Here is a 288358-nt window from a genome sequence, read left to right as displayed (position 1 = left end):
TTTATGCATGCTGTTTCAAAGAATTTTAATTCATATTTTTAAAACAAGTACTGGTATCCTAACTATCGATTCCAGTTGTTTGATTTCCAAAAGATTTATTCTTAATGGATATATAATTTTTCATATAATCGAAAGTCGGTTTTCTGTTTTGGGGTAACTTTGATAATGGAGCATCACTCGAACAAAATTGAATAAATTACAGAACATTTGTAGGGCGTTGCATATCTTTAGGCGTTTAACGCTGTATGGAAATTTCTGACTTAGATTCCAAAAATGGTCCCAGTTTATAAAAATAGTTTTCGCTAAGAGTTTTGTGACCGAATTCGAGTTCTACTATAACTAGGCTATCAAGTATAAGTGACGAATTCATTATGACTTCATCAAATAGTGATCGTAGAACAGATTGTTTGAGAGCATTTCAAAATTGCTAAAATCTTATAAATTTTCCATATATGCATATAAATCCTCAAATGTACTTGATTCCAACGAAAATAGCTTTAACATGAAGTTTCATACATATACTCTTTACTTTTGCATTCGTTTTGCTTAACAGATTAACAGGGACTTTGTTATTTCGTTTAGTATGTTGAGAGTCTCGCATTATCAAAGTTACCCGCATTATCAAAGTTACCCCGTTTTACGGTACCCCAAAACAGAAAACCAACTTTCGATTATATGAAAAATTATATATCCATTCAAAATAAATTCAATGACTACGAAAAAGCTTTCGACCGACTCAATCACTAAAATATGTGTGGTGCCCTGAGACGCAAGGGTGTTCCTGAGAAAATCGTCGACCTCATCGATGCGCGGAACGAGTCCTTTACGTGCAGAGTATTGCACAACGGGGTCTTGTCTGAACCCATACGGGTTGTAGCTGGAGTGAGGTAAGGATGTATACTATCACCGCTACTATGGGGCACTTAAGTGACCTCGATTTGGCTGATGATATTGTTATCCTTGGCGCTCTGATATGCACAGAAAGCTCGAAATCTTGCCGAACGCTTCTCAGCGGCAGATCTCAACATCAACGTCAACAAGACCAAATCGTTGGATACGAACACGCCAGCCCTTCCAGATTTACAGTAACCGAGCAAACAGTGGAGAACGTCGAAAACTTCTAATATCTTGCTAGCCAAATGGCGTCTGACGGCGGTACCAAGATCGCCATAGGTGCACGGATCAAAAGGCGAGGGATGCTTTAGCGAGTTTATGAAATATCTGGAAGCACAGTCAGATTAGTCAACGCACCAAAATTCGAATATTCAGCTCAAATGTGAAATCTGTGCTGCTATACGCCAGTGAAACATGGTGTGTAAAAGCGGAGAACACTCAACGGCTGCAGGTGTTCATCAACAGATGCCTACGGCCTACGGTACATAATTTAGGCATGGTGGCCACACAACAGGATCTCTAATGCTGAGCTCCATCGTCTGTGCCACTAGCAACCGATACAAACCGAAATTCAACAACAAAATCTGCAAACAATCGCTGGATTGGAATCCAGCAGAGGCATTCCCAGAGGCTCATGACGGCGTTGTCTCAACAAAGAAATAAAAGAAGTGGAGCCTTTTTTAGTCGAGTGGTTAGAGTCTGCGGCTACGAAGCAAAGTCATGCTGAGGGTCATGGGTTTGATTCCCGGTCGGCCCAGGATATTCCCGTAATGGAAATTTCCTTGACTTCCCTGGGCATAGAGTATCATTGTACCTGCCACACGATATACGAATGCGAAAAAAGGCCACTTTGGCAAAGAAAGCTCTCAGTTAATAACTGTGGAAGTGCTCATAAGAACACTAAGCTGAGAAGCAAGCTATGTCCCAGTGAGGACATAATGCCAAGAAAAAGAAGAAGTAAGATAAGTCGACGACAATTAGACCTGGTCGCAGTTCAAGGCCATAGCTGGCAATCGCCCAGGATGGAAATCTTTCACGTCGGCCTTATGTACCAGAATGGGTGCCCAAGACCCATAATTAAGTAAGTAAATATCTCCTTTGGGCGGACATATCTTGTTTTTTTTCCTATTTATCATGTTCTATTTCTTATTTCCTATATCGTATTTCCAATATCATATTTTCTTTGTCGCTTAATTCCTATATGTGTCTTATTTCCTTTTTTCTATTTTTCTAGATTCCTATGTATTATTTTTTTTATTTCGTGTGTTTTATTTCCTATGTCGCATTTTCTATCTCGTATTTCCCATTTTGTATATCCTATTTCTTATTCCTCATTTTCCATTTTTTCTGTTTTTTTTTTCATTTCCTATTTTCTATTTTATATTTCGTATTGCTTTTTTTCTAAATTCCTATTGCTATTCCCTGTTTCCTATTTTCTTTTGCCTATTTCCTACTCCCTATTTCTATTTCCTAGTCCTTATTTCCTATTTGCTATTTCCTGTTTCTTATTTCCTATTTCCTATTCCTATTTCCTATATGTTCCATATTTCCTATTCCCTATTCCTTGTTCCCTTATCTTTATTCCCTGTTCCCTATTCTCTATGTCCTATTTCCTATTCGTATTGTCTACATTTTTTTTAATTTTCAATTCGATGGATTTGTCAGTTCATACATCGTGCTCTCCATGAGCCGATGACTCCATAACTTGATGTCCCCTTAGACAATGTCGCTTGTAGTGCAAATTTCCTTCAATAGGTCTATATCTACATAAAAATTTTTCTTGTTTAGTAAAAGTTGAATTACAGTCACCCCACAGTTATGGATCAAGTAAGGGTCATTTTTCAGAATAAAATATGATCAAAAGTCATGGTGACGCTGTACGTATTGTACATAATATCTATAGAGATTTCAATCGTTTTGCATCCCATATATGTGGGATCAGTGGGAGAGGAGGATCCTTATTACTGTCGCCCCACAGTTATGGATAGCACACAGATATGGATTAAACAGAGAATATCTTATTACGTAGAATCGCGATTGCGCAGAATACGTTTTACCTACTATATACAGCACCGCAATCGATTAAAAAATGCTTATCATAGTTGTGCCGTTCGTAGGAAATAACTTGTTAACCATATTCTTAGAAGCGTTGATTCATAACTGTTGGGCATTGAAACCCATACCACAGTTGTAAATCAATGCTAAGTAGATTTTGGAAGTAACGCCAAAACGTATGCTTCCACTAACACACCATTTGTTTACCTCTTAGATGAATTGCTGTTATGGCGTTTTCAGCCATAGTATGAGTCGTTTTGATCCATAGGGGAACTGGGGGTAATTTGCCCATAGGGGGCAAAACGCGCCACCCTCGATTTGGACGAACAATGTGTTTTAGAATGCTTATTTTCACCCTAGATTGTAGTAAATGGATAGCAAAACTTCTTTTAATATATGTTTATGTGTTTTTCTCAAGAAAATCGTAAAAAATGTATAAAAACGGTTTTGTTGCAATATTTTGCGATTTTCAAGACATTTTTTAGGTTGAAAAATAACCAAATATCTGAAACTATCGATGAGAGCCAACTTGTGCACTGTAATAGTTTGTATTACATGCCAAAAGTATGTTGAATTTGTCCTTAAAAAGCTTATTAAGGACCTAAATTTTAATCAACTCGTGGGGCAAAACGTCAATCCCTATTTCATAACACGCACACAATCACTTGCTTATATGTTGCATACATCCGGACGTTTGTTCAGATGTTACTGTTCAATAATAGTATACATGCGAAAATGTACATTTGTAATGCTCCAATTTGCACGAAACGAATTTGAATTCAAAGGGCTGTTTTGGTTTTATGAAATAGGGCCACCCCGTTTTGACCCCCCCCCCCCTTCCACCCGAGATGATTAAAGTTTAGATCCTTCAATAAGCTTTTTAAGGACAAATTTAACATATGTTTTGCATGTAATACAAACCATGATAGTGCACAAGTTGGCTCTCAGTGATAGTTTCAGAAATTTGGGTTTTTATCGACCTCAAAAACGACCTTGAAAATCTCACAAAATTGTAACAAAAACAGCGAAAAACGTCAACGTTTATACGGTTATTACGATTTTCTTGAGAAAAACACATAAAAATATATTGAGAGAAACATTTTTATCCATTTTCTATAAGCTAGGGTGAAAACAACCATTCTAAAGCACATCGTTTGTCCAAATCGAGGGTGGCGCGTTTTGTCCCCTATGGGCAAATTACCCCCAGTTCCCTACAGTGCATGGGCTGGTTTTACTGTTTTTTTTTTTTTAATTTTATTTTTCTACGTTAAAAGCTGAGCCAGAATCCAAAGTTTCATCATTTTCCGTGCCCTGAAACTATTTTTAAAACCCGTTTGAATTTATATGGAAACCGCGTTTGAATCACCCCTCGGCAAATTTTACTTCGGGACAAGTTGTCATTATATAAATTTAAATTTCATTGAGTCGACGGAATGAAATATTTTTCAATCAGTTACTTTATCAAAATTAAGATATTAAAGCGCAATAAAATCATGTTACACTAAGAAAAATGTGCTCTTTCGATAAAGCTACAAAAAATTGTGAATTGTTCTCTTCTCATTCTCTAAAAACCCATTTGAGGGGGCTAGAAGCAAAGCGGAGTAAGTGACGAAAACCTAGTTTTGAGAAAATCGACTATGAAGATTATTTAGCATTTTTTCATTCCTTACAAATTGTATGGACAAAAAAATGAAGCCAATCTTCTATGAAATATTTTATTTTTAGAGGCGCGTCCATGTTCGAAATGCGCGGAAAAATCGCATTAAAAACTGAAATGTTGGTATACCAATGTCAAAACCGACCAAAATGTCACTTACACCCCGTTTGGGCGTTTGGGCTCTTCAATCTGCCCTATTTTCAAAACTAGAAAGACAACAGATGACACTTTTTCAGTTGTAGCAAACAAATCACCACGGAAGATGATCTAAATACAAAATGTTATCTTTTTACTTTACGCTTCATTTCTAATAATTACTTTTTCGATACAGTTTCTTAATTTCAAGTAATTTACTTTTCTAAATTTCCATACGATTTGACATTTCCATGAGATTACGTTGAAAGTTTGATAAACCTGAGAATCGGGTATTGCGCGATTAGTTAGTGAAATATGAACAGCAGTGTCGCCGCTCGGCGGTCAGTGAGAGAAACTGCATGTTCTAAAGGTTGTTATCTGCACATTTTGCTGCTGGCGTCAACTGTTAGCATTCCAGAATGATGTAAACAGTCGTTACCCTATCGATTGCGATGCTGTATATATTGATGGTTCACGTATGTTAAATGTGTTCGTATGTAAAATGTGTAATAGTTGCAATATTTTATGAGATATTCTCAGTTTAATACAACTTCGGTCCATATCTGTGTGCTATCCATAACCGTGGGGAGACTGTACTTCTTAGTTATTAGTTATTAGTTATTAGTTATTAGTTATCAGTTATTAGTTATTAGTTATTAGTTATTAGTTATTAGTTATTAGTTATTAGTTATTAGTTATTAGTTATTAGTTATTAGTTATTAGTTATTAGTTATTAGTTATTAGTTATTAGTTATTAGTTATTAGTTATTAGTTATTAGTTATTAGTTATTAGTTATTAGTTATTAGTTATTAGTTATTAGTTATTAGTTATTAGTTATTAGTTATTAGTTATTAGTTATTAGTTATTAGTTATTAGTTATTAGTTATTAGTTATTAGTTATTAGTTATTAGTTATTAGTTATTAGTTATTAGTTATTAGTTATTAGTTATTAGTTATTAGTTATTAGTTATTAGTTATTAGTTATTAGTTATTAGTTATTAGTTATTAGTTATAAATTATTAGTTATTAGTTATTAGTTATTAGTTATTAGTTATTAGTTATTAGTTATTAGTTATTAGTTATTAGTTATTAGTTATTAGTTATTAGTTATAAGTTATTAGTTATTAGTTATAAGTTATTAGTTATTAATTGTTACTTATTAGTTACAACAACAATTTTATAACGTTCTATGAGCGATGATTGTGTGGAACGTAATTTGATACATTATTTCTCATACAAGTCCCGTTCAGACATAATGTGCGATATACATTACCCTAAAACCCATTTACCTTGATCTTTACTGGATACCGATTTTAAACTACTAGATGCATCCTGTGACCTGCGTGTGCGTGCATGTTTGAGCCCATCTGTGTGCAAACACAAAAAGTAAAAATAAAATTCTTAGTGCAACGTATTGTGTGCCATCTGGATTAAATACGAAACATTGATTAAAAATTGACCTCCTCCCCTCGATTCCATCCACTTCTATGGATCAATTAGACAACACAGCATGATTCTTGCCTTTTCCTTCATCGGCTCCATATGCGACACCACGAAGAGAAAAAACCATGGAAAACTGTAACTAACCTCTGGCACACTTCTGGAACGCCTTGTCGTAGTACATCACAGCAATGTACACGATGTACAGCAGCACCAGTATCAGCGCCTCATACCACTCGACCCGTTCGTCGTGGATAATGCAGATCAGTATGGCCACCGTGATGCCATAGGCAAGGCAGTCTCTCGTCAGCGGCCACCAATCGAGTGGAACTACCTGGAACAAAAATGCAAGCGCAAACGGACACAAGTTAAGCCTCTGGACTAGGGTGGCCCAGAAATAACAGTTGACTTGCTTGACTGTTGACCTTAATTGATAAATATGACACTATGGAGCAAAAACTTCATAAATGAAAACTCAATAAAAAAATGTATAAAGGTTACATGTTTCTAAATATAATTTAAAAAAAGACAATTTCGGCGTAATATAGCAAATTACAATTCTAGAATCTAGAAACAAAGTTTGGTGCGAGTTTTCATAAATGAAATTATTTTCATATGCTCAACATCATTTTTAAAACGCGTTCTGGCTAAATTTTTTCCACCATTTTGGATTCAACGAAGTTTGCTTCTTTCATTTTAGTAATTTTTATACTCAAACACACAAAAAATAGCCCATTTTTTATATAACCTGTACGTTCAACCTTCAAATATTTTTCGATTGAGTTTTCATGTAAAGATTGGACTCGGAAAAAAATATGACACTTTGTTTTGGGTGTAACTTTTTATCGCGTGGGTAAAAATCAATGAAAATTTGGGTAATACAAGTTTAGCATGTCTTGTTTATGTGTGCAATTTTATAGCGATCTGTCAAGTAGTTTTCAAGATGCATTCGAAACAAGAAGAGCTACGCCAGCAAATCTTGGGGGCAGTGATCGATAATCCTGGTCAGTCGCACAATCCTCTTTCCTCCACGTCCCGTGTTGTAAAGATGTTCCAGGAGATGAATATCATCGAGCAGCGCGCTGGAAGCGGCCGAAAACCGAAAACGGATTACCCAGAGAAGGCGCGAATAATAAGGCAGTACTTTAAGTATAACCCGAACCTTCCCACTCGAGACGTGGCCAAAAAGGTCAATTCGTCGAAGTGGTTCGTCCAGCAGACCATGAAGCGACCATGCGTGCGCGGAAGCTGCACCATGAGTGGCTGGTCAAGGCAGGATGTCTCGTCATGGACGACAATACATACATCAAGGTGGACACCAAATAAATCCCAGACCTCAAAGTTGACAGGTACTGGCACTATTGTTTTCAAGTTTTTTTTTGAAGAGCGAAGGAGAGAGAATTTCGCCGTGAAATGCCTAATTGCCTGAATAAATTATGAAGAAAAGGTTGAAGAAAAGCGGAAAAACATTCAAAACCGATGAAGCTTTGAAGAAAAATTGTTAAAGAAAGATGGACAAAGCCTCGCCCAAGATCTCATGACCAGTGTAAAGAGAAATGTACGAATATTCAGCTTGGGGGAGGAAAGTCAATAAATAAATTATGCCAAGTCATAGCTAATGTACAGTTATTTAATCCCTGAAGATTTGAGAAGTGTCCGATTTAAAATTAATTTTTGGTGATCATTTTTGTGTGTCTCTTTTTTTCCGAGTTCAGCCCTTATTAAACTTTTTCTTGTGACACTATTATCCATCATATAAGGAGTAAGCAAGTCAACTTTTTGAGACACTCTAGTCCGGTCCTAAGACAGAAGGTGTGATGAAATCAATTCCTTCGTTTCAAATAATGCCTACCATTCCAGCACCGATCCCACAGCAGGCAGCCACTGCCAGGATATTGAATACCGCTGACCCCACTATGGTGCCAACGCCGATGTCGCCCTCGGTGATGAACGTCCCAATGACGTTGACGAACAGTTCGGGCGCTGAAGTCGCCGCAGCCATGAACGTCGCTCCTGCCACGTCGTTTGACATATTTAACGCTTGGGAATATAACGACATCAACTCAGATTAGCACTGCAAATTTTGTCACAATAATTTTTGTTACACTGTGCGACAGAGTAAAAGTTTTGGATGGATCAGAGTTTTGTCTATCTATGTTGGTTTTGAAGTGCAAAAAAAACTGTGTAAAGAGGGGCGGATGTTGCCAATTGCCTAAAAAATGTATTACTCTTATTATTATTGCTTGAGCCACTATAGAAACATGTGTGCCTATAGTAACACTACTTCTGATTTCTGTTCCTATAGTTGCACTATATTTTCACAGCTTTTTTCCCAAAGATAGGCAAAAAGCTTTCGATTTTTTTAATGCAAAATTTTCTAACTTTGTCTGAAAATAATCCAAATTTTCCACATTTTTCTTGCACCCATTTGGGTGGCGCGACTTCGATTCATCCAAAAATAAATAATTTGTCTAACAGTGTTCTTTCGTCGACCGGTCAAGCAATTGGAACGTCCAACACTTGCATGACTCAACTCGGATTCAGCTGGCTACTTATCAGCGTAACGGTAGCCTCATGAAAACAGCAGCTTCGAACATGACTCACCGTGGCATATTTTTTCGACGGCAGGTACAAAATACTTATCACATACTACAGCCAAAGCTACAAATAAATATAAACTAGCAAGTGCGTGTAACACTATGGCCCCGTTCTGTCTCTGTTGCACTGTGAACAAATCAGGCGGGAAGTCCTCTATCGCAGGTGGAGTACAATTCAGCCCTGTTGAGAAAAGAAAAAGACGTTTAAGAAAATAATCAACGAACGCATCCTATTCAAATGTGCAAATGAATTTCATTACAGCCGTGCGCGACGATTCTATCATTTACCGGTCTGTCCTACCGTGGTAGGACTACACTGCGCGATAAGGTCATGTGGGAGTTGATAATCCAATTCGAAGAATCTACAACTGTGTTTGCAGGAGCATCTCTGTCACCAATGTTCTGAAACAAAGTTGCCATCATAGTGCACCAATTAATGTATGCGGCTGAGATCATACCAATTTACTTGATAATGTGGCGCCTAGGTACAATTGAGTCGAATTAACAACAATTAGTGAAGACTAACACAGTCGATTCGCACTTTGCACTGTGCTGTGCGCACACAAATTCATTCTACTGACGAATGTCTTGATATTACCTAAACTGTCGTTCAACGCATATTAGTCCACGGTTCATAAGGTTTACATAGAACATGAGATGAGTAGGCGTAGAAGGGTGGTAAGGCAATGATTGTTTCTTGTGATTGAAAATTTGGGTCGGAACTACTGGTCTCTAAACTTCATTGGAAGCACGTGTATTCTTTCCGATCAGTACATCGACCTCGTAGCGCTGCAAGAGTTTTAATGGACAGGATCAATAGTGCGAAGGTTTAGAGGCAATCATACATCTACCAGAGCTACACGCACTCGTAACGCGCAATATGTAGTTTCGAATGATCAACTTTAGTACCGTAATCCGGGGTATCATTGATCAGCGGGGTAACATTGATCGGAATGACTAATCTCGTAAAAAGTTGGTATCATCATTTATTGATGAAACATTTCCAAAGCATGAATGTTGCTTCTCTTTCTTATATTAATAAGCTATTAAAAATTGAGATTTTTGCAAAAATTGCGTTAACTTTATGCGTAAATTTGTCAAGTTTGCGAAACAATGATTTCAATGGTTAAGGATGACACTACCGAAGATTCATGTCTCACATAGGGTCTGGAAGCGATATGAGCAAGGAAAATGCGGTTCTCACTAAAAATGGCATCGCCCAAAACGATTCCGCTGTCAAAACTTTTATAAGTATGTTCAATTAGGCAACATTAACGAATTACTGTTAAGAATGTAAAATTCTCTTAGGAAATTGCCTATCTTTAGGCGTATTTCGCAGTTTGAGGTGTTTTTAATTTTAAATTAACTCAAAAAGTAAATGAGATGTAAGCGTTTGGACATCATATTCGGCTTCAGGGGCCATGATTTAAATAAGTAACGACATTTTCAATATTACCGAACGTTGTTTACATGGATGATCAATGTTACCCCATATCAGATAAATGAAAAAATCACATAAAACATTTTTGTAAACCTGCTTAAATCTTTCAAAAAAACAAAATACAGTATGTAGTCACGAGCTATGGGTGGCAGTACTTGTTTTAAAAATATAAAACACAGAACATTTGCATTTTGGAATTAAATATTTAAGAAATATCCTAAAAACTGATCATGTTTTGATCGACGGACGGCACTCTTCCGATATTACCGACGTCAGATCATATCGCGGCGCTAACATTTGGTTTGCCACTATCTAGTTGTTATACCTTTACCTTAAATGCCACACACTGAATTACTGGCAACCCTATATAATCCTACCATGTTGATGTTATGATAACCTTGATTTTCTTTGTCTATTCTCCCCGCCAATAAATCAGTTATTCTATTGTATCGTCACAAGTAACCACGCGAATAAAAATGGCTATCGAGTTTGTTCTTTAGTTCTGTGTGTTTTACGACTATAATCCGGAAAACTACTCTCGGCTACAATAGTTTTGGCGACGAGGATGCAAGGTAACGAAATTCCGGTCGATTCCGCTGGAAATGCGCGAAATTCCGTTCCTCCTGGCGCAGGTGGAAGGAATCCAGCAGAAGAAGTTCCCGTCGGAGCGCCAGGTGCTGCGCCCTATGCTGCTGCTGTGGCTCCAGTCGCGATGCAGTCTACTTTTACCGTCGAGCCGTTTGATCGCCATAAGATTAAATGGTCTCGCTGGGTGGAGCGGCTGGAAGGTGCCTTTTTGCTTTTCGGAGTACGAGTTGAGGCAAAGCTGCCGATGCTCTTGCACTACATGGGAGCCGAAACATATGACGTAGTTTCGGACAAAATGGCACCCGAAAAACCACAGACAAAAACCTACGATGAGGTGGTGCAGATCCTGGAGAACCACTTCAATCCGGAACCGCTCGAGATCTTGGAAAACTTCCGGTTCAAATGTCGCAAGCAAGGCGACGAACGTGCTGAGGAATCAATCGACGATTATCTCATTGCCTTGAGGAAGTTGGCCATAACCTGCAATTTTGGCAACTACTTAAGCACTGCGCTGCGGAACCAGTTTGTTTTTGGGATCAAGGACCGAGGAATACAGGCGCGCCTGCAGGAGGTGCGCGGACTCACACTGGATCGTGCCCGGGATATTACAGTTGAAGTTGTTGATCGTAGCTTTCAGTATTAACGTCTTGTTTATTACGTGTCTCGATGGATAATGTACAATCAGTGACAATCTAAGCCTGTGCTAACCTGATCAACCTTTGCCTACGCCTGCTTACCCTAACAAACTGCTACAGCTCGGCCATCCTACTATTCGACTCGCGTAAGGAGAATTGCTTTCCTTAATTACACCATCTTTAAGTAATTTTTCAATCTGTGACTCGACTTCAATCTTTTGACTATGTGATAAGCGACGCGGAGAAAAATTAAACGGTCGCTTATCTGATAAATCTATTTTCATTGTATATTTAAAATCAGGCCTAACTGGTTTTGTTTGAATGTTACCATAGTTTTCAACGAAAAGAGATTTGATTTTGTTTGTGTCGCGCAATAAAGTTCCACTATCACCTATATCCAATAAATCTACATCAGTTTTCAAAAATGTGTCAGTGCTTACCTCAATATTATTTATTTCAAACAGTGGACCATCCGCGCAGGTTACCATCTTGAAAGAATCTTCTGTAGTTGATTGATTGTTAATAGCAAACTGTAACGATCGACCGTCATACTCAACTAACAAGTTGTTGCTCTTTACGAAGTCTGATCCAAGAATACACGTCGGGCGCATTGTGGAATCTGGCACGATCTTGAACTGCAAGTTATAAATATAATTATCAATTACAATCTCTGAATTAAAAACTCCTAAAATATTTAGCTTAGAATTATTTAAACCTGCATATGAATTTTGAAAAGGAACTTGAAAATTAATTTTATCTGAAACTAGACTTCTTTTGATTAAACATATTGGACTCCCTGTGTCGAATAAAGCTTCTGATTTAACTAAACGATTGTTGAGCCTTACCAAAATATCAAAATAAACCTGTTCTATGCTAACCCTACCATGATTTTCCGTAGTTTCTCGAGACGTGTAGCAACAATTTTCTCCACTTTGCGTTTCTCCGTCCATAGCCAGAATATCGTTGCCTATTGGTCCCATCAAGCATTCGTTTTCCTGATTCTCGGATACAGTTGTTTGTACATAATTTGGGCTTGGTTGTCGACCACAGGTTTGCGCAAAATGACCTCGTTGACCACAGTTGAAACAGCATTGGATACTTGCATTTTTCACTGGTTTTTCATTATAGCTTGACATCTCTTGTGCTTTTGAATGTAATTTGGTTTGATTTTCATATCGGTAAATAGTATCCAACAAGGTCTCCACAGTATCGTAGTTTGCAGTACACAAAGCCAATCTTAAATTTGAATCTGGAATACCGTTGATGACATATTTGATTATTGCAGCTTCACTTATATTCACCATTCTTGCTTGACAAACAATATCGTAAACGAAATTTTCATATGTTTCATGCGATCTCTTCACCCGCTTCAACAGCACATTATGAATATCTACTTCATCAATTCTTGTTGGAAACGCTCGAGCCAGTCTAAGTTTGAAATCATTCCATCCAGTAATATGCTCTTCGACACCTTCATACCAAATTCGTGATACTGCTCCCAAACACAACGTCGCATAATGTAAAACTGCTCGCTCTTCCCAGCCGTAAATGTTTTTCAAACCATCAATCTTCGTCAACCATTTCAATACGGTTATCTTCTCCGGAATGAATTCAGGAATTAAGGATCGTACATCTTCAGGTCGCAGAATCATCTTTTCGTCACAAGCTCCGGGATCGTTTTCGACTCAATATCTTCCAAAATTAATTTCTCTCAAAATCTTCTGTGATATTAGCGTTCTCAAAGATCTTCTCCAAAATTCAAACTATTTCAGGTCCAATCTTTCTTTTAGGAAAATTTCATTCGCATCCCACTTCTGAATTGAAGTTGTTGATCGTAGCTTTCAGTATTAACGTCTTGTTTATTACGTGTCTCGATGGATAATGTACAATCAGTGACAATCTAAGCCTGTGCTAACCTGATCAACCTTTGCCTACGCCTGCTTACCCTAACAAACTGCTACACAGTATCGATGGAAGCATCGGCCAAAGGCGGACAGGAGATCCATTCGCGCCAAGGGAAACCGGAGTTGAACCTCGTTGAGCGTCTGCCGAACAAGTATTCGAAGGGGAAGAAAAATAAGAAGAGCGTTGTTCCTGCGAAGAAAGTGAGTGCACAAGCGCACAGTGATGCGAAGAAGGGGGAGTGTTTTCGTTGTGGCAGCCCTACACACTTCGCAAACAAATGCCCGCATGCGAAAACAACCTGCAACTACTGCAAAGTGGCAGGTCATCTGCAGAAAGTTTGCCTGAAGCGGATTGCGGCAGAAGGTGCCCGAAGAAAAAGTGATGCTCATCAGGTGGAGCAAAGTGTCGCAAATAGAAACTGCAAAGAAAGTGTGCATACCGATGAGATTTGCGGTGTATACGATGCAGCCGATTTCAATAACAGTGTGGATAAATTCTGGCTGCAGCTCTCGGTGAATAGTGCGACGGTGAAATTCGAGGTTGAAAGTGGATCCCCGGTTTCGATCATGAGTGTGTCGGACCAGCAAAAGTACTTTCCCACAGTAAAATTGCATCACCCTGACACTGCTTTGGTGAGCTACAGTGGAAACATGATTGAGCTGTGTGGAATGTGTGCTGTTCGTGTGAAATACGGTGGACAAAATTACGAAATGTTGCTGTACGTTGCGAAGAATAAGAAACACCCACTACTTGGACGTAGCTGGATGAAAGTGCTGAAAATCGATGTAAACAAGTTTTACGAAAACGTTCACGCGATCGCGATTGATAATAGTGCCGAATCAGTGAAGAAGCTAATTGAGCGTTATGCCAATGTGTGTGAGAAATTCATGGGTAAAATTGAAAGACTCACAGCGAATCTGCGACTGAAGCCAGATGTGCGACCGGTGTATTTGCGTGCGCGGCCGGTTCCGTTCTCTATCCAAGATGCGGTCGAAGAAGAAATTAAGAATTTGGAGAAGAACGGTGTGTTAGTGAAGGTTAACCACAGTGCTTGGGCGACACCGGTAGTCCCAGTAATGAAAACGAATAATCGAGTGCGACTTTGCGGTGATTATAAGATCACGGTGAATCCAAATCTCGTGGTCGATGAACACCCTCTGCCCACCGTCGAGGAGCTTTTCGCTAATGTGGCAGGCGGTGAAAAGTTTACGAAGATTGATCTCTCGCAAGCATATATGCAGCTGGAGGTTATTCCAGAGGATCAGGAGATTCTCACACTGAGCACTCATCTGGGACTGTACAGGCCGACGAGGCTGATGTACGTAGTCAGTTCAGCCCCAGCAATCTGGCAACGTTTAATGGAGGAGGTACTGAATGGCATTCCAGGTGTGACGGTTTTTCTGGACGACATTCGCATAACAGGACCTAACGACCAGGTCCATCTGCAGCGTCTGGAAGAAGTACTGAAGCGGCTAAGCCAATACAACATGCGGATCAACCTGGACAAGTGTCAGTTCTTTGCTGACCAAATCGAATACTGTGGCTACATGATTGATCGAAACGGAATCCATAAGGTGAAGAAGAAGGTTGATGCCATTCAGAACATGCCCGCGCCGAGGAACAAGGAGCAAGTCCGTTCATTTGTTGGATTGGTCAATTATTACGGTCGTTTCTTCCCGCATTTGAGTACGACCATCTACCCGTTGAACCGTTTACTACGAAACGATGTTTTTTTTTTTTTATTAAAGACACTTTACACCTTTTGGTGCATTCGTGTCTGTAAAAGTACAACATTAACATGTACAATTCAATTTACTTTGCTTCACTCTCATTTTTCCTTCTCAATCGCGTCTGGTAAACCTTCCATTCTGCATTTGTTCTTTGTTCGTCTATTTGTCTATTCCGGCTACAAGATCGCTTTGGCTCATTCTCGACTGCCGCTATGAGATGTTTCTGTTGACAACCGTCTCTTCCCGCTAGACTCCACTGTTGTTTCTTCTCGGTTATCGTGTTCGTTGCTGCTTCCATCGTCATCGTTGTCGCCGCCGTCGTCGTCGTTGTCGTCAGTAGCATCGTCACTTGAGTCGGAATGAACCGACTGTGGTGCGCGTTGGTTTTCGTTTCTCTTCTGCTCACTGCTAGGGCCGGGAAGTGCTTGCTTTTCGGTTACATTCGACGAAGTTCGTAGTGGTTCCTTCGGGTAGCTGACGTAGCTACGATGGCTGTCAACGGTAATGTATACTGGCAGCGGTTTCTCCATCCTCATACGAACCACGCGAACGCCATTCGGAACCCCCGAGAAATAGTTTTTCCAAACATCGTTTTGGATGGAAAGTACCTTACCGTACTGTTGCAGATTCTTAGTGATGAGCGAATTAGGCATCTGCGGCGGCAGATCGTGGATTTTGACAGTAGTGGTGGGTCCGTCCACATACACCGGGACGAAATAATCCACTCCTTCGTAGATAAACGAATGCCGTAGATGGTGCTGCTTATGTAGCCGTGGTGCTACGCTCGCATTGTTCATTTCAATGAACACACAATTGTCGAGGTGATGTAATTGGATGCTCTTGACATCGGCCATGTCAAGCTTGAGTTTTTTCTTGAGGAATTCCTCCACCTGGTCCAAAACTGGCCGCTTTGGCAGGGTGCTGAAATCCACAACTAGGGTATTCTTCCTATGCGCAGGCATTTTGCGTTAGATGCAAAATTCTGTCGCACAAGAAACCGTAAAAAATCGAATAACTGGAGCTTAGGATAAACACGTATATCACTCACGAAGAGCGGTTGCCAACTGACGAAACGATGTGACGTTCCTGTGGACGAAGGAATGCGAGGATGCCTTTTCGAAGGTGAAGAACGAGATGCAATCCGACCGCTTCTTGGTACTTTGCCGGTCCATTTATGGGTACGTATTTCATTATGTTTGTTGATGCCTACACAAAATGGCCTGAAGTAAAGATTTTGCGAGATATCACTACAAGCACTACCATTCATGCGTGCCGTGAATTCTTTGCTTCCTACGGGATTCCTGCTGTGCTCGTGAGTGATCACGGCGTACAATTCACGTCGACTGAGTTCCAAAGGTGTTTGAAACTCAATGGAATCTTTCACAAAATGGGTGCGCCATACCATCCGGCGACCAACGGACAGGCTGAGCGTTTCATCCAAACGTTCAAAAATAAAATGAAAGCTCTCAATTGCGACAAGTCAAGAATGCATTCGGAGCTCTGTAACATTCTACTCAGCTACCGAAAAACCATACACCCAGCTACCGGAAAATCGCCTTCGATGATGCTGTTCAACAGGCAAATCCGGTCTCGACTTGACCTGATGGTTCCGAACGCTGCTGCTACTACGGAGAAACCAGATGTTTGCACCAAATCGCTCGCGGAGGGGACGAGAGTCGCTGCCCGTGATTATTTGGACAAGGAAAAGTGGAAGTACGGTCACGTTGATGAGAAGCTGGGTAAGCTTCATTACAACATCAAGCTGGATGACGGTCGAATCTGGAAGCGCCATATCGACCAGGTACGGGAAGTGGGTGCAAACCTACCTGCACGTCCTGAGCTGCCCACACCCCGTGTTGAAATCAATACAGTTCCAGCTACTCTGCGAAGTGATGGCCCAGCACAGACACCACACACTACTATGTCGTCGTCGGTACCTGCAGCAAACCCGATTGCTGAATCGCAAACAAGGCCGCAACCATCGACGAGCACTTCGGCGGTGCCTAGGCTGAACGTACCACCTGCAGTATCCGAGCCAAGGCCGCAGATCCCTGCTGTGAGTGTTGAGCCCAACTATCAGCAGTCACCACGGCGGTCTTCAAGGATCATCAAACCACCTCGGAGACTCAATCTGTAAAGCTAAGTATACATTCCCAAGGGGAGAAGAGTTATTATACCTTTACCTTAAATGCCACATACTGAATTACTGGCAACCCTATATAATCCTACCATGTTGATGTTATGATAACCTTGATTTTCTTTGTCTATTCTCCCCGCCAATAAATCAGTTATTCTATTGTATCGTCACAAGTAACCACGCGAATAAAAATGGCTATCGAGTTTGTTCTTTAGTTCCGTGTGTTTTACGACTATAATCCGGAAAACTACTCTCGGCTACAATACTAGTGATGATGAAACTATGCCCATAACTCTCCGTCATCACTCATCAACAATGTTCGGTACCGACGCCCGCATCGGTATAGTCCTAAGACAAGACGTGTCAGGTCAAAGTACAAAAATGAAACCAATTACCTGTCAAAAAAGACCACTTTTCATTGGTCGTTTTGGCAAAGGCCTACTTTCACATCGTTGAGTTGGATTGCAACAGGGCACTTTGTTGCTAGCCTGATCGTGTTGCTAGTAGACCTGTGCGCCGTAATAATTTTGGTCGGCGGCGGCGTCAGAGCACTTTTGTGCCGGCGGCGGCGGCGTCACGCTGTTCTCCATTTTCGGCGACGGCGTACATCGGTGTGGACAAATTTCAACATTAAAAAATTGAAAATATAAATTATGAAACCGTACGCGTACCGTATGTGTAGTTTGAAATTCCATTACCCATCCCTTACAAATTTATGATCAAAATAGAGATCACGAATATTTTCAGCCATTTTGGTAAAAATTCAAAGGTTGGAAGTTTATATGAAAAAAGTCTAAGTATACTAGTAAAATTATCATATCATAGATCATTTCCATACGTTGATGCTAGTAAGATACATTACTCAGCCTGATTATACAAACTTTTTTAACAAGGTTGCAGAAAAATAATTTAATTTTGTGCAAAAATTTTGTTTTTCGACTGTGCTACTAGGCGTTGCATGTTGGTCCGTTGTCTAATCTTGTGCTTCCTTCAAAGGGCAAATTGTCCACTGGAAGCATTAACGTGTCGATATATTCTAAATAAAAAATTGATTGTGATTTTGTAGAAGTTTTATAGACTTCTTGCGTTTCATTTTGAATCAGCTTATCTGAAATCCATATCTATAGAATCGTTCATAGTACCCTACAGCTAATAATCACAGCTCTGGAATATTGTCGGCATTTTATTTTATCGGAACAGAAAAAAATGTATATATTTTCATAATTGCTTGTAAATCTGTATAGAATACTCGAGCAGAAAAATTCTTTAAAAGTCATGGAAGAACCTGGAGAAATCATTCATGGCTTATATGGAAAATATTCTCAGGCATTCTTTAATAATGCTGGAATAAATTTTGGAAAAAAAAATGCATGAAGCTCTGTAGGAATTCTTGTACAAATATCAAAAAAAATCCTGATTGAATCACTCAAGGTGAAGGTAAATCGAAGCCAAACCTCAAATTTACAAGAATACAAATCTAGAGAACCAGATAGTGGTTTAAGCTGAAAACTAAATCGTTTGGTCATCACCAGCGAGTGACCAATCGATCAAGTTTTCAGTTTGATCCGTTGTCTGGTTCTCTAGATTTGTGCTTTTGAAAATTTGATTTTTGGTTTCGATGCAATCTTGAAAAATTAAAGACGGAAATTTATGAAGAAAATATTCAAAGATATCCATCCAAAACATTATTGGAGAAATTCCTGAAGAAACTCCAAGAACAATAAACAAAAATAATAAACAATCTCTGAGAAAATGTAAAGGGAAATCACTGAAAGAATTCTTGGAGATTGAACAATTTTGTTTTTAAACCCCAGAAATAATCTATGCCAGGATTCCTTAATAAATAGTTTGGAAGAATACTTGGAGAACTTTTATAGAAATATCTAAAAGAAATATCACAGGACAGGGGGAGATATTAATCCTCCTAGATCATTGCGGTCATTTTAGGCGTTATTTTTTGTCATGCATTAGGAAAATGAATGGAATCTTTGAAGAAACTTATGCCGCATCATAAGAGCAGTTTTGAAGAACCACCAAAAAGAATTCCTACAAGAATTCATTAAGCAATCATTAGTAAAACTCCTCAAGGAAATTCTCGAAAGAATTCCAAAAGAAATTATCATAAAAATATCCCTGAACAAATAGTTGTTAGGATCCACGAAAAAACTCATGGAAGAATCTGAAGATAGGAGCACAGACGTAACACTATTGCTTAATTTAGTATCACATTAATAAGACATATTCCAGCGAATCCCCAGAAAAAATTGCAGTTATAATGGTTCTATCCACCATATTTTCATTTAGTGAGCAAGGTTAAGGGTTAAGCCTGATTTGCTACTAAAAAGGAATCGCTAAAGAAATTTCTCGCCAATTCCTTGCAGAAATTTTCTACAGCGGCTCCCATTTGAATTGACATTTCTTTGCAACTGCGTACAGCGATCAGAAAAAAGCGCATTCTTGATCGATTCCTTGCAGAAATTTTCCTTGCATCAAGATAGGCCGAGAAATTACTTGTCAGCAGCGAATCAGGCTTTAGGCGAGATTTTTTATCAGATCGAGAATTCGAGAAACGGGAAGGATTTTTTTCAAACAATCCCATTGCAAGTTTACTTTAGTATATTCATATATCATGTAGACAAATTAAAATGCCTAAAATCTATGTGCAGTACGTGAGGAACTTTTCTGCCGATCCATTTTCGTGTTGTTCTGGTAGGGGAATCGGTGGTAAAATGAACACCTTAAGGATATTATCTTGTTTCTGGTAGAAAAACGAGGAATTTATATGGTTCTAACGCACAACATAAAAAATAAGGATGTTATCTATACCATTGACACGAATTCACACTAAAATAGCTCAATTTTCACATATTTTATTGCTAGCAAAAGGCGATGCAAATGTTCATTTTACCTGTACTATGTGGGTAAAATGAACATCATGCAAAAAACGTGAGCAAAACTAATATTTCTGAAAATTGTCATTGCATTTCCGAAAATATCTATTAATTATTGTAACCCATTCAAAAATAAATCTAAAGTCATCAAATTTCATAACGATATCACTGAAAAACCTCAAGACCTCCGAGCTAAAAGTTACGTCAGTTCTAACTTTTAAACGTGGTTTTATAAAATCTTAGTTTTAGTTGATATTTTCACTTCAATTGACCTCCGTATAAACCCGAACACTCGATTTATGCTCTAATTCGTCCGTGCACGATAAAAAATCATCGAAATTTGTTTTTTCTCGGTAAAAGGCACGGTGTTCATTTTACCGCCACTGTTCATTTTACCACCTCTTCCCCTAGATTTATTATTCACGGCGTGTCTGGTAGAACAATATTATCACAAAAAAATAGGCATCGCTAAATCTTTAAGCATTCAAAAATATAGGTTTTTAGCTTTCATTTGACGGGTTCCCCAAAAAAATCCACCGAGGGATCCCGAACATTTTTTTTTTTTTATTTTAAATTTTTGTTCCTTGAAGTACAATATTTTCAAATATAATCATGGTAAAAGACAGTTTTTTTTTCTCTCAAGCTTGATGGTAGCCAAAATTTCAAATGAAAGTTGATATTACATAGATATATAAGATTACATATTTTAATAGACATAACTGTCCTATGTGATCTTGGGGATACGACACTTACTCGTACAGTGGAGGACACACTCAGTTGAGTTCAACTAATTTTCATTCTTTTACCAAGATCCGCACAGCTGAGCGGTAAGCAAATTAATTTTAACTGATATGTCAGCCTAACATCAAGTTTACTTAAAACAGCACCTTTGGGTGCCGTTACCAAACGTCACTTTTACTAAGATGTCAACAAACGACCTTTTACCAAGATTTGCACAGCTGAAATCGGCATTCGGATTTAAGTGTGTATTTGATTCTAGTGTATAACTGTTTCTGTTCATATTTAGAAAAGATTAATTTTCTTTTCCTTTTTTATGAAATTACACCCCTATTGCGACAAAGCCAGGTTCTCAAATGAGAGTTCTTCGGTTACTCATTAACTGAGAATTTGATTCGCCTATCATGATTGTTTTTTTTATATTGTGTGTAAGAAAAATATACTCGACCGATGAGATCTAATCAGCCATCCTGAAAATTTCACAAACTATGTAACGCTCTAGGGGGATGGGGGAATAGCGTTTAATTTTTCCATACAAAAAACGTTACGGAGGGGGATGGGGTGAGGTGGTCAAAAATTTCCGATTTTAGCGTTACGTAATAAATGGACGCTGCCAAACGATTGATACGAAATAGAGCTCTTTTGAACCATTTTTACAAATCAATATCACTTGCCGCTGGATTAATATTGTCATATTTTCCACAATTAATATGATATAAAAAAACAACATGTCAAAATTGTGACTCTTTGAATTGAAAATAGTCTTGCAGTTGTGTTAACTCAACTGTTATATCCTTGGAAATATCGTGGTCAACAGGCACAATCTGGCTTCATAAATAAGTAAAAATGCCACATTTGAGGAACAGAAAATCTATTCAAGATTCAAGAAACGCCATTCCATTACCAAGTAAGTACTAACAGTTTGGACCAGACCAAAAGAATCATTGAGTCATTTTTTTTTTCAAACAGTACGAAACAGTCGATAAATTCGATATCTTTGGAAGTTTGTTCATATGTCTCTGCAACGGAAATTCCATGGACATCTGACATAAAAAAAAGGACACATGATTTGAATTTGGAGATCCTAATTTGACTCCTCCTGACTTAAGTTTATGGAGCTACTGTAAAAACAGAGGCAGAGCTCAAGGCAGACTCTTGAGTCGCTATCATCGCAAAACCCCCCAAAAAGCTCCAAAAGGTAATAAATGCAGCGACTTGATTGATATTGCTTTCATGAAATAGCTCAAAAAATTGCAAAAGTTGCACCCTGTATTCGCTGATGTCCACACGAATGGGAAGGTATGTTTTCGAGATATTGAAACCCTTAGAATAAAGTCATAAAAATCTATTGTAAATTGCAGTTACTCAACTCTATGGGGCAAGTGGGCACATGAAATTTAACTTTTTATTCTTCCTCATAATACTTACCGTTGCCAATAATCACATAATTAACCATATTTCATGTTGAAAATATATATTATATGAATACGATATCAATCTAAAAGGAATATAAAATGGTAAAACTTTCTTGTTTGTAAGCTACTTACGTGTTTTAATTACTGCAGTAATTGTGAAAATTGTATCATTGTTGTTCTGCTTGTCAGAAAACCACTTTCACGGTGGAATTATTTTTATGATTTGATTTAACAGGAAATATCTTCCACTATATTCTTATTAAATTTTGAAATTCCAAGCTAAAAACATCATAGTAACTTCAATACTATTACAAAAGTCTGTGTAGTGTCACTTACTCAGGGTGAATGGATAATATTCTTAATGAGGATTTTTTAAGCTTTTTGCTAAGGCTTGGATAACAGGGCGTTTAAGTATATTCCATTTACTTCCGTAGGCCGTTGTAATGTTGATCCATTCTACTCTTAATCTTTAACGGTTGATTGGCCACAGATAACAGATGTTTATGCTAGAACAAAAATCTTCTGGACACATGTGTAAAGATTCAAACTAAAACACGTTGAAAACACTAGCGCCGCCACACAACGTATTGCTGCAATCAGTGGTGAATATCAGTATCTTGAAATGTTTCATATTCACCACAGACATCACCAAGGGAACTTAACGATAGCAGCGCCACCACGATGTTGCTACTTGTATTGCCACTTAATATCACCATTAATTGTCTTACACAGTTTTATAATCGGACATAAACATCTGTTATCTGTGGATTGGCAAAGAAAATTCTCAATCAATAACTACTCAATCAATAGAATAGTACTCAACGAACTCTAAGCTGGGAAGCAGGCTATGTCCCAGCAGAGGTGTAATGCCAGGCAGATGAAGAATAAATGTAATGTATTCTAACCATGAAAAGAAACAGTGCTCGGTTAGGTGTACTTCCACAGTATGAATAAGTGAACAGTCGAACCTACAACATATCTAATCGAATAAGTGTCCTATAACTCAATAATCACATGGGACAGTTTTGTTTTTTACAAAATGAAACTCAATAGATATGTATATATATTTATTTTATGAACTTTTATATGGAAATAAAACTTTTATCCAACGAAGCTGTCTTTTGCAATGATTACATTTAAAAATGATGTACTCTAAAGAACAAACATTTTAAATAAAAAAAAAAATGTTCGGGATCCCTCGGTGGATTTTTTTCGGGAACACGTCAAATGAAAGCTAAAAACCTATACTTTCGAATGGTGAAAGATTTAGCGATGCCTATTTTTTTGTGATAAACCTTTTCCATATACACGCCGTGTTATTGTTTACATACTGTATATATTTTCATTGGATAATTTCCCTTCATTCATACAAAGACTGTTCTCTCAAGCTATGCCAGTGGAGCAAATAATAAGGTTTAAACTGATAAAACAAAATCTTCAACATGAATTTCAATTAGAGCTACTGCCGTTTTCATAGAGAGTAACCCTTTAAACATAAGAAATTGTCTCTTCTTATAAACTTAGGTTATTCTGTTGAGACATTGGATTATGCACAAATTATTTTACGTATTTTTTACATATTCAATCAACTCTCCCCTTGCCAGTTTCGCTCAACTTCATCTCCACCTTTGTAATGAGTCATTAACATGAACTATAAGCTAAGTAGTATCATCTTATTATTTTTCTTTCTGGCGTGACGATCCAACTGGGACAGAGTTTGCTTCTCGGTTTAATGTATCAATGTGACGAAGAAACTCTTTGCCATCGAAAGTATAATAATTATGCAACCCGAAAAAATCCTCGACCGGTGGGATTGGAACCCGCGACACTAAGCTGTGGTCTTGCTGAATAGTTGCGCGTTAATCGCTACGAATATTACCTTTATGACACACTTTAATTCTTCATGAGGGCGCTGGGTTGATTGAACACTAAGCTCTGAGTTGGAGAGTACAACCAAAAATGATATTCAATACCATTGGCTACAATTGATAGTATAATCACCTCGGCGTAGCCACCTATGACGCAGGCCGCACATATGAGGCTGTGTTGGTTCCAGAACTTCCTTATGGACGAGTTTAAAATATGCCTCCGTGTCGAAACAGGATGAAAGAGTCTGGAAAGGCACGTTAATATATTACCGACCTGACCTACGAACATTAGGGGTTTTGTAAGCCGTTCAGTTCTGACATTCACACCGCAAAAAAAAAACGCGATAGTTAATTGTTGGTGCATTCCGAGAAATGGGTCATTCCGGGAAAGGATTTCCGGGAAACGGCATTCCGGGAAATGGGTATCCGAGAAATGTCATAGAATCATCTGAGCTATCCTAACCGTAGCCACTATACAAACTAGCAGTACAAACCGCTCGTGCTCAAATGCTCTTTTATGGTTAAAGAATCAATCATTATCATCTTGCCTTTGCTCTATGAAAACCAAAGACTACTCATTATGATCAAAATAGTATCTGCAACCCTTAAACGTGTTCCACAACACTTATCATAATCAAAACTTGTAGAATACTAAGAAGGTGTTTGGTCGGCGTTAAGTCAGAGGGGACCAAGTACAAAACTAGGAAAAATTGGATTATTCTCTCATTAGATGCGAAATTACCTTACCTCCGTTTCACTTTGACCAGATTTGATGAATGCTGTAAACTGCGAGAGAAATGTAACAAATTTACTTTGGACGATCAATAAAAATCGATAAAAGTGTGCAGCGAAAATGATCAGCGCGTAGAGGAAATGAAAAACATTTCAAGAGATTTGTCAGATTTTCCGAATGATTCTTCTACTTATCCATCAATGGAAATTTATAAATATTACTTAATTCGATGCATTTGATTTTGACTTTTGACCATTTCCGATATTTGGATGGGTGGTCAGAAATTTCAACAATATCAGTGCAGACAGAGCGGACCTAGTGTTGAAAAGCACTGAAATGATTGATTATTGCATTATTTGAGTCAATTTCAGAGTCCGATAGAAGTTTATGATAGTTCTATGGTGTATGTATGGAATGTGCTAGAACCCGCTTATTGGACCAGTATATTTTGGTCGGTATTCAAGATTTTCACTTGGTCCACTCTGACTGAATACATATTTGAATATTTCTGGTCTTTAATGCAACGACCCTGTAATTCCTTAGTTTTGAAGCTATCGTAATGCCACTGATTTTGGTATTTGGACGATATGGATTTTTGTAGAATTCACGATACTGATGTCAAAGGGTCTTGATAATCTACTTATCTTAGACATACCATGCCCACACAGTTACGGATCACCCACAGTTACGGATCACTTTGGCGTTCAACATCGGATAACTCGCTCAAAACATAAACGTTGACGTAAAACATAATTTTCCCATGTCATACTATTTGTCTTCTACCATTTGTAATATTAAGCACAACATTCAACCGCTAAATAACGGTGTTTTCGACAAATGTTTAGTTAATACCACACATATATCATCATATGGTCGTTTCCTATAAGAAGTGCAGTCAGCATTCATAAGCTCCCACAGGTGGTAAAACTAAAATGTTATAGCATAAAACATACTCGTTCGCTTCGATTTAGTATGAATTCATCTTTGGAAAACATTTTTCTTGATTGTTCATTATAAATACCGAATTTTAGGACTTCTAACTAGTGATCCATAATATGAACCAGGAAATGATTGTTTACTACGGTTATGGATCACTTCAAAGAATGTAGATTTCTGCCATTTGAAGCATCAGATTCGATATTTTCAGACAACAATAAGGATAAAACTCATAGAACATCAAGGTTTGTAAATTTCATTTTTTAGCAGACAAAAATGGGTGGAAAACTTAGTGTGGAGCGAAAACAGTTCATGTCTCAGTTACTACAATGCAGTATCACAAAAAAGGGATTTTACCCTTGTTTCCAGCTCTATCACTGCTATTTTTTGCAGTAATATGTTACGCATTGTTAACTTTCGCCTATTCATGCAATACATATGCATTGAGTTGAAAATCTCTTGATTTTGCGTACTGATCCGTAATATGTCATAATTTGATCCATAATATGGTTTTCAGAAACCGATACAATTTTTAATTTTTGTGCAACCCTATGTAAATATTACACTCAAAATAATTTACTAATCGAAGTTCCAATTTGAAACGATTCAAATCGTGTTTTGAATTACAATTTTACGTTTTCCATGTTGTTTTATTGAGTTTTATAGGTCTCACTCCACACTATTTGATCCATAACTGTGGGGTCATGATATGCACCCAGTTTGACCATTAAAGCATTTAATGCTTATTATTTTTCTAGAAATTGTTCAGTCAGAGTGAACCAACTCACTGAACGGTGATGTTTAGTTCAGTCAGAGCGGACCAAGTACACATAGTCCATTAAAAAATCATTCTATCAGAAGCTTGAATTATGATTTTTCATGATTATCACTTCACATTATATTATTTGCAAGTAACACAAAGATATGTCGAAATATTGAACCAAAATTAAAACGAGTTTAAAAATTACAGAGCTTTAGACTTTAAATCCATTTTTCTCAAAATATGAAAAATGTCACTTGGCCCACTCTGACCTAACGCCTTTGAATCTGGATCACTATGTGACGAGGCTCGAAGCCAAGACACACAGTAGCTCTCTTTGCTTTGTATGTTTGATATTTCAGAACCAATCAAGCGTATGCTAGAATAAGAGCGTAAGTCACATGATTGATTTCTCTTCATCGATCCCCTCTTCTATGAATAAACGTGACAATTGCAGTTTATCAGCATTTTTCCACCTCAGGACGCAAGATTGCATTACTTCTTAGCGGTATTAAATGAAAACATGATGAAAAATTTGCAGCTTGTCACTTTAATCACAGAAGAAAGGATCGATGAAGAGAAATCGATCATGCGATATACGCCCTTATTCTAACATACGCTTGAAATATTGAATTTGTATTCCAAAATGTTTCTTCTTCGCTAACATCGGTTGCATTGCAATGTGTCCACGATGAAATTGCCACACACAAAACTGATTCGCAAAATTCGAGTTTTCATCCGATTGCCATCAAATTTTCAACTATTAAACTTCATTTTACCATTTTACTCATATTTTATTTACAGTCCATACGTCAAATCCATACAAATGGTCGCACCTTGCCCTTCAGGAGAGGAAGCAGCCGCTTCTGGAGGCACTCTTTCATGTATACCTGTCCGTTCATCGTGTCCTGGGTCACGAAAGGTGCTCCGGAACGCTGAACTTATCCTTGGCCGTGAAAAACAGGTTGCTGGGGATCTGTTTGAAGTCGGCCTTCACATATGTTTCGTCGTCCATGATGCAGCATTCAACTTTCGTCAGCATGTTGAGGTACAACTTCCTGGCACGGGTTTTGGCGGGCATGTTCTGCTTCTCGTCGCGATTAGGGGCCTTTTGTACCTTGAACGTTCGAAGCCCAGCCTTAGTTTTGGCCTTCTGGACAAAACTTCGGCTTAGGTGCAGGTTCTTAGTCACATCCCGAACGGAGGCGTTCGGGTTTCGGTTGAAGGTCCCAACTACGCGGTTGTGATTTTTGGTGTTGTACGGAATACTTTTTCCTTCACTTCTGGGCTTCCGATCGGTGGTCAATCGTTCCTCGAACCGCTTAATCACTCGCGACACCGTAGAATTCGCGATTACCAACATTTTAACGATGGAACGATGCGAGATATCCTTGTTCTTGAGATGAAAGCGCAAGATTTTATCACGCACGAGCTGTTTTTTCGACTCCATTTCCGCGAGTTTTGATCACAGGACTTTAAAACTGAAACTAAATCCACCCAAAATTTCATTAAATTCTACCCAACGGTTAAAAAGTTAGAGCAATTTCATAGTGTGGCAATTTCATCGTGAACACCCTTTAGTGTTCAAGGAACACTGTAATAAGGACAAGGTCTACCGTTAGCATCACCTCGCTCGTACTGAGTAATCTAGCATGGTTTTCCTGTGTAACGTGTACTGAGTAAACGATGCGATAGCGACGTTCAACTTCAAGTTTTGAAAATATAAAATCTCAATTTCATCATTTTCTTAACAAAAGCTTTTAAACGCTACATTGTAATGTATAATCGCATATAATTTATTATCGTTTTCAATATACTGCGTGTACAATTGTAAATACGAAGATCCATTGCGAAGAGAAATGATAACAAACATCCGACACTTCTTTCCTTGTCCAATAAATTTCAGTTACTTCTCATTTCCATATACACCCTTCTGCCACATCCATCTCATCAAGACGCAACACTTTAAGATGACTAACATATCAATATAACTTCCATACACTATGAACTGATTGCTGTCGGGTAACTGGCCCACGGGAAAACCTATAAAGGCCGTGTGTAAAAGATTTCGTTAGATAAAATCAAATTGTGTCGCACGACGTTTGTGGCGACGTCTGTTTGTTTTATAAACAGTGTTTAATAGTAATTAGCATCGCTGACAACAGGAAGAAGTGTACATTTCAAACGAGGCACATGGAGGGGGGATTGCTTTTTTTCTCTCACATCTAACTCGTGGCCACGCTTATCTTTGGGTATGCATCCGATTTATGATCTTCGTCCCGGAATGAATGGCTCCGTTGACAACATGCTAATTTATTTCGTGAGGCCCGGCCGACTCGAACTACAATGTAATGGTGACAGATAAGTAAGGTCACCAAATGTGGGGTTGTCAGACATTCCGGACGTTGCCAATCGTACAGTCATTGAGACGAATCACGACGAAACGGAAAATAGAAATCATTCTCAAACCATACCTGGAATTGTTCCGGAAAGGGTTCATTCCGATAGGTGCTCAAGGAGCCTTCCTTTGCCTAGTGATAACGTCCGCTGCTACAAAGCAAAGCCATGCTGAAGGTGTCTGGATTCGATTCCCGGCCGGTGCAAGATATTTTCGTAATGTAAGTTTTCTTTACTTTTCGGGGCATAGGGCATCATCGTGAATGTAAAAATGGCAACTTATGCAAATAAATCTCTTAGGTAATAACTGTGGAAGCGCTAATAAATTAAGGAGCAGGTCAGTCCCAATGGGGACGTAATGCCAGGTAGAAAAAGAAAGTACTAAAATGAATACAAATTGAAAATGGAACCGAGGAACACTTTCTCAAACTTGAACAGTTTTCTTTTCATAGATACATTTGATAAATAGCTGGAAGTGTAAACCATCCGTGCCGAATATTGGTATTGTCACTGTCCATATTCAAACACTTGTAGGCTTGTAGGCTTGGCAGTTCGGCCCAAATATAAATCACTGGATGTCATTTGATATTTGCACAAGATCCACGTATACTTCAGGTTACAAAGATTTCGCATGTTTGCCACAAAAGGGATGAAAGTGGTTCGAAATGCTACCTTGAAGATTTGTTCTATTTTTTCCATAACAGAATTCATATTTTCAAAGCAATGTACAATGTTTGCCAGTTACACCACTAAAACATTCTTTTGATTTAAAATGTCGTGGGATTCCAAGAGCGATATCCTCATATATTTTTTCTAAATTTTGTTCTTCGTTTACTTTGAACTTGTCAAGCAGTTCCTCCAGAAGCTCCTCGAGGTATTCTAATGTACAAGGCATGAGTTCATGAGTGCATAGATTCTTTCGTAAACTACCTCTAAGATATCTTGAATATTTTTCCTGGATTCTACTCAGCAAAATGATCCACTGGTGATAAGGGAAGACGGGGTAATACTCGCCTCTAAGAAAATACTAAATTTTAACTAAAAATTTCACCGAACACATTGTTCTAATTGAGTTTAGGCTGAAGATGCATGGAGGCAAACCTCGAATTTTTCAAGTGCACAAATTTAGAAAACCTGACTACCGTTCGTGCTGAAAATTTGATCCAGCGAGTGGCCAGAGTGTTAAATTTTCATCGTAAACGGTTGTATGGATAGCATATAAAGTAGAGTGATGCAAATTTTTAAATTTAGGCTGTCTATTCTTAAACGATTTTTATTATAGCAAATAGAATCCCACCAAAGTTTGAAGTGCTTCGGAATAAATTTGACTGTACACACGCCATTTTAAGTTTATGTGGAGATTACTATGGAAAACTCCAACCTTTTGTGTTCAGCCATCTATCTCTTCATCATAATATTTTATGGAAAAGTAAACAAAATCTTCTCATGTGAAATCTTTTCAGCTACAACTTTGCCGAAGACCACATTTCGATTGGACGTCAGGATATATTTTTATTCATCATCATCAAGTGGGTTTGCATGCGCATGCTTCACCAACTGTTCGGCAGGCAACAGTGGTGCTCCTGGCGGCATAAATGAATGTGATATAGCACATTGGGCATAAATAGATCAAAGTAGGTAATCAATCCAGTGATGCTCTGAAAGTAGTTGAACGATCATCTCCGCATGACTTAGGCTTTGTTAGCAATTATAACCAAGGATGGAAGTTGTTCTTTATCGTGGACGGTTGTTCTTTATCGTGCGATCATAGCAACAACGATTAACCTTTTGTCGTTAAGTAATCACAACAAACTGCGCTTGCCAAATAATGCATCGTTTTGAATGTGCAGTGCACTAGCGATTAATCGTTCGCGGGTCAAAGTTTTATTATTTTGAGGATTTTTTCGTTTTTCCTTTGTGATTTGCCTTTGTATATGCTATTTATGGTTCTGAAATCATTTGCACATGGTCTGCACGAAAAATAATAGCGCGAATGCGGCATGATTCGAGTTGATCGCAACTTGTAACATTATCCGACAAACTCTTTGTCCCACGACAAACGATGCATCGGATGCTTCATATATCGGTAAAACGCACGTGTAGTGAAGTGCTCAAATCATGCTGCTGTTAGAGCGACGGCCCTCTTAGACCGTTCAAATACCGTGTTGTTTGTCGCTAGAGACGATTATTTTTTTAACAAATTATCCTTACGTCCCATCAAAATTTGGTCTTCGGAAAAGTTGTAGCTAGGAATATTTCACATGAGAAGAGTTTATTCACTTTTCCATAGATTATTATTACGAGTAGTTAGATGACTGAACACAAAAGGTTCGCCTTTTCCATAGTAATTTCCATATAAACTTCAAATGGCGTCTGTGCAACCAAATTTCTTCCAAATCATTTCAAATTTAAGGAGAATGATTTTCATCATAATTGACACCGTTTAACGTTCAACGCTCCGTCATCGTAACCATCGTCATCATCGAAACTTAAAAAGCAGTTTTTCTGTTCAAAACTGAATATTATTCGATGAAAATGCGTTCACGGTGTTTCGGTTGGAGAACAGAATAGAGTGAACACATTTTCCTGTAAATTTTCTTGATTTTGAACGAAAAAAACTGCTTTTGAACATTCCGAAATCAATGACGGATTCTGCCCCCTTAACCATAGGGGAGCTTCAAAATTTGCATCAGTCTAATATACATCAATGTTCAATGTCACGCTTCACTGAAATGAATTTTATTGTAGAAACTACAGAATCCATGGAAAAATTAAGAACTGCACCAACGATTTTCAACCGACTACATTAATCTGTTAACTCTACCAAAACATAGTCAACATCACTACACAAGAAAATTTCTTCTGTTGATTTAACCTGAATTGTAGTATTTTTGACTAGAAACATTCTAGATTTGAGAAGTTTAGCATCATACTTTTGACCACACTGTGTTGTACGGTGGGTGTCACGGATTGAAATACAATGCTTTGTAGTGGATGCTACTATGGACATAGTCAAATTTACAGCACTGCTCAGTGATTTTCACCAAATTGTAGTAAACTTAACAGATTTTTGTAGTCGGTTGAAAATCGTTGGTGCAGTTCTTAATTCTACCATGGATTCGGTAGATTATTCAACAAAATTTGTTTGCGTGTTGGATTTGGGTTTTAGCGGCATAATTTGAATATCACCGATGGGTTTTTAGCAACCGCTAAGTATGACACATTTTGCCCCACTACATTTATTCCCAAAGTTGCCAAAATCGTTTTTTGAATTTTTGAATGTTTTTAAATTTTTAAATTGATAGAGGTATCGTATGGAATGATCGAATTTAACTCAAATAATTTTTAATTAGGAGATATCGCAATAGCGCGTTTTATCCTAAAGGCACATTTTACATCAGTTTCCGTACATCATTTTTTCAACAGTTTCCTTCAAATATTTCCTCTTTCTTTTTCTTCAGTAATGTATCAACCTAATATAATTTATATTATATAAATTTAAGTGTTTCTTCCAAATGTCATACAACTTTTTCTTGTCATTTCTACAGGAATTAATCATAGTAACTCTTCTGGCACTCTTCCATATACAGTGGGATTCCGTTTTTGGTATGCTCCGTTTTTGGCAAACCCCGATTTTGGCAAAAAATGGATCCGGTTTTGGCAACAATTTTAAATATCAATAAAATTTGTATTTTTTTGTTAAGTATCATTTGCTTCAGACATTGTTGGTTTTACACCGACCACATTCCATAGCACCATCTTTTTCGATGTTCCACGTAATCTCAGCAACTGTGAGGGCTCCCGTACGAGCTTATTTATATGACCAGTATTCACTAGAGATGGTCGGGTCTCGGGTTTTCAAACCCGAAACTCGACCCGAACCCGAAACCGACGGGTTTTGTGAGAATTTGGAACAGAGTAACAACCTGGAAGCTTCCCTAAGCATTAAAAACGATGAATTTACCATCTTTTCGAACTCGGTTTTTTTTTCGGGTTTCTCTTGCAAACATTTTTTGGGTTTCGCGTCGGGTTCGGGTTTGAACAGCGTGAAACCCGACCATCTCTAGTATTCACAACGTTTCATGGCGTCATTAATGTGTATTAGTATTTCAAATAGAGTTCTAACATCTTTTCTCAGGCATCCATACGGTGTGACCAGCCTACTTGAGTCTGTCAGTACATTTATCAAACAACACACTTTTCTTCAGATTTGAAACAACACATTCAAACAAAGCACAAGTATTGTCTCACCACAAAGCACAAATTTTTGATCCGACTTTTCAGGCCCACTTCTTATAATTATAGAATTACATGCATTACGTATGTAAAAGTAACAAAAAAAGCAAAAACGTGCAAAAAAGTGCATGCAATTTTGTGGAATAAATTGCGTTAAAGTAAAGATAAATCGAAGCCAAACCTCAAATTTTCAGGAGCACAAATCTGGAGAACCAAACATCTATTGAGGCTGAAAACCTAATCGATTTATCGCCACCAGCGGGTGACCGATCGATTAAGTTTTCAGCTCAAACGGATGTTTGGTTCTCCAGATTCTTGCTGTTGAAAATTTGAGGCTTGGCTTCGATTCATCTCCACCTTAATCAAGTAAATTCCAAAAGTGTCAACATATAATCTATAATTTCGATAAAAGTAAGATAAATTGAGAACCTACCGGTTTCTTTTTGGGGCCTACATGTTATACGACACATATTTTTCGCTTAAAATTCTTCAAAAACATGAGCAAAATCAATCAATATTGTGAAATTAGGGAATTGATACGGTGGGCCAAAACAAAAGCCAGTCAAATGTTTCCGTTACCTTACTGAATTTTACTGTATGTTTGTATTATGAGTTTATTTATCTGTGTTGATTATTTAGAGCAACGTTTCATGATTTCGATGATTTTTCAATATTCTATACTAGTGGTGTTTTGGCTGGACTATACTACGTAGCAATGGTATACATACGTATATGCAGAGTTGCACAATATCAGTCATATCAACTGATGGCTGATGGTCTAAAACTATCAATATCCCTATCGAGCTATCAATATCATTTGATTTGACAACCAACAGCAGTGAAGCGACACCGCCCTCTAGAAAATAATCACTGCAGAAAAAGTGATCACGTGGTAATTAACCAAGATATTAATTCTTTAATGAATGTTCGAATCCTCTGAGCAGAATCTCAAATAGAGAAACTTTAAAGTAGATGGAGTACCGTGTACCTTTTAATTCCGCTCCTAAATGCTTATCTTTGACAGATACGCGTATTTCGACTACCACTTGCAGTCTTCTTCAGTGTCAGTTACTCGTATCCACTCTGAGTGGATACGAGTAACTGACACTGAAGAAGACTGCAAGTGGTAGTCGAAATACGCGTATCTGTCAAAGATAAGCATTTAGGAGCGGAATTAAAAGGTACACGGTACTCCATCTACTTTAAAGTTTCTTTAAGATATTAATGTTTTTCGGTGACCAATAAATAGTTGCCATCCATCCGCAGCACTGTCAAAAATATCGTACAGATAAGTTGCCGTTTTATAAGCTTAATTTAAGACTCAACTTAACCTTTCAGTGATATCCATATTCTATCACCATCAGTGCACTGGTGATGGAAAAACCAGCATGATGTTGATGGTATACAGAATGATCTGAGTTGTATCGTAGTCGGCCAATCGAAATCAGCAAATTTAAGCCTTGATAGTGACAGCAAGCAAATCTGCGTCTATGTCATAAATCTACCATATAAAACAAATGGAAATTTATAGAATTTCTTTTTGAAACCCGAAGAGCTCGATTTGATTCTTCAGATGCTCGTAAAAAATCCACAGGAACACGCTAGGACTCTGAAGCATCTCGCTAGGAATCCACAGGATCCTGCCTACAATTATCAGAAACTCGCTTAGCATTCCGATACGAATTGACCTATGCCCAAGAGCTCACTAGGAATTCTGAGACTATCGCTACCCGCTGCGATGTTGTTGAAAATTATCAAGCCTTCGATGGAAATGTTCAAAAGTCTATTATTTCCAGGCTTGCAATTCCCGAATTCTCCTGAAAACTTATTCAGAATCCTCAGTATTTTGCCAGAAATGCTCCAGATATAACCTGGGATCCACAGTATCTTATAATGACGTATATAACCTGCTAGGAATTCACAGAACGTCCTATAAATCTAAGGAGTTTACTCAGAATCGCGGCATCCCCAGTAACCAATTATACATTCTAAGAATCCCACAATAAATATATAAAGTCCGCAGAGAATCTCCAGATTCCACCCAGTTTCTTTAAGAATTCACTGAAAGTCCTAGAAGCCCACTAGTAAAACTTTTAATCCCAAAAGGATTCTCCAGGATGTAGTTACTCATAAACCTGCTAGGGATCCCCGGGATCTCGTAAGAAACATTTTAATTGTATTGTGAGGCTCGTATCCTTGATTAAAACTCATGATATGGTACGTTAGAGTAGTTCAAAAAATCGTTTTTGCTCCACACCGCTCATTCGATTCAAGATCAAATTCTGAGTTTTCAAATCGGACTCCTAGGTAATTAGTAATTGGTTTTTATATGAGTTATAAAACTTTGCCTATAATCATTGGGCTGTTCTGCAGGCATCACTGGATATATGCAGTAAAACATAGTATAGCCATGATTTGTGCGTGCTATCTTTCGCACCAGATGCAGCAGTGTTGCCTGTTCAGACGATAAAAGAGCACAGTAGAAGAATATGCGTTTGGATATGAATCAATAACTAATTAATGAGGCGTCTGATTTGAAAACGGTCTTCGGCAAAGTTGTAGCTGATAAACGTATCTCACAGTATCAATGTAGCTCTAATCTTGAAGAGCACATGGGCAAACACTATGACCGATTGAATGATTTGTTTGCTTTTCCCATAGTAATTCCCATATAAACCTTGAAGAGCTTGTGCAGTCTTTTCATCCGAATGACCTCACATTTTAGGAGATCACTCAGATTTTGATCTTAAATCGAATGAGTGATGTGGAGCAAAAACGATTTTTTGAACCACTCTAATACGTATGCAGCTCATCTTTTAAAACACATTTAAAACTTATTTGAAATTGAAATGATCAAAATCTAATTTGTGTATTACAGGTCGCCATTATGGATCATGAGAACTTCGCAAACAGTGCTCAAACCACTGTTCTATATTATTTTGAAAGCATTTCTCTATGAATTTTACATCCATATTACTATGAAATACTCTGTTTGTAAAAATATCATAATTTTTGTGTGCAGCAAATACAACACATAATTCGAATGAGCCATTCTCAACTTAATTTGGCCTTACAAGATAAACTGATTTTTAGTGTTCAATACCCAGATCCAGACCATTTTCTTTAGGAAATATTTCTTCGTAAGAATACAGAAATATTTTTCATTGTTTTCTTTGAGTCCAGTTCTTGAATAAAGGTCATTTATGCGATTATTGTTCCTAAATAGCCCATACATACAAATTGTATACACAAATCTTATAAAAAATCAATTTCGGCGCTAAAAGTATGCAAAGCGTCTGTCACAGTTAATATTATGGGTGTAAAGATTCATAGCATAGTTCTACTCCAAGGAAATACGTGGACCGTTTCGGATTATGTTTGTCATACTCTTCCAAATGGATGATGTAAAAACATTTTAATGATATTCTGAAAACTAATTATTGAAAAATAAAATAGAAAAAAAATTGGATCCGTGTTCGGCACGGTTCCGTTTTTGGCAACTTAAAATATTGGCTACGTTGCCAATAACGGAATCTCACTGTATTCCATCAAGGTACAAAAGTTCTTTTTTAGGAGATTTTCTTTAAAATAAATTTCTAGCGTACTTTTAAGGATTCTTGTAGAATTACCACCAACAACTGACCTAAGAATCCAATAATTGCTCTTAAGTTACCAAAATTGCCACAGAGATTCATAGGCAGGTTGCTTCAAGGATTTTTTTAGAAACCCCTCCAATTGAAATTTATATATTTCTCAAGAGGTCTTACTAGAATTTTTAGACCATAATTTAGAGGATTCCTCCAGAGTTTCATTCAAAGATATTTACTTAAATTTTCCGAATAATTTGTAAAAAATTCCATTTATTTCAATCCAAAAAACAGCTGAAATAAGCAGACTTGTTTGGTCATCATGAATTTTTGACGTTTCGTAGTAGGAGTGACTGCTCAAACACAAAGGTTAATGCTAAGCTCTGAGAACACTCGCATGTGTTGTTCACACCTTCGTTCACACTTTTAGTTGTCACTCCAATTGCGAAAAGTTCTCATAGCTATAGGCTTATTTCTTATGAAAAATACTCCAGACATTTTTCCTGGAACTCCTTCTAGGATTTGATCCGAGTATACGTATATAATTTAAAAAAGTGTTTTTGGATTCGGCAGATGATTTTTTGCCCTTGACGAATCGTGGAGATTGGATTCTGATGAAATCTCAGAGAAATGTTCAAAATAATTCTTGCAGGAATCATTATAGGATCTTTTTTATATAATTCTTGCAGGAATCATTATAGGAACTTTTTTATATAATACCTGATGACTCTCCCCGGTATTAACTCGAAATTGTCAAAAATGTCGAATGTGACTGTTATGCAGTTATGGGCAGTGCAGCCTGCCCATAACTGCATAACAGTCACATTCGACATTTTTGACAAATTGGAGTTAATACCATGGACAGTCATCAAATGATAAATACTTTCGATCAATTTACTGAAATCTGTGAGATTGTTCTAGAAAATTCGAGAAAAATACTTAGTTGTTTTGTCACATTGGTAATTATAACCGCATAACAGTCACATTTAGATTATAAATGAGTCTCGTAATGTAATAGCAATGAAATTTGTATCAAAATTATTTTCTGACTATTCACCTAGTATGCGATATGAGTTTTACAAAATATCAGCCTCAAATAAGCACTTTTGAGTTCCTGGTAATTTTTTGAAATTTAAGTTTCCTCCCATACTGCCATGAAATGCACACTTGGTATGCAAAATCTTAAATTAATGTAGAAGAATTTGCGAATTCCCTCGTTGGTGAAACTTGATGTACTTCCAGGAACGATTGTTTAATAAACCCTGGAACTATTTTAGGAGAAATTCTTTGAAGAATCTAGAGGAAAACATAGGCATCCAAGAAGATAATCTTGGCAATATATGAAGCTATTCGTTGACGAACTCTTCGAAGAATAGGGTGCAGAACCACTTGGGCACTTCCATGATTCATTTTGGCATGGGGGGTTTTTCTCGGCCGAATCGTCTGAAACTTTGCGGTAAGAAGCGCTTTGGTACGACGCATATTGTAGCCAAATATGAGCACTGTAGTTTTCAAAAAACCCTACTGCCAAAGTGAATCAAAAGTGCCAAGAATAGGATCCGTCTCCCTACCTGGATGAATCAATTTCAAGATAATACAACGAACGCGTTGCAAAAACGTTTTGAATTCCGAAGGGTAGAAGCACTGGTTTCGGGCAGCCCAAGAGAAAATATTTATAAACAAATATGGGAAGCCTTGCATGTACTGCAAATAATTATGCCAAATGAATGCTTTCAATCCATATTATGTATCAAACATATCGGAACTGAGAAAAATTATTTGTTTTTTTTTTTGTTTTTGCATCAATTCAGACGAATCAACGAATGTGGGGCTCTATCATGTGAATGTGTTCTACTTAACACGAATTGTTTCATGCTGATTTGCTGTGCTAAACGGTGTATAATCCACTATGGCTACACCTGGCGCTATGGCCAAAATCGGTGCTTCTACTCTATTTGATTTCCGACAAATTCATCGCAGGATCTATAGATGAAACCAATTTCCTACACGGAGAAAATGAAGTACTCAAAAGTGAGTTCATTCCACTCAATTCGGGGGTTCGTGCGTCAACCTAATTTTGAGTTGATGGGGTACAAGTTGTTTTCATTTGCAGCCCTGCGAAAACAATACCTACGACTAAGTTCTATTCACTCAACCGGCAGATTAAATAATTAATTTTTCAGTGCTATGCCACTTACTCAAATTTGAGGCAACACACAAAGGTTCGGTTTTTGGGTAGTTTTGATCGCTCTCTGACAACAATAGAAGGAGCAAATGAAACAGGGAGAGAAAAATAACTCAAAAATAAGTGAAAAATAATGTGATTGAAAAATACCGAATTGAAACTATGCATGGATGTATGCCCATGTGGGTTCTCTTGAAATGTTTGTTTGTGCTTTTAAAGTTCATCCAGTTAAAACGGCATTTTTCGAAATAGCAAAAAATGTTGTATGCAACTCGTTGCAAAACTCGATTTTTTCAGCACTCGTTGTACTTATCCAACTCGGCGAGCCGATAAATGTACAACTCGTGCTGAAAAAAATCATCATTTTGCAACTTGTTTCAAGAATTGTTACTAACCAATTTTATTTTCAATTAAAAATCAAACTACCGCTAAAGATATTGTCAGCAATCATTCAAGGAATTAAAAATATAATTACCAATGTGACAAAACAACTGAGTATTTTTTCGAATTTTCTAGAACGATCCCACAGATTTCAGTAAGTTGGTCGAAAATATTTATCATTTGATGACTCTCCATGGTATTAAGTTCAATTCATCAAAAATGTCGAATGTGACTGTTATGCAGTTATGGGCAGTTCAGTGGTCCGCTGAAAAATGCTCGATTAGCCCAATATGATTGCTGCGTGGGCGTAGCCGTATAGTAAGATATAGAATTCCAATCTGTTCGATGAGTCGAGTTCGGAGTGACATTATGTCACCTATATGATGATTGATTGACAGTGTGCCCTCAGTTCGTGGGAACTATGTATCTATGTATATAAATAGCCAACAATACATTTTGAGTTAATCGAATCGAAATAAACGCACTCATCCGAATGTTGAATATAATAAACTGCTATGATTTTTTTTCATGCGCATATGTGTGATGTAAGAAGCACTTGATTGAATACACGTGAAATTTTACTACCCATTGTTGTCAAACAGATAATCAATCTATTCGTCAAGTATACTGCACACTAGACTATTCAACAGTAATATTGTGACTCTTTGGCTATTAGGAAATTACATACACACTTTCTTTTGATTATGATAAAAATGGTGAGTGTTTGTGTTTTTGTTCAAAACGTTGAAATTAATAAGAGGCCAAATAGTCGTTGCAGCAGGAATAAAAATAGCTGAGAAGCATGATCTATTCCAACTGCTACTAGTACGTACATTCACATTATTTGAACAGGCACCCTATTAGATTTCGAGAGAAATTGAATGGAGAACATTTCCTATCGGTGTCATTGTAAGAGTCGGCTTTCCTACATTTTACTTTTACAAAGCTACATATTACAATAAATAATTCGAATCAGCAGTAGCAAAAACTTCCTCGGTACAGCTTTGGCGCAAAGCTTGGCGAAACGATCCGTCCATTAGTACATATATGCCAACAGCAGTGCAAACACCACGTATGAGAATGCCACTTTAATTCAATTAAACCCATATTCCAACCAATAAAAATATGACTTGAGCCGAAGAAACGAAGCGTTGCGGCAGTGTATGCGCGTCTTCTCCCCTGCTCGCGAAATATTTGACCCGGCCGAGTCAGCTGGAAATGTCTCAATATTCGTGAGGAAATTATTGCTTTCTATCATGCCTATGTCTTTAGTTGTATATTTTTTACATAGGATTTATATAATTTGAATGTTTGAGACATCGTCGCAGAGCACACGAAACAGATAAAATTTAAGAATATTTTCAAAAGTATTGCTTTGAACATTGCGTGTTCCATACTATTATAAATTTGAATAAATATTAATGGAAAATGCTCATTAAATTGAGCCTTCAAATTGAGAACTTCTTAACGGCAAAAATTGAAACATTTCGTGTGAAGTGTTTCCCATGCAAAGAAGATTGTCCGGGATTTGAAGCTGTCCGTAATATGAATCAAAACGGTTAATATGTTGAGACATACAAATAAATATCAATAACCAAACAATTATGTGTGTCAACGTCTCGATTACGATAGAAATAAAATCTAATCAAATTGCGTAATTGACTCTGATAATCACCATTCTTCATACGGTCGCAGAGCAATATTGGGTGACATGCTTTTGGAAGTACACACACACACACACTCGACAAATTTTTTCCGGGCATGTGACTTTCTTCCACAATCTAATTCTCTGATGTTCCGCTGCATCATATGCGGAGATGCGCTATGCATTGCGGCTATTAGTTGATCTCTCACATGCGAACAAAACAATGACCGACAAGATCGTATCAATGCATTCGACTCGTGCCACCCCGTGTATACCTGGTGTAGCTGCTATCCAGCCGTAATGTAACGTTTAATACCTGCCGATGTAAGACAAAACGGGCACTTCAAAATATCGATGATATACGGGGTCATATGAGATAGTCTGTGTAGGTGACAATATCATGACTTGATACCAGGTATTACTACTGGCTGGAGAATTTCCACGAAAATCAACATTCTTACGTCGGATACTACGTCCTTATCAGTTCACAGAATGTTTGAGCTAACGTTTGTACAATTATACGCCTAAAGATTTATGTCAGAACATTTGATCTGGTCAATTTCTTGAGTAGCGAGATTTCTATTAGCAGTGCAATGCCGTCGTTTACCGCTCGTCTAATCACATATGTGTATTAGGTACGCCGGAAAAGTGTTGATCATCGCTCCCGTATGCGGTGATAGTGCGCTAATGATGATATTATTAACGATGGTGATTAACTGGCAGTGTTATTTCTGTTTACGTTCCAACCGGAAGATACATTTCATTTTTATTATGAGGAACACGCAACATTTTTAGCAAGGTGATATCAGATTTCGCCTCAAAATATGGTGCATTTATGACAAGAAGAGAATCGCTAAGGTATGATGTAGATCTCGGTTAGATGTACCGTTTTGATTCATATTACGGTAACTTATTTAAGGCCTCAACGAAGTATAAATCGTCAAAAAGCATATAAAATAAATTATTCTGTATGATTCCAATGCGTTGTTGAACCTTTAAAACACTTAGCTTTCGAATGGTGGGTGAAGATTTTGATTCCGCAACGTGAATTATTTTAAATAAATAGAAATTTGTGGACTTTCCTTGATTCTTACTCCGGAAATTTCCTTACTTTTGCCTTGAATTTCGGACACTTTGATTCAAATTCCGGACAGCTCATGAAAACCATAAATCGAGAAGTCAAATCATCAAGTGAAATCGCTAAACCACTAAACAGACGTCTAAGGCAGTTGGGCATTAAAAATTTTCATATATATCGATGAAAAATGCTTATTAAAACAAGCCACGAAAGTACGAACTTTTGAACGGCAAAAATTGAAACATTTCGTGTGAAATGTTTCCCTTACAAAGAAGAGTGTCCGGAATTAAAAGCTGTCCGTAATATGAATCAAAAAGGTATAATTAGGGCGATTCAAATTTTAAAAATGTTTGAATATCCCATCTTCCGTATGCTCCTTATCATCCTTACCATAAAAATAGTATTTTGTGAAATGTTCAGCTTTCGAGATGGTGATTTAAAGGTGGCCCAAATACGATGTAGGTTCAGATGGAAATTACCATGGAGAAATTTTGAGAAATGTTCCAAACACGGTAGTGATGTAAATAGAAACTTATCATCCCATATTGAAAACTCATTCTTCAAACCTTGATGAAGGATGTTGCTGAAAAAACGAATCTCTTTTGAGCTAATTTTGTTTGGGATTTTTGTTCATTTTTGCAGAGCTATAATCTCATATTAAGCCAAATAATAGCGAACCAACTCATGAATATCTCTTCTGCTATCCGTCGGATTGGATTTCTCTCTTCAGCAAATTTCTTTATTATGGTTTGAAGTGAAGTTTTTACTATGGGATAATAAGTTTCTACTTACATTACAGTACTAGCGTGTTTAGAACATATCTCAAAATGCTCCATAGTAATTTCCATGTAAATCTACATTGTCACCACCTAGAAAGCTGAAAATTTCACAGAAACCATTTTTATGGTAAGGATGGTAAGAAACATATGGGAGATTTAATTCTCAAACATTTTTAAATTTTAAACCGCCCTAATGTATAATGGCTAATAGCCGTAGCAAGCGCCATTGTTGGCGAAAAATGGTAGACTTCCAGCACTTATACTCTGAGACTGCGACTGTTAGTCTCAAGCAGTCATCTGGTTGATTTTCCTGTGAACAGCTGATCTAGCATTAGTGGAATAACAACCACGGCACGGGCATCAAACAAGCTTAGTTTTATGAGGACACCCCTAGCACATAACGGTTTACTCAAATGGAATATCCGAAAGAACTAGAAACTATTGAGAGTCAGAACTACAGGTCCAAAGTCCTGATAAAGTTATATGGTAGCACCAAATGCACAACAATTGGAAAGTCTAATCTTGGAACGTGAGAACTTTGAATGAACCAGCGCGTATTGGGCTCCTGACCCGTGAACTGCCAAATGATGTCGGCGTGAACACGGCGCAGAGTGATATAGGGCAGCCTGCTGAAGAAAAGCAAATCTATTGCAAAAAAACAGCACTAAGATAAAAAAAAACTACAAATGAACTTTAACACTTCACTTTTTGCAAAAAAAAATAAAATACTAAAATCATTGACGGGGTTGGTGGTCTGATGGCTACCGCTTCTGCTTCATATGCAGAAGGTCATGGGTTCAATCCCAGGCCCGTCCCTTTCCTCGTACTTTGTAGTTGTATATCTCTCACTTGCTTCTATCTTCCATTCTAAATATATCACACTCAAACTATTCGTTCATAGCAAACGCTAGAACCAGAGACGGACAAGCAACCGTTTCCCTAACGCTTCCTACTTCCACGCGCACGCCTTTCTTACGCCTGATACATAGGCAGTCTGCTAACCACAAAAGCAAACCTCTCTGCCATGCCTTTCCCCCAATCCATACACTCCCGCATGAACTGACGTGGATGCAGTGGCATATACGGTCTACGTGGGAGTCAGTTCAATGCATCATCAATTCCTCCCCCTTCCCCTCATTGGTCTGCATTCTGACGTGGCAGGTGCCATTGTTGCCTCAAAATAGAAGATCACCAGCACTTATACACTGAGGATGCCTGTTAGTCCCAAGCAGTCATTCGGTTGGTTCCTTGTGTAAGTGCAGCTGATCTGGCGATACTGGAGTGCATCCACGGGCGGCCAATCAAGCTCAAGCTCAAGCTCAAAAAATAAAATACTAAAATCACTAAGGTGATTTTAGTATTTTTTTTTTTTGCAAAAAGTGAAGTGTTAAAGTTCATTTGTAGTTTTAAACATACTCTAATAATCCCTCCCAAAGTTTAATATAAAAAAGCACTAAGATAGCTGTGTGTGATAGCTAAAGCACAAGATAGCGTAAACCGGAGTGAATGGAATGGTCAATTTATGCAACCATGAAAGTCAATAATTTCATTAAGTTGGCACTTCTGGATGGATTTTTCTAGGGGCGCATAAAGTAAGTAGGACAGGACATTCACATAAAAATACCTAGTCGAAGGATTGTCCTACTTATGATTTAACCAGAATAGAAACTAGCAGAGCTATAATTGAGGATATCTGAAGGTTAAATCTTGAAGAAACTAACACAGACATGACAAACGTAATACTTGGAACAAATTTCTTTAACCTTTACAGTAGGTACGCTAAAAAGTGTCCCGCGAAATGTCCCGCATTTCACTCAAATCATTGAAATGTCCCTCATTTCAAAATCAGTTTTTAAATATGAAGATTATGTATCCATTGTCTTTAAAATTATCGTTTGAAACAACAGATTTTTTTTAAATATTCCTCAAACATTTAAGCTTTGAAATGAATAAAAAGTCGATTTTTGGACAGCTAAGGCATAGGAAGAGAAAATAAATGGAACTGTTCTAGACGTATTAAAGTTACTCTAGTTTTGTTTAGAATGTGCTTTATTTTGAGTACCATTTATTGTACAAACCCGGGTTACAGTTCAATGCCAAAAAAGATTATTTTTTATGAACTATACAGTACTGGACAGAATAAAGTACACATTGGTCGTTTTTTTTCAATAGAACATGATTAAGTTTGGAGGCTTGGATCTTGACTTCTAGTGCTAATATTGGTCGGATATTTTCTATAAAGCTTGAAAGTAACTTCAAATTGGCTTAACTAGAAATTCCGAGGTTTTTATTAACAAACTTAAATTTTAAGTTATTGTAAAGCTGAAATTTTGACGAAAATGACAAAAATTCGAATTAGAACTAATTTTTAATGGGAAAACATAGAGCCATACGTCCTTTGTGAAATTGTTTAATTTTATAAGACAGTATGCACAGTATGGGAAATATGCACTTCAACAGAAACGTAAAAGCCTATCTCGATGCGTGAGAAATTTCTTGCAAGAAATGCTCAAAACAAGCATTTTTATTTGATCGCATTACGTAGTTGAAAAGAAATGTCAATTAAAATGAAGTTCACCGTAGAAAATTTCTTGATTATTTCTTTCGCAGAAATTTTAAGTTTTCTTGAGCGGAATAGCATATTTAGCTCATGGGAGCAATTGACAGAAAAGTTAAAATGTCGGAATTCTCATTGTTTCTTCAAAAACACAAATAGTATTACTTGCAAACACACCGATAGCATTACTTGCGTTTCAGATTTCATAGAAAATATTTGTACATTAAACAATTCGTCATATTTTGTTGTGCTTTTTTAAAACTTGGTCTTTAACGACATATTTTTACTGTCTATTTTTGCTGTTTTTTTTTTTTCATAATTTGAAATTTTGTCCCGCTTTGGAGCAAAATACATCTGGTCACTTTATGTTAAGGCCTCCTCGTACCGTTCTATGCCACCATTTACCGTGCACCCTAGTGTACTATTTTACGTGCGTATAGTTTTCGTCATGATTCAATTTCGTATCTTGAAGAAACGTTGTTGGTGGGGCAACCATGTTGCTAGTAGTGTGCGCACTCATTTTAAGGGTATTCAAATCTTAATTTACAATAAACACCCATGAAAGATGAAAAATTGCTAAAACATTTTTTTTTTGTTATAATATGACTGTATTGTCCAAACCATTTCATATTTGCTCAAAAACTAAATATGAAGTAGTTAAATCAAAGCATAACAATAAATCCAATATAACCCAATAATTTCATGCCTTTCACATTGATAGGAATAATAAATATTGAAGAGGGTCCATTCACCGTGCATTTGTGTTTCGACTGAAATACTTACAATAAAAATTCTCATTTACATAAAATCTCATAGTTCATACGATAAAATAAATCTTACTGGAAGTTTCTACAACGAAAACTTGTTAAAGTTTTGAAGAATTTGATGCTCTAACGTTAAAATAAAAACATTGAATTTTTGGCGTTTCTACTAAGAGATTTAAAAAATCTCATTATTCAACAGAATTCCCATGATTTTGGTTACATAAACTTAGTTTTTCTAAATGAATTGTGACAAGAACTATTTTATTTAATCAGTTTTATCTTATTTTGCTGACAAAACAAAAATTTGTTAAAATTGTATGAATATTCTGTAAGAATCTGTATGAGTGCACGGTGAATGGAGGCCGCACGGTTACTGGTGACTTAACGGTACGATGCAAATGAAATACGTCTGAATTTTCAGAAGTTCATATAATTTTGTTTTTCAAATCTGATTATTCTCTAGATCTGAATTGAATGACATATATCTCATTTTCAATCGCATACTGATATAACTTTGATCCCAAAATTATTCTAGCACTCGGCCCCCTTTTTTTCTTCACGACAATGATACTTATGTTCTCGACTAGCCGTGGGCAAAAAATTAGCTGCCGTCATTTGCCGGTTCATAAGTTATCCAAGATTTTGTAAAACACTTTTTTGGGCTGTTTTAACTAAAAGTATCATTAAATCTGAAAATTTTGCTTTGCTTGTTAATGTTGTAAACACAGTCAACTCTCCCTTACTTGATATTCTGTATCTCGATATCGAGTTAGAGAACCATATGGTAAAAATATAGTAAAAATTGGTTTTCATGGCTAACTCAATGGTCCCTTGTATCGCAGTTGCACTGGTTTTGTGTTCTGTAACTCGATACCTCCCTAACTCGATGGTCCCTTCAATATTGTTAAGCTTTGAAAACTCGATGACAAAAATTTTATATCAATTTTTTATATGGAAAAATTGTCAAAATCGATTTTTTACTTTTCAAAACGTGTTTTTACTAAAGTATCATACATCGCCACCCACGTCAGTGATAGAGTGTAAGTGTCTTCGGAAGAAATGTAAAAAATGCCTCAATGAACAACTTTGCCGAAGAATGTTTTTTGCTAGGACGTTCCTGTCAAAAGATAAAACTGATCTAGTTTTCACTTATCTAGATAAAATCTGAATGAGTCAAAATCTAGTACAAATTCTTCCAAAATACTTTGTCGAAGACACCAAACCTCTAGGATGCATATCCAGAGTACTAAAGGTTTTGGCAATCGAAAACAGCGATCTGTCCAACCCAAGTCTCGAAAACTTATTCATACAGACTCAAGTCAAAAAAGTATACAAAATTACTTTATCAATCCTACGTGTTTCGCAGACGAAATTCTACAAGTTTCGCTCTGAACCAACTCGATTTTTACTTTTAAAACGTTTAATTTCCGGATTTACAAAACGACGAAAGTAAGATTTTCAACTTTCGCAACCTAGTCACTAGGGTAAAGGTCGTATTTTGGACCCACTAAGGAAGTGATTTTAGTTTTTTGTTCCAATTAATTAATTGCACAGTGTAACAAAGTCAGAGAACATACCAAAATGTAGAGAAAAACTTCCTCTACGAGATAAAAATCCCCATACGGTCATGTAGGATCTAAAAAACGTCGAAATTAATTGAATTGTGAAGCACTGTTATTCATTATTTTGGACACACCAATATATTTTGGACCCTTAAAGTATATATTTTGAACCCCCGGCGTTTTTTTATCGTTTGGTGACAAATTCCACAACACTGGTTGTATGATATGCTTGCCCATAGTCTAATCAATCGATTGACAATGGAAAACCGAAGAAATTCTACGCTTTTTGTTCAGAAATTTGAAAAAAGTTTTTGTTTACATTCGAAAATTTTCTGACGGCTTCAATTTATGTTTGTAACGTGTTGTAACGGTTGCATTGATGAACCGATTAAATTTAATTAATTTCAGATAAAATAAACACATTTCCTATGTACGAACGGTTGATGCTAGTGCGGAATAGTCCTATCTTTCCAAAAGGCATGTGAATTGAGTTGGTCTTTCGATTTAAACTGGGAAATTTTCAGGAAAAGGTCCCAGGATGTCCAAAATATATAGGGGTCCAAAATATATTGGTTACCCTACTTTCGCCGCCTCGCTGTATGGAGAAACAAAGTGACTTGACCACGAATCAAAACAAAACACTACTTGAGTCGATTTTACACTGGTAGAAAAACGTCGCAAGTAACTGAATAAAACGGCTTATAATATTGTCATAAAATTCTTGTGTGAAATAATACGAACTCCATAGTTTTTTAACGCGAGCTCATTGTATGCAAAATTGAAGCAATGTACACGTCGAAAAAATGTTAAAAAGGTGATTCATTTTAAAACAGTTTTAGGAGACAGGTTGTGATTCTTCTGAATTAATTTTCTCAAAACCGTATGGATGTTACTTACGTCGATTGGAAAAAGTAATCGAGAAGTAACGATTCCACAGCAACTTGGCTGTCGTGTGGATTAATTAATGTTTTATGACAGTTACGTGATTGCTATGATTCTTAGAGGCGACATTTAACGTTGCCAAAAGATGATATTTTGTATTTAGTTACGCTCTCTTGATTGTATAAGTCCACAAATTCGAAGGAAATCTGAGCTATTCAAACGGATTTTTATTGGCCGTGATCATCAGAAGAAATAAACCATCAAAATTTGGTTACAAGTATAGTTGTTTTTAGTTATTTGGAAGATCGCAACAGGCTGTGCGCGCGGGCGGCTGTTTTTTTTTATTCGCTGTTACGTTTTATTTCACTTCCGTGTTTTTTCTCATTCGGCTGAAGAATTGTGGAAATGGCTGGGGGTGCTATGCCACCTATTATGAACAGAATAATTACTTTGTGAAGTGATAATAGTGAATGTGGTTAAGAGATATATTCCTTAAATGTTTGAAAATTGTCAGCGTGTCACGATCGGTTGTGTAATATGTTGGGCATGAGGCCATTGAAGCCCCCATTTTTTTTTTTTTTTTTTTTTTTTTGCAGTAAATTTGTTGGTTTTATGCTACCAGAAGGAGAGCTTAAACTCGCCATCCGGATTCAGTGGCATGCTAATAAGACTTTCCCATGGTTTTCATAGCAAAGGCATTCGAAAAAATCAAATTAGTGTTTGATTCTTTAAGTGCGTTGCTTGCTCTTGCGGGGCGAGCGTGAGGTGCACATAATACGGCGATGGAATCAACTAGAATCCAACTGGTGAGATCGTTCTAAACTATACAATTTTGGAACCACTAAATACGTGCCAGAAGGGGCCCAGATAGCCGTAGCGGTAAACGCGCAGCTATTCAGCATGACCATGCTGAGGGTCGTGGGTTCGAATCCCGCTGGTGGAGGATCTTTTCGTAAAGGAAATTTTCTCTATTCCCAGGGCATAGAGTATCTTCGTACCTGCCACACGATATACGCATGCAAAAATGGTCATCGGCACAGTAAGCTCTTAGTTAATAACATACAAAGGTATCGACCGTGATGATTTTATTTTGAAATTGTTTATCGGCATATCGGTCTATATTGCTCGAAGTAAGAGGGAGCATGGAGAAGAAAGCAATGAATACTAGATGGATAGGTACCGTAAGGGAACGGCGAGAGAAATTGGATTAGATGTTGAAGAGGGCATACCATATGAAACAGTATTACTTGAAACGTCACTTCCTTGTGGCTAACGTCCCCTATGGGAACGGCTTGGGTGTGTTTTGAGAATGACACTACCAAGACAGCTGTAATACTGTTTCATATGGTATGCCCTCTTCAACATCTAATCCAATTTCTCTCGCCGTTCCCTTACGGTACCTATCCATCTAGTATTCATTGCTTTCTTCTCCATGCTCCCTCTTACTTCGAGCAATATAGACCGATATGCCGATAAACAATTAGTTAATAACTGTGGAAGTGCTCATAAGAACACTAAGCTGAGAAGCAGGCTCTGTCCCAGTTGGGACGTAACGCCAGAAAGAATAAGAAGAAGAAATACGTGCTAGAGTCGAAAATTTAATTTTCGATTCGGGAAGTGTGAACTCATTTCAGATATCCATCTGATATCTGGGTGTTTTCATGCGGGGCTTGCTGTGATGAAAATGACCTCAGAATGTGTGTGTATGAACAGCCATTCTTGAAATAGGTCGTTGGAATTGCAGTAGAGCTATCACCTTTCATCTCCAGGGCTAAAACTATCTCAATGTGTCAATAAATAGCTGCAAACAAATTTCTTCCATAAAAGCACTGCCGGTCAGTGGGAGGTGGATTGTATACACATACACATACATACAAGTACCGTAATCCGGGGGCAAATTGATCACTGGGGCGAATTTGATCAGGTCGGTAACAAGAAACATTTCCTCCCAAGGATGCCAAAGGTTTCGTTGGCACCACAGACATTCTATGTTTTCATGTTTATAGATGCCTAATGATGATTTTGAACTATTTCATATTTATTAGGGTCAGTTTTGCATACAAATATTCACACTTTTTGAAGGTGTACACAATATGGTTAGTAATGTCGGTGCTAAACAATCCACTGGTGTAATGCCTAGATGTCAACTTTGAGTGTTTAAAATGTTGTGTAAGCTTATCTATGAACCACTGAACTCATTTTTGATATCATACTGCATAACAACAACAACAGGTATAGTGTTATGCTCATAAAACAATTTATTCTCAAATAATGTGCTTATTTCCAGGGAAATTGCCTACATTTAGGCGTATTAGGCAGATTATCAAAGTTTAGTTTTGTAACAAATTGATCGAATACTCGAGTTGTAAGAATTTTGATATCATATTCAGATTTAGGAGACCCAAATTTAGTAGATAGGGATTTTTTATTCTTAAACATGCTTTGTTATATGGTGATCAATTTCGCCCCAATGTGTCATTCTTAGTTTTTGATATTAAAACTATTTTTAAGATATGTTAAATATTATTTCATGAAAAGTCAATTACATAAACTGATAAAGATCAATGGAGTACTGGTTTTGTCGAAATTTATTTGACAATATTTGAATTAAGAAGGATAACACAGCAAAAAGTTGTAAAAAAGTGATCAATTTGCCTCCGGTTTACGGTAGTTGTTTTTAGTTGTTTGTAACCTCTGGGCGAAGTTTTGAATGAGAAAATCGTCGAGATTTTGAGTAAGTCCCTTTTTGAAGTGTAACTATTAAAATCACTAATTTCAAATAGATTAAATCGGCATTCTAATACCGGTAAGCATGTTCAATTGTGTTCTATAACACATTGTCAAAGTTTTTCATAATTGACTAATTTTTCATAGGCTCAAGCGATATAAGGCATTGCGGAGCCATTAAGACACGCAGCTTAGCTATAGAAAACGACTGGTGAGCACAGATTTGATGGAGATTCTTTCTGATAATAACGGTCAGGGGTGCACCGTAAAGGAACTTCTCTGGAAAAATCAATCAAATCGTTTGAGTTGTCTCCAAGAAATCCAAATATTACAACATGACGTTTTCTTGAAGTTTTTAAGATCTTGTCACGGCCGGAGTGGTACCAAAAATATAAAAACTTATTACTCAAAAACAGTTGCACCGATTTGTTTCATTTTTTCACAACAGACTCTCGTCAAAGTATAGTTTTGAAAAGCCAATAAGCGAACATGACAAAAAAAAATCTGTAACTTAAGATATTCACGTGGGTCATGACTACGCGTAGGTCCCCCAAGGAATTTTGGAATATCTCCGGAACCAGATGACCAATGATCACAACCAAAACAGATTATTAAAATAGAAGAGTTTTTTGAGAACTTGTAAAAAAATGGTGCAAATATATTGAGAAACAGAAAAAGTTATAATGATTTGAATAATTCTTTATGGCAAAATATTGAAGCTGCTGGTACAGGAGTTAAGGAAACTGAAATTCAGGCTTCACCCGGGTTGGTGAGCAGCTCTGTGTAGTAGAGTTATATTATAATTAGTACTAAGCTGTTCACAAGTAGGCCATGACATATGATGACAGTGACTGACTGTACAATGTAAGACATTCTGAAATAAACGTTAAAACGATCAAGACGTCTTTTACTAAACTCTGTAAAAAAATGTTAGTTTTCTAACATGCTGCAATATCGTTGAAATTTTGAAAGTCGAATAATTTAAAAACATTATTAGACCCGTATTATGGCACAAAAGTGTCCTTTTTTCAGTTGGGGTGGTCCAAAAAAATTGGTTTCTTTCCTTTCCACTCGGAGTCTAATCTCTAAGTTTTAACAGAATATCTCAAAATCAGGAAACATTTTCAAAATCGTTTGATCTTTGATGTATTTTGTTTGAAATATTACAAAAAAAAACTGCTTCTGATATATTATTCGTTGTACCATTAGAGCACCAGTTTAGCTGTTAAGCTAAATCTTTTTATTTTAGCTAAATGTTTTTATTTGATCAAAATGCAATCAAAGCCAATATCAAGAACGAAACGTCATTATAAGTATGAATATCTCAAAATACATTGTTTTGGTATTTCACCGTAGTTTTCAGAACAGAGTTGACAGAACAATATGTGTGTGCAATGCTTTTGTACAAAAAAAAAACATGGAGAATGTGATTATGGATGACGAAACAAACGTAAGAGCAATCTTTAAGCAACTTCCAGGTATAGCATTTTGTACTGCACTTCAACAAGGCAAAGTTTCAAAAAAGTGCGAAAACGGTTCCAAAACTGTAATTAAGGGCATTGTGCTTAATTTTATGTATGAAATCAAACGAACAGATCGAGCATGTATGTAAACAAGGCAGAACGATGATTTTTTAACATGAATGTTTCGTCAATCCACTTTTTTTGTCTAATTTGATTTCAAAATAAATTGAAACAAGTTTTTACTAAGAGTTTTTGCTTGGCTAGATTTTGCTGTGCACATTAGCGATGGGCGACTTTGAATCGATGTTCTGAACATAGATTTTTTTCCATACCGATAAATCAATTTTTTGAATTGATGTTAGGATCATTCAAAATCGAGTGAATTGGTTTTCTTCATTCGATTTTTTGTTTCGATTCGAAAAGTTTAAATTGATCAGAACTTTCTAATAAATTGATGAACCATATACCTTTTTTTAATTAGTTTCGAAGTCCTAAATGTATAATTTTCAATATCAAACGTCATTCGACATAGGTATGACATTGATGTTTTGGTCAAATTAGACCAACGCTAGTGCGCATACATTAGTTTTAAAATTGACTATTCGTGTGAAAACGCAATCTTTTTCGCACGAATTTATTCTTGCAACACCAACAGCTCTCAAAGGAAGCCGTCTGGTTTTTTTTAAAGACCTTATCAGCGGCTATTCGATTGAAAAGTATATTTTTTATGACCGCAAATACAAAAAATTCTAAATTTAAAAAGTAAAGTATCGTCGTACGTGCCATACGACATACGAATGCAAAAAAAGCAACATAGGGCAAAAAAGGTCTCAGTTAATAACTGTGGAAGTTTTCATAAGAACGCTAAACTAAGAAATAAGCTCTGTCCCAGCCAAAAATAAGAATAAGAAGAAGGAGAAGAAGCAGATGGTACTATTTGATTAATTTCCAACTCTGACTCTGATTATCTTTCGTATTGACAATGCATTGCACACCATTATTTACAAAAAAAAACTGTTAGAGATTCCGAGAAAATAGGGTTGAACGAAGTCTCCACGGCTGATCCCCGTTTTATCATACGGTTTCCTTAGTTCGAAGGTGTAAATAATCATTTAATCACAAACGCGGTATAAGTACGGAGTTGCGAACATGAGTTTTGGATCGTCGGATCGAGCTGATGTCTACACCACACTTATTTAGCTTAGTATGAAGAAAAAGTGCGTTGAAGGCGTCATATCAGTCCATCGTAATAACTCACTTTAATGTGCGATTCTGTACTTATAAATTTATTTTTTGTATTATTTTGTTCAATTTATCCGCAGACCAAGTCAGGTCAAGGTAATATCAGGTTAGTATGAATGCTTTACTCGCTGAAATGGGTCACCCGATCCCAAAAACCTTACGAAATGATTTACTACCAGCAAAAGTTCGAGACCCTCCGCTCCAGAGATGATTGCCCCGTTCAAGAATGCCGCTGAATTGTTAAACATTTAACGAAATTAATTGAGTCTTATTGTTGGTGAATTCAGCGCTTATTTATCGAATAAATAACTTATTATGGTCCGGCTGGCCTCCAACTGTACTCCAGAGCACTTTGCGCAAAACTCGCGCCCAGTTATATTGTATTGTGCACGGTTTTGGTTTGGAGGCGGTAGAAGGTGTATTGTACATGTTCGACACGGAAAGTGGGGACCTGTAGTTCGATGCGAGAGGTTTATGTGTAAAGTAAGTACACAAAAGACCGCGCGATCATTGCGACTTCCCGCAAGCCCCAAATATGACACGTTGTCTCCTCAGCACCTCCCATTCGAGCACGTTATCATCGGCCACGATAATACAGATTCTAATACACCGGCTCAGAGATCGCTGATGTTGTGCTGCCGTATGCGCGATATTTGTTGTATTCTTCTCGGTCTTTTCAATGATGAAGCTTCACAGTGATACAGTTTTCGTTTGATGAAGGCACTTTGCATATTGGACAGCACTGGTCACTCCTTGGTCAATTTGAAAGCACATCCTATTTGAAGACATGAATATAAACCACACAAGGGCCCTATACAACTACAGCCACGACGCGGTAACAAGTTGAGCCACTTTATTCTTTAATCTTCTCATCTTCCAGATTAAGTGAAACGTTCTCGTCTATGATAATCAATTAGTGTTACTCCCAACTGTAGATCTTGAACCTTCAAACTCAAACGCATTTTGGCTACATGATTTGCAATTGTTCAACTCAACTCCACATGACACTTAGCGCAATTTGAAATTCTTCTCCAGAACCTTTGTTCAAAAACTAATCTACAAACAAAAAACTATTTAAAAAAACTAATACCATTAGTTAGTCGTTCTAGGCCCCAGTCCGAGTCGCCCATGTTGATCAAATCACTGTTCAAAACCAACTGAGGCGCGTCGATCCCAATTGGCTCCTATGTATAGACTTTTACGCTCCTCAAACACCAACGGAACGTAACGCTGACCACGACGAAAGGCGGCGGTGGCGAAGGGAAACACTCTGGGAGCACACGGGTCACTACTCAAAAAAGCCAACACCGGACCACCATTCGAAGGAACTGAACCGGAGAGATGCTGAACGCACGAAGGACCAGATCTATCTGGAGAAGGTCCCGCCGAGCGCCTGTCTAAGGTATACCACGCCGCACCACTAGCCAGTCAGTCAGTCGGTGGCTAGTTAGTATTTGAAATTGCCATTCAATGTCTCTCATCTGCTCAATCGCTCTCCGTTCTCGATTGGAGGCATAACTAACTATGTGTATAAAAGTTGCACATCAGAACGGAAGGTGCTGCCCGAGGGGGATGCGAATTAGGCCGGTCCGAGCAACATAAATCGAAAAATGGAAACCGAAGGGGAAGATATACTTTGGGTAGTTGTAATTTGTGGAACATTATATTTTTCATATATACATGAAAGAACCATAAGTATTAATTGAGCCAACATTTTAACAAAATGGTGTAAAATTTCCACAAACATTATCGATCAATCCAGAACTTTTCCGAAAAAGGTTTTCGCTTGAGGAGTAAGAGGAGGTTCGCTTGAGAGTAATCTCAACATTAAGTATAATTATCGTAACAAGATCCAATTTTTTTCAAATCTCATATATATTCTTAGTCTTCAGGGTGATTACTATTTACTCCCTGTGAAAGTATATTTTCAAAAGTTTCTTCCAGGGATTGCATTCCTGAGGGAATTTCTGAAGGAAAAAAATATCTTGTACATTGCTTGGAGGATTTACTGGTGAAATCCCTGGAAGAATTCCTGATAGAATCTTTGAAGCAATATGTGGAGCAATTCCTGAAAAAATCTTCGGAATAATGCCTGGAAAAATCTCGTAAAAACAACCTGGGAAAATCTCTTCAAGTATTCTTGGAGAAATTCATGACTCATGAGGAAACTTCTGGAAAAATATGTGGAGCAATCTTTGGAGAGATCGTCCTGGAGAACATTTTTTACGATAAAAAAAAATTAATCCAAACCGGCCGTTTCAAAAAAAAAATGGAACTGTTCAAGTAGTTCTGCACTTTACAAATTTAGAAAACAAAACAATCAACCACGTCGAAAATTTGATTGATTAGTAACTTGTTGGTTAAAACCTGGGAGGGAGGCATAGATACTACACACGAAATTGGATACAATTTTTTTCCAAATTGCAAGACAACTCCAGCTTGCCAACGACAATCAAGGCAGGCTTAGTGAAAATCGCTAGTTTTCATTTGTTGTGTATCTTCGATCTTTCTGAACAAACATTGAAGAAGGGCCACAGTTTTCTATGCATTTAATTTTCTCAGTTTGGATGAAAACAGTAAAAAGAGCCTCATTCCAATACGTTATATTCAATTAGAATAAACGGTGCTCTCGTGACGTTACTTTTGAATGTGCATAAATTGATTCTAAACCGATTTTTGCTACTTTTGATGAAATGCAAAATATGCTTTGGCTAATTACGCGCTTTTTAAATGTTTGTCCATTGTTTAAGACCCGGGCTCACAGTGACAGTTCGTGACAGCAAAATCTCGGCTCACTGTGACGTAGAGAAATTTTGTATTGGTTTCTCCCTCTCAGGTTAAAACCAATCCGTCGAATTTTCATTTAAGACCACTGTTTGGTTCTCTAGAGATGTGTTCTTGATAATTTAGAGGTAGTTTCAATTCATCTTCACCTTATGATGTATTCGACGTTATGGTGGATGATGATACGCAGTTTTTACGATTACGCAGTATTTTGTATGGGACAGTTTTATTGGGTTTTTAACCCGTATAGGCCTGAGTGAAAGAAAAATTACTAAAACTCTCGTCGCTCAGTGAATACTTAACGGATTTCAATTATTTTTTGTCAGTATACTCGTACACATATCTTGTTTCTAAAAGTGGTCAAAGAATCTCGGAAATGTTCCTGTGGCCGGAGTTATTGCGGTGGGTCATAAGGGGGGGGGGTCAAGCCAAGCGTGACAAGCCTTACAAAATTTTCGGAGGACTCATACAAAAAACGTGACAAAGGGGGGGGGAGGTGGTCAAAAAAGTTGGAATTTACCGTGACATAATTTGTGTACCATCCCTAAGGCCGGTAGTCCTCTACGGGCATGAAACGTGGACGATGCTCGAGGAGGACCTGCAAGCACTTGGAGTCTTCGAACGTCGGGTGCTTAGGACGATCTTCGGCAGTGTGCAGGATAACGGTGTGTGGCGGCGAAGGATGAACCACGAGCTCGCCCAACTCTACGGCGAACCCAGTATCCAGAAGGTGGCCAAAGCTGGAAGGATACGATGGGCAGTGCATGTTGCAAGAATGCCGGACAGCAACCCTTCAAAGATGGTATTCGCTTCGGATCCGGTTGGTACAAGAAGGCGTGGAGCGCAGCGAGCTAGGTGGGCGGATCAAGTGCGTATCGATTTGACGAGCGTGGGGCAGAACCGAGGATGGAGAGATGCGGCCACGAACCGAGTATTGTGGCGTGAAATTGTTGATTCAGTGTTATCTGTGTAGATGTTAACTAAATAAATGAATGAATGGGTATGAAGTTTGTGAAGTATGAACTAATTACCTAACTAATATCATTCAAATCAATTGAATGACAGTTGATAAATTGCGGTGGGCATAAAGTGGGTGGCAGCAAGACTAGACTGAATGTACAGAAGCTTTTGAATTAATCCGTCATTATCGTGATATTTGCTTGAGCTTGAGCTTGATTGGTCACCCATGGTTGCTACTCCAGTATCGCCAATGAGTGGAATTGATGATGCATTTAAAACTTACCCACAGTAGACCGGATATACCCCTGCATTTACGCCAGTTCACGCGGGAAGGTGTAGGGGTGGTAGTTTTATGACAGAGAGGATTGCTTGTTGGTTAGCAGACTGCCTGTATGTCAGGCGTAAGGAAAAGAAGAATGGAAGCGTAGGGAAACGATTTTTTTGTTTTTGTACATCTCTGGTTTTAGTAAATGTTTTGGACGACTACATCAACTGTGATATATTAAGCAGTGGATGGTAGAAGTGAAGATACAACTACAAAGTACGAGGAAATGGACGGGCCCGCGATTATAAAGCAAAATCGGTAGCCATTAGACCACCAACCAAGTCTTCATTGGTTTTAATCGTGATAGTAATGCACAAGATCTATTTTAAATTACAGAGTTTGCAAAGTTATTTAAAACCGTCAATTTCACTCATTTTTACTTAAAAATACCATCCTTATCATATTATCGAGCAAGCGATTTTTTTTCCAAGCAAACCGTTGGAGAGGTTTTACACCTTTTTCGGCCAACCCGTTCGATTGCGGGTTATAGGGTGGAGTTTTGGACATCTTGACCCCATTCACAGTAAGAAAAGTGTCGAACAATTCTAAATCGAATGGAGGACCATTGTCACTTACAGTGTAAGTTACAACTTCTTCTGCAATCCCGAAGTAGGCAAAAAAAAGAGTAGTGTTCGGCCCGTTTGATCTGTTGCTTGCTCCTTTGTGGGCGAGCGACGAAATCCGGATCAATTGTATCCGGATCGCGTTGCGCTGGTGAAAAAAACGAAGTGTGCGAGTAAAAACCAAAACGCGTCAGTAGTGTTTGGTCCGTTGAATCTGTTGCATGCTCCTTTGTGGGCGACGGAATCCGGATCAATTGTGGTTGGTTTGCGTAGTAACCGTACTATCGGTATCGATCATCCGTGTAAATGCTTTCGTATCTATTTCAAACTATATCTTTATCGTTTACCAAAACGAATCCTTTCCCATATCCAAAATCCAAGTGTTTTCTTGTGGAAGTGCAGAGGACCCCTCGGCTTCTATAAAGCAAGTTACACGTCAACATATCCCTCCCATCCTCAAATTGACCTGCATTCGGACGCAGCCGGCGCCGGTATTGCTTGTTATAATAATGAGAGCACCAGTACTTACACAATGAAGATGCTACTGATCCCGAGTAATGTCTGTTGGTTCCCTGTGTAAGTACAGCTGTTCTTGCAATAACGGAGTAGCAACTGCGGGCGGTCAATCATGCTCATGCTCATGCTCAATCCCGAAGTAGGCAAAAAAAGCATACACAGAACAGGTCTAAGTTAATCTTTTTAAAAGGCCGTTCACACCTTGACCGCGATGATTATACTTGTTCACGTGGAACCTGTATCAGTGAATCAAATTGCCATCAAAACAGATGCAAAACAAACAAGAAAGCAATCGATCTCACAAACGTTCGACCCAACTTTTACGTATTGGGATACAATTTTAAGAAACATTGTCATGGCAAACACAGGAGGCATTATTGTTGCAACTTGAAAACGTCATTAATCAGTTATTTTGAACACAAAATATAATTTGTTCTATGGTTGTTATTCGATAATGTGGCGATGATTACTAATTCGTTGAAAGTTCTCGAAAATCGCAATGCAAAGCCTAGAAAATCGTTACGCATGCGGTGAGTCATATTGTCATTGTCATATTCTGTTCAAGTTATAATAGACTATTGTGGGTGCAGGTCGTTATGCCGAAGGTCATTAGGCCGAATGCCGTTAGGCCGAAATAACATTTGATCATTTACTACTTTTTGAAATGGCTAACACATTCATCCGTGTTTTTTCCTTCTTTTAATCAAAGGCTATTCTCACAGCGGTTATTGTGGGCTTCTAGGTTCATTAGAACTATCGGCTATTTTCGGCCTAATGAACCTTTCGGCCTAATGGAATAGAACCCGTTCCTGCTGTCAACCTCTAAGCGTTGTCTCTTATGGTGCCTCTTTGGTTGAAGCATTGGAAATCATCTTCAATGATGAACCCGATGGGCATCATCTCGGCTATGATGCACATAAACTCTTTAAAACCCGTTTGGTATACACTTGCTACTCCTAAGCACATGATCGTACGTGCTTTCCAATCGCTTTAGATTAGTCCTTCCATACCTTAGTATGGATAGCGCCACGCCTGTCAGGAGCTTACGTTTGCTTACAATTACCTACAGCAGAGCCGTAAAACATCATCCTTAAAAGCGCCGTAGATGCCCGTTTAAGGCATGATCCATGTATCTGAATAAGGTTAACATGACCAAACTGTCCCACTAACTGTTGTATGGGATATTCTATAAACATGCGGCGATTATGCCAAGCAGGGTACAACAAAAAAATGGTTCACTACATGTTGATGACATCACCAAGCTGCAGGGATGTTTTCATTACACCACACTGGTAGATGATCATGCCTCATGCTGAGGCCCCTAACACTCTACTTCTTATTAACTTATGTAATATATTTCACTTACCTGCAACTGATTGTCCATATCAAGACTACTGGTAGGTAGAAGATAAGAAACATTATTAGTTGAAACTACTTACCTAGTTGATCATCATATTAGTCAATTGTACATTTTTTACATTAATTGGCTAGCACAAACAAAACTCTATGTCCTGGGACTGTAATATCGGAAATAAAGTAAGATATGTAATTGAAAGCTTGTTATAGATCAACTTTTATTCTCTGTCTCCATCGGAAACTCAGAAAGGTCCGCCAGAATTGTTTGCACCATTTCGACCTCGCTTCCTTCATCCGGGGCTTGGTTCACGGGATGACCATCCAGATTTTTCTCCTGCTCAGCACGCCTGTTCAGTGTACTCACAACAGTGAACCTGAACGCTTTCGACTGGTCCAACTTGTCTTTTTCGCCCGCTTGGAAGTGCTCCTTATAATGGTTCCGGAGATCAGTCATCAAACGGAACGCCGCATCGCATTGTTCGCATTTGTACGGATTGTCACCGAAGTGGGTTTTGCTGTGCTTGATCAGATCTCCAGTTTGGGCAAATGCGCGATCACAATGCGTGCACTTGAACGGCTTTTCTCCTGTGTGCGTTCGCACGTGTCGACTCAAATGGTAACTAGTTCGGAATCTGAAAGTTTGATACACAGAAGTGAATTTTCTAACTATGAAGTAAAGAAACTATAATCATATGTCGCAGTTGTAGGGCAAACGCTCCCTTAGTGGAGGTAGCTCCAATAGTGGAGGTAGTGTGTTTTGGCATGTTTCGCGCTAATAAATGATTATGTGATATTTTTGTATTATGTACGATGCGAAAATGATACAAGTAATCGAATAATATTCATGAAATTTAACCGTAAAACTATTTAAAACAATTATTTTGCTTAATTTTTTTGCTCCTTTGCACCTATAGTGGTGCATCAGTACCCATAGTGGAGGGTCCCATAAGAAATCAATGGTTTGCGCCACTAAAGGAACCATCCTTAAAATATACCTCCACTAAAGGAACAGTGTTCCTATTATTGGTGCAAGGCTTTTTGCAGGGAAATTTCAAATGAATCGTGATTTTTATACATTTGAATGATAGAAGGATTTGAGATCTATCGAATGATACGTTAAAATCATATATTTCATGATCTTAACACCGTGTTTTAGCAGTTTTCCCTTAGGTGCACCACTAATGGTACACTTGCCCTATTTGAAGAAATCTGTTTGTAAACATCTTCAGTTACACCTCAGACGCTAACTTGTGAGTTAGGGCGAAATCTCTCAACTTTAATGGGAGGCTACACGAGCTTGAAGTTTGTATGGAGAAAATCGACCAAATACCTGTTACAGATAAAACAATAAGACCACATCAGTTTAATTCACTGATGTTTTAGTTTTCTTCATAATATTTTTTATATTATGACCCTTCTTATCAATCTACAAAACTAACTGTTTATTTTGTTTGTGGCTTGACGATTTTCGAATCAATAGAAGAAAAGACTAAGTGCGCATCGTACATTCGTGCTGTGCGTAAACAAATTCTTTCTGCTCTCGGAAGTATTTAAATCTACCTGAAGCAATAAACCAACACTTCTCAGTGGAATACCTATAGGTAAACGAAAAGAATAGTACAAGTACTACCCGAATAAAAAATACAATACAGAAACAATATAACGTATTGTAACAGCACCATTCAATATATTGGAAATACAATACAGTATATTGTAAAATGACAATACAATTACAGTACAATATATTGTTTTGAACAATTCACTTTATGGTATATGAGATTTTTGCAATTTAATGTATGGGTGGTTAAGTATCGTAACAATACAAATATAGATATTTTCTCATGCAAACATTTTGAAAATATAATACGATGTATTGTTCATGTATTGTCTTGATTAGCAATTCGTGTATTGTTGTACAATACAAAAACAATTCAACGAACTGTATCATGGTTGCATTCGTCGTTACAGCTAATGTCAAGTGACTTCTAAAAACCTACTTATTTTTATTTTTTGAATATTTTTACCCAACATTTCTTGCTTTCTGAACTTGTTTTGTTTATTTCTTTCAGCAAAGCTACATAGAAAAAAGCAACAGTTGTTTTACGCGAAAATAGGAATTTGACCAAAATTGTAAGGTATAAAACCAATTGAAAACAATACAATGCTCTGTTACAATATATTATATTGTTTTTCAATTGTATATCCAAACAAGAATAATATTGCTTCGACATTCAATTACAATACGCTGTATTGTATCCAATACGTTATATTGTACATTAATGGTTTATTCCATTCACTGAATGATACGTTTTTATCCGGGTATACCATTGAATTTAGTACTATACCATTTAATTCCACAAGAGTTTGTATCCTTCGAGAGATACGCGTATTGCCGTCTTCAGTGTAGTGTATTAGACTCGACTTGTACACGACACTAAAGACGGCCTTACAGTTGAGGTCGAATTACGCGGGTCTACCCCATTTGGCATAAAGCCGTATGGCATAATGCCGTTAGGCCTTCAGTCGTTTGGCATAATAGCTGTTTGGCATAATGCCATTTGGCATAACGGTCGTTTGGCATAATCGCCATTTGGCATAACGGTCGTTTGGCATAATTGTGAAAACATTCAATTTGTTCAAATTCCTTCCATTAAGCAAAGTGGTGTGTATAAACTGCTCACGATCGTACATTCCGTTGTCAGTTAGTAATAGGACATACTTCTTATCATCATTTTTTCAAGGAAACCAATATCCAATAAAGCTCTTTTGGAATTGCACCATACATGACTTCCGGGGTCATTATTTCATTTATTTAGTTAACATCTACACAGATAACACTGAATCAACAATTTCACGCCACAATACTCGGTTCGTGGCCGCATCTATCCATCCTCGGTTCTGCCCCACGCTCGCCAAATCGATACGCACTTGATCCGCCCACCTAGCTCGCTGCGCTTCACGCCTTCTTGTACCAACCGGATCCGAAGCGAATACCATCTTTGCAGGGTTGCGGTCCGGCATTCTTGCAACATGCCCTGCCCATCGTATCCTTCCAGCTTTGGCCACCTTCTGGATACTGGGTTCGCCGTAGAGTTGGGCGAGCTCGTGGTTCATCCTTCGCCGCCACACACCGTTCTCCTGCACACCGCCGAAGATCGTCCTAAGCACCCGACGTTCGAAGACTCCAAGTGCTTGCAGGTCCTCCTCGAGCATCGTCCACGTTTCATGCCCGTAGAGGACTACCGGCCTTATGAGCGTTTTGTACATGGTACATTTGGTGCGGGGGTGAATCTTTCTTGACCGCAGCTTCTTGTGGAGGCCATAGTAGGCCCGACTTCCACTGATGATGCGCCTCCGTATTTCACGGCTAACGTTATTGTCAGCCGTCAGCAAGGATCCCAGGTAGACGAACTCGTCGACCACCTCGAACGTATCCCCGTCTATCGTAACACTGCTACCTAGGCGAGCCCTGTCGCATGTACTTTGTCTTGGCCGCATTCACCACCAGTCCAACTTTTGCTGCCTCGCGTTTCAGGCGGGTGTTCGGCCGACGATGTCCATATCATCCGTGAAGCAAACAAATTGACTGGATCTCGTAAAAATCGTACCCCGGCTGTTAAGCCCGGCTCTCCGCATTCTAGCGCAATATTGAACAACAGGCACGAAAGTCCATCACCTTGTCGTAGTCCCCGGTGGGATCCAAACGAACTGGAATATTCGCCTGAAACCTTCACACAATTTTGCACACCTTCCATTGTCGCTCTTATCAGTCTCGTGAGCTTCCCGGGAAAGCTGTTCTCGTCCATGATTTTCCATAGCTCTACGCGGTCGATACTGTCGTATGCCGCCTTGAAATCGATGAAAAGGTGATGCGTTGGGACCTGGTATTCACGACATTTTTGGAGGATTTGCCGTACAGTAAAGATCTGGTCCGTTGTCGATCGGCCGTCAACGAAGCCGGCTTGATAACTTCCCACGAACTCGTTTACTACGGGTGACAGACGACGGAAGATGATCTGGGATAATACTTTGTAGGCCGCATTTAGAATGGTGATCGCTCGAAAGTTCTCACAATCTAACTTGTCGCCTTTCTTGTAGATGGGGCAGATTACCCCTTCCTTCCACTCCTCCGGTAGCTGCTCTGTTTCCCAGATTGTGCCTATCAGCCGGTGCAGACAAATGGCCAGCCTTTCCGGACCCATCTTTATGAGTTCAGCTCCGATACCATCCTTACCAGTAGCTTTATTGTTCTTGAGCTAGTGAATGGCATCCTTAACCTCCCTCAAAGTGGGGGCTGGTTGGTTTCCATCTTCCGCAGTACTGACGAAGGCATTTCCTCCGTTGTCCCGTCCTTCATTGCCTGTGCTCTCAGCACCATTTAGGTGCTCGTCGAAGTGCTGCTTCCACCTTTCGATCACTTCACGCTCGTCCGTCAGAATGCTCCCATCCTTATCCCTGCACATCTCGGCCCGCTGCACGAAGCCGTTGCGGGATGCGTTGAGCTTCTGATAGAACCTACGCGTTTCCTGAGACCGGTACAGCTGTTCCATCTCGTCGCACTCCGTCTCCTCCAGGCGGCGTTTTTTCTCCCGAAAAAGCGGGTCTGCTGTTGCCGTTTCCGTTTATAGCGTTCCACGTTCTGCCGGGTCCCTTGCTGCAGCATGGCCGCCCGCGCTGCATTCTTCTCCTTCAAAACCTCCTGGCACTCATCATCGAACCAATCGTTCCGTCGACTCCGTCCCACGTACCCGACGTTGCTCTCAGCTGCATCGTTGATGGCTGAGGGATTCCACGGAGGCATGCAAGTCGATTCTGATCGACCATTTCAAAAATATCTGAAACTTTGCACAGTTTTTCAGTTCCATCTAAATCGTCATTTTCCGATATCAAATCTTCAAGTTGAGTCACGACTAACTTTTCAAAAGGGTGTATGTGAAAATGGTTAAAAAATATTCAAAAAGCTGCACAGCAAAAACGGTTCGTTCGATTGTTAGACAACTAAAGAAACGAAGTTAGACAACTAAATAAAGATTCCAAAAAAAATACACACAGTAAAAAAAAATTTTTTTTTGCATTAAAAAACATCATTTTTGTCACAAAAACTCAAATATCTCAAAACCCTATCGGAATACCAACGTAATTTTTTGAGGGAAAACGGTCCATTATATTAGCTATCTACCATAAAAATTTGGTGATGGTAAGCCAATAAACACAGATACATTATTGATCGTCAATCAGTTCGGACGCGTTTTTAATCGCTCCCGGTCGCGCACTTTTCATTTAAATTGTTATTGCTAACGTTTAGTTTTTTTTTTGTACGTGCTAGATACCGGTGTAAAGTGTTTTGTGAAAATGAATTGTGAAATTTGCTTGTTGGACTCCGTTACCGAGTCAATTATGTGGTCGTGCATTGGGTGCTCCCGTAAATTTCACCCTGCTTGCGTGGGAGTCAATATTCAAAGAGGATCGCTCCGGAAGAAGGAAAGAAGAATGGACACTTCATCCTTTGTGTTACCATGCTGCAGTTCATGTCAAACCATGGTTACTGCAAGCTTTGAGTTTAAGTCGCTTGCTGATCAACAGGCGCAACTAGCAGAACAAATTAACAAGAACAAGGAGGTGATCCATCGTTCGATTCAACCGAACAGTTTGGGCGTGATCGATGAAGCCATTGACCGGTTGGAAGCTCTAGTGACCGATGTCAAAAATCAGCTCGCGACGGCAAAAAGCAGTTGTTTTGCTGGCAATGTAAATTCTGTTAAAAACCACATCACTGCGATGTTTGATGCTGCGCTTGAGACTTCCAAATCAAGCATATCAACGGCAGTGCAGTCAATAGCAAACAATATCACTGACGAGGTGAAAGGTCTTAGCAAAGATGTAAGAGAATTAGCATCTTTGACCTTAGACATAACTTCGTTGGAGCCTATGAGAAACAACCCATTACTGGAAATAGATATTTTGAATGAGCTGAAAGCCATATCAGCAAATATTATGACGAACTCCAGCACCGAAGTTGAATCACTAGACCCCACATTGGATTCACCTCCCAGTTTAAATGCTGAATTGAATGCAATAAAAGAGGACAACTCTGGCTGGCGACTTTTAGGTACGAGGAAAGTATGGAAAGCGAATTGGGAGGAATACGACAAACGCCAACTCCGCCGCTTGGATCAGCAAAAGCAGGCCGAGAAGGCTCGAAGGCGACGTAAGCGGAACGCAACTCGGAATTCTACAACCAGCAGAAACAGCCGTTTGGAAAATAATGTAAACAACGATTGCAACAACAATTACACCAATGCCCCGCGCCGCACAGTTTTCGGCAGTCGTAGATACGATAACGACAACAGCAATAAATCTAATATGAACGCAAATTATCTTCCACCCGATCGTGAACTCCTTGCGGCGGCAAAAAATCAATTTTCTCGACCACCATCTAATTATCGTCCAACTATTCGATTTGAAAAACGGGAAACACTCAACCCTTATCAACCGGACGGCCCCACGAATCCACAACACATCATGACACAGAGAAGTCCACCTTCACCACCTTGCGAAGCATGCGCATGCAAACATTCGTGTTTTCGTCGGACTTGACGCTCTCTTCAGAGGAAGTAGATTACAACTTGACGCGTTCTTCAGAGGTAGAGTATAAGCAAACGACCCAGATAGCATTAGATAGTTTTAATGAAATTAACTCATCGAGTTCTTCAGTTAACTCATCAGGTACTTCAAATGAAATTATAATTTATTGTCAAAATTTTAACAGGATGAGAAGCGCAGCCAAATTGACTGAAATTCATCGTAAAGTATCAGGTTGCGCATACTCTGTTATTCTGGGAACTGAAACGAGTTGGGATGAGAGTATACGGAGTGAAGAAATTTTTGGAAATAATTACAATGTTTATAGAGCTGATCGTGATTATCAATGGTCTGAAAAAAGTCGGGTGGCGGAGTTTTAATCGCAGTTTCAGCAAAATTGAACTCTGAAATTATCGTTACCACTAAATTTAAAGAATTTGAGCACGTGTGGGCGAAAGTGCAATTGTCTGGCGAGACACATATTTTTGTCTCCGTATACTTTCCTCCTAACAATGCGTGCAAAGAAACATACGATAAATTTTTTAGTGTAGCGGAAAATGTTATGTCTAGTTTACCCCCTGAAGTTAAGATTCATATTTACGGTGATTTTAATCAACGCAACATTGATTTTATACCAGATATGGACAATGATTATATATTACTCCCAGTCATTGGAGAAAGTGAATTGCTACAGTTTATATTTGACAAAATTGCAAACTTAGGTCTTAATCAAATCAATCATGTAAAAAATCAACAAAACTGTTATCTTGATCTCTTGCTGACAAACGTCTCTGATGACTTTTGTGTTAATGAGGCATTGACTCCACTTTGGAAAAATGAAGTGTTTCATACGGCAATAGAATTTTCTCAGTTTATTTCTAATACAGATTTCTATATTGACAATGAATTCGAGGAAGTATTCGACTTTAATTCAGCTAACTATGACAACATTAGAAATAAATTAAATAACATTAACTGGCAATCGATTTTGAGAAGCAAAGATGATGTAAATAATTCAACAGAAGTTTTCTACAACTGTTTGTTCAAAATAATATTAGAAGAAGTACCAATCATTAAAAGAAGGTGTAATGGTTTTTCAAAACATCCTGTTTGGTTCAATAAAGAAATAATAAATTTGAAGAATCGTAAACAGAAACTACATAAAATTTACAAAAAGCATAAAAGTCAAGAGAATTTACAAGTATATTTGAATATGAGCGTACAGCTCAACTCAGCAATGCGATTGGCATATGAAAGCTACAACTCCAAAACTGAGCAAGAAATCAAAAACTGTCCAAAGAATTTCTTCAACTATGTTAAATCTAAACTAAAATCCAATAACTTTCCTTCTACAATGTATTTTAATGAAAAGGTTGGCCATACCTCACAAGATATATGCAACTTATTTTCAATTTTTTTTCAAGAAGTATACACAACATACTCTGAAGCTGATCGTGATTATGAATATTTCGATTTCCATCCTGAATTTCCTAACGATGTTGGTATCAGTCATATAAATGTGCATGAAATATTGAATGGTTTGAAAAACTTGGATGCAACCAAAGGAAATGGACCGGATGGAGTTCCACCAATCTTCATGAAGACTTTAGCAATTGAATTAACTACTCCCTTATTTTGGCTCTTTAATATGTCACTGGAGTCTGGAGTCTTTCCAAAGATGTGGAAAAGCTCATACCTTGTTCCCATTTTCAAATCTGGCAAAAAATCTGATATTATTAACTATCGTGGCATTGCCCTTATTTCGTGCATCCCGAAGCTCTTTGAGGCCATCATAAATGAAAAAGTATTCATCCAAATCAAAAACAGAATAACTACAGCGCAGCACGGCTTTTTTAAAGGGCGATCGACAGCCACTAATTTGCTCGAATTTGTAAACTATTCATTGAGTGCTATGGAAAATGGAAATCATGTAGAAGCTTTATACACAGCATTTGACCGTGTTGATATACCCATGCTTATATTTAAACTGCAAAAAATTGGTATTGAAGCCAAATTGCTGAAATGGATTGAATCATATTTAACCACTCGCGAGCTAATAGTGAAATTCAAAGGAAAAAAGTCAGCTCCAATACATGCCACTTCAGGGGTTCCACAAGGCTCTCATTTAGGTCCGCTTTTGTTTATACTGTTTGTGAACGATTTGTCGTTTATTCTTGACAAAATGAAAGTATTAATCTATGCTGACGATATGAAACTTTATTTAGAAATAAAAACTGCACAGGACATACATACTTTTAAACACGAAGTACAAATCTTCCACACGTGGTGTCAGAAAATCCTACTACAACTGAATGTAAAAAAATGTAACCTGATATCTTTTAACAGGAAAAGAGACATTCCCAATGTAACAATAACTTTAGGCAATCAAAATGTTGAAAAATGTAATAGAATCAGAGACTTAGGCATAATTTTAGACTCAAAACTTACTTTCATTGATCACTATAACACTATGATAAATAAAGCTAATAATATGTTAGGCTTCATTAAACGCTTCGCTTATAACTTCAATGATCCATACACAATAAAAACATTGTTCATTGCCTATGTTAGATCAATACTTGAATATTGCAGCATAATTTGGTCACCCTTTTCAACAGTACATGATGAAAGAATAGAGTCGGTGCAAAAACAATTTTTATTATATGCTCTTCGCAAATTAGGTTGGACAGAATTTCCATTACCATCTTACAAAGCTAGATGTATGTTGATTAATATTCAAACACTAAGAGAGCGTCGTGAATATGCAATGATTTCATTTATAAACGATATTGTATCCCATAAAGTTGATTCACCAGAATTATTATCTAAATTAAACTTTTATGTACCATCCAGACGATTACGCCATCGAGAACTATTTGCAATCAACTATCACCGTACTAATTATGCAAAATTTGGGCCAATGAACCAAATGATGACTACTTATAATAAACATTACAATTCAATCGATTTAACTTGGTCCAAAGCGAAGCTAAAACAATACTTCCGCACATTATCTTAAGAAGAAAAATTAGGTAATTGAATGTAGAAGTGTAACTAGCGCATAAGAAACTCTCTGTAACGGTCTACAAACATGATTGACGACAATAAATAAATAAAAAAAAAGTTATGACATTTCAAATATTTCACAAATTTGACACTTAGCGAATTTTTTTTTTTTCATTGTTAATTTTTTTTAGGACCGCAGTTTGTTGCTGAATTTTTTGTTAAGGGTACCACATGAGGTTAACAAGTTGTTTTCATGATATTTTATTTAATTATTCATAACTATTATAGCATCTATTAGAAAGTTAGACGCGATCTAGTGTTGTGATCTAAAGTCTTGATAGTGTCATATTTTTATTGTACGTAACTGAAGTAAAATTCTCTCAATAGTGTTGAAACCTTTTGATAAAAGAAACCTATAAGAAATCTAATATTGAAGACAAAAGCTACAAAAAAAAGTTTTCTATACAGGTATACGACTAGTTTACCTGCAAAATGTTTACCTCGTAGAGAACAAGGCGGGTCTATACCCAGGTGATCTAGTATACGTAAAGCAGATCGGTTTTCTCGGCGCTGGTTTTCTCCACAAAGTTAAAATCTGATTACTCCTTGGTAGAGAATAGACTTTGTTAATCATATTTGGGAGAAAGCGAGTAACTTCAACAACATCAAAAACATGATAGGTACATACCATGAACATACTCACGAAAAAGCTAAAACTATACTACCACTATGGTTATAAAAGATTTAATTGTAAAATTTTTCTTCAGTCAAGCAAACGACACCAAACTAGTCAGTGAAAACTTAAAAGTGATTTTGTTTATTAAAATCTAACGAGCAACATGAGTAGTCGCTTTCTAAACTGTTGCAGGCCGTTTGCAGAAAAAAAGTGTTCGGAAGAGCTACGAAATCTCACCGAAAGCACCATAGATAAACTGAAAGCGGCTGGTTATGCTCCAATGTCTACATTGAATACAAATTTACGCATTTGTACGTCCTGCCGTTTAAACGTTGACAAACGGGCAATCTGTACATCATCGGTGGATCAGGTTGCAGGAAGTTCGAAAACAACAACAACTGAGGAATTACTAGATGCACCGACAACAACTGAGGAGTTACCAGAAGTACCAAGTGCAGATAGTCTTGCCACGGTACCATCAGCGACATCTGTTTCAACAAATCAATCAGAAGATGAGTGCATCCAGAAGGTCAACATCGAACGCTTCAACGAAGGGATAGCTGGAATAAAAGTGACTCCGATTAAATGGACGAAGATGGGTTACGTCAATTATCCCGAGAAAAAATACCGTGAAATCAACGAAGCTGTACGAAGAAACCTCTTCAAATTAGGACCTGAGGATGTGGAAAATACAGACTACGATGAGGTAATTATGAATATGAAGGAAAGGTTCTCGAATCTAGCCACGACAAGGGAAGAAAAATTATTGATTTTGTCGATGCTGCCAAGCTCGTGGTCTATTCAAGACGCCATTGATGAGTTCAAAACCAATAGAAATACAGCAAAGAAGGCAAAACAATTCAAAAATAACTGTCTTGCAACCAAAAATGCTAGGTCGAGTACTTCATTAACAGATGAGACAAAAGAAAAAATAATTCAATATTTTGAAGACGATGAAGTAAGTAGAGCTATGCCTGGCCAAAAAGATTATGTATCTGTAAAAAAAGATGGAAAGCGTCAAGCAATCCAAAAACGATTAATGATGACTACTTTGAAAGAAGCGTATACACGCTTCAAGGAAATTAACGAAAATATTAAGGTAGGTTTTTCCTCATTTGCAAGCCTTCGTCCAAGGCAATGCAAGCTTCTATCCAATTCAGGAACACATAATGTTTGTGTGTGCACAACACACGAAAATATTAACCTAATCTTACATAGTTTGAAAAGAATCAATGTATCAAAGGATATTAAAATGTTAACTGGTAGTCTTTTGTGTGAAAATACAACATCAAATTGCTATCTACGATCTTGTTCGGATTGTCCAGATTCTTCATCATTGGAAAATACTTTATTCGCTGAGTTTGAAGAAAATTATATTGATCAGTTATCATTTGAGCAATGGGTGACCACGGATAGGTGTGACCTAGAAACTATTGTAAAACCTGTAGATGAGTTTGTGTCATTTTTTTGCTTGAAATTAGAAAGTTTAATTCCTCATGACTTTATTAAAACAGAGCAATCCCGCTTTTTAAAAAATACGAAAAATACATTACAAGATGGTGAATTTTTAGTCATTTGTGATTTTTCTGAAAACTATAGCTTTGTAGTGCAAGATGAAGTGCAGTCCCATCACTGGAACGTACAACAAGCTACAATTCATCCATTCGTTATTTATTTCAATGGAAGTACGCAAATTGAACATTTTAGTTTTATTGTAATTTCCGAAGATTTAAGACACTACTCAGTATCTGTAAATTTGTTCATTGCCAAAATGATTAACTTTTTACGCGTTGATAAGGATAAAGAAATCAGAAAGATATATTTCATGTCTGATGGAGCAGCATCGCAGTACAAAAACCGTAAGAATTTTTCGAGCCTATGTCAATTTAAATGAAAGTACGGAATTGATGCAGAATGGCATTTCTTTGCTACGTCACATGGCAAAGGTCCTTGTGATGCTATTGGAGGAACCATAAAGCGCATGGCCACAAGAGCAAGTTTAGCCAAAGAACGTGAGCATCCAATTAAAACTGCAAAAGAACTATTTGATTGGGCGAATCGCAGAAAAGAAGAAGATTTAACAAAATTATCATTTTGTTTTACTACTACTGAAGAGTACGAATTAACGGCATCAGAGCTCAGCGAGCAATATAATAACGCGAAAACGATCCAAGGAACCCAAAAATTTCACTGTTTCATTCCATTGTCAGAAAATAAAATTAAAGCAAAACTATACTCGAACTGTACTGATAATGATGCAAAAGTGTTCGATATTGTAAAAAAATTGAATAACAATAAATAAATAAATAAGTATTAATAAAATGTTTTCATGATCTCATAACGCATACCCAAATCCAAAACTTTTAAAGTTTATATATAACATTTAGAAACTCATCGATCATACTCTAAAAAGAAATATCCTGGTAAAAAAAAAATTATGTTCGTGTAATCTGTTAATTCATTTTAATTTATACATATATACATATACATATAATATTTATACATATACATAATATTTATACATATAATATACATAATACTAATGAATACATGAAAACGACTTGTTTAATTCACGCAAGGCCCTTAACAATAAAATCAGCAACAAACTGCGGTTCCCGTAATAATTTACACCGAAAAAAAAAATTTTTTTTCTACTAAATGTGAAAATTGTGACATGTTTGAAATGTCATAACTTTTTTGTTTATTGGTTTACCATCACCAAATTTTTATGGTAGATAGCTAATATAATGGACCGTTTTCCCTCAAAAAACTACGTTGGTATTCCGATAGGGTTTTGGGATATTTGAGTTTTTGTGACAAAAATGATGTTTTTTAATGCAAAAATTTTTTTTTCTAATTTCATAATAAGTTTTAGTTTGCTCAAAACTGATTAATTAACTCAAATAATTTTATGAATTATAGTTTGATTATTTTTTTATTTGTATTTTTCATAAACCTATTACATATGCATTGAGGTAAAAGTTCTCTGTATGAATATATTTAAATCATTTGAAGGGTTAGTCCTCAGAACCCACCTGAATAGAAAAATATTCGAATATTTTGATGCGATTTTTATTTTCGAAAATGGCCAAATAAATCATTTTTCTTAAAGCGCAGTATTTATTCAGTTGTGAAGAAATGTTATTTCAAATGTAGCTGGCTATAGAAATTTATTTAATCAATTCTGTCAAAGAAATTTCCATTTTTCTTGTACGGAAAAACATCCCGAGCAGGCGAAAAAAGCTTAGCAATAGAAAATATAATATGGATAGCTAAAAGTGATATTAACTTGATAGATATATGATATAAAATATCTGGAAATGATATCTAAAATAAACTACTACAACAAAATTGGCATGTCATATTTAGATTCTGCAAGATTTTACCACTAGCTGTGAGCTATTCATTAGATCTGCGAAATTTTTCATAGGTTTAGAAGTTTATTTTAGTATATTTTATCTCTTATGTCAATCAAGCCAATATCACGCTTTGTTTGTCAGTACTTTGCTCCTACTCGGAATACTTAGCTTAAATGTTTATTTTTGTTTTTCACAATAATTCTGCATTTCTGGAGACTGACCATGTTTATTTTCTGAACAGCTAATTCAAAAGTTTTAAGAAAGCATAATTTATGAGCTTTGAAATGCATTCGGAACTCAACACGAATTTCGGATATTTTGTCCATTTTATGAAATTTAGCTATAGTGTGATCGCTTTTACAAGGGTTATTTATTGCTGAACAATGTGTTTGTTAATCGTCATTTTGGCCTCTATACTCCACTGCACTGTGACGTCACGCTTCAATTTTGACAGGTACTGGTCCTGTTGTTTACAGTTTGGACTTAGTACTTTTTTCGAATCATTCTTAATTTCGTGAAAGTTTGCTGCGAAAAGAGGTCAAATCCACTGCAGATACCCACGGATCGTATTATTATATCTTCCTACCGTGGAAAATCGTCACCATCAGCATGCTGGTGATAGAAATGCGAAGATGAAAAAATGATGGAAAAAACGACTAAGTCCGAAACGTAAACAACAGGACCAGAAGCTGTCAAATAAGTGAGGTTAGGCTCGTCATATGCAGCGCTTTATTGGATCGACTGTTCTTATAATATACTGAAGCTGAATTAGGATTTTATAAGATACTTATTCAGCTCTTATTCATGCTTATGTTAAACATGTGGGAATAGCTGAAGTGCGACGCAAGTAAAACGTTAGTTCGTCTTCTGAATATCCTTTTATACATATACATTTGTTTAGTGGAATATTGGCTTTTTAATTGGGGGAAACATGCATTGTTCAGCTCATTTGTAGAACAATAAGGACTAGTCGAATGAGAATCTTTGGAAACGTTTAATAAGTGGCGATTCAACTTTTGTTCATTCTAATGCATAACGTTGAACATTGATCTAAGTTTGTGTTAAAAAAGCACCTTCTCAGCTCTTTATAGAGCAAATTTTTTATTCAGCTGCCATTACCATTATTGAACAATAATAAAACATGCATGCTTGTTTGTGGCTCTGAATTGTTTACACGTTGTTTTACATCGATAGTTCTCTTCTTACTTTTTGTTTCTCGAGCAGCTTTTTCCTTATTTCGTTTTCCTTATTTTGTTCCGTCTCTTTGTCAATTCTCGGAACTCCTCGCTCATAGCCACTGCTGGTGGCCGTGGACGATTCAAATTCGCACGTTTTGGTGTTTTTCTCAAAACCGTTGGTATGATGAATGCTTTCTCAAGAAAATCCTCTCTGCTGTTTATGTCTTCAGCCGGACGTGATGACTTTGACGAGCTTACAACACTAGTAGGCTCTAACGGAAGTACAAGCCAATTTTCCTCAAGAGATTCTCCATTCTTAATGCTGTCCTAAGTGTTGCAAAATTTAGGATGTCTGCAGTTCTAGTGCGCTCATCAATAAACATAATTAAGATGAATCATTGGAATGAGTGCATTATAAAAAATATTACCTTCAAGGAAAACTTCGGCGAATCCATGGAAAGCATCAACTAGTTCGGAAGATATTTCGTTGGCCGAACGGGATTCATGATTTTTCTTGATATACTGCCATACACACGGCATCAGCTTGGTGTTCTATAAACAACTTTAGCTGACCAACTTTAAGATAGTCCTCAAGAGATGAAAGTAATCCAACCTGTGCATCTTCGGGGTCACTGGACTTGTATGTGTCATTACTTGTCACTTCAAGCTCTGCATTGTGGACCTCTGGAAGCATCGCGTAATTTACGGCGTTAGGGTCCCAAAACACGAGACCACATTTTCGAAAACCTTCCTGTCATGTGTTCTTCAAATTTACCATCGACAGCTTTCTTAAGCAGCGGTGTGAAATCGTGCTTGATGATTGCCTCTCCCGCATGAGTCCTCCATTATACCAGCCTTTTGTTCCAACGAGCTTTGAGAGGTCTGAAAAATGCCACATCCAGAGGCTGAAGAATGTTGGTTGCATTCGGGAAGAGACAAATCAACTTTATTCCATTTTATCTACAAAACTCTGTGATTCGATAACAGACGTGAGATTTGTGACCATCTACATATACAATTACCAGAAGAGTAATTTTCATCTTGAGAAGCCAAGGATGAAAAATATTCTTCAGATAATAGTAAAACGTCTTCTGGTTCATCCAACCCGCTTGGGTCTTTCCCACTGCTCAGTAAGAGGGAGCATGTCTGGCTATTTCAGCTGGCATTCGCTGTTTGTAGAGGAACAGAAAAAGAGGAGCCAAACTTTCTGCCGCGTTAGCCGCAAATAAAGTGGTATATGCTTCTTTCTACGAATTTGCGCAGTTCGTGTGTAGGTACTTATTTGGCTCCGGTTTTGGCAAAAACTTCTTCTCCGGTTGGAACCAGACCGGTACAGTTGCCCGTTGCTTTGACAGCGCACTAGGAATTCAACGAGATATGTTGGGATGCCGTCTGAGGAACATTTTACACCACTTTCTACCGGGAATTCCATCGTTGAACGGGCTTTTTCTGGCGGATAATTAGAACAATAGAATTCAAAGAATATTACCTTCCTTGCTATTGCGATTTTTTTCACCACTTAGACTTTAGTGATCTGAATTTCGTCTTTCTCAGATTTCGCCTTCGATTTCGCACAACAAAACCAGCTGGTCCTCCGTAAAGAGTCTAAATTATAAAGAGACGAAATCTGATCATATTCAAAATAAATCAGCTAGCAACTATGCCAAATCTATTACGCAGCACTGCCAATGTTGAATCCCACGCTAAAAGTGAGTCACAGGTTTTATGTGTTTTCACAGGTTTGAGTAACGAATGAAAAATTGACTGAATGTGTGGGAAACCAATGTCTCGCATAACTTCTGATCTCGCCCTAAAAGCCATTGGTAACCATGTGTGTAGCTCGTTGATTCTGCGTATTTGAATGGATTTTCATGTCATTTAACAACGCTATAGGGAAGAAAGGATCAATATCTACCTGCCCGTGATGTTGGTTTGGATGCTTATTCTTTCATTTGCTCAGAAACAACGAGCTACGCACGTGGTTACCAATGGCTTTTAGGGCGTTATCTCAGAGTATGCGAGATGTAATGAGTAGAGCATTCTTTATGCAAAGCATGAAAATTGCAACCGACACTCAAGTATTCAGAAAATATGCTACTTCAGAAGAAGCAAAATTTTCGTGGGCGGTAACATTTTTGTGTGAGTCGTTTTCAGCTTATGTGAAAAAGTGTTTGACAAGTCTCCTGCTCGATTGGAATGACATTGACAGTAAACTTGGAATTCCAATTGGAACATTTCGCTTCTTTGCTTATAGTTTCTTTAGTCCTCCGATGTTTACAGTCATCGTCATTGTTCTCATGCTCCAGCTGATCGTGTTCTCGCTGGTAGTGACTGAAATCAAGGATGAAAGGTGGATGGCATTTGAAAATGTACCAGAAGTATATTATTGGCAGCTTCTCAATTTCGTCATGAAAGTCTAATCATTCGTGAAAATTACAATATTACACCGCAGAAATATTCATCACAACACAGTTCTATCACGAAAATTATTGAGATTTCTTACGCGCCATACAATTTATTTTTGATATTCATACAAAAAATCTTACCATGGGGGGAGGGGGGGTTGAAAAACCCCGAAATTTCTCTTACGTAATTAATGGACCGCCCCTAATTTCTGAGACGTCCGATTTGAAAACGGTCTTCGGCAAAGTTGTAGCTGATGATGAACGTATCTTACATTTTCAACATAGCTCTATTCCCCAAGATCACATGGGCAAACACTATGACTGATTGAATGATTTGCTTGCTTTTCCCATAGTAATTCCCATATAAACTTTGAAGGACTTGTGCAGTCTCAATTTTCATCCGAATGAGCTCAAATTTTGGGAGGACACTCAGAATTTGATCCTGAATCGAATGAGCGGTGTGGAGCAAAAACGATTTTTTGAACCACTCTAATATGCCATGTTCAAAACCAAAAGCAGTCCACTTTGGTTTAAAACTCACTAATTTTTTTATCGGATAACGTTTCTCTAATTGATGAAAATAATTAATTAAATATTTAAAACTAAAATGCTCGTTTTTTGAATTGTAAAGAGCACGAACTGTTCAATTTTCTATCAGCTAATAACATACATATATGAGTTATTACTGAAACTTTTTTGAAACCTGGATTCAAACTCAAAAGAGATCCAAACTGTTTTTGCTTATCGTAATTATCGACTTGATGGGGGCATGTGGGGGAGTTTCTATCATCATTCATAGGCGTACAAAACATCGACTTTTTTCGTCGTTAGAAACCAACATTTTTCTGTTTCTGTAGAAACGCAGATTGGTAAATATCGTAAATAAGCTTTCTAGCTGCCTATTTACCTTTTTAATGCACTGGGGAGCAAGCTAATTTGCTTCAAACTGGCTTGCGGAAATTAACTACCAATAAATATCTGTTTGTTCATTATAAGTCAACCTAATCTTCTTACCTCCAATCACATAACTCACAAGGATACGGCCGTTCATCTAGAATACAAAAAAAAACAGTTTTAAAACCAACAAGAAAAAAAAAGATCCCAATTTACAAACCCGTGTGAGTCATATTGTGCTTCATCAGCGCGTGCTTCATCGTGAACCTCGATCCGCATATCTCGCAGTGAAATTTCCGTTCCTTGGTGTGCGTCAACATGTGCTGCTTCAGAGCAATTTTCGCGTGAAACTTCGAAGGACACATATCGCAAGCGAAGGACTTCTCTTTGTGGCGCAGAACGTGCTGATGCAGGCTCGAAGAGTAGGAAAAGGCTTTCCCGCATTCGGTACACAGATAGGGAGTGTGTCCTGTGCATTGATTCGAGTGCACTTTGATAGCGTAGGGCGTTTTAAATCCTTTGCCGCAATTTGGACAAGGATAGGGCTTGTCGATCAAATGAAACTTTTTGTGTTCTTCTAGCTTGGCCTCATCGAAGAAAACTTCATCGCATTTTCTGTAATGGCAAGGCAGTGCCTCGTTGGGGTGCTTTAGTCTCATGTGCTTGAATAGGGCAAAAGGACGATTGGCAGTTGCACTACATTTTTCGCACCGGAAGTTTCTGGGCTTTCTCGTTTTCTTTTTGGCCTGGTTTTCATTGGATTTCTTTTCTGCAGTTTTTATCGATTGGTCTTCATGACGTTCTGGTAATATTTGCGATGCCTATAAGAAATGTTAATTTAATAAAATGGGCACTTTGTGCATGCTGTATCTTCTAATTATTAATTAAATCGCAAATGGTTTTCTGCATATTGTTCGACTAATATGATTAATGATTAATCATGAAATCATAAATGTTTTTGAGCGGTAAATACAGCGGATAGGCAAAATTTTGCCCAAATTCAAATGCTTATAACTTTTATAAAAATTGATGAAATTGTCTGCATTCGTAAGCATTCTATGGCAAATTTGGCCTAGTTTCAGTCATTTCGGTCATGCATATTGGTCATCGGACACGGGAGATGTTCCGGATTTTCCGTGGTCATGTCCAATTCATATTTTTCTGTCGCTTGTAATTTTGTGCGATGTGAAGTTCTTTAGATGTTAACATTTTTACAAGAAACTAGAACCTGGGGGCAGTGGCCAATTAGGAACATGTGCGGTACCATATCAATATGGGTATCAAATTTTAATATTTTTGAGGGTGATGATTTCGATAGCATTTCCAGAACTACTGGCTGTCATGACCACTCTATAGTAGGTTTCAAGTACCCCGGGGGATGTGAGCAATTCAAAAAATGTTCGGTACCCTATCAATATGGGTAACGTACTTCAAGATTTTGGAAGCTGAGGCTTCCGGAAGCATTTTTGTTAGATATAAGAAAGCCATGACTTTGGTTTGAATAAAATTTTCTCTTTCTGTTCACACGTTAAGGTGAAGATGAATCGAAGCCAAAGTTGAAATTTTCAAGAGCACGGATCTGGAGAACCAAGCATCCGTTTAAGCTGAAAACTTAATCGATTGGTCACTATCTGGTGGTGACCAATCGATTAGGTTTTCAGTTCAAACGGGTGTTTGGTTCTCCAGATCCGTGCTCTTGAAAATTTGAACTTTGGCTTCGATTCATCTTCACCTTAAACGAACAAGTCGTTTTCATTCTTGTTTCAAGATACAATAGGTTATGAGCCTATCGTTTTCAAGCCGAAGCTCTGAAAATTCAAGATGAATTCCGAAAGTCAAGCAGGACTAAGCGGTAGTTCCGTGCAAGGAATTTCAAGTCTGCCAAGAATCGAGCGGTTATCCGGACGAGAGAACTGGGCTACGTGGAAGTTTGCCGTTCAAACGTACCTCGAGCTGGAAGATCTCTGAGGAGCCGTTATAACGCATTTCCTATAATTCTAACTATAATTCTAAAAGAACGCTGTTTCACAGAGATACATAATCTAAGAGGTTTCGGCGAGCCTCGTTGGATAAATGTATGACTCGTGCTGATAAAATCATTGTTTTGCAACTTGCTGCATACATAACTATTTTAATTCTTCTATTAAAAGCATTGTAGGATCCTATACTTTTATAACATCGTATACCTAGGTAATAGTAGTTGAAGGATGTACATAAATCTGGACTTGATTTCATTAATACCGTAAAGTACCCATATTTCGCGCGCGCTCCCTACTTCGCTCACTGTCATTTTAAACATGTTTTGCAAAAGACATTTTTTTGGCTGGTATATTTTAAATAATTCTACTTCAGTCATGATTATACAACTTGCAAATATACAATCCAATATGTATCAACTAATATGGATAAAATGGCAGTGAGCGAAATATGGTAGAGGTAGAGGTATCACAAGCAAGGTGTCCACTTTATAAAACGAAAAGTGCTTACCTGAGGTGGTTCCAGCTGAACAACATCTTCTAACCCTTGGCCTCCGGATTTACTTGGCTTTTTCGCTTTTTTCCTGACTTTACTCTCCTTGGGTTCTTTCTTAACGGCTCTTTTCGGCTTCTTCGACAGATTTTCAAGACATTCTGCAAATACTTCCGGCAACTGTATCTGAGTCGGTTCCAGTTCGACGGTATCTTCCAGTTCTTCCTTGATTTCCAGTTCCATAGGAGTCGCTAACATTTCTAGGAACCTTCGGTTGCTCTCGAGGCACATCTGATGCAGTTCATAGGCTTCATCAACTTTTGATTTACAGTTCAAGCAAACATTAAGAGGTAGTGCTAGAGCTTCAGTAGCCAATGGTTTTTCCTCCGACTGATCGGCAAATACTTGCGAACAAACTGCGATGAGTTTACTGTGAATACTGGGGCCATCCGAGTTGGACAAATTGAATATGTTTTCCGATGGAATATTGGTAACGTCCCGAGTGCATACCCGACACAGATCGGCCGAAATGGCTCCCACGCGCAATGCCATTCTGCACAGCAAAACTACAGAATTACGTGGATCTTTATCAATCAGGTACGGTAATGTTTTTCTTATACAGTGACCATAATTTCCCTGAAATTAATGACATTTTTTATAATTAGAATCCCGCTATGTTTAAAAATATGTAAGAACACACTTACCTTAAATACTACAATGTAAAATTCCACAAAATTGATAATCAACAATTCGAAAATGTAAATTTAAAAAATAAACAAAATTCAATCAGCGATCTTTTGAAGAAAACAAACCGAGATTGCCACTCTTTTCCAATCAGAATCCAACATTGGCTGCGTGCGCTACAAATATTTAACTGATGACATCGCATGGTGGGACAAATTTAGAAATGACGGTCAAAAGTAATAATTGGTATAGTACAGTGGGATTTCGTTTTATAGGTAACAAAGTCGAAATTTTAGGTTCTCGCATAACCTGTGATCTCGCCCTAAAAGCCATTGGTAACCGAGTGCGTAGCTTGGTGTTAACGAGCTATCGAATGAATTTATACGTTATTTACACTCAGAATCCGATTAAATCGTAGATAATTTAAATGATAATCATTTTTGTCATTTTTCTAGTTCACACGTAGTCTAGTTTTGAAGATATACATTCTTCACATAATAATTTAAACTACGCAAGTTTTGCACGCGCCAAATTTGACCAATGTATAACTCCAGCCGCTACCCACCATCATTGTTTTTTTTCACGTTGTTGGTGTCGATTTTGTCGTGGTAAAATTGTAGTTATTTGCGACTAAAATACGTGTGTGCCTCGCGCAAAAAATTGGACTTGAATCATCATTTGTTTCTGGACGACATGGGAAAATTATCGGAAGGAAATGGCCATAGAACGAAACATCAGGCGATTAGTGGCGAAAAACTCACGAAACTCGGATTTTAAAAGACCCGTGCGAAGAAATCGTGCTCGCTTATTACGCATTAACTTTTATTCTAAAATACAGAAGGAAATACAAAGGTTGGCAATATTTTCTCTTCCGCTGTTTGACAAATGACAGCTAGTCTTGCTTCCGTTTCTGAAACGTTACCAGGACGTCAGCGCCCTTCAGAAATTCCGCCTACAAAAATAGGAGGTAAGTTTTTTTTTAATAATTATTGCCCTCAAGCCATCGACTTGTAAGAGGCGTTTTGGCTGAACAAATTCCAGCATATTTGTTTGATTTCAATGGATTATTTTCTGTTCTAGACACATCCGGAATGATGAACAACAAGGAATCAATGTTGCAGCTATTCCGGGTAAGATTCCAAGGCAATAGGGTCTTAATACCCTATCCCAATTTTAGTGCCAAACGCTTATGTTTAGGTCAAAAACATATGTTTACTCAATTTTCTAATGTTTTCCGATGGTTTAAGTCTAAAAAACATTTTTTTAAGTTTTTTCTTTAAGTTTTGTCACACCCCTTGGTTTAAACTCAAATTTTGGATGTATTTTGTTTTCCGAAATGTCAGAAAGGAACAACCCCGGTGTTAAAAAGTAGAACCCCTGTGGTAATTTTGTCGACAAAGCGAACGTCAAACATGATCTCAAGTGTCAAGGTTCATTTATGGATCCAATTTTTAAATGAAAGTTTAAATATGATATATACGTTATTTGAGCGGGAATAAATGCTTAAGTAGCTGCAGTACCACGCTCTTTCGTGTTATTGAATGAAAACAAGACTTCATTAAACATTTTAGGACCCTATTCCGTGGTCAAAGGTGGGTTGGTTTGTTGCTCTGATGTGTATTAGTTTTCTCATTCGCCCTTAGTGCAGCTCTGTATTGAGCAGATCGATCGACGCAGCCATTTTCAAACAATCCATGATGATGATGTTTTGAGATATTTTCAATGATTGTTTTGTTTTTTGTTTGCAATGTGATGATTGTTTTCTGAAATCTTGTTGAATTCAGATCAGACAAAGCAAAGAATTATTGTTATTAGGTCAGTGAATATTTTTTCTTAACTTTCTGTAAAAGTTAACATAATCTTAATTATTGTGACATGGAAGTTAACTCGTCAATGAACCTGTTAAATCTGTGTCGTGTTTGTGTCCAGGATGTCACCGACATTCCATCGGAAAATATCTTCGACTCGGCCGGTCCCGATTGTCCCAGCATCTATATAAAACTCAGTGCAATCTGTTCCCAAGTGTTTGCCACAGATTCCATTGAAAAACCGTTAGCTGATCATGCCAAAGCGCTGCCTCCTATCGTTTGCTCTGATTGTAAATCCAAGATAGATGAAGCCTACAAATTGCACCAAATGTGCTTGGAAGGTAACCGGAAGCTTTGGGAATGGTTGATGACCCCTCCGGAAACGACAATAAAAGAGGAATATGTAGAGGATGTGATTCAAGTTGAACCGACCCAATTGCAAATGCCGGAAGTTTTCGCGGAATCTCTTGACGTCTTGGCGGAAAAATCACCAGCACCACCAAAACGCAAATCTACTACTAAAGGCAGAGTTCAAAAGGAAGTTAAGAAACCTAGACAGATCAAATGTGAAAAATGCCGTGTAATGACCATTCGTGAACATGCTATGTTTAAACACATGAAACTTAAACATCCGGACGAGGCCCTCCCGTGTTACAAGTGTAAAAAAGTTTACTTCGACAAGGCCAAGCTAGAGGAACATGTGCTAATCCACACGACCATAAAAAGACATCCGTGTCTAAATTGCCAAAAGCTGTTCAAGACTGCCGCCGAGTTGAGAATCCACGTGAACGTTTGCACCGGTCAAACTCCCTTCCTGTGCACCGAATGTGGCAAAGCGTTTTCCTACGCGGCCAGCCTACAAATGCATCGATTGCAGCATAAGGAGAAATCCTACGCTTGCGATCGGTGCCCATCGAAGTTTCGCCAGAAGGGAACGCTCAAGACTCACATGCTAACGCACACCAAAGAACGGAAATTTCACTGCGAAACGTGCGGAGTGAGATTTCGGCTTAAAAACGGACTCATGCAACATCAGAAGACCCATACAGGTACGGGAAATTGAAGTTAACGTTTATTTTATACCTAAACTTTTCAATGGTTTCAGGTGAAAAGCCATATGGTTGTGATTTATGCAGTATGAGGTATGTGGTTTATAGTATAAATATAGTCTATGGTAATGTAATCCGGGGTAACATTGATCAGGATAACCTCTGTCGGGAGTTTGGTTTTTGACTATGGTTTTGCTATATTTAAATGTCAGGAAGCCTAGGCCTTAGCCGAGTGGTTAAAGTCCGCGGCTACAAAACAAAGCTATGCTGAAGCAGAAGGTGTCTGGGTACGAATCCTGGTCGGTCCAGGATCTTTTCGTAATGGAAATTTCCTTGACTTCCCTGGGCATAGAGTATAATCGTACCTGCCACACGATATACGAATGCAAAAATGGTAACTTTGGTAAAGAAAGCTCTCAGTTAATAACTGTGGAAGTGCTCATAAGAACACTAAGCCGAGAAGCAGGCTCTGTCCTAATTTGCTGCTGAAAAGGAATCGCTAAAGAAATTTTTTGCCGATTGCACAGAGACTCCCGTTTGAACTGACATTTCTTTTCAACTGCGTACTGCGATCAGAAAAATAAGCTTTCTTGATCGATTCCTTGCAGGAATTTCCCATGCATCAAGATAGGCCAAGGATTTACTTGTCAGCAGCGAATCAGGCTTTAAGCTAAGTATGCTGTTTCGCTCAAGAAAAGTAATGAATTTCACTGAATAGGTCAAGAAATTTCATACAGAGGGGGCTTGAAATGACATTTCTTTTTAACTGCGTACTGCGATCACAAAAATGTGATTTTCTAGAGCATTTCTGGAAAGAAATTTTCCACGCGTCGAGTTAGGCGATTCCTTTCCTTGTCAGTAGCAAACCACCCTTTAAACCTAAAAGGCAGCAAAGTAATCCGTAATCTGAAAACAAAAAAAAGCTCCAGGCCACGATGGGATAAGAAACTGTATTTTCAAACACCTCCCAAGCAAAGGTTCTGTGTCACTAACAACAATTTTCTCAGGTTGTCTCAAACTATGCTATTTTTCACCCAATTGGAAACAAGCTATAGTTGTAGCCATTCCTAAACTAAACAAAGATTCCACATTACCATCAAACCAAAGCCCAAATAGCTTATTACCAACGGTCAGTAAACTCTTTGAGCGCAAAATACTGGCGCGCATTGAAAAAAAAAACCTTGAAACAACTAGTATCATACCACATGATCAGTTTGGTTTCCCCAAAGGCCATTCCACAAGTCATCAGATTGTCCGTTTGGTAAAGGAAGTGAGACAAAATTTCCAGCAAAGAAAATCTTCGGGGTTGGTTCTTCTCGACGTTGAAAAAGTGTAAGACTCGGTGTGGCACGAAGCTATTCTCCATAAGATGTTGCTGGGTAACTTCCCTGTCTATTGATTGAAAGTCCTACGAGAATACCTGAAAAATCGGACGTTCCAAGTCATGGTGAACGGCTGTACATCCGATCGTATGGTAGTGCTTTGTGGTGTTCCTCAAGGCTCGGTGTTGAGCCCAACGCTGTACAACATTTTTTTTTCTGCTGACCTCGCCAAAAAACATTCAAAAACATAACATAATGGACGATAATCTATAGAATCTGTTTAAAATTTATGATGGCAAATCAATTTACTATCAAATAGTATTGATTTCAAAAGGTGTCCAAAGTAGCCCCTTTTTTTGTTTTAAAGGACACATTTTTTTCGCTATTCAAGCAATATTTTTAGTTATTTATGGATTTGCCTCATATTTTGCACATTTGTTACGCACATATACAACTTAGATATATGGAATAATTATCTATCCATAATTCTTAGAGTTACAAATCCTCCCGTTTGACGATATCTACAATTTCATGCTTAACCCCTCTACCGGCAACTTCATTTTTTACTGCAATAACAATATTCAAACCTTGATAACTTTTCTAATTCTTGATATTTTTGCATCATTTTTTCACAAGTTCTCTCTTCTATTCTAGTTTAAGAATCCATGTCGATATCTGTCATTGGTTATCTGGTTTTAAAGATATTTCGATGTTCCTTGTGGGACCGACATTCTCCATATAAAATGTCTATGGCGGCTATTTTGTTTCACGTCAATTTATAAAAAAAATAAAAATAAAATGTGGGCCATACAAAGCTAAGTGATAAGGAGCTACACTGGAAAAATCATACAAATCGGTTAAGTATTCTAGGAGATATCTGAAAATTACCATATGATGTTTTTTGAAGTTTTAGAGATCTTTATTTGGTCAGCGTGATACCAGACACATGAATGCTCATTATTCAAAGACGGCTGCACCAAATTGGTCCTTTTTTCACAACATACACACTTAGATCAAATCACCGAACTCGGTAATCTCATTTCCGAAATCTCAAGAGCTGAATGATCGGTAATCGTTTCGGTAAACGAGCCGATTACCGACCATTCGGTAGCGTTTACCGAAGATCTGTAGTTACGGTGCTAGTTTTCTCCCGAATTTACCGAAACAGATTTGTAATTCACAGAAATACCGAATTTTCGGTAATCGATTGTTTTTTGACAGCTCACCAGAGATAAAATTATCGATCTGCGGTGATCTGGCGCTGAACTGTCAAAAAAATTACAGAATCGAAAAAGAATTTCAAAGAATTTCGAAATATCCCAGGATCCAGTTGACCAATTATCAATATCGATACAGATTTTAAAATTTGAAGAGTTTTTTGAGAATTTTTTTTAACTCGTTTATTTATTTGGCAGGCTTGGGTGCCGTAGGGCATAACAGAGCCGAAATCTTTTTTTTTTTACATTGATTGTTTTTTTTTTTTTTTTTGAGAACTTGTGATGAAAAAGGTGCAAAAATATCGAAAAACAAAAAAGTTATCGAGGTTTGAATATTTTTATTGTGGTAAAAAATGAAGCTGCCGGTAGAGGGGTTAATTTTTTTTTAATTTCTTTATTAGTATCATTCCAAACATTACATTCATTATTTCTTATATCTAGGTGTTCTGTGTTATTAGACAACACTATCATCCTAATTTGGTAAAACAAATCAAAGATTTTATTAACATTTTGTTAATAACATTACATTTCATTTGCCGTAGCAGTTCAGATTTTTTACAGGTGAGTTGATTTCACCTGCTTATAAGAGAAAAAAAAAACGCTTTGAATATACTTAACTTAACTTAACCTAAACATATAACGCATTAATCGTGGCAATAGAAGATTGTAACGATTTTTGCCTAAAATTATTGATTATTTTATTTGACATTTGTTCCAATGTTTCAACATTGGATATTCTATGTAACTCATTGGTACTATACCAGGGAGGAAGCTTCAGAATCATTTTCAAAATTTTATTTTGAATTCTCTGCAGAGCTTTCTTCCTGGTTCAACAGCTAGTCCATATTGGTACAGCATACAACATGGCTGGCCTGAAAATTTGAATATCAAAAGCTTGTTCTTAAGACAAAGTTTTGATTTTCTATTAATAAGGGGATAGAGACATTTTACATATTTATTACATTTGGCTTGAATGCCCTCAATGTGATTTTTGAAAGTTAAATTCTTATCTAGCATGAGCCCTAGATACTTAACTTCATCTGACCAATTTATTGGAACCCCTCTCATCGTGACAACATCTCTACTTAAAGGTTTCAAATAAAGAGCTTTTGGTTTATGTGGGAATATTATTAGTTGAGTTTTGGAAGCATTAGGAGAAATCTTCCATTTTTGCAAGTATGAAGAAAAAATATCCAAACTTTTTTGCAATCGACTACAGATGACACGCAGGCTTCGTCCTTTGGCGGAGAGGCCTGTGTCATCCGCAAACAAAGATTTTTGACATCCCTGAGGTAACTCAGGTAAGTGAGATGTGAAAATATTGTATAATATTGGTCCCAAAATGCTGCCTTGGGGAACACCAGCTCTTACAGGAAGTCTTTCAGATCTGGAGTTCTGATAATTAACCTGAAGTGTACGATTTGACAGATAACTTTGAATTATTCTAACAATGTATGTTTGAAAATTAAAGTTTTTCAATTTTACAATCAAACCTTCATGCAAACACTGTCGAATGCTTTTTCTATGTCTAGAAGAGCAAGACCAGTAGAGTAGCCTTCAGATTTGTTGGAACGGATCAAATTTGTTACACGTAAAAGTTGATGAGTGGTCGAATGTCCATGGGGGAATCCGAACTGTTCAAAAATTGAATTTTCGTTGATGTGGGCCATCATTCTGTTCAAAATAACCTTTTCAAAAAGTTTACTGATGGAGGAAAGCAAACTGATTGGACGATAGCTAGAAGCTTCTGCAGGATTTTTGTCTGGTTTTAAAATTGGAACAACCTTAGCATTTTTCCATTTGTCAGGAAAATATGCTAATTGAAAACATTTGTTAAATATATCAACTAAAAATGATAAGCTACTTTCTGGAAGTTTCGTGATGAGGATGTAGAAAATTCCATCATCGCCAGGAGCTTTAATATTTTTGATTTTTTTAATAATAGTTTTCACTTCTTCCAAATCAGTCTCCCAGGCATTTTCGAAAACGTTCTCTTGATTGAGGATATTTTCGAACTCCTGAGTAACTTGATTTTCAATTGGACTAGTAAGTCCTAAATTAAAATTGTGCGCACTTTCAAACTGCATAGCAAGTTTTTGAGCTTTTTCGCAATTAGTTAGTAATAATTTGTTTTCCTCTTTCAATGCCGGTATTGGCTTCTGAGGTTTTTTCAAGATTTTAGATAATTTCCAAAAGGGCTTAGAGCCAGGGTCCAATTGAGAAATTTTATTTTCAAAATTTTTGTTTCTTAAATCTGCAAAACGTTTCTTGATTTTTTTCTGCAAATCCTGCCATATAATTTTCATAGCAGGATCACGAGTGCGCTGAAATTGTCTTCTCCTCACGTTTTTAAGACGGATCAAGAGCCTATAATCACGGATTCAAATTTTACTTCACATTTTGGAATTGCAATGTTCCTGCCTTCAACAATGGAATTTGTTAAAGTTTCAAGAGCATTGTCGATATCAATTTTAGTTTCTAAAGAAATGTTAACATCAAGATTAGAGTCAACATACGTTTCATATATATTCCAGTCGGCTCGTAAATAGTTGAAAGTGGAGCTGATAGGATTGAGAATCGCTTCATGCGATATTTGAAATGTAACAGGGACATGATCAGAATCAAAATCAGCATGAGTAACTAATTGGCTACAAAGATGACTAGAGTCGATTAAGACCAAATCAATCGTAGATGGATTTCTAGAAGAGGAAAAACATGTAGGGCTATCAGGGTATTTAATTGAGAAATATCCTGAAGAGCACTCATCAAATAAAATTCTGCCGTTGGAATTACTTTGAGAATTATTCCATGACCGATGTTTGGCATTAAAGTCACCAATGACAAAAAAATTTGACTTATTGCGAGTCAATTTTTGCAAGTCAGTTTGGAGCAAATTAACTTGCTGTCCAGAGCATTGAAAAGGCAAATAGGCAGCTATGAAAGTATATTTACCAAACTGTGTTTCAACAGAAACACCTAAAGTTTCAAAAACTTAAGTTTCAAATAACGAAAACAGTTGATGTTTTATACGCCTATGAATGATGATTGCAACTCCCCCACATGCCCCATCAAGTCGATCATTACGATAAACAGAAAAGTTAGGATCTTTTTTTAGTTTGGATCTAGGTTTTAAATAAATTTCGGTAATAACTGCTATATGCACGTTATCAGCTGTAAGAAAATTAAACAGCTCGTCCTCTTTACCATTCAGAGAACGAGCATTCCAATTTAAAATATTTAAATTATTATTTGGATCCATTAGAAAAACGTAATCCAATAACAATTTGATTTGTAAATTTTACACCTACTTGGACTGCTTCAGTCATAGTGATGGCTTTGAACATTGCATCAATCATTAGATTCAATTGTTCAGTTAGAAAATTAAAATCAGAGGCAGACATATCATCTGATGATTTCCCATTGGAATATTCGGTAGACGAAGAAGCGGGGTAGGAGTTACCTGTGGCGGTAGGGTTTTTTCCATTTGATTTGAAACAAGTAGAATGGGTACTCATGGAACGAATAGGGGAAGAGTTCAAATTACTTGCTACGATATCGGCAAAGGATTTACCGTGGGTAGATACATTCGAAATTGAAAGATTCGAACGGTTACCCGACGGATTAAAATTTGTTTGTGAATGAGCATGATTATGATCTTCCTGGTGGGTATGATTCCTAATCAAGCGATCGTTAACTGAAAAATGAGCATTGTTCGATACTCTACCAGGCAAATTCCGGAAACGACCGTTATCGTAACGGATATTATCCTTCATCTGCCTGGCACGAGCCTCAACGACTCTTTTGCGTGAAGGGCATTCCCAAAAGTTAGCTTTGTGAGGGCCCTTGCAATTGGCGCATTCAAACTTTCTGGTATCTTATTTCACAGGACAGTCGTCCTTAGCGTGAGAAGAACCTCCGCAAATCATGCATTTAGCATCCATGCGACAATTTTTTGTACCATGACCCCACTTTTGGCACCGACGGCACTGAGTGGGGTTCTGATAATTTCCTCCAAGTTTCTGGAAATGTTCCCACGTCACACGGACATCGAACATAAGTTTAGCTTTTTCTAAAGCTTTAATATTGTTTAGTTCTTTTTTGTTAAAGTGAACTAAATAATATTCTTGAGAAAGCCCTTTCCGAACAATGCCAGATTGGGTTCTCTTTTTCATAATGATTACTTGGACTGGGGAAAATCCAAGTAAATCATTTATTCCATTTTTGATCTCTTCGGATGACTTATAGTCACTTGAGAGACCTTTCAAGACAACTTTGAACAAACGTTCAGTTTTGTCATCAAAGTAAAAAAATTGTGCTTCTTCTCTTCAAGATGTCTGAGAAGAAGTTCACGATCTTTAATAGTTTCCGGCAAAACGCGACAGTCTCCTTTCTTTGCGATTTGGAAGGAAACCTTGATTCCCCTAATGGAGTTCATGATCTCCTGCCTAAATCCCCCAAATTCGGAACAACTGTCCACGATAGGCGGCACTCTTTGCTTCCTCACTTGAATCAAAGAGCCTGGGCTAGAGGCTGCTTCGATTTGGTGTTCGGAAACTTTGTCTAGAGCATCGAACTGATTGCTCATTTCGATACAATTATTCATTTCACCCTTGGAAGAAACTTCGCATTCCGGGGAAGCGTCCTTTCTTCCATTCTTGCCACCTGTAGTGACAGTTTTAAAACCCACTTTTTTGGAAGGAAGTAGTGAATTCAGAGATTCACCCTTCCTTTTGTTAGTTGTTGATACCATGTTTAGTTAATAAACGAGAAAGACGTGACCTTCGAGAGGTTTTTTCCCTAGACGGTGTCCAAGAAGGATTACCACCGCTAGCTTTCGCCAACGGGTCCAACGAAAAATCGAAGGCACGGGTCCAAACAAGGATCGTAAAGGGATCAATAGTAGAAAAAATAGTACTGAAAAGTACTGTTTAAGTAGCACTGAAAAGTACCGTTTTTAATTTTAGCACTGAAAAGTACTGTTTTTGAAAAGAGGGGTTAATAAAAGCAGCATTTTCTTTGCTTATATCACTCGCAGAACTCATGTGAAGTAGAATTATCTGCAAGCATGCAAATCATTGTTTCCAACTGTTGAACAATTTAAATTGAATTGATATTGAATTCTCGAAAACTTATTCATACAGACTCAAGTCAAAAAAGTATACAAACTTACTTTATCGATCCTACGTGTTGAGCAGGCGGAATTCTACACGTACCGCTCTGTACCAACTCAACTTTTCACTTTTAGAACGTTTAATTTCCGGATTTACAAAACGACGAAAGTAAGATTTTCAACTTTCGCAACCTAACCGCTACTTTCGCCGCCCCGATGTATGGAGAGACAAAGTGACTTAACCACGAATCAAAACAAAACACTACTTGAGCCGATTTTACACTGGTAGAAAAACGTCGAAAGTAACTGAATGAAACGGCTTATCATTTTCTTATAATTATTTTTGTGGGAAATAATAGAAACTACCTAGTTTTTGAACGTGAGCTGAGTGTATGCAAAATTTGAGCGAAGTACACGGCAAAAAAATGTTAAAAAGGTGATTCATTTTAAAACAGTTTTAAAAGATAGATTGTGATTTTTCCCAATTAATTTTCTCAAACCCGTATAAAAGTTACTTACGTCGATTTGAAAAAGTAATCGAGAATTGTTGAATCCGAATGAAAAACAATTATTTTTTTGCAAAAATCTTAGTTTTTGTAAGACTGTGAACATAAGAAGGAGGTTGATGCATTTGACTTGTTTAAAAGAAAAATGTTGGTTCGACCATTTTACAAATAGGACCATTTCGATCAATGTTACCCCGCTGTTCAATGATACCCCGTTTTACGGTACATTTATCTTCCACCATTTCGTTTTTTTTTCAGATTCAGGGACACGGCCAGTTTGCGTCGCCACGTTCGAACCCACACCGGAGAAAAGCCCTTCAAGTGTACCCATTGCGATCGTGCCTTCGCCCAAACCGGAGATCTTGCCAAGCACAGTAGAACCCACTTTGGTGATAATCCATACAAATGCGAACGGTGCGATGCAGCGTTCCGTCTGCTGGCAGACCTACGGAACCACTATAAGGTGCACTATCAGGCGGGTGATAACGCTACTGGTGACCAGCCGGATGAGATACAATTCACCATTGTGAGCACGCTCAACCGGCGTGCCGAGCAGGAAAAGCATCGAGAGAGCCACCAGGTTGATCAAATGTTGGACGAGCGAATCGAGTTGGAAATGAAACAAGGCGCTGTAAGTGATGCGAAAAGTTCTTCGAATATAGAGAATGAGTAAAATTGCAATGGGATGCTTATTTTTCAATACATACCAAAATCCTTCTTCTTCTTCTTGGCATTAACGTCCTCAATGGGACAGAGCCTGCTTCTCAGCTTAGTGTTCTTATGAGCACTTCCACAGTTATTAACTGAGAGGTCGCGGAAACTATGATCTAATCTATTCGAAGTTGTTTTGAAAATTCCTTCAAGGATTTTTTTAGAAAATCTTGAGAAGATTATGTGTGGTGTTTTCTTATGCACATGTTAATTTCATGTAAATTCATGATTTATGAAAATGTCATCGTGTCAGACGACATTCATTTCACAGTTTTTGGGTTTCTCGATGTTTATTCTGACAAAAAAGTATATTTTGTCGTGAAGAGATTACATGTAGGTAATTTAAATATTACCAGCTTACGAATACGATTATAAGTATTCAGTAACTACGATTTTTTTTAAATAGAAACCTTATTAGGGCTTATTCACAAATTTCATAACGCTAAAGGGGGTGGGTGGGTGTCCTCTTGGTTACAGCTCATACAAAATTTGTAGAATATTCATACAAAAAGCGTTACGAGGGGGTGGGTGGGTGTCAAAAATGGTCATTTTTTGCGTTATGAAATAAATGAATGAGTCCTTACAGATCAAACACGAAAAACGTCTTTCAGATAAATCAGCACATTTCTTAAAACTCTAAAAAAAACAATTTGGGTTGAATCACCGCATGGAAGGAACTAGAGTTCCACAAACCCTTGAACAAATTTTAAGATGTATCCTAAGTTTATAATGTTTGTATAAATGATCAGAGTATTCAATTGTTAAACACGTATTTCGCCAATATTTGTCCTAGTCCCTAGTATATTTAAAATCATGGGTAGGGCAATCCTTTGATTGTTCTATCCAAGAATGTTCGTGCGTTGGGCATGTTCTACCTATCCTACCCACTTCTCAAGCCTCTAAACATTGGTCAACCGCAAAATTTCTAATATCTGACTATCTCCTCTTCTTAGTTCGATCTGGATACTTCGACGACTAAAGATACAGAAAATCTGGAATCAGTTTCGAAACCCATGGTCCCCGGATTTGAAAGCACTATGATACAAGCAATACTCAAGCTAGACGGCACAAATAATGCCGAACCGGTGAAGCCTGTAGTTTCTTTTGCTGCGGCAACCAACAGTGAACCAGCATTTTCGGGCGACGCAACTACTGGGGAAACAGTACCATTTGGAGTATCCCAAGGTACGACTCCGGTGCTGAACCTTACTAAAGAAAAGCAGCCTGAACCAAAAAAGAAAGATAAAACGATGGAAGAAACCAAGAAAGATGAACCTCTGCCTTTTAAAAGTTCTAGTGCTTCCGAACAAGCAGCTGAACCTGCTTCTCCAGCATTGAGAAATCTGCTTCAAATGGTGGATTCTACAACTGCAGAAACCACTGAGCCACCGAGTCCAGACACTTCCACCGCAATCATGGCACATGGTACCGGACTTTTCGGTAGTATTAAACCACCTTCAAATGCTTCCAGAATAGCGGGACTATTCTCCAACTTCAAGTTCAACACAACCGAAACCGCAACCACAACGACGTCCACGACATCAACTTTGTTCGGATCCGTAAAGCCTGCTACAACCAGGGCCAATAGCAGCACAGGATTCTCTTACGGAGGAACTACTTTTGGTACTTTTGGTAATAAGTTGACCGATCTCTCGGTAAAATCAGAACCTGCAACCAGCGAAGCAACACCTCTGTGTGCAACTGTGGCCTCTAGCGCAGCTAGTTCAGCTACCATCACGGTAAGTTTGATAGCTGACCCGTTATGGTCACGCAGATTTTAACTAGGAGGCCGATTGTAAATCACGAGGAAAAACAATACAGTTGCTGTTCCTATCCACTAGACAACTAGCTCTCAACAGGTTCTAGGCCCATAACCTGTTGAAAGCCACATATACAATTCCAACTAAAGAAGAGCTTATCCCAACCACAATGAAAGAAAGAACGGGCTAGCCTCGCTAGGATCTGCGTAGCCTTAATGAACTAACCAACTAGCTCTCGACAGGTTCTGGGCCCATAACCTGTTGAAGGCCACAAAGACCATTCCAACTCCAGAATAACTTATTCAAGGGTGCGACACTACAATCCCAACAGGTAACGACCACAATCATTTCTACCGCTCCAGCTGTCCCGTCTTCTTCGGCAGTAACGACAACTACAACGACAATCACTACTTCTTCCGGTTTCCGCTTCGATTCTGTTACTTCGTCTTCCGCAACGATCACCACAGCATCCGATACAGCTCCAACGACATCAACCGCCGATACGACATCGAACCTTTTCGGTTCATTCATCATCTGTTCTCCGTCGAGTCCGGCATCACCGAAAGACTTTTCCGGGAATATTTTTCTATGCACTTCTTTTGCTACTCCAAAGTCCACCACATCCATTTTCGGTGGCGTCACTGTCGGAACAACTTCTGCTGTGACAGCCGAGAAGTCCAAACCAATTTCCGTTTTCGCAACTTTCACCAGTGCTAAGAAGCCCAAAACAGGGCTTTTCAGATCAGTTGCTACTAGCGGTGCCGGCTCAAGAGGTTCAATCTTTGATACGGCCAGTGCAACAAGTTTTCCATTCGGAGCTTCTGTCGGGGGTACCTCGGGCAGTGGTCTGTTTGGTTCAATCAGTTTTCCGCCTTCGCGCACCGGTTCCATTTACGGAGAAGCAGGATTGTTTGGATCGGTTACTAGCATATCGGCTGCAGGAGGATTTATTTTCGGTGGTACTTCCACTTTCGGAGGTGTTGGAGCTAACCGTACGGGAAGTATCTTCGGTGGGGCCAACTCCGGTGCTCGGCGGGTGACCTCGGAACATCATCGTTCGGATTGCTAAGCTCGCCACAATCAGGACAGGCAGGTCCACAATCCGGGTTTGGAAGTATCAGGTAATATTATTTTTTTATTTCTTTATTAGTATCATTCCAAACATTACATTCATTTCTTATATCTAGGTGTTCTGTGTTACAAAACACTATCATCCTAATTCGGTAAAACACATTTAAGCTTTTATTAACATTTTGTTAACAACATATTACATTTCATTTGCCGTACCAGTTAAGAAAGGTAACATTCATTCATTGATATGATTTCAGGGCTGGTAGCAATTCTAAAGACTTGGTTATTTTTTCAAATGTAAGTCTCTAAAAGTCTCTGTTATCAATGGAAAGTCTTTTTCAATAAAAAGTGGTCTCCAAAGTCCTGTTTTCCTGCTCGCAGTGAATTGCTTCTACAACAATCCTTCGAAAACCGTTGGCCAGAGCTTCATTCCCCATAATCTCATTCATAAGGCATAGGATCTCAAGCTACTGCACATTGAGAGTTACTACAACGCAGTATCCACTGGTAGCAATGGTCTGTTCTAACAAAACAATTTGTTCAAGATTGTATGACTATATGTATTCAATCATACTACCATCTGAAAAAACGAATGGCGGACCTTAAAGCAGAGACACCTACATGAAAACCGCTAGGGAAAAAGAATCTCCTTCCAGAAATAATTAACACAAACAGTCGTACAATCAAGATATTTTTTTCCAGAAAGATTCAATACAGTGGTTCAATTTCATATTCGTACAGGATACTGTTTCCACATCATGTTAGTAAAAAACTATTAGAAGCTCTATTTGATTACTGAAATGCTTTATTATGATGTTCAGATGTAGTGAAATACATTTGGACAATTTATTAGTGGACTTATATGAAATTTAGGTAAAGTTATGAGAAATGCCAGTTTTCCAATGATTTTTGCTATTAAATCCTATAATTCGAACAATAACGTTTATTTTTGTCATTGGATCCAATCTATAGATTATACTCGTAAGCTCTGATAGAAATTTAGTTGAAATATATATAATTTACAGAAATCATAAATAGTTTTTATCCCTATTGAGTTCAGAAAATTGTTGTGCCATAAGTTCAAAACTCCTATAAAATGATATTTTTAATCAATGTAAACCAAATTTTCATTGTAAACAACAGGTAAATGTTAATTTTGAATTTGTCTGTAAAAATAATTTGAACTACGAACTTTGTTTTACAATAAAGTACCCTAAACTACGCTGTACATACCTCCACATAATTGATGTCATCGTAATATTCAATTATCTTTGAAATAATATTCAAATTAAATTCAAAATAGCACCCTATTTTGCAATTTATTGATTTTATAAGAAACATACAAAATAACTTGAATGAGCAGAGAGCATTGATTCTTCTTTCTGGCATTACGTCCCCACTGGGACAAAGCCTGCTTCTCAGCTTAGTGTTCTTATGAGCACTTCCACTTGGAAGTGCTAGAGAGCATTGATATACTATTTAATAGAATATATCCTGTTGTTTTCATCATTTTAAAAAACGTTTGTGTTGCGGTTATGGCAATAATATTTATTCTTTAAATCTCTATAATCATGTTTGGTAGTAAAATGTAAATTAAAAATGATAATTACGCAATGTTTTGATAGGAACATTAACTATGGATTATGTATATACATTTAGGAGCCAAACATAAAGAAATTGACTAAAATTTTTGGTTTTGGATTTGTTATAAATGTTATACTACCTAAGATTCAAAAGTATAAGTTGTCGATATCCACTCCTAGCTACTCTAAAACTGATTATATTTTTTTGAAACTTGTGCAATATTCGCAGTTATCATTCTTAAGGAAGTGATGTTGAAAAAAATGCAATTTATTGTTCGACTTACCGAACATTTTAGCAAGAAACATGGAAAAACTGGTATTTTTCATAAATTTACTTAAGTTTCAAATATGTCCGCTTTTAAATTTTCCAAATGTATTCTACTGCATCTGAACAACACAACGAAGAGCTTAAGTAATCATCTAGTCCATTAAAATTTGTTTTGAATGTTGTATATTTCTTTTTTGTTAGGTGTACGAATATGGAATTGGGTCAATTATAGACACAATCTCAATACTTTTCCATTATTCAGATTTAAGCATATGAATACAGTTTGTCATTGCCAAACAATAGATGACACCTATAACCTTCATTATTGATAAAGTATATCGAAGTCCATGCACCATTTAATAGATTTATACCAACTTGATATGAAAACAGTGCCCCGTACGAAAATGAGATTGAGTCACTGTAGATGGGAAGAAGGGCCACGTAATGTTAGCGATAGAAAGTTGTCAGTTTCACTCACATCATGAAAAGATCTCACATCCCACCGGCTTTTTTCATCCTTGTTTAATATTTTGAAGCTGGTCGTCAAAACGATATCGTAGAACTATTTCACCGTTAACCATCTATCTGTGCCTTAGGGTTACCCGGATAAAAAATACAATACAAAATCAATATAACGTATAGTAACAGTACCATTCAATATATTGGAAATATAATACAGTACATTGTAAAATGACAATACAATTATAGTACAATATATTGTTTTGAACAGTTCACTGTATGGTATATGAGATTTTTGCAATATAATGTATGGGTTGTTAAGTATCGTAACAATACAAATATAGATATTTTCTCATACCTACATTTTGAAACTGCAATACGATAGATTGTTCATGCATTGTCTTAATTAGCAATTCGTGTATTGTTGTACAATACAAAAACAATTCAACGAACTGTATTTCAATTAGTGGTGAAAAGTATACAATTTGTATTTGGTATGGATTGTCCCCCAACTTACCGGATATTCGTAACAACAGTAGCAAAATAATTTTAACTCCTATAGAAGTAAAGATATTTATCATGGTTGCATTCGTCGTTACAGCCAATGTCAAGTGACTTCTACAAAAGTACTTATTTTTACTTTTTGAATATTTTTCACCCAACATTTTTTGCTTTCTGAACTTGTTTTGTTTACTTCTTTCAGTTAAGCTACACTGAAAAAAGCAACAGTTATTTTACGTGAAAATATGAATTTGACTAAAATTGTAAGGTATAAAATGTTGCTTCGACATTCAATTACAATAAGCTGTATCCAATACTTTATATTGTACATTAATGGTTTATTCCATTCACTGAACGGTACGTTTTTATCCGGGTATATTGACCTAAAATTCAAACCGTGATAACTTCACGGAATTTCAATATTTTTTTTATTTTTTTGCTGTTTTGGAAAAAAAAATACTATTGGAAGTGCGCAATAAAAATGTCTGGTTCGGTCAAGGGTTGGAATACTAGAGAAAGTTTATTTCATAAAACTAAATCTAGCCTACTATGATTGGATTTAAATAAGCTCAATAAAAATGTCTGGTTCGGTCAAGGGTTGGAATACAAGAGAAAGTTTATTTCATAAAACTAAATCTAGCCTACTATGATTGGATTTAAATAAGCACAGCTTACTGATCTTCAACACTGGTGTGGTCAAACGAACAATCCCATCGCTTGTCAGTTAGGGTTTCGTGCTACTTCGTCGTAAGCGCTATAATTCGTCGTATCAAACTTAAAACGTTCCACTACGGCGGATATTCCAACTTACCTGCAACATAGGTCATGGTTTGTACACTTGTACACCAAAAATGCAATAAAACTACTATATTTCGTGAAATAACTTCAGTTCAATTATCCACTTTGCACTTTTTCACCGAAATCGCATGGACGAACACGATTTGAGAGAAATGCTTAACGATTGACACCAGTCGCACCACTTTATGATACAAGTTTCTTCCCGCTCCCTGTGTGACTCACATTTCCGGGCACTTATTTTCGTTATGGATAACCTTCGTACTTCTTCACTGAAGGATTTCATTCCAAATAACACGCCGTAAAACTTGTATAATTCACGAAATTTTATGAAATTTCCTCCTCACCGACCGCGTAAAATTTAGAATGTAAACAAAGTTCAATCCGTAGTACTGAAAAAAAAAAGCTTGTGCGCATCAATGTGTGCGCGATGCTCGACGTAAAAATACGGTTCCTTTGATTGTGTTGTTTTCGCTGCACTGTGAGCAAATGCCATAATTGTTCGGTCAAAAGGAATTGTGTTCATATGTTTGGGCTGAATTTTGATGACGAACAATGATTTTTGAAGGAAATTAATATATTCCATCATGCTTAAGGAATGGAGGGAGATGCCCGTAGATCTATATATTCTAGTAAAACATTTTATTATAGCGTTGATATGTTGTCTTTTGACCACTCAATATATCACAGTAAGCCGTAAGTTGTGAGACGAATCTGGAAACTGATTGCGACAGAATTGAAAACAATACGATGGATTGAGAATACGGCAAGATGCATTTTCTTTGCATTATTTCCAAAAAGAGATCAAGATTTATCAAAATCTTATTGTTAGGTATCAGTTGGTATCAGCATCATTCACTGCAATACTGGGAAATTGCAGTTCTCACTGATCAATGCTTAATACGATGGATACTAGCCCATCACCCTACGTTCCAGCTTGACTCGCTGGAGTGGCTTCGTCCATCATCAGTAACTTGCTCTTTAGTCTTGACGTTGTTGAGTTTGATGATTTTCCAGTCCAACGCATCACAAATGTAATGGTGCCGGATATCGATATGTTTTGTCCGGAGTATGTATCCGCCGTTCTGCGCAATACAAATCGTGCTTTGATTATCGCAGCGCTGCTCGATTGGATTCTCTTCACCGAACTGTGAAATGAGACCCCGCCACCACGTTGCCTCTTGTACGGCAGCAGACAAAGCCATATACTCTGCCTTACACGTAGAAAGTGATACGGTAGTCTGACGCTTACAGCTCCAGGATACTGCATCTTCTTGCAGCAGAAATAAGTACCGCCTCGTTGACCGTCTATCGTCGAGATCGGACGCCCAGTCCGCATCGGAATAACCAACGAGCTTCGAGTCACCGGTCGCAGAGTATACTAATCTCATTGTTTGTGACTGTGATAGGGATGCCCAAGCAGCTTACCGCAGGACCCATATCCTTCATCCGGAATGTACTGCTCAGTTTGGCTTTCAGGTCGTTCTTCAGTGCTTCGTCGTTGCAGAAAATCAAAACGTCGTCGACGAATAAGATCTTCCCTCCTCTTATCCAGTAGTACAGGCATGGATCGATCTCCGATTGCATGAGTCTCAGCTTCTTCAGCGCGCTGGGGGCGTATTGGGGCTTCTTCGGGGGATAGCGAAACTACTTCTTCGATGTCTAGCTGTACCAGCGTGCGACGTCGTGGTTCTTCATGCTTCGCTCCATTTCGCTTGGCTTCGTTGATGAACTTCACTTCTCGACTCTTGATGTTGGTTCTTGCTATCGGATCGTACAACCTGCACCCATTGATCTCTTCGTCGAAACCAGTCAGAATACATTCGCGGGATTTCGGATCCCACTTCTTCCGCTTTGGCTTCGGATCGAACGTCATTGCTTTGGTTTAAAAAACTCTAAGGTGTGACAGGTTCGGTTTCTTACCGGTCCATGCCTCCTCGGGTGTGCAAATCACGGCCACAAGTTGGAGATCGATTCATCAAGTATACGGCCGTCGAGACAGCTTCCGCCCAGAAGTGTAGTCGTTCGTTCTCTGGCGACGTAAGCCGTGCCTGTTTCAGGCACTCTTCAAAACCACGGTTCGCGTACTCCTTCCCGTTGTCGGATCGTAGTACCTTGATTTCCATGCAAGATTGTCGCTCGACTATCACGTGAAATTCCTTGAACACCTCTAGGACTTCCGCCAACGGAATTGGATTTGAGGAAATACACTTACATGCGCCGGGATACGTCGTCTACGAAGACAATTTAATATCGACTATCTCCTAGGGAACTCATGTCGATGCTGTTGCAATGATGTCACCGTCCATATCAACCACTCTGCATCCGTCGTTGGTTAAAATCACGGTGTGCCCCTTCTTCACAATTTGGCTCACGGACAGCAGATTTGCGTGCCAATCCACTCCTGTGAAATTGCGAATCCAATTCCATCCAACTGGTGCGCTATCGTCACGATTTCATTCATTAGTTCATTAGTCGGCCATAGAATCACACGATGACAGCTCGGTTTTGATCAGCTTATGGAGAAGCCCGACTCGTCTGGTCAGACCTGAGTCCTCGAAAGCTTTCTTCAGCTTGGACTACGTTTGCTGAGCTGTTTCCGCTTCCCGGACGTGGACGTACACTCATAATAATCCATACGTCATTGTTACGTGAAAACATATGTGATTTTTTTCCATCACACTTTTCGCGTAGCTCTTACTGTAACTTGAATCATAGGTAGCCCAGAATGAACTTTTGAACTTCGTTCATTCCACCGGCGCTACACGTAAGAGTTACGTGGATTTTCCGGTAGCCTTTACGAAGCGTTTCAATAGGACCTAGATGGTTTTGCATTAAATTTAACTGTAATTAAGACCAATCTTATTTCTAATAGGCTTTGGAAGAAAACTAATTCCCAATTGGAAAATATAACAAACTTAAAAGATTGTGATATTTTCATTGTCAATTTGAATCCTGTTTCCTCAATTTTGTGAGTTTGGTCTGTCTTGTTGTAGCCTTCGCGTGCTATAATTGTTAGAGGTTATAAATCAGGTATAAAATATGAAGTAATGCAGGGATTCTTCGGTATTCAGAGCATATTTACCTTGAAATCAATCTTGCACAGGGTTTAAGGTGAAACATCTCGGAATCCAAAGATGGCCGGCACAATGGCCGACTTCTCCCCCTACTCACGTTTTTAAAGGCACAAAACTGGAGAAATTGTTGGCAAACGTTCCTGGTCTTCTTATTTTAAGCTTTCTGCTAGTGCACAAAGCCAAAATAAAAAGTTCACTGTTGTTGGATGCTTTCTTCGCGAGATTTGTGCCTATAGGTAACCTCAGTAAAAATTACCGAGTCACTATTTGGTTTTTATGAATGGTTTAGTGATTTTTATCTTAGTCAGGCGAAGTGGAGGTTAAATGAATTTGGAATGATCTACGTGATTTTTCACGTAGCAATGACGTTTGGATTTTTTGAGTGTACCCAAACGCGCGTTTAAGATTAAGGAATCGATTGAAGAAGCTGCTTGCTTAAGTATGCCTGAACGGTAGTTGTTTGAAAAAGCTGGCTGGTATGAAAACAGCATTTTTGTTAGAATTTTGCTTTATGAGAACTAAAAAAATCATGACTATGTCCAAACTAGAGCGTTCAACCCTAAATCATGTTCCAAAACACTTTTAATGGCTGAACATAATTAGTAAAATATTGTGAGTGCGCTATTTATACCATGATTTTTTAAAACTGGGTCACTAAACTTAAGTATTTGGTACCTTAATTAAGTCAGGGCTTTAGGACCCTGCCCACTACAACATTCAGCGAGAGATTTTGCATCGGTTTCTCTCTCCCTCGGCTACACCCACCCCAACACACCCTATAAATGTAGTTCGATTGGTGCTTGTTGTCCTCATTTCAACGCGCAAACCGCAGACATGGTTGATGCTAACAGTCAGTTGTCAGTCATTATCGATCCAACAAGAACGTAAACAAATTGAGTTTTGGTGATTTTTTTCCATTTTTGCCGCAAATTGCCCGCTAAACATCAGGTATTTATAGTATTCAAACATTTTATGAGCTATGCTTACGGAATCAATGTACTTTTCATTAGATTATCTGCTTTGGCCGACTCTTTCGACAAACCGAGTGTTTGGATCGCAACCGGCTGACTTCTCGCTCGAAAATGAATAATTCGTCCCGCAGGAACTTCAATTTCAATTCCAACACAAACAACTACAACAATAATGATTCTGGATCCGGGCCCGACTTTCCAAACATCCCATACTACATGATGGCGCAAAGTTTGAATCTGGGTGGCGGCGGCGGAGGCGGCAACAATGACGATTTCTCCGACACTCAATCATCAAACTTTAACTACAACCGCAATCAATACAATTTTTCCAGAAACAGCTCGCAATCGTCAAACAGCTATTCCTCGAGGTCTTATGGATACGGAGGGGGGCGGCAGAATCAGGACTCGTTCCAATACAGCGCCTCCATGTCATCGGACATGAGTTCAAACGTCCCATTCACCTATGCCGATAATGCGGATAACAACAGGCGCAAGAATCGCGGACAGCAACCGTGGGTCAAGCGGGATTCCCTGAAGCGCCCTGCTCCGTATGCCGGTGCCCGTGGTATGAATCTCATGCAGAAAATGGGCTGGAATCCGGGACAGGGTCTCGGTCGACACGAGAATGGCGAGCTGGAACCGCAGTTTCCCGACATCAAAATGGATAAGCGAGGCTTGGATGCTGGCAAGATGCTTAATGTGCCAGTCACCGTGAAAGCGGACGGAGGGAGCAAAATCCAAATGGCCACCATCAAGCTGATAACGGAGGGCAAGAACCCGCTTTCGATATTGGAGGAGTACTGCAGCAAGCGGAAGTTGGGTGCTCCGAAGTATACTGCCGTGGTCGATGAGGGTCCCGTCCATGCCAAGAACTACGTGTTCAAAGTGACCGTGGACGGAGTGGATTATACGGCCGACAAGGGCAACAATGTGAAGAAAACGGCCCGGTTGGAGGCGGCCAGGAAGTGTTTGAACGAGTTGGGAGTTTTCATGAAGGAATAGAGGGTGATGCAATGCTATAAGCATTTACATTGAAGCTTTGAATTTTATGTTTGATCCACATCTAATTTGTATCAAATTGATTGATATGTCTGCACTACTACTCGGTATTCTATAAATTTATAACAATAAACAATGAATAATATGAAAGAGTAGATTTAAGTATTGTACCTTATTAAATATGCCTTACTTACTTGGTGGGAATTGCTCATCAAACCTTGCGGTTCGCCTAGTGTTGCGCTTTACTAGTTTACCAAAATAACTATGAATTAAATAAAAAAATCAGGTATATTTTGGCAATACATTGTTATGTTCAAAGTGTAGGCTCATTTTAACCCGTCCCTACACTTTTAGAAAATGATCGGTTTTCCTATAATTTTATTTACGAACAAATCTAACTTTGTTCACGGATTGTTCAATAATATCAGAAGTACCAACACGGAGACGGGATTCAACTCAATTTTGGGTTGCTGACAGGGAAGGGTGGTTTGCTTTTGCTTCTGCAAACCTGGAGCGTCTGTACTCCATGTTAGGAGCGGCTCACAACAGCGTCTGTTCCCCATGTCAGAGGCGGCTGATCATCGTCCGAGTACCAGAGAAGGACTCTAAGCTAAACTGTGCACTATGACCCTACGAACATTTAGGGGGAATGGTCCTCCGGAAATCTAGGGAGTTGGTGAAGCAACAAATAATCAACGATAGAATACGAACCGGGCCAATCGGCGAAGAACACAGCGACGTAAAGGGACTAGCGATTGGAAGCTCGGTACGTGAATCTGTTCATCGGGAGCACACGCATACTCGCCGATGTGCTGAAGGACCGCGGATTAGGCATCGTAGTGTAGCAGGAAGAGTGTTGGAAGGGATCAATGGTACGAACGTTTAAAGGTAACCATACCATCTACCAGAGCTGCGGCAACACACGAGCTGGGAACAGCTTTTATATGCAGAGGTGCGTGATCGGGTGATGGCCAACCAATGAGAGATGCCTGTTCTTAAACTTTAGCATAATAAACATGCACAGCCCTCAATCCGAAAACACTGATGATGATAAAGACGCCTTTTACGCGCAGCTCAAACGCTAGTACGACAGCTGCCCAAACCATGACGTCAAAATCATCATAGGAGATCTAAACGCTCAGGTTGGCCAGGAAGAGGAGTTCAAACCGACGATTGGAAAGTTCAGCACCCACCGGCTGACGAACAAAAACGGCTTACGACTAATTGATTTCGCCGCCTCCAAGAATATGGCCATTTGTAGCACCTACTTCCAGCACAGCCTTCCATACCGATACACCTGGAGATCACCACAGAAGACAAGTCACAAATCGACCACGTTCTGATTGATGTACGGCACTTCTGCGACATTATCGACGTTAGGACTTATCTTGGCGCTGACTCTGACGGGATATCTGGTGATGATTAAACCGTTAAACTGCGCCTAAAACTCTCCGTCGCTAACAACGTACGATACCGACGGCCGTCCCTGTATGACCTAGAGTGGCTCAAGCATACGCGCAGCACCTGGAGGGTGCATTACCGGAAGTCCAAAACGTTCACCCGTCCCACTCCGCAGAAAACTAAAGAACAGTCCCAAAATAACATAAAGTCAGTTTCGGGCTGACCACCCAGTAAATAACCCAAAATTACTACAAAAAACTACATACGGACGCGAAGCAACATAGAAACCTTAAAAGACGCTAACTAAATACATTCAAAATACATAGAGCTTTTTCCTCCGTGCATGGAGCAAACTAAATTTTATTGGGGGGACAAAAATACATGGATTGCTCCAAAACTAGTTATAATCCTCAGTTTTTGCCTGATGCACAAATGCCTTCCAGACATATCGGCGTCCCAGCAGTGCAGCGCAACCAAGATATACTAATGTATTACCAGAACGTTGGCGGGATGAACTCATGTGTTGACGACTACCGCTTGGCTGTATCGGATACGTGCTACGATATCATCGTTCTAACCGAAACGTGGCTTGACTCTCGAACGCTGTCCAGTCAGGTGCTTGGGATCGATTATGAAGTGTTCCGTTGCGATCGAAATCCTAGCAATAGCAGAAAATCTACAGGAGGTGGAGTACTTGTGGCTGTTCGTCACGGTTTAAAAGCAAAGGCAGTTGAAAAGGATCTGTGGAGTTGCCTGGAACAAGTTTGGGTATCCGTCGAGCTAGGTGATCGTACCTTATTCTTGTGTGCCTTGTACATCGCGCCTGACCGAGTTCGCGATAACGAGCTAATACAAGCACATTGCGACTCAGTTTTTACTATAATGGAAACTGCTAATCCTGTTGACGACATCTTCATTCTGGGTGATTTCAATCTAGCTGGCATTTCGTGGAAACGCTCGGACAACGGCTTCCTCTATCCGGATCCTGTACGATCGTCACTGCATGCTTGCGCAGCTAATCTCCTCGATAATTACAGCACTGCCACGTTGGCACAAATCAACCATATCGTCAACGAAAACAATCGAAGTTTGGATCTTCGCTTCGTTTGCTTGCAAGATAAAGCTCCAATAATTGAGGCGGCACCTTGCGAGCTGGTGAAAGTAGTCCCTCATCATCCTCCGTTGATCATCACCGTTGATAATAACCACTTTCACGATTTTAACAACCGCCTCGCTTCCGTGTCGTACGATTACGCGAAAGCTGATCATCGTAGCATCGCAGATGTGTTAGCCACCATCCACTGGGAGAGCATTCTTGATCACAACGACATCGAAGTAGCTGCGCAAACTTTTGCACATGTATTGTCATACATCATTGACAGGCACGTTCCGAAAAGAGCACACCACTATGCCTCCCGACCTCCTTGGCAAACCAGTGAACTGCGGAAGTTGAAGTCGGTCAAGCGAGCGGCTCTAAGGAAGTTCACTAAGTACCGAACACCTTCATCGCGCTGTTACTATCTAAGGTCGAACTACGAGTATCAGCGAGTCAGTCGTCATTGTTTCCAGCAGTATCAGCGAAGCATTGAGCAGAAACTTAAACGCCATCCAAAGTCTTTCTGGAAATACGTGAATGAGCAGCGTAAGGAGTCTGGTCTTCCATCCTCGATGGAATGGAATGGTAGAACCGCAACGTGCCTCCAGGAGATATGCCAGTTGTTTTCTTCCAAATTTGCCAGCGTATTCAGCGACGTTCAAATAAGTAATGAACAAGTCATCCTAGCAGCCAACAATGCTCCTCTAAACGGACAAACGCTGGACAATTTCGATGTTGACCATAATGCCATTTCAAGGGCCGCATTGCAACTCAAGTCGTCGTATAACCCTGGACCAGATGGAATTCCGTCAGTAGTCCTCAAGAAGCATATCGACAGTCTGATTACTCCGTTGCACAGTTTATTTCGTCTATCACTTTCCACCGGAATCTTTCCGTCATGCTGGAAAGTAGCAAACATGTTTCCAGTGCATAAGAAAGGGAGAAAACGTGACGTAGATAATTATCGTGGCATCACATCTCTGAGCTCAGTTTCGAAGCTTTTCGAACTCGTTGTTATTGAATCATTGTTATCACACTGCAAACATCAGCTAGACAACGATCAACACGGCTTCATCACTGGTCGCTCGACCACTACTAATCTACTATGCTTCACATCGTACATAACTGATAGTATGGTCGATAGAGGTCAAACTGATGCAATCTATACCGATCTGTCCGCTGCTTTCGACAAGTTGGACCACAACATCGCCATTGCAAAGCTCGACAGGTTCGGCATCTGCGGTAACTTCCTGCGCTGGTTCAGATCGTATCTCACCGATCGTCAGTTAAAAGTCGTGATAGGGGACTGCAGCTCCGACAGCTTTCATGCTACTTCCGGCATACCACAAGGAAGTCACCTGGGTCCAGTGATTTTCTTGCTTTATTTCAATGACGTTCATTACGTATTGAAAGCCCCTCGGTTATCTTACGCGGATGATCTGAAATTGTTCTTACGAATACGCTCAACTGCTGATTGTTTGTACCTGCAACAACAACTTGACTTGTTTGCAAGCTGGTGCTCTCTAAATGGTATGGTGGTGAATCCAACAAAGTGCTCCATCATAAAGTTTTCCAGGAAAAAGGGATCAATAGCGTTCCCTTATAGTTTGCTCGGGACGAATCTCGAACGTGTGGATCACATCAAGGACCTAGGTGTTTTCCTTGATTCACAGTTATCATTCAAACAACATATTTCGTACACGGTCAGCAAAGCTTCGACAACTCTCGGTTTCATCTTCAGAATCGCCAAGAATTTCTCAGATGTATACAGCCTGAAATCACTTTATTGCTCTCTTGTGCGCTCCACGCTGGAATACGGCGCTGCGGTTTGGAGCCCCGCTTACAACAATGGAGCGGAAAGGATCGAATCTGTCCAACGAAGATTTCTTCGATTCGCACTTCGCAAGTTACCGTGGAGAGATTCGTTTCGCCTGCCGAGCTACGAAAGTCGTTGTCAGCTAATAGACTTGGACCTTCTTCGCTGTAGAAGGGATGTCATAAGAGCTTTGACTATTGCGGATGTGTTGCAGGGACGCATCGACTGTGGAACTATTCTGGAACAAATTAATTTGAACGTCCGACCACGCTCGCTTCGCAACAACATCATGCTAAGACTGCCTCTATTTCGTACAAATTATGGACTTCACGCTGCTCTTTGTGGTCTACAGCGAGTTTTCAACAGAGTATCTTCATTGTTTGATTTCAACATTACCCGAGAGACGCTCCGTCGAAGATTTTCATTGTTTTTCGCTGAACGAAATAATTAGTCTAAGTGTTTAGTTTAAGTTTTATCGCCTGACTATATTTGTTTTTAAATTCATTCTTATTGTTTTTGACGTCACTGTACTTTGTTGTTAATGTTAGCATATACTTATATTTTAAGACATCATTGGGGCTACTACTTGCCTGTTGATGTAGTATAAACAAATAAACAAATAAACATGCTTTATTTTCACTATCGCTCTCTACATTGCCTAGGCCTAGTCTACTCTCTTTCCCACTAACTTCCCTCTAGCTATTTCTGTGTATGCGGATCAACTTCTCCTGCGGCGCGCACTCGATGCGCGAGATCTTCTGCTGCTCTTCTTCTCTTCAAGCTTCGAACTCCGACATTCGCTCCGGGGAGCTCACACCTCCACCTCTCACTCTCGGGTGAGTTCTATGCTAGTGCCGCCGAATTATGGGCTAGCAAAAAATGTTGTTGTGCCTCTATTGGGTCACATGGCCATGGACGACACTAACAAACAATTTGGCGATCGCGTCCTTCTCCGGCCACGTGTACCCCGGAAAGCTTTGAAGCCGTTGCGTGGGGTCAAAAACGGTCGAAGTGGATTGATGTAGTGTGACGGCTTTGCCTTATGCTGCCACGAACCTATTGCAACAAATTTCAACGCACACGTGTCGAGATTACAAATCTATCCTCTAATTTTATTTCGTTCTTCGCACATTTACCTTAATCAACACGGATCAACGCACAACACTTTCTGCAAAACTAATCTGCTTGCGCGTAATTGACTTTGCGCTTAACTAAAGGGAAACAATGTACATTAGCTAACACCTATTAAGGACACATGTTACTTTTACCTATTCAAACACACTACGGCACGGTAACAAGAAATAGACCGTTCTTGCCTCTTCCACGAAACGGAACAAAGTGAACGATTCGAGGCTGGAGTAATCCTCAGATACCGCAGTTTTTCAACATTGTCCCCAAACCGAGCATCAAAGGAATTTATCTCCAAAATTTCCCGAAGTCGTGCATCTCATTCCAACTGACTATTCAAACCATCTAGTCAGCTTGCTCGCTAAGCTTCGGGACAAGCGTGGAATGCCGAACAAGGAAAAGGTCAACGCATCCTGAATAGCATAGGCATATGGGTCACTGCCCGTGACCCAAGCGGTTTTTGGGTGGCGTCATGACGCTCGACAGGCTTGCAAAGCCATGCGCTTTCCTGGTAGCTGACCATAGGGAACTCAAGACACTCGTTTTAGGCGTGAGTAACTATGTCGTATATTCTCTATGAGAGCAATTGGCGGTGATCGAATTGGAGATTTAATTTAGAAAAACGAATGGACATGCAAACACAGACAAACAGACGTCACACTCTCATCGATGTCCATCGACCACCTTTTTAACGGTCGATTTAAATATATGGCAGGTGGCCAATCCACCACCGTCACACTCTCATCGATGTCCATCGACCACCTTTTTAACGGTCGATTTAAATATATGGCAGGTGGCCAATCCACCACCTGCAGCGCTCGCATCGTTTTAGTTCATGTTTGACGTTTACACACTACCGCCACCTGTTGGCCCATCGGCCAAACACCGTGATTTTAGCATTGGGCGTACATGTTCTCGCGACTATGTTTTTGGTCGCGATTTGTTCTAAGTGTTACGTCTGTTTGTCTGTGATGCAAAGTTTAATAAATTAACAAATATTGAATTAACAAATAACAAAATAACATGTAATATTTACAGTCTTAAATTTAACAAAGAATTTATAATAAATAATAAAGCGTACTTGCTACAAATGAAGGACGGGATAACGGAGGAAATATCTTCGTCAGTATGCTCGAGGAGGACTTGCAAGCACCTGGTGTCTTCGAACGTCGGATGCATAGGGCGATCTTTGGCGGTGTGCAGGAAAACGGTGTGTGGCGGTGAAGGATGAACCACCAGCTCGCACAACTACGGCGAACCCAGTATCCAGAAGGTGGCCAAAGCTAGGAGAATTCGATGGACAGGGCATGTTGCAAGAATGCTGGACAGGAACCCTGCAAAGATGGTGTTCGCGTCGGATCCGGTTGGTACAAGAAGGCGTGGAGCGCAGCGAGCTAGGTAGGCGAATCAAGTGCGCATCGATTGGGCAGATCCGAGGATGAAGAGATGCGGCCCCGAACCGAGTATTGTGGCGTGAAATTGTTGATTCAGTGTTATCTGTTTAGATGTTAACTGAATATATGAAAATAGTGTGTTTTGAAACGAATACCGTGCACCCTCGCTAATTTGAACGGCACGCATAACGAAAACACATGATATATTTATATTGTTTACTGTTTGCTCAGAGCGTTCGAAGAGAATGAATTAATCTTTTGCATTTCCTGTATTACTTTATTCCGAAGATACTCTCTACGTAGAACAAATTTTGAGAGCTGCTATTATTACACAAACATATTCGAGCACAAACTTACCCTTCGTTTATTGTGCCTTGGCCAGACGTTCGGAAACATCCTTCCAGTTGACGACATCCCAAATAGCATCAACGTAGTTCGGCCGGAGATTTTTGTACTGCAAATAGTACGCATGCTCCCAAACGTCGATTCCCAACAGTGGAACCAATCCTAATGAGATGAATATGATTTTTACAACTCTATCGTTAGACAATTCATTCCATCTTACCCGTAGTAGCTTGCAGCGGGTCCTGGTTAGGGCAGGCGGCCACCTGCAGGGCTTTCGTCTTCTGATTATAGCCCAGCCATGCCCAACCGGATCCCTGCACGGCAACAGCGGCGGCTTTCATTTCCTTTTTGAAGTTTTCCAATCCGTGGAAGTCGCGCTCCAACAGCTTCTTCAGCTCCGCCGACGGATCCGAGCGTTCCGGCGAGAGATTCTTCCAGAAAATCGAATGGTTGATGTGACCACCGCCGTTGAACTTGAGTGCACCACCCAGCTGAATGATCTTGGAAGTGTCCTTCTTTGCAACGGCTTCCGCCAACTGCTCCTCGGCGGCGTTTAAATTGGTCACATAGGCATTGTGGTGCTTCTGGTGGTGAACCTATTGGTGATAATTGAAGATTAGAAACAAGCATGAATTTTAGTACCTCTCATATATTATAGGTATTATATTTCTTAAACCACGTGGTCATTATTTTGGAATTTAAGACTCCCTCCACACTCGTGGTCTTTTGTCCAAACCGAAATTTTAAAGTTTGTCTGGACTCGTGGTCTTTGGCTAAACCATTAATTCCCCATCATAACGACCACGTCATTTGTACATTTTTCAGATTTGAAGTAAAGAAGGGTGTGTCATTTCAATGTGCACAACAGTAATAAATAGGTATCTATTGATTTTGCCGCATTTACATAAAATAGCTAACTAGTTCGGAGATGTATAACCTACGAACGTCTTTATACCTTTCGTGGTAGCCTCATGAGGTAAGCTGTGAGGCATCCTTCTTAAAAATTTGTTGAAAAGCGGATACATCATTTTATTATATAAAAATTGGACAAATTGGGTGTATCTCTTTTTTTTAGAAAAATATTGAATATTGTGTTTCCCTCCAGAAAGATCAATCAATTTTCAGAAGTGCTAAATAAAGTGGGGAATGTTATAGAATCGTTTTTTTTTTCATTCCAATTCCCATACAAACTTTGAAGGGCTTGTGCAGTCCCAATTTTGGTCCAAATGATCTCATATGTTGGAAGGACAACCAGAATTCAATTAAGAATAGAATAAGTGGAACAAATTCTTTGAACCACCCTACTATAATATATTATATGCTATTAGTTCAGATCTAACCTCCATGATTTCACGGCAGATGACCGGCTCCAGAGCGCCAAAGTCGTACGGAAGATCCGGCAGGGTATGCTTGTTGCGACATCCCAGAACAGCTGCAACATTTCTGCAAATTCAAAGTTTGCAAACACATCAATCTATCAATAGGCGAAATGTAAATTGTGATTACAGAAGGGGCATTTACATAATCAATTTATTGACGATAACAGATTATGTACCAGGATTGGACCGAAAAGGAAATGGCACCGAACTGGAAATAATCTTACCTGGTAGATACCAGAACAGCACTGCGAAGAGCCAACATTGTAAGCAGCAAAATTTACGATCTGCAAGAGGAAAGTAAAAGATACGCCGAGAGTTAAAAAGTATTTTTAGTGACAAAATTAGCAGCCAAAATGCACCTGATTGAACAACAAAGTTTACAGGAGTGATCTCGCAAGGATTTTACGAGATGGTCAGCACAAGCTTTCATTATTGTCAGAGTGATCAAACCGTTATGTCATGCCGGCGACTTTCAATAACAAAAGCAACCCGTACACTGAACAAAATCGGAGATTTTTTTTCTCTATATTTTGAGTTTACTCGATCTCAACCCAAAATCTTTCGGTACCTATTCTCATTTTTCCTCACAAATGTTGTCAAAATGGAGAAAGCTGCATCTACCCAACACGGGTACTTTGGCCCAATAAGCCAAATTAGGGTAAATCCAACTTTTCTAATGCATGGATTGAAAGAACTAAATTCTAGAAGAATTCGCGATTAGGGCCTACCTTTTCACTTTAAAACATATTTCATAAATCTAGTTTTAAAATCCCCATCAATACCACACACATCTCCTACAATTCCCCTAGCTATTTCGTACTCAAAAAATCTATAAAGGTTTCGCCTAAAACGTACTCGAGAATGCCAGTATCGCCCAATGTTATGAGCCTGTAATCGATATTATTTTCAGTGTCGCCTATTACTTTTGCGCCGTGTTTACATTCTGGTTTCAATTAAGCCCGCCATGTACGCCTTGTTTATTTTTTGTTTGCAGTGTCGCCGTTTACTCTCGCCGTGTTTTGATTTCGATTTCAGATGCGCCCATCACTTTGATAAACAAAAAAACAGGCGTAATCAATAAAGTGTGTGGTTTTGCATGAGGTGAAGTTTTGTCTTCTACAAATTTGCGTTTTTCGAATAGTTAAATTATCGATAAGGGAAAAGTTCAAGTGCAGTGAATAGACAATCAAGCTACAATTTCATCTATTTTTTAGCATCACCCCACATCAAGGCTACGATAGGCGCGTGCTGTACGCACGGGGCTATCCATCATAAGGTCCTTGGTTCGATTCCAGGTCGTCGCGAAAACATTTTTTGTTTTCAAATTTTGGTTTCATAAGGCAAAGCTATGAATTTCAACCCGAAGACGAATTTTCTTAAGTGATATATCCTATGTATTTCGATAGTAATTTTGCCTGAGTGTAAGAAACAACCCAAATTGAGTTGAATCCCGTCTCCGTGAAAGCTCTTTTTTCAGATTGAAAGATTTCCAATCTAGCATTTTACCAGAGTGGATTTAACCTGAGAGAGACTCCCGAAGAGGAAAAATATCAACGTCATATGCAGCCCAGATTCCCCTCTCACGAAACGCCAAATGCAGCCCACCGTTTTTATGGCTGAAAAAGTGAAAAGTATTGTGTTCAAAGTAAATTGTTATTAAAAACCTCAGTCAGCGGAGCAGTTTTTTTCCAAAGTTGCTGATAAACCTAAGCAGAAGATTAATTATTTCTAATGTCTGCTACGTTTGCTGGCATGAAATTTCACTCAAACGGCTATTTATGATTCGATGTGATGCAAACTCAATCATTTTTTGCTGAGAGGTTCATGTGAGGGTTTGAACGGCTAGCGCATAATTGGTATAAACACAAAGGGGAATTAGAAAAAAAAAACTCAGCAATCACAGAAAAAGAAGACCGTCTTCGCGAGTCTCGTCTCAAGATTTAACTAACAGTGGCGTTAAAATTGGAACAGCAGCGAACTGTCATTTCCATACAAATCTGTGTTCCAATCGAGCAGGAGACCTGTCAAAACTGGAACAAGACGTCACTCTTGTTTACAGGCACTCTACTTTTTACTATTCTCCAATGGCTGTCGCAAACAGGCTCGCTTTATGGTAGGGATCAATCGGTCGATGGTCGAAAAAGTTGAAATTTAGCGTAACATAATCTGTGTACCATCCCTTGACCGTCTTTGCCTATACTTTTGCACTAATTTCATAACGCTGTAGGGATCTGCATAAAAATCTATCTCTTACTTTCACTCTACCTTGAAATTTGTAAACAACAAGGCTGTTGAATATATTTGTTTCAGTGTATGTTCAATCGACGCCCCTTCGCATTCGAGACTACTTTTATGTTGAATGGACACACCATTGTTATGTTGTGTGTTGTCGAATCGATTTGTTATTGTTTATATTTTGAGTTGAATAAAGTTATTCGTTCGAGTGTCGTTAAAGCGTACACAAGTGTTTTGCTCTTTCTCCGGTCCGTAAAGTTCCTTTCTCGTCCCGCTGTTGTGTAGTGTTTCCACTGTGGTGAAATTCCAACAGGTTATCGGCCCAGGGATGGACGAGAAAGTGAAAGTTGCCGCGTTCGACGGTGCCGGCTTCCACAACTGGAAGTTCCGGATGGAGACCGTCCTCGACACGTACGATCTGCTCGATTGCGTCCACCGGGAGATCGCCGAGATCGACGAGTTGCGTGAGATGGCCACCGATTCCGCGGAAGTGAAGATCGAGAAAAGAAAGCAAATGGTGGAACGAAGTGCCGCTGATAAAAAGTGCAAGGCAATGATTATTTCGGCCATCGCGGATAGTCAGCTGGAGCTTGTGAAAGACTGCGCGAATCCGAAGCAAATATGGGACACACTGAAGGCAGTGTTTGAGCGTCGCGGTGTTGCCGGGCAATTGTTTATTCGTAAGCAGCTCCTACGGTTAAAGTATGAAGAGGGGGCTGGTGGTGGTTTTCCGGAACACTTGTTGAAGTTTGATCGTTTGATTCGCGAGTTGAAGGAGAGTGGTGCGGCAGTGGAAGAATCCGACGCGATTTGTCATTTGCTGTTGACAATGCCGTCGTCGTTCGATTCGGTGGTTACCGCCATAGAAACGCTTCCAGGTGGTGTGACACTGGCGTTTGTGAAGAAGCGGTTGCTTGATGTTGATATGAAGAAGAAGAACTTTTTGACCACCGACGACGAAAGTGAAGATGTCGCCATGACTAGTTGGCATGTGCGGAAAAAGTTACGTTGTTTTCGGTGCGGAAAAATTGGGCACAAGCAAGCCGATTGCCGTGTGCGTTTGCCAGTGAATCCGAGTGAGAGCGAATTTGTGAAACGACGAAACAATAAAGCTGACGTGGTAGTTGAAGAAGATCGTTCCTCGGATCGTGCCGGCGTTTGCTTCGTTGCGTCGAAAGAAGAAGAAGAGCTGGTGAAGGTACAGTGGTTCCTAGACTCTGGTGCGACGGACCACATGGTGAAGGATCCCAGTATTTTCAAGGAAATGCGACGATTGGAGCAACCGGTACAAGTGAGTGTGGCGAACGGCGAAAAGATGTTGGCGGAATTCTGTGGCGATGTGGTGGTGCACGCTGTCGTCGGCGAGAATATGAAGAAGTATGAAATGAGAAATGTCCTGTATCTCCCCGGTTTGAGTCACAATTTGTTTTCGGTGAACCGTGTGGCGAGATCAGGAATGCAGGTGAACTTCGCCGGTGATAGAGCGGAAGTAGTGAAGAATGGGACAGTAATGGCTGTCGGGCACTACACAGGAAGACTGTATGAGTTGGAGGTTTGGTGTGAGTGCAACCGGCGAAAAGTGGTAGAGGCCATGCCGGCCGGAAGAAATGCAGGATCGGAGAAGTACAACATGGCGGCGAGGAGTCCGGAGCTACCATTCAACGGAGAAGAAAAAGAAGATAAGAATGTGATGAATCCAGGAGAATTTGTAGAACTGATAGTGCAGAGTAGAGAAGACACGAGAACTGGAGCGAAAAGAAGGCGAAGAAGGAATCGTCGTAGGAAGAAGTGTTTTGTGTAAACAATGTAGTAGTTGACGATGTAGAGATGTTTACCTTGATGTGTTATTTTGAAAAGAACTGTTTTGTATGGAGTAACTGATGTTTGACGTTTTGAGCGTGTAGAGATATGTTGTTAATGTGCCAAGATTTGGCGATCTGTTTTAGAGAGTGGATTTTAGAATACATGACGAAATGATTATTATATGTAGACTATCGATGATAGGATCTGTGATAGATGAACTGTGATTCTCGGGTTGTCGACTTGAGAGGGGGTGTTGAATATATTTCTTTCAGTGTATGTTCAATCGACGCCCCTTCGCATTCGAGACTACTTTTATGTTGAATGGACACACCATTGTTATGTTGTGTGTTGTCGAATCGATTTGTTATTGTTTATATTTTGAGTTGAATAAAGTTATTCGTTCGAGTGTCGTTAAAGCGTACACAAGTGTTTTGCTCTTTCTCCGGTCCGTAAAATTCCTTTCTCGTCCCGCTGTTGTGTAGTGTTTCCACTGTGGTGAAATTCCAACAAAGGCCAGTAAACTTCAAAATCCCATGCAAAATCAATATTCTAACGATATTACGGCTTATATTGCTGTGTGCGTTTGAAATGCAAATAACACACCAAACGCGAAAAGATTTTTTCACAAGGAAGGCGAAGTCAAAGATAGCTTTTCTTTGCTTTACCGCATTTGAACAAGATTTGTACGTCAAACGTAAACAGCAATACAAAAACTGAATAATATACATACAAAAGGCGTTACAAGGGAGTGGGTGGGTGTACAAAATGGCTAATTTCAGCGTTATGAAATAAATAATAATAAATGAATGAACCCTTAATAGCATACTATCCAATGGATCGATGCACGAGTTCACTAATTTGACGTTTGAGCGGTGTCGTATTCGCTAGTTCCCATGGTCACATAAATAACATGGCATCGCTAAAACGTCAAATAATGAACCCGTGCATAGGTCCATAATTTTCTCAAAACCGTATCAAGATACCTTGGTATTAATGTTACTTACGTCGATTTGAAAAAGTAATCGATAATTTGACTTCATTTGGCTGCGTCCCCACCTAGCTGTCATTTCGGTTGAAAAAGTTGATTCGTCCCAAAATTTGTTTGTGTTTCGCGTATCGTGAATGTGGAATTTTACAATTTGTTCAATAGTTTTAAATCAATAGTGTGTCCAACCAAATGGATTACATTTCCGGCAACTCGGCGCGTTCAAGGATCAAATCGGCAAGCATGAACTTTCAAATGCACACGGACATTTCCCGGCTGTGTCGGATTTGTCTGAAAGACGCCGACGGTATCCAAATGGAATACATCTACAAGTCTCCGGATTCGGCGCGGCCCTGTTTGCACACGATGCTGAGTGCCATTTGTGCCCCGGTTTTCGACAGCGAGGACATCCACGAGCAGGTTGCGAGGGAATCTTTTGGAATGCCCAAGGCGGTCTGCCAGAACTGTAAGCGCAGAATTCTAGCGGCTTACGACCTGTACGAGGCTTGCATCGAAGGCGACCGGAAACTGTGGGAGATGATCATAATCCAGAAGGAGTTGATAGACGAGGAGGACACAAAACAGCAGCCTAGATCGACCGCAAGGTCCAAACCGCAAAATGAAGATGCTGAAAGCATGTCTACGGAAGAGCCATCGGAAGCGAACAAAGAGGACACCGGCGACAAAGATGCCTCGGCAAATAAGGACGATACGTACCGTAATTCAACCATTTTAACGTGTGATCTGTGTTCGGCCAGTTTCAAATCTAAAAAGAACATTCGCCTACACATGAAGGAATCACACGCTGAGTCGATAAAACCCTGCGACCAGTGCGACGAAATATTCGTCAGCGAAGTTCAAATGGAAGACCATATTCTCTACCACAGAACGGGGAAAAAGTTCTCCTGCGTGGTTTGTAAGAAACGTTTCGCCACGACCACCGCTCATCGTCTGCATGCTCGTACCCATGTTAATTTCACCCCATTTCAATGCGATCAGTGCGACAAAAGCTTTAGCACTTCCAGCGCGCTACAGCTCCATTTGACCCGCCATACCGGCCAGCGGGATATTGCCTGCGAGCTTTGCCCGTTGCGGTTCTATACCAAGGGTTCGCTCAAGTTGCACATGATAACCCATACAAAGGAGCAAAAGTACGCCTGCGACATTTGCGATTCGCGATTTACAACGCGTGATTCGCTAATAATACACACGAAGAAGCACACAGGTATGTGGCTAGAACCCGGATTTTGTACAAAGTTCATGGAACAATCATGACATTCAATCTTTTTTTCTGTTCTAGGCGAACGCCCATTTTCATGTACCGAGTGTTCATTGACGTAAGTAGTCTAGTGTTGAATCGTTTGGTAAACTTGTCTTGGGATGTTGAAATAGGGGGACTGTCCTGTTTATGACAATCTAGATAGTAGATAAAGGTACGTAATTAAGCAAATATGTCAGTAATAGTCTGAGTAATAACCATTGCCCATCCGATAATACTTTAATCCAGGCTAATTCTAGCGAAACATTTGAAAAAGGTTGGCCTTTTTGCGATTCTTCAAATCAGATAGGCCCTTTCTGTATGGCCATTTGATTGAACATTGTTTCCGTTGAGCCTTCCAGTTGGTCCGTTTGTTGGAGCATAGTTCCAAAGGCTCTTTGCAATTTGTTAAACACAGTGGCAATTTCCTAATCTCAAATCTACCTGTTCTACGAATTCGTGAATTTTCACAACAAATGCACATGAGTACGGAATATAATATACCTAGTTGAAACACAGTGGGATTCCGTCCTTGGCATGCTTTATTTTTGGAACCCCCATTTTCGGTAACATTTTGCAATGTGATTAAAATTTTAATTTGATTGTAAATAATGTCATATTTCTTGCTTTCGTTGTTGGAACAACAACTAAGTTTCAGTTTGATTGCATATCGGAGACCCGTTGTCGTTGAATAGTGGTTTTCACGCCCAATGGTATGGGTACCCTAGTGTAGATGTAGTTGTGAACCTTAGAGGAAAACAATATGCACTCAGTCTCGAAAACACGCAGAAAACGGGTTTAAATTTTTCAAATTGGGTAATATTTCCATATGCATTTTGGTGAGTCTGGAAAGCGTGTGCAAGTTTCTTTGAGGAAAACAAAAACAAACTGTGTATGACGAGCGTTTGCTAGTCTACGTGTGTTCAAATGTCACTAAGCTCTATTATCCGAACTAATACCAGGGTGGCCACCAAATTTCGATTTTGAAATTCCCGCTTTTTTCCCGGTTTTCCCGGTATATTTTAGAAAAATTTTCCCGGTTTTTAAACTTTTCTCTCCCATGGCTTCCATTGTCTATTTCTATATTAAACATCGTTTCTATAAAAAGCACTAAAACTTTTTTTTTTAAAGAGATGAGCCTTAAATAAAGATATCTATCTATCTAAAACTTTTTTTATCAGTTTCAATTTTTTCATCTATTTTTTTAAATAGTAATTTAATTGTTTGTTCCACTATTGGAACAATAACTTAATTACTAGTTTTTTCTAATCTTTATAGAATCTTATTCTGAAAATTATGACATAGTATTCATCTTAATAGATTTGTCACGCGTCGATAATCAATGGAGCTCTAGAGCTACCATGAAAAAAGGTAGTTAATTGTGCTAATAAAACGGATCCTATTCTTGGCACAACAAAGGATTAATTGAAATGCTACTAAAACCATATTTATCAACAAGATGTCCCTTAAAGTGATTTTAAAACGAAGACAAACTTCGAATTTTTAAGTTCAAGTTCTAAGACCTAGAGAACCTGACAACCGTTCGCGTTGAAAATTCGAAAGATTGGTTACATTCTGGTGATAATTAAACGATCAAAATTTCAGCTCAGAGCGCTGTTTGATTCTCTAGACTCGTGCTCTAGAGAATTCGAGGTTTGGCTTTGGTTTATAATCATCTTAAGTGCATCTTACTGCTGAGTTTCAGATAATTTGGCAAACAAAAGCCCCAGATGCCTAAGTAAATCATCAAGATGCCCAAGTAGTTCTTTACCGTAATTTAAAGTATTTCATTTATTAATCCTTTGAATTTGTTTTACTAGAAAGGAAGAGTTCTCTAAAGTAAATAAGTTCAAGGCCACACATGTAGAAGCACTTACTTAGGGCTCATTCACAATTTTAATAACACCAAACATTATCATTTTTTAAAATCTACCCACCCACATTCTCGTAAAAAACTTTGTATGGATATTCTACACATTTTATATGAGCTATAACAGCTGAGCGTTATGAAAATCGTAAATGAGCCCTTTTTCAAAACTTTGTTGATTTTGGGATTTTTCGTGAAATTTCCCATCTCTATATGTAGGGGAACGTGGGGCAAGATGAGCACCCGGGGCAACCCCTTATTTGTGTCGCTCTTACCGAAGTTTTTTAAAAAAAATATTTGAGGTTCTGATGAATATTATTAAATTTGTATGACGGCTATACATTTCAACCAAAAAAAAAAAAAAAGTGATATTTTAGTTGCTTAAACAAATTCATTCATATGTTTTTGGCCGTATAGTTATAGAACAATCTTCTGTAGATCATCTGGAGCAAAACTTTTATAAAATTACAAACATGTTTCAATTGTTTTGCTTATATTAAAAAGTTTGCACCCTTGGGGCAAGATGAGCACCATGTTCAAAATTAAGTAAAAGTGTAAAATTATAGAACCACATTTAGCTGTTTGCTTGACTTACGGTATCCGCTTTGTACAAAACTAAGGATTTTTTTCAAACTCGAACCAGAAGTGCAGAATAACGTGCAGAATGATGTCCTGACAGAAACTGCGTCAGGTGGAAGTTCACTTCCCCATGGTTTCTACCATACCAACCTGACACATTTGGTATTAGCCGATGGGTCCATCTACCCTTAGTGGAGTTATCCCATTCCTGCTGCCAGCTTCTGAGCGTTTCCTCTTTACACGCGTCGCGAACTCCTCCGGTACCTCTTTGGTTGAAGCATTGAACATCTTCCTTGATTATGAGCCCAATGGGCGTCATCCCGGCTATGATGCACACAGCCTCTTTAGATACCGTCCGGTATGCACTTGCTACTCTTAAGCACATTATCCTGTACGTGCCTTCCAACCGCTTTTGACCAGATTGGTCCTCCATACATTAGTATGGATAGCGCCACGCTTGCCAGTAGCTTGCGTTTGCTGGCAATTACAGCAGAGCTGTTAGACATCATCCTCGAAAGCGCCGCTATAGCCGTAGATGCTCTTTTACAGGCTTATTCAACGTGACTAGCGAAGTTGAGCTTGTCGTCGATCATTACCCCAAGATTCCTAAGGGATCGCTTGGACTCTATGGTGCAATCACCTACCGAGATAAGCGCCCGTTGCTCGGACTTGCGATTGTTGACCACTACCATCTCAGTCATGTGACCGGCCAGTCCTAGTTTCATTCATTCCTTAACTATGGAAATAGACTGCGCTGCTGTCATCTGTACTTCCTCCATCGATTTACCATAGACCACTAGAGCGAAGCCAACAATCTTAACACCCGTCGGAAAAGGCAGCCTCAATGCGTCATCGTACATCGCATTCCATAACAACGGGCCCAGGATTGAACCTTGAGGTACTCCCGCGGTAATTCGAACGCTTTTCTGTCCCTCTTCTGTGTCATACAGAAGAATCCTACCATCAACATAGCTTTCTAGAAGCTTGCACAACTGCACCGGTACCTTGAGGCGGTGAAGCGCGTGTGCTATTGCTTCCCAGCTGGCGCTGTTGAACGCATTCTTCACATCCAGAGTGACAACCGCGCAGTAACGGATGCCGCTCCTTTTATGCTCGATTGCCACCTCAGCTGTCTGGACGACCGACTGGATGGCGTCCAGAGTAGATTTATCTTTTCTGAATCCAAACTGGTTGTTGGACAGACCATCCGTACTCTCCGTATACGGAATCAACCTCTCCAATAACTTGCCCGTCGTATCCAGTAGACTGATAGGTCCATACGCCGACGGGTCACCTGGTGGTTTCCCCGCCTTTGGTAGTAGCACCAATTTCTGTCGCTTTCATACATCCGGGAAGATTCCTTGATCAATGCAGCGTTGCATCGTGATTCTGAACATGTCCGGATCCGCGTTCACTGCCGCTTTTAAGGCAACATTCGGGATACCATCTGGTCCCAGTGCCTTGTTTGACGCGAATGATCTCACGACTTCTGCCAGCTCTTCGTTCGTCACTCTCGCCACTTCTTCTCCTTCATCTGCCGCATACGGCGCTTGGGGCTATGGGCTTATGGGATGGGGCGACTTTTCTTAAGGCGCTATGACACCTTTGGTCTTAGCCATTACCACTCTGTAGGCGTCACCCCATGGACTCGAATTGGCACTCTCGCCTATAGACTATCAAAGCATGCCCGTTTTCGATTCTTGATTTCCTTTTTGAGAGCTAACTTTGTCTCTCTGAATGCTGCACCGCGTTTTTCTCTTTGTGCTTCTGTGCGTGCGCGTTGCATAGCGTTGAGTCCGATAGTAACACCACGTCAGTCATTGTTTCCGAGACTGACTGCCAAAGCAGCTGCTGGGCTGCATCACAGTGGTTTAAATTTAACTGTGTTACTTCCGTTTTGGCTGCTTTGATACTCCGCTTGTGCCCGGATATTTGGGTCCGCCCGTTATATGTCCGTTGTCTGCTCTGTCGACACATATTAGGCACTTAGCGATTTGCTTACAATCGCTTGTCGGGACCAATTCCACGACTTATGGCCCTTCCCGAAACACTTGAAGCAAACTTCAGGAGGTTGTTGTATGCTCAGACGGCAAACCGACCAGCCTACCTTGAGTCCAAGTTCTTTGCTTTGTTGGCCTGTGCGACCGGCAGCCCGATCGCCGCCACCTGGGTGCCCTGCGGGCCGTTTCTAAGGTGGATGGCCTTACCGGCTACGTCGATGTCACACTGCTCTTTGAGGGCAGCCGAGACCTCCGCTGCGTCGGTGACGTCATTCAGATTTTTACACTGGAGAGTCGCTTCAGCAGTAAGGTATCTTACATCAACCTCGTCGCCAAGTACTTCTTGTGCCAGTTGCTTATAGATTGCACCCTTTTCCTTGGCCTCCTTTTTTAAGACTAGGATCATTCCACCAATCAAAGTTCGCCTTATGCTCCGCACGTCTGCGCCCATTGGCGATAACTTTTCTGTGCTTCACATCGCCTTCAGAACCTCGGCGTATTTTGCTTCCTTCGTTTTGATAACGAGGGCTTCGCCTAAATTCCTACGTTTCGCTGTTTTCGGTTTAGCGCGTTCCGTGGGCTCCGTTTTCGGTTTCCTCTGTTTTTTTTTCTTATTTCTCGTATCCACGGGTTGCTGTTGCCTTGCGCCCGTCGTTCCTGTGGATGCACTGCCTGGTTCGGGTTTTCCCGTGGCTCCTTTTTCTCGGCTTTCTTGGCCTTAGGCTTGATGTTGGCCTCTCTTTGTTGCCATGTCCACTTGATTGCGGGGCTTGGTTCGTGCCAGCTTTTCCGCTCTGGAGGACGGCCGCGTGTGTCACTTTTCCCCTAGCAACCATACGTCTTTCCGCCACGTATTCATCTTCGGAAGGTCCCCTCTTTCGCATAGCATGTCGAATAATATCATCACACATATTTGCGTTGCCAGTGAAGGAAAACGCTTTGGTCTGACACGACTTAGTGTCTCTTTTGCCTTCTACCTTGCCAAGTTGTTCCTTGGCTTTCTCGTAGTCCTGCTTTGCAGCTAAGGCGGCATCCAAAAATTACGTAACGCTCTAGGAGTAAGCTCAAGCTTTACGGCTCATACAAATTTTTGAAGTTTTTCAAACAAAAAGCGTTACGGAGGGGGGGAGGATCAAAACTTTTCAATGGGTTACATGCATGCCCTGATTCGCTACTCACCACACCGTAACGCACATGCGCTAGCGTCTGTGCACGAAAAATCGCTAAAAGTTAACCCGAAAAATATTTGTAGGTATGGCGAAATGTATCTAATGAATTATTTCTCAAAATTGAGAACTATTTTCGAAAAAAATATTTGGTATGGGTTGTGCGTGGCTATCAAGCCTACCAAATATTTTTTCGATTGAAGCTTTCATTCACAAGATATTTGAAGTTAGATGCCTTTGCCCACACAAAGTAAAATGAGAAAACTTCTGCTGACCAACTGTGAACAAGAGCAAAGCAGGAAATCCATTTTAGCGTTACGTGATAAATAGACGCTGCCTAAGACTGATTGTCATACATATAGCAGTCAGTCATACATATAGCGGTAGTGAAGTGCTTTGCCTAAGGATTTTGGAAAGAAGGGATTTTGTGTGTTGTTTTGTAAATGGCTCTGTGGAACAATTGTGTTATTAGTTAAATGAAAAGTTAACCTGATTTACCTCTCAATTAGTAATAAGAATGATTATAAAAATGTTATACTCATCTTTTTTACGGCCATTATGCTGCCAGGATAAGGAATGCTCTTCCTCTCCGATAAATTGTTCCTCGTTGTAATGGCGGGTTAGATATGAAAACAAGGATAAAGAGGAAGGAATTTTAGTGATTGTTACATGCTTTATTGCAGTATTGGCCTACATTGAAGTCATACAAATTTCGCTTTTTGGATTCCCACGATAACAATCCCTGAAACTAAAGATAAACAACAAAAAATGAATCCGAAAGAGCGAAAACCTTGATCCTTCAATGTAGGACCATCCAGCTTTATTGCATGTGAAAAGTTCTTGGTGATATTCTCACAACAGCCATTCAAAATGGTTCGACGAATTAACGCGACGACATATTAGTAAGCTCACAAGGGAAGGTCACGATGGTGTTACACGTGGTTTTCAACCGGAGTATTTTTGTTAGATTCTACATGTCGAAATATGAAAAACCCCAAAGCCTTTCGGGTGATGGACCAGTGGTGTAGCCAGAAGGGGCTCTTAAAGGGTCGATTTTGTACGAATATAGTATTTTCGAGTCAATTGAAAATTTGCCAAAAAGGTTTGTTTAGTATTTACTGTGACAGTAGAGAACAGAATTGACATTAATGCATGTTTATAATGTATTTTTATGCCATCGGCGTAACTAGCATGGGATGTGGACACCAAAATAAAATGGGTTTTATTAGAAAAGTTTACCAAGAAAACCCCATCCCGATTGTGCCTATGGCATGGAAAAAATACGTCTTCAACATACATTAATGTCAATTCTGTTTTCTACCATCACAATAAAAACTAAGAAAAATCTTTTTGGCAAATTTGCATTTGACTCTATAATATTATATTCGTACAAAATCGATTCTTTCAGAGCCCCTCCTGGCTACACCACTGGTCCATCACCCGAAAGGCTTTGGGGTTTTTCATATTTCGACATGTAGAATCTAACAAAAATACTCCGGTTGAAAACCCCGTGTAACATCATCGTGACCTTCCCTTGTCAGAACGATTATTGTACTTGAAACTGTTAATTTAGATAGTTAAGCTAAGGGTCGGTTATTGTATATAACTTTTTAGATAAGCAGAAGTAAGGCACGAACGCGAAGTAATAACCTTCCATCCCATCTTCAAGTGCTCCCCACAAGCACAACACTTCATTCTGGCACTTTAGAACTTCCATGTTGTAAAATGTTCACACCAGGAACCTGCCTCGACCGAGTTGGCAGAATGCGCCCAAACCCCTTTCTGAACCAAAGGACAGGGATGTTTGCTGGCTAAATTTTGATTGAAACCTATACTTAAAACCTCAGCTTGTTTGCCTTACAAAGCCATCGATAAAACTCTTAAGACTGCACTAAGCCATGTTAAAGTCTTCTTAAAACTCACTGTCTGATGCATGTTAGTGGAATGTAGTCTGCGTGTGATTACCAATATCAGTATGTCGATAATGATAATCATGTAAAAAATTATGAGTCAATCAGAACACGAAAATAGAATGGCATACATTCCTTTCGTAGAATTATTTGACTACCGTTAGTATCATATTTTTCCCATGCTTGGACAACTCTACTGCACACAACAACTAAGCTACACGAAAAAAGCTTTCACTTTCAGGCACTTATCACTTACTGTTGTCTGCGTCAGTACAACCAATCAACCCATGGGCTTTGCCATAAATTCATTTCAGTAAAAATCTAACACAGCGTAACAAAAATGACATTCTTGCGTGTCTCAAGGATCAAATTATGTGTCTCAAGTAGATTTGGGGTTGCTGAATCCGATGTCATTTTCAGAAACGTTCCAGCACGTCGAATTTTTTTTGCTACAGGTCGCCAAAGTTGTATAAAACACTGGTTTTATTGATGTTTACATATAATTTGAGGTATAATTTATCAAACTTTTTTGTAATCTAATCCACCAAACATGCTATTTTGCACTTCAACTTTCATTTTGGATATAATTTGAATGAAATTGCGCGGTTAAATTTAGGTTAAACCGATTTTTTCAACATGCTTGCTGTCGTCATACGAAATTCTTCGTTTCTCTCAATGGGAAAATACAATACTTTTTTAAACCATCAAAAAATAACTTTTCCACATCGAAAGTATTATAAACTTTGTTAAAAAGTATTGTTATACATATAAAGTTTGAACTCTATGGCAATAAAGCGAATAAATTGCCTTACAAGCTGACAAACTTGCATGCAAGTTGGCTAAAATAATCAATTTTTGCATTTTCAACAGCCAATTTCTCAAAAACTTGACGTGCTATGATATTTCAGCAAACGGCAATGGATTCAGCAACCCTTAATTGAATGAATAGCGGTATTTTGGTGCTTGAGACAAAAACGTGTTCCGCAGTGTAATTAGATGTATAACGGAACGAATTTAGTTTATTAAAGTGGCATCACAAAATCAAATCGTTCGCTTTGTTTACCTTTTTTGACAGCACTATCATTCCTGAGTGCATTAAGTTTAAGACAAGGCTCCCAAAAAACATATTTGTCTTACTGCAGAACAAATAATCTGATTAAAGAATATAATAGCCAGTGGAGGATTTTGTGCAAGGATTTTTAAGATCAAAACCTCTCATGAATGATTATATTGCACGGAATAGACATCAATTGATCTTAAATCATCCCAGACATGACCAGCAAGATTGAACTGGATGGAATCCGCAATGTCGCAATTTTGGGTTTATAATTACAATATGCATGGGTAATTTCAATTCAAGATTGAGATGAGCATGAAATCATTCTGCATATGTAATGGAATGGCAATTATGATGTTGTAATTGTGGCGTGTTGTCGTAAATCGATTTTTTTGTCATTTCACCAGTAAATTTTCTCTGGCGTGAATTTCACGCGATTGTAAGGAAATTGTTCGATCGTCAGCTCTTAACATTGGTTTTATTCCGTGTTTAAGGATATCGCAAAAGATTTAATACCGCTAGTTGTGCTCCACAGGACTATACAATAACTTTTATGTATGTTTCATAGTACACTACAAGGGTAGATGTATTCGGTATACAAAACTAAGAAGTTTAGAAACGGTTTTAAGGTATAGTTTTAACAACCTCCTGTAGTGTGGGCCTCTTTAGGTTTAACGTAACAGCTAGAACAATTATCAATTTAAAGCATAGTCACGTGAACATTTACGTCCAATGCTAAAAATACCTCATTTGGCCAACCGTGAACTAGGTTGCAGAAGTGACCAAACGTCAAACTGTAACAAAAGGGATGCGAGCGCCACGAGTGGCCCGTCGGCCAACTACCAAATAATATAATTGGGCGCTATTCTGCTGTACGATGATAATAATTAGAGTGTTATGTCTGTTTGTCTGTGGTGGTAGCAACAGTTTGTAGTATGTGAAAAACTAAAAATGTTACTCGGGAAAGATAATAATGATGATGCAAGTTTCATAATCATATCACGAAAATCGGAAAGGAAGCCAAATTTCAAAATGGATTCTCGGCGGCCACCCTGATTATTGCATTGCAGTTGCAGGGCTGGCAGCGTTCAGACAGCAAAATAATAGTAAAAAAATCAGAGGGGGTTGTGTTCAAGACACGACCGCATGACGTTAACTACGCCAAGTGATTTACTGCATTTGAATTTTAGTCGAAGGTCATACAGTTAACTCTCCCTTACTCGATATTGAAGGGACCATCGAGTTAGGGAGGTATCGAGTTACAGAACACGAAATCAGTGCAATTGCTATCCAAGGGACCATCGAGTTAGCCATGAAAATCAACTTTTACTATGGTTCTCTAACTCGATATCGAGATACCGAATATCGAGTAAGGGAGAGTTAACTGTAGTTGCAGCACAGACAAACAGACGTCACACTCTCATCATTGTCCATCGACCACCTTTTTAACGGTCGATTCAAAAATATGTTAGGTGGCCACCCGCAGCGCTTACTTCGTTTGTGTTCGTGTTTGACGTTTACACACTACCGCCATCTGTTGGCCCGTCGGCCAAACACGCTGATTTTAGCATTGGGCGTATGTCCTCGTGACTATGATTTTGATCGAGATTTGTTCTAAGTGTTACGTCTATTTGTCTGTGGTTGCAGCCTTCCTTTAGTTCAAACTCTAACATAATATCGTAACGGTCGCATCATTATAGATTTTCAATTGACACCCAGTATATTGCCGTAAGACGTAGTTAACGTCAAAAGAAGAATGAGCGAAGAAGCAGAAATTGGTCTGCTTTTATAGTGTGCTTCCCAACCCACGTGTTTGGTTGCGTGAGAAAGGGGTGTACATTTTCACAATTTTCGACAGTCTATCGTGAAAAACCAAATATTTTCTTAATTTGAGTAAAATGTTGTATAAATTCCAGACGGATTGGTGGGAAAACAATGAAAATCTACCTGCAAATGGTTGAATTATTAGTATTCAAAATCTTACATAATTTCGTGACGGCCGCAACATTTTAGATTTTCAATTGACACCCAGTATATTGCCGTAAGACGTAGTTAACGTCAAAAGATCAAAATAGTGACCTAAGAGTGATTTCAAAACTACAAGTATTAGTCATAAAAATGGTCAGTGTTCAGACAGACCGGACTCGATGACTGGTTTCTGGCCGATGACCACGGTCCATACAATTTTTGAAATTGTTCTATGGACAAATGACCACGAGAGGAGATGTTCTGGTAATGAACGTATATTTTCTCTGGAATAAGGTATATTTTTAACAAATAGGGGGAAGTGAGGCAAAAGTTTACAAATCGATTCGATCTGAAAAATTCCTTACATTTTGATCTCATCCTGACAGATTTGTCACATCGGGTAATCTGAAGCGCCATATGCGAACCCACACCGGAGAGAAACCATACAAGTGCGCCTATTGCAATCTCTCGTTCCGCGATACGACCGATTTGCTCAGACACAGCCGTAGCCACGTTGGCGACAAACCGTACCGTTGCGATATCTGTACCGAATCGTTCAGATTGGTGGCCGAGCTGCGGACCCACTACTCGGTGCATTTCAAACCCGGAGAAAAGGGGGCAACCGAAATCATGGAAAAGCTGAAGCGGAAATATCAAGATAACGATGGGAGCAACCATTTCACCATTTCGCAAGCGAGGAACAGGCGTTACAAACTGGTTCTGAAGGAGAAAAAGATTGTCGAGGAAATGGAAACGGATGACGACGGAAGCAGCAAACCAGAGGATGCCGATAATGCTAACGGAGATGTTAGTACAGATGACGAAGAGAAAATATACGTTGACATTGATTACAGCCAAGTAGATTGAACAATCGTGAAAGTTAATATTGTGTGAGCAAACTTCTTATTCCTTAGAATATAAGTAACGTTAAAAATTGAATGAATTGCTAGTACAACAGCGTACATAATTTTTTCGTAATAACTGTGAAATATCACACAACCATTATCTTTTAGGGTCGTTATTTGTGGAACTGTATGTATTAGCTTAAAAAGAGCCCAAAGAACTTTACCGTAATGGGTTAAAAAACTTATTGTCCACAAGATTAATGTTTCAGAAGTCAGTTTCCCTTAGCATGTGTTCACCGAGTACTTGGGATCGCAGTTGTGCAAATGCTTGGGCCTATTAGATGAAAATTGAGAACATGGGAGGATACAATCAACTCTCAACACTGTATTCCAATATCGTAGTTTTGTGTTCTGTAACTGAATATCTGCTTAACTCGATGGTCCCTTCAATATAGAGTTATGGAGAGTTGACTGTATTTAGATTTATACGGAATCGAGAGCTACACTGGTTACGTTTTTTCTTTTGTGAAAGCAGACTGTAAAGGAGTAAATAAAAAAAAAAACATTAGTAGGTAAAAGCATCTCGTTTTATTTTGACTTTTTAAGCGTTTAGAAAAACTTATAACAACTCGTCAGACTTGAATAACCTAAATTCGTTGCAAAACTCATTTTTTTAGCACTCGTCGACTCGTAAAAATCGTAATTTTGTATAACTAAAAAATTTCAGCAAAATGCAAAGAGAGAATGAGTATAAAATATGATATAAACTTACTTTGAAAAAGGAGCATATTTTTAGCCCAAAGGAGGACGGGAAGAAGAAGATCACAAAGGAGTACATGTCCTTCAAAAGGATACTTATCTGATATTGCTTAGAAACCAACTTATTTTTATGAGTAGATGAAAAAACCGAATTTAGTACTATACCATTTAATTCCACTAGAGTTTGTATCCTTTGACAGATACGCGTATTTCGACCTCAACTGTAAGGCCGTTTTCAGTGTCGTATACTAGACTCGTAATTCCCTACCCATTTTTTTATAAACCTAAAATTATAAACCTCTTTTGTTGAAACTTTAAATGCTGAAAGGTACATCACGGGAACGATTAGTAGTTACCAAGTTGAACAGCCATGTATTGCCGTTGCCTCTGTTGAGTAGCGTCGTAGGTACCTGTTTGCAAATTTCCAGACTCTCCGCCACATCCAGTTTCCAAGGAGAAGAAACATTTCTCAAAATTTTGATATCAGCCGTCGTAATTGTATGTCCTTCTGAAAAGATATGTTCTGCCACCTTAGATTTGAAATCGTATGTCATCCCCTTGTCTATCGTCTTCTGAGCTTTTCCTATTTCAGCTAAGTGTTCCTTGAATCTAACCTCGAGTGACCGCTTTGTTTGACCAACGTAGACCTTGCTGCAGTGGGAACAGCTGATTTTGTAAACATCAGCTTTGTTTAGTGTGTTTACCGCATCCTTGGTAGAGCCTAACAAAGTCTTAGGCTGGTTGTCTCTGCTGAAAAATACCGAATCGATTCCGAAATTCCTCAGCTTTGGGCGGAGCTGTTTGCTGATGTGTACGTCGTATGGGATGGAGATTCTCTTCATGGGTTCGATGATAGGGGTTTGACGACACTCCGAATATGCTGTCTTTCCTTTTTGTCGATGTTGGTTGTTATCGTCCTTTCCTTGTATCCGTTGATCCTTGCCGTCTCGTAGATATATTCCAGTTCCTTGGTCGTCTGCATCCTGTGGATCATGTGGTGAAACGCTGCCATCTTATGCTGGAACGAATGATTCGATGTGTAATACTACGTTCAGACTAGGGCTTATATTACGTGATATAGAGGGTTTCGTAATATAGGAGCTATATCACCTTCTATATTACCTAATATCCCATACAAATCAGCTGTCACTCTATATTACGAATCCAACATGATATAGCTGATATCACGTTCCGATCATAATATAGCATCGAAAATTCATGGTTGGCAGCTCGGCCTACATAGCGCTGGGCGATATTTTATGCTAACAAATGTCATGTTGCGCGCGGAATCAAAACAAAACAAACAAACAAATTACACTGTCGGTTCAGTCGTATCAACGTTTTCATACGGATAGATCCGGATAGTTTCTACGATTATCTTCTCACGCAGAAAAATTTCTGTATGTTAAGATTACAATCCTGTCAATTACTTTTACTTACGCACAAATAGTTGTTTCGAAATAAAATTAACTTACGCCAACACTAAATTAACGTCAAATCAAATACACACACTTCTTTGATTGAGCTATCCACTTCTACTTATAACAATTATAATTTTGATAATTATTACTATTCGGAAACATTCACCTCCCTTGACTTGAAGGTCATGCTCACAAATCTACTTACTTCTAACATGCAAGGAATAGTGTAGGTGCTAAGATGAACACCTCTCACGCAAGAGACCACATATCAAGTTTGTCGACTCGCCCTTTGTTTTCATTTTTGCAATGTTTATTTTAGATCGATAAAGCAGCATCGAATCTTTTCAGTTATGTAGATAAAGCAGAACAAAATGCTGAGTAAACATTGCAAAATATTGTAAACTCAATAAAATTCACTTAGAGTCAACTAAAATATAGTTAAATTTTGACGTTTGACGTTTGTAAATTCAATCAAAAATATAGTTGTCAAGAACTATATGGTATAGTTATGTTTAACAATATACTGTCAATTCAACTATATTTTTAGTTATCTCCAAATCAACCTTAAAATATAGTTAAATTGACTGGAAAAATGATTACGAACACTATATTTTGTTCTCCGTGCTACGAAAGATTCCAGTTTATTTAGAATCTTTACTATGCAACAGAATTAGGCATTTCCAGAATATTCTAAATTCTTTCAGAATGCTCCTAGAATTTTTCTCTTTTGGGTCACATCCCGAATCCCTCTTGAACATTTAAAAAATCTTCTTAATGCTTATACCGAATTTCTTCCACGATTTTCTGAAATTTAACCAGAATTCCACTGAAGCATTCCGCAAGGATTCTGTAATCATCCATAAGAAAGTCCAAAAACATCTAGGTAAGAAGAATTTTGGAAGCATTCTGGAAGAATTCTAAAATCATCCCAAAAGGATCCTGGAAGCATTCAAATGTATTCTTCTGGCATCCTAAGAGTATTCTTCTAGCATCCCGAAAAAAATCTTCCACCATCCTAAAAGGATTCTTCTTGCATTCTGAAAGAATTCTAGCATCATGGAAGGATTCTGCTAGCATCCTGAGTAGATTACCATAGCATTCTGAGAGGTTTCTTCTAGTTTTCTGAAAGGATTCTGAAAGCTTCTAGCATCTTGAATGGATCATTACAGCATTCTGAAAGGACTCTTCTAGCATCCTGAGAAGATCCTGGAAATATCCTGAAAGGATCCTGTAATTATCCAGAAATAATGCTAAATGCATTTTGTAATGATCCTGGATGTATCCTGACAGGATTCTGGAAGCATTCTGAAACGATTCTGGAAGCATCCTGAAAGGGTTCTGGAAACAACCATAAAGAAGCATCTCGAGAGTATCCTGCATGCATCCTGGAATGTTTCAGGAAAACTTTGGAAGCATTTTCTACTATTTGCATGAGAATCCTACAGATAATTAATTCTTCAATGCCGGAGGGAGTTTAAAAAATCCCAGGTTGATTCCGGAAGTATGCCCGAAAGATTCCATTAGAAATCTTGACGAAGTCGGAAAAATCCCACATGAAATCCGAAAGAATCCCAGATGGAGTCCTGAAAAATATCCAGATGAAATCTGGAAGAACTACAGATGGAATCCAAAAAATCCCAAAGAGAGTCCGGAAGTAATCCAAAGGGAATCTGAAAGAGTCCGGTAGAATCCCAGAAGGAGGGGATGCACATTTTAATGAATTAAATACGCAATTCAGAAGATGGTCTGCAAATTCCGAAGAGGATCTGCAAATTGAAAACAAACATATCAATCCATTTTTCACATCAATATTATTGTTATTCTTGGTCGCTACGATAAACGTCAAGTTATATCATCTCAGCGTAGTGTGAACACTTTTCGTAATATGGCATATCATCTTGCTATATTACGTTATATAGAGCGTAGTCTGAACATAGTATAAGGGATAACTCGCTGGGTGTTTGTAGGCTTCCTGTAGATTTCGAAGTTGTAAGATGAACTTCCTTCCCTGGTGACAAGTAGATCCAAAAATGGTAGTTTTCCATCCTTCTCCTCCTCGTGGGTGAACTTGATATCCTTGTGTACGCTGTTGATTGTATCCAAAATTTTAGCCAGATCGTTCGTCGTAATCCGCCTCGTCCATGATGACGACTGCGTTGCCTTTATCCGCCTTGATATAGAACACTGGTTTATCCTTAAGTTCTTTCACGATCCTCGTCTCGTCCTTGTCTGCCTGCTTCGTTGTCCTGTTGTAATGGTCTTTGCTACGATGTTCCTCGTTGTGTTCTGGTCCTTTATTGGTACGGTTTGGATGATTGCTGTTTCCATGCCTACGATGATTTTCTCCACGTCAGACTTCGTAGTCACCGCATATCCTAACCCCTTATTGAGGTGTGTCAATTGCTCTACTGTTAGGCTTACCAGATGAAAATTTTGGAAAGGAGGACATTTCGTGTGACTGGCTTTGAAAAAGGAGGACATTTAAATATTTTGTTTTCAAAATCTTGAGATGCTCTGGCCACGTCCTCATTGCAGATTGACTTTGCACGGAAATTCGGGGCGTTAGTACTCTTGGGACTATAAAATTTCGAGGTAATAGGCGAGATGATAGGTGTGCTGGAGTTTTTAGTAACATACAAACACAATTCCATTTTTTTATATAGAAGATACACAGAAAAAAATCCGTTCTCGTTTCCGTGAACAGCAGACGTGAACTCGTCAACAAGCAAAAATACACCGTGAACTATATAATGTTTATGTGAACGTTGGTGGTAGTTCATGGCACGGTGTACTATATTAGCTGTGTTCAATGACTTTGATCGAACTTGCTCGGGGTTGGTTGTACTAGCTCGTATTTTTTGTCAACAAATAACTGTCAAAGCTACTTCGAGCAACTCCAAGCTGCTTTCTCAATGAACGCTCTTTTTACTCTTTTTACTAATTTACCGGAATTCCACGTGAAAAAAAAAATTCGCGCACTTAACAATCCGTATCGCTTTGGAATTTTGCTTTTTTTTCTCAATGTTTACGTTTTTAAACGTCAAAAACACGAGCTACTGCGAGCTGGTTGAACTAGCTCGGACTCTAGCTTCCAACCTGTTTCGAGCGACTCGGAGTTGGTTGGACTCGGCTCAATGAACACAAACCCGAGCGACTCGAAGTAGGTTGGAGTGGCTCAATGAACACCAAAAGCTGACTCGCAAGTGGTTGCAACCAAGTTCGAGCAGCTCGTTGAACACAGCTATTAATTTTTATGCCGTGGTTCATGGTGTATTTTTGACAGTTCACGTTTTCCAGAACACTTTTTTGAGCGTGTAGATAGATACATAGATTGTTGACTACACATGTGTTCAAAAAACCTGATGAATTCTCGTTAATCTTAATTCTAACAGCTTGAATCTTTAACAGAGTTTGAACAAATAAGGAAAGAAGTTATGTGAATTCATTTTAAAAGTTGTATTTGCTCACTTTGAAAGAAAGGAGGACATTTTCACGCCAAGGGAGGACGGGAGAACATATGATCAAAAAGGAGGACGCTCGTTTAACCTTGGTCAGGAATAATGGGAATCCTTCCGGATATCCCTGAGCCAATTTTAAATGCAGAAAATAGCACTTCGTCGTCAGCTTGTCCAGTTTTGCATAGTGGGTTTTAATCGATGCCGTAATGTACTCTTTCTCTGCTGTCCTCTTAATATGTTGTGGGATATGGGGGCCCATCTTAATCCTATGGCTAACGGGTGTTAGCTTTTCCTTCAGACATTTCTTCAGAAATGCCACGTCCTTTTGGGTGCTTACGATGGATCTCTTCAGATCGATGTGATACTGTGCTCCGTCCGCTTGGTAACCATGATGATAATAAATCTTCGAGCTGTTTTGAGAAAATAAGTAGATGAAAAAACCGAATATACCATTTAATTCCACTTTGACAGATACGCGTATTTCGACCTCAACTGTAAGGCCGTCTTCAGTGTCGTGTACTAGACTCGACTTGAAGAAAACCATCGTATGCACACATTATATAATATACAACTCGGTATAAACGTAATTCCCTACCCATTTTTATAAACTTAAAATAATGAGCTTTTAGGTATATTCCATCCCTCTTTTGTTGAAACTTTAAATGCTGAAAGGTACATCACGGGAACGATTAGTAGGTACCAAGTTGAACAGCCATGTATTGCCGTTGCCGTTGTCTCTGTTGAGTAGCGTCGAAGGTCCCTGTTTGCAAATTTCCAGACTCTCCGCCACATCCAGTTTTCAAGGAGAAGAAACATTTCTCAAAATTTTGATATTGGCCGTCGTAATTGTATGTCCTTCTGAAAAGATACCCAAGTAACCATGGAGCATTATATAATTGCTTGCATGCAAAATTGAAATGCACCTTTTCACCTGGTCCGGACGGTATTCCTTCAGCCGTATATTGTCGATGCATGAGTGCTTTGGCCGAGCCACTATGCCGGATTTTCATTCAATCTTTTGGTGATTCGACTTTACCCGCGATTTGGAAACAGTCATTCCTGGTTCCGGTACATAAAAAGGGCGAGAAACGGGATGTAATTAACTACAGGGGTATCACTAGCCTTTCGGCTGCATCGAAGTTATTCGAGATGATCGTGAGCGATGTTATATTGGCGCAAGCCAAAAGCTATATTTCCATTGATCAGCATGGCTTCATGCCTGGACGCTCAGTGACGACGAATCTGCTTGACTTTTCAACGACCTGCTTTGAACAATTGGAAGATGGTGCTCAAGACGACGTGATTTATACTGATCTTAAAGCAGCGTTCGATACAATTAACCACGACATTCTGCTGGCGAAAATTTCCAAACTAGGCGCGTCGAATCGACTATCATCATGGTTACTCTCCTATTTAACCGGAAGAACGCTGCGAGTCAAGGTCAATTCCTGTATGTCATCGAGCTTTACAAGTATGTCTGGAGTGCCGCATGGCAGTAACCTGGGTCCATTCCTGTTTCTTTTATTTTTCAACGACGTGATGCTGCTTCTAGAGCATGGTTGCAGGCTTGCATATGCTGACGATCTTAAGTTGTACTTTGTCGTACGCACAGTGAAAGACTGCGTACGTCTGCAAGCCTTGTTGGATATGTTTGTTGATTGGTGTAGACGGAACCGTATGACGCTGCGTGTACCCAAATGTATAGTTGTGTCGTTCTATCGAATAACTCGATTGATTATGCACAATTATGCTGTAAATGACGTCGTTCTTAAGAGAGCCGATAGTTTTTGCGATTTGGGAGTCTTGCTGGACCACAAGGTCACGCTTAATCTGCATCGATCCAATGTAATTGCGAAAGTTAACCGTCAGCTGGGATTTATAGCAAAAATCTCCCGGGATTTCACTGATTCGCATTATCTGAAAGCTCTTTATTGCTCACTCATACGAACTATTTTAGAGAGTGCTGCTGTAGTGTGGACTCCTCATCAACTATCGTGGAGCTTAAGATTAGAAAGCGTGCAACGGAAGTTTATCCGACTAGCACTGCGGAATCTTCCTTGGCGTGATCCGCTGAATCTGCCGCCATATTCGGATCGCTTTAGGCTGCTTGATTTGGATACGCTGGATTGTCGACGCAGAACGCAACAAGTTGCATTTAAAGCCAAACTCATGAACGGCGAAGTTGACTGCTCCAGATTGCTCTCGATGCTGTATTTCCGTGTCGCTCCATGGGTTCTGCGTGGCGGCGTCCTTCTGCAGCAAAGATTTCATCGTACTGCTTTTGGAAGTAACGAGCCTTTTACATCGATGATCCGTTTATTTTCTATGTTTGAAGATCTCTATGACTTCGATGGTTTGTCCAACCAATTCGTTTCGCGTGTGAGGAGCTCGGACTTAATATAGGATTTAGTTTCAATTCATGTAGACAAGTCAGATGTATAATATACAAATATACAAATATACTACACTAGACTGATGCAAATTTTGAAGTTTTTGCTCCCCTATGCTCAAACGAACTTTGGGAAGATGCTATTTACCATAATATAAATCGTTTAAGCATAGGGGAGCCAACATTTCAAAATTTGCATCACTCTAATACTACACCCATCAATCGCATTGAATTTTCTCGTACTTTCTATGAATCATGAACAAGTTGATTACGATTAACTCTAGCTTAGTTTATTTAGGAGCTGTGATCAACTTCAGGTTGCTCATGTTCCGCATATTGCCATCGCAAACCACAAAAATCTATCCAACAAATACATCGAACGTACGACGGAAAAGGAAGTTACACCGAAGACATTAGTACCTAAAGAGTAAAATCACTTACCATTTACGACTGCAAAATGCCCAGCTGTTGCAGGCAAAACTTGGCCGCCGTTGCCTTGGCTTCCTTCTTCGTGTTGTTGGCAATGGCCGGTTGGTACTCCAGCCCATTGACGATCACCTTGAACACGAAGTTCTTCGCATGGCCCGGACCGCTTTCGTGCACCAAATCATACCGTGGTGGCATCCATTTGCGCTTGCTACAGTACTCGCCCAGAATTGAAACCGGGTGTTTGCCATCGGTGTTAATTTTCACGCTCATAAACCTAGCTCGCCGACCGCTGTGCTGTTGCTGTATCTGGAACTGCACTTGACGCTGATGGTCCTCTGCACTTGCCACCAGGCCACGCTTGTCCAGTTTTACGTCCAGCAGAAGTGGTTCCAGTGAACCGTTCTTCTCCTTACCGAGACCTTCCCCGGGAACCCAACCCATCTTCTGTAACAGGTGCATTCCCATTCCACCGGTGACGGGTGCAGTCTGCTTCATTGAATCACGTTTGGCCCAAGGTTGGTATCCTTCGGCGAGCTCGCGAGGCGTTAAACATTGAACACCTGTTGATCCAAAGAACTGCCCGGGGGTAAATTTGGAGGATGCCCAGGCGGACATGTCCTTTTGAGTGTTGTACAGTAGTTTGATGGCCTCAGCGTCCGCAGGATTGTCTTGCAGTTTGCGCATGGCATTCAAGCGATTAGAGATGATGGTGGACACGTCCAGCTTGTTTGCTTCATGATTTGTGGGGAAGACAGTTGGTGTTTCTCCTGAAGGTCCTGGCGCGGGCATTATAGCCGGTAGTGCTGTATCACTCAATGGAGCAACAGGAACCGGAACCTGGACTGGAACGGGTACAATTGGAGGTGCGGACGACGGACCTGGTGGCGCCAGTTCCGGAGGGAGAACCTGCGGCCCAGGAGGCGGGTTGACCGGAGTGTAAGCTGGTTGCTGTTTCTCCGATGATGAAACGAATGAAGCTGATGTTGGTGGGAATTTTGACACTGGCTTTTCGGGCCGGACAACTGCTACAAGCGCGGCCGGTTTCGGTTCCACGGGCATCCAATCACTCTCCATCTTTTTGTGTTGCGCTCCCGAAGAAACTGGGAATTGTAACATGAGAGCCTTTGACTGCTCGGCAGTTTTCGGCTGCAATGGGACCGAGTTTTTTATGTTCATCACAATCGGACCAGGATCTTTAATCTGGAAAGGATGGTGGAATGCTTTCGATCCGCCTTCTGCATCGTGATCGCTGTCGTCAGATGACACACTGGACAGCTCGTTAAGATTCTCTTTGTCAGAAATCTTTTTACAGTATTCTGTCAGCTCTTCAATACTTTTGCCGCTGCTTTTCATCTTCATAATCAGCTTTTCTTTGGACTCTTTATCCAATCCCTGAGCTCCAGGTAGTGTTCCTTTCTTGAGCATCGATATAGCGTTTTTCCTAGCAATTTCTAATAATTTTTGCTTATCGAACTGCGGGGAACGAGATCTGGACTTCGATCTGTGCTTGTGCCTATCCCGATCCTCGCTTCTTCTGCTTTTGCGGTCTCTATAGTGGTCTTCCTCCTTATAACTAGCGTAGAATGAATTGTACTTCTTCTGATAAAAGTCATAATACCGGCCCTGCCGGTATGGTTCTTCATCTGACAAGGAAAGTTCCGATTCCGAACGTCTTTTTCTCATTTCCTTCGAATCGGACCGATCGTTCCGCCTGTCTCTGTCCCGCGTTCTTTCCCGTTCTTTCTCCTTTTCGCGTTCTCTTTCCTTTTCTCGGGAAGCCGCTTCCTTGAATACGGCACTGTCCTTCAGACTTTTGATTTGAATCTTATTTCTCGATTTGAGATCCTCTTTTTCTCGTTCCTTTTCCCGGTTTCGTTCCCTGTCTCGTTCCCTTTCCCGCTCCCGCTCGCGTTCTCGATCTCGTTCGCGTTCTCTGTCGTATGTCGTATCTTTATAAGAACGATCCTCCTTTTCCTGCTTGATCCGCGGGTGATAATCATCGCGTGAGCTGCAAATGAAATTTGAAATAAATTTTAGAATCACATTTTTCTAGCAAATAGCAAACATTCGACTTGCATGGTGGCCACAAAGAATTAATTTTGAATTTTCCTATTTTTACCCGCCTGTCTCTTCTTTTCCCCGACATCTTGTAGAACGCTTTTTACTTTGTGTATTTCTTCCACAGCATCGAAAGATACGTTTGTGCTTATTCTGCGCGGCGTGTGGGGTGAGACGAGTCGAATGAGGTGACAATTTTCGACTCATTTGATTAACATTAGTCGTCTTACGTCACTCGAGGTGAAAGCGACTCGTCTCGACTCACACGCCGCGCAGAATAAGCACAGTTATCATAGACACCCTCAGATTGCAGATCAAAGACTTACCTATGCCGGTGATGATGATGGTGGTGCTGCTGAAAATCCTTAGCGCCCCTAGACGGTTCCCTGCTGTCTCTCGAACTGTACCAGTCGTCTTTTGGTTCCTTCTTGACCACCACAGACGACATTTCCGTTTTTACTATCACTTTCTTGGTCTCTTTCGTTTCCTCCTGTGCTTTGTGTTTTTCCTTCGTCTTGGTTTTCTTCTGCTTTTCCTTCTCTTTGTCTTTATCCTTTTCCTTTTTGATCTTCTTTATTTTCCGCTTTATTTCGCCCTCCTCCTCAGTATCCGAAGCGGAAGAAGATTCCTTGTCGCTTCCGCCTTTTTTCTTCTTAGATTTTTTCTTATGTTTCTTTTTCTTTTTTTTCTTATCCTCGCCATCGTTCGAATCATCGTCTATTATTTCCGGTGGAGCCGCATTAAACACCTTGAACAGTTCCGTCAGTATCTCGTTGGAGGATTTCAGGGGCTCCACGGATTTGACTTCCTTTTCGGTATCATTCGATGAGTCCGGTGCAGGAGGAGCAGGAGCAGTTGATGCCGCAGCCGTTTTGGTTGTAGTCGTCGACGAAAATATGTTCGACAGATTCAAATCGATGGACAGCTTATCAACAGTTTCGGACTTACTTGAGTCTTCATAGCTGGTGGTTTTCTCTTGCTTGATTTTTATGTTCAGTGGAAACATTTCCGCCGTAGTTGTCGACGAACTTGTGGTCGTGGTGGAGGAAGATTTTTCTCCCTTAGAACTGTCGGTTCCATCCATCTGAAAGTAAACGCAGTTTGATTATATTGAACATACTCAAACACTATTGAAATTGTTACTTTTTAGCAGAAAATAAGACAATATTTGAGTATATTTTGATAAAATTTGTAAACTTTGCACGGCTTTTGCAGCATTTTCTTCTAGAACTTCACGGCTGTCAAAAGTTTGTCGCGAAGTTTGTTATGCTGTCAGTTCGGCCGCGGTCACAGCGTTTGGTGCCAGCTGTTTTGTGCCCAAAATGTGCAATGTGTGCACGGAAAAGTTCATCGCAGAGCTGCCAGATAATTTGATAGAAAATCTATATCTACTATGTTAGAAAATCTGTGTCCACAAAAATTGTTGAAAGAAAATCTGTGTTCCATACAAATCAAACCTGTGTCAGAATAAAAAAAAACTGTGTAATACAGATAAATCTGTACATGTGGCATCCCTGATGTTTATGGCTTGGTTGGGAGCTAGGACAGGACGTGACAGCTCAACTAAGACTGCCCCGTTGTTTTTCAGTCGATAACCTTGACGATACAAAAGCCAGTGTTACCAGTATCCTTTTTAAGCAAATCTTGTTAACAAATTAAAAAATCAGGGCTCATAATTTGATTGCTTCGCGCACGATTCATTCATCTAATGCAATAGAGGATACACGGGAAAAAATTCTGTGGTAAAAATGGCTATTTTAGTAGACTACTTACGGTACCACATTACTGGTACATTTGACAGAAATGATTTACAATAAACTGATTTCGACTACGGACATGGTAAAATCAAGCGCATTTCTGGGTTTGTTCACAAATTTCATAACTCCAAATAGCCATTTTTGATATCCACCCACCCCCTCGTAACGCATTTTGTATGAATATTTTTCAGATTTTGTATGAGCTGTAACATCATAAGCACACCCACCCACCCCCTATAGCGTTATGAAATTTGTGAATGAGCCCTATGCCCAGGGAAGCCAATGAAATTTCCATTACAAAAAGATCCTGGACTGACCGGGTATCGAACCCAGACACCTTCAGCGTGGCTTTGCTTTGTAGTCGCGGACTCTAACCACTCGGCTAAGGAAGGCCCCTTTCTCTTTCATTCTGCTGGAAATGTTATTCCTATAGGCCCACGGAGAAATATTTTTACCTAATTTTTGAGTTTACTTTACCCAAAATTAAGTATATCGATTATAGTTTCAACCCAAAATCTCTCGGTTTTCTCTTTCTCCCACACGAATGTTGTCAAAAATAGAGAGAGCTGCATTTACCCAATGGGGGTACTTTGGCCCAATAAGCCAAATTTGGGTAAATGCAACTTTTCTTATGTTTGGGTCGAAAGAACTCAATTTTGCGTTAAATCATCCCAAAATTAAATATATTTTTCTAATGGAATTAAAGCCAAACTACCTAGTGGGGACCTTGGAAAATTAGCCAAAATTGAGTTATTGGGCTCAACTACGGAATTGCGTTGAAACAACCCAAAATTGAGTTGAATTCCGTCTCCGTGCCTATTCACAAGACGTTTCAAGTCAGCTGATCGGGATGCACTTTGACAGTTTTTCTACACTCAAGATAAAGATCTCATTTGCTTCATGTGCCAACCTACATGGATTTTTGCAATGGGGTTTGCACATGGAGAGTATGTGCGAAGTCAATACACTATCGTCAAAGTTTTTTTTCATTGAAAGCATGATTAACTCAAATGTAATCAATGGACCTAACACATACATTTCATGTTTCACTTTTATCGAAAACATTTAAGATACACATTATTTGAAGGGGTGATTTTCTCCATGGATCAGAGATATTCTGAAAAAATCACAAATAACTTCCAAACTTTTAAAAAGTTGGAAGTTGTTAGTGATTCCGATGAAATAATATATTAAATGTTATGGTACTGGGAAAGATAGCTGTACAGCCGATACAATCAGGTAGGCAATCGTAATCAGGTGATGATTGTCTACCTGGTTGTATCGTTTCATGTAGCGTTGTTGCTGGCTACCGTTGTTCCGGTACCACAACACTTTCTTCGATTCTGATCCTCTAAGTTCTCCATTTTACCTCATATACATTCTATTGCATCTAAGGACCCTCCAGGTAATCACAACTCCAGAGCGAAACTGCGAAAAACTTTCCCTAGCTGCCATTTTTGTTTACACAATGTGCTTTGGAACGGTATAAAGCTTGCACATACGTAAAATGTGACTCAAATGATATATAAGAGCCACACTACCCGGATAAAAACGTATCATTCAGTGAATGGAATAAACCATTAATATACAATATAACGTATTGGATACAATACAGCGTATTGTAATTGAATGTCGAAGCAATATTATTCATGTTTGGATATACAATTCAAAAACAATATAATATGTTGTAACAGAACATTGTATTGTTTTTAATTGGTTTTATACCTTACAATTTTGGTCAAATTCATATTTTCGCGTAAAACAACTGTTGCTTTTTTCTATGTAGCTTTGCTGAAAGAAATAAACAAAACAAGTTCAAAAAGCAAGAAATGTTGGGTGGAAAATATTCAAAAAGTCAAAATAAGTAGTTTTTTAGAAGTCACTTGACATTAGCTGACATGCAACCATGATACAGTTTGTTGAATTGTTTTTGTATTGTACAACAATACACGAATTGCTTATCAAGACAATACATGAACAATATATCATATTGTGTTTTCAAAATATTTGTATGAGAAAATATCTATATTTGTATTGTTACGATACTTAACCACCCATACATTATATTGCAAAAATCTCATATACCATACAGTGAACTGTTGAAAACAATATATTGTACTGTAATTGTATTGTCATTACACAAAATACTGTATTGTATTTCCAATATATTGAATGGTACTGTTTCAATACGTTATATTGTTTTTGTATTGTATTTTTTATCCGGGTAATATAAGGTATTCGTTAATGATATACTGCTTATATGATACAAATGGAAATAATGAAATAGCTAAATCGAACCAGGTATGTGCAACTGCACCTGTATTCCAGGGAGCTGATTTCTTGAGTGTATGGAGATGACAGTCCCGTGTTACCACCGGTCCTCCACCGATGTAAACAAATGCGGACCTCACAGACAACCAGAATGTACATATAACGAAATCACCTTTTGCGTTATGCGATGCTTATATGTGCAAAGATTCCGTAAAATATGTCGTCAAAAAGCCTTAGGGTTTATTAACAAATTTCATAACGCCAAAAATTGCCATTTTTGACACCCACCCACCCCCTCGTAATGCTTGTTGTATGAATAGTTTACAAATTTTGTATGAGCCGTAACATCACGAGGACACCCACCACCCCTTTCAGTGTTATGAAATTTGTGAATGGGCCCTTATGCGTAAAAAAGTGGAGGCGATATATGTGCATATTTTGTATGATGAAAATTGACATACAATGCGAGTGTACAGATTTTATAACGAATTGATATGTCATCTTATACGACTTAGTTTATGATAACAAAGTTCATTTGACAGCTGCTACGGATTGATTCGGCTTCCTTTGCACGATTATACTGAACGAAACAAAATGCACTGATAAACTCAGAAAATAGCGTTCTGTGCGAGGGAAATTCATCAATCAAACGATTTCATTCACCATGTTGTGCGGGTGGGATGTAATTCGCACAAGTAAACGACTTTTTATGTAAATTGTTATGCGACTTCTGGTTGTGTGGGCTGTCACATGAAAAGGTCTATTTTTTCTAAGCATAGCTAAGCTTCGACCCATGCGAAATGGCAGTTAGTGTGAAAATTCACAGCAAAATGAAAGAGAGGCAGATAGAAAATAGTCATTGATGCATAAACATTAGTAATTCTTTGACTTTTTTTTATTTCTGAGTGTACATACCATAAGGTTCATTCACAAACTTCATAACGCTGAAAGGGGTGGGTGGATGTACTCGTGATGTTACAGTTTTTATAAAATGTGTAGAACATTCATACACAAAGGGTTACGAGGGGGTGGGTGGGCGTCAAAAAATGTTATTTTTGGCCTTACGAAATATGTGAATGAACCCATACATCGTCAATCAAATCTGTGTGATTTATTCAAAAGGGCGAAACTAACAAATATAAACAAATTCGGTTAAGACCTGTAGATGCATCGGTTCGCAATGTAGTTTCTAAAAAACCTACGCAATTTTAAATTTGTCTGATTTCATTATGAATAAATCGTTAAAAACAAATGGCCGTAATTGAATTTTGAACAGAATTTACCGAGGGTGCTATTTCGCCCATTTCCCCTCATCAAAACAAGCAGTGGCAAAAGGGCTCATTTAAAATTTCAATTGATTTGTCATGTTAATGCTGATTTCAGACATGCACTATTGGATAATTTTCATCATACATCAATTTATCATAGCTAAGACTCATACAATGAACTTTCCTGCGCACAGGATCCCCGAAAACTACGATTTCAACTCCAAAATTGAAGATTTATTTGGATGATGTCTCATCACAAAGTCACTGCATTGATTATAATCTCCAAAATAAGTTCGGTTCAAGACAAGAAAAGATCGAACGCAGAATACCATAAGGAGCACTTGCATTGACCCCAAGCTGGCGGCAACATTCGTGACAACATCAATCTATCCTTTCGCCGGGGACGCCACCCAATAGAAATTCGGGACTATCGTCTTGGGGGGTTACACTGCAAACCTGGATCGACGTACAGCTGTTGCGAAAGGGTCAATGCGGGTGTGGGTGGGAGGAATTGAATCGGTTCAATCTGCTGGTTCACCGATATGAACAAAATCGACGTCTTCACTAGCAGTCAGTCTTAGCTATTCGGTTGACTTACCTATGGCCACCCGTAGGGTAGAATCCAGGCTTCTCGTGTTCCTGGCTGATAAATGAGCTAATGTGATAGCATCAAAGGCGTTGCATGCATAGCAATATTTTATCACTTGGAGCACTTTTTATAAGAAAAAACATCAAAAACAACTTTGTGCAAATCAAGACCAACAATTGAAAAGGCCTCAAGTCCAAAATGTAAACAAATCGGGTTTCTGCTGATTTAAGTGTATGAGAGCCTATTCTTACTGTAACATACAATAGTCATGCAAAAATATGCATGAAAGTTGAAAAAATATCATTTTTCTAAAAGGCCCCATCTCATTTCCCGATAATTAGAATATTAATCGTAAATGCGGCCTTTTCCCAAAAAGGCTCCATTTCTATATTTACTTGAAACCGAGTTGAGGCCTATTAAACAAACATCAAAATTGCAACTAAAATTACGAAAAAATGTTTGAAATTTACTTAGCAGATACAAGTTATACTTCAGCCGCTCCGCTCCCTGTATTATTTTACACAGCGATAGTTTCAACAGCGAACATAATCAAATTTTCTGTCGGGTTCCTGTGAAGTAATGTATTTTGTATCATACTACCTAATAATACCTGTGTCAGCATGTCTGTACTTCACGACTTATTAATAACAACACGATTTCGTTACAATTGCATGAAACATAACGTTCAATTGAAATATTACTTCAATTGAACAAATATTTCCATATAATTGCTCGACGACACTCTCGCTTAGCACATCCATTATGTTTATCGATGACGATGATTGAATAAATCACATATTTAATCGACCGCACGAATCTCCTCTTGCTGCAGAGATCCCATGTACCTTGCTTTACCACGTACCTAAACTCTTCTACACTTCAATTATCGTATTTTATCATCAATTTTGAATGATTTTCAAAAGGCCACATCTGAAGATGATGAAAAAACAAGCCACAACTAGAAGGCCTCAACACATTTTAGAGTAAACAAAGGCGTCAACTCACAGGCCTCATCAGCGTCGGCCGGCGTCTATGGGCACAAATGAAAAGGGCTGCACAGCTTTTGGTGAAATAAAAGCCTCATTTTCTTTGACTCGTTTTTTTAGCAGGATTTTTTGCTAAAATGATAGTAATGAATATTCATAGCTATAAATCAGTTTATCCATCGACTTTCTGGACGATAAAATAACATAAAAAGCTTAAATTCATAATATAAATTTGATTTATTGTTTGACAAAACGAGATTGCATTTTTCTCATTGTTTACTTTTTGGAGATGAGGCCTTTTGAATTGTTAGTCTTGAAATAGGCGTAATTAGAACTGTGAATGACAGAATGGCACAGCAAACAGGCGAAATTACCAGCTGATTTTCCAATTGGACTCGATAGACGGGCGAAATAGAATTCCTAATTTGACAGAAGACGAATAGGCCTATTCACAAGACGTTTCAAATCAGCTGATCGGGAAGCTCTTTGACAGTTCTTCTATGAAAATGACAGGCCCGTGTTAGCACCGGTTCTCCACCGATGTAAACAAATGCATGGACGGACCTGTCACATGAAAAAGCCTATAGACTCAGGGGCGTAATCAAAAATGATGTTCAAAAAAGGACGCAACCTTTTTTTATATTAGGTGTTGCAAAATCGAAATCAATAATTGTAATTATCGATGTATTGATGGAGCATCTTATATCGATTATGGCTAAAGGAAATACGGGTCGAAAATTGTTTTTAAAAGTTATAGAGAATTGAATCTGTGACGAACCACCTTTGAGTTCGGACGCGCTTTCATAGCGCTCTTATAAATATTTTACAACTAGACTTCTGACCCCGGGCCCGCGCGCGTACCGGTCAGTCCGTATTTCAATTGTATATATTTATTTTCTACTTTTGACAACATAGCTCTGCGCGCTTCTCGTGCTTTGCCAGTAATTGCAATTAAACTTTTTTTTTACCCTCGACGCGAGCGTAGCGAAGTAACTTTTTTTACCCCCGTGTGTGTAGTGTGGTCATATATCAAACATGCCTTGCGGAGTGAAGTCTTGCAGCGTCAACGACGACCACCTTCTATGGAGGTGTACTTATTGCGACAAAAAATACCACGCTGCCTGTATTGGAGTCCAAAGACATCGGGAGCACATTATTACCGCGTTTATGGTACCAATGTGTGCCGACTGCCAGGACATCCTTATGAAGGAGGCCGACGTGCGGAAGCTGCTTCATCAACAAGAAAAACTTCTTGAAGCAGTGCGCTCACAAAACGACACAAATCAGCGTATTGCTGCTGACCTAAGTAAATTCAGCTTAGTGTCAGTATTATTTGAAAGCATTGAGCACCTGCTCAATCAAGTAAACGAATCGTTGGCTTTGTCCAACAAAAACAACGAAAGCATACGCAATGCACTCGACCAGCACATGGTGTCGTGTGACTCACGCGTGACTTCAGCAATCACCGACATCAACATATCGAATACAAAAATGTCACAAAAAATTAAAAACTTTTTTGACGATTCTGCATTGGCTATTGAAAAGGCAGTCAATTCGGCAGCAGAAGTAGCAGTAAATGCAATCACGCCAACGAAGCCTCCAACCACTCCTGACCCACTTCCAATAATAATTGACGAGGTCAGAAATGAATTGGCCTCATTAGCCAAATCAGCTGCATTTGCAGCAATAGCAGAAGCATCAACGACGACGGAACATAAACATGCAGAAATCTTATTCTTATCGAAGGAAATATTGGAGGAAGTTAAGTCTGTCTCATCTGCTGTCGAAACTATCGAGAGCTGTGTAGTGAATGAGCTGAATAAGTTGTTAAAATTCATTGAGCGTGTACAATTTGGTAGCCGAAAGTTTACAGGAGTGTCAGAAAAGCTCTTCGAAAGGAATGAAATGAATGATGACGATGAGGGACTGTGGTTGTGTGTGTTAACATATCGTTCTGCATACGAATGATGCCTGCGAACGGCATGAGGGAATGGTAGATGGAATGAAAGAGAATCCAAATGATAGGTGCGAGAAAGAGAAAGAGTTGATCGGGATGGCTTGCGGTCGAGAGTTGGACTAGACATTCAGTCATAAAAGTAATTTTGAGAGTAGTGGTCATTCAGTGCTTTTGCGCGGGATAAAATTTAACTCTTAGCTTCGAACGCGTAGGGTTGATTGCAGTTCGGTTACTACAAGCAGCACTGGAAAAAACTCATCGCAAGCCGACAAAACATTAGCCGAAGAGTTAGCCGAAGACATTCTTTCATCGGTCATCCATAAATCCAACACCAAAACCCATAAACCAAGTCGGGCTCATCAACAAATTCAACATCAGCAGAAACCACAGCCGTCACCCAATAAACATGCAAATAATGTCATCAAAGAACTTTTCGCTAAACGTCGAGCAAAAATGTCCAGAATACGATCCGTCCAAACGACTGAATCTCAACCACCAAATAGTGGTTGGCGATTTATAAACAACGGGAAAAAACGACTTTGGCTCCAAGACTGGTCTAAGTATGATGCCACATACTCAAATAAAATTGCTGAAAGAGGATCAACACAGAATAAACATGAACGGGATTCCAACCTCAACAAGAAAAGCAACAACAACCAAATCAAACCATCAGACAAGCAGCTTCTAGCAACTGCTAAAGTGCAATTCGCGGGTCCGCCACCTAACACCGACCACCCAATCGCTGCTCTCACGGTTCCGAAATTAATCAATTTCAGAAAGGGTGAAACCATAAACCCCTACCGCGTTGAAAAGCAAACACAACCACAGAACAACACACAATTGCCAACAGTGCCAACAACAAATACTGCACCATCATCAACGTTAACTGAATCACCTGGCTGGTCACTCGATCCCTTGCGACCACCCATCGTCACCTTAACACAACAATCAGCTGAGGGTGATGGCCGCTTCCTAAAAGCAAGACTGCGTGATCCCAACATCATGAAGATCGTCCGACTGTTTCTGGCATACATGAAGGACCAGCCTGCGAATATCTGCATTGATGGCAACACACCAACCAGCATTAGGATGGTCCTCGCGTCGGAAGGATTGCCAACGGATCCCGATCATCTTCTTCGAATTTTTTCTGACGTTCATCAGGAATATGGAGTTGGCCCAGCTGAAGCAGCAGCGGATCTGGAGGCGTATCGTCGGTACCTATCGAGCGAACGTACTAACCGACTTCAACAATTGCGGGAGAATTCGCACAAATTCTTCTCTCAAAATTTCAATCGCATGAAAAGCCCAGCAAAAATGAAGGAAATTTATAAAAACATTTTAAGCTCATCCTTTTCGGTTATTCTGGCAACTGAAACAAGCTGGGATGAAAGCGTAAAAAGCGAAGAAGTCTTTGGAAGCGGCTTCAACGTATTCAGAGGCGACCGGAATTTTTCAGAGTCCGGAAGAAAATCAGGTGGGGGAGTACTCGTTGCTCTTTCAACTGATTTTAATTCTGAAGTAATCAACACACAACATTTTAAAGAATTCGAACATGTCTGGGTAAAGTCACACATAGCAGGTGAAACACACTTGTTTGCCTCAGTGTATTTTCCACCTGACCATGCGCATAAAGGCACGTATGAAAATTTCTTACAATGTGCCGAACAAATTTTATCACAACTCCCCCCAGAGGTTAAAGTTCACATCTATGGTGATTTTAACCAACGCAATGCTGATTTCATTCGGGACTCTGAAAACGAAAGTATTTTACTTCCAGTCGTTGGGGACAATGAAACATTGCAGTTTATTTTCAATAAAACCGCAAATTTAGGACTAAATCAAATTAATAATATTAAAAACAGACAAAACTGTTATTTGGATTTCTTATTGACAAACATTTACGAAGATTTCTGTGTAACTGAGTCATTGAATCCATTATGGAAAAATGAAGCGTTTCACACAGCAATCGAATATTCCCTATTCATCCATAAAAATGCAAGACCCAACGACTATGAATACGAGGAAGCCTTTGAATACAAATCAGCAGACTATGAAAAAATTAAATGTAGATTAAATAGTGTTAATTGGCAAGAAATAATCAGAAATGAAGGAAGTGTCGAAACTGCTGCATACATATTCAATGAAATCGTACTAGAAATCATAAAACAAGAAATTCCTTCCAAAAAAATACGACGAAACCTCAGTACAAAAAATCCAATATGGTATAACAACCACATAAAAAATCTGAAAAATCGGAAGCAAAAGGCACACAAAATTTATAAGAAACACCAGAAAGATGAAAACTTAGCAAAATATTTGGACATTTGCACTCAATTGAATCTTGCCATCAGTGATGCTTTTGAAGAATATAATTCAAAAACTGAACTTGAAATAAAGTCATGTCCAAAGAACTTCTTCAATTACGTAAAAACAAAACTAAAATCTGACAATTTTCCATCTGTTATGCACCTTGATGAAAATGTGGGCGACAAATCAGAAAAAATTTGCAATCTATATGCAAATTTTTTCCAAGAAATCTATACTACATTTTCGGAAGAAGACCGCGATCGCAATTATTTTGCGTTTTACCCGGAATTTTCTAGAGATATTGGTGTGAATCAAATCAATGTGCGGGAAATTTCAGACGCTCTAATGAATTTGGACGCTTCAAAAGGTCCCGGCCCTGACACGATTCCACCAATATTTATGAAAAATTTAGCAAAAGAACTTACAGCGCCATTGTTTTGGCTTTTTAATAAATCCCTTGAATCCGGAATCTTCCCAAAAATATGGAAAAGCTCCTTTTTAGTGCCTATCTTTAAATCTGGCCGAAAATCTGACATACGTAATTATCGTGGTATAGCCATTATCTCTTGTATTCCAAAACTTTTCGAGTCAATCGTCAACGAAAAACTATTTCTTCAAATCAAAAATAGAATTACTGACACACAACATGGCTTCTTTAAAGGTCGCTCGACCTCAACAAATTTACTTCAATTTGTTGACTATTCATTGAATGCAATGGACAATGGAAACCACGTAGAAGCTCTTTATACGGACTTTAGCAAGGCATTTGATCGCATAGACATACCAATGCTACTTTTCAAACTAAAAAAAAATGGAATCGAGCCAAGACTGCTGAAATGGCTTGAATCGTATTTAACTGACCGCCAACAAATAATAAAAATCAAAGGAAACAAATCAAAACCAATTCAAGTCACTTCGGGTGTCCCTCAAGGCTCTCATTTGGGACCTCTTCTTTTTATTATGTATGTAAACGACATTTCCTTCATTTTTAATAAACTCAAAGTGTTAATATATGCTGATGACATGAAGCTCTACCTGGAAATAAGAAATGAAGAAGACATCAATGTATTCCGCAATGAAATAGAAATATTCTACATATGGTGCAAAAAAAGCCTATTAGAACTGAATGTAAAAAAATGCAACCTAATATCATTTAGCAGAAAAAGAACAACACCGCGAATTTCAATTTCATTAGGAAATCAAAATGTAGAAAAATGTGAAAGAGTAAGGGACTTAGGAGTAATCTTAGACTCTAAGCTTTCTTTCGTAGACCACTACAATACAATAATTCACAAGGCTAATAACATGCTAGGGTTCATAAAACGCTTCTGCTACAACTTTCATGACCCATACACAATTAAAACTCTATATATTGCATATGTAAGATCAATCATGGAATACTGCAGCATTGTATGGTCTCCTTTCTCAATGACACACGAAGAAAGATTAGAATCTGTACAAAAACAATTTCTACTATATGCTCTTCGTAAATTAGGTTGGACATCATTTCCACTTCCACCCTACAAAGCACGCTGCATGCTTATTGACATACAAACGTTGAAAGAGCGGCGTGAAATCGCAAGAGTTTCATTTGTAAATTATATCGTTTCGCAACGTATTGATTCTACAGAAATCTTATCAAAATTAAATTTCTACGCTCCTTCTAGGCAACTACGAAATCGTAACTTATTCTTGACAAATCATCATCGAACAAATTATGCCAAAAACGGGCCCCTAAATCAAATGATGGCCATTTACAATCAACATTGCGAAACTATTGACTTTACCATGTCTCGGCAAAATCTAAAAACATACTTCAAATCCACTAGAAATCGCAACACATAAAATAAAACAAAATGAAATTAACATTACTTACACTACAGTTTTTTTTTTCAATATTTTTTTATAAATTTCATAATTTTAGTATTAAGAAATAAAACAAAATATGTGTATGTAAAAATGTACTAGTCTACGTCGATTATCAATTGAAAAAAATTCAATCGTTGATTTCTCGTTTTGGCTTCGTTGTCAATTTCGCCCATTTGAAAAAAGTTCACAGAAATTATATTTCTATTTCTGAATGTTCTTATAACGTTCTTAACAGGTCAAGTCATTGTGTTACCCTAATGAAAAATGGCAGCTTGTGCCCAAAATGTTGACGGATTGCTATGAGTGACAGCACAACAAACCAACTGACAGCACATCTTTGTTTTGCATTTTCCTTCGCTGCGGGTTTGTGATTGTTGTGGGCGAGGAAAATGATAACAGAGAGAACGGTGGGCCTTTGTCAGACGACAGATCCTTGAGCTTGAGTGAGGCGCGGTGCAAAGGTGGAAGAGCTAGAAAAATCGAATTTTCCCCAGTGGCAGTGCATAGTTTTCTTCGAGTTGGTGTTAAATCTATCAAATCAATATATTTCTGCTTTGTCGAAGGGATTTAAAAGTGGAAAATCATTATTCGAGAAGAATATAGTGATAGTGATAGTGTTGGGAACATTATTAACAAGTGCGAATTTGATTAGAACTACTATTTCAAGGTGAGTAAGATGGCAATATGTTTCCACTTTAGGTTGCTTTGGAATTTGTTGCTACGGTTTAGATTTAAGCGTTAGTTTTATAAGGTGAACATATAAAGTTATCTGAATAAGGCTTTGATGCAAAAAATATCTGGAATAATATAAAAAATACCTTCGCCTATAGATAGGTATATGTAAAAGACTTCCATAAAAAGATCGATCGATTTTCGTTTCATTTCTGATTTAACAGAGCAAAAGAAATGCTCATCCTTCTTTAGGTTTCTAGTATCTTACTTTGTTTTATAATAGCAATTTACAGTATACTATACCATAGAGAATCAACATAAAGTTATACTAAGTTGACCAGGCAAGTATCTCAATTCCAATTTGATTGTAATTCCACAAAGGATATTGAGAACAAAGCTCTCATGATGAATATTCAAAGTACATATTTCTCCTAGAGTTCTTTGATACAAAACTGGTAGCAGATTTTTAGAAAATTGGTCTCTAAAAAAATGCAAGTCTTTAAAAAGCCTCTATTTTGACGAAAGAGACCTTCCATCCAAAATAAAGGCTTTTTATAGGATGAAGTTATTTTTTAAATAAACGGTATCTAAAGTTCCTCTTTTCCTTCTTTTTGAGTGATTTCTGGTTTGAATTACCACAGATGCAGGGCTGGTCTATTTTTAAAGGCTTCATCCCTTTTTTATACAAGTCTTCTTCTTCTTCTTTTTGGCGTTACGTCCCCACTGGGACAGAGCCTGCTTCTCAGCTTAGTGTTCTTATGAGCACTTCCACAGTTATTAACTGAAAGCTTACTATGCCAATGACCATTTTTGCATGTGTATATCGTGTGGCAGGTACGAAGATACTCTATGCCTTGGGAAGTCGAGAAAATTTCCAACCCGAAAAGATCCTCGACCGGTGGGATTCGAACCCACGACCCTCAGCTTGGTCTTGCTGAATAGCTGCTCGTTTAATGCTACGGCTATCTGGGCCCCTTATACAAGCCTAGGTTGTTCTAAGATTTCGTCTCAGATTCCTCGAGAAAAAGCTTCAAGAATTCTGGTAGTGATTTCCTTAGAAATCTCTTCCAGCTTAATTTCAGAGATTCGTTCAAAGACATTCCTGTACTGGTTCCTCCACCAATTCTCTAACAATTTTTTCCAACGGTGTTTCAAGGGATGCTTACAGGTATTCCTTCAGAATTTGCTCAATAGAATCCTTGAATATTCGTGGAAATATATTAAATTCTCTTCCAAGATTGTTTCAATAAATTCGACCTGGTAATTCTCTTGAAGTTCCTCCAGAAATTTGTCCAGTATTTCATTCAAGGATTACTCTTGCAGTTCTTCCAAACATTTTTTCGAGTTATTTACCAGGTAAATTTATCACGGATTCTTTGAAAGTTTATTTTAGTTTGTGGTATGCATAGCATAGCATAGCATAGCATAGACTGACTGTACATGTCAATGGTTGCTACTCCGTGATTGATCGGAACTGGTAATAATTGCACTGCGATCCAAATGAATAAGGGATGGGAGTTTCCGCTTACTCTCGGAGTGCAATTTTAGCAGCTCTAATATTGTTGATCAATAACGGCGCCGGCCAAGTCCTTACAGTCAGTTGGGATGGGGAAGGAATGTTAGGGTGTAATGATTGTTGCTTCTAGAGACCGAGAATACCTCTGCATCTCCACAATCACCACGGGAAGGGTGTTTATTAGTGGAGAAGGAAAAGATCTGGGAGTCACCTTTGGTCGGTGATGCGATCCATGGATAAGGAGAAAAAATACGGTTTGTACTTAAAGCTAGTTTTTAGTTTTGTCTCAAAAAGTTTTTGGTAGAAGATTTGAAATAAACGTCAACATCTGTAATGTCGAACCATTCAAAAGAAGTTTTTATTAATGGCGAAAAAAAAAATATATGCATATGTTTTAAATTATATGAAACAGGAATAATGCCGACACTTGTAGTGAAGAACCATACATAGTTTGTTCGAAAATTACATAAAAGTTTTACTGAACATTTATGCCTCAAGAAGAAAAGTTTTTGGTAGAAGTTTCAAAATAAACGTCGACATTCATAATGCCGAACAATTCAAAAAATATTTTAAGTAATGTCAAAAAGTTTCTATGTTTATTAGAATTGTATAAAACAGGCATAATGCCGACACCTGTAGTGACGAACCATACAAAGTTTGATTGAATATTACAAAAAAAAAACGTTTACAGGAAAAAATGTGTTATCATAAGCATGAAACGAGCTCACCAGTTGGTAATCCAACCTCGACTGAACACTCGCACTCACACAGCGTGCCGCACTCACACGCGAACCGAAAACCAAACTCCCGGCGTCCTGAAAACGAAGCGTCTTGTTTGGGCTTTCCAAAACACTGCCCAGCAAAACCCGCGAACCGGAAACCGAACTCCCGACGTCCCGAAAACGAAACGTCTTGCTTGGGCTTTCCAAAACACTGCCCAACAAAACCCACAAACCGAAAACCAAACTCCCGGCGTCCCGAAAACGAAGCGTCTTGTTTTGGGCTTTCCAAAACACTGCCCAGCAAAACCCGCGAACCGGAAACCGAACTCCCGACGTCCCGAAAACGAAACGTCTTGCTTGGGCTTTCCAAAACACTGCCCAACAAAACCCACAAACCGAAAACCAAACTCCCGGCGTCCCGAAAACGAAGCGTCTTGTTTTGGGCTTTCCAAAACACTGCCCAGCAAAACCCGCGAACCGGAAACCGAACTCCCGACGTCCCGAAAACGAAACGTCTTGCTTGGGCTTTCCAAAACACTGCCCAACAAAACCCACAAACCGAAAACCAAACTCCCGGCGTCCCGAAAACGAAGCGTCTTGTTTGGGCTTTCCAAAACACTGCCCAGCAAAACCCGCGAACCGGAAACCGAACTCCCGACGTCCCGAAAACGAAACGTCTTGCTTGGGCTTTCCAAAACACTGCCCAACAAAACCCACAAACCGAAAACCAAACTCCCGGCGTCCCGAAAACGAAGCGTCTTGTTTTGGGCTTTCCAAAACACTGCCCAGCAAAACTCGCGTAACGAAAACCAAACTCCCGGCGTCCCGAAAACGAATCGTCTTGTTTGGGCTTTCCAAAACACTGCCCAGCAAAACCCGCGTAACGAAAACCAAACTCCCGGCGTCCCGAAAACGAAGCGTCTTGCTTGAGCTTTCCAAAACACTGCCCAGCAAAACCCGCGTAACGAAAACCAAACTCCCGGCGACCCGAAAACGAAGCGTCTTGCTTGAGCTTTCCAAAACACTGCCCAGCAAAACCCGCGTAACGAAAACCAAACTCCCGGCGACCCGAAAACGAAGCGTCTTGTTTTGGGCTTTCCAAAACACTGCCCAGCAAAACTCGCGTAACGAAAACCAAACTCCCGGCGTCCCGAAAACGAATCGTCTTGTTTGGGCTTTCCAAAACACTCGTTTATTTTAGTTTGTGGTATGAAATACTACAAACTTAAATAGATAAATACTACAATAATAATTAAAGTGATTCCACTCTCTCACAAAAAAATCGGAGATTTCGTCCAATAATTTTCAAGATATTCCTGCAGGACTCGATAGATTATTTTTTCAATTATCTTAGCAATTTGTCAAGGAAACTCTCCAAGATTTCAGGAGTTATTTCAGAGAACCTCGTGGGAGTTAATCAAAGGTTCTTTGAAACTTAATCAAGTTCAATCATATGTTACTTGAGAACTATTAAACCTCCCGTTTTTGTTTTCATAAGCTCCTATATTTTCTGGAAAGAAATCCTTGACATCTTTTTTGAAGGATCCCCTAGAAAAAAATGTCTATTTAAGACTTCCTTGGAAAATTTTTTAAAGAATTTCTTAAGGAATCTTTGGATCTTAGAAAAAATCATGGAGGTATCTAAAACGAAACTCTTGGAAGAGATTCCTTTGAGAAGAACTATTGAAGAAATATTTGAAGTAATATCTGAAGGAAGCTGTAAAGGAATAACTGAATCAATTTTTTGAAAAAAAATATTGAAAAAAACATACTGTAATACCCGAAATGTCACGAGAAATAAAAAAATGTCTTAAAAAGTTTTCTTACATATACTGTATAAGACTCTACAATTTGGTGGCCCCGGAACCGCTCAGCTCCAGAAGGGAACCAGCAAAAGCCCCAGACTACTGGTCTTAGCCACGGCAGCCTAATGGGGTGGGTACCTAAAACCTCTTTTGGTTCCGAGTCTCAGGGCGTTTTTGGCGTGGGGAGGATTCGGATGTTCGGAGAGTGTGTGGAATACCTATCAATTGGATTTACCTTGTATTCGAGCTTTTGAGGACGATAGTATTGGGCCACGGATGTGGTAATGGACGTCGAGGAGCTGGAGATCGATACTGCAGAAGGGATGCGACGGGTTGTTATTGCGGGCCGCCGACTGATGTGGCGAGATGAGTGCGGCCCTGGGCCCTTGATGATGCGAACTGCCGATGGGAGCGGCCCTGCGTGCTGCCGCGATGTGCTGGCTGGTGTAGCGGGTAGATTTTGGTCGCTGGTGGTGATGGTGGACCAACCCGGAATGGTGCTTCTTTCGGGGCTGCCTGTCCGGTGTGACGGGGAGGGAAACCAGCTGGTGTTGGGCGGCGTGGCGGTCAGAGCAAAACAGCTCTTTGATTTTGTTCGGGTGCGTAGCGGCTCCGATCTTACAGGCTTCCAGGATCTACCAAAGATGCCAGCCGATGGGAATTCGGCCCTTCGAAGCACTGTGGACCTACAACTGGGCGGTATTTGTCGAGGTCTACACGACCACGATTGCTATCCGGTCCGGTGACAGTAATTTCCGGGGATCGAAAAGGTGCTTTTGGAGATGCCACGCGGTGGCGAAAAAAACTTTTCCAACGTTTTGCACAAGCCACTTAATACTTCGAGCTCTAAACCACAACTAATCATCAACCACTGTCGACGCTTTCGCACCTTCCCTTCGGTTTTTCTGTTTCCGCGGTCATCTCAGCCAACTTCACGCGCTCCAATTACTAGGCCATTCATCCCGAACGCAATTTTCACAGTCGACATACAATTTTAAATCCACCGTTGACTGCTTAACAATTTCAACTCCCTAATTCCACACAAAAAAAAAACTAGCAAAAACATTGCAATGGTACCCGCCGGTAACATATCCCCCCTCTGGTCGGGTAAAGTGAAGCGTTTACACTAAACATAATAACATTTGTAGTCGGCAACCTACGAGTATATCACTTTTTGGATATTCAGTAGAATTATCATTTAAATTATAACACCAAAAAAAAAACAAAGCAAAACACCATTCTCTCGAAATCAGTGGGCAACAATGTAACTGCATCATCATTAGAAACTAACTATATCGGAACAAAACATGCATTATTCTCTCCTCCAAATCACGAGTAGATTATATTTACTATATTGGTCAAAATCGCCAACCATCATCCAATCAAAACAATAGCACAAAATAAATTGGGGCTTGTTCGGAGAAGCTCCCAAACAAAATGAACAATACGCGACACTCATCTTTCCACGCAATACGCACTACGCCGACCGGGCCAGAGAACCAACGAATGCGCGCCGCGCCGGATAATCACATGTCGAGCGGACGACGGTGCCGAATAAACTAAATTGATAGCTCTTCCACTACTGTGGGCCTATCCTATCCATCGGAAAAAAACTTTCTTGCCAACACCAATCCGTTGCGAGACCATGGACACTTTCGTGTTTTTCGTCTTTGTCCTGTGGATTGTTTGGACCAAATTCGCCCCACCGGGGCATTCACCAATACTTTGAAAACATTCAATTCAAATTGGACTTTCGTGCAGTTTCACGAATTGTGATTCAGGTTACTGACCTTTAGAATCTACATACGCTTTGACGCAGCAAATGATCAGTTTGCCGGTAATCCTTGATTGGTAAGGATCGAAGTGCGGTCGCGCGAGAGTAAGTTTTCGGACGTCTCCGTAAGTTTACTTTGATGTTATTAAATGGAATTAATTTACTCAGTGATGCCTACAGACTCAGCGAGTCTCGTTCTTACTCCGCGGAAAGTAGAACAGACTAAAACGCTTATTTCAGGCCGAAGGTGAGATTCCAATGAAAAGGTCAACTTCAAGGGGTCATTAAAAGGTCAAATTTCAATTCAATATTTACAGCTCTACCATTCAGAGACTGGGGTCGTTACAGTTGCCCGAAGAATTGGAAGCGATTTAAGCCGACTTCAGTAAGCACGCCGGCCAAACACCGATGCTCTTTCCTCCCTGATCAACGAGCTCGTATGATGACGACCCATGCTTGGCCACAATTTTGCAAGGTAGGAACTGTGGCCCTAATTTTGCATTGTAAAATTCGTTGGCATTTGAGATTTTCGTATTTTTTTTGTAAACGGTTGCCCCAACCGCAAATGGTTTAGCAGGCTGGCGAACTCTCAAATTATATGTGCGCGAAGCCTCTCTGTAGGCTTTCTCGAGATTTTTTCGGACTAAATTGAACATTTTTGGTGACTCTTCTTTAATGCGTGCTAGACGCGCCTCTAGAGACGTTTCGTCTTCATTTTCGTAGTTGCTGTGCTCGTTTCCGTCGAGAACTACTTCCTCTCCCCTCGCCACCCGAAACGGGGTAAAGCCAGCAGAGGAGTGAACTGTGGAATTAATTACCACCTCAACTTCCGACAGTCGCGTGTCCCATTCACGTTGGTTGTCTCGTGCGTATGAGCGAATAGACGTGTTTATCGCCCGATTTACTCGCTCTACAGGGTTGGCCTGAGAGTGGTGCCGGGACGATAGCCAGTGCTTGATCTTGAACCGATCAAGCATCGATTTAAACTCTTTCGAAGTGAAAGTTGTGGCATTATCGGATAATATTATCGCGGGAACCGAGTTCCGATGGAACCAATGACGCGTCAGTTCAAAGCAGAGCGTTTTCGCACTGATTTTAGAGAAGGGGTGCAGTTTAACCCATTTCGAGAATAGATCTAAGGTGACCAAGACATATTGGTTACCCGATTTAGAACGCGGCAACGGACCGATGAAATCGATAGCGATTATTTGCCACGGTCTCGCTGGAAGTCGCATATCACCCATCGGGGATGTCGTAGATGAATTGGGTGGCTTAATCATTTTACAAACCGTACACTTTTGAATGTAGGATCGAATTTGGCTAACCATTTTGGGCCAGTAGTAGTTTTGACGAACTTTAGCGAGTGTTTTGTCCGCGCCGACGTGCATGAAATCATCGTGACATGCCTTAAGTATCGCCGTTCGCGATTCAGGACTTGGAATAATTTTCCAATCGTATCGGTGATCGGAAAGATCGTGATTGAAGACGAATTTCTTAAGTTCATCTCCGTCAACTCGGAAATCGGGGTAATCGTCAGGTCTGTTCAAAACCGACAGTTTTAAATCACTGTACCAAGAAGATGAAGCACTGCTCGATATTGCCATTACGCTACGGGAAAGTGCATCGGGCACAACGTTGTCTTTTCCGCGGCGGTGTACAATCGTCATGTCGTACATTTGAAGTGAAAGGCTCCAACGACTGAGTCGTGAGGACGTCTTCCACTTTGTACGCATGATAAATGTTAGCGCGGAGGAATCGGTAACTAGGACAAAATGACTGCCCTCAATGTATCCTCGAAAATGTTCTATGGACAACAGAGCCGCCAGACCCTCCTTCTCGGTGGCATGATAGGCTCGCTCTTGAGTGGACAGCTTTTTAGAAAAGTACTCGATCACTCGCTCCTGATTATTTACATTTTGGGTTAATACCCCATCGACGGCGTGATCGCTCGCGTCGGTGTGTAAAATGAATTCTTGTTCAAAATCGGGACTACAAAGCACGGGGAACGTTATTAACTTCTCTTTTATTGCCTGGAAAGCCTCTTCCGCCTCCGGAGTCCATCTAACTGACTTCGATGTTGTCTTTAGAAGCTCTGTGAGGGCTGCGGTCGTCTTACTATAGTCGGGAATAAACCTCCGATAATAGTTTGACATCCCGAGAAAGCGGCGAAGTTTTGTGATCGTTGTAGGGCGTTCATATTCTACAATCGGTCTTTTCTTCTCAGGATTTATTCTCAAACCCTGAGAGGAAAGAGTGTACCCCAAGAAGGGTATTTCACTCAGGCAAAAGTGAGATTTTTCGATTTTGATTGAAAGGTTCGCCTCTCTCAACCGTCTCGCCACCTCCTTGAGAAGCCGTAGGTGTTCCTCGAATGTCTCCGTTACTATAACGATATCGTCTAAGTAAACGAAGACATTCGGTTCCAGTGCACCATGACCTAACACTCGGTTCATCAATCGAGCCAGTGTGGCTGGGCTATTGATCAAACCGAATGGAAGCCGGGTGAACTGGAACATCCCCTTCCCTTGCACACTGAACGCACAATATTTCCGTGACCTTTTAGCCAACGGGATCTGTAAAAAGGCCTCCGTGAGGTCGATTGTTGAAAGAAAGTTTGCGCGAGGAAGTCGTCCAAGTATGCGTCCAGGGTGTGGGAGGGGATAGGCGTCACGTACGGTCCTCTCATTGAGTTTACGAGCGTCGAGACAAAGACGTATAGCCCCCGAGGCTTTCCGAATTGGAACTATGTTCAAAGACCAATCGGAGTTAGATTCTTCGATTATCCCAGTGTCTAGCAACCGATCGATTTCAGCGAAAAAACCCGCCTGTATTTTCGGAGCTATGGGATAAGGATATAAGCGGATCGGTTTGTTGTCTCTGCACTCTTCTTTCAAGACAATATTGTGCTCGCAAAGTGGTGTAGCATCCAGAGTATTAAGAGCCGATGTTTTGAACAGCTGTTTTACTCCATCCAATCGCTGTGTTTGTGAATCAGTCAAATTTGGCGAAGAGATTTCCCGATCGGGTATCTCGGTTGCCCCGTTCTGGGTAACCATTGAGATGGTTGGGTTAATTCTAAAAATTCTCCAAAAATCCATCCCACAGATACAATCTTTGGTCAGATGAGGAGCTACTAGTGTAGGCAACACCCTCTTCTTACCATTAAAAGTATATGGGATGAGGACTTCGCCAAGAATTTCTAATGGAGACCCATCTGCCGTTCGAAGATCTACCGGGAAGGAGGGTTCCCGCAGCTTAACGTTATGCAGCTTACGGAAGATGGTTGAGTTGATGAAGGACAAGTTGCTTCCACAGTCAAGAAGAGCGTTGACATAAATGTCGAAAATTCGGAGTTGGGCATGTGGTCGATCATCTGCCATACTGTTCAGGGTTATTTTATGAATCTGGGGTAGAACGCTTTCTTCATCTTCGTCGTCCGATCTCTGTTCATAGAATTGATAGAGATCTGGCAACCAAGATTCTGCGGCATCTATCGATCGCGCAGCCGGAAGTCCCTGCGGCTTTAGGGCTTCCCCAGCCCGTTTTTTAAACAGTACGGGCAGTTGTGTGTGGTGAACCCAATCAAAGCACATCTATTACAGAACACTCTTCTGGGAATTGGACATTCCGAGAGATTATGATAATCTCTACAATTGTAGCACTGACCCTCCGCGGGTGGAGAATAATTAGAAACTAGTTTTAGAAGAGCACTTGGTTTACTTGGCCCAGGTTTTGAATCTGGAGGAGAGCCCTCTGATCTCTTGGCTTTCTCCAATTGGTTCAGCTTATTGGGTGGGAGAGATCTGGGGTCATTTTTGGCGTTGTTCTCATTGGGCTTGTGATTCTTCTGATTTTGTTGCTGGGCCTTTTGACGATTTTGATTGACAAATGTCTTACTACCTGTATTGTTTCTATTGGCAAAGTCAATTGCACAATTTTCTCTCTTAGGCGAGGCAAAAACTTTGGTAAACGCGGAAAAATCTGTCGCATCTAAGTCTTTGCCTATGATTAGCAAGTCCCGGAGTGTAGCGATATTCTTTCCTACCAAGGCCTTGCGACCGTCGTATCTCAAATTGGTTTTGAGCACCTCGACCTTTTCAACCTCCGTCATGGGATGACTCATTGCTTGGAAAAGCTTATTCATTTGCAGATAGTACTGCTGAAAAGACTCTCCCTTTTGCTGACGTGTTTGGTAAATTTTTGTGCGTAGAACTGAATCGAGATCAGGGTGTCGGAACTCATTTTTCAGCTCCTGCACCAACTGACGCCAATTTTGCAGCATCCGTTGATTTCTGCACGAGGTGTACCAGCTTAACGCTGGACCTTCGAACAGATGCACCGCTGAATCGAATAGGTCGATTTCGGTAGCATGTTCTGAAATCGCAAGCTGTTCAATATGGGACAAGAACTCGTTGAGACTCAGGCCATGATCACTTCCGGAGTATTTTCTCACTTTCCATTGCGAAATGGGAGTCATTTTACGCAACGGTGCAACGGGTGATGAAGAGGTCACAGCTAACCCCGATGATTGGCGTAGAGGAATGTTACCCTGAAGATTTGGAGATTGGTTACAATTAGCCACTCCGAATGGACTGAATGAAAGTTCATCCATCCGACGCCGAAAAGAGCCATTGGGATTTTCGTTTGGGGGTACGGGTGGTGGATATGGGACACTACCGCTGATAGTCGAGGTTGGGATCGTAGTCCCACGACTCGATCGGATGTCCGCTGATCCTAGCCATCGCGACGAAGTAGTCGCCGATTGAATGGGACGAACATCATCATTTCGAAAAGGATTTGTAGAATTTAGGTGCACCGAGGACGGCCTTGGTGGAACTGGCGGAGGAGGTCGTTGTTTACGAATTTCCTCCTTCAGTCCACTCACCTGTGAAGCGAGCGCTTTAATGAGGCTACCTATGTCCGTCATCGCACGACTGAAGTCTGACTTTGAAACGAACTGAGATGAGTCTGGTAGCTTCGGAATGGCTCCTGTGGCTGAGTTTGAGGTCGATGTCGGCACATTGCGTCATCTAAGAGCCTCTCTGACTCAGACTCAGATTCCCCACCAATTGCGTAAAACTCCTGTTCTGTCCAAAAATATTCCGAAAACAAATTCAGTACTTTTGTAAACTCTTCTTCGGCCTTGGTTTTCAATTCTCCCACCGCATGGTTTTTAATAACCGCAAGGCGGTGACCCAGATGCAATAGACGTGATCGACAAAACTCTACTTGTGCTCGCGGCTCCGTAGAAAGAGTTCGTGAGAGTACTGAAAAAATTGTCTTGCAACTATCGAGATCCATTTCTGGATCTAGATCATAGTGAACGATGAACTCATGCCCATCACTCTCGTCCTTGAGGATCTGGCGCACCTACGTCGGCGTTTTGCCCGAGACTCATCATCCCCTATTACTACATTTCGCAAAAACAACTCGTAGTCGAGCTCTCCGGGGTCGAGATGGTCCACACGCATGCCGCGGTAGAGCATCCCAAAATCTGGACCCGAAACCGATAATCGTGGCATTTTCAAAACAGTGAGGAATCAAACGTGGAAAGCAAAGTGATTATACGATTCAAAAAGTATGAAATCTATTAGCTTTTTCAATTCCGGGCTCACCCGAAATTATTTTGCACTACCGGTGATGATTTTTTGATAATTGGAAATGAACTTGTTGGTTGATCACTCGTGTTAAGGAGTTAGGAATAATCGGTTTTGCCACGTGGCTGAATTAGACCACCGCGATACTACAAAAAGTGCCACTGATTTCTTGGGAATAATGCGACCAGAGTGGATTGATTTTAGAGGAATTGAAAGTTACTCGAAAACTCTCCCAACGCACATAAGAAAAATATATCCGAGGATATATTTTCCCTCCTGAGATCCTCTTAAAGGATATTCACGTTGGGCGCCAGTATAAGACTCTACAATTTGGTGGCCCCGGAACCGCTCAGCTCCAGAAGGGAACCAGCAAAAGCCCCAGACTACTGGTCTTAGCCACGGCAGCCTAATGGGGTGGGTACCTAAAACCTCTTTTGGTTCCGAGTCTCAGGGCGTTTTTGGCGTGGGGAGGATTCGGATGTTCGGAGAGTGTGTGGAATACCTATCAATTGGATTTACCTTGTATTCGAGCTTTTGAGGACGATAGTATTGGGCCACGGATGTGGTAATGGACGTCGAGGAGCTGGAGATCGATACTGCAGAAGGGATGCGACGGGTTGTTATTGCGGGCCGCCGACTGATGTGGCGAGATGAGTGCGGCCCTGGGCCCTTGATGATGCGAACTGCCGATGGGAGCGGCCCTGCGTGCTGCCGCGATGTGCTGGCTGGTGTAGCGGGTAGATTTTGGTCGCTGGTGGTGATGGTGGACCAACCCGGAATGGTGCTTCTTTCGGGGCTGCCTGTCCGGTGTGACGGGGAGGGAAACCAGCTGGTGTTGGGCGGCGTGGCGGTCAGAGCAAAGCAGCTCTTTGATTTTGTTCGGGTGCGTAGCGGCTCCGATCTTACAGGCTTCCAGGATCTACCAAAGATGCCAGCCGATGGGAATTCGGCCCTTCGAAGCACTGTGGACCTACAACTGGGCGGTATTTGTCGAGGTCTACACGACCACGATTGCTATCCGTTCCGGTGACAGTAATTTCCGGGGATCGAAAAGGTGCTTTTGGAGATGCCACGCGGTGGCGAAAAAAACTTTTCCAACGTTTTGCACAAGCCACTTAATACTTCGAGCTCTAAACCACAACTAATCATCAACCACTGTCGACGCTTTCGCACCATCCCTTCGGTTTTTCTGTTTCCGCGGTCATCTCAGCCAACTTCACGCGCTCCAATTACTAGGCCATTCATCCCGAACGCAATTTTCACAGTCGACATACAATTTTAAATCCACCGTTGACTGCTTAACAATTTCAACTCCCTAATTCCACACAAAAAAAAACTAGCAAAAACATTGCAATGGTACCCGCCGGTAACAACTGGTAAAGTTTCTCAGGTACCCTGGTTCCTTCAAGGTTTCTTTTTGTTTTCTTGGTTCCTATTTTGTCCCTATTTGGTCTCTTTTTGGGTAGCGTTTAATCTCTTTTATCTGCCAAGAGGTCTCCAAAGTTCCTGCTCTTTTTGAATTCATATACGACTTATCACAGGAATCCCTCCAAAATTCTTCCAGCTATCCTTGGAATCTATTTAGAACTCTTCCACAAATTCCTCAATACATTCAAACGGTGATTTATCATTAGGTTCCTACAGAAATTTATCTAGAAATTACTCCAGCATTTCATCAACGACTACTCTTGCTTCGAACAATTCTTGAGTAATATTTCAAGTAAAACTTCCATGGTGTAGTAATGAGGTACATTTAGCCACCCCTCGACAGAGCGAGTGTGTTGGTAACACGGCGAGTTCTTTTAAATTTCATTAGGGGTTCTACACCAGCGAATACTACAACAATTATTCCGATCATTTCTTCACAAGTTTCGTCAGGGATTCTCAGGGTGTCCGGGAAATTGAAAACCACACCGGGAAAATATGCATTTGACAGATACACTGGTCAGGAAAAAACAGAAAACTTTGCCAAGATGTGCCTAACAACTCGTACTTCGGATCTTGACGCAACGTTTTTTTTTTTTGCAATTCTGTAAAAAATACTTGGCTTTCCGGAGAATTAGTTAGCATATATTTCCTTAAACATTGACCGATTTCTTGTGATATGCTTTGTAGGTTCCTAGCGGTAAGATATTAAACAAATTCAGAGATGATCTTATGGAACATCATAAGAACCTTGACAAAAATTTAGAAGGATTCCTAGCGAGGTTTTTAATGAGATACTCTATATAATTAATTGAGGATTCCAGGCAAATTTTAAATTAGATCTTTGCCGTAATTCTAACGGGAAACAAGGCGATACTGGACTAGTTTTTAAAAGATCATCGGAAAGGGAATTAGTAGATTCTCAGTGGATTCTATAAACGATCCTTGATTTTTCTTAAAATTTTACTAGACGAAAATGTGATCATAAAGATGTTTGACCATTTTTTCAGGAGACCTAAGTGGTTTCCTATTGATATCCGGGACAGATTCATTAAGAATTCCGTTCGGTGGATTCCTGTAGTTATTTATGATACTGATGTTTGGTGAAGCCTTCTTTGGATTATTAGTTTGGCATGTTCTTGATCTTTGACAGTGTACTTATGAGGCCAAATTGAATTATGAATTCGTGGCAAGATCTTTGAAAGATTAATAAATAGTGAGTTCAATTTGATATTCTTGAGCAGATTTTTGTGTTTTTCTTGGCAAGATTCTTGGCCAAATCTTCAATGGACTCCTTGTTAAATGTTTTTTTTTTTATTTATGCCAAACATATTACCCAGCGTAATAGAAAAACAATATAATGTTTGCGGCGATATATCGTTTCTGTTGAAAATACCTTTTCTTAGATCCAACAAGAGTGTAGATACAGCTGTCTGAAGTTGACCATTTTGTAAAGCCTGTCCACGATAAATTTCGGACACGGATGGCGGGTGTACCACAGAAAGTTCGAGAATTTTACAGAAAGAAGGATTAACATCCTTGTCAACTGTTTATTTTGTAGATATAACTCTTTTACTCTGAAATAAACAATTGTTTTTGTTGAATTATGAGTAACTTTTTTTTGCTGCCATTATTTGGGTGTCCGAAATTTAACGTGGACAGGCTTTATGGGAAAACGGCTGTGTAAGTGTAACTTCATCCTATTATTCAGTATGTGTGAGTAATATAAATTATACTTTTTTGATGGGTGACAAATGAAGGATCAATACACTTTAAGTCGTAAAATGATGCGATTTTTATGCTTGTTTTACATTAGGTATTCGATACTTAAAAAAAATCTGAAATATTACGACAGATAAGAAATTTATGAGATTTTTCAATTATTATTGCATGATAGAGCGAAAGAATAATTACCCGTCGACTATATGCTTCGTAACAAGTTGATGGTGTGTAATCTTATTTAGATATTTTCGGTTAAAAAATGTTACGGAAATTATTTTTCTCTACTAAGGAACTTCTGAGTTGTCCTCTCTAATAACTTTAAACTGAAATAAAAAACTTGAAAAAAGTTGAAACTAATTCTATGTGGACCTGAAAACAGCTCAATTGAAGCACCATCAGTTTACTTTATTAGTTTTTTCTCTTTAAGAAGCCACAAGTTAGCCAGATTTGCAATCATTTATCATTTATCAAGAAAAATTCTTCCCTCCAGTGGGGCAGTGGGGGTCAAAACCCCCCCAGAGCCACTAATCAAGTATATTTTTCAAATTCATCACTACATATCTTACAATTACGAAGTTTAGTTCATATCGACACTAAAAATTTATGCGGCTGTTACAATTAAAATATTCTATTTTTTTTTTCAGACCCCTAAAGAGTTTTGGAATACAAACTGAAGGCTTTGTGTGAGAAGTTTGTCCAACATTCAGATGTATTGAAACGTTCTCAAAAGCATTCGAAGCATCAGAAATCTTTCAGTTGGTTTAGCATTTAGCCAATTTTTGTGACTTTCAGTGATACCCCTATTCACTTAACGGCGTAAATTCCTGCGTATATCGTGATAAACTGGTTATCTCAAATATTTCACAAAATTTCATAAACTGAGTGAAAATATTTAAAGTTGTTGAGAGTCAACCGTCAATCGATCCAAGAATGCGTAAGTCATCATAGCAACTGCCATGAAATACGTTATTTACAATCAATAAATTTTGAAACCAAGTACCGTTTTGTCTCAAATTCCGTACAGACTCATATTCCGAACACTCGCTTTTTGTATGGTATCAAGAGACGAACCAGCCAAGGGCTGAAAGTCTCGTTAATAAAGACAATTCATTCATTTTTTTTGTATGGCGAATTGGTTGAAATGTTTCGCTGAAATATGTCATCGAATTACCAGGAAATGGCAGTCAATTGCAATTCAAATTATAAATATTCCAATCTATTTTAGACCTTAAGAGTAGTGATGATTCTTTAGTTAGAGGTCAGTAGAACTAGCTTATTTTTTTTGCGCAGTTATTCATTTGAATACGATTTATTTGTGCTGTTCAGATTTTGAATCAAGGTGTTCGGAATATGAGACAGAGTAAATGCAGTGTTCTGCATTTTTATCAAATTGTTGTTCCATACTTTTCCATGAAAACAGTACTAAACAAGTTAAAATGACCATTTTTTCGGCACACCCAACAGCTAATAGCCAGACTTTGCGAAGAAATTGAAATTTTCACAAAAATCATATATTGCTGTGTGCGTTTGGAATGCAAATATCAAATGCGGAAACACCAAATGCGGTAAGATTTTTCACAAGAAATGCGATGTCAAAGATAGATTTTTATTACTAGGGCGACAGTGATTTCTATAATCGTTGCTAGGTGTCCTTCGATTGTTTTGTATTACCGCATTTGGAGGACGTTTAGTCAAGATTTGCATCTCAAATGCGAACAGCAATAATTTATGCCCATGCAATGCATTTAAAGTCACTGTTTGTCTTAAGTGTTCGGAATATGAGTCAAAACGGTATGACAAAGCAAGGGAACATGGAAAACGATTCGGACACGTTGATAAGAGTAGGATTGTCGGATTGTCCATAGATCCGCGAGTTTTTATTAGAAAATTAATGGGGAAAAGATACCTGGATATATTATCATGGATCTAGAACAAGAAAGTTTAATTAGTTTCGTTTAGTATTGTTCGTTTAATTAATCGTCACACTGTCACAGAGAGGAACGAAAGTTACCATTTGGTGACAGAATGTTGTTTCTGAGTCTGAGCGATATGTCTTTACATTCTTAACTAAACTGAAAGCAATACTCACCGACTCTCAATATTTGCCATCGAATACGGTTCTAGTTGCAAGAGACGTTCTGCATTTGAATATTCTGAGGAATTACAACCGCGTTGTTTATGATTTTCGACAGATACAAAATTTCACTTGGAATAACTTGAATGATTGTGGGAAATTGTTCAGAAGTGGTCGTAACCATTTTGGCAATAAGTTGAATGAGAAGTTCTTGTTGCATCAGTACTGTTCGTCGGTCTTTGGTGGCGATCCGGGAAGAATTTCTGGAAGAAAACAGTCGGGTGGAACGAAGCGAAAAAAATTTCGTAATTCAAATAAACAAAGTTTTGACAAGCCTGAAATTTGTGTTGGGTAACTAGATTATATGCTTCTTATTTTTCATCGCCTGAAGCTAAAAAAGGAATATTTCATTTGAAATGTTTTATCATTAATCTCTCAGTTTACGCTGCTTTAAGTGAATATCCCTTTTTTATCCTGTACTGAAGTTTAACGCGATAATTTTCTGATGAAGGTTTTTCCACATCGGTTTTTGTAACAACGTATTTTTTACTTCGTTTTTGCAACAACGAGTTTTTACGTCCCAAAAATACCCTTAGTGTATTTAGTTTAAGGCGAAGTAGGCCGTCATTGAAATTTGTACGCATCGTTGATGATTGTTGCTAATTCATCTCATGATTTCGAATCAAAGAAAATCAGTTGGTTTTGCACTGACACAGCTGAAAAAGTATCAGCATACTTTATGCATGTTAGCGCGTACAGTGATACTTTTTCAAGTCAATACAGTCGCCTCTCCACATCTCGATATCGAAGGGACCATCGAGATAGGGAGAGATCGACACAAAGAACAAATTTTTGATAAATACTAGATTGAAAAACACTCCGTTGCCAAGAAAGTAATACACAAACAGACGTCATTTTGCGCTCCTAATTTGTTTTAAATCCCAAAACTTTGGTCTAGTAACCTTCGATATTGGTCATACGACATACGGAGAGAAAATGGAGAACAAACAATCAACAGAAACACATCGATATATGGAGATATCGAGATAAGGAGGATATCGAGACATGGAGAGTGAAAATGTATGCAGACTGAAGGGACTTATGAAATCATCGACATAGGGAGAGATATCGAGATGTAGAACATCGAAATGTGGAGAGTCGACTGTATAAACTATCAAGTCTGAGTTTTATCACTTTGCAATGCAAGCTGAAAAGTCATCATTGTTGCCATAACGAATGACGGGCTACTTAGCCTTAACAAAAATCCACAATGAAAATTAAACGCATTTTTGCCGTTATGACATTGTTTGCTTGACAATTCTATAACATCGAATAATAATGCTCCCACCGGCAGTTATATTGTGCGATACTGATTTACTTCCAACCCACGGCAACTATAGTGACAATAATGTCTATTCCAAATTGTATATAATATGTTATTTAGAAATATCTTTTCTAAAAGCATTACCTACAAGTATTCAAAACATCGCCTAGAACCAAATCCTGGTTGCGCTACTGCTTCCCTGTAAACATCATATGTTAATAGAAATCATGGAACTCCTCAAAAAGATACCACCTAACATAATGATATTACTAATAATAAATTGAATGATCGTTCGAGAGGAATACGTAAATTGACAAATTTCAATCTAAGAAACTGCACGGAAATCCAGTGGAATGTCGATGTGAAGTTAATTTTAAAATGGGAGCATGGACTTTCAGCACAAGAAAAGCTCTAAATATACTTAATTGAAGGATTCCGATTCGAGGAATGATTTGTCCGATGATTTATCCAACAGCACATCTATTTTTTTTTTGTTTAATAAAATAAGTGAAATTCTGTAAAACAGAAATGTAATTGCTGTCTTATAATTTAAGAAGTAATATTGAAAATGTTGTAATGACAGTCTGTCGACTGATTCGATCAAACATGAGAATTCATAGCATAATACTAATCCTCGAGGACACTTGAAGAAACATTATAATCTATGGAATAAATTACTTGGTTTTTCCCATATCATCTTTAAAGGGCTTGTGTAGTCTTAGTTTTTATCAAATGAGTTCAAATTTTGTCAGGGCACTCCAAATTCGACATAGAATCAAATAAGCGGTGTGGAGCAAAAACGATATGTTTTACCACCCTATTGGGTACGTTACTAAGCTTACCTTTGCTAGAAACATTCCTTAAGCTTTCTTGTAAACGGTAATAATCTATCATTTGCAAATGACATTCTGAAAATCCCCCACGTACAACTGAAACCGCTTCTGCAATTCCACCTCCAATAGACCGGTGGCATTGCAAAACACGAGACACGCAGATGGGACGCGGAAAATTTTGAGCTCGCGTCCATAAGCCACATTGCATTTCGAAAGTGATTGGCTTTTGTTTGCACTTACCGGTGCACATTGGATCATGAAACGGAATCAAGTTGAATAAAATAAAGAAATAGCGTTTTGGTGTCTTTTGAACATTCGCTTGTCTGGTTAAAGCATATTATATGCAAAAGTGTCCTAAGTTCCAAATATTATAATATTCTAAAATCGCTCTCATACTTTTTAAATCCAAAAGATCGCATAATACAATGCTCTGCAATGTTATAGATTATTGTAAATATTAAATTGATGGTCAAAAATCGGGTTTGATGCGCGTTGTGATTTAGTTGGGCGCCGTCCGGTTTGGTGCTGATGCGACAATATATTTTTCATATTACTTATTTATTCCGCTTAATTTCGTTCCTAGGCCCAATGTGCAGTGCAAGTTGCGACAACAAAATCCTTGCTGGTTGGACTACCCGTACCCAAGAAGAGAAGATACAACTTTTACTGGGCAAATAAAAATATGAGTTATTCCCTGTGGATTTGTTATTCACTTGCTTCCACTTCCAGTGCCATGCATATACAATATGATGCCAATTTCGATTGGTCTGTGCCAAGATGAGATATGAGCGACGGCATGTAGAACGTGGAGGTTATCATTTTTTCCGGTCTAGTCTTTGTCCGTTATTTATGTTTGTACGGATTGAGTGAGCTGTTCGTTTATATTCGCTAATCTGTCCCATGTACGGAATGTAGGCGCTGAAAAGCTTATCGTTGCGTGTGTAGCAGGCAAATTCGGCTAGGTTCTGAGGCAACGAAGGCGTACTCTTCTTCAAACTCACATAATATATTGTACCATTTTGGATTGTAAATTTCTAGCGGAATATTGTAAGAAATGTCAAATACAACTGATATGGATACCTCATCTTTCCTACATTCGTGATTCATCTATCTGGGATTGAATCTTTTGACCCAGAAACAAAAATGTTCAAGGAAGTTTACCGACTTACCTCAAAAAGTGGCGTTGGTATTCCGGAAACGGATCACATTCGCTAAATTCACGTGACTCGATTATTTTTCTCTCGTAAAAAAAGGACCAATACCTACCTAGCATACGGAAGGTACAGTACAACGTATTTTGTTGCCCCTATAGGAAGTAGTATTCTGCTAAGCTTATCGGAAAATCGCGAGCGTCTTTCTTTTGCCTTGCATACTCGAAGACACAAAAAGTGGCATGAGTGCGGTTATCGGATATCGGGATGAAAAGATGCCTCGGTAGTACTGGTCCCGCAGGACAACTCGTTCAATTTTGCACTTTTTCTTCTTCTGCAGCTTTGATCGAAGGGGGTAGTATACGATAGAAGCTTACTGTTCTTTTCTATCCATGACGCAGAGATATCATAGACTTAAAGAGTAAGACCTTGGACTGTCGAAGAAACGGTTTTAAATTTTGGGGACCAGTCGGGTACCCAGTAAAAACATTTTCCGTGTAGTTTTTTTTTCGTGCACATCGAATTGTCTGATTGACGTTTATTTTTTTAACAGTTCGTTGTCGGATTTTATGTTTTTGTTTCTTTTCTCGTCATTATTTTAAAAGATGGAATAACGTAAGTATTTTGTGGTTTTTTTAGCACTAGTACGTAAACATAAATATTGTGCAGGAAAAACAAAACAAACATAGACTTATCCACGGTCTTCTTTTATTGTCGATTTTCTTTTTCTTTTCTACTCTAAATGCGGGCCGTGTTTACATAAAATGCCATCCGGACCAACATCCAGTGAACGAATGAACGTTGAGTGGATGAATGCGCAGCGAAATCGTTCATTTCTTGACAAATATTTCAAAAGGGCACAACGACATTGGTAAACATTGGCTTTGCAAGACGCTGTTGAGCCCAATTCAACTCGATCACGCTTACCAATACCACTATCAGGAAGAGCTAACACCAATCTTTCTGATAGCGGTGTTAGTTTGCGTGGGCGGGCTAAGAAGGGCTCAATAGCAACGTTTCTAAAAAAAGGCTCAAGACCTCTTGGGCCCTTTTCAAATGTTTGTCCAGATTTTTTGTAAACACGGCCCGCAGTAAAGGTTTTCTTCCCGCTGGAAGTTCCAGCGTGGCGTCATCGTAGATTAGTTCATTAATGTTGAAGGATGCCTTTTGACAACCAAGGAGCAAACAAAAATGATGTAAAACTATTGAAACGTCAAATTCACGAGTGGGTACCGGGGCCATTCACAATCTGCGAACCGGTCTCCAGAAAAAAATGCCAGTTTCATATTGATTGATGGTATATCCACAGACAAACAGACGTAACACTTCGAACAAATCTCGATCAAAATCATAGTCACGAGGACATGTACGCCCAATACTAAAATTAATGTGATTGGTTGACAGGCCAACAGATGGCGCGTTTGACGCGAACAAAAACGATGCGAGCGCTGCGGGTGGTGGATTGGCCACCTACCATATTTTTGAATCGACCGTTTAAAAGGTGGTCGATGTACAATGATGAGAGTGTGTCTGTTTGTCTGTGGTATATCCTTCAAAATATATAAAAGTCTGACATTATATCCAAACAATATCCAAAAGTATAGATATTTGATATAAGTAAATAAGAAACTAATTATTTTTATTCATATTGAAAATACCTGAAAAGCTATGATTTCGTGAATTCATCTTATGTGGAGAGAAAAAAAGCGATTTTTAAGAATTTTACGATTTTGTCAAATGTTTTCTAGCAAAGCCGAATAATTTAAAAAAATTTAAAACAAAAATTCTTGTGGAATATCTTGGATACAATGTATTTGAACTCACCACAGGATTTCTATAAAAACATTTATTATTAGTTAAGTTCCAACAAAACACAAAAGTAGGGTCTGTGCTGGCTAGATAAGAATTGATTTTCTAAAATAAAAAAAATCAATGTTTTTATCAAACAAAATTTTTACAAGCAACATTTCTCGCATACTCTGGGATAACGCCCTAAAAGCCATTGGTAACCACTTGTGTAGCTCGTTGTTTCTGAGCAAATTAATGAATAAGCATCCAAATTAACATCACTGGCTGATAGAGAATGATCCTTCTTTCATCATAGCGCTGGTCAATAACGGGTAAATCCTTCCAAATGCTCAGAAACAACGAGCTACACACGTGGTTATCAATGGCTTTAAGGGCGAGATCATATGTTATGCGAGATTTGAAATGCCCTAAGGCAAAATACAAAAATATAAAAAAAATATTTGTTTGGAGAAATATTGTGATATTCGCTATCAAAGTCGTGCCCATACTTTTTGGGACACCCTATAAGCATAAGCATAGATGACCGTACAATTCGTAGTTGGTATTCCGTGATTGACCAGAACAATCGAAGTTGCACAGAGATTCAATGAATGGAGCTTGGGATTAGCTTAGCACATTGAGAATGGATGTGCACAAATCGAGAGTTCAAAATTTAAAAGTCAATAACGGCGCCGCACTACTAAGCGATCGCGGCACTTTTTTCACTACGACGCGAAAACAACGCGTGACACATGTTTGACGCCCGCCTCCGCAGGAGCAAGCTTCAAAGTCGAAGGATCAAACTTACCGATTAAATTCTTAAAGATGTCCTAAAAGTAAATCTTGGACGAAATCGACTTAAGAATCACAGGATGAATTAATGATGAACTTTTCATTTCTTAAGAAATTTGTGAAAGAATTATTGAATGAATCTCTGGATACATTCCTGGTGAAATATCTGGAGTAATTTCCTGGGTATTCCTTAGAAAAACTCCGGATTGAATTCTTGAAGGGTTCTTGAACAATTTAATAGAAAAATTCTTCTCTTCTACCCCATTACCCCGAATGCCATTACCCAGAATGCCATTAACCCGAATGCCATTACCCCAAATTTCAAAACACAGAATGACCCATTACCCCGAATGACATTACCCCGAATTCCAATATCATGGGGAAATGACATCAATGTCATGATGTCAAGAAATTGTAAATTCGGCGAAATAGCATTCGGGGTGATGGAATTCGGGGTAATGGTACTTTCGGGGTAATGGAATTCGCGATGATGGCATTCGGGGAAATGGAATTCGGGTTAATGGGCTAGAATCATCTCCCGGTTCCCTTTTCTGATTCTACTCGTATTCTTGATTCCGGTGTGGTCTTTTTTAATTCCTGTTTTCTCTTTTTCAGTCTAAAGATTCATGAAGTTTCCATTCTCAAGACACTCAGAGGCTATCAGCCCTGCGATAGGGAAACCCTGCGTTAGAGTTTATGTGATTTCAAGAGATAACACAGAACTCTAGTGAGCACGAACATTAGTAGACCTTATGTATATAATAAAAACATTATTTGTAGAGTAATATGGGAAATCCCGAATATCCTAAACGTGCGATTATAACGGGATCATGGAGAAGCAAAAGAAAGTCAAGCTCAATGAGCAAGTAAGTAGAACCGCAGCAGAAGAGAATACCATGCTTCTCCATGGCTTACTCCTACACCATGAAATTCACTAGCTAACCTGAAATCGCTTGATATGCGCTCTTGAAGCTTGTTCATTTTCCAACAGTAAAAATGTCATCTTAATAATCTTGTTGAGCGAGAAACGTTCATTTTGTCTTCAGTAGCATGTTTCATGTAATTTACAATCTAAGCAAAAAAACATCTCTGTTTGCACCATCAACAGGCGTAAAACATACACGTCATTTTAACTCATCACGGGCCAAAAGCGAACGAGTAAATGTATAGATGTGCGCCTTCGAATGTACAGCCAGCCACTTCATTATGGGTGAAATGGTGCCAGGCTGTCCGCGGTCAAATACATAAAATCGTCGCTATATTACAGAGCTTTGCTGCCGTCGTTTTTCTCCCTGGCGTTAGGAAAGTTTCTTTGACTGCGAGAGCTACCGAGTAGGGGCCTTCCTTAGCCGAGTGGTTAGACACCGCGGCTACAAAGCAACGCCATGCTGAAGGTGTCTGGGTTCGAATCCCGGTCGGTCCAGGATCTTTTCGTAAAGGAAATTTCCTTGACTTCCCTGGGCATAGAAAATAATCGTACCTGCCACACGATATACGAATGCGAAAATGGCTACTTTGGCAAAGAAAACTCTCAGTTAATAACTGTGGAAGTGCTCATAAGAACTCTAAGCTGAGAAGCAGGCTCTGTCCCAGTGAGGACGTTAATGCCAAGAAGAAGAAGAAGAAGAAGAAGAAGCTATCGAGTAAATTTCAAGTGGAAATGGCTGTTTCCTTTTTGATTTCAACAACATGAAATGGCATTATACGGTGTAAAGATCTAATCGACAGCCACCAGGCAGCAGCCGATGTCGTCATAAATATAGTGGCGAATTTTACAATATGTAAGTGTACAGTCATCCTTACAGCATTGAAAAATATTTGCGGAGCATTGTTTTACAATCGTTAACTATTAGTCATATTTTCAAATTAGGATAGTCACCCTAGGAAAACCCATAAAAAGTCAAAAATGCGCACTACTTTTTAGATAGATGCTGCGTTTGAATCTCAGTTCACAAAACTTAAGACAAATCATACTGCATTGAACTCTTCATTATAAAAATAAACTATTTTTTTGAGTGTCGACTGTGTTTCCAATTAACCATACCAGCAAAAAGAGAACTTAAATAGTGACATTTACTGATATTTGTCCTCAATTGAGGCTTACTTTAATGAAAAGAAGCATTTTCCTGTGTTTAACTTTAAAGCTCTTTCTGAGGAGATATATTCTACTTGCGTTTGGCTTCTAATGACTGTGGTTGATCAGATTCCATGAGTGAAAACATGAGATGCATGTATAATTAGAGTGATGATGCTTTTTCAGCGCGCTTGGTGGTGGCCCCGTAGAAGAAGAGCGAAAATTTGTGCTAATTGGGTGATGTAAGGTGAGAACGAATGCTGAGGATATGGCTTGAGGTAGTCAATGATTGACATTGATTGGAGAACCCGCCACTTTAGGAATCCCTGGTATAAGGTAATTGAAGTATATAACCGAATATTTTGGGATATTGTAATATTCAGTAAAAAGCCAGTTTACTTCATTCCTTAATCCTAAACCCAAACTCGCCTTCAAACTGAATACAATTTGGGATTTTTTGTAGCTTGGAAATCGAACTCATTATATTTTTGACGAAAAGGTATTAGAGTGGTTCAAAAAATCTTTTTTATTCAACATCGCTAATTCGATTCAAGATCAAATTTTGAATGTCTTCCCAAAATTTTAGCTCATTTAGATGAGAACTGAAACTGCTCAAGCCCTTTAAAGTTTGTATGGGAATTTCTATGAAAAACGCAAGCATTTTATTCAATCGATCATAGTGTTTGTCCATGTGCTCTTGAGGGTTAGAGCTATGCTGATTAAGGCGGTTAAAATTAAAAAAAAAAAAAAATGAAAATCCAATCTTCCATATCTTTGTTATTATCCTTACCATACTAACGTATTTGGAAAATTTTCCGTAGTAATTCCCACATAAACCTACAAGATCTTTGGGCCACCTATAAATCATTATCGAAAAAGCTGAAAATTTCACAGACCATTATTTTTATCGTAAGAATTGTAAGAGGGATATGGGAGATTGGATTTTCAAACATTTTTTGAATTTTGAACTGCCTTACCATACATTTCTACTACCCCTATAACAGGGTGTAACTTTCTCTCCAGCGAATTTGCTGTCGTCCATGGAGGGGGCCTAAGTATATTTTCAAGCAACAGAACCAGCACGGTTGCGGGGTCGTGTCATCCAAGAGCAAATGAGAACGAGGACCATTTTTTCGAGAGCATGAAAAAAGTAGCACAACGTTTTTCCCTTGGCAGCAATTTTACATGAACATTGTGTGGGTGTGTATCCAGTGGATGGGTTGAAATGTTGCAACATATTTCCCCTGGGGGAAGAAATTTCTTCTGAACCTTAGCACCGCTCAAGGTGAAGATCCACTGGAAGGTTGGGCACCGGTGCGACAGTAAGGCACAGAAGATGAATGTCTAAGAGGTTTTAAGTGAAACTGTTTATTATCAGGTGGGGATGCTGTCTGGTCTCTTAATTGAGTGAAACGGTTTTGGTATAATTCTTCCTAAGCAGAATAATGCTGAATAATGCTAACATGTAAGATATATGCAAATAGTAAGGTAGAAAATCCTACGGGCCCAGATAGCCGTAGCGGTAAACGCGCAGCTATTTAGCAAGACCAAGCTGAGGGTCGTGGGTTCGAATCCCACCGGTCGAGGATCTTTTCGGGTTGGAAATTTTCTCGACTTCCCAGGGCATAGAGTATCTTCGTACCTGCCACACGATATACGCATGCAAAAATGGTCATTGGCATAGTAAGTTCTCAGTTAATAACTGTGGAAGTGCTCATAAGAACACTAAGCTGAGTAGCAGGCTTTGTCCCAGTCTGGACGTAATGCCAGAAAGAAGAAGAAGATAGTAGAAAATCCAGTATAAAGTGGACAATTGTCAGCATAAGAATGATGAGAGTACCTTTAATCCCCAGTATCCAAAATAAACGTTCTAAAAAACCTGTAAGACTTCTTTTTTTTCTTATTGGTACACATTTGTAATGGTATTGGAAAAATTGGATCAATTTTAATTTATTACATTCCTAGTTTTTTAATTGAATTGGAGAGTCATTTTAATTCACTCCCCTAAGGTAAGCGCTCCGGTTTTCAGTAGCTTAAAAACAATGTATTTTAAAAAGTACAGTTAACTCTCTCTTACTCGACATTCCGTATCTCGATATCGAGTTAGAGAACCATAGTAAATGTTGGTTTTCATGGCTAACACGATGGTCCTTTGGATCGCAGTTGCACTGGTTTTGAGCACTGTAGCTCGATGCCTCCCTAACTCGATGGTCCCTTCAATATCGAGTTAGAGAGGGTTGATTGTATTATGCAAAAATTGGGGCCTTCCTTAGCCGAGTGGTTAGAGTCCGCGGCTACAATGTAAAGCCATGGTGAAAGTGTCTGGGTTCGATTCCCGGTCGGTCCAGGATCTTTTCGTAATGGCAATTTCCTTGACTTCCCAGGGCGTAGAGTATCATCACACGATATACGAATGCGAAAATGGCTACCTTGGCAAAGAAAGCTCTCAGTTAATAACTGTGGTAGTGCAAATTGCTAACACTAAGCTGAGAAGCAGGCTCTGTTCCAGTGAAAACGTAATGCCAAGAAGAAGAAGAAGTATGCGAAAAATATGAATGCTTCTAAAATACCAATCGAGATTTTCCATTCGTGTTTCGTCAGAAAATGTCGGTCCTGTGTGTAAATCAGTTTTTAACCAAGTGTCTAGTCAGGCTTGGATTAATGTGGGAGGAAATGCTTCGGGCCCTAATATAACAGCACACCTAATAATGGTAGAATAATCACTTGTGAAAATATTTTATATATTTCTTATATAAATATCAATGTGTGGGTTTGGTTAATCAATATTATTCAATTTGCTACATAAAATCATTAACGGTATGACGAAGTCCTTATTTTAAAAGTTAGTTTTCAAAACATATAGCGGCTTCACAGAGAGATTTTGACAAAAATCTGAAATTGTGCACTTGACGTCTGTTGTTATATTCTTGGTGATAACCTTACAATATAAACTAGTACATTTATTGGTTTTTGGCTTAAAATGGTTCACATTCTTATATATTTGGACTGAACATTCTTTTTTAAATTAAGATGCAGCCAGTTTGTGGCATGACAATCTCCGCATATCGTTCCTGTTCATAGTATCTTGAGCTTCAGCTACCCCACTTTCTTATTGTTCCCTTTTATTTTTGCTACTAATTCGCTTTTCTTCGCCTCTAGCTGCCCTGTACCGCTCTCTGTTCTGTCGGGTACAGGACACAAGTATACGGCATTCTTCACGTCTGTCACCATCTGGCACTCTTCATCAAACCAGCCGTTTCGTGTTCGTCTTTGACCTGTGTCAATCACTTCCCGCGCCGTTGTTGTCACAGCTTCGTAAATAGGGTCCCACAGGCTGTTGACAACTCCAGAAACGTTGATTCTTCCCAACTGCTCGTCTAGCTGCTGCCGGCCTCGAAAGGTCCTGACATCCATGACATCTGCGAACTGTCGTTCATCAACCAGCACGTTGTCTATTTAGGAGCAGGCATCGCCATTCGGGTGTCACCAAATGTGTTTGCGGATATTCTCGCGTGCGAAGTAGGTATGTACTGTTGATTGCCATCCCTTCAGCAGTGGCGATGTTTACAAGCCGCAGGCCGTTATCATTGGTAACGGAATAGAGGCTTTACGTTCCAATGACGGGTCGGAAGAAATCTTCTTTCCCGATCTTTCCCAATCGTCGATGACTATATTGACATCTTGTTTTGGACACTCTCCGTAGATCTTATCTAGGCTCTCATATAAATCATCCTTCATGTCATCGGGCTTATCGCTCGTTGGCGCATATATGCTGATCAGGCACAGTTGAAGATCTTGCCCTTCATTCTCAACACACAGATTCGGTTGCTTACCAGTTTCCAACGAATAACTCGCTTCATCTGTTTCCTAATCACTATGTAGCCAAATGCACGTTCTGCTCTGTGACCGCCGCTGTATTAGATGTGGTACTTGAATGAAGTTTTGGCAATGGTATTCACGTTCTCCGGTTTTGCGCCAGTATATTTCCTGGGTAGCTGTCACCTTCACGCCGACATTTTGCAGTTCACGAGCCTAACACGCGCGGGTTCATTCAAAGTTCTCACGTTCAAAGGTCCGACTTTCCAATAATTATTCTTTATTCGTTGCCGGGTCTGTTGTCCTAAAATCAATTCGCTTGCTCTACTTTTACCTTTTTTGGTTGGTGGAAGAGTCTTCGATAGGCCACCTAACCAGGGTTGCGCTACCTACAGCTAGTTAATGTACTAAAGCAATAGAACAAGTTCTCTAAGAGCCAGGTTATGTTCTCTAAGAGTCAGAAAAATCGTTTGATAATTATACATTACACTTTGCATACTTATACTTTCCAACTACAAAAATCGTATTTAATTGTTGAAAATATTAGTTTATTTGATCTCAGAGGATGAAGAAGGTCTTAAACAAAGTATTTTCATGTTCACATTTGCATGTTATAGGTTTAATGTGCCTTCATTAGTCAAAGTTTATTAAAGAGTATATACTGAAGGTCTATACGAACTTTTAAAAGAAAAAATGGTTTCTTCGATTAGAAACAACACATGAACAAAGACTCATAGTTTTTCAGCAAGACAGGCGCATATCCCACTTACATGAACCCTTAATAAAGGTTTTTCCGAATGATCAGATTTAGCTGAAATATGTTTAAATTTCCAGGTTTCGAGATATTCATTCTTCTTCTTCTTATTTCTGGCGTTACGTCCCCACTGAGACAAAGCCTGCTTCTCAGCTTAGTGTTCTTATGAGCACTTCCACAGTTATTAACTGAGAGTTTACTATCCAATGACCATTTTTGCATGCGTATATCGAGTGGCAGGTACGAAGATACTCTATGCCCTGGGAAGTCGAGAAAATTTCCAACCCGAAAAGATCCTCGACCGGTGGGATTCGAACCCACGACCCTCAGCATGGTCTTGCTGAATAGCTGCGCGTTTACCGCTACGGCTATCTGGGCCCCGAGATATTCATCTCTTCTATCATTTCTTCTTGACGAATGTCTAAGACAAAGCCTGTGGTCCAACACAATAAACAGAATCTGAACAAATTAAATAAATCAACTGATGAATAATATTTATGATACGTTATAATTTTTCATATGAAAAACATTTCGCATTTTTATTTTTTTAATCCAATCAAAAAGTTATATATTTGGAGTATGATCAAAATTAGTGCATCTACCATTGGTTTGCAATTACCACGCCTGGTTTCTGACAAATGCTGCTTCTGCAGTGAACAAGGTTTCTGCAATTATTTAAGAATAAGGGAAGAACATGTTCGTGAAAATTAACCCACCTGACCGACGACGATGCTATTTATATGGGCATGGTATATAAACGTTAATTCAAGATCAGAACTTCCTACACGACAATTTTATTCATCTGCTTCTTGATAGCAGAACGATATCTGCACGGTGTTAATCATTTCGTTTTGCGTCAGTCAGTCCTTTACCAAGCGTTTTCTTAGCTTTTGGGTCGTAACCGATTTACGAGAACACAAACTCCGACCATGTAAGTAACGTTTGACACAGTCAGAAAGTTATGTAGTGACTACAACCACATCATCACATTCGGTGGTTTTGTGGCTAGCCTCGTAGCGTCCCATTAATATATTTACCCTTGTCTCGGACCCCGGGCATACGGCTTTCAACATCTCCCAGACGTAAGTAACATTCATCTCATGCACGGAGCACAGAATCATAAATAAACACGTATACGTAAGTCCGAACGGTACAGCGATCCCCAACCAGACCAGACCTTTCTAGGAGCTTTTTATCGCTTTCACGCACGTACAGCCTAGTCGATGTGATATACAGTTTCCATGGGATACTCTTGGGGGATATTTGTGGGTTCGATTCGGATGGGGAAAGCTCACCCACATTTTACCCACATTTCCAAGAGGCGTTCATTAGCATTTAACTTTTAGTATCTACATATGTACGATATTAATGTCAGTTAAAATGTGTGTTGTAAAAGTAATTTGTTATAAAACTGTTGATAAATTATGTTAATAATTTCTCATTCAGGAAATTGTATCCACAAATATTTTAAATTTACTGCAAGTGTTATAATGGTTTTAGATTAGTTTTCTATCGAATTTTCCAATTTTAATTCCTAAGGGTTTGCTTTACAGCGGACGTTTTGCCGTCTGAGTTGGGGGAATGTCCTCCGGACCGAAGTTATTTCAATCAATCGATTAGATCATAAACCAGCCGTCTGAGTATCCGAAGCTATTTTTGTACGAAGCTTATGCACTGTAACACACAAACGTAACTGAAGTTCATCTAGACTAGTTGGATGGATGCAAAATTATGGCCGCGTACGAGTTGAACGAGACGACGCGTGGGTGCTGTATTATGGAGCAAAACCGTTTTACTTCTCTGGCGACGCAATGGAAAATTCATCCAGCTATACACATATAGGTAGTTGTCGTCATCCTAGTTTCCACTAACTATTATGGTTTGGGTAACAAAGCTCAACAATCGGTACAGATGCTAGAGATGCATGGGGCACGTGTATGAGCTTTCAAGTTATTTTTAGTATCTAGGTGCGCTGTATAATTTAAGAGTTGCAAATTAAAAAAAATCAGTGCAAATTCAATGTCAGTACCGTGGAACAGGGTAAACATTGATTAGTGTCATCTTGTTTTTACGGAAAAAATACCCTTATCGACTAAAGTTATAATCTATCTATTCTAGCCGGCTATCCAAGTCTCAATATTACAAACAGTTTCATTTTATTCTGGTCAACGTTCAATAAAATAAATTTGTTTGTAATATAAAAATTGAGATAGTCGGCTAAAAACTTCTATGAAGTACCAGTCGAAACTCCCAATGAAGTTAAAATCAAAATTTAAATGACGGGGTCATCTATGCCTAATACCTTTACGGCCGTTGGGAGACCACTTAGCGTCCACGTACGGACTTCGAATTTTTACCTGATTTTTTTCTTACCAAAACGAGCACTTTACAATGACGAACTTATAACATTTCGCAGAAAAATAAGGGACGGCCTGCATAGTGCAGAGCCAATATAATTCTTATTTTAAGTATGTTTGCATCTTTCTCCAAAACGTAAGTTTTAGAATTGTAACAGGAAAAGACTCCATTATTGAAATACCACACCACACTCGCCAAAGACGTGCTGGCTGAAATTTGTATAATGCGGGCTTCCAATGGTTTGCGACGTTCTCAAACGACCGGTGACGAAACATGAGTCCGTTGCTCGATAAATACTTTTTTTTAATCAATTATATTTCAATACCTAATAAAGAGTTGTGTTTGATCCTTCGACCTTCGAACGATTAGTTCATTTTGATCTTTCGACGTTGACGCTTGCTCCTGGGCAGTGCGTCAAGAAAGCCCGAGCAGTCGTCAGTTGCTTTCCCTCTCGGGTTGCGTGCCTATTTTCTCTGAGTGCTTTTATATAGCCGAGCAAACGAGTGAAGCTGAAAGTGGATTGTTGCTGCTCAAGGATGACGGATCAATTGGTGAGCTTGTTTCATGCTACTATTTCTAATCTATAAAATATGTATGACTGCACCTTTAATCGTTACAATGGTGAGACGTAAATATGATTTTTCAACAAACTATGAAAGGTTCGTCACTGTGAGTGTCGACATAAACTCTGATTCAAAAATTATTGATGTCTATTTTTTTTCAAAACACCTTTTTCCTTTTACCTTTATTTTTGTAAAATTACAGAAAAAATAATTCAATATTTTGAAGACGATGAAGTAAGTAGAGCTATGCCTGGCCAAAAAGATTATGTATCTATACATAATCTTTTTGGCCAGGCATAGCTCTACTTACTTCATCGTCTTCAAAATATTGAATTATTTTTTTCTTTTGTCTCATCTGTTAATGAAGTACTCGACCTAGCATTTTTGGTTGCAAGACAGTTATTTTTGAATTGTTTTGCCTCTTTTGCTGTATTTCTATTGGTTTTGAACTCATCAATGGCGTCTTGAATAGACCACGAGCTTGGCAGCATCGACAAAATCAATAATTTTTCTTTCCTTGTCGTGGCTAGATTCGAGAACCTTTCCTTCATATTCATAATTACCTCATCGTAGTCTGTATTTTCCACATCCTCAGGTCCTAATTTGAAGAGGTTTCTTCGTACAGCTTCGTTGATTTCACGGTATTTTTTCTCGGGATAATTGCCCGTTTGTCAACGTTTAAACGGCAGGACGTACAAATGCGTAAATTTGTATTCAATGTAGACATTGGAGCATAACCAGCCGCTTTCAGTTTATCTATGGTGCTTTCGGTGAGATTTCGTAGCTCTTTCGAACACTTTTTTTCTGCAAACGGCCTGCAACAGTTGAGAAAGCGACTACTCATGTTGCTCGTTAGATTTTAATAAACAAAATCACTTTTAAGTTTTTACTGACTAGTTTGGTGTCGTTTGCTTGACTGAAGAAAAATTTTACAATTAAATCTTTTATAACCATAATGGTAGTATATTTTTAGCTTTTTCGTGAGTATGTTCATGGTATGTACCTATCATGTTTTTGATGTTGTTGAATTTACTCGCTTTCTCCCAAATATGATTAACAAAGTCTATTCTCTACCAAGGCGGGTCTATACCCAGGTGTAATCAGATTTTAACTTTGTGGAGAAAACCAGCGCCGAGAAAACCGACCTGCTTTACGTATACTAGATCACCTGGGTATAGACCCGCCTCTACGAGGTAAACTTTTTGCAGGTAAACTAGCCGTATACCTGTATAGAAAACTTTTTTATCATCTTATCTTTTATCAAAAGGTTTCAACACTATTGAGAGAATTTTTCTTCAGTTACGTACAATAAAAAATATGACACTATCAAGACTTTAGATCACAACACTGGATCGCGTCTAATTTTCTAATAGATGCTATAATAGTTATGAACAATTAAATAAAATATCATGAAAACAACTTGTTAACCTCATGTGGTACCCTTAACAAAAAAATCAGCAACAAACTGCGGTCCTAAAAAAAATTAACAATGAAAAAAAAAAAATTCACTAAGTGTCAAATTTGTGAAATATTTGAAATGTCATAACTTTTTTGTTTATTGGCTTACCATCACCAAATTTTTATGGTAGATAGCTAATATAATGGACCGTTTTCCCTCAAAAAATTACGTTGGTATTCCGATAGGGTTTTGAGATATTTGAGTTTTTGTGACAAAAATGATGTTTTTTAATGCAAAAAAAAATTTTTTTACTGTGTGTATTTTTTTGGAATCTTTATTTAGTTGTCTAACTTTGTTTCTTTAGTTGTCTAACAATCGAACGAACCGTTTTTGCTGTGCAGCTTTTTGAATATTTTTGAACCATTTTCACATACACCCTTTTGAAAAGTTAGTCGTGACTCAACTTGAAGATTTGATATCGGAAAATGACGATTTAGATGGAACTGAAAAACTGTGCAAAGTTTCAGATATTTTTGAAATGGTCGATCAGAATCGACTTGCATGCCTCCGTGGAATCACTCTATATGGGAAAATACAAAACTTTTTTGAAACATCAAAAAATAACTTTTTCGCATCGAAAGTATTATAAACTTTGTTGATAAGTATTGTTATATGCATAAAGTTTGAATTATGTGGCAATTTAAACAAATAAATTGCCTTACAAGCTGGCAAACTTGCATGCAAGTTGGCTAAAATAGTCATTTTTTGCATTTTCAACAGCCAATATCTCAAAAACTAGACGTGCTATGATATTTTTGAAAACGGCAATGGATTCAGCAACCTTTAATTGAGTGAATAGCGGTATTTTAGTGCTTGAGACAAAAACGTGTTCCGCAGTGTTATAGCACTGGTTTCAGTTGCGTAATAACTATTCCGCACTGCATACTTCAGTGCAGGAAAGTAGGTGACAGATTGACGTGATGAAAAACAGCCTATTACGATTAGAAATTGCAAAATAGTAGTTTTTGCAATTTCTCATCGTTATAGGCTGTTTTTCATCATGTCAATCTGTCGTGAAACGGCCTACTTTCCTGCACTGAAGTATGCAGTGCGGGAATAGTCATTACGCAACTGAAATCAGTGCTGTAATGATTCATTAACAATAACAATTTTTCAGAAATTGTTAAATAATGGTGAATGCATTCCTATATAATTTCTGATACCCTAGTAGTAGTAGTCTTATACGAAAGTGCAAAAAATGTTGTACGTAACTCGTTGCAGAATTCGATTTTTACAGCACTCGTCGTAATCTGAGAAAGAGGAGACAGATCAATGACAATTTACTTGTTTCTTTGACTTCTTTCTTTAATTCTTGGGTGGTGCACAACGGTCAGATGAACTTATTTTGGTCAAAATCATATCCACTTCTTGTAGTTCACTTTGAAAACGGATATGAATATAAAACATCAATAGCAGTTTACCAACACATAGCTATATTCAAGTATTTACCTTTTTAAAATGTGAAATCACCGAAAAACATAGAGAAATTTTAATTATGTTTACTTAAATTTTGACGGTTTTCAACGCTCTGCCTTGTGAATGTGCGGGTGACAGTTGGTGACAGGTTCCCTTGACTTTTAGGGGCTCGCAATCAAAGCCAGCTGTCTCCTCTCTCTCAGGTCGTAATATCGTAATTATTATCATAAATGTACGACTTGTGCTGTAAAAATCATCATTCTGCAACTTGTTCCGTAAACTACTATTACGCAACAAGTTTCAGAATGACGAGTGCAGTGCTGAATGAGCACGAGTGCTGTGAAAATCAAATTCTGCAACAAGTTGCGTACAACATTTTTTGCAATTTCGTAGAAGACCACTTTAGGGCATCAGGAATCATATGAGAATGCATTCATCATTATTTTGCCATTATGCTGAACATTGCATAACGCTATCTTTTGAAATAACAAAGTTACAAGCTATTCATAATGTACCCGGCGCAAAATGGCGAACTCTTGAAAATTATGAAAATAACATATCTTTAAGAATCTTTTCATGCGTTTCTGCTGTCAAACAATAAAGCCTTATGAAATATAAATCGACCTATAACTTTTTTTTACTCCAAGAGCGTTGAGATTTTCTGAGAAAAATACGTTCCCAACATATGTAACAGCTCTGTAGAAGACATGGAAAATGTTGAAAATCTCACTAAAAAGTTATGTAACATTTTTAACGAGTTTCACAGGCATTGTATCGTGCATATTCCATTACCCTTTTCCAAGATTTAAAAAAAATCAAGGCTTATTGTTAAACATATTGAAATGCGCCATGCTATAAAATACACACGAAAAAATTACTAAAACCGCACTAACACTACTATCAGAGATAGAACAATTGTGTCTTCGAAAATGTTGCTTCAAATCTCCAGTTTTACAACACGCAAACAAAAAATATAACACAGAATTCACACTTAATCGGACTTTTGTAATTTTTATTCAGTTGAAAATCACTCCTGTGCTGGTGTCTTCGACTTTTTCTTAGATTTTATGACATACAGAGTTAATTGTCAATATCTAGCAACAGTATGTTTTATAGAATTTATGAAAAGGAAGAAAGAAACAGCACAGGAGCGATGTTCAGTATGTGTTAAACTTACACAAATTTTATGTTGGGCCACATAAGCCCAATTTTGTGTAAGCCGTACTTAATTTCATGTTATATACTTTTAGCGTAAACTTTGTCGAAGACACCATATGCCTACCGCTTAATAGATTTATGTTTATTTCCATTGTAAAATTAGTTTATACATGGTATTGACAGTACATACCAAAAACAGTAACAAAGCTCTAAACTCTTTCATTATCATCTTACCGTATGTTGATTTCTCCGCAGGGAGCAACTATCCTGCGCTGCAAAATCCAATTGAATTTTATTGCGTAATTAAATGCTGCTCTCTACATGTGTTTTAACCCATTCCACAAAGCTCTGGGCAGCGAACCGTTCTTGTCACCTACCATATACCTATCTACAATTGCAATACCAAAAGCATGTTGCGGCACAAATTCTTTCCCATTTGCTCAGCCGCCACCTTGGAAAGCACTCACATCATTGCAATTCCATTCTATCCGACAAAATCCAATACTGAGATTTAGAATGCGTTCGGATATCCGCACCATCTCCTGCTGTGAAAGCCGGGAGCTTTCCAATGAAAATCTACTACCGGTTGGAAGCAATTTAAAATGCCAATACCACTTTGGAAGAGCGTACCAACGGTACCGGTAATTGAAGAAATTGCGAAGCAAACAAGGGAATTAATTGCTATAATATGGAGAGCAAACAGCAAAGATCTGCTATCGCACATACAGGTGGGGGTAAACTCTGGAAGATTCCACAGAGATAGACTTCGGGAGCACCTGAACAGCATCTTCTCAAACGCTCAAGCATCAAGCGCTTTCTTACCCCGGGGGCATATTACTCAAAAAGCACGTCCTAGGGGATGGTTGACAAAAATTTCGGGTTGCATGAAAATCGAACAAATCTCATGAGCTTTCTAAAATGTTATTGTTTGACTTAGGATTTTAAACAGTTATCTTATTTCTCCATTAGGCTTGAATACCCTCAATGTGTTTTTTGAAAGTTGAATTTTTAACTAGTGTGAGCCCTAGATACTTAACTTCATCTGAACAATCATGCCTACATCGTGACAACATGGAATATGATAAGTTGAGTTTTGGAAACCTTCTATTTATGACGAAAAAATATCCAAAGCAATCTACAACAGAGCACTGTGGACTTTGGCTGAGTGATCTGTGTCATCCGGAAACAAAGACTTTTGACATCCCTGAGGTAACTCAGGTAAATCAGATGTTAAAATACTGTATAATATTGGTTCCAAAATGTTGCCTTGAGGAATACCAGCTTTAAATGAAGTCTTTCAGACTTGGAGTTCTGATAATTCGATTTTTGTTTGTATTGTGACCAACATAAATGCATCGTTGACTAAAATCCGCGTATATCAAACTTCCGCAGATTTCTCAATGATAATTCAATCCATCATTACTTTGTCCTTGAATAACTAAATTACGCTCTTCGTCCTTTTACTGACCGATTTTCCCTATCCGAACAGGAGTGGAAATGAATGAAAACTGCACGTCACACTGCACATACAGAACGAAAAGTTACGATTTTGCTTACCTACTTACTCTTCTATGCAATGCTAGGCTGCCGGAGATGCAACGGAAACAGGAATGTGGGTCGGTGGGGAACTTTTCTATGCGCGCGCATCCTTGTTTCTAGCGTTGCCCCAACTTGATAGTAGAAAGCGCTCATTAGCGTGGTATGAGTGTGCATTTTATTTGCAACATGACACATCACATTACCGCCGAACAGGTGGAGGAAATTAGGTTCGGTGGATAGTGAATCTTGCTTTAGGTTCCCAGTAAAGACTTGTGTAATAAAGCTTATGTTTTTCGTCCACGGTATACCTGCGAGTGGTACACATAGTTCTGTCACATGCTCCCTTAAGTTTGGATATGGGAATTCGAAATCTCAATTTTATAAGCTTAATATAAGCTTAAGAGATTCCAACAAGAAATCGAATGATAAACGATTTTTTTTTGGTCGACAGTGATCTCAGTTGAGTAATTTTGGTCGACTTGATGTGTAACCTTGCTAGTTTGGAGAATTGTTTTCCTCTTATCTACATAAAGGTCGCAGGAAGAAAATTTTGGTAATTGTATATTAGTGAAAAACTGCGAAACTTTAACCGTAGTAAAACCTTCTATAATTCTGTTAATTCACTAGTTGGTGTGTTTTTATCATTTCAGGCTAATGAAATAACGAATCCGCAGATATAAAAGGTGAGTGAAGTGCAAATTCTTATATATTTCGACTCGTTACAATACAGTAGTTTCTCGATTTTACTCACTAATCGATTTCACAGCGTAACAAAAATTACTTAACTAGGGTTGTCATGTCTATTACGGCTTAACCAGCCGACGGTGTTTTGAAAATACCTGAAGGTCGTAGACACAAAAGTCAATTTGGACAAATTGAGTTGTAAGATTGTGAAAAATAATAGAATCGTTCTGGTGGGCTTCGATCCCACGACTCCCAATACGCTAGACTGGGCGCGTTAACCAACTACGCCACAGAACGGGTAACGATTCTGCAGCGCAATCGGCCAACCTGAAACCAAAGTCCGTCACGACCCCATTTTCTCCTTCACAACCCTACACCTCCTTCGGCTCTCTGAGATGCCCAATTCGACTCTCCTAAGCGTGCCTACGAACAACAGTGAGAGATTTTATTTTTAGCGTCGCACTGTTGCCTTGTTTGTGCCACACTACTCATAAGCCAACATTGGCTCAATGAGATGGTTAGTATGGGTCCGGCTTTCGACGTGGTCGTATCTCGTCATATCGACCCCTTTTGCGATAGAGAGATCGCCGCTCAAATTTACTCAACTAGGATTGTCATGTCTATTACGGCTTAACCAGCCGACGGTGTTTTGAAAATACCTGAAGGTCGTAGACACAAAAGTCAATTTGGACAAATTGAGTTGTAAGATTGTGAAAAATAATAGAATCGTTCTGGTGGGCTTCGATCCCACGACTCCCAATACGCTAGACTGGGCGCGTTAACCAACTACGCCACAGAACGGGTAACGATTCTGCAGCGCAATCGGCCAACCTGAAACCAAAGTCCGTCACGACCCCATTTTCTCCTTCACAACCCTACACCTCCTTCGGCTCTCTGAGATGCCCAATTCGACTCTCCTAAGCGTGCCTACGAACAACAGTGAGAGATTTTATTTTTAGCGTCGCACTGTTGCCTTGTTTGTGCCACACTACTCATAAGCCAACATTGGCTCAATGAGATGGTTAGTATGGGTCCGGCTTTCGACGTGGTCGTATCTCGTCATATCGACCCCTTTTGCGATAGAGAGATCGCCGCTCAAATTTACTCAACTAGGGTTGTCATGTCTATTACGGCTTAACCAGCCGACGGTGTTTTGAAAATACCTGAAGGTCGTAGACACAAAAGTCAATTTGGACAAATTGAGTTGTAAGATTGTGAAAAATAATAGAATCGTTCTGGTGGGCTTCGATCCCACGACTCCCAATACGCTAGACTGGGCGCGTTAACCAACTACGCCACAGAACGGGTAACGATTCTGGTTGAGTAAATTTGAGCGGCGATCTCTCTATCGCAAAAGGGGTCGATATGACGAGATACGACCACGTCGAAAGCCGGACCCATACTAACCATCTCATTGAGCCAATGTTGGCTTATGAGTAGTGTGGCACAAACAAGGCAACAGTGCGACGCTAAAAATAAAATCTCTCACTGTTGTTCGTAGGCACGCTTAGGAGAGTCGAATTGGGCATCTCAGAGAGCCGAAGGAGGTGTAGGGTTGTGAAGGAGAAAATGGGGTCGTGACGGACTTTGGTTTCAGGTTGGCCGATTGCGCTGCAGAATCGTTACCCGTTCTGTGGCGTAGTTGGTTAACGCGCCCAGTCTAGCGTATTGGGAGTCGTGGGATCGAAGCCCACCAGAACGATTCTATTATTTTTCACAATCTTACAACTCAATTTGTCCAAATTGACTTTTGTGTCTACGACCTTCAGGTATTTTCAAAACACCGTCGGCTGGTTAAGCCGTAATAGACATGACAACCCTAGTTGAGTAAATTTGAGCGGCGATCTCTCTATCGCAAAAGGGGTCGATATGACGAGATACGACCACGTCGAAAGCCGGACCCATACTAACCATCTCATTGAGCCAATGTTGGCTTATGAGTAGTGTGGCACAAACAAGGCAACAGTGCGACGCTAAAAATAAAATCTCTCACTGTTGTTCGTAGGCACGCTTAGGAGAGTCGAATTGGGCATCTCAGAGAGCCGAAGGAGGTGTAGGGTTGTGAAGGAGAAAATGGGGTCGTGACGGACTTTGGTTTCAGGTTGGCCGATTGCGCTGCAGAATCGTTACCCGTTCTGTGGCGTAGTTGGTTAACGCGCCCAGTCTAGCGTATTGGGAGTCGTGGGATCGAAGCCCACCAGAACGATTCTATTATTTTTCACAATCTTACAACTCAATTTGTCCAAATTGACTTTTGTGTCTACGACCTTCAGGTATTTTCAAAAATTACTTTTTTGTGTGTCTCAAGGATCAAATTATGTGTCGCTTTAAGCTTTGGGGTTGCTGAATCTTATGCCGTTCTTAGAAATGTTCCAGCACGTCACAATTTTTAGCTACAGGTTGCCAAAGTTGTATGAAACACTGGTTTCATGCATGTTTACATAATATTTAAAGTATGATTTATCGAACTTTCACTTCAGATAAAATTTGGTTGAAATTACACGACTAAATTTAGATTCAATCAATTTTTTCAACATGTTTGCAGTATTCATACAAAATTCTTTGTTTTTCTTATATGGCAAAATGCAATACTTTTCTAAACCATCAAGCAAAAACTTTGAAGCATCGAAAGTATTATGAACTTTGTTGATAAGGATTGTTATTCTCATGAAGTTTGAATTTTGTTGCAAATTAGGCGAATAAATTGCCATACAAGCTGGTAAACTTGTATGCAAGTTGGCTGGAATAGTCAAATTTAGTATTTTCAACAGCTAATATTTCAAAAACTAGACATGCTAAGATATTTTTGTAAACGGTAATGGATTCAGCAACCCTTAATAAAGTTAACAGCGGTAATTTGGTGCTTGAGACAAAATCATGTTCCGCAATGTTTCATATCGATAATTGTATGATTTTTATTCATTTTGCATTGAATAAACCATATTTCTTTATATGATCTTTTTTATTAGCTTCTTGATATGTAATGCCTCAGATTAAAATTAATGAAAAAATATGGCAAAAAAACATTTTCATTGTACAGTGGGATTCCGTGGCAACATCATCGAAAATTTCAGTTCTTAAAAACGTGACCGTGCCAAAATCGGAACCCATTTTTTTCTGATTTATTTCGCATTAATTGAGCACTAAGATGTCATTACCTTTACCATTATTGAACCATATGATGATCAAACTTTGGAGCGGTCTCTTCGAAGCAGATTATCGTATAGCAGAACTATGCTGAGATTGTACACACACGTAGTGTTATTCAACGTCGTATATTCGTTTCAACTTATTTCAATACATCTGTAGAATTGATAAGTATAGTTCATGTAACATCAATAATCGCATAATTGAGCTTTATCCAAAAACTGTTAGTGAAAATGTGGCCCCAATACTGAACTATAACATGAAACAAATAACAAACACTGGGGTAATTCCTCAACGAAATCAAGGAGGAATCTCAAACGAAATTTGTATAAGATTTCTGGCGAAATATTTTGAGTAAATACAGAAAAAGTGATTAAACCACTAGCATTAGGCGAAACAATGATTTTTTGCAGGAATTGATTATAGAATTCTGGTCAATCTGGTAAAGGAATGTCAGAGTTCGTAGAACAGTCCTTGCAAATTTCGCTGACAGATTTCTGGAAGGATTAGTATATGATTAGCATGAGAGTTATCGACAGTGTTATTGCAGATTTTATAGATTTTTAGACTATATTTCATGTACTTGTAACTAAACATATGGCAAACATAAACCAAACAGGCGAAAGGTGTGCATTTGCGCGGTAGATGAATTTACAAGTGTTACACTTTTAAATTACGCTAACGGCAGCTTTATTTTACCAAATTTGCAAATGTTGAAGTTAGTAGGGGAGAAACTATGGTTAAAATGTGGCAATTATGGTGAAAATCAATATCCCAAAATTTGAAGTGATTTGGAAGAAATGTTTTTGTCCACGCGCACAGTTAATATGGAAATTAATATGGAAAAGCCAAACCTTTTGTGTTCAGCCCTCTAACTGATCGTCATAATAACCTATGAAAAAGAGAACAAATTCTTCTCTTGTGAAATATAGTACTGACCCGATTTTGTAAGCCCCCGATCTTGTATGCCACCGATTTTGTCAGCCTTCTTCTTCTTCTTGTCATCTTTCTGGCGTTACGTCCCCACTGGGACAGAGCCTGCTTCTCAGCTTAGTGTTCTAATGAGCACTTCCACAGTTATTAACTGAGAGCTTACTATGCCTATGACCATTTTTGCATGCGTATATCGTGTGGCAGGTACGAAGATACTCTATGCCCTGGGAAGTCGAGAAAATTTCCAACCCGAAAAGATCCTCGACTGGTGGGATTCGAACCCACGACCCTCAGCTTGGTCTTGCTGAATAGCTGCGCGTTAACCGCTACGGCTATCTGGGCCCGCCGTCAGCCTATTTGAAATATATCAAAAAACTGTGTTAGTCATGTTTTACCACGTCTACATCAATCCTGATGATGATGTTCGATGTCATGCACGTATGGGCGTAAACCAGAGGGGACGTAGGACTCATAAAAAGTCTTTCGATAATTTCAAAATTCCTCTCAAAACTGCCTCTGAGATTCCTTCAGAAATCCCTCCAATTACACTTCTGAAATGTTTGCAAAATTGCTAAGATTATTGAAGGCTTCTTACAGGAACCATCTCACGAGATTTTTTCATGATTCGACCAGGATTTTCACTAAGATAATTTTTAAGCATTTAATCATCCCATAGGCATAGGAATAATTTCAGATATTTAATAAATATTTATATAAATTTTATATATATTGTTTTAGGGAAATCCAAGTTTAAACATTCTATAAATTATATTTAAAGGAATTCCAAGAAGAGCGTCGAGGCAATTACTAATGCCATTTTGAAGGAATTTCTAAAAAATAATCTTGAAGGAATTTTCATGATTTTTTTAGGAATTTTGGTGTTCTAAGATAAATTTTTAGATAATTCAACGGTCATGTACAACTTGGATTCAGGTTGTCTTACTGCCCAGAGCAAAATTACCGATCAAAAAGATCACAACGAATTGAATCTTCAGAATTTTTTCAATAAGTAATTCTCCAAGACGTTAGATGAAACCGTTACTCAAGACGCGTTTAAGACCTTTCTTTGCTCACTGTGAAAAAGTAGGGTGGATATCCTGCTTAGTTTTATGTTTCATGCCAAAAGGGTGCAGGCAGTGTATAAAGATCGCTCCGGCGCGAAATTTTAGAATTAAATTGTGAGGGCTGGTGTTCTCCCCCATGATAAACGAAATAACCTGGCTACGCTCATGTTCCTCACCCCCTTAAAAGTCTATGTAGGTTGTAAACGCGGTTCATAAGCAATTATTAACACGTCAAAATTTGAAAAACAGAAACAAAAAATATGACCCGATTTCATCAGGTACCCCATTTTGTCAGCCTAAAATTCATCGAGGGGCTGACAAAATCGGATCCCTACTGTATTTCCAGCTACAAATTTGCCTAAGACCACATTATGATGGGGCGTAATAATAATTTGTTATTATTGATAACAAAGTCTAAATCATGCTGAGACTAGTGCTGAGATGATAATTCAATTACTTTTAGAGCAACACTGCTTTTTTCTGTACAACATGGTACCTAGCCTGGATTAATTTGAACTTTTCTTCCCGCCAGGAGCATCACTGTTGCCTGCCGAAAAGTTGGTGAAGCATGCTGCATGCAAATACAAGCAAACCTACTTTATGATGATTAACAATTTATACTGACGTCCAATCAAACTGTGGTGTTCGGCAAAGTTGTGGCTGAGGCAGCGTCCATTTTTTACGTAACGCTATAATTGAAAATTTTTGACCAACCCTCCCACCCCCTCCATTACGCTTTTTGTATGAAAAATTTATTTATTTTTGTATGAAACGTAACGCTTGAGCTTACTCCCCCCTCCCCCTAGAGCGTTACGTAATTTGTGGATGCCGCCTGAAAGGATTTCTCATGACAAGAGTTTGTTCACTTTTCCATAAAATAATATGACGAAGAAATAGATTGCGGAACACAAAAGGTTGGCGTTTTTTTATAGAAATCTCCGTATAAACTTCAAATGGCGTGTACATAGTCAATTTTTTTCCGAATCATTTCAAACTTTGGAATAATGCTATTTACCATAACGAAAATCGTTTACACATAGGGGAGCCTCAAAAATTGCATCTGGTCATCTGGTTTTCACGATGTTCCTTGGGGGACCTACGCCTCCCAACTAAAATTTCTATGGCCGCAATTTTTTTTTGACCAATTAATTAAAAATTATAATGTAGGCTCTTTCAAGAAACCTTGGGCTCTACAATGCCAGAAATGAAGAGAATTTTTGATTATATCATACAAATCTGTTGATTTTTCCCCGAGATTCTGAAAATTACCATATGATGCTTTTTGAAGATTTGAATACAGTCAAGGTGGAAACAGAAACATAAATGCTAATAACTCAAAAAACGGTTGTACTAAATTGTTCCAATTTTCATTACAGGCTTAAGGTATTAAGCTATTTTTTAGGAAAAAAGCAATTAACCGAACATGAGAAACATCTATAGCTTGAGAATTTCGTAATATCCCTAGATCTAGATGATCAATGATCAATATCGATACAGATTGAGATTCTTAAAGAGAGTTTTTTGTGAACTTGTGAAAAAATACTACACTTTTCTATTAAATTTATAGAAGGGATTATTAGAGTACGTTTAAGGAAAAAAACTTAGTGTTACTTATTGAATTTTAACACTTCACTTTACTTTTACAAAAGAAAAAAATAAAATACTAAAATCACTAGTAAGGTAAGACAATACCTTTAATCTAATTTGTTGCTTTGCTTGATAGATAGGCCCAGGCTTGGGAACTGTGACCACAATTTGCCACAGTTCATCGATTCTGCCAGTCAACCAAAACACAAAGCAGCAGCACATTTATTTGCTTCTTTTTTAACGAGTTCGTGAAATATGGCTTTAAAATCTATAATATCAGGAATAGCTTGTTGATTTAAAAAATTAACGGGAAACCGTGTTCTGCATCGTTATGCATTTTATCGTTATCGGTACGCAAAACCTTGAAGAACAATAAAGCACTAAAAAGCTATGTCAAAAAACACCTTTTTGCAATCCCGCATTATATGAGCCTACTTTTCATGAATAGTATGGATAGCATAACGGCCTACTTTTCCTTACAAAACAAACAGTGCTGAAAAGTGCTACTTTTCAGCACTCAAAACGGTGCTGAAAAGTAGCACTTTTCAGTACTATTTTGGTGGCAGTAAATTAGTTATCGGTGGCTTTTCATACGCAATTCATCGAATTACTCTGTGATTCTCAATTACTTTGTCTACAAGACTACGATTTTATATCCATTGGGTGATCCGTATCCGTTGGTGAGCCATACCGACACGGAATCGGTTCGTCCAGTGAACGTAGAGGCGGTTGGTGAGCCAGATCAAAACTGACCGGAACTTCGTGTTCCCACACGGTTTGGGCAGGAAGTTTGACGCATGGTAAATAACTGTACCTACAACACAAATGAAAACTGCAAGCGGCGTTTTACCTGGTCCGTTCACGAATTAACAATCAAGATCCATGTGAGTTTGAGTGAAGTGAAAAAAAATGTGACATTCATGTTTATGATCATAGATACTACTGCATCACCGCCTACCTGATTGAAAATACCGAGTCGCTGCTACGCATGGCTGTCCATGTGGATTCTCTTTTAAATTTTGATTGTGCTCCAAGAAATAATCCAACTGAAACGACATGTTTCGTAATTGCAAAACATGTTGTATGAAACTCGTTGCAAAACTCGATTTTTTCAGCACGAGTCATACATTTATCCGACGATGGCTTGCATAAATAACTATTAAGTGGTAGTCAGCAAAAAACGTGACAAGTTCTGATGATTTTTGATTGAATTAATTTTATAATATTTAGTTGTTTGCATTAAAAAAACAAACAAACATTCGTTTTAAAACAACAAATTGAACTTCAACACTTCACTTTTTGCAAAAAAATAAAATACTAAAATCACTAGTAAGGTCGAGCACTCGCCACTGAAGAAGTCTGTAAGTCGCAGACGAAATAGGCTATCTGTCAACATAAGCAACACATATTAGAGTTTAAAAGTATTTGCTCGCCTTACTAGTGATTTTAGTATTTTATTGCATTATTTTTTGCAATAAAGTGAAGTTTAACACTTCAATTCAATTTGTAGTTTTAAACATACTCTAAGAATATCTCCCCTAAATTTAATATAAAAAAGTGTAGATTCGTTTTGAATTTAATTATAACTATGTTAATGTAATGTTTAAAAAAAAATTGAGTCTAGCACACGACACTGAAGACAGCCTTACAGTTGAGGTCGAAATACGCGTATCTGTCAAAGGATACAAACTCTAGTGGAATTAAATGGTATAGTGCTAAATTCGGTTTTCATTTACTCATGAATATGTTGATGTTGCACCAAACTAGCCCAGGTACGAGAAGCAGTAACTTATTTCTGACCAAATATTTAACTATGTTTGAACTGAACACCTACCCGATCTTTCCAATGCATCACAACAACCAGTTCCAAAAGGTTACCCTTCACCCTGATAAGGGGATATCGCTGCACGCTGTTTGCAATCGATAACGTCAAATAGCTACCATTTTTTCTCCAGCAGTGTGTCTACGGCGCATGTCCACTGCATTCCCATCGCACTCGTCGTCGTCGTCTCTCGGAATTTGATAGGACTCGGCTGCCGACTTGTAGTTTCCATCTGTATTTTCCTACCATCTCGTAGCATAGTGCGTGTAGGTATATGACTCAATATCCTTTCCATCAGAGTTCCAACAGCAACAACAAATATATCCCGATTTTTTCCTTGGCGGCTTGTACAGTGGTTCGATCTAGAACAATTGTCGACCAAAACCTCAAATTCTATTTTAAATGGTACATATTTTTGAATATCTGCTTGACTTATATATTTAAATTGTTGAGCATTTAGATCGTTCATTTTCAAATGGCCCTTGTTTTGGAATGATAATTAGGATATAGCTCATATAATTGTTTTTGAAGCTATTCAATATTTTAGGCGAGTAGTGTGTTTTGGCGACTAAAGCCTATCCATGATTATCCAAGTTAGTATAGTTTGAACTGGATGCCTACTGCATTCCGAAAAAGGTTCTTTTATTCGGCCGAGATGATTTCGAATGTTGTAACGTATTTATTTAGCTACTGTTTAAATTTTAACTCAAAGTATTCAGACCATATGGAAAAAAACCCTGCCTAGCTTACGTTCTTCTCCATACTGGTAAAATCCCGAGACGGAAATTGTTTTCAATGTATCTTGAAAGTAATATTGACATGTTGTGGTTTTAAAAAGTGTGACGTGTCATACAAATGTTTTGAAAATCATGTCCACGATATACTTGAAAAAAAAAACGAAACCCAATGAATTTGCTTCAAACTTTAGATTCAAATATTACCGTTCGGATGGAACAACATTGAATTCTGAAGTTTTGGCCGCCTGCGGACCACTGTGACTCAGTACCGCGTTCATCGCCACCCGAGTTCGGGCCTTCGGTGTTGGGTTGGCTCTCCATAAAGCCACGGATTGCTCCAGTTTAGTTTCGCACTAAACTTCGGACGGTATGGATTTGTAAAAGGAAAACCCGGAGTGCCCAACGGTGTGTGGATTATTCATAGTTTCATGCCTGCCCCTCTTCTTGTGGCAGCCCATTTTTTCTGCACACAGCAATCAATTTGTGCAAGGTGAAAACTACGACGGAGTTTTTCAGTTTTGGGATTGTGCAATTTGGTCGTAATCCGTGGTTTTGTGATAGGAAAAGCGGAAGTGAAGTGCGAAAATTGTGAAACGACATAGTGGTCCCTCTATTTTTTTGGAGAAGTGAATTCGATCAACTAATTTTCCTTGAAGTAAGTGTTGCTAATTAGTTAGCGAAAAAAAAAATCCATGTTTTGCACCAGCTTATATTTGGTTTCAAATTAATAGAATTTTAAATTAGTTATGAACAACGATTTCCCTTGGACTCGTCTGGAGTGAAAAAACTTGATAAAGGTCATGTATGTGGTTCGTTACTCTGGGATCCATATTTGATTTTCCAATGTAGTGAGAAACAGTCGGCGGCCATATTGGATAAGTGTGATGATTGAATTCTACGATTTGTCTCGAAAAAATTGAAGAACAGTGGACTGTAAAGTGCTATTTTAATGGATTTGAACAGTGCGGAAAATAAAAATCATAGTGAAGAAATTCGCAACGCCATTTTGTGACTTGATAGTGTTTCGTATTTCTCTCGGAAAATTTCCATCGGAAACGAGAAAAATCTTTTTTCTCTCTCTCTCAGGACTGTTACGTCGACATCGTCGTCTGCAGGAATATTTTTGCGGTCGATTCAGTGTGGATGATTCATTCTTTCACTCGGAGTATCCTGGTTTCCCCGAACAGTGCTAAACTCAAGCTGAGAAAAAAGCTTAAGTTGAAATAAGTTTAAATGGTTTGGAACTGTGGCGTATAAAGTGTGAAAGATTCAAAACAATTCCCATCAGGCGAATCGAGTAACATAAATTGTTATAAACAAGGTATTTATACTTACAGAATCAATTAAAATGTGCGTCTTCGTTCAATTGGACAAAAAGTGACATTATTGGATCGATTTTCTTCAGTTGGGAGGTGAAAAAGATCACAGTTAAATGCAGTTTTTTCGTCGTCATTTCGCACCTCTCAGCTGGAGTAGGTGTATGGGTTGGGCAATGGTGATTGATGCTGGAGAAAGCTGAGATGGTCTTCATCCTAAAAGGTCTGCTGTTGTCGTCATAAGCGTTGCGAAGTTGTAAATATAATAACGACAATGTACCGGCTATGAAAATGGGTTAGGAGAAATGGTCAATGCTCAATGGATTTGGACAACGAGAATCATAATATTTTTTCAAACAAATAAATATGTTCATATATATGTATTTTTCCTTGTGGCATTTTAAATGCTGCTTGTGGAAATTTTGTTTCCAAAATCTGAAATGGTCCATAAGAATTTTCGTTTAAAATTTTATTTGGTTTTGCAAGAAAACATTTGACAAAATAGTAAAATTCTACGCTTGTTTTTCTCTCCACATAAGATAACTTCATGCAATTATAGCTTTTCGGGTATTTGCAATATAAATAGAAATAATTCATTTCATATTGACTTATGTCAAATATCATTACTTTTGAATGGGCCACAACAATTTTAGATTTTTACATGTTTTAATGTTAATATACGAACTTGGTTTTCGACCACATCTGAAATAGGAATTGTAGTTTCTTTTCAAATTTCATATACTTAAGTTTATTTTTCATTGAAATAAGTGATAATCTAATCACTTATAGTATAAACAATGATAATTTTTTTCTGATTTTTATTGTGCGTATTTTATGATTAAGCACAAACTTCGCACAACAAAGCCGCTCAGAAATAAAGCGATTTGAGTAAAACTGATAAGAGAAGCTTCTAGAAAGATAACACCATCAACAAACAGATAGCGCTCAAATTTCAGAATCTGCTTTTAATAAGTGCAAGAAAAAATGTGTTAAAATTCTAATCCACTGTAAATACTATTATAAAAAAAAAACATTTTCCAGCTTTGGTGCACGGCATTACAATAATTTAAAATCCTAAACATTTTAAGCAATTGTATTTAATCGGCAAGCTGCCCACGTAATGGTTATTTAAGATTTTCAAAGTATATTTTTGTTGACTGTTTCCAATCAATACGTTGGTATTTATTTCACCGTTATCAAGCATAAGGATCATGTGTCATTACTTTCAAAATTACCGGGGTAGTTGATAATCCCCGTACCCATATGTACAGACTGACAAGAGAGCTATGATCCCATTTCAATTATCACAATTTCTGTGGTGTGGCATTATCTGATAGCTTCTCTTGCTTTTCCTACATACGATTTGACATTCAAAATAATTATACCTTGGAAAAAACATGGATTTTTTTTTATGAAATCTTTGATGAACTGTTAAAAGGTTCATCTCCAAACAACCGACAATTGCCAAGCATTTATATGGGCGCCATTTGAATGAGCTGTTTCATACATTCCAGATTTGTTCTTGAATCCACTTTTGAATCTGCATTAAGGATAAAAATCATTTTCGGAGCAAAAAATGTTCTTTTACGAAAGAACCATTAGGATTAAATGCCTAAAGTTTATTTTGCAATTCACAACATTCAATTCTAAAATTGGCCGTTTTTTTCTATTGAGACTAGAATCAGATTCAGTTACCCCAAATTTAGTGAGTAGGATATCTCTTTATTATTGGAAACCTATCGCAGTAATTGATCAACTTCACCGCGGAATCAAAAACTACACTTTTTGATTACTGAAAAATGTTTTTGTTATTACGATAATATTTCGTCAAAAATTTATTTATATAATTCGATAAACATCCAACTAGTGCACTTTTCAGAAATATTTGTGTGATAATATATGCATCCTGCCAGGTATCATAGAGCATAATTACCTCAACCCAATTTACAGTACTAAATGCACCTATTGTATTATATATTATTACCGTCGAACTAATTATGCAAAATTTTCTCCTCTAAATCGAATGATGAGTTTACAATCAACATTGCGAAACAATAGATTTAATAATGTCGCGTAATAACCTAAGAATATAATTTAACTCTGTAAGATATTGTACATAGTATAGAGATTTTAGTGTTAACATGTAGTCTACTTTGATTGACGATAATGAATAAATAAATAAATATAATAATTATTAATATAAGAGTGTCAGAGTCAGAGTTAGAGTCAAATTTTTACGTTATTTCGAATTTAACTAGGAATATTTATGCAAATTTGAAGATGTGTTGCAAAGATTCAAATTCACTACGCAAATTAACAAAAATAATCAGCTAAATTCGTAAAATTTTTGTAAAATTTTTTTACAAGCAACTTACAATCTTATAGAAAGTTGTTTTTTTTTAACAATTCCTATCAGCTTCTGGTGCAGAGAATACTTAAACTAATTATCATTTATAATGTATTATATAAGCATTTCAACATTGTTCGCATCATAGACATTTAATGTATTATAGTTTTTGGATGTCTATTGATAATCTTAAACTATTTTGTTTTTAGTTTGCATAGAAGTATTCAAAATTTTTAAAGGTGTAAGCTTCATTGCTAACAAAAATAGTATTTTAAAAAACGCTGGCTGATGCTATGCCTGCATGCAAGAATTGTTTATTTGAAATGTTGTGTTAGCTTCAGTATGACATACTTAACTCGTCTTCGAAAAGATGCAGACTTAGAAGTTTTGTTTTGCTAATTCCCAAAAAACGTGCTTATTTCAAAGAAAATTTCCTACAACTAGGTATATTATTTGGATCTTTTAATTTTGTTTTACCAATTAAATAAATGATGAAATTTATTAGTTGTAAGAGTTTTAAGTTATGTAAGTCCTTTTTTAGATTCTGATACAGCACTGGACAGAATTAAGTAATCATTGTCCATTTTTTCATACAAAATGACAGGTATTGCAGAATTTGCTCTCATTTAATTTCGAAATACGTTCAAAACAAGCGAAGTAGAACATCCTATCTGTATCGGTTCTTGACGGGCAATATTTCGCAAGTTGTTACAAGTTCGATAAATAACGGCTGTGAACGAGAGCCCCAGAGAGAGAGAGAGCGATGATAAAACCCAATTTTCTCGTTCATTTAACTTTGTGGGTAGATATTTTATTTAACTGGCATGACAAATAATCAAACATCGGATAGCAATAGAGCTTGGTTACATGGTTTTTATCATTCAGCATTAGCCTCCAAAGCTCTGGCAGATAAACAGGTTCTCGTGATGTACTGCGGATCATGATTGTTACTGAGAGCGATAAGTGAGAGATACTCTCAATTTTCTCCGAATTCAATCCCTGGAAAATGCTCAAGTTTGGAGGTCTGGATCACGGCTTCTAGAGTAGAAATTTTAACCACAGCTCAGAAATAACATGAATTTCACTCAATATCACAATATTTGAAATACCAATTTTTGAACTATGCATTAAAAATATCTATTTTTTGTAAAAAATGGTACAGAATAATATCTGAAATATTTTGAAAGTAATCAGTTTTACTGAAGTTACTTTCAAGCTGTGGTCTAACGAACCTCTGGAAGCCTAGATCCTAGCCTCTTGACTTGAAACTTTTTTGTATGAAAAAACGCCCAATGCGTACTTTACTTTGTCCACTGTATGTTTTGCAATATAGTGATTGTGTTGATATAAGTTTTTGATTTTTTAGGCTGTTTTATCAATTGTTGAATGTTGTTTTATAAAAAATCAAAAAAGTAGACTGACAGATATCGACGAAGTACTGACTTTGTCGAAATAAATTTGAAAATAAAAACTACTCCTGCCCAACCTTCTTGTGCCGAGGCCAAATCGCGGGAAGAATTATGTGTGGTGAGGTACGTTTTTAAAAGCATAAATATTTGAATGAAATCTGACAAAGTTTACTAAAAGAAGTTAACGAACTCTGGCAAAAATAAGCGAATAAAGTAATTTTGTATATTTCGTATATTATTGTAGAAATAGTGAGAATAATGCATTTTATGGCAATCATACTCAGAAATCAACTTGGATTCTAAATTTTGTGAAAGTTTTGGTTCAGAAAAAAAGGAAAATTGTGGTCAGTTCGAAGTACGAATTCTGTACAGGATTTCTCAGAAATGTGCTTAATTTTCCTTAAGAATCTCGCCAAATATTCATTTCGAAATCCTACCTTGAAATCTTTGAGTATATTGTCAAATTTTAAAAAGTAATCTACTCAAAACTTTATTATAGATTCGCCTGTTGAAATCTTACAAAGCGTTATACTTAAACTTAATCAAGGATTTTAGAAAATTGCGTATTGTCCATGTTATCCGCGAAAGTCGTGTCCAGAATTCTTTGAGAATCTTTCCAAGATTTTGTAAAAAGCCTGTCTATTTTTTTTTAAATCCTGCCAATCTTCTTCTTTTTCGGCATTACGTCCCCACTGGAAGAGAGACTGCATCACAGCTTAGTGTTCTTATGAGCACTTCCACAGTTATTAACTGAGAGCTTACTATGCCAATGACCATTTTTGCATGTGTATATCGTGTGGCAGGTACGAAGATACTCTATGCCCTGGGAAGTCGAGAAAATGTCCAACCCGAAAAGATCCTCGACCAGTGGGATTCGAACCCACGACCCTCAGCTTGGTCTTGCTGAATAGCTGCGCGTTTACCGCTACGGCTATATGGGCTCCTTAATCCTGCCAATATTCACCTGAATATTAGCCTATGAAAATGTTTGAATATGTAGTCTTTTGGTGATGATTTTCGTCTAGATATTATTTATTGAACGTTGTAGTAATAATTTATTAAACGTTGTCATAGTAGAACATTTTTTGTTGTAGTTTTGACGCGATTAGTATAATGAACTTGTTTTTCTTAATATGAAGCTCAAATCGATCTTCTCAGTTTTATGTGTAGAATAATTTGGCAATTTTTAAAACTCCGAACGATTTTGCCTAAAATCTAGCTTTAAGGTGAAACAGTTTGGAATCATCTTCTAAGATTGCACTGAAACTTCAAAGGCACAAATCTCGCGAAGAACGCATCCAACAACGGTGAACTTTTTATTTTGGCTTTGTGCACTAGCAGAAAGCTTAAAATAAGAAGATCAGAAACGTTTGTCAACTATTTCTTCAGTTTAGTGCTTTTGAAAACGTTAGTAGAGGCACAATTCGGCCATTGTGACGGCCATCTTTGGATTCCGAGATGTTTCACCTTAAAATAGCCAGCTATTTTGAGAATTCGCAATCAAGATTTTGAATAATTTATAAAATTATTACAACTTCATTTATTAATTCGAAAAGCAATTTAAATGATTACCGGGCTATAGCCTGAAACTAAATTGAACACTAAAACAGTTAGCCTTGGTATTTTCTAACTTGGTAGAAATTTCAAACCCTCCGCGGTCTGCACAAAATGAAGTCGCGGGCCGGATGCTCCTATATTGACAATATAGGACAATAAGGATAACACTGCGTATTATTAGTATTTTCTAACTTGGTAGAAATTTCAAACCCTCCGCGGTCTGCACAAAATGAAGTCGCGGGCCGGATGCTCCTATATTGACAATATAGGACAATAAGGATAACACTGCGGAACACGTTTTTGTCTCAAGCACCAAAATACCGATGTTTACTTAATTAAGAATTGCTGCATCCATTGCCGTTTTCAAAAATATCATAGCACGTCTAGTTTTTGAGATACTGACTGTTGAAAATGCAAAAAATTACGATTTCAGCCAACTTGCATGCAAGTTTGACAGCTTGTATGGAAATTTATTCGCTTAATTTGCCACAGAAGTAAAACTTTATGTGTATAACAATCATTATCAACAAAATTCATAATACTTTCAATGCTCAAAAGTTATTTTTGATGATTTCGAAAAGTATTGTATTTTTTATATAGAAAAACGAAGAATTTTGAAGACGGCAAGCATGTTGAAAAAATCGATTTAAATTAAATTTGATCGCGCAATTTCAACTAAAAACACGTTTTTTTGCACGTTTTATGTTTTACACGGCTTTTTTTACACGCCTATCGGAATTTACACGGAACTTTTTTTGCACGGAATTTGGAATTAACACGGCTTTTTTCTTATTTACATGGATTTCAGAATTAACACGGTTCTTTTTACACGGATTCCAGAATTAACATTATTTTTATTATTATTTATTTCCAGAATTAAGTTTATTTTTACTCAAATCTCGGAATTAGCACGAATTAGCGGAACCTTAGTGTATATCTGAAATGAAAATGCAAATCATATTTTGCATGTTTGGTGATTTATATTACAAAACAGTTGATAAATCATAATGTAAACATCGATGAAACCAGTGTTTTACACAACTTTGCTCACTTGTAGCTAAAAATTGTGACGTGTAGGAACATTTTTAAGTACAGCAACCCAAAACTACTAGATACACATAATTTGATCCTTGAGACACGCAAAAATGTCTATTTTATTACGCTGTGTAATATAAAAAAAAGCTTTAAAAAACTGATCAGTTTTCCCACGGTACCTTATTGGTGTTTAGATATTCTGTACCATTGTGCGACATTTGACCGTTAAGCACTTACGCCATAAATAAAGAAAACCTCAAGAAGTGAATATGAAAAATAAAGTCTGCTAACAAACAAATCATTAGGACTAACTAAAATCAAAGATTTAGTAGAGTAAAGTGGGACAAACGTTCGAGTGGGGCAAGAGTTTCTTTTTAAAATTTCTAGCTCAATTCGAAACTAATGTTGGAATTATCACGGTGGTTCGAATGCTGAACTTTCGCTCTATACTTAATAGAAATCGATTGAGGTGTGGAAAAGTTATGTCTATTTTTCGTTTTTAGACGTGAAAATGGTAATTTTCGGTCGATCTTTAATTGCGTAGAATGAAATAATAATAATTTTATTCCCTTAGTAAGGATGCTAGGATGTGTATTAGTTTGTCCATAAATGCTTCGAAACCATTTTGGCCCATAGTGGGGCAAAAGTTCGAACTATCCGGGAAAACGTTGGACCCAAAAAACTTAAAAATTGCGTAAAATCCACATATAACCTTTAGTTCTAGCAAAATCTGCCTGGTCATGCGAAAAAAGTCATCAAAATTTGATGTTTTTACTTAGTTTGGCAAAAAACTGCTATTTTTGGGAATATTTCAACTAACTCTGTCTGGGTAATCATTTGATGAAAATTTAGTGTGTATTTTTCTGCAAATATAAGTTCACGGCTGGCATAAACTATGCGTGTCATAAAAGTATCGATATTTTGTGTTTCAGTCCTCGAAACTTTGCCACACACCAGATTCGAACTCTTGTCCCACTGGTGGGGCAAAAGTTCGTTTCAGGCAATCAATTTCAAAAATGTTCTAACTAATTATGTGTAAACATTTTGACACAAGTTTATTCAGCAAAGTTGTAACCAATATTTTGAAGGTTCCCTGTGTGGAATTTTTTTTATTTTCAACTCTTTTAGTTTTCTGGAAATATTGATTATTCGACTGAGGTCGAAGTTTTGCTCAACCTTACTCTAGATATTTAATCCATTTGTGAGCCATGATTCATTTATTTGTTTTATGCAAACATGTTTTTTATATTGTAAAAATATTCTAACAAATGATCATCTTAAACTGTTTGTTTACAACTGTGTGTTTTCCAAGACAGTTACTCACTTATAGTTTGATAGGTGCATGGTTCGAAACCAATCATAATTCAGTTGTAGACTTTTTGTAGTTCATTATATAGCATATAGTTTTTTACGGGTTTAAGATTATTTTTTGGCTTAAAGTCAGTTACAGAACTATGACAAAACCTGAATATTCCATATGATGGCAATATTCATCATTTTGTGATAAAAAAATTAAGTGCCTGTTATATTGTAGAATATTTCGAGTTAAGCAATTACTTTTCACTCAATTGCAAAAAAAAGGACCTAAATTTTATAGGTAAAACCTTTTAAATTTAGGTATAGTTCAGTGTTGGTTTCACAAAAGCTCGTGTTTCAACGTCAATGTTTCATGGGATGGCCACATTCATCATTTTAAGACAAACTGATTAAGTACATGTTAGATTTTAGAACATTTTGAGTTTAGCAATGTCATTTGCACTCAATTCCAAATTAAATGCTTTAAAATGTAAAAGATAAAACATTTTAAATTTGGGGACGGTCCAGTTTTGGCAACACGAAAGTTTCCGCTCATGAATCTTTAAGATGTTATATTTACGTGTATATATAAAAAGAACAGCGCTACTCGCCCATCAAAATAATAATGCACAATCGATCATATGGTAATTGTTATATGGCTCAACCAAAACAGTGCTTCCTCTACAGCCCGCATTTCGATTCCCAGCGGTACCACCCACTGTCAAAACCACAGCATATTGCCCACTTAATGCATTGCACGCGAAATTTTCCCTCTACCTCAACCCATATCCACCAAGATTCGTGGAACAAACAACCATCGATTCTGCTCGGTCGGTCACTTCATTTTACAGTGAGTTAGCTGAAGCCCCATTCCATCCCATAGCCGATCAGCGGAAACAGTGGGAAAAGCGTGTGCGGCTATCGATTTTCCCCCATCGTGTGACGTTTGCCACATGGGAAGTGGGTTTGTGTTGGTAATACCTTTTCCGAGCCGGTATGTGTATGTATGTATGCCATTCCCAGTATTTGGGTTGCGAAGAGAATTTCGTGGCTTTTCTTGCTGGTATGTGCCTTATGTTGTAAATACACACACATAACTCCAACAACCAGCAGCGCAGACAACAACGGATGACTCATCTTCGTGCAGTTGGCTCTGGTGTCATGTGTTCCAATCCACCCATTTATTTGCAATGGGTGGTAGTGGTGTACCCTTAGGGACTTCGGTGAGCGGGTACAAAGAAAAGCATTCATTCCGGATGCAGCTGATTTTCCTCTGGCAGCAGCAGATTCGATTATTAAATGAAATTTATGACAGTGCAGGAAAATCCGTTTTTCTCTGGGCTATGCTTGGTGCTACACTGAAGTGCTCACGATGGGATGCAGAAATGAAATAGTGTTTCCGGAATGCGATGGGAGTAAAGACGTCAGACCAACAATAACTGTAATGTGCTTTCTGGACAAAGAACTTACGTTTTTATGTTTTGCTACTAAACTTCAGTCAAAGGAAAACAGGTTTAACAGCTTTATGAGTTCAACTAACCCTTGAACTGTTATTTTCCTCGGGTTCGTTTACCTTGCCTATCATTCGACGGTTTAGGTTTGAACTTTCAAATTTTGGAATACACGCTTCTATTCTTATTTTTACTACTCTTACATTCAAGTTTGCAATTTCTACTTCACAGGATAGAGTTTTATGCACGTTAGTTGAAGTTATTTAGTTATTTAGAAGTTAGTAGAAGTCGGCCTTCCTTAGCCTTGTGGAAAAGTCCGCGGCTACAAAGCAAAGCCATGCTAAAGTTTTCCGTGCTAGATTCCTGGTCAGTCCAGGATCTTTTCGTATTGGAAATTTCCTTGAAGTGTTTGTACATATAGTAGTATTATCGTGTAACATCGATATACGAAGGCTAAAAGGCAACTTTGGCAAAGAGAGCTCTCTCTCAATTAATGAACCTTAAGAGGCGCACGTTACGTATGTATAAAAATCGAATGTACATCAGATTTTTTCTCGCTAGATATCAGTATCTGGTATATATTTTCATAACCGGAAGGTTTTAAAATATTCTGTCGGTGACATTTTTTTCCATACATTTTTTCCAAATATTTTAAAACCTTCCGATTATGAAAATATAAACCAAATACTGAACTCTAGCGAGAAAAACCCCGATTCGATTTTTATAATCGTCTGGTTCAAACATAGCGTGAGGCGTGGACGACTTTGACAGGGTTGGTGGTCTAATGTCTGCCGTTCTGCTTTATAACATCTGGTAATGGGTTCAATCGTCCTTTTCTTCGTACTTTGTAGTTCTATCTTTTATTTGCTTCTATCTTCCACTCTTAATTTATCACACTAATAGCTAACGCTATGACCAGAGACGGACAACAGACACGCCTTTCCTTACGCCTGATACTTAGGTAGTCTGCTAACCAGAAGCAAGCATATCTGCCATAAAAATACTTTACTATCTGCCATACATTGATTGCATTGATGTTTTATTTTCAAAAACAAGTTCTCGAGACTAACTTTTGAGTAGGGCCTATAGTGAAATGATAAGTTTTGTTACTAATGATGCATATAAGCCATATATGCGAATAACGTTTTGCAAACCATTATAAATGTTAGAACTTATATTGCACTGATGATATTAATGATTTAGCGATATTCATTTATTTTCTGGATTATTTTTTGTCTTTATGTAATAGGAAATGGTTAAACATATTGGAAAAAATCAGAAAGCTTCAAATTAAAAAAGTGCAAATTTGTGCAGCTAATTTCTTCACGATCCTTTAGTTTACATCTCAAAGTACCCTTGGAAATAAATTTTAGCCTGGGACAACTTGGGACAAAAAAGTATGGGATGTGTAAAGTTTCGATATAAAATCAAATTTTTTTTCAGTGCACTCCCCGCATTTTTCCGAACTAAAGTACGAATTTTTATTTCATTTTGTTTTTCTTTGATAGCTTTTTGAATAAGCTTTCGGACAGTGTTTAAAGATCTTTATAAAATAATACGATTATGCAGTATATTGTATATAATGTGTACCTTGTGTTTGCACTGAATTCTCCATTTTTCCTTAAAACTCTAACCTTGACATACTGTATCAATTAAAATATAAAAGATCTTGCCCTGATATTCCAGTAATAACTTAATAGAAGTGTTTACTTTGGGATGATGTACAAGAAAAACGTATTAAAACAAGTCATTTTTTTAAGTAGATGAAAAAACCGAATTTAGTACTATACCATTTAATTCCACTAGAGTTTGTATCCTTTGACAGATACGCGTATTTCGACCTCAACTGTAAGGCCGTCTTCAGTGTCGTGTACTAGACTCGACTTGTCGACCTGATCGCCCATAGTGTACACGGCCGGAAATGTAGTCTTCTTCCACCAATGATTCTTGGTAAAATTTGAATATGTTTCAAACTTTGAATGTATGCTTTTCTGTAATCAAGCAGAACAAATTGACCATTCCTACTCGGTTTGACATCTTGACCTATTATATTCATAGGCAGTAAGCTAGCTTCACACATTTTTGATTTCAAAAATTTGACAAATAAAGCCAAATTTGTCGAGTTGTCCTAATGAGCATCATTTTTCAAGCTTTTAAACTCACGAAAAATTGGGACCGTATAATTTTCTATTTCCTTTTTATCTTAGAGCCAAGAACCTATAGATTGATTGACTAGCGGCCCTCGAGGAAAATGACCCCGAAGCATTTAAATGGGCACATATCAGTACGAAGCAATCGTTTTTAAATTACTTAAAATTCTCTTTCTTGTTAAAATATAAAACTATTATAAAATGTACATGGTTATTGACTTTTTATTGTTTTTGATGCGAGATTATCTTTTCCAAATACGTTTCATGCTGACTAGCGCTATCCGGTGATAAAATTTTGAATCAACTGCCTCTAACAATGGTAGTCCTTGAGCTACTGAACAACTTTGCCGAAGACGCCAGCTTTCTTAGCAGTCAGGATCCTGAGATATCCGCAAAATAGATTCGTGTGCACTATCGCCAAAGTACAACGCGCGAGTACTCGCGTTACAAAAATTTGCGCGACAACCGAAAGCCTAATATTCGGATTAGCCACCGGTCTTCAAATATTTGTGGATGCATTTGGAGGTACAACTAAACCCCTACACAAAACTGTTGAAATATTTAGAATTCATCAATTGTGTCAAAAGAGTGCAAAAAAGTCGTCCACGCTTTTTAAGGGATAATTCTGGCAGTGCTCTAAGAAAACTAAGCCCCTCCGTAGACCCACGAAGAAGATACAATACAAGAAGCATTGTCTTCCAAATGCGGCAAGATAGTTAATAAATGAGATTGTGTGCTGCATTATTCTACTCTAAATTACTCGCATTACTTGTGGCTGACAGCACGATTAATATCCCCGCTTTCCCAGTGCGCTTTCGTGATAACGGCTTCCACCATCTAAATTGGATACTTACTTAATACGAGTGCCACCAAGACATCAAGGTCGTCACTCCAGCAACTACATGAGGATATTTATTCTGTCAAGACGTAAGGCTATCATGCAAGCTGCAACATGAGAAAAACCAACAAAAGCATAATGATACCATGGGGAGAACTTCTAGTTTTCTCAAACTTAATTGCTCGGAATCATACAACAGTAAGCTACCGACTCCGAATATACTGCAAAGAACCCAGGCAGACGAGGCAGACGCCCAAGATGACTCATCCTTCCCTTGAGGCGAGCCAAAGAAATGAACAACGTCTGTATTTTCCCGTTTCGCTGTGCTGCCGCAGGCAAGAAGATGGAAGAAAATAATGCGACGACTGTCGTCGGTCTCAGTATCTAATTCCGGCGCGATATATTGCGGGGGCGAAATCCTGTCTTGAATTTCTTATGGATCAACAAACAGTAGATATAGTGTATATCCACAAGTATCATGTGATGGATTCGCTGCTATAATAAGCCGGACTAACGTCAGAAGAGCGTTACAGTGTGCGTATTTAAATCGATCATAATCAACTCACGTGGCCAAGGATTCCAGTTGCAATAGCATCGTCATCCACTCGCTGTCATAATTTTTGCTTTGTCGTGATTCGTCGCCGAGAGATGTCGAAAAGTCATTCTCTCTCTTGGCTTTCTCTTCGGATTCCCCGAATACAAAAGCGTCGATGAACATTAGAAGAGCCGTGTGGGAGGGGTGTTTGTTTAGCTTGAGGTGTAAAGTGGGTGAATGGGCTTACGATGACCAACAGTGATTCCGTATGTAAATGGGAAACCTCCATACTGGGAAAAGTATTGTATTTTTTGCTGAGTCGGTCACTCGTAACAATTTACGTTAATATCGCTCCAGAGAAGCAGACATTTCGCGTGCAACAGTGTATGCATTGTGCCTGTTAATCAGAGTTTCTGAAAGTTCATGATGAATGGGCAGATTTTGAAACTCTAGTAGAATCTTTGCCGCTCATTACTATAGTTTTCCCTCAGAAATCCGTGTTAGTAGTTAGTAAGGGGCATTACTGGGTCAGTTGTTCTTTGAATGTAGCTATCCTAATTTATTTTGTTCTGCCTACACAAAGCAGAAGAGGTTATATTTTGAAGAATTTGTTTTTTTTTTTTTAATTTCATGACTAGAAGATTTACTAAAGATAAACTAGTTTTGTATGTAATATAAGATGCATGAGAATAACTTTTACAAAAAAAAAATCACCGGAGGTTGCCTACTTATGTATAAAAAAACTAATAAATTTACAATGAAGAACATTCCCTTCGCTTTTGAAAAAAGTTATCAATCTTTAACTACTGTAAAATGGGGTTTTAAGGACACATGAGGTGTTAAGAGATTGAACTTCTATATCAAGTTTGACAGGTTATAGAAAAGCCAAAACTCGATATATCAGTCACCTGAAATGCTTGATTTGTTCGGAGGATTGCGAGCTGCATTATGTGATAGTTGCTCTCTATCAATATAAAGTATTGTGGTTTCCAGACATTGCAAACATTTCAACATATTTTTGTTTCAATTTCATGGGCTCAAAACATTCAATTACAAAACTAGGAAACAGTATTGAGAAAAATAATTGTGAGTCAAGTTGTACATGAGAAAATTTGATTAAGATCATAAGGCGAAGTAGGCCGTCATTGAAATTTATACGCATCGTTGATGATTGTTGTCAAGTCATCTCACGATTTGGAATTAAAGATAATCAGTTGGTTTTGCACTGACTTCGTTAAAAAAGTATCAGTATACTTTCCACATGTGAGAGCGTATAGTGATACTTTTTCGAACCAATGTTTATCTTGCGGACTGAGTTATTTCAATTTGAAATTGCGAGCTGCAGTGTCAACATGGCTGCCAAAACAAATGACGGGCTACTTAGCCATAATGCAAACAAAAATTTTTGAAAATGCTATCTAGGCTTTGATTTCTGATAATTTTTATGGAAAAAGTCTGTTTTTGAAAATAAGTGGGGTGTTAAAGGATTACCATTACAGAATTGCAATATAAAAGTTAAGGGGGTCAATTTTACGAATCAATGAATATAAATAAATAAAATTAAACTTGAAACACGAAAAAACTTGTAAAAAAGTCCATATAAAATCGTATTGATGTGCAAGTGGGAATTGCTATGATAATATTTTCAAAATACGCCTGATCACATGTTTGTTAAGATATTAGGAGCGTTGTGCTATGGGGTGTGTGTTCGATTTCAGCTTCATACTGGAAAACATTTTGTTAAGTTTTTTTCAACTGTAGCACTGAGTGTTGCATGCAACTCTGTGGTTTAGTGTGATGCTTCCTTCGTTAGGCAAATTGGCCCATCTCTCTATTCCAGCTAAAAGCTTGTTGAAATTTCCCTTACATATTATAAGCAGGTAATTCACAAGGTTGCACTGCATAGCTTTTAGGATTCGAAAACAGCTATGCATATCATATACGAAAATTAGTTCAATATTATTGGAATAAAACGGTTGACTTTTGAAGTAACTTTAATAAAAACTTTGTTGAAGTATCATCAGCTTTAGATTGAAGAAAACCTGTGCTTTTGGACCAACCAATGTAATGAAAAAGATTAATTTTATTGGCCATTAAATATAATTCTTTGCCTTTAACAAAATATAATTTCATTTGAATAACTAAAATACCTTAACACCCAATTTTGCATTTTCGCTAAAAATAACATCATTGTAATTGGCTTTTGATATACACGCCAGGAGAATGGTAGGATTGGTTTCTGTTCAATTATAGACAAACCAGAAGTTGCTCAAAAAGTTGAAAGTTGAACTTTTTTTTCATCCCTTAACACTCCATTTTACGGTATTCCGAAAAATTAAGCAATTTTGTAGTCATTGTTACTCTTTACAAGTCAAATGCCGTCATCTTCCCAATAAAATTTTATTCAATAATTGTTTTTACAGGTCTTGGATCGATCCACGGTTGTCGTCAATCTAGAAAAACTTGCAACAGGGATAGTTCAGATTTTTTTTAGAGGTCAATTGATGACCTCCGGCAATTTATTTTTGTAAAAGTAAGTTCTTTCATAGTTAATTCCATATAAACTTTGGATGGCTAGCGCTTAATTAATATTTCACCGATTGAGCAGAAATTGTACACGCTTATGATGAGACCCAAATAAAAGCTCAAATATAGACTAGAGTAGAATCTGAAGAGCTTAACGTTCAAGGATCCGTCATCGCAATCATAGCAATCATCGAAATTGCAAAATCAATTTGTGCTCTTGAAAATTTAAGATTTGGCTTCTTGAAAATCTTCATCTTAAAGCTTCTAGGTATTTTTTCTAGTATCACTAGGTGTACCAGAATCAACTCATAACCGTTTTTTTAGTTCAACCATAACAGTTGAAATAAAAATACTCAACATGTCTTTGCCTACATCCAACGCGATTTGCTATCCTTCACGTCTTCGAAATCGCCAAACCAAGCCATAATCATGTGTCACCCGCGCCAACATGTCTCCAGCAAATTATTGCCATTAGCTCAACATCGGAATTATTTCGATCACAATCGTCATAGTCATCATTATTCAAATGAGTGACAAACACGCAACGCCAGCTGGAGGAGCCCTACTTGTCGCCTTCGTGTATATTTGCGGTGGAAATATGCAATTTTCCACCCATTTGTTCCATTTGCTTGGGCTCTGAAGTGAGAAATGTTACTTTGTATCGTATAAAAAAAACTTGTGAGGTATGAACCGTTTGGAGAGCATAACTTTCTCCTCTATTATTTTAAAAATAGTGAGTGCGACTATAAGCTAGTATAGAAAAAAATATTCAAGGCCAACACCAAGTATAACACATGTTTTTATCTCGAATTGAATTCTATTGATTGTATTCGTAGTTTATTAAAAGTAATCAAAAGCTGCAAACTTACATGATAATACTGCAGGATTCATGGCAATTTAGATGGTCGAAGTCGATTGAGACCATATGAATACCACGCTATCAAAATGATACTGATAAAACTACAGCTACTTACATATGTACATCTAAATTTCTAGTTTTGCTTGGTGTATAAATTTATGAAAAGCGTTTCGCAAAGCAAGGAATTGTCTTATGAAAATTGGATTTTTACCCCTCTGTTTTTCTACCCGTACTCCATTGTTCAATATGTTGAACCGCGAATGTAAAAGCGCGCATAAAACCACTCGGATTGCCTTTGATAATACGATACGAAAAAAAAAGAAAAAGTTCAACCCCCGTCCGGCGATAAGGAACCGCAAATGACGTCACGTTTCAGAACAAAATTGAAAAGGACGAATGACTGGAACGTTATAAGATTAAGCCACAATACGACGAGATTGGTATATTGTACAGAAGAGAAATTATAGAAACGCAAATTTTCCATGATGATTCACGGTTAAATATAGTGTGGGTTAACTGGATAACTGAATAAATTGTATGTATAACTGCTATATATTGAAGAACAACAAAGCACAACAAAATATACTTTTTAGACTAACATAAAGGTGCTAGTATATACTCTGAGCAAATTGGAAGAATAAATTTAGAGAAAATATGGAAATGTTTACAATTTCTGCCAAAATATTAATCAACAATTCCAAGCACGTATACCTTCTCCAGTATCATAAATCTATTAGTATCAACCTGAGAAACATGTGAGCACATTGTTGCTTTGGGTTGTATAATATCCGGTATTTTTCCCTGTGTGAAATACTCAGAGCAAATTCCTAGCAGCCCAAACATAACGAACTCATAAATAAACCAACTTAACTTCCGCCCAGACGCATCGGCAGTTGTAATGGTGGTTTATCGTCTTTCCTCTCACATTATGTGTGCAAAGTCCTAGTCGGTCATTTCGCAAGTGCTGCCAAGGGGAGGAAGACAACAATTTATCACCTTTTGGGCAATTTTGCCCTTTTCAACAAGTGTGACGAACGTATCGAAAGAAAAGTATGTATCTCGAGGCTATATTTAATAAATTAATAAGGATGATCTTAATACAAACAATACGTTTCTCCTGTATTGATTTTGATCTCTGCTTTGAGAGGAATAATATTTAACTGAGGAGATTGAATAATCGAGATTTGACCGAAACATTTAGTGATTTCCTAGATAATATTGTCTTCAATACTCACTTCAACAACTAGATTTAAGAACTATTTTCTTTATTCGTCATTGACGCGCTTATTAGCGTCTAAAACTCTAATAGTGCCAATAAGTAAACCTTCATCAAAAGTATTTTCCTTGTTCACATTTGTGAGGATTTATTTCAAGAGACACAATTTTCCCCCGACGCTGTCATCAATTTCAACCAGCCAGATAGCATAAATTTTAGTGACTTTATGCTTTACATATGCAGAAAGCCATCGTCTACCAAAAGTTTCGGCTCCCCGCTGAGAAATTTAATACTTGATGTTCACATTTCCATACAACGAAATTTATGCTAACACGATCGGAATATGGTAGGGATTAGACGCGTACATGCTGCTTCGATTTTAATTAAATGGTTCCATATGACGTTCAAAGTACGTTTGTAGTTGCTGGAAGGTGGGTGTTTGATGAAAAAGGCCGAGCTCTGATTAGGAAGATTTGTCGGATTTTTCATATTCGACCCGTTGGTAACAATAGGAATTGTAAACAAGCAACTTATGCAAAACAACGCTGAAACAGTAATAGAATATATCCGAAAAACTCTTCTGAGGAAAATTCATCGGTATCCGTCCGAAACGAAATTAAGACAGCTTTATATTTTACTTTAAACAAAGAATTCAAATCGCGATATACTTTTTGTTTTGAAGTATTTTTTTTATTGTTTATTGGACGATTAAGCGAACAAAAGTTCAACTACCATAATCTACCTAAGGCGGCATCCACAAATTACGTAACGCTCTAGGGGGAGGGGGGGAGTATGCTCAAGCGTTACGGCTCATACAATTTTTTTAAATTTTTCATACAAAAAGCGTTACGGAGGGGGGGCGGGAGTTGGTCAAAAATTTCAAATTTTAGCGTTACGTAATAAATGGATGCTGCCTAATTGGCCATTTTTGCGCGTGTGTTATTGGAGATTTCCTGACGTTCATTTCTTGAAACACCACTGGTCATGGTTCGGCCGGAGGGGCCGAATGTATTCCGATTTCAGTTATGTAATATCCGTCATGAATGCATTTTTCTCATAAAATTCGTTGTTCGCATCTATTGAAAACAAGTGATTCCGGCAAACTTCGGCTTGCCATCAAGTAGGCTGTTGTAAAACATCATGTAATCCCCCATACAAAGTGACACATTGATCTTCTCCCGTACTCTCGACTGTTCTGGAGACCTTCCCGAACTTTTTCCTCACACGAACATGTCGCATCCCTTGTCGAGTGCAACAGTAAAAAACTTACGTTAATCCGTTGATCCGTTCAACAACTATTTCGCGACATAAAAACACCACTCCATTTTTATGTATATAGATAGTTATATAATATAACTTATATTAGGGTAGGTGTACCAGTTATGGCCATAGTGGTTCCCTATTTCGCCATTCGTGATAACTTGAATTCCTTCACATTTTGAAAAATCTTTTGTATTTTAGCAGTAAAATAAAGGACAAATCTTGATGTTAAAACATTCAAATAGATTAAAAATGTAAAAGTTATCCAAATTTTGCATATGGCCAAATAGGGAACCACTATGGCCATAACTGATACACTTTCCCTATATTGATTATAATTTTCATGGGAAACAACTTCCTATGTAAATATGTTTAAATTCCAATGAAATAAAACCCATTCAAAAACTTTTCATTAGGAATAACCCATTAGAGTCTTTGTCTTTAAATCTCTAAGATTTTGTTTTTATTTTGAGAATTTTCACAAATTTGTGGATTTCTGAAATTGTTTGAACTTACTTTTTTGCTGATTTCTACAGGATCCCCGTAAATTTCTCAGTTATTTCTCCAGAGACTCATCAGGATTCCAAGGAGAGGATCAATCAGTAAATTAGTAAAGGTTTTCCAATAAAGTTTTTCTCAAATTTCTACAGAAATTCAGGAAGGTTTATGTTGAACACCACCAACATTCCTTGTAATTATCGCTTGAATAAGCTCACTAAAAAAAAATGAAAATTGTTCCGCGAATTTCTGCAAACCTTTTACAATTTCTCAACTTGATAAAACCTCGCCAACAAAATATCGCCAGTTCACTCGGTTCATGGTCGCCTCTCTCCATCCTCGACTTCGACCCACGATCTCCAGGTCCTGGTGCATCTGGTCAATCCACCTAGCTCGTTGCGCCCCACGCCTTCTTGTTCCAATCGGGTTCGAAACGAACACCATCTTTGAAATGTTGCTGTCCGGCGCTCTTGCAACATGTCCTGCCCATCGTATCCTTCCAGCTTTGACCACCTTCTGGATACTGGGTCCGCCGTAGAGTTGGCCGAGCTCGTGGTTCATCCTTCGCCGCCACACACCTTTTTCCTGCGCATCGCCAAAGATCGTCCTAAGCACTCGACGTTCCAATATTAGAATTAGTGCTTGCAATTCCTCCACAAGCATCGTCCACGTTTCATGCCCGTAGAGGACTACCGGCTTTATGAGCGTTTTGTTGTACATGGTACATTTGGTGAGGGTGTGAGAATTTTTGACCACAGCTTCTTGTGGAGGCCATAGTAGGCCCGACTTCCACTGATGTTGCGCCTCCGTATTTCACGGCTTACGTTATCCTCCGCCGTCAGCGAGGATCCAAGGGAGACGAACTCGTCGTCCACCTCGAACGTATCCCCGTCTGTCGTAACACTGCTACCTAGCGAGCCCTGTCGCGCTTGGCCTCACCAGCTAGCATACTTTGTCTTGGTCGCGTTCACCACAAGTCCAACTTTTGCTACCTCGCGTGTGTGTACAGGTCTTCCACCTTTTCAAATGTTCGGTTGACAATGTCCATATCATCCGCGAAGCAAACAAATTGACCGAATCTCGTAAAAATTGTACCCCGGCTGTTATGTCCGGGTCTCCGCATAACACCTTCTAGCGGAATATTGAACAACAGGCATGAAAGTTCATTACCTTGCCGTAGTCCCCGGCGGGATCCAAACGAAATGGAATATTCGCCTGAAACCTTCACACAATTTTCCTCACCTTTGTCGCTCTTATCAGTCTCGTATGCTTCCCGGGAAAGCTGTTCTCTACGCGGTCATGTCGCTTTGAAATAGATGAAAAGGTGATGCTTTGGGACCTGGTATTCTCGACATTTTTGAAGAATTTGCTGTACAGTAAAGATCTGGTCCGTTGCCGATCGGCCGAAGCCGGATTGATAACTTCCCACGAACTCGTTTACTACAGGTGACAGACGACGGAAGATGATCTGGGATAATAATTTGTAGGCCACATTTAGAATGGTGATCGCTCGAAAGTTCTCACAAAATAACTTGCCGCCTTTATTACTCCTTCCTTCCACTCCTCCGGTAGCTGTTTTGTTTCCCTGATTATGCCTAGCAGCCGGTGCAGACAAATGAGAAGCCTCTCCGTGCCCATCTTTATGAGTTCAGCTCCGATACCATCCTCACCACCAGCTTTATTGTTCTTGAGCTGGTGAATGGCATCCTTAGCCTTCCTCAAAGTGGGGCTGGTTGGTTTCCATCGTCCGCAGTACTGACGAAGACATTTCATCCGTTGTCCCGTCCTACATTGCCTGTGCTCTCAGCGCCATTCAGGTGTTCGTCGAAGTGCTGCTTCCACCTTTAGATCACCTCACGCTCGTCCATCAATATCACCTGCACATCTCGGCTCGCGGCACGTAGCCGTTGCGGGATGCGTTGAGCTTCTGATAGAACTTACGTGTTTCTTGAGACCGGCACAGCTGTTCCATCTCCTCACATTCCGTCTCCTCCAGGCGGAGTTTTTTCTCCCGAAAGAGGCAGGTCTGCTGTTGCCGTTTCCGTCTATAACGTTCCACGTTATGCCGGGTCCCTTGCTGCAGCATGACCGCCCGCGCTTCGTTCTTCTCCTCCAAAATCTGCCTACATTCGTCGTCGAACCAATCGTTCCGTCGACTCCGTACCACGTACCCAACGTTGCTCTTAGCTGCATTATTGATGGCTGCCTTTACTGTTCTCCGGCAGTCCTCGAAAGGGCCACCCTCTTCCGGTAATGCAACTTCGAGGTGCTGCGCGTATGCAGCTGCGATATCCGGTTGCTTCAGCCGCTCTAGGTCATACTGGGGCGGCCGTCAGTACCGTACGTTGTTAACGACGGAGAGTTTTAGGCGCAGTTTAACCATCACTAGATAGTGATCAGAGTCGATGTGAGCGCCACGATAGGTCCTGACGTCGATAATGTCGGAAAAGTGCCGTCCATCAATCAGAACGTGGTCTATTTGTGATTCTGTCTGCTGTGGTGATCTCCAGGTGTATCGGTATGGAAGGCTGTGCTGGAAGTAGGTGATATGAATGGCCATATTCGTAAAGGCGGCAAAATCAATTAGTCGTAGTCCGTTTTCGTTCGTCAGCCGGTGGGCGCTGAACTTTCCAATAGTCGGTCAGAATTCCTCCTCCTGGCCAACCTGAGCGTTTAGTTTCCTATAATGGTTTTGACGTCGTGGCTTGGACGGCAGTCGTACTCGCGTATGAGCTGCGCGTAAAAAGCGTCTTTACCATCATTAGTGCTTCCGGAGTGAGGGCTGTGCACGTTTATTATGCTGAAGTTGAAAAACAGACCTTTGAGCCTCAACTTGCACTTTCTCTCATTGATAGGCCACCACCCGATCACGCGCCTTTGCATAAGCGCGATCACTATAAAAGCTGTTCCCAGCTCGTGTGTGTTGCCGCAGCTCTGGTAGATGGTATGGTTACCACTAAACGTTCACACCATTGATCCCTTCCAACACACATCATGCAGCGCTACGATGCCGAATCTGCTCTCCTTCAGCACTTCGGCGAGTATGCGTGTGCTCCCGATAAAGTTGAGAGATTTACAGTTACAATTACAGATTCCAATCGCTAATCGCTTTACGTCGCTGTGGTCTTTGCCGATTGTCCTTCCTAACTTAGAATCCTTCTCTGGAACTAGGACGATGATCAGCCGCCCCTGACATGACGAACAGACGCTGTTGCGAAACGCTTCTAACATGGAGTACAGATGCTTGAAGTTTGCAGAAGCAAAAGCAAGCCCCCCCCCCCCTCTTCGCAGAGGGGGCTTCCCACCGGTGTTGGTTACCTGATCTTCCATATGGTTGCTCGTACCCCGGCCAGTACCGCGAGGAGGTAGGGATAAGAGTTGCTGGACCGCACATAGGGGTCTAATTTATTCCTTCAGGAAGGCGAGGTACCAATAGAACGCCATGCCCAGCCATTTACCATTTAGCCATTTACCATTTAGCCATTTGGCGGCTGCTTGGGCACGTCAGGAGTTAATCATCAATATTAACCTCCTTTTCCCGAGCAGCCTAGATAGCCGCGTAGTGTCGGTAGCGGTTGTTTCAACTGGCTAAGAATTAACACTACGGACTGCCTGTTCCGGTGGTAAAAGTCCACCTCACAGGTGACCCCTAATTTATGGTGTGATGCGTACCGTGCCTAGGAATGAATGGTTAGGGGGGTCTAAATATAACCTAACCGCTAACGCAGCCTGTGGGGTACCAGGGCGCCCTCCACAGTATTGAGTCCTTCCTGTGCTACCCGGAGCAATGGTGCAGGTGACCTTGTGTTTCTCCGAGATAATCGGCTGCCCTTCTTCAGTCTCTATCCTGAGGCTTAATAAGGGTGGGATTATGAATATGTTGACATTTAATTTAAATTATCACCTATATGGATTCGCATTATGCGTTTTACACAGTGTATTCTGTGCTCTTTCGTCTTTGGCGACTTTAAATAGATACCGATCTGGTTTTTTCGTTGCTGGTCTTTTTCGTGCTGAGATTGCAAAAAGCTTAATCCTGCCTAGTTTGGGTAGTGGCTACGGTTAGGTTAGCTCAGATCAATCTTCAGCATAAAAGAACAGCAACGATCAATCTTTGCAGACTCATGCAAAATGGTGCAGCCCAAGTGGCGCTAGTTCAAGAACCCTACTTTCGTAGAGGGAACTTCTATCTAGGTAACCTTGTGGACCCAGTTTTTGCTACGTTTAGCAAACTTGAAATGGCAAACTCGCGCTCCATGCCCTTCGCATGCGTGCTCGTTAATAATGCAATTGTTGCTACACTCATTTCTGAGTTAACTACCAGAGATGTATGTGCTGTCAAAATCGATGTTTCTGTTGGTGACCTCAACAGGAAATACGTCTATTGTTCGGTATATTTACCACATGATGAATCATCCCCAACGGTGACTTCAAACGAGTTGTCGTACACTGCGTAACAAAAGGCCTTCCGCTGATTGTGGGCAGTGATGCCAATGCTCATCACATCATCTGGGGCAGCTCGGATATCAATTTGAGAGGCTCCAGTCTGATGGAATACTTAAGTAGTACAGACCTTGGATTACTTAACATAGGCAATCGCCCAACCTTCATGGTTTCTAATAGATAAGAAGTGTTAGACATAACGCTCTGCTCGAAAAGAATCAGTCACGAGTTGACGAATTGGCATGTATCAGATGAGGAATCATTATCTGATCATCGCTACATCTTCTTTGAACATTCAAATGTAACTGCGCAGACTTTGCGTTTTAGGAATCCCCGGTCAACAAACTGGGAACTCTATATTGAATTGGTTGCGACCAAATTTCATGGATATTCTCCATCCATTGAAAATCCAAGTGATCTGGATGATGCCGTTGATACTACAACATCCTACATTATGGAAGCTTTTGAAGAAGCATGTCCTCTGCGGTCTGTAAATACTACAAGAGGGACCCCATGGTGGAATTCCGATCTGACTAGACTCAGGAAACAATGTAGAAGGAGTTGGAACAGACGCCGTTCAGCTGGACCAGAGTCGTTCAAGTCGGCTCGCTTACAAGAAGGCTCTTCGTTCTGCTGAACGATTCGGCTGGAAAAACCTTTGTACAAATGTTTCCAGTTTGAGTGAAGTCAGTCGGTTGAACAAAATTCTTGCAAAGTCTAAGGATTTCCAAGTGAACGAAATTCGCTTACCTAATGGTGACTTTACTTCTTCCGATGAAGAAGTTTTAGAATGTTTATTCAATACACACTTCCCCGGATGTGTGGACATAGCATCTATGGATGAACCAAATGTCTTTTCATGTAGTTACGAGTCTCTGGCCTCGGCTCGCAGTATCGTAACTACTGAATCGAATCAATGGGCACTTAATAGTTTTGCTCCTTCCAAATCTCCAGGAGCGGATGGGATTTATCCTGTTCTGCTCCAAAAGGGATTTAAGTCTATCAAACATGTTTTGAAAAAGCTACTTGTAAGCAGTTTTGCTCCCGGGTACATTCCCAAATCCTGGCGTGATATTACTGTAAAGTTTATCCCAAAAGGAGGACGTGCGTCGTATGAGGAAGCGAAGAGTTTTAGACCAATCAGTCTGACCTCTTTTCTTCTGAAATGTCTGGAACGCATTATCGATCATCACATCCGTGATGTTTATTTGGCAAACATGCCTCTCCATGTGAATCAACATGCTTACCAATCTGGAAAGTCCACTGTGACTCTTTTACACAAAGTTGTATACGATATCGAGAAAGAATTCGCTCAGAAGCAATCCTGCTTGGGTGTTTTCTTGGATATTGAGGGTGCCTTTGATAACGTGTCTTTCGATGCCATATTGGATGCCGCACGAAACCATGGGCTACCTACAATGATTACCAATTGGATTCATCAAATGCTCAAAAACCGACATCTCTTCTCGACATTGCGTCAAGCAGCGATTCGAAAATTGAGTGTTTGCGGATGCCCCCAAGGGGGAGTCTTGTCACCACTTTTGTGGAATCTCGTAGCAGATACGCTATTGAGGCAACTCAATAATTGCGGTTTTCCAACTTATGGATTTGCCGACGACTATCTAGCTCTGATAGTTAGTATGTGCATAAGCACCCTATTCGACCTGATGCAAAGTGCTCTTCAGGTAGTCGAGAGTTGGTGTCGCCAATATGGCCTTTCGGTTAACCCGAATAAAACATCTATTGTTCTTTTTACGGAAAGACGAAACCGCGATGGAATTCGACCTTTACGTCTTTTTGGCACTGAGATTAATGTGACTGATCAAGTAAAGTATGTCGGAGTCATTCTAGATTCCAAACTTTCATGGACACCTCACATTGATTTCAGAGTCAAAAAAGCTTGCATGGCCTTCGGTCAATGCCGGCGAACCTTTGGTAAAACTTGGGGCCTCAAACCCAAATATATCAAATGGATTTACACAACAGTTGTTCGACCAATATTGGCATATGGATGTCTTGTGTGGTGGCAAAAGGGCGAAGTGAGAACAATCCAATCAAAATTGGGCCATCTCCAAAGGATGTGCTTGATGGCGATGTCTGGTGCGTTCTCTACAACTCCCACAGCAGCGCTCGAGGCCCTTTTCGACGTTGCGCCACTACACATATATCTTAAACAAGAAGCACTTTCATGCTCTTACCGTTTATGGGTACTGGATCTACTGGAGAAAAATCCAGTGAATCGTAGATCTACACACACTTCGTTGTTTCCACTTTTTGTGAATTGGGACAAAATTGTCCTTGCTCCAAGTGATCTCACAATTGCTTGTCACTTTCCTTACAGGACATTTACCACACAATTCCCTTCACGGGAAGAGTGGACGTCTGGCTATTTGGAAAGAAGTATATCAAACAATATAGTATGTTACACTGATGGCTCCCTTCTTGAAGGTAGAGCTGGTGCAGGAGTATATTCTCGTGAGCTAAGGCTGAATCAGTTTTACTCACTTGGTAGAAACTGCACCGTTTTTCAGGCGGAAATATTTGCTCTTATGTGTGGAGTGCAATCAGCACTTCAACAGCGCGTAATGGGTAAAGTCATATACTTCTGTTCAGATAGTCAGGCTGCTATAAAAGCTCTCGCTTCGGCCAACTCAAGGTCGAAGCTTGTTATCGCATGTCGAACTCAAATTGAGGAACTGAATTCAGTCAACTCTGTAAACCTTGTATGGGTACCTGGCCATTCTTCCATCGCTGGAAATGAATTGGCTGATGAGCTAGCTCGCGATGGAGCATCGCATGACTTCATTGGCCCTGAGCCGGCTATTCCAATTTCGAAGTGCTGGGTGAAGCTTCAGATAAACTCTTGGGCGGCAACTCAGCACAAGCAATATTGGAATAGTTTGGAGTCATGTCGTCAAACAAAATTGTACATTACTGAGCCATCTCCAAAGGTGGCGAAGTATTTAACAAATCTGTCAAAGCAGAATTGCAGTCTCTTGGTCAGAGCGTTGACAGGCCACTGCCGACTCAACTATCACATGGCAAATATTCAGCGTGCTGACTCATTTGTGTGTGATAGTTGTGACTCCGATTATGGAACTTCGTATCACCTGATATGTAACTGTCCAGTTTTTGCGCAAATGCGATTCCAATTACTTGGTAAACACTTATTAAGTGAAACTGAATACAGAAGCCTGAATCTTCAGGACATCCTGTTATTCTTAACCCGCTGTGGTAATGAGCTATAGGCTCTCTTTACGCTCATGCGTTTTGCAGTGCCCTTTTTAGGGCGCTGTTCGAACCCATTGTGGTATGGAGCTACATGCTCTCATTTCGCTTATGCGATCTTCCCTCTTCAAGGGACCCCACTCCTATTTCCTCCCATCTTTCCCTTCCCTTTCCTCTCCCATCGGGTAGATGATGAAATAGGCTCAAATATGGCGATGGCACAAATCTCCCAACTGGTGGGGAACGTGCCTTTGGAGCCGGCCTTCTGATACCTGATGCCCAGCCATTTACCTACCAACACAAGTCTTGATATGTTATAAATTTTTAGTTGGTGCAACGGATCGGATATCAGAAGATTCTTCAAACTCTTCGCGGGCCGTACGTTGGGCAGACCTAATTTAGAGCATTAGCTACCCACTTGCCCACTGCTCAGGTGTGGCTTATAGTATTTCAAAAATTTCGTATTTTTAAAGGAATTTTTATATGCAACCAATTGGGGAACTCCGAATTCAAAGGTGGAAAAAAATATAACTTTCACAATAGACAGATTAAAAATGAGTATCATATACTCAGGCAAATGGACTATCGATAAGCATAAGAATAAAGAATCCCTTATGAAAATGCGCCACAAGAAATCGGGTTGAAATTCATAAATTTGCCTTATGAAACCAAAATTTGGAAACAAAAATATTTTACGCGGCAGCCTGGAATCGAACCAAGAAACCTGGCGATCGATAGGCTCGTGCGTACACCACACGTCTATCGACGCCTTGATATGAGATAACGCTAAAAGGATACATAATGCGTTAGTATTGCAATAATCGTTCCATCTTTCATAAGGCAAAATGTATGAATTTCGATAGTCCAGTTCGCTGCGTGTAGCTCTTTCGAAAGGAATTTTTTTCAGGAATCGATTGGTGATAGTTTCATGTACCTACGTGGGACAGCTCTGGGATAAGCTATAGTGACCATTTTGCCCCGATTTCTTGGAAAGACTAGATTTTCATGTTTTGTGTAAAACTGTTTTTTTTTGTGGAGAATATTTCCTATAAATTTTATCATTCCTAATCCATCAAACAATGTTTAACAGAGAACGTGATAGAAAGGTGGAAATTTAGGGGATTGTGGGGCCAAATATACAATGGCATATGTTAAAGCAGTTTCGTTGTTTTTAATGTTTCCAACGTGTTTTTTTATTAAAATAAAATCTAAAATAGACAGATTATCATGAATATAGCTCGTACAAACCAGTAGTAGTGAAATTTGTACAAAATGTATGGTTATTGAATATAATTTATGTAAAATATTGTGAATAATTTACCTTCTTATATCACAAATTCCAAACATTTCCAAACGATATGCGATAGTTTAGGTACACGATATTGATCTAAATGATCGATTGTTGTTAGCCTCATTGATAGGAAGTAGTGGGAGCTTATAGTTTTATGGCTATATCTGCCTCAACTCTCCTTAAAACGATTTATTCCATAATTTATAATTAAGCTATCACCAATTGATTCCTGAGAAAAGTTCCTTTCGAAAGAGCTATGATACTCATTTTTGATCTTTCTATTGTGAAAGTTATCATTTTTTTCCAACTTTGAGTTTGGATTTCCCCAAGTTGCAATGTTTGAATTTCACCGAACATAACATGACCATCCCATCAAGCTTCATCAGCTTAGTAGTCTAAGTATCTTAAGAAATCTCGAAAATCCTTTCTTTTTCTGTTGTATAAATGCATTCCCTTACCTTAAAACTTCCCTAAACGAACATAGTTTTAAAATAAATACAAATTTTTAAATGTAAACAATGTAAAGCTAAGAAAAGATTTCGTTTCTGTTGCCTGCCAAGCAAAAAAAAATGACGTGACCACAGTCAGGTGTCCTAAAAAAGCTTAGCTGAGAAATTACTGCTAAAGGAAAATGGGCAACGTAGAATAGGATAACTGGCTGTAAAGATGTTAGAAAACACGAACAAATTAAAACAAATCGCTGTAATAATCCGTTCATGTGTAGGTGGTATTTTGTTTCCCTATTTGACTCAAACCATCCAATCATTCGCTAATGCATACCAAAGCACTTCTCTTCTAAAAATATATTATCTTACAAGGAAAACATCAAGTTCAATTAATCCCAATGTCGAGCAGCGTGATCTTCCGTGGAACTTTATCAGTAAATTCAATTAAATCCCATCGTTTTACTAATCTCGGTCTATCCATTTTCTTTCTCTGTTTGTAATTCCAGTTCGATAAAAGCGTAGACCTACCGGGCCTAGGAGGGGCCTCTCGCCGTCATGTCGTCCGTAAAGGTGGCGGTCCGAGTGCGACCCTTCAACTCCCGTGAAATCTCCCGGGAGTCAAAATGCATCATCGAAATGTCCGGCAACACAACCTGCATCACAAACCCAAAGGTCCCACCGGGCACGAGTGACTCGATCAAACGATTCAATTACGACTACTCGTACTGGTCACATGATGTAGGTTTCATTTAGTGCTAATTGGGGTTTTCCGAACAGATGGAACACTAATGAGAGTTTCTTCATTTTCTGATAACAGCCACGGGATGCCGAGTTTTCCACTCAATCGATGGTGTATGCCGATATCGGTGAAGAGATGCTCCAGCACTCTTTCGATGGGTACAATGTGTGTATATTTGCATATGGTCAGACGGGTGCTGGAAAGTCCTACACAATGATGGGAAAACAAGAAGAAAGTCAAGAGGGTGTCATCCCAATGATTTGCAAGGACCTTTTCCGTCGGATACAGGAAACCGAAGGCGTTGATCTCAAATATTCCGTCGAAGTGTCCTATATGGAGATCTATTGCGAAAGGGTGCGGGATTTGTTGAATCCGAAAAACAAAGGAAATCTCAAGGTGCGTGAACATCCCCTGCTTGGGCCGTATGTAGAAGATTTGTCGAAATTAGCTGTGACGTCCTACCAGGACATACACGACCTAATCGACGAGGGCAACAAGGCAAGGTAATTAATCATTTTCGGCCGGCGGCCATTTGTATTAACCGACTAACTGAGCTGATCAAACTAATGGTGATTTGCCCTTTCTTTTTCTGCCCTTTTTTCCTTGGTGATGTAACACAGAACTGTCGCTGCAACCAATATGAATGAAACGAGCTCTCGTTCGCATGCTGTGTTTACAATATTCTTTACCCAAAGGCGTGTCGATAAGATGACTAGTCTGGAAACGGAAAAAGTCTCCAAAATCAGCTTGGTCGATTTGGCCGGCTCCGAGCGGGCGGACTCGACCGGTGCCAAGGGCACACGCCTCAAAGAAGGCGCTAACATCAATAAGAGCTTGACCACTCTGGGCAAGGTCATTTCCGCTCTTGCTGAAGTGGTGAGTCGTCAACTCTGCTACCGTTATGTAGATTTTATAGTTTTATTTTGTATTCATTTGCCATACGCAGTATGGCGTTGAGTGAGAATAATTTAAAACAGCGTCACTACTTTCATCACATTTTCATTATTTTTCACAACATTTCTACGAATCATTAATCACACAATCAGTTTATCGACAGTCACATGTTTTAACCACTTTTTCCGAAATTTATTCACTTTTTATGCTCGCAATTTGCTCCCACTCTAACAATACTAACCAATCATCACATAAACTCACATAATATCAAACATCCTTCCGACGCGTCAATTGCAGTCGGTAAGTATCCGGAAGTGACATTCGCATTTTATCTCGCTTTGCCTTAAAAATTCGTAGTCGTCCATGTATAGCATATGTGGACGTTGGCTTAGTAATTGCAACATCAGACCATAAGCACAATTGGTTTAACCTGTCGGAAATTGCTCCGATCAAGCTTGCTTCCAATTATCCGATCCGATTTTTATACAATCCTGCATAAAATCTTACTAGATATTGTTCAGTAACTTCACAAATAGGGTAAAACCCAACTCCAGCACTCCCATGATTCACTGTGGAATCGTTTTCTTCGGCCAAATTGTCTAAAATTCGCCAGTAAGACACAATGAGCATATTATACAAATGATTAGGTTAAAAATATCAAATGGTTACCTTTCAAACCTGTTGAAATTAAAAAAGTGCCAAAAAGTTTTGTCTTTTTACTACAAATGTAATGTAACTATAAACTAGTAAGAAGTTTAAAAACTTAACATTTTCTGTACCTATTAGAGTGTTATGCAAGATTTGTATAAAGTCTGTTTTAGGATGTACTTTCGCTTTCATATGCACTGCAACTAAATATTGCTTAAAATAACTGTCTGCTAGGACAGTTTAGTATTACGTGGGATCAAAATCTAAAATGTGGATAATGGGTGTTAGTTCGTTTTTTATGCTTTTTTTTCATTTTGCTCGTAAAATGCATCTAGTTGTGTAAAAAAATCAACAATTGTAGGCCATGTCTTATGTTTGCAAAATGAAAACATATAATGTTTCAGAGCTTCAGATGAAATTTATATTGTGGAAATTATTTTTCATGTATTTATCTGACAAAACCCTTATTTGATTTTAATATCTTGATTTGTTCTACAAAAGGCTATAAATGAGCATATCTTTTATTGAAATTTCGAACACTGATTTTTTCTTAGACATCCTACTGCAGGTATTCCTGCAAATAATTGATCAGGAATTCGTCCTTATACAATTTTCTATAATGTAAAAAAAGGAATCTCCAAAATACGAGAGATTTCAATGATTATAAGGGAATTCTTCAAGATTTTCTAGAGAAACACACCAATATTAGTCCAAAAGATTCTCCAGAGCAGCGGTTTCCGGATCGTGCGCCGCGTAGCACTTGGTGATGTCATTTGTAGAGAACAAAATAATCGATCGCACTGAAAATGGGATTAATTAGTATAGCGCATAGCGCTCATAATAAGTGCGGGATTACGATTAAAGGTGCGGGATTACGTCGAATAGATTTGGTGTCTTCACCGCACTTTTTCAGCATTAGATGCCGAATAAGTAAGACAACAGACCGATTCAATGTAATCCCGCACCTCTATTTGCGATTTTGCAATTACAGTTAGCAATGCAATTTATAATAACTTGATGGCAGGCTTGATAATGCTCCTTAGCATCACTAGAGTTCGGTAGCATCCTCTAGAGCAGCGTTTGAGCTGAAAAATCATGTTTACTTGCATTTAGCGTTGAAACAACCCTTGCAGTTGAATAAATCCTATTTATCCCGACGTAATACTTTGAAACAATCATGTTGATTTCGTTCCGTTGTATTCTGGAAATTTAATTTGAATAGCTCTTCTTGGGAGAATACCTGGACTAATAGAGTGTATAATTGGGGGCCTTCCTTAGCCGAGTGGTAAGAGTCCGCGGCTACAAAGCAACGCAATGCTGAATGTGTCTGGGTTCGATTTCCGATTGGTCCAGGATCTTTTCGTAATGGAAATTTCCTTGACTTCCCTGGGCATTTAGTATCATCGTACCTGCCACACGATATACGAATGCGAAAATGGCAGCTTCGTCAAAGCAAGCTCTCAGTTAATAACTGTGGAAGTGCTCATTGAATACTAAGCTGAGAAGCAGGCTCTGTCCTAGTGAGGACGCAATGCCAAGAAGAAGAAGATGATGGGGAAGAAGAAGAATTTTGTAAATCTACCTAGAAGAATGCTTCGATAAATTGTTCTACTAGAACAGATCATTGTTAATTATTATTATTATTATTTATTTGCGACACTTTACCATTAATGTGGCATTCGTGTCGAAAGATCATTGTTAAGCTTCCTTGGGTAACCTATTGAATTGTTCCTAATATATGAAAGAATTTCTCCAAGATTCTCTAGAAGAATTTTTGAAAGTAGACGATGAAGATTTTCTTCACTACTCGTAGATGACTCATTGGAGCAGTTTTCTAAATAATTTCTTGAATATATTTCGACGAATCTTCTAAGGTTTTCCTTTATACTTTCTGATGGAATCCTTAGATGAATTTTTGGGAGAATTTCAGAAGAGATTTTAAGAGAAATTTCATAGAGTGATTACTGAGATACCTGGACAACTATAAAGACGACGCATACAAAATAATTGATGAATCGATTTATTATGAGATAATAAGTTAATTTCCTTATATTTTTTGTCAATAACCTAGAAAGATCTGTGATGAATTCCTTGCACTGCAATTTACTGACCAAAACTCTTCAATGAGTTTCTTAAAATGCAAGGCTTATAGAAGGTCTCTTGTTGCAGACTTATTAACTAAGTTTAGAAAAGTAGGATTAGTAGAAAATTCGCTTTTTAAAGATTTTTTTTATTGTACCCCGTTTGGCATAAAGTCGTTTTGCATAAGGCCATTTGTCATAAGGTCATTTGGCATAATGGTCGTTTTGCATAATTACCGTTTGGCATAATAAATAATAATAAATCTTCGAGCTGTTGAATACCTATAAGTAGATGAAAAAACCGCATTTAGTACTATACCATTTAATTCCACTAGAGTTGAGGTCAAAATACGCGTATCTGTCAAAGGATACTGTGACGACGAGAGCCCCCCGGCGCTACATCATCAAGATTTACCACAGGGAAGCGAAGGCGTGTCGGCATATGTGTCGGCAGACTGGAATGAACCCTCTACAGCAGAGTAGTGATAAGATAAGAAAATGTATACACAATCGAACAAAAAGATCTATTGCAGTATTGAACACATGCAGGTCTAAAATTTCTATAATTCATGCAAATTAAGTTCTTAAATCTATCAATTTGTTCCTAAATTTATTACTATTATGTACAATTGGTCCTGGTGAACAGTGAAAACTATACAGTAAGTGAAATACTTTATTATCACGATAATTTGTAAACTAAATGAATTTGTTCCTATGTACAGCTTTCTACTTAACCTAAATTTGATAAAACCTAAAGGAGAATAGTACGGCAAAACTGATAAATTTGTGAGTAACACTATTGAATTATCTATAAATTGTAAAATCCTAAATTGCAATAAAAATTCTAGCTAAAGCAGTTCCCAAACAACAACTACGAGTTCTGTGGGGCGCTAAGAAAATCAGTTGTAACAAAACCTTTAGAAATTTATCACACTGGAGCGTTCCAGAGCAGCAATGGCAGGAGCCGGCATGGATGATTCACAAAGCGAAAGGAGCTGTGCCACTTGCAATCGACCGGATTCAGTCGATGATATGGTTGCTTGTGATTCATGCCAGAAATGGTTTCATTATTCGTGCGCGAAAGTGGATGCTGGCGTCAAGAATCGTGAGTGGTATTGTTCCATCTGTATACCCCTGCTGAGAGCTAAATCTGCGGAGGTTTCGGAGCAACTCCAAGGTGTTTCTGCTGGTCAAGCCAAGTCCGATGTGGTACCGAACGGACAGTCGATGCTGGCAGTACCGGAGAAGGAGTCTAAGAAGGGCGGTAAGTCTACAGCAGGTAGTAAGACGTCTAGGAAGTCAAAGAAGACAGTTGGTGAAAAAAGCGTTACATCCAGTGTGCGTGCACGTATGGCTATGGAGCTGAAGGTCCTGGAGGAACAGCAACGTATCCAGGAAGAGGAGTTAGCGGCGGAGAAGGAGTTGAAAGATTTGCGGTTGAAGCATGAGCAGGAATTGCAAGAGAAGCAAAGGGCATTTGAGGCACAGAAGCTTGCGGACGAAAAGGCATTTTTGGAACGGAAGATGTCCGAAGAACAGGAGTATAGGAAGCAACAGATGGCAATTAGGAAGCAATCGTTGGAGGAGAAGGTGAAACTGGTGCGGCAAATGTCAGAACGTGGCAGTAGTGCTACGAGCGGCATAACAAGTGTTCCGGATTCGAGGGAGAAAGTAGAGAATTGGCTGGAGATATCAGGACAGCAGACAGCGGGAAAAACTTTGGAATCCACGTCAGCAGTTCGTCCAGCTGTAAATACTGAAGAAGAATCCAGAGGACTATACAATGGCGCCACATCAGCTATTCCCAAGACCAACGTTGGCACTCCCTTCGTGAACAACAGTGACTTGCCGATAAGAACTGTTTTTCTTCCGACGCAAACTGGAACTTTTCCTGTTGTAAGACAACAGTTGGCCGGTATGAACCTGGAGGAAGATGGCAGGCAGGCGGAAGGGAACATCGGGTTCAGGGAATCTAACGTTCGTGCGCAAACAGAAACTCGTCCACAGGGTATATCTAACAACCGTCAAGAGGAGTGTTGGTCCAATAATAGACCTAATACTGGCGTTCCAATGGCCGGCGGTGGGCGTCGTGTAGCTTTCGATGTCGAGGATTTTGACGGACCAACAAATCGGCAATTAGCGGCGCGTCAGGTCATGGGTAAGGATCTCCCACCATTTTCGGGTAGACCGGAGGAGTGGCCACTATGGTTCAGCAACTTTCAGCGTTCGACCACTACCTGCGGCTTCTCAGATGACGAAAATCTTATCAGATTGCAACGCTGCTTAAAAGGGGAAGCACTCGACACTGTGAGGAGTAAATTGCTTTGCCCTAGCAGTGTACCTCACGTGATTAGGACGCTGGAAATGCGTTATGGTCGGCCAGGTACGCTGATTCGTGTAATGACAGAACGTATTCGCCAGTTGCCATCGCCCAGGATTAACGATCTGAACAGTATTATCGAGTTCGGATTAGCAATCGACAGTCTGGTGGAACACTTAAGGAATTCAGGAGAGCAGTCCCATCTGGACAATCCATCCCTACTTCACGATCTGGTTGCTAAACTGCCGGTCGACTATCGTATGAAGTGGGCGGCGTATAAAAGTTCTCTACGTCATGCAAACCTTACTGATTTCGGCTGCTTTATGTCCACAATGGTAGAGTTAGCCTACGAGGTTGCAGATGACTTTGTTCCTGTAAAATTCAACAAGACAGTTAATCAGTCGAAGCCCAAGGAGCGAGCGTTTCTGCAGGCACACTCTGAATCTTCTGCACCTGCCAGTAAAGATGTCCCGAGTAGCAGTATTAACGAACGACCGGCAAAGAAAACCTGCGTTGCGTGCAAGGCGGAAGGACACAAAATCGTGGATTGTTCCAGATTCAAGCAGATGAACATCGATGAGCGATTCAAAGTGGTGCAGCTGAACGGGTTATGCAGGACGTGCCTAAATCAGCATGGAAGGTGGCCGTGTAAGTCGTGGAAAGGTTGCGAAATACGAGATTGCCGGATGCGGCATCATACCCTTTTGCACTCCACCAACGGGACAACAAACGTGGCTGTTTTAACCAACCATTTGGGAGAATTCCAATCGCTGGGTGGTCCACTCTTCAGAATCATTCCAGTCACTCTATACGGAAACGGCTGCCAGGTCAACGTCTTCGCATTCATCGATGAAGGATCTCAACTGACTCTTCTAGAGAATACCGTCGCCGAGAAGCTTGGAGTCGAAGGTCCTATGGAACCACTTGGCCTACAATGGACCGGAAATATCAAGCGGAACGAGTCAAAATCCCGGCGAGTCACTATGGAGGTTTCTGGCGCTGGATCAATCAAAAGGTTCCTACTTTCTGACGCTCGGACTGTGGGTAGTTTGCTACTTCCATCGCAATCAATGGACTACGGAAACCTGGCGGAGAAATATCCGTACCTGCGAGGATTACCACTTCAAGACTATTCGAACGTATCGCCTAAGATCCTCATCGGTCTTGACAATTTGAAACTCACTGTGCCACAGAAGATTAGGGAAGGTGGTTGGAAGGACCCAATCGCGGCAAAAAGCCGGCTTGGATGGAGCATCTACGGATGTTCGCAGGCGCCAACGATGTCAGTAATCTGTGGGTTTCATTTTGGAGGATGGACCGATCCGGATCAAGAGCTCAACGAACTAGTTCGCGACTTCTTCACCTTGGAGAGTGCAGGCGTCACAGGTCCACCGCGCCTGTTAGAATCAGAGGAGGACAAAAGAAGCAGAATGCTGTTGGAAACAACGACTCGCAGAGTCCCAACCGGATTCGAAACCGGCCTCTTATGGAAGACCAACGATGTGCGATTTCCGGATAGCCGAGGCATGGCTTCTCGCAGACTTCGTGCACTGGAAAGAAAGCTCGCCAACAAACCCGAGTTACACGAAAATGTCTGTCTTCAAGTTCGACAGTATGTCGAGAAGGGCTATGCTCATGTGGCCACCAAAGAGGAGTTAACGCAGACGCCCCTGGATCAAGCGTGGTATCTGCCATTAGGTGTGCATCAGAACCCAAAGAAGCCGAACAAGGTTCGTCTGACATGGGATGGAAAAGCAACTGTTCAAGGAGTGTCGCTCAATTCGGCTCTTTTGAAGGGACCGGATATGCTGTCCTCACTACCAGGAGTACTCAGCCACTTTCGCCTGTTCCGCTATGCATTGACAGGCGACATCAAGGAGATGTTCCACCGCATACGTATCCGTGAAGAAGATCGCCAATTCCAGAGGTTTCTGTGGAGAAATGATGTCAGCCAGGATCCCGTCGTGTACGTGATGGATGTTGCGACGTTCGGGTCCACCTGCTCCCCTTGTTCAGCCCAATACGTTAAAAACCTCAACGCTAGCGAGTTTTCAGGAGAGTATCCACGGGCTGCGTACGCAATCAACCATTACCATTACGTGGATGACTACTTAGACAGCTACGGAACACGCGAGGAAGCGATCAAGGTCGGAAAGGAGGTGAAGATGATACATAGCAAAGGCGGGTTCGAGCTGCGCAACTTCCTCTCGAATGACGCCGAGATAGCTGCAAGAGTAGGAGCAGAATCCGAGGAGATCGACAAGTCCTTGTCGCTGGACAGGCTAGAAGGTGTTGAGTCGGTACTAGGAATGAGGTGGAATCCCGGAAGTGACTGTTTCACGTACGATCTAACCATGCGTAGCAATCTGGCGGATATTGTCAAGGAGGGTCATATACCGACTAAGCGAGAGGTCCTTCGAGTGGTTATGAGCCTTTTTGATCCTCTTGGGCTGATTGCGTTCTTCCTGGTGCACGGGAAAATCCTCATGCAGGACATATGGTCTTCTCGAGCACATTGGGATGACCAGATCAACGAGGACTTGAACTTGCGGTGGATCGAATGGAGCAGTCTTCTGCCTCAGCTTAACACAGTCCAGATTCCCCGTTGTTACTTTCCCAAAGCTGAAGCGGATGTGTATTCCACACTTCAAGTACACGTATTCGTGGACGCTAGCGAGAAGGCTTATTCATGTGCGGTTTATTTCCGCGTTCTAGGACCAGACGGCCCTTTAGTCTCACTCGTTGGCGCGAAATCCAAAGTGGCCCCACTAAAAATGTTGACGATTCCACGCCTGGAACTTCAAGCCGCTGTCCTGGGAACTCGCCTCCTGAACAGTGTTATTTCCATGCACGGCATTCCAGTTTCGCAACGATTTTTGTGGTCAGATTCGGCGTGTGTACTGTCATGGCTTCAATCGGAACAACGCCGGTACCATCAGTATGTCGGATTCCGTATCAGCGAAATACTTTCGTCCACCGAAGTAAACGAGTGGCGGTGGATACCTTCTGAATTGAATGTGGCAGACGACGCCACTAAATGGGGTTCCGGGCCGAAGATTGATACAAGTAGTCGATGGTTCGTAGGGCCGGAGTTTCTCCAACTGCCGGAAGAAAACTGGCCACGTAGCTGTAGCAACCGTTGGACTACCGAAGAAGAACTTCGCTCCTGCAATGTGCATGTCAACAGGCCTGAACTAGTGGACGTAGCCCGTTTCAGCCGATGGGAACGACTTCATCGTACGATGGCATACGTCCAGCGATTCATACACAACCTTCGGCGATCTCTTCGTGGTGAATGTTTGGAAAAAGGTGCTTTGATGCAACAAGAGCTGAAGAAAGCGGAAGAAATTCTCTGGCAGCAGGCGCAGCGAAGATTCTACGGTGTCGAAATCGGACTTCTGCAGGAAACTAGTGGTACACCGGCAGCTCAACACGCTGCTGTGCCGAAGTCAAGCAGTATCCATAAACTGTGGCCGTTCATGGACCAGAACGGAGTGGTACGCAAGCGAAGTCGTCTTGCGGCAGCTTCTTGGATAGCGGACGAAGTTAAATACCCTGTGATTCTGCCAAGAGAGCACCCGATTAGCTTCCTTCTAACGGATTGGTTCCACCGTCGCTTCCGCCATGCCAACCGGGAAACAGTCGTGAACGAGATGCGGCAACAGTTTGAAATCCCAAAGCTGCGATCACTAGTAGCAAAGGTATCCCAAAGTTGTATGAAGTGTCGTATCCGCCGAGGCATGCCGCCAATGCACAGTGGGACGGAATCAAAAAAAGTGGGACATGTGGGTTTGCGCCAAAACTATCGGTTTTAGCGTTTTGGTGTCTTCTGCAATGTTTCTTCTTTTTAAGAGTACTTTATTATAGAAATAAAAAAAAATCGTTTTCAATTGTATACACTGAGAAAAAAAATAACTTTTTATTTTTTCTCAAAATTGAAAACTACCTAAGGAAGTATTGTAGGTAACGTCATTTGAAGAAACTTTGTCGAAGACGAAAAAAATCTAGCTCTCATACTTACTAAGTTATATGGTAAAAATGATGTTATCCCCCTTAAAAATGATTTTTTTACAATATCTTTTTTATATGATTTTTTTAATTTTTACAATGTTCTACAATGTTGTAGATACTCCAAAAATACACATTTTTGCTGAAGAGACTAAAGCGCTATCTCTTATTTTGAAAGAGCTATGAACTATTCCTTCTTTTTTATACGTCACCTTTAAGGGTTAACAGCTTGCAAAGTTGCAGGTAGTAGCAGTTAATTTTGACGTTATACTGTTCAGTAACTTACACACTTTCAAAACATATATGAACCAGAGCGGGATCCAATGGGATCAATAATGTTTTTTAAGTTTAACGATCTTGATGTTATAACATAATATTGCAGTTTTCAACAATTATGATGGACATATTATGCTTCTGAATAATTTTATATTGCTTTTGAGGTTCATATGTATTGCAAAACAGTATCTACAACATTGAAGAACATTGTAAAAATTAAAAAAATCATATAAAAAAAATATTGTAAAAAAATCATTTTTAAGGGGGTTAACATCATTTTTACCATATAACTTAGTAAGTATGAGAGCTAGAATTTTTTCGTCTTCGACAAAGTTTCTTCAAATGACGTTACCTACAATACTTCCTTAGGTAGTTTTCAATTTTGAGAAAAAATAAAAAAGTTAATTTTTTTTTCTCAGTGTATACAATTGAAAACGATTTTTTTTTATTTCTATAATAAAGTACTCTTAAAAAGAAGAAACATTGCAGAAGACACCAAAACGCTAAAACCGATAGTTTTGGCGCAAACCCACATGTCCCACTTTTTTTGATTCCGTCCCACTGTGCAATGGCACCGTTACCCGAAGTGCGACTCACGCCCTACGTACGTCCATTCACCTTTGTTGGCGTAGATTACTTTGGACCTGTATTTGTGAAAACGGGACGTAGCAATGCCAAACGGTGGATAGCATTATTCACATGCCTAACTATACGGGCCGTGCATATGGAGGTGGTGCATAGTTTGACAACAGAATCTTGTGTCATGGCAGTCCGACGGTTTGTCTCCAGGCGAGGTTCTCCGGCGGAAATATATTCGGACAACGGGACGAACTTCCATGGAGCAGAGAATCAACTGAAGCGAGAAATCGAGGAGCGTAATCATCGTCTAGCAACAGTATTCACCAATTCTTGCACACGCTGGATGTTCAATCCTCCTGGTGCCCCACATATGGGAGGGGTGTGGGAAAGGATGGTCCGTTCCGTAAAGGCTGCGATCGGGACTATTCTGGAGACTCAACGTCGACCGGATGACGAAGTATTGGAGACGGTGATACTTGAAGCGGAGGCAATGATCAATAGTCGTCCGCTGACATATATTCCACTCGATTTCGCGGATCAGGAAGCCCTAACCCCGAACCATTTCCTGCTTGGAAGCTCCAGCGGGGTGAAACAATTACCGGTCGAGCCTGTAGATTACCGGTCAACTCTGAGAAGTGGATGGAAGCTCGCGCAGTATCTGGTGGACGGTTTTTGGAAGCGTTGGCTAAAAGAGTATCTGCCAGTGATTTCGCGGCGTTCCAAATGGTTTGCCGAAGTGAGGGAGTTGAAGAAAGGAGATTTGGTGTTCGTAGTGGACGGAATGATCAGGAACCAATGGCTAAGAGGAAAGGTAGAACATGTTGTGTGCGGTACAGATGGACGAGTACGTCAAGCATGGGTGCAGACAGCGACCGGAGTACTTCGCAGGCCGGTGGTGAAGCTGGCCTTAATCGACGTCATGGAGGAACGTAAACCACCCCTCGAGAGTGCTTTACGGGCGGGGGATTGTGACGACGAGAGCCCCCCGGCGCTACATCATCAAGATTTACCACAGGGAAGCGAAGGCGTGTCGGCAGACTGGAATGAACCCTCTACAGCAGAGTAGTGATAAGATAAGAAAATGTAAACACAATCGAACAAAAAGATCTATTGCAGTATTGAACACATGCAGGTCTAAAATTTCTATAATTCATGCAAATTAAGTTCTTAAATCTATCAATTTGTTCCTAAATTTATTACTATTATGTACAATTGGTTCTGGTGAACAGTGAAAACTATACAGTAAGTGAAATACTTTATTATCACGATAATTTGTAAACTAAATGAATTTGTTCCTATGTACAGCTTTCTACTTAACCTAAATTTGATAAAACCTAAAGGAGAATAGTACGGCAAAACTGATAAATTTGTGAGTAACACTATTGAATTATCTATAAATTGTAAAATCCTAAATTGCAATAAAAATTCTAGCTAAAGCAGTTCCCAAACAACAACTACGAGTTCTGTGGGGCGCTAAGAAAATCAGTTGTAACAGATACAAACTCTAGAGGAATTAAATGGTACCGTAATCCGGGGGCAAATTGATCACTATTTTACAACTTTTTTCTGTGTTGTCCTTCGGAATTCAAATATTGTCAAATAAATACCGGCAAAACTAGTACTCCGTTGATCTTTATCTGTTTATGTAATCGATTTTTCATGAAATAATATCTACATATTATAAAAATTGTTTTAATATAAAAAAAATTAGAATGACGCACTGGGGCAAAATTGATTATATGGTGATATGGTGAAAAGCAGGTTTAAGAGTAAACATTTTCCCTATCTACTAAATTTGGGTCTCCTGAATCTGAATATGATGTCAAAAATCTTACAACTCTAGTATTTGATCATTTTATTGCTAAATCAAACTTCGAAAATCTGCCTAATACGCCTAAATGTAGGCAATTCCTCTTGAAATAAGCACATTATTTGAGAATAAACGATTTTATGAGCAAAACACTATACTTTTTATGCTGTATGATATCAAAAATGAGTTCAGCAGTTCATACTAAGGTTTACACAACATTTTGAACACTCATAGTTTACATGTAGGCATGGCACCAGTGGATTGTTTAGCATCGACATTTCCAACTGTATCGCTTACACCTTCAAAAAGTGTGAATATTTCTATGCAAAACTGACACTTATTAAAATGAAATAATTCCAAATCATCATTAGGCATCTATAAACTTGAAAACATGGAATGTGTTTGGTGTCATCGAAACCTTCTGCATCCTTAGGAGGAAATGTTTTTCGGTACCGATCTGAACAAAATCCCCCCCGAGAACAATTTGCCCCCGGTTTACGGTATAATACTAAATTCGGGTTTTCCATCTACTTATAATGAAGGATTTAAAGTCACATTATTCAAACACAATATAGGGTGCAGAGCTACTTCGGCACTTCCATGATTCACTTTGGCATGGGGGGTTTTCTCGGCCGGATTATCTGAAACTTTGCACAAAGAAGCACTTTAGTACGACGCATAATGTGGTCAAATATGAGCTCTGTAGCTTTCGAAAAACCCCACTGCCGAAGTGAATCAAAAGTGCCAAGAATAGGATCTGGCTCCCTATCATGTATTATTAGTATTTTTTTTCTGAAAATCACTGATTTTTTTCCTTTCCGTTGCCGATATTCATTTTTCGAAAATATTTACCAAGATTGGCACCACCGATCATAGCGAATGAATAGCAAACATTTCTGACTAGTTCTCAGCAGACTGAAGCACAAGGCAGTGACAACAAATACCAAACGCAATTTAGGTTGTGTTGATATCTTCTTCTTCTTCTTCTTTTTTGGCGTTACGTCCCCACGGAGACAGAGCCTACTTCTCAGCTTAGTGTTCTTATGAGCACTTCCACAGTTATTAACTGAGAGCTTACTATGCCAATGACCATTTTTGCATGTGTGTGTATATCGTGTGGCAGGTACGAAGATACTCTATGCCCTGGGAAGTCGAGAAAATTTCCAACCCGAAAAAATCCTCGACCGGTGGGATTCGAACCCACGACCCTCAGCTTGGTCTTGCTGAATAGCTGCGCGTTTACCGCTACGGCTATCTGGGCGTTGAAATCGTAGTGTTTGAACCTAACTGAACTAAGAAAAAAAAACTCTTAGAAACTACATTTGAAAAACGAAATCCTAGGTAGTTTTTAATTATCAACAGTGATTGTAATGAATTGTTGTAACATCATATTTTCACAAAAAACAATTTGATTCAAAGCAGGTTTATGTATGACTGAAATATTCACGAACAGGTTTTGAGTATTGATTAAAAATCATAACTTGATGAAAGTACATAATCATCAAACAAATTTGATAAAAGAAGGGAAAATTTACATGCAAAATATTGAAAGCTTTGATCGAAAGACCTATTAATGCAGCATTATTCAAAAATAGTATTCATATGAAAGCAGATGTTTTTGTTTAAAGAGCCCTCATTTCGAAAAATCTTTACACAGCATAATTTTAACGAACATCAAATTTTTGAAATTAAATATTTCTGGCAAAATTTTTGAAGGAAGTGTAAATTATCAATTCAACAATATTTAAAACTTCGCATTTCATCATGCCCAACCCGTTCCAATCTGCTCCGGTTTACCTTATCTTTATTGTTTTTTTTTATTGCTGATGACTTGGGCAGATTAATGTATTCGCTTGGCACTTTTATTTCAGTAGGATGTTCAATATCAGCTTCAAAACCAATAATTATCGGAACAATATAGCTTCAAAGAACAGCCTATGCTTAAAAGAAGGTAAAATTCATTTCAATTTAATTTAATAGTTGTCATAATTATAATAGTTGTTGTATGGTGGGCCTCGTAGCCATGCGGTTAGTGTCGTCTGGCGTTCAAGCGTGTTATGGGATGTGGGTTCGGTTCCCGCTTCAGCTATTGAAACTTTTCGTCAGGAGTGTTTCTCGGCTGTGCCACTGGAGCATGCTTGTCCTTTGTCTAGTGTTAAGTTACAGTCAGGCTGCAGACGGTGTCCTTCTTCTTCTTCTTCTTCTTCTTCTTCTTCTTCTTCTTCTTGCTTTTCTTGGCATTACGTCCTCACTGGGACAGAGCCTGCTTCTCAGTTTAGTGTGCTTATGAACACTTCCACAGTTATTAACTGAGAGCTTCCTCTGCCAGAGTTGCCATTTTTGCATTCGTATATCGTGTGGCAGGTACGATTATACTCTATGCCCAGGGAAGTCAAGGAAATTTCCATTACGAAAAGATCCTGGACCGACCGGGAATCGAACCCAGACACCTTCAGCATGGCTTTGCTTTGTAGCCGCGGACTCTAACCACTCGGCTAAGGAAGGCAGACGGTATCCGTGTCTTTTAAATAATATTTCGAAAGAACAACCAATATTTCAAAGAAGGGTAAATTAGTGATAAGTATATCGAGTACTTCAGTGTCAAAATTTATTCCTGTAGCGCAACTCAAAGGAATAATTTATATTTAAAATAGGGTCATCTTTGGGTAAATACTGATATACGATTTGCAATGTTTTCTCCACTGTCGGTAATCAATGAGTTTATTCAAGAGCATGGGATTTTTATACAAACCATGAATAGTTCCAAAATAAGCCTCATATCGTCAGTAGGATAGAAAAAACCTTAAAACGAATGTCACCTTGAGAAATCTGTGGTTTCATACTCATTATGCCAAACGACTATTATGCCAAATGACCATTATGCCAAAAGACCGTTATGTTAAATGACTTGATGCAAAATACCATTATGCCAAACGACCATTATGCCAAACGACTTTATGCCAAATGACCTACCATCCTTTTTCTTAAGCTATGTTTTCTGTAACAGAATGGCCTTAATTCGCACAATGAACAAAGTGAAATGCTTAACAGCTGAGCTAGCAAAGTAAAGGCTGCTGAATTGATTGGTGGCGTTCACATTAACTATCGTAATCGTTTTGAGCGGTAGAGGACCCGAAATCTACTTGAGTTCCTTACGATATGCGATTATTTGATTCAATTGTATAATGATATTTCTTGTATTCGATTGTATAACGATTCTTCAAAGAATACATCTAGATATTCTTACATTTTTACCTGATGTAGCTTATAAAAAGATTCGTACGGAAATTTATGGAAGATATTCATAAAATGTTGAAAAAATATCTGGATACGTTTCTGAAATCATTCTTGCAAGTGTAATATAAGTAATAATAAATAACATATTAACGATTGGCATTCTGGAAGAAATCTCTTGATAAATTTTATTCATCACTAAAAATATTAAAAAAAAACAGTAGGGTGATGAGCTAATATCCATTGTATTGAGCTTTCATCAATGAGAACCTGCAATTTTCCTAGTATTGCAGTGAATGATGTTGATACAAACATTCTCATATCGGTCGTTATCAGTTTTGATTCGTCTCACAACTAACGGATCACAATGATATAGTGGTCAAATTATACCACTTCAGCGTTGTAATAAAATGTTTAACTAGATTATTTAGATCTTCAGGCATCCCTCTCCATTTCCACAGCATGATGAAATATGTGGATTTCCCTTAAAATTCGATTGTCCCATCAAAATATAGCCCAAATATATATCTAAGCACAACTACTTTTGGCCGAATAAATGCATGACGGCTCACATAGTAGTGAAAACAATCACAATCCATGGAATCGTTTTTGAACTTCACGCACTGATGATGCGTACAAACAAATTTCCTTTTTCTCAGTCCGGACGGATGAAAAACTTTGTTTACGTCTCAATTACATGTATGAAGGGTTTCTATAGTGTAAATAAGTGCCCGGCGAAGTAAGTCATACGGGAAGCAGGAAGAAATTTAAATCGTGATTTAGTAAGGCTAAGTCGATCGCTGAACAGATTTCGCTTGGTACATCTTCGTCCATGCGATTTCTGTGAAAAAGTGTAAAAAGTGGACAAATGAATTGAAGTTTTATTTATCGAAATATAGTAGTTTTTTTGTGGCATTTTTATTATGCATGTGGACGAACCATATAACAGCTTCCACAAAATTATACTTTACACGAAAATGAGTCTAAATTATAGATAAGTTTGAATATACGTCGTAGTGGAACAATTCAAGTTTTGTAGGACGAATAATAGCGCTTGCGACGAAGTAAATCATAACCGTAATGGGCAACTTACTCTTTTTATCTATCTAAAAGGCTCAAGAAAATCTTCGAGATATTTAACGAAAATAAACGCGATTGAAATTTATCAAAAAATGTCTCAAAGTATAGAAAACTGCTGCGTGAAAGAATAATTCTCGCAATCCTGGCGCTAATCTAGAGACTCCACAGGTTCTTCAGATACTCTTTCAAAGATCACTCGATGAATGGCTATAGGAATTTTTCAAGACATTCCTCCGTTGAGGGACACCTTCCAGAGAATTCTCTGGCAATAGCTTCAGGGATTCGTCCCACATTGGTCCAGTTTTGAAAAATCATGGCAGAAATTGCGCATTATCAATGTATCACTATTTTTTAACCATACAAGTGTTTTGGAACACGATTTAGGGTGGAAGACTCTATTTTGGGAATAGTCACCATATTTTGGTTGTCATAGGGCAAAATTCTAACAAAAAAGCTGTTTTTCATACGTTTTATGGCTCTCAACTTTTTTAAACAACTATCATTTAGACAAACTTAGGCAAGAAACATATTCTGCAATCGATTTCTTAGTTTTAAACGCGCGTTTGAGCAAGATATCTCCGAGCGATTTGTACGGTGTAAAGAAGCTCTTCTTTAAATATTTGAGGTACATACGACAATAAATATTAATTGAACAGTGTTCAGTGACATACACGCTAAACTTCATCCGCTCAGAAATGAGTGCCGAGTACACAAAATCGGCCTCTCTTCATGCAGCACAGATTCTGTGCAAACGGTGGTAAACAAACCGAATGAGTGAAATGCGCACAGAGGAGGAACGCTTGGAATGCGGAATTCGCTTCCATGTTTGTTTTGCTTCTGAAAACATTGAAAAAACATTCCGATTTTAAAGTTTTTCAGAGATTTTTTTTCCTGATTTTCCCTGACTTTCTAGGTCAAAAATCGAATTCCCTGACATTCCCTGACTTTCCAGGTTGTTCCAGGTAGTCGACACCCTGTACACGCTAAGCCTGCTCAACGCAGCGCATGTGTTAAAACTACACAGAATGAGGCAGACAATGCAGGACTCTCTGGCTGAGTGAAAATTCTGTGTAAGTCGCACTCATGCTATGTGTAACCGATGTGTTGGCCATTGGCTGTGCGTGGATCGATGGAAATGGAACTGTCAGTCATCTCCCGTGCGGCAGCAAACAGTTGGCCGTTGTTAAGATGGGGAGTTTTCAGGGATTTTTTCCAGCGAAAAGCCGGAAAATGGTCGCAAATGAGAAAGTTTTTCCCCCATTTGCTTCCGCTTCGGCTATTCGAATGAAAAAATCTCTGAAAAACTTTAAAATCGGAATGTTTTTTAATGTTTTCAGAAGCAAAACAAACATGGAAGCGAATTCCGCATTCCTAGCGTTCCTCCTCTGTGCGCATTTCACTCATTCGGTTTGTTTACCACCGTTTGCACAAAACTGTGTACAGCCCTCTTTGCACAGAATCTGTGCTGCATGAAGAGAGGCCGATTTTGTGTACTCGTCACTCATTTCTGAGCGGATAAAGTTTAGCGTGCAGAAAAATCCTCCCATTTTTTTGCACTCTCACTCGAATCGCTTAGGATCTGCGTTGAAAATTTTGAGTTCAATTTTTTCTTTTCAGAAAAACGGCAAAATCGCCTCCTCTTTGCATCGCAGAGGAGTTTCTATCAAGCTTGCAGGGAAGTCAAGGATATTTCCATTACGAATTGATCCTGGACCGACCGGGATTTGAACCCAGACACCTTTAGCACGGCTTTGCTTTGTAGCCGCGGACTCTAACCACTCGACTAAGGAAGGCTCCTATCTCTAGATATTTCATCTGAAGATTTTTCCAATAATTCATATCACTTTTTCCAAATGTTAGTTGGAGATCTTTTGTCTGAATACCACGGTTAAAAATGTTTAGAGATTTTTCTAAGAAATTCTACAAGAATTCCTCTAGAAGTTGTTACTCCGATTTTCCTAATAATAATAACAGTAATTTTTACAGGGTTTTCCTTCAAAAAACTCCATGGTTTCTTTTCTGAAGTGGATTAGAAATTTCTGCAGGAATTTTCCTGATAAACCTGTTAGAAACACTCATATACAGTTTCAGTTCCTTATGCCCTTACGAGAATTAATTAAAACAAATCAATAGAGGATTTTTTCTGCAAAGTAATGCAAAGTTTGCAATGGCCTGTTAGTATTATATCAGTGTCAACTCAATCAATTATGATTCCCATCGTCGTTAAGGCACAGCGCTATGGTTTTCCAATATCCTGTTAGCTAAATTCACTTCCGATAAATGCCATGAATGCTTCACGCAAACCATACCACATCCGATCACGTTCCGTTCACATAACTTTCATCGACAAATATCACCTCCATCATGCATCCACCCGCTCAATTACGCACACTACCGCTAACCCATGAAGAAAATTTGCGCGCTTTATGTGTTTCGTGTATACTTCACTCACCTATCAATTCATTTCACTGTACGTGCGGGTCTAAGAAATTAGGACTAAATTCTAATCCATGCTTTCTGACTCGTGCCCACAATCAACCAGGCATCCAAAAGCAAGAAGTCCAAAAAGGCCGACTTCATACCATACCGTGACTCCGTCTTGACATGGCTGCTGAGGGAAAACCTTGGTGGCAACTCGAAAACGGCCATGATTGCCGCGATATCGCCGGCTGATATTAACTATGACGAAACGCTGAGCACGCTTAGGTAAGTCCATATTGGCATACACTCCCGTGCAATAGTTTGGGGATACCATTAAAAAAATCATACCAAAGTTATTTTGTCTATATCTCTGTGATTACACGCCTGATTTGAACTCTTTATGGCTCATTTGAAGGACAAGAAAGACAAGGAATTGATCTTACTGTGAAGGTGTTTTGATCAAAACACCTTTTGAATTTTGTTCACCAATTTTCTACATAATGTTGTCAGTTTCTAGAATCTAAAACATGTTAGAACTCTAATTCTACACTGGCGGTAAAATCGGAATGTTTTGAAAATAAACAGTTAAATAAAATAGTCACTCAACAAGTAGATCAACTCATTACCTTTCAACTGAACCATAGTTTCAAACAGTACAATCACAGAGATATGGACAAATAACTATAGTGTGTTTTTATTTGGGTGACCACAAACTTTTTCACGGGAATGTTCGATTCGATGACGTTAGTTAAATCAAAATACAATCGTTTTAATAAATTCCCCAATCCGGTGTCGTCTTTCTTCTCTCGGGTCAACACACAGATATGCCGACCGTGCCAAACAGATTGTATGCAAGGCCGTCGTCAACGAGGACGCCAACGCGAAGCTTATCCGCGAACTCAAAGAGGAGATTCAGAAGCTTCGCGAGCTGCTCAAGGCCGAGGGCATCGAAGTGCAGGAAGGTAAGTGACATTTGATTGATGATGGCTCTTTGGCGTCATGTTACCCACCGTGCCCAAATCGATTAGTTTGAAACCACCATGTGTCTATGTCTATTCGGATTACTTCCGGTGAATGCTTGGTCCGCTCTGGAAACTGTCCAAAGCTGACCGAGCCGTGTGGTAGAAATAGTATTGGTCAAATATTTGATTTCTTCAACTTATTTCGTTTCGGACTTTGATTTCGGTTCGTTTCTTGATTTTGTTCTGGACAAACGCTCATCTAAAAATTCTTAAAATTTGAGTTATCATCCCCCAATCACCCGGAGAAAACAAAATTCAGTTTATTTCCATCGATAGCCAAATTTCAATCGTTAGGGATCACACAAACACACGTATTCTCGAATACATCTAGCGTAAATCCAAAAAATAAAAGGAACATTAACTAAATATCTCTGAAATTGCGAATCAAACACATTGACGTACACTTTTCCTGTAGGACCGGACGTTAAAGTGGTTTGTGAAAAGCGAGATGCTAATAGTAAGTAGAACGTCGAATGCTAAGCAAATCCCACGAACATTCACCTTAATCTAACATTCTCGTTGGTTGCGCTTTCACAGAGTTTTGGTTTTGTGTTTGTTGGTACATTGTTTTTTTTTTGTTCAGTCACGCCATCTTTCAAAGCACTATCGGACAGTGCTGGAACTTTTTTTTTGTGCATAATTTTATTTTCGTTAGCGCTTGATATGCCAATTTACGGCATTACACATTTGAATATTCTAATGCCGTATATTTTAACAGATGAGGAGTAACTGCAAACATGTTGCATCAATTCATGTTGTATTCTAGATAAATAGAACAATACATAAAGATAAAGTACGGCTTATGAAAAATCATTTATTAAAATTAAGAGTGTGAATACAACGGCGGGTCGCGGCATTGCTCACACTACATAAAAGCATTGGTGGTCTTATTTCATGAATTTATGGCCACTCAACACACTTGAATGACACAAAATTTTCACCTATATTCAATTGATATTACTTTTTCACAAGGTCAGCATTGCAGATTTTGAAACATACCGAGCTTGTAGACAATTGACATTGATTTTTCATAAGGGTTTACCTGCATTGATCGATTTCTCTTCATCGTTGCTCTTTTTGTTTATTATGCAGAAAACTAATTCATTTCTGAGTAGTGTTGAGTAGTGTTTGATCCTTTGCTCGCGTCTAATCGCTTATTAAAGTGAATCCTGTGACCCAACGATCCTCCCCATTAACAAACTTCCCTCCCAGTAACCTTTGTTTGTAGAGATGCAGAGGAAAACACGGTCTCCAAATAGCAAAGGTTACACACCAACATTCCTTCCTCCAATCCCACCTGACTTCAAGGACGTGGCCGGCGCCGTTATTGACCCTGTATAAATAGAGGCACTGAAATATGCACACCGGAGAAGATTATGGCCAATCCCAGCCGAACTTCTAGTTGATTCTTTGTGCATTTTCACTGACTTGATATGTTTAGTCTGTCTAAGCTAAGCTAAGCTAATTATGCAGAAAACTAATTCATTTCTTCATGCTGTAGGATAAAGAATCAATAAATCTTGCTTCATGAACAAGAAATATAACAGATTTTTTTTTGAGGAGTACCGTTATGACTCGAAATCCGGACACTTAAGCACCGCATTGACTTCAAACAGAATTTCAAAAATTAATGATAATTATTTCCATAATGTACTGTGTGTTTTTACGTTGTTAAATGCTTATTATTTGGCATAGTGTAATAAAAAAGGCGATAATTTATTCCAAAAACGTTTAAATATGCGAAAACAAGAGATGTGTCTTGCTTCGAAATCCGGACACTCATATAAGGTTGATTCGAAATCCGGACACTTGTGCTTCAAATTCCGGACACTTTTTTTTTGACGAAATTGTAGCATATTTTGTTAAAAAATCAACTCACCAACTATAAATTTCAGGATTTTGAACAGCTCACTACACGTAATCACAAAAGTTTCGAGTCGTAAATAACTCTGAAGCTACTAGAAAGGTTAAAACAGTTATGGCAAAATTGCTACTTCCCGCTTCATGGAAACTATAAGATGCAGTTCAACACGCGCTGAAATGTGTGAGTATCGATACGCATTTCGTTCTTTTATTTTTGTCATTAATATTTTGATGCCCACAACGATACATTAGCATCTATTACATACAATTGAAGTTAAAGAATAGTTTAGTGCATAAAAGTTACAAGAAAATTTAATTTTATGTTATGAAAACATGTAAAAATTATCATAGTGTCCGGCTTTCGAAGCGTCCGGCAATTCGAAGCAAAACGGTAATTAGCGAAAGAAATCGATGAAGAGAAATTGTTCATGTCAGTTTAGTCCTGGAATGATGAATGGAGGAACAGTGTTGATTTGTAATTATTCCGCTTATGAATGGAACTGCTATCCCTTTTGAGTTTTCAAGGATTTTGATTATATTCGTCATCATTGAAAACAAATTAAATGCTTCTCAAACAATTCACGTGCCCTGAAAGTCGAAGAATTTTACAGAATGTTGCGCCAACTGAAAGATTGTTGATGTATCGGATGTTACATCAATCAACTGTTATAGCTATGCAATTCTAGAAAGATTAGCGATCTGGGCGAAACTGACAAAATTTACACAATTAAAAAAATATAGCGTTGAAATTGTAGCTTAATCGTCTGTTCACTGCACTTAAACTTTTTCCCTACCGATAATTTAACGTTCAACGCTCCGTCATCGTAATCATCGTCATCTTAGAAACTTCAAAAGCAGATTTTCTGTTCAAAACTAAAAATTATTCGATGAAAATGTGTTCACTGTGTTTTGGTTAGAGAATAGAATACAGTGAACACATTTTCCTGTAAAATTTCTTGATTTTGAAAAAAAAAACTGTTTCTGAAAACTTCGAAATCAATGACGGATCCTGCCCCCTTAACCAGTGCTGGGAATGATAATAGTAGTAGGCTTGAATTTCGCGAAAATCACGTGGCTCTTTCCAGTACAGTAGTTCAAAAAACGTGAATCTCATCAAGTAGTCTATGTTGGGTGCATGAAATTTCTAAATCGTTAGTGTCATTGAAGGCTCTAAATGCGGGAAATGCAGCGGAAAATACAGTCGCCTCTCCACATCTCGTTATCGAAGGGACCATCGAGATAGGGAGAGATCGAGACAAAGAACAAATTTTTGATGAATTCGCGATGACGGAAGCAATTACCACAATTGACCCTATGCGTGAAGCTCCGATTTCTTTACATGGCAAAGCATAGAAAGTCGATTTTCAAATGCTTCCAAAAAATTCAAAACATAGTTTAATTAAATTCTGTTAAGTGTACGGGGTAAAATTTATGATAAGCTATAGAATCCGCAGAATATTGTGGAAAAAATATAAAAAACAAAATAATGTGTCTATAATGTAGCCCATCAAAAGTTTATCAACATGTACTGAAAAGATTTTAAATAGCTATTGTGGTTAATTTTATATGAGCATTTGAAATTTTACTTCCTATACCTTGCCGGGTAAAATTTTCAACGCTTCACGCACAGAGTAAACTTTTTCCAGATGGCAGCACCGTACCTTCGTCAGAGCGAATACTAGATTGAAAAACACTCCGTTGCCAAGGAAGTAATACGTCATTTTGCGCTCCTAATTTGTTTTGAATCCCAAAACTTTGGTCTTGTTACCTTCGGTCATATCGACATACGGAGAGAAAATTGAGAACAAACAATCAACAGAAACACATTGAAATTTTGTACAGTAAATAATGCAGTCAGAAAATAATTATAATAGAAATTTAATTGCTACTACATTACGAGGGTCATGTATAATTTGAATGTGATTGATATGCGGTTATAAATACCAATGTGACAAAACAACTTTCTAGAATTTTCTAGAACAATCTCACATATTTTAGTAAGTTGATCGAAAGTGTTTGTTATTTGATTACCGTTTTGTTTTATATTCCGAACAGACTCATAGTCCGAACACTCGGTTTTTGTATGGCGATTTGGTTGAAATGTTTCGCTGAAATGTGTCACTTAATTATCAGAAAATGGCAGTCATTTACAACTCAATTTTAATGTCTACAAATATATTTTATACATCGGGAGTAGTGATGATTATCTAGTTCGAGGTCAGTAAAACTAGCTCAAATAAATTTATTTGCGAAATTGTTAATTTGAATACGTTTTATTCATGCTGTTCGGAATTTGAATCAAGGTGTTCGGAATATGAGTTAAAATCAACACAGTGTTCGGCATTTGAATAAAAATGTTGTTTCAAACTTTTACGTAAAACAGTACTAAACAAGTTTAAACAAACAATTTTAACGGCCACCCAACAGCTAATGGTTAGGCTTTGTGAAGTAATTAAAATTAACACGAATAACAGCTAATTTATGCCTATCAGTTGCATTTGAAGTCACTGTTGGCCTTAAGTGTTCGGAATATGAGTCAAAACGGTACTCTCCACGGTTCTTCTTCTTCTTCTTCTTCTTTCTGGCGTTACGTCTCCACTGGGACAAAGCCTGCTTCTCAGCTTAGTGTTCTTATGAGCACTTCCACAGTTATTAACTGAGAGCTTACTATGCCAATAACCATTTTTGCATGTGTATATCGTGTGGCAGGTACGAAGATACTCTATGCCCTGGGAAGTCGAGAAAATTTCCAACCCGAAAAGATCCTCGACCGGTGGGATTCGAACCCACGACCCTCAGCTTGGTCATGCTGAATAGCTGCGCGTTTACCCCCACGGGGGGCTCCAAATTGTCAAAAATGTCGACGGACTCTCCACGGTATTAACTCCAAATTGTCAAAAATGTCGAATGCGACAAATATGCAGTCAAAAAATTTTGGTCCGTGGTACTTTTCAAACTCAATGAAATCGCGCAATATTTTTTGACCCTATGAATTTTATTGAGTTACCGTTTACGCACCTAACTTTGCGCTGCGCTAGTCGTTGCGCATTTGACTTGAGATGTAAACTTTTTATTGTAATATTTCATTATTTTTTCACGATTTTGTCAAAAGTGCGTAAAGTACAGTGCGTGCATGGTAATTCTGTTCTAAAATACCGATAGCTCTACGGATACGCTTATAGATCTTAAATTCGTCACATTTTCGAATCAGCTAGTGGTTTATAATAATAAATCTTCGAACTGTTTAGTAGAATACCTATAAGTAGATGAAAAAACCGAATTTAGTACTATACCATTTAATTCCACTAGAGTTTGTATCCTTTGACAGATACGCGTATTAGTGGTTTATAATTAGTCAATGTATTTATGAATTTCTAACGTATACAAGTATATAATATGCGGTAACTTAAACTAACTTAACCGTGAGTTGTATCAAGCGCTATATTTGGTATATTTTTATTTCGTTTGTTTAATAACCTTATTACCTATCGCATACACAATCATTCATCCGTACTTAATTGGTGTATCTTCCGCATTTACATAACTCTTAATTAGTTATTGCTCCACTCAGACTAAGGGTTGGCCAAAAATTCATTCATTCCTCCACACATACTACTTCCGATCATAAAGATGTTTTCCAAATCGTTGCTTAGTATGAGCGCTCAACAGTTATTGGCATCCATTTCGCAAATGTTGAATCGAATTTGATCAACCCAACCGGCTTCTATTACGTACTTGTAATGCTTTGCTTTCAAGCGTCGAATAATGTGGACTGATCAAACTATGAAGCTTCCTTGGAATGTGATAGCTATAACCCAGTATAACTAATTTCGCTTCTATATCGGCGATGTCATTCTCAACTCATTGATTCTGTCTGATTTTGTGAATATTTCATGATTTTGTCATTTTGTAATTTTTCATATTCATTGCCTTTCATTTTCAGTGTATGTATGTATGCACATAAATTTAATTGCATTTTATATAACTTTTATTTTTTTTTGACATTCAGTATGATCAGTAATCCTTTGGCTACATAATCGCATATATCCACACGTATAGTACCTAATGTTCGTATGCATATTTGGATGTTATTCAATATGCTTTCATGCAATATAGAGCTTAAGAAAGGAGAATTTTGAAAGACTTCAAAACAAGTATAGTGGTCTTTGGCTGTTCAAAGCATATTTCAAAGAAGCTTACAAATTTTCAATCACTGTACTTTCCACGTCGAGCCTACGTTTCTACACGCGCGCTTCCTTTCTTTGTTAATCAACTTATCCATTCACAATGCATACGGTAGCACGAATCAGGATCAATAATTCCATGTCTCACTTTCCAGAAGACGAATGCGTCAAGGCGGAGAAAGGCGAAAACGACATCAGCAATGAGTCGGCGGACGCCAACGCCGATGGTGATCCGGCCGAGATGGAGAAGAAGATATGCTCTCCTAATCGATTGCGTAAACGAACCGGCTCCAGCACCGAGATGGCTGTTGATCAGCTACAGGCCAGCGAAAAGCTGATTGCAGAGCTGAACGAAACGTGGGAGGAGAAGCTGAAGCGCACCGAACAGATCCGTCTGCAGCGGGAGGCCGTGTTTGCCGAGATGGGAGTTGCCGTCAAGGAGGACGGCATCACTGTGGGTGTATTCTCGCCCAAGAAATCACCCCACTTGGTGAATTTGAATGAGGATCCAACGCTGTCGGAGTGCTTATTGTACTACATCAAAGATGGTAAATATAGTCTGGGTCGTATACATTACAAAAATTGAAGAGTCTTATCTCATTCTCCTATAAAGGTTTAACGCGTCTTGGTACATCGGAAGCCAACGTCCCGCAGGACATACAGTTGTCTGGCTCACACATCTTGAAGGAGCATTGTGTGTTTGAAAACAAGGATGGTGTCGTGACGCTGGTGCCACATAAGGACGCTTTGGTTTATTTGAACGGTAGAAAGCTCGTCGAACCGGAAGTTTTGCAAACTGGATCTCGTGTCATTTTGGGTAAGAATCATGTTTTCCGATTCACTCATCCGGAACAGGCCCGAGAGAAACGTGAGAAACCAAAGGATAAAGATGTTGGCGAAAATCCGGGAGGAAATGCCGAAGCTGCTGATTGGAACTTCGCCCAGTGTGAATTGTTGGAGAAACAAGGCATTGATTTGAAGGCAGAAATGCAGAAACGTTTGTGTGCTTTGGAAGAACAATTCAAACGTGAAAAACTAGCTGCTGATCAAGAATTTGAAGAGCAACGCAAGGTAAGACAATGAAACGTTGTTGTGCATGATAAACGTTCTAATTCATTCTCTTCGATCTACAGACATATGAAGCTCGAATTGATGCACTTCAAAAGCAAGTTGAAGAGCAGTCTATGACTATGTCTATGTATAGCAGCTATAGCCCAGAGGACTTCCATCAAGAAGAGGACATTTTCGGTAAGCTTAGTTACATTGACACACTTCATTCGATAACTCAATTGTCATTTTCACAGTAAATCCCCTATTCGAATCTTGCTGGACTGCTCGAGAAGCTGGTTTAGCGGCTTGGGCTTTCCGCAAATGGCGTTACCATCAGTTCACTTCTCTGCGGGATGACCTATGGGGAAATGCCATATTCCTAAAAGAAGCAAACGCTATCTCCGTGGAACTTAAGAAAAAGGTAATATGTTTAGAACTACGATTTAACGTTTGAACTGTTACTAAAACTGGACACACTTGCACTCCCCTGACCAACAGGTTCAATTCCAATTCACACTGCTAACTGACACATTGTACTCACCACTTCCACCGGAACTTGCACCTTCGCCAATCATCGGAGGAGCATTGACCAACGGTCAAGAAGATGAATTCGGCCAATCGCCTATTCCACGCACTATTGTGGCCGTTGAAGTCACAGACACTAAGAACGGGGCAACGCACCATTGGAGCTTGGACAAGTTACGGTATGATTGACCCAAACACCTCGTTCTACATTATGTGTGTTATTCGTCTTTAGAATAATTCTATTTCAAAAATCACTGCTCATATTCTGCCATATGCCAGTTGTGATTGGAACGCGTAAACTGGCATGCAAAAATCCTCAAAGGCAAAACTCCATACCTCTCTATAACTCATTCTACACTCTCACTCACTTTCTGTTACTCATTATCTTCAATTTTCGATTAACTTTACTTCGTTTCTTACTTGTATCCTCTGTACTAGAATCAGACGAGAGCCATTGATTGATTTTCTTTTTCTACTTTTTCTTGCCATTCATCTGTATCACTATCACTGTTAACTGCTAAATCTTAAAATCCAAAATCACAATACCAAACAAATCAATAAAAAAATATCCACAACCAATCAACCCACCGATTCCCCATCAAATCCTTCGGCTGGTTTCGCGCATCCCGCCAGCTATCGCCTCGAGTTGATGCGCCAAATTTACAATTCCGCTGAATCATCGCCCGAGATGTTGCGCTACAACATGTTGGTAGAGCAATCCGGACCAACGGATACCGTCGGGTGTAACAGTGCCAACAATGCTTTTGTGCCAAATTGCGACGTTCACAATCTGCTGGGGTCAACAATGAGTGGTGTTGATTGTTCCGGGGACTGTTTTTCGTATGCTGCTGCCGACAACAGCGGAGCACGTAATTGCGGTCATCTAACGCTAGCGAATCTAATGCCCTCTAGGTTAGAATAAACGCCATGCCATGCACCATCCGCGGCAATATATTCAACATGCATCAGTCAGAGTTTTTTTTTTGCAAATACCGAACTATCACAGCAGATAGGAAAATGTACAGAGTTTTTAATAGAGCACGCGCATAACTGTCCGTCCTCGTTGAAGCGGCTGCAGCTTTATACCAATATATCTGATAACACCCATATATAATACGATATACCTATATGCCAGCTTTGTCATACGCTAAAAGTCGTATTTCGGTGTTTTATTTTTTCTTTTTTAATATTCTCTATTTATCGATTTTTATTGCTTTCTGTAGTGTCTGATAGAGGTATTTTATTTATGTATACTTTTATTCAATTTATTTCATACACAGGAGACGGCAGTCAACAATGAGATGTTATTTTCCGTCTTCGTAAATAGAAAAAAAAAGTTATTCGACAAGCCATTCCATCCCATTTCTTGCACAATTTGGCAACGAACCAAGTTATCTGTTTAGTCTCTAAAAATAATTTCGTGATTTTTTTCTGATTCTTTCAAGTATTCCTGCCAGAAAATATCTGAGGATAGTAGCAGTCAAAAATTACTGCAGGCAATTCATATGACTAATTCTTAGAAAGCTTTCTGGAAAAACTCTCGGGAGCATTTATTGAATCACCAGCAGTAATTTATGGAGAAACACCTTCAGAACTATTGCGGCATTCATAAAGGATGATTACTTTAGATATATGTGCAAACATTTTATCATTGACGGTATTTAACAAAAAAGGGAAATAAAGCTGGTGTTTTTGATAACTCAGTAATTTCTAGCAGAAAAAAAAAATATTTCTAGAAAAAATAGCACGAACTCTTCGAAAAATCATACTTAAAGTTCATGAAAATTTTTTAGCAATATTCCTAAAAATCTCCGAAAATGAGAAATCTTGGCAAAAACTCCAGGTGCGACACCTGGAGTAGGTCGTCCCTTATTTTTCGGAAATGTGAAGTTCGTCATTGTAAAGTGCTCGTTTTGGCGAGAAAAAAATCATGTAAAAATTTGATTCCCTACGTGGATGCTAAGTGGTCCCCCAACGGCCTTTAAGGTATCAGGTGCAGATGAACCCCGTGCGCAAACCGAGCTCGCTGCTCTAGTGCACGCTACATGCGTATAAAAAGCCACTAGTTACAAATTCTCCTGTGCGCGTTGATAGTTATCATAAAAGTTTATTTCCTTTGTAATTATGAATGTTTTATCAACTAGCTTTGTTCAATAGATTTCCATTATTTAAAATAAGTTATTAGTTCGGCCAGTAACACGTAGTTGGTTAAATGTTGACAATAAAGGAAAACAAGTTATTATTACTCGATTTGACAAATTGACCGGAACTAACTCACCTAATACCTTTAAAGCCTTTGGGGGACCACTTAACGTCCACGTAGGGACTTCAAAATTTTACCTGATTTTTTTCTTACCAAAACGAGCACTTTACAATAATGAACTTATAACATTTCGCATTTTCGAAAAATAAAGGACGGCCTAACCTAGAGGCTTCAAAAATTTCTTCAAAATTTCAGATCCTAGAAATTTTTTTAACTATTTCATAGATTATCGTAATTCAGCGTAGCTACCAACTATATTCTCAGAAATTTAACATCAAAGTTTTTGATTATTTCTAAATGATATGATCATCATATGCAGCACATATTGAAAAAAGCCGAAATTTTCTTAAAATTCGTAAAATTTTGGACAAATTGCGCTGAATTGGGGCACTAACAAATTCTTGTATTTACTTGTTTACCAATAATCACGATTTTCACAAATGTCATAGTTTGCATAGATTTGTATTGATTTTATCTGTTCGTGATTTTGTCCCATATCGCTGCACATCAGTGATATTCAGGCTTCCGAATTCTCACTCACTCTCACGATAATGGATTTATCCCTCACAGCAATTTTCAGCGATCAGCTGCCTTGGGATTTTATCCGTCCACAAAACAAAGCGAAAATAGATAATTGCACATTTCCGCAGCTGCGAGAAGTTTGTTTTCTCTTTCTCCGATCCATGGAGAATTTTTCCTGTATCCATCGCCACGAGCAGCAGTTGCTTTTATGCACCAAATTAACCACTCCTTTCGTCAAGTTGGTGTGGTAGCATGGTTAGCGTGCACGCATCGCGGTTGTTTTTAGCAATGTTCTAGGTTCGAATCCCATCGCCGGCACTAGTTTTTGTTTATCCACATAGTGATACTTTTCCGGAGCAGTTGGTGAGCGAAAATATGATGGAGTGAAAATCAAATTATCCACAGAGTGGAGTGATTTTCGGTTATCCACCATCGTAGCTCCAGGGAAAATTAGTGTGAGCGATAAAAGATGTTCACGTGAGGAAGCGAAAAAAGCATTCTCCTTACGTGCGAAAAATCGTAGATTTCGCATCATTGATACGAAAATTCAGAACCCTGGTGATATTTGTAAAATTCAATTTTTTGTGATTTGTGTTGTAAAATACCACGCACTACTGAATCACTTCTTCTTCACGCACCGAGATATTGTTTGTTGACTTTTTGGTGCCCGTTCTAAAACTCACTTTTAATCGTATTCCTACTCACCGTAGCAATTCAAAAACCTAATGCGATACTTGAAACACTTTGATTTTTCACGCACAATGCGCCTGGGAGCAATACATCACTTATATTCGTCAATTTGTGCTCGAAAACAGCACCGAAACGTGAATTCAATGAGCCAACATTGTTTATGAATCGGATGCGCCGCTCTCATTGATTGGATGTGATGTCAGTTTTTATGTTTGGAATTAAAATTTGTTTGGATATTCATACACTTGCTACAACCACATATTTTACAATTTCATAGCACTCAAAAAACAATGTACGACGCAATTTAACAGCAAAAATGAATATAAGATATTATACAGTTCAAAGTAAACAACACACGCATGGTGTGAAAAATGCTTATAATTTTGGTCAAAAAACATGTTTTTACTACCAAATGAAATAAATTGTGATTTTGAGCTTTTAAGAAGTTGTTGATGAATTCATATCGACAATAATACCTTTGTATGAAACGTGTGCTAGTAATACTTCCTACATAATTATGTGGGTGGAGGTATACATGGAACATCATGATTTATTTTTGGCCGACGCACATAACATTGTGCTCCGCCTTGTTGGGTGGCTCGAGAGGGTGCTTTAGCGGGTGGCTCGAGTGGGTGGCAACATTATGTTTACGTGCTCAATGAACCTTCACCTTGAGCTCAGTTTTTCGTTTTGGACATGATTTTTATCAGTTACTTTCCCCTTAGTAGAGAGGAATTGCAAGCATGCCTTCAAATTTTATCATTTTTTTGTGATGAAAGCTTCTAAAACATCAGCAATGGGGTGAGGTTCTTTACAGGCCTTGTCTTCATTATTCGTCCATATGTAATGATAGAATGGGTTCATAACTGGATCATTGAAGACTTAAACATATTTTCGAAAAAACAGCTTATTTTGGAGAACCGTTGTTAAACCGTCATACAAGTGTGAGAAGCGGCTCTGTTTTGCTCAAAACCTATGAGATAGTATTGATATAAGTTGTCTCTAACCGAAGGAACAAATTTCTTCCTCAAAAAACTGCTATAGACCTCTGTGTTTTTTTATTAAACTTTAACAAAACATAAAGGCATATCAAACCCATAAGACGCAAATGCCCTCAAAAATAAAACCCTGGCGAAATATTTTATTGTGACCATGAATATAGCATAGCCCATAAATATGTGAAGAATTAGATGCCCATCCAAACACAACGCTTTCTATATATATCCAATGCCTAGCAATAGAGCGCATTGTTTTTTAGGTATAGGAATAGCACACTACACTAGCCAGCAACTGCGCTGGCTGAGGTTTCTATTGTATGGGCTTCCGAAAGAGGTGCACTTTGCGAAAAAGGACCACGTGATTATTGAGCTGAAATCGAATTCAGGTTAACTTCTGCGTTCATGAGTCCTCTCATGGCGTATTGGTAACGCGCCCCAACTAGAGATCGGGGAGTCGTGAGTTCGATTCTCACTGAGAAGACGTGTAACTTTTTCGCAAATCTTCACATCAATTTGTCCATCTAATCCAATTGCAAATTATATGTAATGTTTAGCTTTTCGGGATTATTTTAATTAATCAAAATAATGGCAGTAGCTTCATTTGAAAGTTGTTGACGCAACTAGACGATACACGTGCGAAAAAAATTGCATTGTTATACGAAAAACCCGTTTTTACACTAGTGAGCGGTAAAGGCATGAACGGCTACTGATGTACTGATGTTACTTAAAAAAAAAAATCTCGAAGAATTGAGACAGCACATGCTTTAAAAATACAACTTTCTCCAGGAAGATCGTTTATGTACTTATTACATATAAGTTCTAATCGTGAGTTTAAATTATCATCCTGTTGTTTATTAACTATTTGTTTAGGATTTTCTGGAATTCTCCAAGACTATTTATTCTAACAAGGGAAAGTCACGATGGTGTTACACGGGGTTTTCAACCGAACTATTTTTGTTAGATTCTAGTTGTCGAAATATGAAAAACCCCAAAGCCTTTCGGGTGATGGACCAGTGGTGTAGCTAGAAGGGGCTGTGAAAGAGTCAATTTTGTACAAATATAATTTTATTGAGTCAATTGAAAATTTGATAAAAAGATTTTTATCATTATTTATTGTGATAGTAATGAACAGAATTGATATTAAAATATAAATTAAAAATTTGGTTAAGAAAATTATTTGAAAGAATTTACAGAGAAATTGCTAGTGGAACTTTCAACGAAATATCTCAGTATAAGATTTCACAGAATCAATGATTTTGTTTTGAGACAACTCTGAACTTTTAAAAGGTTAGGTAAAATCAGTTGAATCCGGTAACATATTCCGTAATCGATTTGTAAATAAAAAGTAGACACAGAAGAAATGGTTGTCCTGCTTGAGGAATTCACGTTGATTTTTTTCCAAGGTTTTCAATTTGCAGCAAAAGTTTTAAAGTCACTCTTTGACATTCCTTTAGGTTTGAGGAATTTGAGTACACCACAGTATACTAAAATTGTTCCACATTATACTAAAATTCTTCAAGAATGGCTGCAAATTATTATTAGGTATTAGTCAAATAATGTTCGATAGTTCTTAAGACTGTGTTTTAATAAGTTTTATTTAAGTTTATTCATGCGGAATCACTATAAAAATTAAAGCAAGGCCAAAGAAAGAATCAACTGCTAGAAGAAAAAACATTTTTTTGGACATTTTCACACCAGCCTTCCATCTGATGAAAACTACCCAGGTTAAAATTTCTTGAAAAGATCTGTTACGAGTTAAAATAAAAATCCCGCTACCTATTGTCTTAGAAATTCCTTTTTTTTTTTTCTATTTTATTACTTTTTTTATTAGTGAATTCTTATATGGGAATCCACCGGACATCTCGAGCAGGAAACTTCCCAAAACCATTGGAAAACGTAATGCAGTGAATATGCTGCTTTATGCTAAAACATTCAAAGCAGCATTTGCATAATTTGAAAATATGAGTATTATAATACTTATTATAGGAACCGAATTTCCAGGATATTGACGCTTTTTTGTAGCACGGTATTTTTGCAACGAAGAGATGTTCTATCTAAAACAATCTAAAGAATCAACAAAAGCATGTTACATAATATCTTTTCCCTGTTACTATTAAAAAAAAAAAAAACTCCTTAAGGACTTTTTCATGATTCCATTCAAGATTTTCAACGTCATTTTTAGCATCAGTGATCAATACTTGCTGCAAAAAATACTTCAATTATTATCCACGGTAGTCCTCATGATATTCCACCAAAAAGTTTTTTCTTGGTAGTCTATCAATATTTTTTTCCGAATGTGCTGATGTAAACTCATAAGAAAAAAAAAAGTTGGATTAAAAACAAAAAAAAAAAAACTTTTACGTATCTTGAACAATCTAAAAATTCTTGATAGCAGTTCACAGAAATTTCTCTCTATAATTGTTTTAGAAAAAAATATGAATTTGGAAAAAAAATTAACAGAAGCATTTTACAGACATTCTAGAGTGAGCTATTCTCGCTGAAACCAGGCCACCATCAGGTCACATCGTTAGAATTCCAAATTTATGTCATTGATCGCTAGTATATGCTAAGACTAAAAAGTGGTTGTTTCGTTTTTCTGAAATTGGTCGACCGCTCGTACGCTAGCTAGCAAACAGTTTGCGAAAAAGCCCATTTTTTTATAAAACTTAGGTGTTTCTTCGTGTGATATGTCTCATATTTCCCTCGGAACACATAGCAAACTTAAGTTAAGTCTAATTAGTGGCATCGTATAGAGGAAGGTCAAAACTTTCTTTTGAAACTAAAAAAAATTGGTGGCCATTTTAAATTTGGCCGCTTTTTTGAATTTCGTTAGAAACCCCGTTTTTTCACCAGAGGCGCACCGCTAGTTTTAAATTCTAAGATCACCATCAGAAAGCTGGGGAAAAACTGAATAAGATAGGCCACAAAAACTAGGCGAGCCATGGTATTTACTCTATCAAATAAACGATTTTCTAAATCATGCTCTACAATTTTACTGTATATGGCGAGTGGCAATCAACTTTTCAGTATATGTCGAGTAGCAATCAATGCAACATAATTTTTTGTACAACAAAGAAACAAGTTTCAATCGTTGGAGTTTTTTTTTTCTGAGTCGGGTGAAGAATAAGAGTAAAAATTTAAGTGCAAAAATTCTGGCGGCCATTTTGTATACTGTCGCCATTTTGATTTTAAGTACTAGAATGAGTTTGTTCTGAATTTCATAATTAATTTCAAGAAACTTTTCCAGGTACTCAACACTTCAATGGTGGGATTGTTATACTTCTACAATATATGTGGGAAAACCTCGCTTTTAATCTACAGTATCAGTGCAATGTACAGTGGGACGGATCCAAAAAAAACGGTCAAAAGTACAGATATTATGACATCCAATAAGCTTGAATTCCAGGGCTCACGAATTTTCAGCGCTACCACTTATAGTCAAAAGTTTTTATCAACTGCCGAAAGGGAAAATATGATACTTTCATGATTTGTAAGAGTTGTCTGCGTCATTTTGCGCCGAAGGCAGTTATAGAGACCTCAACTATCCCTTGAAAAAAGAGCAATTCATAAATAACTTTGTTACTTCAAAAGACAGGGGATGATATGTTCAGCAAAAACATGGGTTTTTCCATGACAAACAACTTTGTGGAAAACACAGAAAATGTATAAAAATCTTGGAAAAAAGCTATGATAAAAATATGATTTTTAGGAGCCATTCACATACAACGGCATATATCTCAAAAAGTATTAGAAATAGAAAAATCGTGTCTTCGACAAAGTTGTTTCAAATTGCCAATTCTACAACTTTGCCGAAGCCACCATATGTCTATCTAAATGTTTTGAAAAAATAGTTTTTCTATCTCACTGCACAGTGGGACGGATTGGGGTTTTAGGAGGAAAGATGGAACTCACGCCTTCAATTGTAATTTTACGTAAAAATGATGTTCTACAAAGTTGTTCCTATTATAAAAACAATTTTTTTGGTCGGACCGAAAATTAGGGTGGCCCTTTGTAAAAAAAGATAATCATCAAAACTTTTTTATTTTAAGGAATATTGGTATAGTTTGTTCTACAAAGTTGAAGATCAGAAAATTTTAAGCGGATTTGACAAAAAAAGTTTTTTTCTAGCTCAAAAATTGACCTTTTTAGAGCATTTTTCGCTATTGATTTAGGGTGGCCCTTCAAAAATAGGTTTTTGTGTTCTATTATTTTTATTTGAGTTTCTCAGCTAAGTTGCCTTCCCATCACCTATAGAGCCGATTGAAACGCATATTTTGAAGCCTGTACAATTTTTCCTATGAAGAGTTATAAACATTTTTCATGAAAAACAAACGTTTTTCCACATGCAGATGTATTTGAGGCAAACAAAAAGTTTTTTTTTGCATGACAATAATTTCCTTTCGGCTTAAATATGAAGAACAAAATGTTTTGTTTCATTTTTATATTAAAATACTTGTGAATACATTCAAAAGAGTTAAGCAATAAAAATAAGAAAAATTGTCTTTTGAAAATTTCTTCTAAATTTATTTCACGGTTGAATTTCATATTATGCCATCCTTCTAAACTTACAAATACTTTTGTTTTGGGATTCACCAGCCTCATCGGGAAACACTCTGATTGGAAGTAACAAATGTTTAATTACCGGAAATCCGTTTGCAAGTAATTTGTGCACCGTAGGAAATAAAGCGTACATGAAACGGTTGATTATTAAAGTATGATTTCTGATTATGATGCTGACTTTTCAGTCTTTTTTGAGAGCTTTCTTTGTCATATTTGTCATTTTGCATACGTGTATCGTATGTATGATACGTATCGATATCGTGTATCGTATGTATGATATCGTATCGATGATACTCCATGTCCATAAAAGCAGAGTTGCACAATATCGGTCATATCAGCTGATGGCTGATGGACTAAAACTATCAATATCAGTTGCGAACTATCAATATCATTTGGATCTGACAACCAACAGCTGTGATGCGACATCGCGCTCTAGATCACAATCACAGCAGAATGAGTGATCACGTGGTAATTACCCACGCTATTAATGTTTTTCAGTGACCAACACACAGTTTCAATCCGTCTGCAGCACTATCAAGAATATCGTACTGATAAATTGCCAATTTAGATGCTTAATTTAAGGCTAAACTTGGGCCATCAGTGATATCCATAGTCTATCGCCATCAATGCACTGGTGATGGAGTAGAGCATGACGTTGATGTGATATGAAATGATCCGAATTGTATCGCAGTCGGCCTGTACAAATCAGCAAATTTCGCGCGTTGATAGTGACAGCAAGCAACTCTGCATAAAAGTAATTGAAATTTTCATCACGAAAAGATTCTTGTATCTTTTTGTTTCAACTTGCTATATCTTGTATGTTTGCGTTTCAATAAGCTCTCAAAGTGATGGGAAGGCAACTTTTCCGACAAAACTTGAAATTATAAAAATAAAACTCTAAAACCTGTTTTTAAAGGGTCACCCTACATCAATTGCGAAAAATTCTCTAAAACGGTCAAATTTTGAGCTAGAAAAAAACTTTTGGTCAAATCAGCATAAAACATTCTGATCTTTAATTTTGTAGAACAAACTATAGCAATATTCCTTAAAATAAAAAAGTTTTGATGATTATCTTTTTTTTACAAAGGGCCACCCTAATTTTCGGTCCGACCAAAAAAAATGTTTTTATAATAGGAACAACTTTGTAGAACATCATTTTTACGTAAAATCTCAGTTGACGGCGTGAGTTCCAGCTTTCCTCCTAAAACCCCAATCCGTCCCACTGTGCACTGCGAGGTGGATTGGTCACAAAACTTTTTGCATCAAAAGATGCGCTTTAATACACCAAGAAACTTCTCCGAACAAACTATATCGCTAAAATCAAAGGTTTGGTCGCTATTCAAAAAGCGCATGAAATCGAGAAAATAAAACACAGCGCGCCGTCACGTTATTTTTAGAGTGACTATTTTTTGAATTGATAACTGTTTTAGCTGTTACGTCAGTTTTTCTGTGCTTTTGGTATAAGGAAGATACTTTAGACTACTAAACCTGTTGTTTTTGAAAATAGTACAAATGACTCGGTGCCGACATGTGTGTTGTCTCATTGTTGACTACTGTTTGCTATTACACTCGACTTTTTTTTGAGCAGATTGTCTTGTTGTTATTACTTATACATTTTTTTTTATTAATCGATAATATATGCATGAATTATCACGTGTCTTCATTGATTGCGCATAAACATGATTTTCACTATATATTTTGAGCACGCCCCTATGTTGGTTTTGCTAGAAGTTGATTATATAAGTCGAGGTGAAAGAATAAATCTGAATGTGAGATGATGCTTCCAAAACATATGATTACTTTTAGCTACATGTTTAAAGGATTCATACGAGATCCTGAAGCTGAAATGAAAGGTGAACTGTTTGATACTTTGTCCGTGAAATTTGTGCCTTCGAAGTTTTGGCACAATTTTAAATTTTGATTCCTAAGTGTTTTGCGTTAAAAGAAAAACTCAAGATGTTAGTCAAAATCCTCAACAAATGTAATGTTTGGCAAGATTTTTAGGGGATTTCAATAAAGATGCATCGTAATGATCCGTTCAGGTTCATATAACATTGCAGTATTTTGGTATCACTCATCGAATCATTCTCATCCCATTTTTCTTATTTATTCATTTCCATTCAATTCAATGTCTAAAAGTACATAGATATATTTCACAGCAACCTAATTTTTATTATATAAATAACTCATGGCTGCGGCAGTAAGTGGTAATTTGAACCTATGTTTTTGGTAACATTTTTCAAACCAGTTTTATTGTTTTAGGTACAACATTTTAAACCAAAACTTGAAAGTACCAAAATATGAACAAAATTCGGAAAATTTGTCTACTAATAACAGAATGCCTGTATTGGAACTACTTGCATGTAAGAAGTAAATCATCAAATAGAAAGTCCGAAATAAAATATCAATCATACACTCACAATATCATCACACCAAACACTTACAAACCGACCATTTTATCTTTAAAATCATATAATATCCAAATTTGAACACACACAATTCAACCCACGCCTTTGAGGATATTACATCTGCACGAGATGTGTAGTAGTGCGAATATTGCACCATAGCTTTTACCACTCGTACCTGCCGTCAAATTCGCGATTGCCTATTGTTCCTCAAGCTGAGCGTGCACTGCGGAAAACATGATATTGAATGGAAATCAACTGCTTTTTAATCAATCGTCTATGCTGGATGTGATGTGGCCGTATTTTTAAGTTTGCGCATTCTTTTTACGTGGCGACGCTTCTACTCGAATACGAATAGTGGAAACACGTGTCGATCTGACTTGGAAATTGATATGCTGCATTGCTTTTTCACATTCTAGGCAACGTTTGGAGCTGATGCGTGAAATGTATCACAACGAGGCGGAACTCAGCCCAACATCGCCGGACTACAATGTGGAAAGCCTCACCGGTGGAGATCCGTTCTATGATCGTTTCCCGTGGTTCCGTATGGTTGGAAGGTACGATTCGCGAAGTTCAACTTGTCTTGTGATTGCACCTCTAATTACCATTCCTCACGTTCACACAGATCGTTCGTATATTTGAGCAACTTGCTGTATCCGGTACCTTTGGTACACAAGGTAGCGATCGTCAATGAACGTGGCGATGTACGGGGATATCTAAGGGTGGCCGTTCAACCGGTTATGGATGAAGAGAACGCTGACTTCAACAATGGTGTCAAACAGTCGGCTCGTATCGTGTTCGATGAGGAGCAGAATGGTGGCCATAAGGTTCCGAAGATCCGTACCATTCACGACAAAGATGAAAAGTACATTGAGGGATCGAACGACATCATGAAACTGGAGGAATTGGAACAGGAGGATGCCGACTCGGGTCGGGGTGATTCGAGTGTTGCTTCCGAGCTGCATGAATCGAATGAACACGAACCGGGCGAGCATCTGCAGCCGGGTAAGGAATTCACATTCCGGGTTACGGTTTTGCAAGCTACTGGAATTGCGGCGGAATATGCGGATATTTTCTGTCAGTTCAAGTGAGTTCATGCGTTGTTTGAAGAATGGGGTGGTTGGTTATTCATCATTACCGCTTTTTCAGCTTTTTGCATCGTCACGAGGAAGCATTTTCAACGGAACCGGTCAAGAATTCAGGCTCAGGAGCACCCCTCGGTTTTTATCATGTACAGAATGTAAGTAATAATCGTCTTTTTGTAGAACATCACTCTCACAGCTTTTGAATTTACTCCAATAGATAACTGTTCCCGTTACAAAGTCGTTTATCGAGTATTTGAAAACACAGCCAATCGTATTCAAGGTATTTGGTCACTATCAGAACCACCCGTTGCACAAAGATGCCAAGCAAGATTGCCAGATCACGCGTCCACCTCCGCGTCGTATGCTGCCTCCTAGCATTCCAATCTCCCAACCGGTGCGATCTCCCAAATTTGGCCCATTGCCGTGTCCTCCTTCGTCTACAGTATTAGCCAAGCATGATGTGCTGGTTTGGTTTGAAATTTGCGAACTCGCTCCAAATGGTGAATACGTACCAGCAGTTGTTGATCATAGCGACGATCTACCGTGTCGGGGTCTGTACCTTCTACATCAAGGTATCCAGCGCCGAATAAGGATAACCATAGTGCACGAACCAACGGCTGAAGTCAAATGGAAGGACATTCGTGAGCTGGTCGTGGGCCGCATTCGCAATCAACCGGAACCGGCAGATGAGTTGGACGATTCTGATTCTTGCGTTTTGTCGTTGGGACTGTTCCCCGGAGAAGTGCTTGAAGTTCCTGGGGATGATCGATCATTCTTCCGTTTCGAAGCTGCCTGGGATTCTAGTTTACATAATTCGGCGTTGCTCAATCGTGTCACACAAACCGGCGAACAGATCTTTATCACGCTAAGTGCATATCTAGAGGTAATATCATTTCCGATGATCAATGAGATTCGATTTATTCAATTATTCGTTACCACCTCTCAACAGCTTGAGAACTGCGCCCGTCCGGCTATAATCACCAAGGACCTAAGCATGATTATCTACGGCCGGGATGCACGCACCGGTCCACGTTCGCTCAAGCACCTCTTCTCGGGCCAGTATCGCAACCCGGAGGCGAACCGACTGTCCGGCGTGTACGAGCTGTCGCTGCGGAGAGCTTCCGAAGCAGGTAGTCCAGGTAGAAATGTGCTAGTGTGTAGAGAGCTAACATCGCAATAAAAAAATCCGCTTCGCACTCTTTTGTTCTAGAAGGTTTTTGCTTCGGATTTTGAGTTTAAATGAAATTACTTCTGCGATAACTTGTTTCTTGCACATACGCAAATAGCAGGGCTGGTAATACGTCTCATTTTAGATACCTTGTCACTATTTCAACAGAAATCTCTGGAAGGTCCCTTAAGTTACTGCTTTACCTTTTCTCCCTGCTGTGATTCTTTGTATAATTTTTTGAGGCTCCAGAGATTCTATACATAGTGTAACCAATATAATTTGGACCCCTTTATATTTTGAACCCTTTGGACCATTTTCCAACAAATTTCCCGGTTTGAATGAGAAGACCAACTCAGTTCTCATGTCGTTTGGATAGATAGGACTGTTTTACACTTGCAGCAAGTGTAATTCATTGCTAATCGAATGATTAGACTATGAACAAGCATATTGCATAAACAGTATTTTAGGTTTTGTCTCCAATCGAATGTAAATGCCGGCGGTCCAAAAAATATATACTTTGTTGGTCCAAAATGTATTGAATTTGACCCTCGATTAGATTGAAGAAATTTGAGAAAAAAATGAAAAACAAAGTTTTGTTTTTTTCAGTCCATATTCGCACGGTCGACGTAACCACCAGCACTATCACTGCTGGGAAAATGCGTTTTTGTTTTACCAGCTGCATTTTTGAATCTTTCAACAATTTCGATCAAACAATCTGTGTATTTGCTAAAGATTGAAATTTAAAAGTTTTTACTTTTGTCAACCGCAAACGCATACGTAATTTTGTCCGTCAAAGCAGTGAGTTTGTTGAACGATTATAGGGATTGACGTAAACACCAGGTCACTGTCATAGCAACCTGGTTTCTACACTAAACTTTCAGAATAAACGCTAGGCAAACCGGATGTTTGTTCAGATAAGTATGTCAATCCGTTTTCCTCTAATAATTCGAATATTTCAGAAAAAATAAGTTCTGTTCGCATGTCCAACGAGTGTTTTAAGTAGGTAAATAATGCATATAAATGAAACAATCCATTTCGGTCAAATAGGCGCTTACGCCGACTATGCAAACATGGGCAGTACAATTGAATCATGTTTGACGTATTTTGGAATATGCACTACCCGTCATAAATTCTTACTCACCAAAATAGGTATTGCAACACCCAGTTGAATATTGAATCACCCCAACAAATTTAGCATCACCTCACAATAGGTAAATATAAATTTCTATATCTCGGGATCCTTGTGATTTGCAAAGAACCGATCTTCAGCGAAGTTGTTCAGCGGATCAAGGAAATCCGGAAGGCAAACAGTATGGTTCGTAATTTTGCCGCTAGATGACGCTAGTGAGCAAGTAAAACTGAACATTTTAAGCAAGTTCTATCTTGTGATCCGCATTAGATAGAAAGTTCGAGTCTTCGGCAAAGTTGTTCAGAGTGTCAAGGACATCCAGAAAGCAGAATTAAAAAAAAATATCCGATTGACACCACTAGTGAGCAAACAAAAATAAGAATTTCAAGCGAGTTCTATCTTCTGATTCAGATAAGATAGAAAATTGGTGTCTTAAATATCCAATGCTTCAAATCCGAATCACTAGGAAACAAAGTAAATCAGGACTGAATCATTGGAATATGAAGTGAATTAGACCTGAAACTCTTGAATATGATGTAATACCTGAATCACTTAAGGCTAAGTAGCCCGTCATTCGTTTTGACAGCAATGATGACTTTTCAGCTTGCATTTCAAAGTGATAAAACTCAGTCTCGATAGTTTATATTGAATTGAAAAAGTATCACTGTACGCGCTAACATGCATAAAGTATGCTGATACTTTTTCAGCTGTGTCAGTGCAAAACCAACTGATTTTCTTTGATTCGAAATCGTGAGATGAATAAGCAACAATCATCAACGACGCGTACAAATTTCAATGACGGCCTACTTTGCCTTAAACATGAGGTGAATCTGACATGCACACTTAGTTGAGCTCGGCTAATTTTCATTCTTTTGCCGAGATCCGCACAGCCGAGCGATCAGCAACAGAGTTTTAGCTGATATCGGCATTCTGATTTAAGTGTGTGATTTGTTAAAAATTAAGTGAACCAATCCAGAATCTCTTGAAAAAAAAAAAATGTAAATCAGCCTTAAATTTTTTGAACATGAAGTGAATCAGACCTGAATCATTAGAAAATTAAGGGCATTAGGCCTAAATTGTTTGAAAGACATGAATCAACGGATAATGCAGTTGAACAAAATTGAATTACTTGATCTTCAAATGAATCAGACCTGAATTACTTGAATATGAAATAATTTTGACCTGAATCCCGTGAATATGAAGTAATTCAAACCTATAACGTGAATCATGCCTAATGCACTTGAATACGTAATGAATCCGACATGAATCACTTGGAAATGGAGCGAATTCGCTAAGATTAATCTAACATGAATTCGCTAAGATTTTTCTAACATGAATCAGTCCTTAATCACTTTTATATGAAGTGAATCTGTCCGTCCGTCACTTAAATATAAGGAAGGTGAATCAGACTTGTATTACTTGTATATGACCTGAATCACTTAAACATGAAACCTGAAACATTTGAATATAGTGAATCAGTCTCGAATATGCAGAGATTCCAATCTAAATCATTTGAAAATAAAAAAGCATCAGACCTGAGCCACTTGAACAAATATTGAAACATAACTTAATTACTTGAAAATTAAGTAAATCAAACCTAAATCACATGAAAATGAAGTAAATCAGTCCAGAATTCCTTCAATATGAAGCAAATCAAACCCGAATAACTGAAAAATGAAATAAATCAAACTTTAAACACTTGAAAAATGAAATAAATCAAACTTTAAACACTTGAATATAAAGTAAGTCAGACATGAATCACTAGTAAAAGAATGAATCAGACCTAAATCCCTCAAATATGAAGTCAATCAGTGATGTCCTCAAACATGAAGTAAATCAGCCCTGGAATCGTACCTGAAACCGTACCTGGAACACTTGAATATAAAGTAAATCAGACTTGATTCACTTGAAAATGAAGTGAATCAGCCCTAAACTGCTTGAACATGAAGTGAATCATTCATGAGCAACTGGAAAATGTAGTGTAACAATACTGGTACCAGTGTCTGCATATTTCAATATACAGTCAACAACGCCGATCCTCAGTAGGCTCCGTCATCGTTGAATTCTTCTTTGTGTGAATGTTTGTTTGACAATACATGCACGAATCTGGTAGAACGTGCATTCCGTTTTTCAATTACTTTTGCTACACTAATTCTCATCCACTACTGACATTCAAATTCAATTTCACTAGTGAAAAAAATCATTTCCGTCAGAATACCCCACAAAACATCCGCAAATTGTAAAAGTTGTTGTTCACTCCGGATTTCTTTGACTGTCTGCACAACTTTGTCGTAGGTTTGAACTTGCTATTTCATCAGGATCACAATACAGAACTAGTTTAAAATTCTCAATTCAACATGTTCACTACCGCCAAATAGTGACAAAATTATGAACTAAACTGTAAGCCTTCCGGATTTCCTTGACCTTCTGAACAATTTTCCAAGAACTGGAAGATCTTTCTTATCAAAATTACGAGATAGAACGTCTAGGAAGTTACAAATTTATTTCCCAATCTGTTTTCCGGATGCCCTTGACTTTCTGAACAACTTTGTCGAATGCTCGAAATTTCAATCTCATCTGGTTCCAAGTTAGAATTTGTTTGATTAAATATGTTTACTAGTGCTACCTAATGGAAAAATAAAGAATTAAACTGTTAGCTTTTCGGATGTCCTTGACCTTATAATCGACTTTGTCGGAGACTCGAACTTTCTGTCTTATCTAGATGATTAGAAAGATGCTCATTTATATCTGCTCACTAGCGCCACGAATGAAATTACCTGTCTTCCGGATGTCATTGACATTCTGAACAACTTTGCCGAAGAATCGAACTTTCTATCTTATATGGATCGCGTGGTAGAACTTGCTTAAAATACTATATTTTTCATGCATACTAGCACCACCTAGCGGCAAAATTTTGACCAAATAGTCTATCATCAATTTTACATGCTCACTAGCGCCATCTAGCGGCAAAATTGCGAACCAAACTGTTTGCTTTCCGAATGTTCTTGAAGTGCTGAACAACATAGCGAGATATAGCATCATTAATGTTTCTGTTTGAGGTGATTCAATTTTCAGCTGTGTGTTGCAATACTTTTCAAAGCGAGACTGTATTTATGACGGGTAGTGTACATTACCATGTGGGCATTTTCATCTCATAGAGGAAGTGTTTCTTTACATTTTGGCATGTTCGTTGACTTGGTTAGGCTTTGCAAATAATAAATTGGGACTAAAACCAAACATCACTACCTTAGAAGGTCTAATATACGACCATTATTCTATTTCATACTTTCTCAAACCTAACCTAAAATCTACAAATTCATCAAAAAGAAATTGGAAAAACGCAAACTCAACCATCTATTGTATGCTTGATGTTCTAAACTTCACACAATTACATTTTTTGTGTAATTGAACTAGTGAAAAGTAGAGCTACTAATGGCTTCTGATTTCTTCATAGATTTCTCAAAAGAAAGCTTCAGGAATTCCTCCATATCTCTGAAGCAATTTTCATAAAAATTCGTCTATTGTTTTAGCATATTTTCCAAGATTCCAGAAAAATTCACCACGTTTTATTCTAGGGTAGAAGAAATTCGTTTAGTAAATCTTACAGGACATCTTTCTCCAGTAATTCTTCCAAGAATTGTTTCTGAAAGTCCTCCTAGGATTATTTTATCAAATCTATTAGAAACTCATCCATTAATTCCACAACAAATTCGGCCACACTTTCCTCAAAAAGTTTCAATATATATTTCTCAAATTTAGTTCACAAGCATTTTATCCATGGATTATTCCAGAAGTCTCTTGCTTGCAGAATCCTCAATTAAATTGTTCATGGAGTCTTGACCAGTTAATTGAGGATTGCTCACCAAAAAATGCAACTATTGTTCTTGCAATTCCTCCCATTATTTCTACAGAAATTTCAGAGGTTTTTTTTAAGGATACCTCAAGAAAATCCTGCCGGATTTAGTTTCATTAATAAGTTCCTTCATAGATCCCAGCCGGTGGTCTCTCCTGCAAAATTTTATCATGTATTTCAACAGGAGATTCATCTGCGATTACACTTAGATTTATTTTTGAAAAAAAAAAAAATCCTTGAACATTCTTTGGAGAAATTCTTTGAGAAATTCCTAGAAAAAAATCCGGAATAAATTCTTCTAGGAATTCTTTGGATAATTTCTGGGAGAATCTGTTGAATTTCTGAGGGAAGCATTTTGGGAAGAATCTCTGGAGTATTTCTTTAAAGTATAATCAGAGAAATTTTGGGTTGAACTCTCAAAAACATTGCGAATGGAAATTTTAGAGGGATCCCTTAAAATCCCGGGTGGATTCTCAAAAGCAATTTCAGAACATATCATTAAAGGAATTGCTAATCATTTTTTTTTTTTAAAGTCAAAACAAAAATCTTCCTGCCCGATCGTAGGATAAACTCTATAGCCTTGTGAAATTTATCGACGATTTTTTTTACGAATTCCTGAACGGTTCTCGGAAGAAATTTCTGGAGGGATCGGTTTTGTTATTTCTAAAGGTATCTTTGTAAAAAAACCTGGTTAAATTTTTAAGGTATTCTGAATCAAAATCTTGGAGAAAGTCCACAAAGGAATCACTTAATCAATTTCTGAAGGAAATTTCGGAGTTACGCCTGAAAAAAAAAACTTGAGTAAATACCTAAACTACATTAGGTTTAAATTTCTAGAGCAAATCTGGGAAAATACATGAAGTAATACCAGACGTTATGTCACAAGGAATCCACAAGAAAATTCTTGTAAATAATCTCTAAGAGATGTATGGTCGGATTCTTTGAAGAATGTTTATTACAATTCAGGAGTTTCCTGGTCCCTATTTGGTCAATTTTTTCAGGCATGATGTGTCTAAAGTTCCTATTTTTTCGACATTTAGTCACTACCAGCCCTGAATAAGTATCTCTGCTTATCTTGATAATGATTGCTAGTTTAGACTATTGGTTCGATCGAATGAATTCTTCTATTTTACCAATACAGCATCAGTTTCAGCACACTTTTTCTCGACACTCAAGTTACTTGACCAATGGTATATCTCAAATAAACATAATCTTACAATCAACAGGAGTCCAAAGACGTCAACGGCGCGTTCTGGACACGAGCTCCACATACGTTCGCGGCGAGGAGAACTTGCACGGTTGGCGTCCACGTGGCGATTCACTCATCTTCGATCATCAATGGGAGCTGGAAAAACTGACTCGTCTCGAAGAGGTTGGCCGAGTTCGACACCTGCTAATGCTCCGCGAACGTCTCGGAATGGATACCACGCCGAATCCGACCACCAAAACCGAGAAGGACGTTTGCAATTTGGCACAGCGAGCGAGTGCATCGCCGGTACACATGGTCATTCCGCCTTCTCCGCAGACACCAGTCAAAGATCAGCAAACACCGACCCTGCCTGAACGAGAACTGACCCCGCGTGAAACGGAGCTGGTTTGGAAGTGCGTGAAGCTCATCCAGGGTCGCATTGGAGGTAAGGGTGATCCGAGTGATACCAGCAATCAGCTTGCGGTAGATGCTTCTCCAGGAGACGAAGGTTGTGCTGATATGAACGCCAGCTACATATCGGGTAATTCCATCGAGTTGTGCTCACCGGACCGGGTGGACATCCCCAACGGATGGGAAGCTCCTGCACCGGTGCCGCAGTCGCAAGAAGTATCCCTTAGATTGTATGTGCCGGAATTGGAGGAGATCCGAGTGAGTCCTGTGGTGGCTCGAAAGGGATATCTTAACGTACTGGAACATGGCGGCTCCGGTTGGAAGAAACGATGGGTCACCGTGCGCCGTCCGTACGTATTTATCTTCCGTTCGGATAAGGATCCTGTGGAGCGGGCGGTTTTGAATCTGGCGACCGCGCAAGTTGAATGCAGCGAAGACCAAGCGGCGATGGTGAAGGTGCCCAACACATTTAGGTGAGTTTGCGGGAAACATTTGGTGGCTTATGAGATGCAGATACTTATTTGTCTTCTTATTACAGCGTCGTCACAAAGCACCGAGGATACTTGCTGCAAACGCTTGGCGATAAGGAGGTTCATGATTGGTTGTACGCTATCAATCCACTGCTCGCAGGTCAAATTAGGTAAATTTGAGACAGCGTTTAGGGATAGTACACAAATTATGTCACGCTAAATTTCGACTTTTTCGACCCCCTCCCCCCCTTTGTCACGTTTTTTGTATGAGTTCTCTAAAAATTTTGTAAGGCTTGTCACGCTTGACTTGACCCCCCCCCCCCTTGGAGCGTGACGTAATTTGTGCATGACCCCTTAGATTAGCGTTATTATAAAGGGCTAATAAAGGGCTAATAAAGAGGCCAAGTGGTTAGAGTCCACGGCTACATAGCAAAGCCACGTTGAAGGTGTCTGGGTTCAATTCTCGGTCGGTCCAGGATCTTTTCGTAATGAAAATTTCCTTAACTTCTCTGAGCATAGATTATTATCGTACCTGCCACACGGTATACGAATGTGAAATGGCAACTTTGGCAAAGAAAGCTCTCAGTCAATAACTGTGGAAGTCCTCATTGATCACTAAGCTGAGAAGCCGCCTCTGTCCCAGTGAGGACGTAATACCAAGAAAAATCCATCTAGATGCTCCCATATTTATTTTTGTACATTTCGAGATGCTCCATTTCTTAACACCCTACTTTTACATCATTGAAACATATATTCTAGTATTGTTGTCTACTATCATTGATATCCCATTATCCTTTCTTGCAGATCCCGCCTGGCGCGACGTAACGTCAACAGTAGTAGTGGCAGCAGTACAGTCGACTCGTCCGCTATGTCGCAACAACTTCAGGCCAACAGCGGCGGTTCGGGTAAATGAGATACAATAACGATGGAGTCCGTGTTGGTCTACTGAGTCACGAATCGCACAGAAAAAGATCACATCTCTGCCTCGATGGTGCCCGGTTAATAGTGACTTCCAGGCACCATCGAGAACAGAGGCGGCGAGGGCGACGTTTGCTGGGATACGATCCGAACGAGAAAGATTGCGTCGCTCGCCAGTGGACCAGCACCACCAGTAACACCGGTGGACAAACGGGCAGCTTGAAGGTGCTTCTTTACGGTTACGTTCACGAGCTGGGTTGGTTCTGCACCAGACTCAATGAGTTCTTGTTTATGTTTGTTTTCCAATTGCTATACGAACGTTGAAGCTGCTTCAAGGAAGCGGTCCAGATTCATAAGTATTACTAGAGTACTTACAACAAGTGCTATCTTACGTATTAGAAACAAGAGCAAAAGACAGAGAGACACACGGAACTTCATCGGAAAGTTAAGTAAGCTAAATATGAGGCAAAGAAAACTAGTGAAAGTCAGACTTTACTATGTTACTATAATTGTAGATTGAAAAGGCTTAGCATTACTTTTGAAAATGTTCGTGCACAGCGAACATTGACTGCTAATATTAAAGTATTTTTTGACCTTTAGAGAAAATATATATATATTTTTATACACTTTTTATTTAAAACAAATTTTGTAGATAGTTATTCGGATTTTTTGTTTCTGAAACAAAGGAAGTGGGAACATCAATTTTGAATCGGTCTTTGTAAAGCGTCGGTATAAGCGCTGGCCAAATTTAAGCAACTCGATAAAACATCTTTTCGATTAAGATATTCCACGACTAAAGCAAATCCAATCGAATTTCCGTAAATAAAAAAAAACCTAAACCAATTTCAATACAATTTATAATGGTAACATGCTGAAAGTTCAAAACGGGTGAAATTCGTCAATAGTTATACACAACCACAGGTTCCCAGGTGCTCAAGACCCTCCAAAGTGATCAATGGTAAAAGAAAGCATTCACAAAACACTCATGAATGGCGCGAAAAATGCAATCGACTGGCATCTAGGCGATTATTTAAATAAGTTTGTTTTACTTGCGTTCTGCTTCTGTTGATTTTCTGTTGATTTATGTCTATCGGAATAGCTATTTTTACTTGCGTACAGAAAATTAATGGAGGAAATAATACAATAAAATTGATATTAATTATAGAAGTTTAATAATTAGTCAAGTAAATAAATCAAAACATAATAAAAGGCAGAAAAATATTGAACGTATAAACCAAGTGAAGAAAACTACAAATAGACATATGTGTATATCTTTTCTCTAAAGCAGATCAAGCAAGAAAACCTAAACCAAAATGCTAATTACCAAGAATTTTAAGGACTAAATCAATACTCAACTGAGGCATAGTTTGAGAGGGAAAACTCATTCACACACACATAATTCAGCAACAAACACCCACACAGATGTACAGCCAAGAAGAAAAACTTACAAACAGGCAAACTCCCAGTATTTAAACGCTATTTCACTCCCCGATATTTAATGGACTCTAGGGCAAATATTTTGTAAAATGGAAAGAACGATATGAAATGGATTCAAACCGATTGAGGAGAGCAAGCTAGCTGTGTCGATTCGAATAAATTATTGTGTATAGAAGACAACTGCTTATAAATGGTTCGTTCGTAAGTTTTAGTTTATCATCTTATGTATTCAAATCGGGAGAGAGGTGGGAAATAATGGACAGCTTCGTTAGGACGACAAACTGTTGCCTCGTGTTAGATATTGTATAGGATTTTAGGAGTTTTCCTTTGAAGAAGCGTGCGCCGTTGGCCACGCAGCAAAAGCAGCACGGTGCAAATTGTTGCAAATATGTTTCTTAGAGCCGATATATAAAAAAGCTTCTTTCAAGTTCAAACAAACCGTCACAACGCGTACTAGTGGTACAATAAGTATTTTACCACCTACCTATCTAGTAGTAGACACAAAGAAGCGAACTAAACGCCGAATACACAAATCACATAACACACGCTTCAATTCGAACGTCGTTCATAACTAAATAGGAAAGGAAAAAACGAGAAATCATAAGGAAATAACGCTTCAATTTGCAAATATGCTGCGCGTATTGCTATGTTAGAATCAGCTACTGAACGATTTGATAGGGTTTGGAGGAAACGGCAGCCATCGGCTAGGTGAGAATCTCCTGTGTATAGAATCTGTAAATATACTATTGGCAATTTGTCGTTGCAAAAACAAGAAGAAGGATGGCTTCGGTAGTTCGAAAATTGTACACGATGTGGAGCTTCTAATTTTTAAACTTCCCAAGCAATCTGTCACCCTTTTAATTTGGTTCAACATTTCCCATCTTCTAATTTTTCAAATCACCTTCTTCTATTTCTTGTTTTTAACAACAACAATTTGCCATATGTTGCTTTTAATCAGTCGTCGTATAAAACTTCGTTCAGAAATATTATCAGTTATTGATTTGTGATGTTTGTATAATTAGGTTCGTAGACTTCATTCGCTGCTTTTGTTGAAAATGTTCAAATATGCTTGACTGTACATAGTAAGAAATTTGGAGAAGCCTATTTGCTATGATTGTCGATACGGTGCCTTCAAATGTATTCCATTCGTTTCAAGATTTTTTTTTCAAGGGATTTCCATGAAAATTGAAGAAAAAAAAAAGAATTCGATATTGGAATTTGTTACATTTTTTATTCAATATTAATTGCTCATTGAAAAGTTTCATCTATAGTTTCGTTGTTAACTATTTTTGTGAAATCGCTTGAAACAAACATTCACCATTCAACTTTAGTTTTATTAGTTTAAAATTGAGTTTTATTCTACGAGTACTTAATCAGGTATCAGAAGGCCGGTTCTAGAGATACGTTCCTCCCATTTTTCAACTTAATTAAGTTCATCTACTTGGGTTCGATATGCAATAACTAATCTCAATCTTGAGTTGACCGAAGCAAAGGCTTTGATAGTAGCTTGATTATCAAAAAAGGAGGATATTACTTTGACCATTATGAGCTGTTGATATGATGGTTGCAATCCATACACAAGAGCAAACATTTTAACCTGATAAACGATGCAGTGTCCGCCAAAAGAGCAAAACTGATGCAATTACGATTCACGAGAATATACACCAGTACCAACTGTTTCTTAAAGATCGCAGCGATCAGTATAACATACAATATCGTGAGAAACACAACTTCTAAGACAGCTACAAGTTCCTTTATAGTAATAACGAAGACTGCTTGATTCCGTATAGAGTTCTGGAGCTTGCACACAGACTCCAATTCCTTCTACATTGTTTCTTGGGTCTAGCTAGATCGGAATTCCATTTTGGAATCTCTCTTATAAACTTCACAGACCTTAGAGGATAAGCTCCTCCAAAATCTTAAAAAGGAAAAATGAGACACACAAAAATGATCAACATTTTTTTTAAGAAGGGTGCTTCTCAGATTTTCAAGGAGTAAATTACTATCCAAGCTGAATGCCCGTACATTTTTCTTAACACTGCTCATGAGATCTTGGGCGAGGCTTTACCCATCTCTCTTGCACAATTTTTTCTTCAAAGCTTCATCGGTTTCCGCTTTTATTCAACTTCTTCTTCATTATCGCCCAAAACTTCTCGATCGGACGAAGTTCTGGTGTATTTGGCGGGGTCGCCTTCTTCGGGACCACATTAACGCCCTTCGCTTCGTACCAATCCATTACAGGTTTGGCGTAATGGCGCGAGATCCGTCCAGAACGACCACGGTTAGAAGGAAGGAAGGGCAGCAAGCGCTTCTGCAAGCACTCCCCACGATAAATCTGCCCGTTTTTGGTGTTGGTTGTAACCAACGGTTAGCAGTATCGTTTGCACTCGCAGATCGCCTGCCACAACAGGTATTTCTTCGCGAATTTGTCTATCTTTCTCTTCCGGAACTTTTTCGGAACCTCCATGCGGGACGTACCGACAACAAACTCGAGGTCGGGGATTTGTTTGGAGTCCGCCTCGATGTGTATGTTTCGTCATCCATGACGAGACAGCTTGGCTTGACCAGTCACTCACGGTACATCTCCCGCGCACGCAATTTGGCCACCATGTTTTGCAGTTTTGATTCGCGTCCGGAACGTCTCAGGAATTCTCCACTCGGGTCAGATTGCACGGACGCTTGTGCGGACTGGAATTTTTCTATGTCATCAATCGGTGACACATGACTTATTTCCAACGCTGCTTCAGCCGGTATGTCAATGGCGATAGCAAATTCTACTTCCTTGCTATTTCTGGCTCGTGGGAATCGTAGCAAGGGCGCATTTGGTTGACATGCGAACTTACCAGCTTATAACGCGAGGGTAGACGCGAATTGCGAAGCGAAGCGAAAATTGCATGGGAAGGAATAACAATTCTCGAAAACTTATTCATACAGACTCAAGTCAAAAAGTATGCAAACTTACTTTATCGATCCTACGTGTTTTGCAGACGAAATTCTACCCATTTTGCTCTGTACCAATTCGATTTTTCACTTTTAGAACGTTTAATTTCTGGATTTACAAAACGACGAAAGTAAGATTTTCAACTTTCGCATCCTAACCACTACTTTCGCCGCCCGCTGTATGGAGAGACAAAGTGACTTAACCACGAATCAAAACAAAACACTACTTGAGTCGATTTTACACTGGTAGAAAAACGTCGCAAGTAACTGAATAAAACGGCATATAATTTTGTCATAAAAAATCTTGTGTGAAATAATAGGAACTCCACAGTTTCTGAACGCGAGCTCATTGTATGCAAAATTTAAGCAATGTACACGTCGAAAAAATGTTAAAAAAGTGGTTCATTTTAAACCAGTTTTAGAAGACAGGTTGTGATTCTTCTGAATTAATGATCTCAAAATCGTATGCAAGTTACTTACGCCGATTTGAAAAAGTAATCGAGAATTATCAATAATGAAATGTCAAACTCCAAAGGATTTCCGCGTCGCTTGATGCGTCTACCCTGGCCGACACCTTAGGTGTCGGCCAGGGTAGACGCGTCACGCGAAGCGATGCGAAAATTGCCTGGGAAGGAATAACAATTATCAATAATGAAATGTCAAACTCCAAAGGATTTTCGCGTCGCTTCGCGTGACGCGTCTACCCTGGCCGACACCTTAGACTTCGTGTTCGCGTCCAGTAACACAATATAGTGAACGAAACTTTTCCTCTTGGTGACTCGACCTGGCACCCAAGATTTTGTGCTTCGGGAATGCTGTTTAAC

At 38.8% G+C, this 288358-nt stretch overlaps 8 protein-coding genes across 18 annotated transcripts in view; 4 read left to right on the top strand and 4 right to left on the bottom strand.

The window, feature by feature from the left end:
- Window positions 1–55447, bottom strand: part of LOC5565509 (sodium/potassium/calcium exchanger 5) — a 68746-nt gene extending 13299 nt beyond the window's left edge. The window contains exons 1-5 of one of the 3 annotated variants that reach the window (XM_021850278.1): window positions 55132–55447; window positions 8787–8960; window positions 8035–8222; window positions 6330–6516; window positions 6032–6109 (exon numbers count right to left, since the gene is read on the bottom strand). In XM_021850278.1, coding sequence (XP_021705970.1) covers window positions 6032–6109; window positions 6330–6516; window positions 8035–8222; window positions 8787–8960; window positions 55132–55171 — 667 coding nt within the window. In that variant the 5' untranslated portion in view covers window positions 55172–55447. Of the gene's footprint in view, window positions 1–6031; window positions 6110–6329; window positions 6517–8034; window positions 8223–8786; window positions 8961–55131 lie in introns of those variants that run through there. The other 2 variants (XM_001649804.2, XM_021850279.1) reach the window with 2 other exon arrangements.
- A 5291-nt stretch (window positions 55448–60738) lies between these two features.
- LOC5565510 (zinc finger protein 883) lies at window positions 60739–81960 on the bottom strand. The gene is made up of 5 exons (XM_001649803.2): window positions 81819–81960; window positions 81133–81750; window positions 78866–79466; window positions 78766–78802; window positions 60739–61177 (listed from the first exon to the last, which is right to left on the bottom strand). Exons 2-5 carry the CDS (start codon window positions 81664–81666, stop codon window positions 60757–60759), a joined length of 1593 nt encoding a protein of 530 aa, XP_001649853.2. The 5' UTR covers window positions 81667–81750; window positions 81819–81960; the 3' UTR covers window positions 60739–60756.
- A 1585-nt stretch (window positions 81961–83545) lies between these two features.
- LOC110678661 lies at window positions 83546–96511 on the top strand. 2 transcript variants are annotated; one of them, XR_002501814.1, is made up of 6 exons: window positions 83546–84655; window positions 84712–84748; window positions 93069–93441; window positions 94475–95260; window positions 95613–96402; window positions 96469–96511. XR_002501814.1 is itself a non-coding variant. In XM_021851810.1 (5 exons), exons 1-5 carry the CDS (start codon window positions 83674–83676, stop codon window positions 96348–96350), a joined length of 2916 nt encoding a protein of 971 aa, XP_021707502.1. In that variant the 5' UTR covers window positions 83546–83673; the 3' UTR covers window positions 96351–96440. The 2 variants fall into 2 exon arrangements, 1 of the variants encoding a protein (XP_021707502.1); XM_021851810.1 differs by lacking the exon at window positions 96469–96511 and having other exon boundaries at window positions 95613–96440.
- Window positions 96512–103877: 7366 nt separating this feature from the next.
- Window positions 103878–105160, top strand: LOC110678486 (CAR1 transcription factor-like). The gene is made up of 2 exons (XM_021851440.1): window positions 103878–103983; window positions 104046–105160. Exon 2 carries the CDS (start codon window positions 104118–104120, stop codon window positions 105006–105008), a length of 891 nt encoding a protein of 296 aa, XP_021707132.1. The 5' UTR covers window positions 103878–103983; window positions 104046–104117; the 3' UTR covers window positions 105009–105160.
- A 6936-nt stretch (window positions 105161–112096) lies between these two features.
- On the bottom strand, window positions 112097–114030 carry LOC5565487 (superoxide dismutase [Mn], mitochondrial). Its single transcript, XM_001649800.3, has 5 exons — window positions 113924–114030; window positions 113789–113848; window positions 113526–113628; window positions 112406–112781; window positions 112097–112347 (listed from the first exon to the last, which is right to left on the bottom strand). Exons 2-5 carry the CDS (start codon window positions 113824–113826, stop codon window positions 112205–112207), a joined length of 660 nt encoding a protein of 219 aa, XP_001649850.1. The 5' UTR covers window positions 113827–113848; window positions 113924–114030; the 3' UTR covers window positions 112097–112204.
- A 4628-nt stretch (window positions 114031–118658) lies between these two features.
- LOC5565502 (oocyte zinc finger protein XlCOF28) lies at window positions 118659–131354 on the top strand. The gene is made up of 3 exons (XM_021850653.1): window positions 118659–119812; window positions 119888–119924; window positions 130779–131354. Exons 1-3 carry the CDS (start codon window positions 118780–118782, stop codon window positions 131257–131259), a joined length of 1551 nt encoding a protein of 516 aa, XP_021706345.1. The 5' UTR covers window positions 118659–118779; the 3' UTR covers window positions 131260–131354.
- An 8178-nt stretch (window positions 131355–139532) lies between these two features.
- LOC5565500 (protein SON) lies at window positions 139533–143025 on the bottom strand. Its single transcript, XM_021849454.1, has 3 exons — window positions 142895–143025; window positions 142078–142835; window positions 139533–141701 (listed from the first exon to the last, which is right to left on the bottom strand). Exons 2-3 carry the CDS (start codon window positions 142833–142835, stop codon window positions 139709–139711), a joined length of 2751 nt encoding a protein of 916 aa, XP_021705146.1. The 5' UTR covers window positions 142895–143025; the 3' UTR covers window positions 139533–139708.
- A 12138-nt stretch (window positions 143026–155163) lies between these two features.
- LOC5565492 (kinesin-like protein unc-104) lies at window positions 155164–285102 on the top strand. Of its 8 annotated transcripts, none has more exons than XM_021854079.1 (22): window positions 155164–155422; window positions 193738–193770; window positions 233269–233500; window positions 233580–234004; window positions 234122–234377; window positions 234693–234695; window positions 252974–253137; window positions 253675–253814; window positions 254290–254331; window positions 260077–260469; window positions 260535–260992; window positions 261055–261169; window positions 261226–261392; window positions 261470–261675; window positions 273354–273491; window positions 273560–274021; window positions 274084–274174; window positions 274237–274902; window positions 274969–275158; window positions 281396–282242; window positions 282308–282409; window positions 283044–285102. In XM_021854079.1, the coding sequence occupies exons 3-22, from the start codon at window positions 233318–233320 to the stop codon at window positions 283150–283152; spliced, it is 5157 nt and encodes a 1718-aa protein (XP_021709771.1). In that variant the 5' UTR covers window positions 155164–155422; window positions 193738–193770; window positions 233269–233317; the 3' UTR covers window positions 283153–285102. The 8 variants fall into 8 exon arrangements, with proteins under 8 accessions (XP_021709771.1, XP_021709773.1, XP_021709772.1 ...); XM_021854080.1 differs by lacking the exons at window positions 155164–155422; window positions 193738–193770 and adding exons at window positions 203402–203716; window positions 204148–204382; XM_021854081.1 differs by lacking the exon at window positions 193738–193770.
- Window positions 285103–288358: the final 3256 nt, after the last annotated feature.

The sequence above is a fragment of the Aedes aegypti genome, chromosome 3, assembly GCF_002204515.2.
Source record: "Aedes aegypti strain LVP_AGWG chromosome 3, AaegL5.0 Primary Assembly, whole genome shotgun sequence".
Taxonomy (NCBI): domain Eukaryota; kingdom Metazoa; phylum Arthropoda; class Insecta; order Diptera; family Culicidae; genus Aedes; species Aedes aegypti.
This window is presented reverse-complemented; position numbering and strand designations above follow the sequence as displayed.

Coding starts and splice junctions, on each gene's coding strand:
- LOC5565510 (XM_001649803.2), bottom strand. CDS start 81,666: ATGGCATTGCGCGTGGGAGCCATTTCGGCCGATCTGTGTCGGGTATGC. Junction 78,803..78,865: donor GCACAATATGACTCACACGG/GTTTGTAAATTG, acceptor TTTGTATTCTAG/ATGAACGGCCGTATCCTTGT. Junction 61,178..78,765: donor TGTGAGTTATGTGATTGGAG/GTAAGAAGATTA, acceptor TCAAACTTTCAG/ATTCCGAACTAGTTACCATT.
- LOC110678661 (XM_021851810.1), top strand. CDS start 83,674: ATGGAAGTTAACTCGTCAATGAACCTGTTAAATCTGTGTCGTGTTTGT. Junction 84,749..93,068: donor TGTGATTTATGCAGTATGAG/GTATGTGGTTTA, acceptor TTTTTTTTTCAG/ATTCAGGGACACGGCCAGTT. Junction 93,442..94,474: donor TGGAAATGAAACAAGGCGCT/GTAAGTGATGCG, acceptor TCCTCTTCTTAG/TTCGATCTGGATACTTCGAC.
- LOC110678486 (XM_021851440.1), top strand. CDS start 104,118: ATGAATAATTCGTCCCGCAGGAACTTCAATTTCAATTCCAACACAAAC.
- LOC5565487 (XM_001649800.3), bottom strand. CDS start 113,826: ATGTTGGCTCTTCGCAGTGCTGTTCTGGTATCTACCAG. Junction 112,782..113,525: donor TCTGCCGTGAAATCATGGAG/GTTAGATCTGAA, acceptor TATCACCAATAG/GTTCACCACCAGAAGCACCA. Junction 112,348..112,405: donor CCCGCTGCAAGCTACTACGG/GTAAGATGGAAT, acceptor TCATCTCATTAG/GATTGGTTCCACTGTTGGGA.
- LOC5565502 (XM_021850653.1), top strand. CDS start 118,780: ATGGATTACATTTCCGGCAACTCGGCGCGTTCAAGGATCAAATCGGCA. Junction 119,813..119,887: donor ACACACGAAGAAGCACACAG/GTATGTGGCTAG, acceptor TTTCTGTTCTAG/GCGAACGCCCATTTTCATGT. Junction 119,925..130,778: donor TGTACCGAGTGTTCATTGAC/GTAAGTAGTCTA, acceptor TCATCCTGACAG/ATTTGTCACATCGGGTAATC.
- LOC5565500 (XM_021849454.1), bottom strand. CDS start 142,835: ATGGATGGAACCGACAGTTCTAAGGGAGAAAAATCTTCCTCCACCACG. Junction 141,702..142,077: donor CATCATCATCACCGGCATAG/GTAAGTCTTTGA, acceptor TTTCATTTGCAG/CTCACGCGATGATTATCACC.
- LOC5565492 (XM_021854081.1), top strand. CDS start 233,318: ATGTCGTCCGTAAAGGTGGCGGTCCGAGTGCGACCCTTCAACTCCCGT. Junction 260,993..261,054: donor AATTTGAAGAGCAACGCAAG/GTAAGACAATGA, acceptor TTCGATCTACAG/ACATATGAAGCTCGAATTGA. Junction 282,410..283,043: donor CTGCTCGCAGGTCAAATTAG/GTAAATTTGAGA, acceptor CCTTTCTTGCAG/ATCCCGCCTGGCGCGACGTA.